General features: G+C 40.5%; 10 protein-coding genes and 1 long non-coding RNA gene across 24 annotated transcripts in view; 3 read left to right on the forward strand and 8 right to left on the reverse strand.

Annotated features, from left to right (window-relative positions):
* Window positions 1-4,626: 4,626 nt before the first annotated feature.
* gfi1ab (growth factor independent 1A transcription repressor b) lies at window positions 4,627-10,024 on the reverse strand. Of its 2 annotated transcripts, none has more exons than XM_072684137.1 (6): window positions 9,664-10,024; window positions 8,552-8,740; window positions 7,760-8,112; window positions 7,371-7,508; window positions 6,916-7,081; window positions 4,627-6,041 (listed from the first exon to the last, which is right to left on the reverse strand). In XM_072684137.1, the coding sequence occupies exons 1-6, from the start codon at window positions 9,773-9,775 to the stop codon at window positions 5,863-5,865; spliced, it is 1,137 nt and encodes a 378-aa protein (XP_072540238.1). In that variant the 5' UTR covers window positions 9,776-10,024; the 3' UTR covers window positions 4,627-5,862. The 2 variants fall into 2 exon arrangements, with proteins under 2 accessions (XP_072540238.1, XP_072540237.1); XM_072684136.1 differs by having other exon boundaries at window positions 7,760-8,115.
* A 4,635-nt stretch (window positions 10,025-14,659) lies between these two features.
* On the reverse strand, window positions 14,660-85,467 carry evi5b (ecotropic viral integration site 5b). Of its 6 annotated transcripts, none has more exons than XM_072684130.1 (21): window positions 85,181-85,466; window positions 72,119-72,184; window positions 64,686-64,924; window positions 52,773-52,962; window positions 50,183-50,407; window positions 47,188-47,262; window positions 46,829-46,954; window positions 45,400-45,543; window positions 45,031-45,120; window positions 43,970-44,067; window positions 43,789-43,849; window positions 42,918-42,971; window positions 41,657-41,689; window positions 38,160-38,312; window positions 37,307-37,438; window positions 36,921-37,061; window positions 36,172-36,330; window positions 35,126-35,272; window positions 34,632-34,727; window positions 26,443-26,538; window positions 14,660-17,749 (listed from the first exon to the last, which is right to left on the reverse strand). In XM_072684130.1, exons 2-21 carry the CDS (start codon window positions 72,167-72,169, stop codon window positions 17,477-17,479), a joined length of 2,583 nt encoding a protein of 860 aa, XP_072540231.1. In that variant the 5' UTR covers window positions 72,170-72,184; window positions 85,181-85,466; the 3' UTR covers window positions 14,660-17,476. The 6 variants fall into 6 exon arrangements, with proteins under 6 accessions (XP_072540231.1, XP_072540232.1, XP_072540233.1 ...); XM_072684134.1 differs by lacking the exon at window positions 14,660-17,749 and adding an exon at window positions 18,191-19,880 and having other exon boundaries at window positions 85,181-85,467; XM_072684131.1 differs by lacking the exon at window positions 72,119-72,184.
* Window positions 85,468-89,285: 3,818 nt separating this feature from the next.
* Window positions 89,286-95,211, forward strand: rpl5b (ribosomal protein L5b). Its single transcript, XM_072684149.1, has 8 exons — window positions 89,286-89,393; window positions 89,846-89,915; window positions 90,005-90,120; window positions 91,656-91,790; window positions 93,151-93,353; window positions 93,742-93,919; window positions 94,043-94,131; window positions 95,052-95,211. The coding sequence occupies exons 1-8, from the start codon at window positions 89,391-89,393 to the stop codon at window positions 95,146-95,148; spliced, it is 891 nt and encodes a 296-aa protein (XP_072540250.1). The 5' UTR covers window positions 89,286-89,390; the 3' UTR covers window positions 95,149-95,211.
* Window positions 95,212-95,462: 251 nt separating this feature from the next.
* dipk1ab (divergent protein kinase domain 1Ab) lies at window positions 95,463-135,510 on the reverse strand. The gene is made up of 6 exons (XM_072684144.1): window positions 135,430-135,510; window positions 135,246-135,329; window positions 99,071-99,205; window positions 98,700-98,807; window positions 98,181-98,357; window positions 95,463-96,870 (listed from the first exon to the last, which is right to left on the reverse strand). The coding sequence occupies exons 2-6, from the start codon at window positions 135,297-135,299 to the stop codon at window positions 96,055-96,057; spliced, it is 1,290 nt and encodes a 429-aa protein (XP_072540245.1). The 5' UTR covers window positions 135,300-135,329; window positions 135,430-135,510; the 3' UTR covers window positions 95,463-96,054.
* Window positions 135,511-136,894: 1,384 nt separating this feature from the next.
* Window positions 136,895-149,457, reverse strand: zbtb11 (zinc finger and BTB domain containing 11). Its single transcript, XM_072684139.1, has 10 exons — window positions 148,950-149,457; window positions 146,761-147,002; window positions 146,316-146,547; window positions 144,732-145,777; window positions 143,358-143,642; window positions 142,230-142,626; window positions 141,079-141,196; window positions 140,763-140,921; window positions 140,485-140,660; window positions 136,895-138,021 (listed from the first exon to the last, which is right to left on the reverse strand). The coding sequence occupies exons 1-10, from the start codon at window positions 149,257-149,259 to the stop codon at window positions 137,495-137,497; spliced, it is 3,492 nt and encodes a 1,163-aa protein (XP_072540240.1). The 5' UTR covers window positions 149,260-149,457; the 3' UTR covers window positions 136,895-137,494.
* A 31,304-nt stretch (window positions 149,458-180,761) lies between these two features.
* On the reverse strand, window positions 180,762-196,273 carry dpt (dermatopontin). The gene is made up of 4 exons (XM_072683000.1): window positions 195,713-196,273; window positions 182,659-182,784; window positions 182,033-182,140; window positions 180,762-181,893 (listed from the first exon to the last, which is right to left on the reverse strand). The coding sequence occupies exons 1-4, from the start codon at window positions 196,000-196,002 to the stop codon at window positions 181,827-181,829; spliced, it is 591 nt and encodes a 196-aa protein (XP_072539101.1). The 5' UTR covers window positions 196,003-196,273; the 3' UTR covers window positions 180,762-181,826.
* An 18,200-nt stretch (window positions 196,274-214,473) lies between these two features.
* Window positions 214,474-222,599, forward strand: atp1b1a (ATPase Na+/K+ transporting subunit beta 1a). The gene is made up of 6 exons (XM_072684148.1): window positions 214,474-214,743; window positions 217,822-217,950; window positions 219,863-220,018; window positions 220,369-220,553; window positions 220,870-220,950; window positions 221,108-222,599. The coding sequence occupies exons 1-6, from the start codon at window positions 214,650-214,652 to the stop codon at window positions 221,363-221,365; spliced, it is 903 nt and encodes a 300-aa protein (XP_072540249.1). The 5' UTR covers window positions 214,474-214,649; the 3' UTR covers window positions 221,366-222,599.
* A 3-nt stretch (window positions 222,600-222,602) lies between these two features.
* nme7 (NME/NM23 family member 7) lies at window positions 222,603-264,389 on the reverse strand. Of its 2 annotated transcripts, XM_072684146.1 has the most exons (12): window positions 264,267-264,388; window positions 260,213-260,314; window positions 259,863-260,029; window positions 258,163-258,273; window positions 255,251-255,301; window positions 254,652-254,859; window positions 254,317-254,422; window positions 247,955-248,019; window positions 245,533-245,601; window positions 242,564-242,665; window positions 223,487-223,594; window positions 222,603-222,684 (listed from the first exon to the last, which is right to left on the reverse strand). In XM_072684146.1, the coding sequence occupies exons 1-12, from the start codon at window positions 264,267-264,269 to the stop codon at window positions 222,652-222,654; spliced, it is 1,125 nt and encodes a 374-aa protein (XP_072540247.1). In that variant the 5' UTR covers window positions 264,270-264,388; the 3' UTR covers window positions 222,603-222,651. The 2 variants fall into 2 exon arrangements, with proteins under 2 accessions (XP_072540247.1, XP_072540246.1); XM_072684145.1 differs by having other exon boundaries at window positions 222,603-223,594; window positions 264,267-264,389.
* A 176-nt stretch (window positions 264,390-264,565) lies between these two features.
* LOC140560081 (homocysteine S-methyltransferase YbgG) lies at window positions 264,566-269,537 on the forward strand. The gene is made up of 8 exons (XM_072684147.1): window positions 264,566-264,900; window positions 265,487-265,554; window positions 265,639-265,811; window positions 265,899-266,002; window positions 266,083-266,244; window positions 268,238-268,443; window positions 268,573-268,646; window positions 268,741-269,537. The coding sequence occupies exons 1-8, from the start codon at window positions 264,829-264,831 to the stop codon at window positions 268,797-268,799; spliced, it is 918 nt and encodes a 305-aa protein (XP_072540248.1). The 5' UTR covers window positions 264,566-264,828; the 3' UTR covers window positions 268,800-269,537.
* Window positions 268,871-283,088, reverse strand: LOC140560077 (basic immunoglobulin-like variable motif-containing protein). 4 transcript variants are annotated; one of them, XM_072684142.1, is made up of 11 exons: window positions 282,790-283,088; window positions 282,028-282,052; window positions 279,724-280,264; window positions 273,966-274,095; window positions 273,773-273,868; window positions 272,684-272,788; window positions 272,503-272,597; window positions 271,296-271,428; window positions 270,568-270,651; window positions 270,297-270,393; window positions 268,871-269,922 (listed from the first exon to the last, which is right to left on the reverse strand). In XM_072684142.1, exons 3-11 carry the CDS (start codon window positions 280,193-280,195, stop codon window positions 269,617-269,619), a joined length of 1,518 nt encoding a protein of 505 aa, XP_072540243.1. In that variant the 5' UTR covers window positions 280,196-280,264; window positions 282,028-282,052; window positions 282,790-283,088; the 3' UTR covers window positions 268,871-269,616. The 4 variants fall into 4 exon arrangements, with proteins under 4 accessions (XP_072540243.1, XP_072540242.1, XP_072540241.1 ...); XM_072684141.1 differs by lacking the exon at window positions 282,028-282,052; XM_072684140.1 differs by having other exon boundaries at window positions 282,028-283,088.
* A 3,112-nt stretch (window positions 283,089-286,200) lies between these two features.
* LOC140560084 (uncharacterized) overlaps window positions 286,201-288,358 on the reverse strand; it is a 4,865-nt gene continuing 2,707 nt past the window's right edge. For all 4 annotated transcript variants that reach the window (XR_011979948.1, XR_011979950.1, XR_011979947.1 and 1 more), the window contains one exon: window positions 286,201-288,358. This exon is cut by the window's right edge. This is a non-coding gene — a long non-coding RNA (uncharacterized lncRNA).

Raw genomic sequence — 288,358 nt, forward strand, 5'->3', positions numbered from 1 at the left:
CTAATAATTTCACTTTTGCTATTCCAAACCTGGCTAGTGTGCCCTCAAATGGTTGAACATTTAGTTCTGTTGCGTCGGTACCCTTCACCCCAATTGATCATGAAATAGTGAGAATTTTTTCGATTACCTAGTGGTGGGCCATAGGAATGTTAACACTCCCACTGGTTGCTGCAACAAGGTATGCATCTGAAAAGCCTCTAATTGGCTACCCTGCCGACCCCTCACTATCAACCTCATTAATAAGCCCACCACAAAAGAAAAATCATGTTTCCTTTTTGGACCAAAACATATATTTGTTACATTCTATGTAAACATAAAACTGAAGTCACATGAATTCTGTGAATAATTGAATTGAAAAAACAAACAAACTAGTAAATCTTTGTTTATGTATTAATTGAAGCATTGATAATAGACTTCAGTGATATTCCATAAGGCTGTTGTACCATTATCTGTCCAAAGAGAATTACATGCTTAGTCTCTTTTAAGCTGTTTAAAACTCTTCAGCAGGATCTGAAAAACCTGTAGAGTCTTCAGTGGTGAGTTATCTCAGAAGCCAAAGCACAACATTAGATGCCCTCTTCATTTTTTATGTGCTACTGTTATCAATTATGGATGACCTTAAACCACAGAAAAGCAGGACGCTCTGGTTCACACAGCACAATGCACTAGAATTACGAGTCATTATTAATGCTGCTAACTACTCTTAAACTCAATTCACTCTGTGTGCCTGTGTTTCTGGAGCCCCAGAATGCAGTGCTCTGATTACCTGACCACTCCTATCGATTGGGCCTTTTGAAGGACTTTTCTATTCATATTTGATATGCCTGCAGGCTGTGGGGTAACGGTTTTAAAAACCTGACCAACCTGCCCAGCCTAATAGCACACTTGAAACCTTTTTCCTTTTGAGTGAGCTACACAGGATTGGAGCAGCTGAGCCGTGTACTGACCCGTGTACAGACATTGCAATCCCAGCTCTGCTCTGGGTCAGGAATACAGCATAACCCTGCTGTTTTCAGGCCTTACATTTATTTATTTATGTATAAATTATTATTTTTTCTAACATTAATCTCCCAAAATTTCAAGATGACCTTTGAATGGAAATGGGAGATTTTTGTCATTTCTGAGTGTGTTTGTTTAATTAAGAGAATGACATTCTCTTGCATCACTCCAACAAATTTGAAGCCCAGATTTGCACAAATTGGATGCATAATTAAATAGTTGGTATATAGACCTTCATTCTGATTTTTTTTTTTTTTTTGTGCAATATCATCAAAGAACCACTTTCGGTTTCCTAAAAACAAATTCAGTGAATGGTTCCTTTTTGTAAATGAACGTGAGTGTGAAGAAAATGTTTAAAGTTTGAAGAAGCTTCACATAAGGCTGTATGATGAATCCTTAAAGGTGCCACTGAATGTATTTATTAAGTAATTATGTTTCTATATATATATATAGTGTGTGACTTTGTTTGGGGTGAAAAATTACCAGATGCTGTTTTAAGCATCCATTAAATCAGACTATTATTTTGCCTCATAATGAAAAACACTGATTTTCCTCCTAAAAATGACGAGCTCTGTTTTTATTGGCTAGATTACAGCAATCATTTACAGCAGTCTGGTGTTGATTTGCATGCTTTTTTTCAGAAAATTGACTGAAGGTATCTAAAACACCAGCTGTAAGTTTTAAAAGGCTTTTGACAGTGGGCTGGGGGTGTAAATATAATAAATGAAGATGTTACGTGACAGTTTTGGGGTTTTGGAATTTACACATTTTAGAGTTCTGGCTACTGCTGGATTTTATTCAATGCCATGGTAAATACAGTTTGACATTCTTGGGCACCTTTGACACATAGCTCAACTAATGTAAAGGTCTGGAGTCTTTATACCATGTGAAGATTATTTGAACCTGTCACACAGATCTTTGCCAAAAGTGGTTCTTTTTAGAAGTGCACTTTAAGATTTAACTTAAAATGTACTTTTTTCCTTCCTGCTTCTTTTACTTTAGCCAACTGTAAGTGTAAAGCAACCTTGACATGACAAAGGCACTGTTTAAATGGAACAAATTAGTAGAAGACGGAACCAATCACTAAAACTGAAACTCCATTCGAAGCTTCATCACTAGTGAGTCCTCCTTGTTGCAGCTCCTTTGCTTCAGGCTTGCCGGGTGAACAAAGAGAAGACTTCTGCATGCTTTTCTTCTCCTCAGTCTAATCTTCAGGGGTTTAAAATATTCACTATTTAGTGTTGAAGCAAGATTTAGAAGCATAAAGGCATTACAAAGGCACTGAGTCAGTGATTTCAATCAGGGTGGGGAAACCAGAGCTCACAGTTTTCTGATTGCAGGCTGCTACAGAAACAGTGGACTATCAATCTACAGAAAACACACATGCCTTACAGATATAGCTTCTGCTAAAATGTTAAAAACAAAATAACTGTAAAAGCAAATTTCTACTTTCCAGGATTGCTTGTGGAAAGGAAATCAGACACAATCAGATTTTTTCAAACTACCCAGTGAAATGATTTGTTTTATCTTCATCAAATCAGTACTGGTTGCTTTTAAATGTTGTATTCCTTGAAGCTTCACTAGTCAGAGTTCAGATCATTTGTTCTGAACTGATAGGAGAAAGTTCCTTTTACTAAAAAAAAAAAAAAGCAGACTAAAGACCTGGTTGTTAGGTGGGTTTAGTTGGCCTGTACTTAGATTTCTTGTGTAACTTGAATACATTGTGCCTTTTATTTTCTATTAACAGGTGAGATGCTCCAGTGTTTGGGCTATAAATAAAGGCTTCAGGCCTCATTACTGTCATCCTATAGCAGCTTCTCCAGGTGGCCTCCACTAGACATCTGTCGCACGCCTACTTTCAGAGCACCAGGTTGTTTCCTTCATGTTGGACAGGGTAACCTGCAGCTGATGAAATGGACCAGCACTGAATAAGAGGCTGAACAGAGCATTTATTGTTTCCAGTGGCAGGTCGGCTACTGATGAAGAGGCAGCGAGTCAAGCTGGTTTAAAATCCTTTAAACCACTCCATGTCTCCATATGCTTTTAGCACGAGGGCTACAGGATCCCGTAACAGTAAGATCTGGTGATCTTTAGGCCTTTATGCATAAAAGAGTCAATATTGCAGCTGCTGCAAAGAAGCAAGAAAGCTTCGCCCAAAATACTGGGAAACCTGCATTAAAGTCCTGCTTTAAATAAATGAATAAAACACTTTTAGATTTGGTTGTTGTTCAGGGACACTGACTCTGCAATCCATGATGTTTGTAGCAGGTTTGTTCAGCAGTCTGCACTCACTGTTCAGTGAAAGTTAAGCAGGAAGGCAGGTTAATCTACAGTTAATCTTCAGTAAATCTACAATAAAAAACATGCAGATAAGCAGAACCACAGTTATTAAACTAGCCGTGTTGTTTACAGAGCTGCTCTGGGTTGAGTGCAGAGTTGAGCGCTTTGTCTGCAGAGAATCGCGGTCTGCTCGTTTCTTCACGCTTCATCTGCGCAACCAGGCTTTCAGTCAGGAAACAGAGGAGCAACAATCAGACAGTCTGATTTTCACTCTGAACCGGGTTTATTCCCATCGAGCGGTTGCGTGCAATAAGAATATTAATAATAATCATTTTAACGATGTTTAAATAAATCATTTCAAGGTGATATAAATGAGAAATGTTTACATCTTTTAAATAATAATAAAATGTTAGAATCAAAATGTTTGATTTAAAACCAAATTTTTCACCTTCAGTGTTCACAATCACAATGATTTTACCTAAGCTGGATAAAACGGTAAAGGCGGGGGTCTGTAATTGTTTTTAGAAAACTACAGCAAAGAAAAAATCTGTGCTGCGAAAACATATTTCCCTGATTAAAAAAAAGGGTTCTGAATGATTTGCTTATTTTGATTCCTATTTTTCTTTTTATTTACTGACTTTTACTATTTTTATTGTTATTATTGATAGTATTGTTTCTATTATTATTATTATTATTATTATTATATAAAGAACATTCTTATCAAACCATGTTATTATTAATAATAATAATAATAATAATAATAATAATAATAATAATGAAAGCTCTTTATCACCGTGCTATTGTGCGTTTATATATAATAGGTAATCTCTCTCTCTGAGGTTTTGAACATTTAAACAGTGAGGTCTGTTTGGTGTGCGCGCGCACAAACACGCACACACACTGATCTCGCCTCACTCTGTGCTGCAGGTCATATTAAACATTTATAGCTTTCAAACCACGTTTGGTCTTAGAGCCAAGAGCGATAGACACATATTATTATTATTATTATTATTATTATTATTATTATTATTGTTGTTGTTGTTGTTGTTGTTGTTTCCAGTGCAGCCCGATTTTTTTACTGAAATAAATTCCAGCGTTAAGTAAAATTCCCACATTTATACGCTTTAATAGTTAAACATTTAAAACGCGTGAATTAGAAAGCTTTTTATTTTATACAATATGCCTTGTTTGTGAAACGTAAACTAGTGTTAGTTCAGATCTGTGATCAGAGGTTTCTTTATTTCTTCGTTTTCTTGCCTTTTCTTTTCGTTGTGTTTCTTCACTGTTTTATATGAAACACGACGCGTTAACAAACGAATACAAACACGGACATGATTTCCAGTCATTTTTATTCAAACCACGTTCATCAATAAATAGCGTTTTACTGTTTCAAACGAGCATTAACAATTTAATACATTTACTCCGCACGCGTCCTGCAGACCACTGCGGCCCACCTCCATAAACACAGACCACTCGTGTGCAAATCTCACTTATAAACAGAAGCAAAATAATAATAATAATAATAATAAAAAAAAAAAAAACAGAAATAAACCTTGTTTGGGCAGGAGCGTGAAAGGGGGTGGAAAGTGTTTGACCAGTGTCCAGATCAGTTAAGTCTCTGTCTTCCCCAAACAGCGAAATCACGCAGGTTTCTGTAGGTCTGTGTTTTGCCTGCACCTGCTCTGCTCTGCGCTGATTTTCTGCTCATCAGCTGATCTCTCTCTCTGATAGCGCCTCCACCATTACTCTATTTTGGTGATAATATTTTGGGTTCAGCGTTCAGGGCTGCACTACACAGACACACACACGCACACACTTTCATATGGATACACACCCACATGAGACTAGTGGGAATGTCATGTGTTAAAAACACACATCGGCGAATCTTTGTGACCTTCAGTATTTCTGTATGAAATTCTAAAATGATTTGGACCTTAATTCGTTTGGACACCCACAAAACACCCAACCCCCTTGTGGGTTAAGATGCTCATCACTGCACTGATAAATAGATTAGTTACAGCTTATTTTTGACTTTATGGAGCCTTTCACCATGTTGATATTACGGAGGTATTGGGGCCGAATATGGCGATAATAATTAGGGACAGATTTCTCTTAGCAAGGCTGTGGGTCTTTAGTTGCTGCCAGACCTGCTGGACTGATGCTGACTCATACAGTCCACAAGAAGCATAAACACCCAAACACTTTTCTAAACCTTACAGAACCCGAAAGAAGTGTCTGTAGCTTGCAGTAAACCGAGGGCGTTGACTGTGCGGGCGTCAAAACAGCTAGCAAACCGTCCATCATCCATCAGAGCTCATCAGAGAGGAGTTCGAGCACGAGGTTCGAGGGTTTTCTCCACCGGTATTCGGACAGGCTCCGCCCCCTGCGCGGAGATTGGCTAGCAGTATCTTCTTTGCGTTGTGATTGGCTGATCGTAAACATTCGCTAGTTTGGACAGAGTAGGTATGAGCCGTTAGCCAATCCCAGCGCGGGAGGACTAGGACTGGCTTCGTCAGAATTCAGGTGGGTTTATAAAAAAAAAAAAAATAAAAAAAAAAACGTTTGGAGGGTCGTTGTTGCCCCTCACTTGAGGCCGTGCTGTGTTTCCTTGTGTCTCCTCAGGTCGACCTTGCGCTGGAAGCCCTTCCCGCACAGCTCGCAGGCGAACGGCTTGAAGCCCGTGTGTTTGCGACTGTGCGTTATCAGATTAGAGCTCTGACTGAATGCTTTCCCACACACCTGACACTTGTGAGGCTTCTCTCCTGTCAAACAAAACACAAGAAAAACACACACGTCAATGGTTTGGACATTTCCCTCCTAATCATACGCTCACATTTTTAAGCTCACAGATGTCAGATTTCAGATTTTTTAAATACATATATATATAATTTCTTTTACGTAATTCATTAAGGAATACACAGCATATTAGAGCCTACAAGCAACATATTTGCCTTATTAAAAAAAAGTAAATAAATGTGCAAATAAATGTGATTAATAAAAATAAATATTCAAATTTTTTATTGACCACAAAGTTGCTCAGCAAATATGAGCACATTGAAATGATGATATATATAATATGTAATTTAATTATTATATAAATATAAGTCTAATTTAATTTATTAACATCCACATGTATATAATGTATTTTTAATTAAAAAACAATTAAGAAATTTCCTAACTTATGTGGAGGGTTATGGAATCCTCTCATTGTTTCTCTGGCTAGAGTTTGGTAACACTATTAACTAACCCTGTCATGTGGAGGCTGTACTGTAGTCTGGCTAGCTCTGACTGTGAGTATTATAAATGCTTCAAAATATCATTTTAGAATGAAAGTTACTTTAATGGAAGAAGAAGTCTCTAAGGTGAAATTTAAGAATATCTGTCTGCATCTGGTCAGTATTCATAGATGACACTGATATGATCATATGAGAAGATAGCCAAAAGCATGTTCAGCTTGGACTTGTTTAACTACACACAAATCTGTGTTACAGTTTACCCCACAACAGGGTGTGCCCTGCTTTCCCTACACCAAACAGGCTCACAAAGGGCCTGGAAAATCAACACTGATTACGGTGACGTGTCATTTGGTGGACTCTTCTAAAATAAAACGTGACGAGCATTGTGAGGCTGTATTACCTGTGTGGATAAACGTATGCTTCTTCATGTCAGATTTCTGGTGGAACCTCTTGCCGCAGTACTGACACGGGTATGGTCGAGTGTCCGAGTGGATCAGGAGATGTGTGGACAGGGTGGAGGACCGTTTGAAGCTTTTCCCACAGATTTTGCAGTCAAAACTCCTCTCCTGTATGATGAGAGATGTCACACTTAACCATCTAAATCTTTTTATTGAATACTAATAGTATTCAATAGTGGTCACCAACACTACACCTGGAGATCTACTTTTTAGCTGTTATCATCTCCAACCCAGCTAACCAAGATCCGAATATACTACACTAGTGAATGTGCTTCTAAGGGAAGACTAATATTTTTAATCACTATTTCTTTATGGTAGTATATGGTGGTATATGATTTTGGATCTCCTGCATGATCACGGTTCATGTGTTGTCTCATCAAAGTACTTGGTCTCATACCTGTGAGTGAACAGCTCTGTGTTGTTCCAAGCTGACTGCATGGCCGAAGGTTTTCCCACAGATGTCACAAGCAAAGGGCCTCGTGCCACTGTGCGACCTCCGGACGTGGACCTCCAGGCCGTGAGGTGTGGAGAACACCTGTGGTGCAGAAAAGTAATTAAAGTGTAAGGTGAGTTATACCGCACCTTAATTAGGCTCAAGGTCACTTCAGACAGCATAAACAAGAGGACAACAATGAAGCATAAAGGCAATCAATGACGGGACACTAAGAAGCCAAAAAGCACACAGTAAACAGTGCTCAGCAAACATATCGTCCCATCTGAGAGGCTTTGTAACATCACTGGGTTGTGTATATGTGTCCAGCTGAACACTATAGTGGGCCCTCGTACCTTGCTGCATTTAATGCATTTGAAAGCTCCGTTCAGAATAAGGCGACTGCACAGCCCAGTCGTGTCATTCTTCATCTCAGATCCATTTCCACGGACGTTCCGGTCCACAAAAAGCCCAGGCGCAGTGGTCCGCTCAAACAGGGCTGTAGTGGGCTCGTAATGACTGTAAATACCAGCCCCAGGAGGTCCTCTCTCACTAAAGATAGGGGGTTCAGACACTCTTTCTGTGTAAAAACTCCGCTCCTGGTCCAGCGAGGAATGATGATGGTGGGTGAAGCTCCAGGGGTAAGACCCAAAGGGCACAGCGAATGGTCGTGTTTCATCCACACATGGAGAGAAAGATTTCTCAGAGTCTGCTGAGGAGATAAACAAGAGAAAAAGGCAGAGTCAGCACTGGCATGCTAATTTGCAGAGGCAGCAGTCTGCTGCAGGCTATACCTGTTCTGTTGGTTAAACGAAGGCTGCTGTGTTTTGGGCTCCTAAACGGTAATCAGCCCCAGCTTGATTTACACACAGTGCAACAAAGAGCAGCCTGTGGTTTTACTGCCTTTTACTAATGCCACAAACCACATAACCTCGAGAGCAATTCAGATTTGAACAGACACGGATACAATTCAGATGTTTCAGAGTTTCTGTCATGAGATCTATTCCTTTTTTGTCAATTAGCCTAGAACCCCCCCCCCACACACACACCACCCCCACCCATACAGATCAGACAACACTCTCATACATTCTGGGCTAGAGAAAATGAAAGGAAAGGATAAACTGCCATGAGAAGACCACTCTGCCTACCTGGTGATGCTGAGGGCGAGGGTGGGCGCCAGTAGTCCTCATAATCCGAAGAGCGGTCACACACACTTCCACCACAGCTGAGAGGAGGAGACCTGGAGCACAGGTCCGCAGGGTCCGGAGAAAAGGCCTCAACAGGGTCTGAGCGGCCATCCGGGCAGACCTCCTCTGGTTCCTCAGCAAGCTTACTGTCTGTTAACATAGGAATATAGGTTGATTAGGACCTGCTTTCTACAAACGTTTGTAATTGTAATTGAGACTGATTGTAGTGATGTGGAGAGAGCTGAGCTTGTTAAAGACTCAAATGTATGAGAAATGAGCTTTCATTTCAACATGATGAATATGCTGACGTTGATGGCAATGGTTGCATGTTCTTAATAATAAATAAATAAATAAATTAATTAATTAATAAAGTAAAAGAAAACGAATATACACTATTAAAAACGAATCTGAATAAACAATTAATTTTACAAATAATTTATTTAGAAATGTTGACAATTCTTATTTTTTAATCATATCACATATTTAAATGTAAAATGTTTTTTTTTTTACCTGTTTTGTTATTTGAACAAAAAGTCTTATAAAAATGTAAAAAAAAAAACAACAAACAAAAAAAACCTGTAAATTACCATTTGCTAAAATGAGGAGTATATTTAACATGAAATTATAAATGAAATGATCTAACAGGCTAAAAACAAAAAACAAACAAACGTCTTTTTTCGTTTTTACAACGCAGCACATTTGATCATCCTCGTTTTTATTATTTTAGTGTCATTTAGTATAAATATAAATGGATGTCTTGTTTTTCGTATATCTATTCTTCTTGTTTTTACGTTTTTAAAAATATATCATGTATTTAAATATTTGTAAATGTTTGTACTAAAAAATATAAAGAATAAAACCACAGATATTAACTGGTACAACTGTATTATAACGGTACATTTAAAACTGAGTGATAAATCCAAAAAGTGAAAAGCAAAAAAAAAATGCTAATAATAAACAGTAAAAATATTATACCAATACAATAAACAGTAACTGCGTGTGTATAAACCAGCCCGTTACTGAAGCGGTATGAAGGTGTGTGTGTGTGTGTGTGTGTGTGTCAGTGTTCGTACCTGTGCAGATGTGCGCTATGAGCGCCTCCAGTCTGCTGTACTCCTCTTCCACGCTGCGGGGTGTGTGGTAGCTGTGCGCTTTCTTACTCTTCACCAGGAACGAGCGCGGCATGCTGTCTGATTCTGATACACACACAGTCTCTCTCTCTCTCTCTCTCTCTCTCTCAGCGTCCCTCTGTCAGTCTGTCTGTCTGTCTGTCTGTCTCTCCGCCGCTCCTGCGTTCTGCGCTGAACTGAAGGCCACTCAGGCTGAGCGCAGCAGCTCCTCTATTAAAGCGACCCGGCTGCGATCTGCGCATGCGCCACTGACCGCCCGCCTGCCAGGTGCTTTTGCTTTTCCTTTCCAGACAGGTGCTTTAAAAGAACGGTCCCCACCCCCTTCCCTCCTCCACCCCCGTGCTGCTGCTGCTGCTACTGCCCCCAGAGCTGCTGCCCCCAGTAGGTGTCCGGAGGGGGCAGGAGGGGCGATAACGCGCTTTATCTGCTGCAGCACGAGCACAGGAAGCTCGAGACGATCACGCTGAACACGGAGCTGTTTCAACATCGCGCGAACGCGCGCACGCACACACACACACACACACACACACACACACACACACACACACACACACACAGAGAGATGAGAAAATGTGTGATTAGGTGGTTTAACGTTAATAACGTCCAGAGCTAAACTCAGTAAAGGCACTAAACAACTACAGGGTCACTGCTGCGTTATAGGAGCGTTCACACTGCCCAAAAAACAGGTGTAAAATTGTTTATTAAGTCTTATGATGTTTGTGTTTACACCAGTAAAACACCATATTAGAACAAATGCCAATAAACAGAAACACACAAAAAACTCTGAATATTTAGTTTTCAGTGAAGTGCAAGGAAAGTTGTAAAAAGTTACAGTTGTAAACATTTACAGTGCACCCAGATTGTGCTGGATCAGTGACTTTACTATATGACTCCTGTAAGATTATTATAACAGTAGTGAAGGAACCCGTTAAAACACACAGTATTGTCGGCTTTACTGTTAAACTAGGTGCCATAACTGGTAATTGTAGGTGGTGGAGAGGTTAGAAATGGTTGTGCTAACACACCCCCATTATATCAATGTACTTGTTTATTATTAGTATCATTTGGGTGCATGGTAACACACACACACACACACACACACAAATATATATATATGTATAGTTCTGAAGATTTTTCCTGCTATAATGCAGTCATCAGATTATGCAGATTAAACATGCTTATTTGTTTATGCATTTATTCACTTACATGCTGGCCTACTTTTTCAGCAATCTTCATCATCATCCATTTCATTCATTTTTGTTTGTTTTCCTCAAAAAGATCTTAATGAAATGAATCTTTGTCTTGGAGGTGCTTGTTGCCTTTTTTGAGTTGCCCACTGTAGTGCAACAGAGCGGCCTTGTTCTCCTGGCTGCTGACCCGCGCCGACCCCATGACACCTGCTACGCCCGGCACAGGCTGCGACAGGGCGGTGCTTTCAGCACTGCAGAACACAGACTGCAGGTAGGCTAACCAGAGTGAGAGTGCACCCGCTCACCTGCCGCTCACTTGTGCCGTCAGCAGGGAAGAGTGCACTTTTGGCTTGGAGTAGCCCACAATACCAGGCTGGCAGCACGTACTGTGAGGGTGTGACTTCAATAAAAATAAAAATGAGGGCAACAAACTGAATTTATTTAAATCCACATGAATTAAATAGAACAGTACGCTTGATGTGAAGCATATTTCAGCTGACTCACTTTTGGCCGTACACTCAAAAGTAAATTAAAGCAATATGATCAAACAGATTTCCAATTCACGGGATAGCTAATAAATCGAAGACTTGCTTTCTATATGATTCCATTTTTCTATTTCTATATGATGTGTAATAACCATTATGTTGCAGATGAATAGGCTATACAGTGTACATTCATACATTCACGCAGTTCCTATACAGATATCTGTTATGTGACCATATATGTCCATAGATCATACCCAAAGACTGAGTGTATACTTTAAAATAAACATAATTACATGCATGTATATAATATATACATTCATATATATCATATGTTGGACACATTAAATGTGTATCATACATATGTTTTTGCTTTGTAGGTGAATATATGCATGTACACATGTGTAGCAAACATTTAAGTAAATATGAATTAAAGCACATACCATATATAAATAAATGACTATTTATATATGGCTAAACTATATGTCCCATATTTGAAAATGGCTAATTTCAAATAGGTTGGCTTATATTTTAGTATGAGATGAATGTATACTAAATATATGGGAATTTCATACGTTACAAAATGTCAAATTTATTGCCATTTATCATCTAAAAGCATGATGTGATTTATTGGGAAAATACACGGCTCACAAGCATGTCTTTATAGAGGTAATGTGTATTCATGAGGAAATGATGCACATATATAAGATCAGTAAATACAGCGCACCACCTTATAACCACTGTAGTCTGCAGCACCTTCACTGTACTAGTCTCAGACTAATAAAACCGACGCTGTGACAGTCTTCCCTGCTCCTGCCGTCCCCTCCTTCATCACACCTGACTCAACTCATCAGCTCAATACCAAGTCCTTCTTCAGGTTAAAGAGTGTGTGTGTGTGTGTGTGTGTGTGTGTGTGTGTCTTGGTGTGTCTTGGTGTGTGTTGGTGTGTGTTGCGGGTTAGAGCAGGAAAACACTAAACCATGCAGGACCTGAGGAGCAGAATCCGCATTACTGCAGACCTGCTTCTTTTATCATACATCTCCACACAGCTAACCGAGCCCGATCAGAGCAGCAGCTGCCCTAAACTGAGCTGATAATGCGAGATGTCGGGGGCAGACGTTGCATCTGAAATGTCTGCATGAAGCCATCGCAGGAAATCAAAGCTCAATGTGCCCTCTGGTGATTACAGGCCTCGGCCCCGGGGCCCTCCAGGCCTCCACTGATAGAGGCTCCATAAAACGCTTCAGCGGCCATTACGCAAATGCCACAAAAGCAGCAATTAAGCACTTCAATTCATCAGCAAGGAAATGAGCCCATTGTTTAAGCCGCTTGAAAGCGGGGCGTTCATTAGCATTTCTCATGCTATGTATTTCTTTCTGTAACCTGTTTGTTCCTCCAGCTGTTTGTTTGTTTGCTTTACATGCATTTCTAACACTTTGAATGATTTGTTGGGTGGAAGCACCTTTTACTTAAAGCTGCTTTTCTATTCTTGTTTGGACTTTTTAGAGAACATTCTTTGAAATGAAACTTGAGTTTGATCAGGTTTACAGAATTACAGTAGAATTACAGTAGAACTGATCAGTTGTGTCTGGTCCAAAAGAATGTGTGTAAGTTTAACCCCTAATTTTTAAAACCCATACTCCAGAAAACCAAGGACTTACAGCAACCATCCTAACACAGATTATATATATATATATATATATATATATATATATATATATATATATATATATATATATATATATATATATAGTTGAAGTAAGAAATTCCACACAGTGACTGAAGTTCACAGAGAAGTCATCAACCAAACCTGTGGTCTTCTAACCTACATATTTTTGCTATGCATTAGTTCATACTTATGTTAAGGCAAGAAAACCTCTTGCCTGTAAACGTTTAATGCAGAGTTCAACAAACAGTTTGAACAGTTTAGTAACAGCTTTTGTGCAGTACTGTACATCTCAGCTAGTACAGTATAAGCAGTCAGATCAAAAGCTTTAATGGGAAATGACTTACAGCTGCCATCCAACAAACACACACACACACACACACACACACACACACACACGCAAAATCCAATAAGCACCAAAGAAACCCCACCTCTAATCCATGTATTATTCCACATTTGTCCCAACATTGACATTGCCACTTTAATTGTAATAAGTCTTTACTATGGGAGTCAGAAACTACTCAAGTGTGAAAACACAGCTCTCACTATAGGCACCACGTGTGTAACGGCAAAATTTTACACTCTTAACAGTTTACAAGTTGTTAGGATGATACAAATATACAAAATCACACTCACATATATTCATATTCTTCATCACAGTTAAACAAACACCTACGCTAGCCCGGATCAAACCTCCAATATTCAACACCCCTAAAAGCCACCGAGCAGAGAGCACAGTTTCAATACAACTACACAGGACTTTACTAAGCAAGTCAACCCAGCAGGTTGTAAGCATAAGGGCAGCTGGGCTGACTGTGAGGAGCTTTCACAGGGCGTGATTTACCTAGTTCAAAGCTCTGGTTGAAAGACTGACTGGATTCTCAGGCTACACAGCCATTCTTTCAGAATGTGTCCACACACTGTAAAAATTCCACACAAACACACACACAGCTTACCTGATGTTCTTAGGCCAGGACTGTTCTCTAGTCTTATGCCCTTCAGCGTGGATCAGGCTGTGCACTCTTCAGCCGAGGTGCATTTTTGGTGATTGTGAGCTGCGAGAGATCACTTCCTGCAAACGTTCTTTTGAACACGTTTCATTAGTGAAGTCGAGTGCAGTTTGATCTGCTGGTGCTGTGCACAGCCCCCTGACAGTCTAGAATTTTGGGACGGAGAGAAAAACCCGCAGCATGGGTCGCCATCAGAAATGATCTACATTAAATAAATCACATTTGCATGGTTTTCCCTTTAGGTTTACTTATTTCTGGCAATTCTGCTGATGCCTGGGATGCACAGTAAAACCAGAATCAGCAGAGAAAAAAAGAATTAATTTATATAGAAATCATCAGACTTTTAGACTGGACTGAAATTTAAAATATTGGTGTTGATTGGATGCAACTCTAAGCCAGGTAGATTTATTTAGCCCATCACTTGTTTCAGTGTGCTTAACCACAGAACCATAAACCATGATCATTGCAAACCACTGAACTACTGAAATTAGTTAACCCATGACATTTCCAACTTCTCATAAGAAACCAAATCTCTCTGGTGAGCTCACAAATCAGCGTCTGGGCTTGGTATTAAGAACACAAATAAGACGGTTTGTCAAACAGCATTTTTATTGTCAATTGATAAGTCTCATCTATTAACATCATACAGACACAGCCTAGGCTTAGTGTTTACGCTCCGTCATAAGCACGTCTACGTCATTACCCTAACCAGCCCTACCAGTGAAATTTCCATAACGCAGCTTTTCTCTGCAGCACTTAGCATGCTGACCCTTCTAGCGTTGGAGGGGTTTCAGGCCCCTGGACTCTAGTACAGGTATCTGAATGACTTGGGTGCATCGGGAACATTATTCATTTCGGAAGCTTCCTTTTCGCAGATGGACTGGCTACTATAGCAGAGGTCGCACTGGTTTCCTGTTGTCGGTGCCTTAATCTCCTACTTTTTGGTTTGATCTGTAAATAAGGTAAAGACCAAAGGTCACTCTACGCTTCTTCTCTTGAAGTACTCGGTCTTGCCATCGCAAGGCACCTTCCACATATGCGTGTCTATGGTCAGCACATTGCATTCACAGCGCAGAAAACGGACCAAGCTGCCTTCTACAGCAACCCAGCATTTTTCAGTTGATGCAAAATCCCTTGGCTGTCACACGCTTATCCAAAAGTATTAGGACAGTAACATTGGTCTCATTTTCTTTCTGCAATGCAGAACTTTGGACGTGAAGGATTTAATATCTAAGGTCAAAAGCAGACCATCAGACTTGATTGATTTTAAGGGTCAGTCATTCATCACAGATTTTCCAGCATAACGAGGGTCACCAAGAGTATTTGGACAAATCAGAGACTTTACGAAAGCAAATACTGACATCCTCCAGTGGGCATATTTTTAGCCAGTGCGCCTATGCAGGACGTCTAACGCCCTTGCTGGTCTGCTGCTCTCTCGCCAAAGAAGAGCTGAGGTGTCATTGCACATGAAGTATATATTAAAATAAGGCAAGCCAAAATTAACTCCTAATTCCACCACTAAAAAGAAACCACCGGCGTAGGCAGATGTGTCAAAAGCCACCATACGCAGGAAACACTGCTTGCAGACAGAGCTTCGGACGGCACAGCTTGCTATTAAAAGCGCTGGCAAATCTCAAGAGCAGAAAGGCCTGGAGTGCAGTTTACTGAAGCTACAGGAGATTGCTTGGTTCAGGAACAAAGCATTCTGAACGGATGAGACAAAAAGATGAACCCCTCTGACTGACAGAGAAGAAAAGAACCCAGTTAAAGCAATCCTAATACCTGGTAGAAGTCCTTAGCATTGTGGTGTGAGAACAGGTAGCCAACACTAAAACTGACTCACATTTTCACAGATGATCTGACTGTCAGGACTAGACAGCAGAGCAACATGCAAATAAAAAGGAATAGGAACAAATGTTGTCCAAATACTTTTGGCAGCCTGAGATGGATGCATATATACAGACCATGGTAAATGCTGTTTAGCCTGATTGGTTGGATCCTGAAGTGTTGGAGCAGAGAGAGATGAGAAAAGAACAAAATGTCCAAATACTTTTGGAGGTCTGTATGTTCTGTGCAAATATGCAACACGTGGGCTAAACACGAGCAATAACAGAGAAATACTCCTGTTAAGCAGAGTGTCTCAGTTTGCTTGTATTGTTTTTTTTTGACCGGTTTGAAGCACTTGCTTGGGAGGGGTGGACAGAAAAACTACGGCAAGACGGAGAATTATTTATATATATATATATATATATATATATATATATATATATATATATATATATATATATATATATATATATATATATATATATATTATACACACACACACAAATGCCCCAGGCTGTGATACTTCTGTAAAATCTAAAACATGCTCTTTTCAAAACATGCTAGAAAACAGTGTGATAAAAGCAAACCATGACAACGTTCCAGGCAACAGAAAAACACATTTGTGATATTTTGATGCTAAAAAGCCATGTCGGAAATCAAGAATCGGATACAGTACAGAAAAGATATTTGGGGGGGTTGGGGGGGCTTGCACCGTGCTGCATTAAAATGTCTTCCAAAAAAAGAAAAACTGTAATCATGTCCCTTTCAACTGAATTGTACACTGTACACTGAGAATATGAAATACATTAGATACATTTCAAGTCATAATGGAGATGAGGAAAAAAATAATTAGAGTCAAATGCATGTACATATATACATTGATATGGGATCCTTCACAGACCTCTTTCACATAAACTCAACAGTCAACCGAGGTACTGCATGCTGTAGGTTACAAAGGCTTCGCTCTTATTACTGGTGGTTGATATGACACTTTCGTCGGCCGTTTGAGACTCGGCTCCTCTAAAGAATAGTGTTCCTTAATCTTTAATATGTTTCCCTCGAAAGCCGTGGGCACCCATGAATGCACTCCACTGGGCTTTGATGGTTCGTTTAAAAACCAAAAACAAACAAACAAAAAAATCATTAAAAAATAAAAACTAGCATAAAATACTATATAACATACAAGTCACTTCTTCTCAGCTAGACTAAAGCACAGGCTAACAAAACTACATACCCTCACATACGAAGGGCTTTCTGGATTTGCCCCAGTCCAGTGTGGTCTCAGAGGGCCTGAACGGTCTCTCCGATTTCCGCTGCAATCCTACAGCAAGTTCTGACGTGAACATCTGACTCATTTTGGCAAAAACAAAATGGATAAGGCAGACGTGAACAAAAAACAAACAAACAAACAAACAAACAAAAATCCCAGGTCATGGTGTTGTGAAGGTTGACTTGGGATTTGTAGTTAAAAAGCCATAAATGGGTTGATAGCAGTTTTGGACCTGGCTATAAAGATGAGCTTTCGGGTGTCATTTCCCGTCCCAGACTATCAGGGGCAGTCTATTATGGTAGTGTTGGTGGTCACACAGTGGTGGTCTTATGGCTGCTGTTAGAGGGCACCATAAGCCTCAGACCCTCTCCGTCTTCATCCCCCTCGCTGTCCGAGTCCTCCAGCTGGGGGTGGAGTGTGATACGCCCAGTGCCAGGAAGGGAGCTCAGGTGAGACGGGAGCTTCATCCCTTCTTCGTCTGAAGATTGGTACGACTCGTCATCCCCGCCGTAGTGGTTGACGATGTGGATCCCGTCAAAATTGGTTTGGTCGGGTAAGCCCCTCTGCCCTTTTAAACAGCGAATCTGTGAACAAAGGACATGGCTGTGAATCAAATGGAAACATGCGTCATGTCGCGCAGTGGGTAATGGACTACAGATATTACACAGCCTTCATGCAAACCATAACTATGTAAGCCCCCCGGGGATTAAAAAAAAAAAAAAAAAAAAATCAAAATCACATGCATGCATTTCTTCCCGGACACTTGGTAATGCGTCACCAATCATGTAAGGTAAAGATCACACCAGACTCTTGTTCCTATTCATTCCTATTAACTAACTGTGCTTTATGTCTATGCAGAACACAACATAGACACTCCCACAGGCCAGGAGCAATCACTGTAGTAAGTATAAGATCCTTGAAGAACTTCTGGAGGTTCTTCAGTTTGAAACTGTGGAGGAACCTCTAATGGGGGTTTGAGGAACCTTCAAGGAACCATTTTTTCTGAAAGGATCCATAAAGCACCATAAGAGGTTCCTCTACAGTTTCAAACCATAGAACCTCCAAATGTTCCTCAAACATCTTATACTTTCAACAGTTAAGGGTGCACATTGTCCATTTATTTCTGTGACTGGATCATCAGACCGGACGATAAGTGATTGCAAAGTAACCAGACTTCAATCCCAAAGCTTAATTTGGAACAGCAGGAGAAATGCTGAAATGGACACAGACAAGCTGAAATGAACAAGTGGTCTAAAACGTAGAGGAACAATTTCTAGAGACTGGGGTCATCCTTACCTCGAAGGATTGTTAAGAAATGAGGCAATTAAATATTTTAGTTTAAGGCAAGGTCATATGGTTGTTTATTCATAAGGTTGAGGGAGGAAAAGATCTCTGAAGTTCCAATGGTCATTTTGTAGTCGGTGTTATGCCCAAATATAGAATTCTAAGTCTATGCTTATCATCTCTTCACAGAACAATGTGTTCAAAAAAACCCTCCATCACCCCTCTGTAAAAACATTCTATACCTATGTACACGTCACCCCCCGAGTGTCACGGAATTCTCTGAATTACAAGATGTGCAATAATCAACATATGAATGTTGCTGTATGCCTGCTACCACTGTTGTGAACAGTGCAATTGACTTATGTGGCACCCTATTACTATACAAATGGAATAGTGTACAAACACTATAATACATCAATTAGTGTTACTACATATAGTCTGTCACCTCAAATGTCAAGTATACTTAACTTTTAATGAAAGTTAGCATAACGTAAAGGTTACTCTAGGTCATTTTATTCAATAGTGCTAAAACAAATATGTTGTTGCTGTCCAGTAAAAACCTTGTACATACATTTTTGCATTTTTTTTTTTAGATTTTTAATGATTATATACATGATCTACACTTTATACAGTGTTATTCCAATGTGCATGAGTGTTAGCTTGCTCTGGATTTTTGACTGGAATGCCCACACGTGTCAAACTGCTACTTGGAAAGTCGGAAGAGCCTTACCAACCCAGAGTTCAAAATGCAAGATGGCCGTACTGCACATTAACAGTAATACAAGCAGTAGTTGTGTATCAGTTGTTACATTAAATCAGTCAGCCAACTTTTATTCGCCATAAAACACTAATTTTGTTGGTAAATTCTTTAGCACTTTAAAATTGTATACAATTATCGCAATGTTTAACTGGAATGTGTTCAACTTGGGTGTGGTGTTCTTTTCAGTTGCGACATTCAACTTCAGAGGAAAATGGAACGCAGCATAAATGTAGCAATATTCAACATTTGAACCCCAGACAAACTAATTATTCAGTGAATTCAGTGACATTTAAAACAAACAATAAAACTCCAAAAGCCAAATGCTTTTGTGCCCTGTGCTAACTGGCACAAAAAAACTGCTTACACTTAGAATTAAGGGCATGACAGCGACTGTCAATACAAAGCTAGACTTCAGAGACCTACAAACATCATGAACGTGCACACCTTCTGTATCACAGTAGCTTTCTACATGCACATCTAAGTATTCTGAATGGTCTATAAAAGCCTGCACTAGATGTGTTCAGGGCACATTTATCAGAATAATTGTTGACAGTGTTTAAATGACTTACTGACGTTATAACGGACACTGAATTAAAAAGGTTGTACCTTGTTGAGTTATTGAGTTTCACAATATCAAATCCTCTTCATATCACTTTCACACTACCGTACATCTGCAGAGATTAAATCAGTTGCTATAAACCACTAGTGTTCTCATGCGTCACTCTGGGAGTACATCAATGACCCAACTTGTTCCTTTTCAAAGCATTAACATGCCAGTACTATATTATTTTTTTATTGTATGTAATACAATTGAAGATAACCTGGCACGGACATGGAGGACAAATGTTGCAGTCAGAAAGGAAGAACCCACCATGTTAATTTTGTCCATGATTGTCTCATCTTTACTGACAGATTCTTACATTGTCTTACAAGTCAGGGTTTTTTTTTTTTTTTTTTTTTTTTTTTTAAAGCGCAGCAATCCTACACTTTAAAATCACCCCACAAAACTGCCTGTTTGAGGGAAAAATAAAAATTCAGAACACAATGGAATATGGAAGGTGATGTGCAGATCATTTAGCTCATATGTCGAATGCAATTCTTTGAAAAATACATTTTTTCCCCCGGCTCAATTCAGAAGTATGATATCATTCAGCCTTCATAGCTCCAGCTCCCTGGAATCTCTGTCCTTCTCTCACTTAACTAAACTCAAGTTTCTTTTCTAAGAAATTTATATTCAAAGATTAAAGTCCAAATAAAAAAGCAGCACATCTGCTGACCTGTCCCTAATATTTGAGTACACATAACTGAACACATGCACATTCAAGGGGAATAAAAATACAACAGAATGCAACTGAAAACCGACAATACTGACTCTGAGGGGAAACGTGGGTTTGAAGACCTTTTATGAGGAGAGTAAATCGACAGATGCTTAAAATACACACACACAGACAGACATACTTACCTGGAACACACTGCCTCACCAAGACAGACATGTGGGAAGAGAGGTATGCATGGGTATTTCAAAGTAACCGCAGCACACAAACACCACATGCATGACCTAGCACACAAACTCCCATTATTAAATACCATCTGCTTCTTAACATAGGCTGAAGCGGCAGAATTAATTAAAACAGAGGTGCATTTAGAGACACAGAAACACATAGAAAGAGAAAGAAAGGGGGGGGGGGGGGCAGATAAGTAAGAGAGTGAACGAGAGACAGAGAGAGAAGATGAATAAGCCGGAAACCAGCAAAACAACACCAGAGGCCTCATGTGTGACAGCTTATAAGTTGGTGGTGTTGAGAGATTAGTAGGTGTATGGTTTCACTCAGTGCAAATATGGTTGATAGGAAACCTCTCGCGCTTTAGCAGCTACGTGATTTAAATAGCAACCAGCAGCAGCAGCAGCAAGCTTTTTAACCCCCTTCATGACCTGCAGCCATCCTGCTATGCTCAGAATCGCAGTTAGTAAAACTCGCTGAAAGGCCCTGACATTATTTTGGTACCTAAATGAAGTTATAGTTACTTAACGTAGGGCTGTTACTTATTTAATCCAAGTTGTTTGTAATATCTGGTTAAAACTGTACGTTGTACTAATTGTTGGGAGAACAACAAACTTAATAGCTCACGTTCTAAGAGAGTTCAGGGAGGTGCTTCCAGCAGCTCTTAGAAGTTGAGCTGATTACGGTTTAGGAGCTGTTATTTTACTTCAGATGATGTTTTCGCATAAACAACATCTTCATGTTGCAAGTCTTATACCAAAGTTTGGTCATCCCTGGTCAAATGACATTTTGTATTTTTGATTAATTAAGAAATAATGAACACAATTTTATAAGGAACATCTGTACATCTACTTATTCGTGCAATTATCTACTCAGCCAATCGTGAGGCAATCACTCAGTGATTTTAGACATGCCATGACTGTTGGTGGATTATTGGTGAGCGTTTCTAGAACGGTCTGAGATTTTCAGTTCAACAGTCTATTGAGTTTATATGGAACAGTGCAAAAAAATAAAACAAATACATCCAGTAATCAGCTGTTCTGCAGATGGACACGCCTTGTTGATTAGGGAGGTCAATGATAAGAATGGTCAGACTGGTTCAAGCTGACAAAAAGGCTATGGTAACTCAGATAACCACTCCGTACAACTCTGGTGAGCAAAAAAAGCAGCCAAGTATCACCATCACTATCACTATGCCACAGCCTATCTGAGTATTGTTACTGATCATGTGCATCTCTCCTTATGGTCACAAATTTACCCATCTTCTAGCAGCATTTCCAGCATGATAATGCAACATGTCCCCATGTCTCAAGGCTGAGGTCATCTCAAACTACTTTCATCAATATGAAAAATATGAGTTCTTCAGCATTCTTCAATGGCTTTTTATTCAGCAGACCTGAGTCCAAGCGAACACCTTTGGGGTGTGGTTTGGGAACAGGAGATTTGCAACATGAAAGGGCTCCTACAAATATGCAGAAACTGCATGATGCAATAATGACAACAGGACGCAAAGTCTCAAAGGAATGCTTCCAACATATTGTGGAATCAAACCATTTTGAGGCTGTTGTGAAGCTCTATCCTGTACAAGCAGTGTTCCTAATAAAGTGCTGATGCACTTTATCTTCATGGATGGAACAACTATGATATGTAATTTATAGCTGTGGGTCAAGTTTGTTTGGTTTAAGTAACAAAACAAAGTGTGAGGCAATGTTCACATTATAAGCCTCTTTAATCCACTCCATTTTTTGCACAGATTGGATCTGGCTATCTTGAAGGTTTCCATTCCCAAACTAAAGAGACCTGCATCTGTCTGTAACATGAACGAATCAGTCCCTGAAATAACAAGCATGCGAACATTGATGCGTTTATGTCCACACAGCCCTGAAAAACAAACAATGTAAATAAATAAATAAATAAATAAATAAATAGGCCTGGTTTAGTCTGTCTTTTGGGTGTGAACAACTTTGAATGTGAATATGCGCTACCCAGCACAACTCATGTGAGCTCTGTTAGCATTCTGTGGCATCTAATCCAGACTCTATTGTCATTCAGGAACTGCTCTGTAAGCTTAAAATGTTATCTTTCAAGGTATATTTAAGGCATCTGTACAGCATCTGTACAGCATCTGCTGTTCAATGGTTTAAATCAACAGAACTGCCGCAGTGTTGGGTATGGTATAGAAAATGCTAATCAGGCAAGGGGATTATCCTTAATCCTTCATCCTTTTTCAACCTAAAATTTTATTTCACTTTGATGTAGCATATAAGCACTGGTATACTTTTAAAGTGTCTGTTCAATTCCCAGCAAACACACTCCATATATAAAAACTAAGTTGCTAAATCACTTGTTTTTGGTCACAAAAACACCTTATTTACATATACATTCACATTTTAGTTATAAATATTTTCGTTTTTGTTTTTTTAAATGTGGAGTAATAATTAAATGACACACCCTACCAACCAACCAGAACTAAGGTCATCATATTTTTCCTACATAAAACCACACATACGTTATATGTGGGCTGCAGAGAGGGAGGGGAAAAAATCAAATAATAAAAGAAGTGAGGCATGGGTTCTTAATGCACTCTAGGAAATGACATCATTTTGATAGCTCTACTGTCTTGCTGAAATGTAGTTTCTAAAGCATTTACTCTTAAACATAAGGTTCTTGGAGTGGTTCGATGCCATAAAACCATGTTTGTTTATAAAGAGAAAAGAGTGTGTGAAGATCATTTTAAAGATCTACTCGATGTATAGGTTCTTTACCAGTTCAAAGACGGTTTTATGCAGCATATGATGAAAGATACTGTGTAAGTGTTTTTCCACCAAACCAGAAGAAACGTTTTAGCACATTTTCAATAGTTCCTCACTTTCTAACCTCCACACCACAGCATTTAAATCAGTCATGCTGCCTGAGGCATCTAAGCCACAGAAGTTTACCGATGCTGGAGCAGGACTGAACGTGAAGAGGAAACGAGTAGCTTTCTGGGGTAAAGCTGCCTCACTGCACTCTGTTGATAGGGTCTTGGGAGGAACCATGTGAATGATTTAGTACACTGCAGTTTAACCGCAAGCCACCAAGCTTTTGTTTTGTTTTTTTTTCCTTCAAGAAAGGGGTAAATCTGACTATATCCTCCCTTTTCCCAATGTAAATCAATGAAGCAGTTTCTGTTTTCTGTTCTCAGTTTAGACCTCTCGTATCCCAGCTGGGTTAACACTTTTGCTTTACATGTATTGTCCGCAGATGCCTCAACATGAGTGTAAAAAAACCAAACAAACACAGCACGCAATCAATTCTTTGCTTTACTATTTACTTCATTATGTTATGTGAAATTCTCTGTACTGCTTTATAATTGGTCACACTTTTGACATAATGGGTTTAATAGACATTTAAGACAGAGAAGACCATCAACTGACAAATAACTTCCATTCCAGTACTGATGGGTGCACCCAACAGCACACAAATCTGTGATGTGTGATCTACATTATTGCTCAATTACCTCACCAAGACGTCAAGTTTCGGGTCATGCCTTTACACATGACATTCATTTGATGCCAAACATCTGGAACACAATGTTTGTCTTCCCCAATGAAAAACAAACAAACAAAAACACCAAAGCAAACATAGGATCCCATGTTATGTTGCAGTCTAGTTTTGATTTTTGGAGTAATTAAAGTTTTGTCTGTAAAAACATGCTTGATAATAAACAATTTATTATCAAACTAAACCTCTTTATACTGTAGTCTAAAAGCCATACTCCAACGCAGCACAAACCACAAACTAGAAGTGGGTGGCAAAATTTACCATTCCTTAATTCTTTGCACGTTACCATCACAAAACTGGCATCACAGAAGTCTGCAATATGCAAATGAACTGACAAAATCACTACCAAAGGTCACAGAAGGCTTTAGAATGCTGTAAGAACTGTAACCAATCACAGATGTTCTTTAAGTGTTAGGATGAATAACAATCCAACAAACAGAATTTTGACCAGAAATAATAATGCAGGCCCATTTCAACCAGAGCCATCAATGATTCACTAATGTGTTGTGAAGATAACAGAAGGTATAAGACAAATTAATACACACAAAAATATACTGTCTCACAAACCTTGGATCTCCACAAACGGCAACTTTACAAGAGAAGGAATAACTCCTTAACTCCTTCCTTAACTTTCAAAGTAAAAGATTTTAAAGTTTAAGTCATTTTGAAGCATTTCTATTAATCCATTCAACTATTGTGTCACAATGTAAAGAACAACTGCCAGATTTGCTTCATGTTTAAGGAAAAATGGAGATTTGCACAACAGTGACAATATGGAATTCAATATATAGAATATATTGAATAGTTTATCCAGGGAAACTTCTGTTCTGTTCAGCTATCGGTCGATGAACAGTGTCTTAAAAGTGCTCTTTGGTTATTACAGTGATCACTGTTTGCCAGCTGGTGCACCAGGCACACACAAAATATACCCAACACAAGCCGCTTTCAAAAATGAATCCAGTCAATTAGCCTTCATGTTCATGGGCTAATCCCACACTTCATTCAAAGCCTTTGTGCACGAGGAAGCGTAATCTCATTAAAGATGGCTGACATTTCACTAGAGTGACTAAGGTCATATGTGGTACTTCAAACTTCAAAGTCATCACAGGTCAAAAGTAAGACTTTCCTCTCTATCTAGAGAAATGACTGGCATTTGTAAACCCAATGACAGAAACAACTCAAGGTCCTGACCTCAAGAGAAGGAAGGAAGAATACGTGCACTGTACAGTCATTTCTACATGGACATGATGGTGACAAAGGCAAATTCTGTATAACTGACCTCTGTGAACTGAACTGTACCAGCAGGTTCTTTGTATCCTATGGTTATTATTCAAGCATTGATCTGAGGATGCATCCAGTAAGAGTATAAATTATTTGGTAACTTGCTATGAATTTGCTGTTTTCATTTTAGCTGAAAATTCTTCCTTAACCCTCTGCAGTGTGTTTTTAATATCAAAATGAGAACAATCTGAGCTCTCACTATAACGAGAGCTCATGTGATCTCTAGAGCACTGTTCAAAGAAATACTGACACTAAACCTAAAAAACTGAAGTGGGTTCATATTTTTTGTTAAAGGTTATCTTAACAAAAAGCCTTTAGCTCTAGGACTAAAGTATTTAGTAAAAGCTATGGTTCTATACAGTTTAAATGGTTCTGTGCTGGATTTAAGTGTTCTTCAAATTGGTGGAAAAAATATTTTGTTGATGGTTCTACATAGGGGGGAAAAAAGGCTCAATCAAATCACTATATGGACAAAAGTATTGGGACGATTTTGCCAAACTGGTTAACATGCCCACCTTGCGAACCTTTGAGATGGAGTGCAAAAGGGGTGTGTACAGGCAAATTTAACTGCCTTAGCGCAGGAAACAGCATTTTTACAGGGCGTAGTTAACACTTCTAAACAACACAGCTAAATGAACTCCCAAATCTGTTCAAAGCGCTCGCAAAGCTTATGAAAAAAATAAATGCAAAACCACACAAGAAGCTAGAAGATCAAAAACACACACGGTGTGTAAAAAAAAAAAAAAAAAAAAAAAAAAACAAATGAAGAGGAAAAAAAGGGCATTGGGCGCAAAACAGGTAAATCATTATAGAAGTCACTGTGGCTTTGGCACCAAAATAGAGTAGTCACGTTTGTTTCACTGCCATTAGAAAAGACAAAAAAAGAGACAGCGCTTTTGAAGCTCACCTCATGCTTAAGGTCTGCTATCTGGTCTTTGAGGTCACGGATGTACTGGCTGGAGTCAGTGTTGTTCAGTTGCCCCTGTACTCTTCCTTCTTCCTTCTGACATGAGAAAAACAACGAAAACAAAACAGTCATTGTACAAGTTATGGTACAAACAGTGGCCATTACCTTACAGAACTTTGGTTGAATCCCGGTGGCTTCTTTTTGGACCTTTGAACTTGTGATAGTAAATATCACCACTTCTTTACAGTGATAAATGTGACACCAGGGGTCATGATGTGTACCATACAAACAGCCATTTTAACCATGGTGATTATGGTAAAACAGCGATAATTATAACATTACAAAACACAACAACAGACGATTTTAGTGGCCTTTTTGCATTCGAAGGCACAAAATAATAAACTAAATTAAGTTTTAGACCAAAAGCTTCTTTCACAACTACTGTAAAACAATGCCTCTTGCATTAGGAAGCATATTTGAAAACATTTCATAACTACAACTGTTAGGGGAATTCTAGAAGCAATACTGCAACACTTTAAAGACACAGCGTATAAAGAGTTCGGCAAGCATTATTAAGCAGAACTCTTTATACGTTTGATTTCTATCACCACCACAAAGAACAATTCTGACGCAGTAAGTTACTTCAGAATGGAGCATTCCACATCAAACTACTCAGAATGACTGAGAATTTCTTAATCATTTATTTACACAGAAATGTGGAACAGTTAGTGGGATTTCCATTTAAATGTACCCACAGATTATCAGATTATTATTAGCCCAACAGACAAGTCAGCATCTAATAATCCAAGTCAAAATTATTATCCAATGAGCCCTAGATTAAGCAGACTGTGGCATCCAAATTTAAGACACCAATTCTGGCATCTTATTTAGCGCACATTGAAACATTTGTGAACTGATGCCTCCTTTATTGACATACTTGGGTAAATTTGACAAGACCTGAGCAGAGGAGCGACATTTGTGCAGTTCAGATATTTCAGGAAGAATAATCTAGAGCACATCTACTGTCGCGGGGCAGCAGCGGAACTTAATCTGAAATGATCGAGAAAGTGACACCTTGGAAACTAAATCTAAATAAGAATTCAGTTCAAATGTGGTCAAATGTAATTTACTACAGTCTTAACCAAGCCTCATTCTTGGCTAACTAGTTTCACCGTCAATGTATACTTTGAAGGGTAATAAAACAAAACAAAAAAATCAGATCAGACCAAAGTACGGTCTCCAGGCTTTACTACACAACTTTCCATTTCAAAGTGAAATCTGTGGTAAAGTCAGGTAGGAGTGTAGAAGCAGAAGTTGTTGAGTGGGAGAGCACCAAGTGTTGTTTGGTGAACAGTGAAGCTCAACGAGAATAGCTTTACCCCAGAGCGTCTGGTTGTGCCAATGGCAGTTTGTGACAGATTGAGTGAGTGCTAATAGTGCAGTGTTTTCTTTATGCCGTCCCTAATGCCTTGGGGAGACGCCTAGCTGCGGTGTTAAACCGACAAGCTCAGAGGCTGCACATGTGGTGTTTACCTTCAACACATCTGCTAAAGCAGGAGTCAAAACACATGTGACCTCACAAACAAACTGTGAAACCCAGTTGTGCATCCAGCATCCATTGCTGTAGCGAGAATGAATGGGGGGTAAGAGGTGGGAAAAAAAAAAAAAAAAAGAGGAACGAGTAAAAAAAATTAATAAATAAAAAGGAGGGAAAAGGAACACCAAAGGGGTGGGGTGCTGAGGTAGGGAGGTGGTGAAATCTAGCAGATCAACACACATGCACACACACACCCGGCAGTAGGGAAGGGTGTTTTCAACTCCTGTGGTCTGCAGTTAGGGCAGGGCTTACATGCCTCCGATAGGCCGGGGATGAGGGATCTAAAGTAGCAGCATTCTTCCAAGAATCTGTGTTTTTCTTGAGGTTTTCTCCCCCCCCCAGCCCCAGTGATAAGACAGAGGCAGTTAGCAGACTTCCTTACGCTCAGCTGCGCAAAGCTGGCAGGTGGCAGGCTGCGGCCAGGGATGTCAAACGGCTCTAAACTAATGGCTTCCTCACTCAAGCAACCCAAAAAGCTCATAGCTGCAAACCCCATAAAACAAATATTGCTTTAAATGTAAAAATGTAATTAATAAATTAAATAACTCATGCAGACAGGCTTATAGAATAATTCTAAAATCTAAAAACAAGATTCAGGGTGTCCCCAATGTGTTCCATACAGCTCTGATGCGTACTGTGCAAGATAGAATTTTAGTTTTTAGAATTTTAGTAATATACACATCTTTAATAGGGAAAAAAAAAGAAAAGAATGAAATGTACTTTGCCATGGTCTGGAAGAAGACCCAAACATGCACCTTCAACTAAGAGGAAACGGATTCTGATGGTCAGGAACAACCCAAGAACCACCAAAGCACAGACCTATCATGAACTGGAAGCACCTGAAACAGTGTCACTGTCTACGGTCAAGTTCAAGTGAACTGTACACTGCCATGGACCGAGAGGCTTAAAGAATGTTTTATGGTCAGACAATACAAATATTGAGCCTAGCTTAACCTCAAACCATCAGCTACACAGTCGAAACTTACCAGAGGTGGTTGTGGGATGGATAAAGCTTGCTAACACTACGATTTTGGAATGGCCATCCCAAGAGTCCTTACCCTCAACCCTATCAAAAGTATGTGCATGATGCATAAAAGTCAGGGGCGTGGTCAAACATTTAACTGGAATTTTGCCAGAAGTTTTGTGATTGCTACCAAAACTGTGTGGTCAAGCTGCAATATTGTAGTACAGCATTTAGATGGCATAGCTAAAGATGCTAGCTAGATATATATATAACCCACACACATCTTAACACACTTCAGCTGTGATATTTGTTTACTGGAGGAATGCTCTTCAGTGCAGGTGACTGAGAAGAACAAATAACTAAAGGCACAATAAAACAAGCATCAGGAGCTGAAATATAAAATAGCATGCTTGGAGGGGTGTAAAGAGGGTTGGCTTGATGGCTAGATTTGAATTGTGCTGACGTGGAGTCATCACTATGCATTACCAATCTCTATTTTCTTCATATTTATTTGAATGTAATGATTAGTTGTGAAATGCAACAACAGATCAATGACATTTTTTGCATTGATGATGAACAAATAGATCGCACTGATCTTTTGGTTTCTTAGCTTGGCAACACAGACGTTTCCTATTCTGTGTTCAATCATTTATATAAGGGGTCGATGTAAAATCAGAAAGGAAACTTCATTTTAACACCATCTTAAACAGCGAGCTTCCTGTCAATTGTGTAAAACTGAGCTCACTTGGTAGAAGCTCTGCCTAAGCGAGCAACTAAGATCCCAAAACTGTAGTCAAATTTTCACCGAAACAGCACAACTAAACTATGCTATTCTGTCATCATAGTTACGTTTTGAAATGCTCCAAGGCAGAATGTTGTGTTGACATACAAAACGTAACATGTCATTTTGAAGGTGCTGGCCTAACGTGTGTGCTTAGTGATCTCTCTGCAGTGCTGAGCCTCAGGACTTAAGTGAGCCTAGTATTTAGTTAAATGTCCCTTAGCAAGTTGCACCTAGGATTGTTCCAACTGCCTGGTTAGCTGCCACCCTGGGGTAGATTTTTACCAACTGGTCGAGGTGCAACTTGCTAAAGGATATAAATACTAGGTGCACTGTAACCAGTGTTGATTTTGTTTTTCCCTATTAAAGTAGTATGTTGTCACTCCTTCTGCACCAGAAAGTCCAATACTGCCATGACATTCATGCCCATGACAAGGGTATGTAAGCTTCCAACCCCAACACAATGCGGTCAATTTAATACGTAAAAAAAATTGTTTATTTATTATGTACACTTCTGTTCCTTAACAAAACCTATTGAACTCACACTCTTATAGGCACCACACCAATGACACGGCTCTGTAAGGTATGGATAATGCCAGTTTCCTTAGACTTCAACTTACGTGAGATTTGTTCACTGAAGGAATGCTCTCCAGTGCAGGTGACTGAGAAGAACAGAACTATAAAAACAAGAATCAGGAGCTGAAATATGAAGTAGCATGCTTCGAAGGGTGTTAAGAGGGTTGTCTTGATTGGTAGATTTGACTTGTTTACTTCCCACTAAAGAAACTGTTCAGATTGTGGAAACTCAACAGTGACCTTACTCTTTAAATGTGCACCAGAAAGAGCATGTGTGTTTTACAGACGAAATGCTGAACTGCTGAGGAGAAAAAAAAAAAAGAAAAGAACAAATATATGAAAGGCTCTGGGCATGCATCACTTTGCATATCATAACTACAGCAGAAACCAGCCCTTGCTAATTACATCAGTATGTAGACAGGGAAAATCCTGTGTGAGGTGTTCTGGACATCCCCCGCTGGCATGGTAACCAACAAACTCTTTAGGTGCCATGACAATTTGGTAGTTACCATGTTTATATGCTTGGTACTGCATGCCTTTCCTTTATGAACCACACATTGACAATGTATGTAATGCATCACTGCTGCTACCTAATGCTCACTCCTTTATCTGTTGTTTTTTTTTGTTAGCGATCAGCTAAATCTGTGTCTTACGTTTCACTTTAGGCATGCAAAACAGCAAAGCAAAAAGTCAGCTTTGATTCCAGCTCAGTAAGTATCTGAACTTTATAGGAAGTGGTTTCGCATATGGCAATGAAGATAGCTGAACTGTGGTCTTAGGACGGCCATGCAAGCAGCAACTTTACCCCTGAGCAAGAGAGGTGCCAAAAAAAAAAAAAAAAAAAAAAAAACTCGGTCAGCAGAGTGACACTGATGCTAAAGTGAGACAGCAACTGACTACGTGCTGAACATTGTTAGCAACAGTTCTGTTGATCTGTGTTTTCTTGCGCAGAAAAGAAAACAGTGTGTGTCGCTGGGTAGCATAGCATGGTTCGAGGTATGCTGAACCAAAAACATCATGATTAGACTGTGCTGAACTGGGGTGCTGGTGTTGGACAAACTTAGATTTTCTTAGAAGTGGATCTTTCCAGACAAAAATGAAACCTCTCTGAGGTGACTCATATTACATAGGTACAGATAAGGGGGGCTGATATCACTTTGTAGTATTTTCCAGCAGTGGGACATGTGGCCTAGGTGTGGGTGAAACGGGAAGTCAATGAGCTTGTGACGTACTGCGGCTTTATGATCTAAAGCCTACACTGGTTTAGAACTAGGGCTGTGTACTTGCAAGAACCTGCCGATACCCATACACATCATGATACAGGAGGTATGATTCAATATGCTGCAATATATTGCATTAGCATAGAAAACATCATATGCATGAAAACTGAGTAAAAGAAAAGCTTATTTTTTATGCAGTCAGAACAGTGAGATCTAGTGGTTTAGGGTTTAAATACAACACAAAATGTTCACCTATGAAGTTTAAGGGCACTTTTATGGGACTACATTTTTGTATCTCTCTAAATTCACCTTAAAAGTCACTTGACTTGTACTGTATATAAAACCCATGTTTTATATCAAAATGTTTAGAACAATCTCAGCTCTCACTATAATGAGCTATGAGCCATGTGGCCTAGAGCACTGTGCGAAAAGATACTCCAACCCTAACCTGAAAATTTGGGATTGCAGACATTCTTCATATTTCTTGTGAGAACATACCTTAACTCACGGGAATCTTTTTTTTTTTGTGCCTAAAAGCATAGAGATATGTGAATAAAACAGTATATGAATGGCGAGAGGCAGAAGACGAGTTTCTGAGTGGCTACTGGAGAGTTTCACACAAAAATAGACGGATGCATGAATTTAGCAATTATAGATCAGAGGCAGCTGATGGACACACAAATCCATCACTTGGGATGGATGGGCACGAGGCATGGATGAGTATGTTGGATGTAAGTTTTTAACTCCAGATGCGAGCCACATACAATCTGGCAGTGGAATAGACAGGCTTCTGCTAATTCAGGGAATGTTTGAACTTTATTTCTATGCGGAATTAATCAAAGATATTTATAGAAATGTTGAGAAACAATGAATTTGACATGCCAGTGCATTCATAGACTCCTGAGGGTTAACCATTGTCTGCCATAAATCTTTGCATGTAAACTATTAAGAAAAAATAAAATATAAATAATAATATATCAAAAAGAATAATAAAATAATAAAAATCAATCCTATTCGAGAATTAATACAGTACTGCAAATAGACCATCACAATCCTTTGATATATCAATATTTTCACACACCCCTATCTGAAATGCGATGACAAACTTATACTGAAACCATTACATTTACTTTTTGCTCTGTGCTGTGTCTTAATGATCAGTGACTGCAGAAGGCCGACCATTTCTCAGCCCTACATGCCACAAGACAATACTGCAGTCTGTGGCTGCATTGAAAACCTGAACCAGTTCCTCATAGACAGAGGAAAATCGCATCAGGCCACCTTGCCAGTCTCTCATTCTTCTTGTTTCGATTCACACACAGTATGCCATGCATTTCGGTACATTCGCCAGATTTGGTAAACCATGGCCTTATCCCCACAACCATGAGAGTATAAAAAAAACTGTGGCTAACCAAAACCACAGAGCCACAGCTTAGTTCTGCAACAAGATGGCATGCCTTCAGCAGAGCCTGCCTTGCAGCAAACACTGACATTTTAAGGGCATCAAAGCAAGCAGTGTGTGCACATACACACATACACAACAACAAAAAAAAAACTGTTATGTCCGCAGACACGTGCGCACTTGACACAAAACATCTTGTCTGTCACCGCAACACTTCACAGAAACATTGTCAGACAGACATTATACTCGTACGAGAAATAGATCAAATTTTGACTAATTTTGATACTACATGCAGCCACTGGACTGTGTTGCCACCTCATACTCTCAGGCTGAGTGTGAAACACAGAAAGCCTTGCATGTATCTACCCTCAGGAAGGAAGATCTCAGGACAAAAAAAAGGTGCTTATGAGACACAGATTTCAGAGTTAATCATCAAAATCAATTCATTCTTCCTGCACGGGAAACGCATGCTATACTTGCAGCGTTTCCTCCAAACTGACGTACACGCAAGTACTGTGTACCCAGTTCACTCACGACACGCTTCCCCCTAAATAAATCAAGCCTGCCACTCAAACTGGTTAAAACTGAGTAAGACTGGCCTTGTGGTCAATGATGCATAGACGCAAAGTTGGTGGCTTCACGCAGATCACATTTCATGAGATTTCTAGATTCCAGAAACTGGCCAAAACCAGCTTCCAGGTGAAAAGCAAAAGTTTACCATTGCTTTTTTTCCTCACGACCCCAAACCTGAAGGACATTTTCATACATACTAATGTATACTACATACTAAGGGGGGGGGGGGGGGGGGGGGGGTGTGTCTTTTAATCGAGTGAGTCTTAAAAGAGCGAGTCTTTTAATCGGTCTCAAAACTGATTGTACTAAGTGGGCATCCAGTCCATGCTGATGTTGTTCCTGCTGAAAGTTTGATGAACAAAAGATGCTCCTGAGGTCCAATAAATGTAAATATTTTTGTAATAATGCAGACCAATATTTGATCACATCATGGGTTTCAGTATTGCAACTGTAAAGCATGTCACAATCAATATATGCAGAAAAAAAATCATAATGTAAATACTGGTCTACTCTGTAGATACTGGTTATTCCTACTGTTGCAGTACATTTATGCAGACCTATTAATGCAGGATGTACTTATTATGGTTATTAAGTGGTTTTGGCATTAGTAACCAAAGAAAATGTGGAGTGTTTCACAAACTACTGACCATGGCAGGTGCCCACACTTTTGCTTTGGGTCCTTTTCCTTTTGTTGTTTTGCTCGCTTAGCTATTTACAGTAACTGAAATTCAGACAAGGGGTGACCAAACGTTTGCATGCCACTATATGGAACATTTTGGCTGAAGGTTTTAATAAAAACAATATATCCAATTTTACTAGTCTTGGTGTAGAGCATTCATACAACAAATGGCGCTGTGACTGACCATCAGCACACTTGAGCAGAGGAATAGGTCTTACTTAGTGGTATGGCGAACTTTCTATCATTCATTTATTTATACATAGTTTTGGCCAGAGGAGGATGGCCTCCCTTGTGAGGTTTCTCCCAAGGTTTCTTCCTCCAGCTCTGAGAGAGTTTTTCCTTGCAACTGTCGCCTTTTGCTTGCTCACATTTAACTGATGTGAACTGTGGTTTGTACCTGAATCTCCAGTTCGGAGATTTGCTGCTGAAGCTCAGCCATGGCCGCAATGTTATCAGCCTCTCTTAATCTCACTGCCATCACCTCTTCTTTATTCTGAGAAAGAAGGAGAGAGAGCGAGAGCAATGTAGATAGAGAAAGAAAAAGAAAAAGTGTGAGGGAGAGTGAAGGGATTAATATTATCTCTTTGTTACAGAAGCTTAAAACCAAACCCACTGGTTCCTCTTTACAGTACTGGATTTGCTGATTATGACAGATATAGCTAGCTTTTACTTAATCATTAACATACGAATGATGAAAGAGCATGACACTCGCATAAAGGTTAGCTGGCCTGCTGAACAGATACACGTTTCTGATGACAGAGTTCAAGAGCGGCAAAAGCTAGTTCAGTACTTTTAGCATTTATTTAATCTCACTGTAGGCGTACAAAGCTTTCCATGTCAGACCATGTGACGGAACAAGACTGCAGCCAGCGAATGCAGTGGTGTCCTCACCTTGCACTCGATCTCGGCCTGTTTGCGTTTCGTCTCCTGCAGCTCTGTGTTCAGTGTCTTATTTTGGCTGGTCAGGATCTGCATGCGTTCCTGTAGCCCGCGGGCCTCTTGCTCTGCCCGACGCAGCTGGTTACTGTGGATCTGGTTCTGTTTACACAAAAAAAAACATCAATAGAGAAGTTTTACTCTTCAACCAGTCATGTGTAATGTTCTTCCTTTACCAAGAGTTGACCTAACAGCAGAAGAAGAATTTGAGGACAGTAACTTGGGTGATTGCGCTCAGATGTAGGTCAATAATGCAAACAATGTGTGCAAGTACCACAGTGCAAGAGAATCAGCAGGCCAGGGGTGAAGGATAATAAACCCTAAAGTTTAAACTAGCATATATCAGTGACAGAATCACCTGGGCAAGAGTAGTACGGTAATGGAATAATCAGAGGTGATGAGGGTGAGTCGAATAACCATAAAAGGCATGACAAGTTAGATATTATTGCCTTCGGTCTTTACGGATGGCGTATAAATATCAGACCGCTCGCTACCACCCAAATACAACAAGTGGCACGACTGAAGAGTCTTAATCTCAGTTATATATTATAATATTTGTGTATAATGTACAGCATATATCTGAATTATATATAAACCATTTATTGGTGCCAGCAGTGGCAATCAATACATCAGCAATACAGTCCTGCCATTACGGTAATATTTATTACTAGTAAGGAAACCAATGTGAACTCCTGGATTTACAGTAACCACATAATCAAAGATCCCACCACTACTAGTCTGCAGTGTATGGTGACCTAAAAAAAAAAAATAAAAAGAATAAAACAAAAACTTGGGGCTTTCAAGTGAAGTGTGGCAACTGACTGCGAAGTTCAGTTCAACATTGACATTTGTCGCCCCCTACTGGATATGCAAGTCAGCTGCTGTAGTACGTCCTCACAAGACATTGATTCTGAGCTCATTTCATACAGTACTAAATTACAGTACTAATGCAGGCCATCTGTGCTCACTTTGTATGTCTGTGTGCATTCATGGTATCAGACCTGTGTCTCTAGTTCCAGCAACCTCTGCCTGGTCTCTCGGAGCTCCGCCTGTGCCTCTGCCTCTCTCAGTCTCACACTCATTAGCTCATCCTGCAGTTCGCTGGCTGCATTCTTCCGAGGGCTGTCCTTCCAGCGGCCAGCTGTACGGGCCAAGTGCTTCTGCAAAAGAAAAAACATTACATCATTGAGAATCTGCAGAGGTAAAATTGGCACAGCAGGCACTGGAGCTTCGATGCTTTGGTTCGAGTGAAACACACATAGAGCAGAGCTCTGGTACTGTAATTTGACGGAAATGTAAATCGTTACTGATATACTTTACACTGTGAAACCTATTGAGACCTATAGGAGCAATCACAACGACATGGAGCAGAATCTCAAAGGAACGTTTTAAACAAGTTGTAGAATCAATTCCATAAAAAAAAAAAATTAAGCTGATTTGAAAGCAAATTAAGGGCCTACTCAATATTCGTATCGTATTTCTAATAAAGCGCTCAGGGAAACACACATGTAGTTTAAAGAAAAAGGATTCTACACAATACTAAAAAGGGGTTCTACAACTCGTAGCAATAGTGGGACCCCTTCTGATGATATACTAAACCATGTACAAAAGGATTGCTACCCATCCGAAGACCTTTAACCTATTAAGTATTCAAATGGTTGCTTTTTAAAAGGATCCCTTTTTCCAGGAGGGTATGTAAAGTATATGGGACATGTGTAACAAAAACAAAAGCGTATGTGTGTGTACTTACCTGCCAGTGTTCCTCTAGATTCCTGACCTGCTGCCTGAGCTCCTTAAGGCCTGTCAGAGCCTCGGCCTCCCTTAACTTTACACCAATTAGCTCCTCTTGCAGGCGGACCACGTTAGTCTCATCCGGCAGTGATGTGTTCCTCTGCAACACAGGTATTTTTCTGTTTGTTAAAAAGAGGGGGTATATATGGATGTCAAACTTGGGTCCTGGATGGCCATAACCCAGCAGAAATAAGTGTTTCCCTTTCCAAACGTTCTGAATTCAACTCACCCAGGCCTTTGTAATTAGCTTATGAGTAGAATGCTAACCTTTGCTGTGGTGTGGCCCTCCAGGCACATCCTTATGAGGGGGGGGGACTCATTCTATACTCAAGGAAGTGAACCCACCTTCTCAATGTCAAGGATTTTGTCTTGCATCTCTTTGAGAGCACACTGAGACTCTGCCTCCTTCAGTCTGGCCTGGACCAGCTCCCTCTCCAACTGCAGAATGAACTCCTCAGAGTAGCGAGGGTTTCCTTTCTAAATTCACACAGAGGAAGAGCCAAAGACTCAGTTAGAGGATCACACTGAAATTTACATAATAAATTATAGCATCAGTTATACACCAAAAAATAAGTCTGCAATAACTAAAAACATAGACAGCAAAATACAAAATACACTGGAGGGTCAAAAAACAAAAAAACAAAAACACACAAATCTCCATAAATATTTAATGAGATCTCAAAAACAACATAATGCAAAACAGCCCTTTACCAGCAGCACATGGCACATTAGCTGGTGGTGTCTGTGTTAAGGACATGTGTATGAATAAATAATACATATAATTCTGCCTTCTAGTTCACGACAGGACTGTGCGTGTAGCTAACAGTGCTCGCGGCATTTTCTGATGGCTCATGTACATATTCATGAGGACTTTTATTATAGCCAAGCATGCAAATGACTCCTGTGCTGCGCTTCCCTGGTCCGAACATCAGTAGTCATGCAGTAGTCATTTCAGTGTGATCTTCTAACTGAGTCTTTGGCTCTCAATGACACAAAGTGCCAAACCCAGCACGGTCGATGCCCAGATTGAGTTGCCGGGTAACGCTGCATAAATCCCCTGCTGAGTGAAACACCACAGCAAAGCATTTCGAAAAGAAGCTCCGAATGTTCCCTCTTTCCCTCTCCCTCTCTCTCTGGGAGCAGCAGACTCTGAGCAGTTCTCCTGTCCAGAAGGGGGCGCTGTGTGATCGGTCCTTACCACAGACTGCTGCTGCTGCTGTTGGAGCTGCATGATGGTGTTTTGGGCCTGTTCCAGCTGTGCGCTGGCCTCCTCGCTCTGCTGTTTGACCGTGGCCAGCTCCCGCTTGACCAGGTAATTCTCCTCCGCCTCCTGCGCTCGCGTCACCTGACCCTAACCCAACCAATCATGGACAATAGGCGATAGGGATGAACCAAGAATGGAGCGTTGTGGGGGAGGATGAAGATACGGGGGACAAATATAGCTAGATATGAAAGGCCAGGGATATCAACATGCTGTTAGCAGCCTTTTTTGGTGATTGCTCTGGTTAAGGAAAAAAAAAAATAAATATATATATATATATATATATATATATATATATATATATATATATATATACAGTGAGTCCAAGAAGTATTTGATCCCTTGCTGATTTTCTTTGTTTGCCCACTAATAAAGACACTATCCTTCTGCACTTTTAATGGTAGATATATTCTAACATGGAGAGACAGAATATCAAGACAAAAATCCAGAATATAATTTTAAAGAATATATTTTAATTAATTTGTATTTCAATGAGGAAAATAAGTATTTGATCCCTCTTGCCAAACACACTCAATACTTAGTGGCAAAGCCTTTGTTTGCAAGCACAGCGGTGAGACGTTTGTTGTAGTTAACCACAAGTTTAGCACACACACCAGGGGGAATTTTGGCCCACTCTTCTTTGCAGATCCTCTCTAAATCATGAAGGTTGGTGGGCTGTCGCTTGGCAACTCTGACCTTCAGCTCCCTCCATAGATTTTCGATCGGATTGAGGTCTGGCGACTGGCTGGGCCACTCCATGACCTTAATGTGATTTTTCTTGAGCCAATCCTTTGTTGCCTTTGCTGTATGTTTAGGGTCGTTATCATGTTGGAAGACCCAACCACGGCCCATTTTCAGATCCCTGGCAGAGGGGAGGAGGTTGTCCCTCAGGATTGTGCGGTACATGGCTCCATCCATCTTCCCAGTGATGCGGTGAAGTAGCCCTGTACCCTTGGCAGAGAAACACCCCCAAAACATTATGCTTCCACCTCCATGCTTGACGGTGGGCACAGTGTTCTTGGGGTCATAGGCAGCATTTTTCTTCCTCCACACATGGCGGGTGGAGTTCAGGCCAAAAAGTTCAATTTTGGTCTCGTCTGACCACAAAACCTTCTCCCAATAACTTGGTTCATCTTTCAAATGATCATTGGCATACTTGAGGCGCGCCTCCACATGTGCTCTCTTCAGCAGGGGTACCTTTCGGGCACTGCAGGATGTGAATCCATTGTTGCGCAAAGTGTTGCCAATTGTTTCCTTGCAAACTGTGGTCCCAGCTGCCTTCAGGTCATTTGCTAACTCCTGCCGAGTGGTTGCAGGACGATTTCTGACTGTTCTCAGCATCATTGCCACCCCACGAGGCGAAATCTTCTTTGGAGCACCGGGCCGAGGTCTGTTGATTGTCATGTTATACTCTTTAAACTTTCTGATAATTGCACCAATAGTTGTTACTTTCACATCCAACACCTTACTAATCTTTTTGTAGCCCATTCCAGCTTTGTGAAGGTCAACAATTCTGACTCTGAGGTCCTGTGACAGCTCTTTGGTTTTACCCATGTTGGAGACTTGAAATCTGTGTGATCTGTCTGATTCTGTGGACAGGTGTTTTTCACACAAGTGATTAGTGAGAACAGGTGGCTTCAGGTCAGGTAACAAGTTGATTGGGAGTGTCTAACTGGTCTGTAAAAGCCAGAACTGCTAATGAATACTAAGGGATCAAATACTTATTTCACTCCATGAAATACAAATCAATTAATATATATTCCTTAGATTTATTTTCTGGATTTTCTTTTTAATATTCTGTCTCTCCATGTAAGAATACATCTACCATTAAAAGTATAGAATGATCATGTCTTTATTAGTGGGCCAACGAAGAAAATCAGCAAGGGATCAAATACTTCTTGGACTCACTGTATATATATATATATATATATCGCCCCATGATTTTGTAGAATTACTATTACAATTAATTATTATACAAATATATGGCGATTGTCAATGTGAGTGGGCTCCATTAATGACCAAAATCAAAGGTCAGGGTTAAATGCACAGTGATGGTTTCCCCCCGTAAATTTACAACGAGCAGGTCTTATTTGGTTAATGTACTGGGGATCCAATGAAGGTATAGTTCTAATGGGATCTTAAGCATGCGAAGCCAGAAGAGCAGTAGAGTTAAGTAGGTTAAGAGAAAGATGTACAGTTCTCTGTATTTGGACATTTGGCAGCTAATTGGAATGTTTTGGTATCAAGCAATTGGGTTAATTCTCACGAAATGTGAAACTGATACAACCTGAGATAGAAAATAGCCAAATCAAAAACCTGATGTTTTACCAGGTTCCAGTCTCCATTTTACATTTACGGCATTAGGAGATGTTCTTATCCAGAGAGACAAAAGGGCTTCTCTATTTACCCAAGAATAACCTTAGCTAGTTTGAATAGACTAATAATTCAAAGATACCTCTAATACTGCTAAACACAAGTCAATATGGAGACCATAATACTCTACACTCATTTTCCTATTTAAGAGATCAATTTCTCATCACTGCAACACTGAACATGTAATGTGTAAATAAGATTTTAATATCTAGCGTTTAAGCAACGTAATGTAGCAATTTTACCTTAAAATCATGTTGATGCTCCACTGACTTGTAACAATGAAAAGGTCATCTCTGCCATTGCCACGCCAGCCTGGAATGCTGCTACTGTACTATGTAACTTTGGTGGTGCTGCATGAGATCTCTCGCAAAAACTGCATAATGCTGCGTAGTCCTATTTGTGTACATTCTACCACAAAAGCAGACATGCTTCTTTCGCTTCAGATATCAATTGTGTATTACTCAGCTCGTCAACAAAGGCATGTGTACAACCGTCCCTGAGGGGGAGCTCAAAGCATGGCAGTGGTGTAAAAGTGAATTACACTCCTTAAAATGCAGGGGGCGCCCAGTAGCAAAAAGAAAAAGCCAATCCTCACATAATACTACTTTACAATACTTATTTCTGACAACACTGTACAGAGAATAAAAAGAAAGGCTTAGAGAAATAATAAATGAAATACTGATTGGCATTGTATTTTCCTTCTTAATTCTCAGTTAATTCAAACTTCTTTTTAAATTAAAAACTAATAAAAAAATAATTAAACTAAAGATTATTAGTAATAAACTTTTCTTAGCTTGCATTGATCTACTAAATTATCTGAAAACTGCTAATTTGTATGATGCAAGTTTGAACATGGCTGGAAACTGCTTCGTGAGAATGACCCACTTGCACTATTTAAAGTAATTAATATTTGTCTACATCCAAAACATTCACATCACTCCACAGACGTCCAAATAAGCAGAAGTTAATAAAAAAAAAAGTGAAAAATCAAGGCTGACAAATAACTATCCCTTTTAAATGGGAAGACAATAGCAGGGGAAAGGGGAGTGTAAAGATTATACCTGGATCAATCTATCTGCCAAGGAAGCACTTTCCTACAAACAGAGAAAATCCACACAGGAAAGCATAGAGAGAGAAACCAAAGGATATTACAATACAGAAAAGTAAAAACAACAAAAGTGATTTCTGACAGAAAACTGTTCTTTTTCCTCCACGCATTCAGGATTATGATGTATTTAGCCATTCACACTACAATATACAGTACAGCACAGTGTCTAAGAATTAAATATTAGCAAAACGAATTTGTATGAAGTTTACAAAACTCCCAAGTTACAAATGCCTGAATAAGGCAGGGCAGAAAAAGAACAGGGTTTGGAGTGTGGATGTGGTGATATGGGTGTGTGACAGCATGACAGATGTGATAAAGCAGAAACAGTGACCCTACAGCGAACTCCAGTGAAAGGCTGAAAACAGGCAAAGCAGAGAAGAGTTAAGAGCAAGTAAGAAAAGCTGCTACTCTCCATAGACGTTTATGCATATCTATGGGTTATTCTGGTGTTCACTGTGGGGAGCCATGCTCTTTTATGACGACTCTATGTCTGAACAAGAGATTAGGTTAGATGTGGGGTAATCTGTCGGTCAGCACTCTGGTTAACGGGTCTCATGCAGGAAGTTAAGGGTGGGGGGGTGAGGAGTAAAGGAAGGGGGAGGGGGTTGAGGCGATGCTTTCTTATTTTCTCACGGACCAGCATAAATGACTCAATATCACTTGCGTCATGCTCAGTACCCAGAGCATGTACAGAGCAGTAAGTATCCCAGCATGCAACACTGTAGTTGTAGCTGCCTGCATGCTGCATTCATGAAGTGTGTCACATAGGCCGCAGCTCAAACACAACCAGCCGGGTTCCCTGTGTGGCCATACAGTTAGTGTTACTGAAAGGAGGAGCCTTTCATATCCGTCAGAGCGTCTGACAGACACGGGCGACAAGCTGCGGTTAACTTACCTGTTTCCAAAAACACGCAATTTACACATGCAACAAACGTTCAACAGAGTAAGTTGCTCACTCTTGGAACACATCAGCTAGACTGTACTGATGCCCCAGTTGGTGAGGATGTAGGTTATGGGTAGTGCGGATGCACAGCCAAGTTAGTATAGGTGAGCACTCTCTTGCTCTGCGAGAGTCAGCAGACACGAGCCATGAATCAGCACGAGATGAAATCACGTGGAAGGTGACGGTGGTGTAACAATGCGTTTGATTTGGTTGAAATGGTTTGACGGATGGAGGTCAACTTCGCTTCTTACGTAAAACGACTGTCACTCACTTTCTCCAAAGTGTCTATCCTCTGCTTCAGCAGCCTGTTCTCTGTGCGAAGTCTCTGCAAACATGAAGATACAAAATTTTATCAGACATGAAGAAATTATGCTATAGTCATACTAGAGGAGTAATGGAACACTAAGGTTCGCACCAGGGTTTGGACCTCACGTTTCGGTGTACGTTTAGTTCATCCAAAGAAAGACTAACACCGGTATCTTTTCATTTAATTAAACCGACAGTTGTGCAAGTTACAGTTTGTTCTATCTAGTGCCATCTAGCGCCCTCCTGAGGTAAAGTCTGTAGCAGGTTATTTAAGAAGTAAAGTATAAACGTTAGCATGTTTAATGCGTTTTTATGGACACCTGCTAAAATCCTTATACTAGGCTAATGAAAATCAATATATTATGGTTAACAGATGCTACTTTTAAGTGAATTAAAGTTCAATTTCATGTTTAAAATAGAAGCTTCATTAGTAAAGGAAAGCATTTTTTTACGTAATTAATGCAACATAATTTCATTTGGACCAACAGGCCATCATAAAGTATTCACACAATGGAGTTGTGAGGCTCTGAAGTAGCATTGATGGTATGGAACATACCACAGACTAGGGGTGGGCAATATGATGATATTTTATCAAATAGTGATAAATGTTATTGTGATAAACAATATGATTTGATTTTTATATTGTCATTTTCATTGGTACGGAACACTGACCAACTGCATGTCACAAAAAGTGTAATATAATCTGCTTTAATTGGAAAAAAAATATTAAGTATGGTAGAGTATTTGGAGGTCAGCTGACTGAATTTTGTATTGTGATTTATATTGTGTACCTCTACTACAGACACCTTTTATACACAACAATATTGTAGTCTTACCTTTATCTCCACCTGTTCCTCCATCTCCTTAGTTTTTATGGTAGTGTATTCCTTCTCCAACCTAGAAAGACACAGCATAATACTCTCACACAAACGATGCACATTCACACATTCTTAGAAATCAGATTCAGACTCAATACAAGTCTTCTACACTACAAGTGTCTTGTAAGTGAATACCCACTTTTTCATCTTCTTGGCATTGTACTTGACTTGGTAAGCAACTTGGATAACTTTGTCTGGCCCGCTGTCCAACTGGTGAGGGATGACCTTTTGAAAGTACTAGAGGACAACAGCAGCATGCAAATTTAGAGACTTTGAGCCTTTTCTGCTTTCCATAAGAAAAACAAAAGGTTAAATCACGTTATAGAAAATGGACATATTTACTGAACTCCAGAACAGGAGAATGTTAGGTGAGGCTGGTCTACTGTAGGGGAATACTTGCATACTTGCATCACATTATTGAATTATATATACATTATTGTGCATCTCTACACAATTAAAAGGCTACATTTATCTGTTAAACTAGCGCAGGTGGATTTAGCCCCAATTTCATATACAGATGTATGCAAATGTGCTGGGCGCATCACATGTGTTGTTGAGTGAAAAGAAGTCTCTATAGATTCTCTATGAACATTTAAATGCACAGTTTATTTGCTGAATCAACACCCAAAATCTACTTTCACCCAAATTCTGATTCAGTTACACTGGCTACTTGTCCTCCTTTGCATTCAATTTACCCCCCCCTCCCGAAAGTGTACAATGTATGCCCACATGTTCTAGGTCTCTGCTCTTTACTCTCTTTATTTAGGGCCAAGCTTTTTTTCAATACTTTTTCCTCCCCATCCTTTAAGCAGTTGTTAAACCTGTCTCCACCTTCCTATTTCAGTTAATAATGTATCTCGTCTTCTTCTTATGCGCTTTTTAAGTAACACTTCTAAAGCTTTTGTAAAGCAATCATATGCATAAGAAAGACACTGTTTAAATATAATGCATTATTAATGTTGACTTTATTATTGTATATGCCTGCATATTGGCAGTTCTTGCATATCATTTGATAAGTTTACATTACTGACTTTCACATCATGACACATTTCAAAGTGTTGTCAAAACATTAAGCTCCCCTTCAGGTAAGTGCACAACAGAGACAAGCTACGTTTGGGAAGGTCTCAAATATTAAATTTGGCTCCTCATGAGCGATACCATGAACAACAAGATAAGAAACAGCAAAGAAAAGCAACAAACCTGTAACATGCCCTCCATGTCCAACTGTATGAGCTCTGCCTGGTTCATCTGAAGGATGGCCAGGCCAACACGAAACACAATCTCCAAACCCTGTAAATCACACCAGCAGAGGAATGTGTCCAACAAAGTCTCTGCAATAAACCCATTCAGCCAACAGAGGGCGATCACTGCTTGCATTCTGACTGTGACTTCAGTCAACTCGTATGAAACACAGCACTGAGTTTAAAAGGAAATGCCAATGTAAACATTGTATTTCATATGAAACTTTTACACTCATTTAATATCCTAATTATAATGCTTATATTAATCTGCAACGAAATCGTGTAACAGAAGCCACCAATTACTTGCCTTGAGCAGTAATTCTCTCACCTCACACATGAAGATGTCGAAGATCCGTGTAGCAACAGGCAAGGGAAAGGAGGTGAGAAAGATGGTGAGAAACCACGATGAGGCGTACATGGAGGTGTGGAAACTCTGAGCTTGGAAATGCATGTGCAGCTCAGGCAGCTGCTCCTGATGGGGGGGGGGAATAAGAACAAAGGAAAGAGTCAGAGGACTGAGGGTTGAGAGGGAGTGAGAGAGAGAGAGAGAGAGAGGGAGACGGAGTGAAGTAATCATGTTCCCTTTCATCTCTCAGGGAAAAAGTGATATGTAACTGCAGCAACAGTTCATGTTTTGGACCTCTTTTAAGGCAGGACTAGGTCAGAGATGTATTTACAAAAACCAGACAGTGAGGAAACCAAAACTAGACTCATACATGCATAATTACATGCCCAAATTATATGGCAAAACATGTGTTATACAACTTTGTTGTGTATACTCTTGCACCCCTCTGCACTGTATTATTTAGTGTACGGCCTGTTTACAGTGTGGATAAACGTTCTGTCTGGATGTTGTCCACAAATTAACCAAAATATTCTAACAAACAGCTATAATGGAATATAAGCATTTGACTTGTGCAGGCCTGCCACTCTGCTGTAGATCTTCCAGCATGCAGCTCCAGCCATAGCCTCCAAAAGACCTGGCTGATCAAATAAAGAACTACCTCGATATTAGAGCCAACAAAATTACTGCTCATTAACAAGTTTTGATTTGGTCAGTGATGAAGGAGACATGCAAAAAAAAAAAACTTTCATAACAATATTAAAAAGTATTATTAATAAAATGACTAATCACATAAATGACAGAACAAAAACATCTTAACAAAAACGACACCATCAGAAATGTAAACGTGACCATTCACAATAATAATGCAAGTGTTGTTTAATCCCTTTCAAACATTGGGTTTAATGCTACCATTGACTCCCTCAGTAGAACTGCATATTACTGGAAAAACAACCATAGCCTGTTAACTTGGCCGGTTAGCTGGCTAGCTCAAACTGTAAATGCCTTAGTTTAGCTGTTTACCAACTACCCATTTGTAATGTCCTGTAATGTATTGCACCGCATTGCTGGGCAGAGTAATCAGAACTTCCTCATGTTAAGTTATATATATGCGCTATATATACACCTGCAGCTACAGTATGTCATTTGAAACTGCTTGTTCTGTTACAGTGAGACATTACAGCACACTTTCATTGGATGTTTTTATTTAAACGCATCCAAATATAACCAATATAGACTTTCCTTTTCAAGACATTTTCATCAAAACACTGATTAGAGTGAGGACAGCTAAAACAAGGGTGCTGAATTGAAGTCAGGTGTGCTTGAGCAGAGAAAGCACCAAACTATGGTTAAAGACATCTGTAACAGCAGGGTTTGGTATGCGTGGAGGAAGTGGCCCACTTTCAGCACTTACCTGAATCATACATTCAAACTGGTACATGCAGAGGCCCAGCTCGGCCATACTGGGTTTGAACAGTTCTCTCAGGCGGTAATCCTGCATCAGCTTCACAAACACACAGAACGCTTCCTCTTCTGGCATCTAATGACACACAGGGCCACAGTTATAACATCTGCAGTAATGTGCTTTTTATAACGACCTATATTGGCAAGTCTTCTTGCTTGTATTCAGATTCAGTTGCACACATTTACACAATTTACTGCTTATGAAACAGATTCCAATAAATCTCTTAACTTTGGTTCACAAGGGGAACATTGGAAGAGGCAACACTGCTCCAATTACACAGTGTTTATTTTCTGTACTTCCACAATTACCTGCATGAGCAGCAGGCCGACGATGAAAGCGCTCCCCTGGCAGTAGCCCACTTCTCTGTCTACCAGCGAGTAAGCCTGTGACAACAGGAAGCAAGCTCTAATGAGTGAGCGAATCACACGGAGATTCACACACACACACACAGACACACAGACACACAGACACACAGACACACAGACACACAGACACACAGCTTGAGAGTGGACGGTGTGCTTGACTCAGGGATTTTCAGGTCAAGGTGTGACTGCAGAGTCAACTGTTTTATACTGACGGGTGCACACTCAGCTGTGTATTCACTGTTAAACTGTAAATCTGGCTTGTGTAGTTCAAGGGGGAGTTCATCTCATTTCACATTTGAGCCCTTTTAAGTACTTACTGGGCAATTTCTAGGCACCTTAGAGAATACATGTTAACACTAATTCAAATAAACCGCCCCATTCACTCCCATAGAACTCAGGTGGAATAAAAGGTGGAGTGATGAGTGATGCCATAGATGAACCACTTTTGTCTCGATAAAGAACCATGTTTGTCATAGAGATGAGTGTGAAGAACCTTTAAAAGACCCAAAAAACTGCAAAAGGTTCTTTACCCATTCAAAGATCACATCTCTACACAGCGATCATTGAGTCCATTCTCACAGCCTCCATAACCATCTTGTTTGGTTCCTCCACCTCACAAGAAAGAGCCAAACTCCAGCGCATCATCAGGACAGCAGAGAGGATCATTAAATGTAACCTGCCATTACTTCAGCAGATCTACACCAGCAGGGTGAGGAAGCGTGCTGGCAAAATTACATCGGACCCCTCACATCCTGGACACCTCCTCGTCCAGACACTCCCCTCTGGTAGAAGACTGCGGTCTATCAAAACCAGCACAACACGTCATGCTAACAGCTTTTTCCCCCAGAGCTGTAGCGCTCCTCAACCACAGTGGACACCTCCCACTGTAAACCTCAAAACTTACAACTGAACTGTACCAAACCGGACTGAATTGCTATTTGCACTCTGCCTATTTGCACTATGACTATTTGCACACCTGTACAGATGTTCTCTTTCTGTAAAGATCAATCTGTAACTTTCTATATATAATATTTTTCAACTAAATCTGTTTCACATCTCTCAGCTTCTTCAGCTCTTGTTACCTTTAGTACTTTTTCTTTTTAAATTTATCCCCTATCCTATTTATTGTTTAGTGTAATTGTCCTTTAGTTTAATACTGTAAATAATCTGTGTTCTGTGTTTTCGTTACTTGTCATACGTGTTGCTTTCACCAAGACAAATTCCTTGTATGTGCAACATACTTGGTGAAATAAAGAGATTCTGATTCTGATTCCATTACAAAAATGGTTCTTTATGGAACCAAAAGTGGTTCTTCTAAAAAGTTTTTAAGTTTTTAAAACTTTGTCCATATTCTCTGTCATACTATAAACTAGCTGTTTTAACTCGGTCTGCACACCAAAAATCACACGAAATGTATTCCCCCTCAGAGTAAAGAGAACCCTAATCATGTCTAGCTTGTTACGGTTATAGTTGAGCTCAGCCGGGGCACAGTACAACAGGACAAATCAAGAGAATGAAAGCTGAAGGTACAGTATCAAGCTAAACAGAGTCAGCAAGACCACTAAAAAATGAAACCGTTGGTGACCAAATCATTTCATAATAATTAAGTTATTAGCCTGCTTACAGCATAACAAATGCCAAAAGAAGTACTAAACAATAGACAACATAATATAACTCAAAATAAACATGCTTATCCTTCGTCAGAAAACACAAACCCTAATGCCGGATCGAACATTAGGTCAGGCAATATTTTAGTCTCTCACGATGGGCAGCATGTCACAAGCACAGTGCCATAAATTCCTGCTGTAGTGGTTGAGGTCAAATCACTGTTCATGCCTTTTTACAAAAAAAAAACAAAAAAAACAAACAAACAAAAAAAAACAAGCCAGTTTCTCTTTCAACAGACTATATAAACTAAACTATAATACCTGGAAATTAACCATGTGCTATTGTAGCCGAAACAGTGTCCCAGAAACATTCATCTTGGACTCTGTCATGGTACTGTCATGATTGTTCGGACAGCTGCAATAGCAGCATCCCTTTTTCGCCATGTTTCCATACGTGGGTCAAAAAGTCATTCTATTGGTCAACATCAAGGACTCTAGGACGCCATCGTAAAACTAGACAGGAACATTTCATACATGTTAGATGTTTTAGTGGGTCTTTGGGGCATCCCAGACACCACATCACTGTTCTTTGATTAAGTCACACTACAAGGTCTGATTTTTATTCAGGCCTGATGCTGAAAATTTGACGTCTATGAAAGAATCCTGTGCATTTGGATCCGGACAAAGCTAATGTGGAGCCCCCCCAAAAAAAACCCACTGCCTAGTTTTTGTTCTGAGACCTTCCCCATGACTGGGACTGGTCCACAGGTCACAGGGCCATCTGCATCGCTTCACGGCGCGGACCTCTAGCAGTACCTTTCAAGTATACAACCTAAAACAGCATGTCTAGTGCTAGTTTGATTTCGTTTAGTCCTTTCATTGTGTTTGAAATACACTGCCGGCTTAACTCTAGCTCTGTTGGTCTTTACTTTGGCTTTATTTAACAAATGCAATCTGATGATTCTGCCAATATCGGTCTGACTGTCTGTCTGTCTGTCTTAAATCAGCAGATTTAAAAGGAACTTGAACAGGAACTGAGCAAGACATTGTCAGCAAACAAGACTGCTTTAATCCACAGCACAAACCACAAACCATGTAGATGTGTTTTTTTTTTTGTTTGGGTTTTTTTTGGGGGGGGGGAATCATTACATAGTTTTAAACAAGATCACTGCTGTGGAAATGTAATCAAGCCCTTCTAGGAGATCCTCAAATGACATTAGCTTAACTACATTAGCAGTTCCAGTGCAGAATTAAAGACGCAATACAAAACACTGAACCATGAAATGATGTCTTGAGCAAGTGTTTCAGCAAAAGCATTCGACAAAACGTACCTTCATTACATTAAACAGAACTTCCTGGCCCAGACTGTCCTTCTCCTTGAAGAACTCATGCTCAGGGTATGTCCGAGCGATGTCTCGGCGGATCAACTTCTCGCAGGGGGACGTCATCTTTAGCAGTTCAGAGTATTGGTCCTTTATAGGCAGATTCTGGGCGCTGCACAGCAGCTGCCACACTATCGCCCGGAAGTGATGGGGGATGCCTTTCCTGACTAGTTCCTGTAGAGAGACAGATCCATACATTTGAGGAAACGGGACTGATCAGAACGTCATCTTTTCACAATCGCAAAAAGATTCCACGTCAGTTGTAGGATATATAACACATGCTGGTAGAACATCACAATACATGTACACCAGATCACATCACGGGCAAATTCAGATTAATTCACACTGCTGGAAATTCAAATTCTAGCTGCTGCCTCTGGATATCTTCCAAGAGCTCTGCATGTACCTCAGTCATGATAATGCTATTTTATGCTGCTATATATAACCTGGCTAGGTTATCTTCAGATGGGCCCAAAGCTGTTTTACACTAATATTTCTGTGGAGACTTCATTAAATGATTTCCTCCGCTAAGAAGGATTACATACAGCTTGTGGATCTATAGCTCGTCATTCCAATGATGGAATGATTCCAGTGAAACTAGAGTCCACCCACACGCAAACCCTTCAACTGTAGAGATCCCTCAGCAAAGAGAGACGCTAGCAGACAAGGGTCTTCTGTTGAAACTGCACGCAAGGAGGCCGTTAGACATGAGTCCTTTGTAAAAGCTTACAGAGAACAACACAGACACACTCTTTTCCAGTATAGATGAGCTTTACAGAGGTTGCAGAGCTGACGTTTTGACCGCCTTTGCTCAAGTTCAACATTGTACAGAATCTGGTGGGAATAATAAATAATATTTTGTGCCATGGGACAGATGTTTAGATGTTTCTAGACTGCTGTGCTAAAATACACTACATGGACAAAAGTATAGAGACACCTGCTTATTCATTGTTTCTTCTGAAATAATGGGTATTTATACAGATTTATTCTGCTTTTGTTGGAGAAGCCGTCTCTACTGACCAGAAAAGGCTTTCTACTAGATTTTCTACAAAAGATTTGACCTCCGTGATCCATGGCAGGATCATGAAGGACTTTTATCACTCATTTCTCATTCTTTTACATGTATTTGAAACAACAATTATGCATTTAACCCAAGCAACTTAGCTTAAGTTGCTGGAGGACTTCAAAGTGTTCCACAAGAAATAACTACAACATGGATCAGAACAACACTGGAACCGAAAGGCTCCAGTGCTAGGTCAATGTCCTCGGTCCACACCCAGGGATCAAACCAGGAACCCTCTGATCTCATCATGTCTCAATGTCTCAGTTCCTGGTGAGAATCTCTAACTCAGTACGACAACGCTTTGCTTGACCTTTTTTATTTACTTTTTTTTTTTAATTACTAGGGGCCCAGAATGTGTTCTGCCAAGACTCAAATTGCTTGAGTTAGATACACAAGAGTCAAGCGGCCTTGTGGGACAGAGTATGTGTAGAGATATGTACATATAAAGAATGGGATTTGTCCCATAGGGTTCAACATTAACCTGAGGAGTCGGAGCAGCGGGGAAAATGAAAGTCAGCACAGAATACACACTGCATAGTGATAAATGAATAGGAGTGTTGCTGAAACTGCAGTAATGTGCACCTCTTTCTCTTTCCCCAACATTCCCTCCGGTCACAATACAAATGGAGGGAGCCAAAAGTGCATGCGCTGGATTCATGCAGAACGCTGCAGAGGGAGAAAACTGCAATAATGGCAAAAATTGAAGGTTTTATCAGACCTTCAGTCCTAAAAAAAACTCCAGTTGTTAGTCTCAGAATAAGTGAGTTTGTGGAATGATTATAATGAGCTCTGCTCTGATTGGCTGGATTACTGCATAGTCACTGTTACAATATGTTTTGTAATTATTCTTTAGTTTTAATGGATAGTGCCATTTCCACTTGGTGTGGTAAGCTAGCTAAAGATTGTAGTAGGTCAGCTGGAGGGATAGCATTTAGGTTAGCACTGGCATGGGCCTCCTCAGATGGTACTTTCCCTTCAAGGGAAACAGAAGAACCATTTTTTGGATCCATGAAGAACCACTTTTGTACAAGAGCTGAGAGTGTGAAGAACCTTTAAATTGATAAAGAACCTTTATACTGAATTCTTTAAACAGTTCTTCACACATCTCTTCAACAAAAACCTTTTTATTTTATGGCATCGCTCAAATAACTCTTTGTAGCATCTTTATTTTTATGAGTGTCTGTGAGGTTATAATGAAATATTTTATAATTTTATAACATTAAAATCCACTGTATTTCAGGAGTCTCCCTAACGAGTGTGTTGTCCCAGCAACCCACACTATTGTTAGCTGTCTGTACAGAGGCAGTGCTAAAAATGACTCGGGCGCATAAGTTCGGGACATCAAGATGAGGTTAGTAACACAGGCCACAAATTTAAACTGGTTTTCTCTTTATTAATAGAACAGTTATAACAGTTCTGCAACTGCATGATTTCTAAACGATGTATAATACACAATATTTGAACTGCCATGTTTACCTTCAGCTGCTTCTCCTTTTTCTTGCGCACCTCCTCCCACTCGTTGACAATTCGTCCCCATAATATCCAGGAGTCTTCCTCCAGGTGTGAAAGGTTGGAGGAGGCAGAGGAGCTAGACACCAGAGAAGAGCCACTGTTCCGCCGAGAGCCGTTGACAGAGCGTAGAGACTTGCTGTCAGTCTCCAATAACCTGCAGAGCAAAAAAACAAAAAAAAACAAAACAAAAAAAAAACAATGGGAATGGAGACACTGACAAAACCCAAAACAGGTGTTCCCTCTTTTCTTAGATTTGCTGAGGTACTGTCTCTTACACAGACATTAGGGTTCATTCTGTATGCATACAATTATTGCCGTTATCTCTTATCTCCAAAATGGCAATTTTACAGGAGAACTTGCAATGGAAGTCCTTTCATTTACATTTAAAGCATTTAGCAGACACTCTTCTCCAGAGTGACTTACAAAAGTGCTTTGCTGTTTATTCAGAAAATATCCTTAGCTAGTTTCCATAGACCAAAGATACTTCTAAGCTTAGAGATACTATTAAAAGAAGCCTTATGGAGCATCATGCAGCACAGTGACAGTGGCGATATGTAAGCGATAGGATATTTGTAGAGCCTTTTTTCCCCCAATATGAATGGATGTTTTCAAAGCATTAACCTTGAAATTCATTTGCATTCCTGGTCTTCTTTAACTGATGTGGATTTACTCCTTTAAAAAGAACCATGGAAAAGCAAAGGCTTACAATTTCTCTACAGAAAATTCCCTGCCTTTTTTTTAATGATACATTTTAGATGTAGTTTGTAAACACTGTTCATGTTTTCGTACATAAACTATCATGTACTTTCGTATATATCATACCTAGACTCTGAAGATAAATTAGGATTTAGGCCCTTAAAACATTCTTAAAAAGGCATTTTAATTAATAAAGTATTTTAATTTAACAAACCCCCAAGCGTCTCATTTAGCAGTCTCAGAGTCATGTGATTCCAGAAGAAAGTTTACAAAGTTGCTTGTTAATGGAAGGACAAACAGAGCAAGAGGGTGTGATTTCAGCAAAACACACTTCCGTCCATTAGCTAGACCAACTCCTGCCACTGTTGGCACACATTTAGCAAAGCCTTCAGGCATGTCCTGTACAGCAAATCACTAGCCCACCATTCTGACACAAATTCACAACAAAGCAACGGATATAGTCAGCTGAAGACAACTGAGGATCATCAACATGAATGACCAGGGTGAGATCATGTATGGTATTACTTTGTCAAAATGTATTTGCCCCCTCACAACAGGCTTAAAAAATCTGTTGCAATTTTTTTGTATATTTATAGTTTTCCACACACATGACTTGCTTTCATTATTCAATCATGCTCAGCAACCTGTATTAGATGTACAGGGCTGCCCATTACTCTGGGAACGTTTCATCTGTGCCAAATTCCATCTGTGTCCAACACAAATGGTGGGTATGGTTGTCTTATCTTGGATTGATGATTACATGGCAAATTAAATAAATAATTTAATTGATAAATAGATAGATAGATGGTTAGTTAGTTAGTTAGGTCCACAGACAGGCAATTTTGGAAATAAGTAGTTGAAAGCTCAGAACAGAGGCTGTTCAAACACCCGAGAGCGACCAGAATCAGTCTAAACATTATGCAAATAGCTTTGGTAACTAGGTGAAAGTGTAAAGTCCTCCAGAGGTCAAGTATTAAACACACTTATATATGACTTTTGAACATGAATGAGGCCACAACTGGGTGCAGAACAGCACCAATGTGACTGGAAAATAAAACTAAGCTAAGCGTGCTGTTTAAAGGCAATGCAAGCTAGCAGCATGCTAACCTTCCAGACACACAGGATGTCAGTGTATCAGTAAGAGCCTGATCCATGATCAGCTGTACAAGAGGCAGAGTCACCCTGCACCAACAAACTGACAGCTCTCACACACAAAAGCCAAGGAAACCTGATCTCGGAAAGAAAAAAAAAAAAAAAGTATCTGAGGCTAGGCCTCTGGAGCCCCAGCGAGTGACGACATGCTCGGTGCTTCATAGCTGGGTCCAGTTACATCCACATTTGGGTCAGACACCAAGAACAGGGAGGAGCTGTGGACGAGTGGCTGAGAGAGGGAGCTAAGGGTAATTGAGCTGAAGAGGCTGTTACTGCTACGTCTTATTGGAAGCACTCCCTAGCGCTCCCAGGCCACAGAATTAAGGATTCTGGTGGAGCGTCCTAGAGTTCTCAATAGTTTAACAAAGCAGATACGTTCTTAGACTGAGGGACACTGTGCTAGATGCTAATTATGATATGAAGTATTCAAATAGGTCCATGACACTTTATTCTACAATAGTGGGATAGCTTGGATGAAGGCAAGGATGGAAATGAAAAAAAAAATCAGGCTTACGCCAAGTGAATGGCCCATTTAAAGTTTCCAATCCCTTTAATAAGATGAATGCCAACTATGATGATTTCAAGATGTGAAAGCTCTGCAATGACCTTCTGGAGGAAGGTTTTGTGATCAGATGACAAAGGCTGAGCATGTTGATAACCTCTTGTTCTAGAGGTGTTTTCTTGCCAGTGAACTACTTCAGCGTAACTTTCATAAACTAGACAGTTTAGACAGTTAAACCTTGGACACAACTGGGTGTTCCAACAGGACAATGCCCCCAAACACACATTGACGCTGGTTGTGCAATGGATAAAAGCAGGCCTTCCTAAAGGCCTTACCTTAACCCTAATGTGTGGACTGTGCCAGAAAAATCAACAAATTGAACTCTACCGATTCTGCAAAGAACAGTGATCTGTGCAAGTGTCCATGATGAGTGTATGTAAACTTCCAACCACAACTGTGTGATCACGCTTGACCCTTTCAGCTAGATAGATATGTCCAGAGCAGAATCATTCAGTCTGTAGCTTCAATCACTGAGCAGAAGGGCGTCCCATCACAACCAACTAGAAGCAGACGATGGTCCAGAATATTCAAATGAGACTCAAATATAACTTTACAGTCTAACAACTTTCTAACCTTTACATCCATTTCATAGGTATTTGCCCAACAGCAACAGTTCTACTGACTGAAGTGAAGGGAATCACTACGCTTAGTACGACTGGAGTAGCTGCATGTGAGCCTTAGGCCTCCATGCCTGATGTAACAGGGGTTTAAGACCCTGAGGAGCAGTTGGGTTAAGCAGCAGTTCTCAAGGTCAGTGGATCTTCTTCTTACAAAACTGTGGTGATGAGCTGGAGTGGAGTTTCTGATCCAGCATCAAATCATTCTACATCATGCCTGATCTCTCTAGATACAATCAAATTCCCAGCAATGTTCCAACACTGGGTGTAAATCTTCCCTGTAGAGTGTAGGAAATTACTGCAGCAAAGCAGGGACACAATTCTTGTTAATACTCTTATTTAAGAAGAAACAGATGAGCTGGTGTTTATAAACTTGACGGTTTATAAACCGTCTTTATTTATAAAATAAAGACGGAGCTGCTGTACATCCCGGGAACTGCTGGACCAAAAAACGATCTTGCCATCACCTTTGAGAACTCACTGGTCACTCCTTCTAAAGAAGCTCGAAGCCTTGGTGTAGTGATGGATGATCAGTTATCGTTCTCAAGTCATGTTACAAACGTAACTCGGTCCTGCAGATTTCTCCTGTACAACATCCGGTGAATTCGACCCTTCCTCTCTAGAGAGGCCACCCAGGTGCTTGTTCAGTCTCTCGTCACTTCCAGACTTGATTACTGCAACTCTCTTCTGGCTGGTCTCCCTCTGCGCACCATCAGGCACGGGTCGTCTTAAATGTCCCTAAATTTAGCCATGTCACTCCACTGCTGCGTTCTCTCCACTGGCTTCCTGTAGCTGCCCGCATCAGATTTAAAACCCTGACGCTGGCCTACAAAGTCAAGAACGGACCAGCCCCTCCGTACCTGATGGCAATGGTCAAAAGCCGATCTGCACCTAGAGCCCTTCGAGCTTCAAGTACGGCTCGGCTCGACCCGCCATGCCTCAAAATCCGCGGAAGACAAGCGTCCAGGCTTTTTTCTGTCCTGGCACCAAAGTGGTGGAACGAGCTGCCCCTGGGTGTCCGAACGGCCGAGTCGCTCGCTGCCTTCAAACGCAGACTGAAGAACCACCTCTTCCGAGAATACTTGGACGAATAGAGTTCTATGGTCGCCTTATTGTATTGTGTTTAGTAATGTCTAAAGCTTAGAGGTATCTCTTGAATTATTAGTCTATTTTAACTAGCTAAGGTTTTTCTTGGGTAAATAGCAAAGCACTTTGTAAGTCGCTCTGGATAAGAGTGTCTGCTAAATGCCGTAAATGTAAATGTAAGTGTAGGTTGAACCCGGGACACGTTGACATAGAAAGTTGTAGGCTTTTAAACATTGCTCTTCACCAGTCAATAAACATGAGGTTAACCACCTACACTGTCGAGGCTGTAATTATTATAACCTATAACTCAAGACTGAAGTTACTCGGCCTTACATCAAGCTCTTCCATACATTATATGCACATCATTCTACAATACTCCTAAAAAAATTAATAAATACAATAAAAGAAGATGGATTTGTCCACCATCTCACCACTACTATGACCCAGGACGAAATTTCATGGTGAAACGTTGCTGAGTCAGGTTCATCTGTAGAGTGTGCTTGTAAAATGTGTGTAAAAAGTGCGTAAAAAAAAAGCCTTCACAGCAACACTGCAGCCCACCACAGTTCCAAGTCGAGAATAAAAACCTTACTTTTATGAGGGCTATGAAGCAGTCAATAACTTCTTGGCCTTTATGGTCATCAGCCTTGTGCTTCCTACTAAACATTTAACCATGTAAATTAAGATTTCTGGCCATTTTATTCCACCCAGAAACCAGGCAACTTGACCCGCTCTGGAACAGAACTGCGGCTGCCTCTCTGCAAATGATTCACCGCTAGTCAAACAAAGTACAACTTAAGTTTTCACTCAGGGTTCAAACTATGCTCCGGAAAACCAAGAAGCTTCTCAGATAGAGTTGTGATCTTGGGGTTTATCTACAGACAGAACTTTAGTGGTTTAAGCTGTTTGTCAGGACGAGAGGAAGCAGAACCATAAACAAACAAAGCGGACACGCAAAACCTGATAAGGCCCAACCGCTGTTTAGCATTTCTAATGGTAACGTCCAACCTCACCATTAAGCTTACGATTGCTAAAGCAGAGGATTTTAGGCAGAATGTCAGAAAGCTGTGTGGTTCATTAGGTGCTCACCAGCTGAAGTTCATGCTGTCCTCACGTCATCGCTTTTGGTGTTGAGTGAGACGAAGGCAGAGAGAGAGGGGGACAGCACATGTGTGTGTTTTCAAGTGAGAAAGACAGAGGGGGCAGAGGCACGCTCTTTTGAGACACACAAACACATACACAGGCAGACAGCCCTTATCTACAAAGAGAAAGGACCTTCAACCTGTGGGCCAAAGGGACAAAATATTTGTCACAGGTGTGTGCGCGCGCATGTGTGTGTATACTAAAAAGGTAACACACTGAATTTAGTGTTTATAGTGTTAGTGTTCATTTTCACTATTTACCGAAAAACAACCATAATAAATATAACAATAAATAATCAAAAAATGAAAAAGACTTGATGCAACGCAAACTAAACTTTTAAATGTAGACCAGCTGAACCTTTTCCTATTTAAAATCAGATTTTTTTTCTCCAGTAGACAAGCTGAATCAAAAGTCAATGGAGATACTTAAAGTCGGGCTCATGGTCTAATGTGCTACCACTATGGCACATGCTGGTGCCGTGGACGCTTTCCAGCAATGCCACCAGGCAATGCAGCATCGGTGGCAGTTAGAAAAAAGGCTGTGGCTGGCTTCACATGTATCGAAGGAGACGTATGTCAAGTCCTTACCCTCCTAGTGCTGGGAGCATTGCTAGTGCTAGGGAGAGCTGTGAACGGGTCGGTTTAATTGGCAGAGAATTCGATAAACAAATTTAGAGATACTTCAAGTTGAGCAGAAGTCGAGAATAGTTTTGTCCATTACAATAATAAAAGAAATAGAAGTCTACAAAAATGCAATGGGATATTATTTTAATGAGGAATCAAATATTAATAAGATATAATAAAGATTTACCTGCTAAAAAGGAACAAAAAACATCTGTTAACATTTGTTAAGATTTTACTTCAAAATTAAAATATTCTTTTACTTATTCAAATTTTATCAAATTAAAACCTGCAATGAAAAACATAAGATTAAGATTATATGTTTATGCCACTTTACAGCAAAACAATGGCACTGGCCATGGCAGTGAACACACACTCACATACATATGTACATATGTAGTGACAAAGAGCAGTGGGGGTTGGGTTCCTTGCTCAAGGGCACCTCAGCCATGAATGCTGGGGGAGCAGAGGGCCCTGTTCCTTTGCTTCCCCCAACACCCCCCTTTCTGCTGGTCCAGGAGACTGAACCGATGTCCTTCTTGTCCCAATCGCACTTCTCCAACCTCAAGAGCATGGCTGCCCCACTACAATTCCCCTCTTGGCATATTCCAAAAGCCAGGATCAGAGAAATCAGAATTAATCATGTTACAGTCCACCCTGGAGCAGAGAGATCTGTTTAAGAGATAGTTTAAGATCCTAATAGGGGCAGCTTCACAGGTTTATGGGTTCAATACCCACATTAGCACTCTAACCATTCTGTACTGGCAAGAACTGCCAAGAATACTGCTTTTGAGAATCCATACAGTATTGCAAAACAGAATAGCATGACGCTTTGATATATCGATTAATTATTTACACTCCTACTAACCACTAAGCCACCACTGCCACATAAAATGAATGCTCACTCTATAGGACTATATAGGACTTTCTATAGGAACAAACAGTTTGCTTGTGTTTCAGTTAGCGTAATTAGGTTCCTGCTTGTGTGACAGTAACAGCACCGGGTGGTATACAGGCTGTGTTCTGCACAGCAGCTGCAGTGAGGTGCCTGTTGAGCCGCATAGGGAGAATCCAAACAGTCAGCACTGCGCGGCTCTCCTGAGCCATTGGCCTACTTTCAGCAGTAAGAGAGAGAGCGCGAGAGCAGCGTCTCAGCTCGGCGTGGGTGTTCTGCACTCCACTACTAATTCACTGTAATCACGGATTCTGTGTTCCATCATCAAAGCGGTTCTGCAACACTGAGAGAACACTGGGAGAAACAGAGCTGAACATGAACGTGCTTCGGCCCTGCTGTTATTGAAAGAAAGGGAGGTGCCAAAGGCACTCATTAGGAAAAACAAATAATAAACATTTATTACACAAACGACACAAAGCAAATTTCATACTTCATATAAGCCACGAAGAGAGCAGCCTGTAGCGCTCTGATCCCAGTGAAGGTGTTTACTAGCTACTGTATCAAACGCGGCTGGCGGTCTGCCACTTCATCCACTTTTTTTGGGTTGCTAAGTAACAGCTGTGACCAATACATAGCTTCAGATAAGAAGATTTAATGACTGCCAAGGTGACCAGAAAGCCCACAACGGTTTGGATTAAAATCTAAATGCCAGCACTAAACTTAGTTTGCCGACAGCAAACCATGTCTAAAACTGTCTTCCAAAGTCCTACATCAGTGAAGTCAAATCACATTCCAAAAGGATACTGCAGAATGAAGTGATCTCCGTTTCATCAACATTCAATGAATTCATTAAGGGCTGATTGGAATATTGAACACCTGCACATTCATAGTTTCTCTAGAAATCAAGGGTATTTAAAAAGAGTTTATCCTATCCTAGCTGTCTCTACTGTCCAGGGAAGGCTTTCTACTAGGATTTGGATCATGGCTGTTAGCATTTAGCAACAAAAGCATTAATAAGGTGGGGATGTTGGATGATCAGCACCCCAACTCATCCCAAATTCCCAAACATATACCAAATAAGCACCATCATTCCAGACAACACAGTTTCACTGCTCCACAGCTCAGTGCTAGGGGGCTTTTTACCTCTGTGGTCCACGCCTGGCATTAGGCATGGTGCCAATAGGTTCATGTTTATCTGCTCCAGAATCCTATTCTATTGGCTGTACTTCTCTGCAGGGACTAGACAAGCTGGGTGTGTGCATCTGCACACAGAGGTCAGCAACAGGTGCAACTTAAAGGAGCTGAATACATAGCTGAATTTTCGTGTCCACAAACATTTGGACATATAGTGTATAACTTTAAAGTGTGGACAAACTTCTTTAACTTTACATGTATGGCACTTGCCTTATTTGCCGTGTTATTATTATAACAGTGTTATTATTATAACACCTTTATCAACCAAAATATCAACCAACAACAACTGAAGGGAAGCTGATCACCGATTGTTTAGGTTGTGGACAATGGAGAGTTCCACATATTAACCTGTTGCTAGCAATAGGAAAAAGAAACTGCTGGCAGGAGAACCCCCTTCCAAATATTCAAAATTCATCCACACAATTAATGCAACTTATCAAACCAGCAAGTTAAGATGAGAAGCTTGCTTTTATGAAACAGGAAAAAACAGAATCCTCTTAAAAACAAATCACACGGTGTTCACTGTCTGTAGTGCGTATGTGTTTCAATTGAGCCATCCCTGATTCATCCTCAAACAGGCCCCACAGTTTCTTCTCATCATCAGCAGTGCAGTCACAGCAGAACATAAAGTGGAGAAGGCCTGAGAAGACCCTGAGGTCTGATGTGTTTGGAGCTGGACAGATTTAATAGGGAGAGACTCGGTTAGAGTCTGTTAAAGAGCAGCGGGTGGAGCTGTATTGTTAGCCATGGGCAGCACACAGTGGGGTTTGTGCCGTACCGAAAGGACACAGCTGCAGTCCTGGCTGCCTGGGCGGAGGTTGGGTCAGAGGGCACACAGCCTGAACGCCGCGTCTGCCACCAGTTTCATTAGAGAAAAAGATCAAAGGTCAAGTCGGGTCACCACACTAATGAAACCCGATGCGACAGACGAAGACAAAATACGACCAAAACACAGCTTAGAACCTTTTACCCAGGGCTGGGTGATGTACTGAGTTCAGCGGTAATAAAAATTAACAGAACATGATTCGTTACTAATCCCAGGTACAGTTAATCAGCTAACGTGTGTTTAGAGTCTGTAACAAACACAGGACTTTACCAATACCATTGTTTTACATACAGGCCCAAAAATCTCTCAAACTGCTCAAAATACATTTGTTTTTCATAGACAAATCAATTTTGTTCAGAACATGGAAGGACTTTTTAAAATAAGGAGTTTTTAGAAAAAATAACAACTAACTGGTTCCTCTGAGTAACCAGAACTACTTTTACCTCACCAAAATAGCATGGTATCGTTCTGCATGAACTGTACTACAAAGCGGGGTATTATGTGGATGTAGTTTAAATCGTAAATATTTACATAACCTACCCATGCTGTCTTGACAACTACAGCTTTTTAAACAGACTTTAACAGCAAATAATTTAGAAATTGGAAATTCATTTATCGAGATGTGATTGGTGATTGTTCAGTCACCAGTATTCCCTGGCAAAATTAGCCTAGCATCTCCTGTTCTAAACTGAAGAAGCACACTGATGTCTCGTCATACAATGTCTCAGCTGATCGACTGCATCTGGGGTCAAGGCATGGGTTATGTGTTTCTTGACTACTGCAGTAATTCTAACGCACCTAATTTTAGACATTTTGATCGGATCAGAACACACTGTGGACCTCTAAAGTCACTGGGAGATCGGAATATCGAAATGTATTTTCCCTTTATTACCATTTAGTAAAATGGGTTGTGTAAGCAAGACATTCTGGGCTGGATATTGTTATATCTATCAGGATTTGACTGATAAAAACAAATACATATATGGAGCTAGAACCCATTCTAGCTGGACATTACATCTGCTGCTGAGTAAGGATGTGAACTGGCTTCCTGTCAGACCACACTGATTAAAGGAGGAAACAGAGAAGAAGGGGGCTTTATTATATAACTGGATGGGATGTAGATGGGCCCCATTGTGATCATTCAAGTCATAAAGACAGGCATCGGAAGCAGTATTTATGACAAACAGGATAATCAACTAATTAGCATTGCATGCATTAACATTACACAAGTTCATATGAGTAAGATAATCTCAGATTCGAATGACGATTTTTCATTCAAACACATCACTTAGGTAAGAGCCTTGTCCCCAAGCCACCCTGCACACTAACCAGGCATGCTTAATATTTAATACAGCCCTAAAGCAGCAGTCTTACTTGCATGCGCGTTTAAGCAACAGGTGTTCTGTAAGTTTGCATATCACGAGTTTCCATTTTCTACTCAATGAACATTCAAATACATTTCATTTCTGACAGTTCTGACAAACACCTTCCTACACAACACCAGCCTCACGCATTCTACTAGCAGTCAACCCAACACTTTCACACTTCCAGATTTCCCCTCAACACACACATTACACATAACGCACACACTCCCACATCAGCTCATACCCTCAGAGAAATATCTCTTGCTCTAATCACATGCTCACTTTTACACACAGAGCCTTCAGTTGCATGCCTATGCCTATTTCCATGTGAACACACAGGCTAAAGACTGGCTAAGGGAGGAAGAAAAGAAGAGGGGGGGGGGGTGCTATGAATCTCCAGTGCGGACAGTGTTCCGCTCTGTTCCCACCGGCCTTGACAACACAAACCAGTAGCACGGCAGAGGTACCACTGTGTTAACACTGTCACTGCTCTTACCTTATCAGCGCTCACAGCATAGTTCACTCCTGAAGCACACTCTAAATTTAGTTGACACCATCTGAGGTGTTGCTGAACAAAAGCAGTGTATTACAAAGAAAAATGTGAATAAAAATGTGTACTGGTGGTTAATGACGCCACTAGTAGTGTATTAATGTGGCCATTACAATGAAGTACTTTAAAATACTACATCCTTTCAAAAGCACAACACTCTTTCACTGGACAAGTGAATGGTTTAACAGCCATAAATTCCCTGTTCAGTGCCAGTGTGGACACGTGAGGCTGGTTATGGTTACTTTTCCATCCGCTGTGCTGCTAATTCAGAACTAGGAAATACCAAAGAAAAGCTCAGTGACTATTCCAGCTTACAGTCACTCCAGAACCTGCAATTCAACTTTGCTCCCTCACATTTGAGTCTTTATTCTCTAAATACACAATATAGACCAAAGTATTAGGACACCTATACATTACACCTACAGGAGCTTTCATATGCACTAATATGGAGTTGCAATTATAACAGCAGGTTTGAGACACAGCAGTTATTGAATCGCTTCCACTTTTCAATAATTCCAATCACAGTTGATCCTGGAATATCTATGAGGGAAGAAATTTCCAAAACTGAATTGTTGCAACAGTGCCATCCTGATCCAGTACCACGCTGCAATTCATTGTTTCCCTAATGTGTGTAAAGGCAGACTGCATGGCTATTTACACACCTGTGGCAATGGGACTGAATAAAACACATGAATGCAATGATTTGAGGTGTGTCTCAATACTTTTGTCCATAATGTGTGTGTCAGCAAAACATCAGTTACTTCAGCCAGCACTAAAGCCACAACTAGCACTACTCTAATGTTCAAGGTAGCACTTAATGATTGCACTAGCTTAGCTGGCAGGTTTGAATTCAATAACCAGTCACTAACAGCCGTCAGCTGCACCCCCCAATCACATTTGAGTCTTTATTCTCTAAATGTGGGTCAGTAAAACAACAGATAGCTACCATTCAACTGTCCAGTTTAACATTTGGTGATAGCATTAGCTTAGCTAACAGGTTTGTAGTCATCAACCTGTCATTTCAACAACAGTCTATTGACTTTACCCTTTGCCATAGAAAACAGTTGTTAAGATTGATGCAACAACCCCCCCAATCTGCCACTTGGAGTCTATACAAAAGGCCCATATTACTCATTTTCCTTCATCACAGCTGGGTACTGTGTTGAGCTTACCTGTTCTGCTCCTCTAGCTTGGCCAGCAGCTCCACATCGTCTGGGCTAAGCTGGGCAGGAGATGGCGTGGAGGGTGAGAGGCCAGGCGAGGTCAGAGAGGCGGTGGACGAGCCCGCTGTGGTGTTCAGCGAGGAGGGCGTGGCCACCTGGCTAGCCATCTGACTGACCGTGTGCGACACAGAGTTCTTCACCCATGAAAGAGTTGAACTCAGCTTGCCGGCTACTTTGTCTGTCGCCACCTGTAGAAGGTCCGGATGGTTAGAAATTAGGTAATTTGCATGACTTGAGCACATACAAGTAGTCACATCTGATAATGATTAGCATAGGATATCATCATCATCATCATCATCATCTGTTGCAGACATTTGAACACCACTGCAGTGGATGAAACATGCTACACAACGGACATCTCTGGTTCTAAAAACCCAATTGGCTAATTTATGTCCAATACCTCTACAAAATTCATAGCGCACCCACATACAGGAGCTTTACTCTGCTTCGTGTTGTGTCAACACCCTCTGACCATGGTAAAATTACTGTAATCACTGCTAGGAGTGGGCCTGTGCCCGCCCTATGTCATATAACTCAAGCAGAGCTCGTCAGCAGATTTTAAGGGAACCCTGACTGTTAAGAAATATAGGTCTTCATAAAAGGTATGCATGTCCAGTGCAATTAAAATACGCCTATATTTTATATTATTCAAAATGGACTAAATCCTTCTATTAGTTGGTTGCTATTGTACTGCCTCACACTGTTGCATCCCCTCTTGCCCATTGAGCGGAAAAACAGTGAGCTGTGTATCTAATTTAACTGTAATACATAATTCAGGCTTTCCAGCTTTATCTACAGCATGACCTCGCCCAAGAGAACCAAATCGTTTTATTTGGGTTGTACATCATATTTTAATTCTGGGAGGCTGACAGCCATTGTTTAAACACCACCACTACTTTCAAGCTCGACTACAGCTTGCAATTGACCACATGAACAATGAAAAAGCTTGCTGAATATGGAGCTTTATGGTCAGATTAGACAAAGATATTTAGAGGAGTAAAAGGTGTGGCATTCAACCCCAACTGTTAAGCCTGCTGGCACATAACAGAATATAACAGAATGATGATGGGGACTAGCTCACAACTCTTCAGCATATTCTCAAACCATCAGCCAGCCAGCTGAAATGAGTGAAATTTTTAAATGGTGCACAATATTGCCAAGGCATTCACGGCCATGATGTACATTGTAAACTTCGAACCACAGCTCCTACTGTAAATTAGGTTTAAAATGTACAAATGAACAACAAACCAACACCAACTGAAATAGCTCAGCACTATAGCTCTACTATAACAAGTGCTTTCTCCAAATTCAACACAAAATGCCACTTTTAATGACGACTGCAGCTTATTGACCCCCTTCATGACAAGCGTCTTCACCACTTAGTAGAGCAGCCTTCTGCTGCTATAACCTGCTGCAAACATGATGCATATCCAGACACCAGCTTTTGGCAGTGTTGCAGAGGAATCGAAGTCCCATGGGCTGTGGCCTCCAGTTCACCAATATGGATTTGCGTGCTGCAACCACCTTCTCTAAATCCCACCAAAGATTTTCTAGGTGGTTTAAGTTAGGCGACTGTGACGGCCACTCCAAATTATCTTCCAGGACTTTTTCTGAAATAAAGCCTTGGTGGGACCTCGAGGTATGCTTGGGATAATTGTCCTTCCTCATAGAAAGCATGACATTTCTCCTAGGATTTCCTGATACTTGCTTAAACCCATCTTGCCCTCCACACATTGTAGATTTCCTGCCCCAGAGGAAGCAAAGCAGCCCCATTTACTGTAGGCAGGGTGCTCTTTTTAGCATATGCAGCATTCATCCTCCTCAAGGCATCTGAAAACTTCCAGTTTTGTTTTATCACTCCCCAACCAGATTTCCAGAATCTGAGACCGCAGGGGTCAATAAATAAAGCTGTATTTTTGTGTTGGAGAAAGCACTTGCGTTCATTGTGCCGAGCCATTTTAACTGTTCTTTGTTTCTGGTTTGCATATTTGGCTTACGAACTGTTAAAATGTACTGGGTGTTCATTAACCAAGTATTTCCAGGAACAAGTTCCTGTTAAATAAATAAATAAATAAATAAATAAATGAACTGCTCCACAACTAGAGGAATCACATCAGATAGAGCCTCAGGAGCCTCCCAAGCAAAAGTAACATGGTACAGAACTGATTTAGAAACTGTGTAAAGTGAAGACAACGAATAGTAGATCCAACAGCCAGTTTAAAAGTAGCTCTGAAACATAGAACACCTTGCCTATCCAAAGTAAACACATACAGGGTCTAGGGTCAACACTAGTTGCGTCTAAACAAGGCAAACAAATACAAACCTTCACCATAACAGTATATGAAATATATATATATATATATATATATATATATATATGGCTGTTTGGCTGGATATGCCTTCAGACTTTTAACAGTAGCAGAACAAACCATAGGCTTCGTGAGAATAGCGCTCTAACGTATGAACTATCAGTAGACAACAGGATATGAAAGCAGTCGCTTGCTACCCAGTTGCAAGCAGACTTGAGAGTACTGCTCCACAAACACAACAGCAACAACAGCTTTAATAAAGTCTCTTAAGTTCACTACTCTTTTGTGAACCCTATAAATCAGGGTCTTCCTCCTGTGACACAGTAGATGCATGCAAACACACAGCCAAAAATACACTCTTTGAGATCTTAAGACGAAAGCGTACACCTAAACAGACACAATATGGCAGGATATGGGGTTTTGCAACAGATGTTTCGAGAGGAAGGCTGTTTTGTGGATGGCTGCTTCAAATGACCCATCCTCTGCCTGTGTGTCAATGCAACATGCCGGAATTAGATTCAGCAGAACAGCAGTATTAAAGTTGACCTACAGCTGTTTGTGCACTCCTGGAATTAAAAGAACACTTCTGGTCATGAGCATGTTCATGTGACACAAGGGATAAGTGCACCCATTACAATCCTACAGTACCCATCTACACAATAAAGCACTGCTTGTTCTACAGCATTACTCGGAAACTCAAATAATTTTCTGCAACAATCGAATCTAAAATTGTACATTAAAAAAGTGGCTATTTCGTGATGAATAAGAAGTTACTGCTGCCGATACTGTTTTTAGGGGGGACAAAAGTCTGGTGGCTAAAATCAGTTAAATTGAAATTTCATATGACAGCAATTGTGCCCAAAACGCTAAAAACGGACACAAAGATGGACAGAGCCCTCTGTCTGTGCTCTGCGTTCATTTCATTCGTATTTGGGCACGTTTTCAAAAAAGCTTACAGATCTACTTAGAAAAGAGCAGTACCACTGGAAATGGGGGGCAGTGTAGCCAATAGTTCAAGCGAAACACGAGCACTGCCGTAAGGATAAAAGGAAGAATTGAATCTTCAGAAAAGAGACTTCTGATGAATCTTATGCAGCGTTTTCGCCGTTCACACCACTGCTTCTTTCATCTTTTTTGTAGCAAGTATGATATCATGACTCCCCTCCGTGTTTGTTGTCGCCAGAAACATTTAACTCTGGACTGCCCTCTTGTAGATTAATTGCTTGCCAACATCTATACCAACGTAAAGGACACATACAAGTACGTGGGCAGAGACAGTTACATCAGATTCACAACGTGAATCGCTATAAATGTCGTAGCAGTGGGGGTGGAGCTACTGGTTCTTTGCTAAAGGTTAGGATTAGATACATTTTACATGTGGAGGACACTGTTATTTTCACAAGATTGTAAGTAACGCCACAAAATGCCACAAAAGCCAAATTAATTAAAAATGAAAAAAAAAAAAAAAAAAAAATTATATATATATATATATATATATATATATATATATATATATATATATATATATATATATATATATATATATATATATACACACATACACACACACACACACACACATACATATATACACACACACAAAACCATGTTAAATAGCTTTTCCAGATAATTTTTCCGGCCCAATTTTAACACAAGTTTAATACAAGATTGATCACTTAATCAGAACACTCATTTCACTTTTCTGCTGTGGTGGTTCTATTCAGTCAGTTAGCCTTAAGACAATGTTGACAAGAAAAAGAGAAATGCTTCTAGTCAAGCATCACATGGTCTCCTGCAGCGTATTTCCTCTCCGAGAAGCTGTAGATTCTGCTGAATAAGGACGTCGTAAAAGACAGAAATGCAACAAGCAGCCAAGTTGGGAAACAAAGCCAAAGAGGAACATGACATGGGAGTGTGTACAGTTACAGATCTGGAAGAATCAGCATCCGGAGAGAATGACACAATGTTCCCTTTGCCAATAGTGTGCAACACAATGTACCACCACAACAATGAAATGCTACTCCGCCAAAGAAGCCACTAAATCTGTTCCACAAACTCTGACAGAGAAAGGAACGATATCGGGTAAAAAATGACAACTTCAGCTGAAGCAACAAGGACAGACACACAGCAGAAAGAGGTCATCCCTTCCAGTCAGCTCTACAAACCTGGTGTTACTTAAAAACAGGTTACTTCATCGGAAATAGACCAAACACAGCATTAAGAACAATCTTCGCTGGAATCATTGCAGAACAACAACTGGGCTTACCTGAGGAAAGACTCCTCCTTATGCATTCTCGCTTACCGTTACAAAAAAAAAAAAAAAAAAAAAAGAAGAAGAAGAAAAAAAAAGTTAAAGGGCTGATTAAAACAAAGCCTTAAACCAACTCCAACTGAAGCTAGCTACATGACGCCTGAAAAGTCACACCACCGGACATCGCACTGCCTTTCAGCTGAGCCTGCTCTGTGGTCCATAGGAATTCAGCAGTCATCTGGTTGTCACGATGTCATTGCGGGTCAAAGTGCCACCCTGAGACGCACCGGCATCGATCAGGAGAAGTGTACTCTGTGCCCTCAACTCCACCGCTGAACGCACACTCTGGATTTCACCTGACAAAAGAAAATGCTGCGTGACGTGACAGTGGTGTTAAAGTGTATGCACTCGTCATGACGGTAACCCCAGGGGAAGTGCTCAGATCACTACCGATCACAGCGTGCTTCTGTGAATCCTGAGCCAGCCAGCTCATGCTTCCTCTCTTCGTTGGCAGAGCGCTGGTAAAGACCACAAAACTTCACCACGTCACACTCACACACACGCAACAGGCTCGGTGGTTTCCTAAAGCAGACTGTACTCCCCCAACCGAATCCCTAGAAATGCCTGACATTCATGGGTGGGAATCACCCCTGTCTGCGCTCTACTAGCGGAAGAGTAGACGAGAGCGAGAGTGAGAGCGAGAGCGAGAGCGAGCGAGAGCGAGAGGGCACATGGAAAGAAGCAAAACAGAGAGCAAAGGGCAGCAAAAGGGGGACAAGACGGAAAGGGAAAAAGGCATTAAACACACCAACAGCACAACAGGTAAAGAACTTGTGAAGCGAGGCAGAAGTTACAGAATACCATCAGTTTACCAAGCACAGAGTTGAGTTAGCACACTTAGCAGTTAGATGTGAGAAGACTGTAATGTTAAATGATGTATTTGTTCAATGGTTCTGTATAGAACAGTGACAACTCCATAAACCATTTAAACAGCTATTTGTCTTGTTAAATCTGCTCTTTTAATACGATTCTACCGTTTGGTCACCCTTGGATGAATGACCAATTAATCTGAATCAAACATGAAATATTAAATCCAAACAGTTACTCTGGCTAATTTTTAGACCCTCTCAGATTAGCAAATGAAGCCTAAGGCATGCCACTGACTGTAATTAGGAACCTTCAGCTGGTTTCCAAACTTCTCAAAATTCTCTGACCATGTGCCAAAAAAGCTCCTAAGAATCCATCTAAAGATTAGCTTACCAATTAATCATTGCTCATAAGTCAGGGGAAGGCTAAAAGTACATAGCACATAGCACACGGTCATGCTTGCTGTATCTAGAATGCATACTAGATATTATATTATGCATACTGAATTATACTGCCTGCCGGTAGCAGCCACAGACAGAAAGAGCCCAGTTGGTGCTGGGTGGGTAGATGGCCTTCAGTGTGATGCTGGCTAGTACTTTACTTTACTAATACTTTTGGCCAGTGATGTTGCAAGTGTTGAAGACCCCCCCCCCCCCCAAACAAAAAAAACGAACCATGCTTATCTTTTGCATCATCATTGTTATTTTTCAAGTCGAGCTGGAGGTTCAGTTGCATGTATCTTTAATTAAATTTCCTGAACTGAGGGTGGGGTAACAGCGTAACAGCTCATTTTAAGTACTCTGCTGGCCTAACATTTCAAGAGGAAGTACATAAGTCTGCTCCAACAATGTGGTAAATGAAAGTATACATTTGTTTTGTGTGGTAAAGGGTAAGATAGTCAAAGTGTGTGGTATGTCTGAAGTAATGGCCTTTAGTAACACACTGTGAGAGTCTACATCCCCTTGTCCCTTTACAACCCCTCGTTCGCCTCAGTACACGGGTCCCCACAGCTGTTCCCGCACTCGTCTAGAAGGCATTTACACAGCTGTTTTACTTACACATGCACATGAACAGACCGATCCGGAATACTACTACCGACAGTCCTCAGTTTTAAAGGACAGTCATGCAAAACTACATTAGTTTTCATCCCAGTATTAGACGGTTCCTTAAACTGAATGCAGACAAAATTCAACAGCCTTTTAAGCATAAGCAGGTTTTATACACGAAATTCTTGTGAATTGTGAAAGTCCCTAATTAAACAAATATAATAATAATAATAAATAAATAAATAAAAAACACCACACATCGAAAGGAATAAGCCCTGAATTTAAAGTAAAGAGATGTTTACACTAGAACAAGGTGGAAAAGTTAGAATATCACTAAAACCAAAATGCGAATAAACAATGTCCTATCTATCCATAAGCCACACGATTCTCTAACAGCTGGACTGGAGAAAGACTGAAGCTACGGATTGTTCGATCATCAAACACAGCTTTCAAACCCACAGCCCGTCTGCACTATGCTCTACCAGAATTGTCTGGTGCATTTGCATTCCCCAGACGTATGGTGGACTTTGTCCAGGTGGCGTGGAGATCTCAGCCCTCGTTAGGCGGGATGCTGCATGTCCTCAGCCACAAGAAACAGCAAATGGCTGTAAAGATGATTCTGCTAAAAGCAAAGACCAAGTTAACTCTTAAGAGCTCACTCTTAATCAAAGTAACCAATGTCACCCAAGTTTCTTTGCATAACTGTAGTGGAGGAAGTATTTTAAAAAACACCTTGATTACCTGATTTAGAAGATTATCCTGTATCTGCAACATCTGTTGTACAGTCTAATATCTCAATCTTGATTTTTTTTTTCCTCCACTGCCTGATGTTAATGCTGATTCATTATTTAGTGTCATCAGGGGCTGCGTTAAATTTTTCAGAGAGAAGAATCTGTGGTAATACATTACCAAAGTAGTGGCGTGGGAGGAGTTTTCACAGGCTCCTGCCTGATCACGCATGGATACCACCAAAACCTAGGGAAAGAGAAAGTAATCGGAATTGCTGTTTTACTGTGTTGCCCCAGTGTTCAAAAGCTGGATACAATTTGTAACAGCTGCTCTGGTAAGACTCCCTTACGTTTCTCTCAAACACCTTTATTGTTAGAGTTTAACATTTGAAGGTTGAAATTCATGTGACAAAGTTGTGTATTTCAAATGTTTACTGACAGAATTCAGCCAGTGCCCATTGACTTCTATTACAAAAGGACTTTGCCTCCTCTCTAGTCAAAGACAGACTTCACTATGGGCTTGGGCTTTGTTTCGATTCTAAGGCAGTCTTGTATTGGGATCCGTATGGGTTTTGCCCGACCATTAGGAGATAATGAATTTGAACGCTGACAATGTAGCTATATAAAAATATCTGCAATATTTTCACCAATACTAATAAAAACATTTATCGCCAACATGGCCTACAGATATTGGTCACATCTAGAGTATGTTTGGGCCCTACTTTATACTGTTATGTCACTTGGATACTCTGAAGTGTTCTTTCACAGCCTATACAAGGCCCACGTCTGTGGCCACACAGTGCTTGTGACCTTTGTAAAAATTCTGAGTGGTTGGATACACTTAATACCAGCCTCTGGTGCCAACACGGCTAGGAGTTTATCAAACAGCACACAAGACTGACCTATTCAGTGTACCATGCTGTATGCTTAAAAGCTGTTAAATGACGAGGACAAAGCATGCGATACGACACCAACTTCATTTTCCTAACAACCATGTAGCTCAAACTGGGTGTGTGCACTGGGTGGAGACAGCAAGAGAGAAAAGTGTATTTTTCCTCCCCACGGGTGTTGCTGGAGGTCAGGTGTGGAGGAACAGTCTTGCAAAGAGGAGAGTTAATTTAATACAGGCTTTAAACTCCGTCTATAAGCCATGTGGTGCTGAGGTAATTAAAGTGGCCAGGCCAGCACTGAATGATAAAGACACATGTAACTGCCCTACTGCAACTGACTGCACAAACAGAGCCAGTCAAAGCTAGTCAGCCGGTGCTCTACAGAGACCCACGCCCACTGACATAAATCCAGGCCTGCATAGAAAAACAGGAAACGGAGGCTACAGGCTAGCACAGTTTTTCAGCAGACTAACCTGAGTCTGACCTGATGATGCAAAACGGGGCAGAGGTATAGTGCACACTTCTGTGCCAGCTGAGGAACCAAAACCTCCAGATTTGGATTCAAGTCTACAGTTGAAACAAACCATGCTGGCTCAACCAATTTAGCTAATCGAAGCAAAGCAGTTCTTCTATGACACTGACCCACCCTTATTTTTATTTTTTTTTTAGAGAGGAGGTAGGCCTGATTACAGATTTGAAGGCCTACTAATTCCACAAATACACCACATGACTTTTAAAGTGGTCAGATTGCTCTAATGACTATGCAATGCCTTGTCTTATAATCTACAAATTGTGGCATTTTGCACACTGCAAGATCACCAACAGGGGCTCAAATACGCTGAGATCGTTCACCAGAAAGAATCCCTACAAGAGTCTGTCTGCTCTTCAAACCGTTTTCCGTCACAAAAACACATGCAAGAAGTGATGTGGAGAATAATACGACATGAGTGTCCTTACAAAAATGAGTGCTCCAAACTGTTTATGCACCGATTTGCAGCAAAAACAAGGTCCAAGCAGACCTGAAACATGTAGTCATGCTTGATGATGACGTAAAACTCCTACTTCAGGTTTCCTCACATCCAGTGTCACACGTCTGCAAAACATCAGCAATTTCTCAGATCACCTCTTTGAACAGCTTTGAACAGCTTTGAGTATAAACTTGGCATAATTTTTAAGTAGTAAAAAATCTGAAGAGGACTGGTTTCCAAACTGGGATTGGGTGGCTAGGCCCTTGTGGTTAGGCCAGGTGCCAGGTGTCTATGCTGGAATACTTGTACTGGCATCATACAACAATACTGACTGAACCTTACACCCATACATGACATAGGGGGTTAGGACTTTATAGCATTCATTAGTAATTTATAAGTGGTTTTAAACAGGGAGGATGGGGTCCCTTGTAAGGTTTCTTCCTTCTGCTTTGAGGCAGGTTTTCCTCATCATGTTCACATTTGGCTTGCTTACTTGGATTTACTAAGTTTCTTCGTTGTCTTTTTGTCCTATTTACAGATTACGGTAAAGCTGATCTGGGACATCAGGTAGTAGAAAGTGCTATACAAATAAACTGGACTTAGTGGACTGTAGTGACAACCTTAACTTCTTATCTATTTCTTGCTGGATCTACCACTGGATCACTGGATCTATGTTTACATGGCATTAACATGAGTTTTTGCTGTTCCTTGTTACCTCGAATACTGTGTATGATGAAAAAGGTCTTTAAATATCATGGTATAGTATTTTTACCATGTGATCACCTAAATAGCTGCATCATTAGCAACAGATTCTCAAACCACTATTCACATACTCCTGTACTGAATACATTTTTTTTTATCATCTTCAACATCTGCTGCTCTTCATCTAATTAAACCAGTCTAATTACACTGTTTGTAATGAAACCTGCAGTTGATCCGTGTTTATTAAGCACTGACGATATCCTTGATATGCTTAGAAAGCCATATAGTAAATCACAATAAAAAGATGTTTCATGATACGATTATATCCCCAGCTCTAGTGTGTCGCACTTTCTGACATAGTCATTACCACCTACTGTTCCCGCTGTGTTGCAGAACTACCACTGTTGAGCAGGACATTTCTGGGGAGAACCCAATGTTTACAGAAAGTAAAACAGAAATGATGCATGCATTGGGGAGCTGTTTACACAGGAAAGCAAATCAGATCTTATCTGGTCACACTTGCTTTTTAACAATAAGTGCAAACAGATTCCAAAGTATATCCAGATGCTATCCGGATACAAAACGCATGTTAATGACAGGTGTGAACAGACCCTAGGAGAGTATTCAGACCATGTTGTTTTTGACATTTAAAAATAAACATCAATAAATAAATAAGCAAATATTTAATATATGCTTATATTTTCGATATATATTACATTCAAGATATCAGGAATTGTAACAATATGCTGTTAAATTAGCAGGAAAATGTAACTTGGTTAATTCACAGAACTTCAGCTAAATCAGCTACTTGCACATAGAACAGCAACACCATATGTAATTACCTACTCTCTGTGCCCAAACGTTTGCATGACTGTAGAGCAATAAACGGTACATTTGCTTTTCACGTTTAGGTGGCAGGAAACCTGCACATGCAGAGTAATCTTCATGCTGTATAGCTGAGGGCCCTTTTTCGTGCAGTCTCAGCAAAAAATAAAAATAAATAAAAAATAAAACTTCAAGTGTAAACATCGAGGGTCTGTAATGCAAACAGATGTAATACTGTAACTGCAGAGCTGGGTTTATGTGGGTTATCCTGGAGAATAATCTGTTCGTCACCAGCTCACTGTACACACAGACATCAAACTCTGGCTCACGAAGGATAAATATAACTTGTATCAGTTTGATACCCCACTTCAGTGAGAGCGAGGGAGAAACCCAGAGTGCTGACAGAGTGTTATTTCAGTAACTTCATGCCAGGTCGGGAGGGGGGGGTTGGTTCTTTTGGATGGATCGCTGGCACAAAAAGCCCCCCCTACACACACACACACACACACACACACACACACACACACACACACACACACACACACACACACACACACACACACACACTTCCCTGACTATTTGTTATGGAGCCTGTTCCAGCTGTCCAAATAGTCTACATGAGGGAAGAGCTGCTGCTGCTGCTGCTTCAGAATACATAACAGCCAAAAGATCAATAGATAGAAAAGAAGGGTCTTAAGAGAGCAGTCTAGTTAACTACTCTCAGACCCTGACAAAAGCATAACTGCTTTCAATCCCATCGTAAATCAGCTAAAGCTCAAGACGGTTTAGCAGACGCTGCCTGAGAGAAAAGAGCCAAAAGACAATGCATGAGACGGCAAAGAAGGAGTCAGCTTTAGCAATCTGACACTTAGCTAAATTAATCAATACGCTGCTCAGTTCATGTTACAAATGCAACAGGGGGGGAGAAAACAGAGCTGAGGTTCGATTTTGCAACAGCTAAGAAACACGTTCATTAGCACTACAGACAGACATATGTTTAACGGCTGCACAATATTTTTCATATTAGGTAGAATAAAAACTGCTGTAGAAGATTTGAGGCGGCCTCAAATGAGAACCAAATGCAAATAATGGGCAACAAATCACAAAGCCTTGTGCTCCTAATTCATTTGTGGTAAGATTTCATAAATCAAGGTATTCATAAGGTTTAACATTCACATCTTTTGGTCAAAGCAATATAGAGCACTTATTCTTTCCTCTTATTCTTTCTTATTGATGTGTTGCAGGTGTTGCATACTGTTGATCTGTGTGATGCTGGTATTGTTGCAATACTGGGATTTTGTTAGAATACTTTCAAAACCATCAATTCAATATAATCTAACACTAAATGAGTGGGTGTGAGGATGGGGGAGCATATTTTTTAAAGCAATAGCAAAAAATGGCCTGTGCACCACTAATAAGGTTATAAAGAGTAGGAGGACGGACCCTAGGGCTGAACGATATGGTAAATATACTACATCACGATATTTAAAGACTTTCTTTCGTGATACACAATATTTATCGAGATACATGTAACCAAAAAACAAAACAAAAAAAAAAAAACAGTAGCAACAAACTCTTAAAAGCTACTGTTCAGATACTCTTTCATACTAAATAGTGATTTTTGAACATCTGCTGCACGTCATCCAATTAAACCAGTCTAATTACATGGTTTGTAGTGCTTCTCGATATGCTTAGAGCATATTACAATAACATTTATTACAATACAATAAGATATAGTCATATTTCCCAGCTCTATTGGACTAATTAATACAGTTAGGTAGGGGTGAGGGAAAGATTTAAGTATTATATGAAACTCAATGCAGACATGGATGATTCTGAATCGATTCACAAAAGGTGCAGAATCTACTTTCTAATGTTCATCGTAATTGTAACATAACGTTGACTAAAAAGGTCAGCTAGCTACCTCCAGTTTCAGACACAGCCAAGATGTCTGACTGGCACCCTCTGCATTTCAAAGCTAGTAGATACTTTGGCTCTGGCTTGTTGTTGCTGCCTACCAAAGAACCATCGAGCAAGGGATATCAAAGCTTCCACCCAATTCAGAGGACCTAAAGAGACTTCCACACAGTGAAAAGAAAAAAAAAATCTATTGTGCACTGGAGGAAATAAATAAATAAATAAAAAAAGATAAATCAATAAACATTTTAAAATCGCATTGCAGCCCTCTGAATTATAATCGAATTGGAGGTGTTTATTGATTCCCACTTCTACAGGTCTGCTAGCACCTACATGGGCATGCCAAGCTACTGTTAGAGAACACTACCTGCTCTAGCTTATAACATGCTATAATGCTGTTGTAAAAAAAAAAAAAACAACAAGATGCCATAAATTAAAGTCACCAGCCTAATTCACAGTCACCCACATTAATTTCACCCAGACACAAGTAATGCAACTCAAGCTAATCACTTCTCATGGTCAAACCTGACATCTTGAGGTGAGAAAGGCCTGGCAGGACAAAGGGTTCTTTAGTCTAGGTGACCTCAATATGCCATGCTTGGCACAGCTAAGTGGCAAAAGCTAAGTGTCTGGGATTTTCACTAAAGGCAGAGGGGTACAATGTGTGCTAGGATTGAAGATGAACAGAAGGGCAAGATTCTGTAAATCAGCTGGCTCAGGAGAAGACTGAGGACAAAGCTTCATTCTGAGGACACATACGACCATTGTAGTGCAGTCTAGCGAGTCCCTAAGACCCTCTGCTTCAACACTGCTCAGTCGGATGGGATAGTTTAGCACAATCTGAACAGAGAAAGTTCAAGAATTGCTAAGTTGACTGGTTAAGTAAGGGTGCAGGTCGAACAGGATGAACAGTTTACAGACTACTTCCAATTCACACAATTTACCTCTAATCCAAGAAAAGCACTGTGTACAAAGCACTTCAGCAATAGAAGCTACTGTATCGAACACATAACGAAAGTTTCTACCCTGCCAAGAATCTCATTTAGGCTTCAAGACGATGCTAGCAGCTATACACACACAATCCTACTTCCGGCTATTTTACAGGTCAGAGCAGTCAAAATGTGTATTTTGGCATCATTAATTAAAAATACTTGATAAAGACAACAAGTGCTGACAAAAGTAACCAAGCATAAATGTTAGTCTTCTCACCAGAGAAGGCAGTATAAAAAAAAATAAAAAAAAGTTGTTGATGTTTGAGAATAGCACCGCCTTTGACTGCAAAACCATAGAGTGGATAGTAAGGACAGCTGAGAAGATCACTGGAGTTCTCACCTCCATGGAAGACATTTACACCACATGCTGCATCTGCAAGACCACCAGCATTGTGAAAGACCCCACCCATTACTCACTTTTTTCCCTAGTGATACCATCTGGCAGAAGGTACCAGAGCATCCTGGCCATCACTGCCAAACTCGTAACAGCTTCTTCCCCCAAGCCATCAGGGACAAAACTGAGAGACTCACTCACGCATCTCGATGTGATGCAATGCGACTCTACCATGTAATGTTTGCGGCTAAATGCTGAATTTAACTGAAGAAACCCTGTATTCTACCATACTGCAACATGGTACTGCTCCAGTTAAGCTTAGTGTGATCCCTTTAAGCCCAATTACATTAAACATCTATGTACATATTTCATTAATAGACTTTAAACAAAACATTCACTAAAAGGTTGTTACTTTGAAGTAATCTTTAAAACATCATAATAATGAGATTTACTAATACTACTACTAATAATATAAAGAATAACTAAAATCAATTTATTAATGGAATGTATAAATTAGCCTACTGCACAGTGTGTTCAAAGACAGTGAGATAATGACACCAAATTCCCCATTAAATGTAACGAAATGCCAAAGGAAAGGAATTCTCACACAATTACAGCATGCAAGCACCCGTAACATTACAAATCATCTGATGTTTCATTATTAAATAAAAAAAAAAAAAAAAAAAACATTTTCCACACAAACTCTGGCACGTTCACTTTAAGTGTGTATAGACAAACCATCTATCTACATGATGCAATTAGTTGAATTGAATGACCTTCCACTGTGTGTGAAATAATTACTCTATATTAATGGGTCTGTCGCTAGAGTTCAGTGATTTGGTACTTGTTATTGGCTCTTTGAAATAAACCCTAATTATGTTCTAAATATGACTGCAATAAATATGACTATAACCACTTTTAATCAAGCGTATTTCTGTGGGCTTATTTGGAACAGGGGCCAGCTTAAAGGGTACAAAATCTACCCACTAAGCACAGCCGGACCTGTTTGCTTTTTAAGATGTATCAACTTTATTTGAAATAAGTTAAATATGTCAGCATGAGATTATTGTTTCATTTAAACTTTCCTTGTGTTCTAAAAATCATTGACGTGAGCGTAATAAGTACTCTTACAGTACAGAGTGCTGAGTCGGCCCTGTCTGTTTACTGTGCCTACTGTTTTTTTTTTTCTATATTTATGGCACCATTTTTAACTCTATGTTTACACATTTGCACTTTATGTAGTCTTGCGAAGTGTGGTGTTGCTTTTTTTGTTGCTCCATGGTCTCATTACCTGGCTCCACTGTGTTCTCTTGGCATGCTCAGACCAGGGGTTCCCAAACTTTTGCAGCTTGCAGCCCACTCAACCTACCACTAAATGCTCCACGGCCTACAAGAAAGAATTTAAACACATACAGCAATCAGCTGTGAAGGCTATCGTATTGACTCAGAGGCTCGAACTGCCTCTGGATCTTTCATTGTGAAAGACCGTTTTAACCCATTTATCCATGATAGTTAAAACTCACTGAATAAGATAACTCATATCAGACTCGCAAAAATTAACCTAACTATCTTGCTAATCCACTAGCTAGCTTTATCGCCATAACCACTGCACAAGACTGTACATCATGTCTTCACACTCTTGTGAGACAATGATCACGTGGTTACAGGCACATTCCCTCCCACAAAATAGGAAAATTAAAATCTCAAGAACGTCTTAGAGCTGCAATTCCGTGGCGTTACATCAACATGGCAGTGCCATAGACTGACTTAGCAACTATCCACTGGTGGAAATACAGGTAGAAACTGCCAATTTCACACAATTTTATTTAATATAATATTTAGGTCATTTGCTTAAACTCAACAGCTGAAAAAGCTTTTTAAGCATTGCTTACTTGTGGAGCAGAAGCCAATACTGGTTAGCTCCACCGGCCTCATTGCTCCTGTGCAAACGGGATTTTTGCTAAACCATTACTTTCGATTCAAAGCATCAACTGATACACGGGGAATAAAACAGGAACATTTGCTCCTGTACTCGAGAGTGTCTTCCCACAAGGCCCAGATGGCCTGCTCCCCGATTATGTGTGACCAAGCCTCTGATTTACAACTGCACTCTTTGTTATGGAACGAGTGGGTTCTCCACCCTGCTGTCTTCCATAACCGCGTCCTGTGTTTGGGCCTGCTGTACGCAAAGAGACCTCCCTCACAGGTGGCGTCTGAACTGGAAATCTCCTAAGGCAAACGCAGTGTGCAGAGATAGCTTCCTTCTTTTTCTTTTTAGCAGGGAGGCAGAGACACTAGTGGAATACTAAATGAGGCAGCGCAGTGAATATAGACCCCTTCAGTGAGAGGCACAGTACAATACTACAACAGAGGAAAAGGAGGGGGGAAAAACCGAGACCAGCTACGGCATTTCCTTTGTTTAAGGGACCAATGGAACTGTAACTAGAAGAAACACATGAAACACACAAGCTCATTAAAATTCAGTACAGTTTTTAACTGTGGTGTCAGCAGGAGTCCCAATTTCTTTGATCAAGTACATTTCTTAAGGTGTAGTACAGCTGTAAAACTAGATGGAGGAGGTTACTGGCCCTGCTGTACAATCGCTCACTAAAATACCCAGCACACATAGGTCATACAATCCTGTTGGTGCCCAGCCAGTCCTGTCTGATTGCCCAGACACTGTTCTATTGGCTAAGAAATATCAACCCAGCCATCACTGGTACACACTCTTACCATAATCGTCCAACAAGTTAGCACGTTCACATTGAAAAACCCAATTCACCTAAACATTTAAATGCCTGTGCAGTGCCAGGAAAAGGAGCAAAACTCAGATGATGTATCTAGATAGCCTGACAGTTTGCTACATTTTAGCTTGTTCTCCTTCTCATTTGATGAGTCATTTCTGTTGTTTTCAGTATTGTATTATCTCCATCATAATCACGATTTGAAGACTACAGATATATGGTTGCAATGAGATATTTAGCTTCCTCTCAGTAAACATTAGCTGCCTGGCTTTCCTCTGTATTAGCCAGCAAACAAAAGGTTATATAAAAAAATAATTTAAAAATTAAACAGCCATCCCTCCTCACCTCTAAAGGAACAAATAACTAAATAAAGAAAATGTATTTCTTTGTATTGGTAGTGTGCAGGAGATTTACAATAAAGTCAGTCTGTCAAGCAAACAAACTTTCCATCTGCAATGTAGAGCAGCTCAGAGAAGGGGAAAAAAAAAATAAAAAATATCTATATAGAGACAGAAAGTGAGAGCGAGAGCGATCAGCCAGGAGTGAAAGAAGGAGACCTGGCACCAAGATTTTCTGATATGAGAGAGGCAAAGAGAGAGAAACTTAATAAGGCAGTGTGCAAAGACAGAATTTCAATAAGGTCTGTCAGCAGAGCGAGTACACACCTCAGAGTACACGCTCCGTTTTGCTCTAAGGCCTCAGAGGTGCTGAATGAAAATATCAAGAAAGCATTTTTTATTCCCTAATGGATAGTGAGACATAATAAAGCAAACAGAGCTTTAACACAAACACAAAGCTACCCACTGTAAATACACAGCCTTTCCTGTAAAGTGAGGAAATACAGGGTAGCTGATTCCAAGCTGTACTATTACTTCAGACGAGGCAATGAGAACCAAACAAATGGCCTTTAAATTTAGTAGGGGTGCACAGGCATGAGTTGCGGGTTATTGATGATATTTGTTATATGAATATGGATCAATATGAGTACATAAACATTTATTCATTTATTCACATAATATTCAACGCATTTGTAGGAAGTGACATTAGCAGTCATATTAATACAATTATTGTGCATTCCTGCCATGCAATCATCAATTTGTCTGCGCTCCTACCAAACAACTGTCTTCCTACCATGACTGTAGCTAATCAACTTTCAATCAGCCAAATCAACATTGGGGTCCAGTAAGGTCCAAATGGTCAAAACAACAGCTAAAAACAGTAGCAGCAGCCACCTTAAAAGCCTGTACGTTGACTGTACGTTTGTCCATGTTTATAGATAACACGTCATACAGTTTCAAAAACCACACAAGCTAGTCTGTTTGAGATAACAGCTCAAGTCAAACTGCACTCTTATAATCTACATTAGCCTCACAGCTCAACACAAAAGCTGCAATGCCTTGGCTCATCAACTACATTCGGAACAAGAGGCTTTTTTTTTATGCCTCTATAGCAGGCTTTCTTTAACAGTTAAAAGTGTTCGACTGGACGAGTACAGGCACGCTCTTGCATGTCTGTGCCACACTCTAGAATTACTCTGAGGTACCAAGTTCCTTCTCCTTCACCACTAAGACGTTTCTACACACAAGTCAAAAGAACCAAAGGAATCCTCCAAACACAATCCCAGGATTACTAAACTCTGTCTGAGAACTCGTAGTTTCTCTGCCAGACAAACCCAATTTCTGTCCAGCCCACATATGAGCACTACACACATACCTTACACCAGAGCACAGTCCACCAGCTGACATCAAGCCATTTCTAGTAAACTTCGAAAGGACCCAACACCAGACCCTAGAACAAGAACGAGGACGAACAGGCTGAGCCCGAAAGAGGATGAGCAGAGAGATCAGAGGTGATCCACTGTAATCACATCAGTGCGTTAAAGATCCAGTCGTGCCCGTTTTAGACACGTGCCGTGGCACGTGCTCCATGTTGTAAACTAAACACACGAAAGTACTGAACTACTTAGTACTAAAAGATAGTGATGAAATGATGCTACTATGCAAACACACACCAGATCATATCACTGCAGCCAAATTTCAGCAAAAACTGTTTTGTCATCAACTTTAATTCTCTGGTTCATAGCATCTGCTTTGTTGCCAAAACTATACAGTTTTGTGAGGAGCGCCGCCTTTCCTGCTTCGCGTTAAGCTGTGGGACAACAATGACAACAACAACAACAGTATAATCCAAAATCTACACAAAGCAGATACCAGTTAGCAAGATTTTTCCGGTTAGAGCCAAGGAAGAGTTGAGGACATTACCAATGTACAATCATCACCTTTGACCTTCACTGAGAAATCCAGCTCTGTGAAATTTCATTACAAATGAAAGTAAGAATTGATGTGTAAATTACAACGGGGACACAGCGACAGAAATCTTGCTATCCACAGAGCAAAAAGGTCTGGCCTGAGCTTTCCAAAAGCATCTTAGGAAAAAAAAAAAGATTCTCACTGAATGCTCTCTCTTTTGGGAAACTAGGCACAGAAGTATAAACACAAATTAGAGGGACACACCTTTTAACTTGGCACCTGGACTGCAACCTCCTTCTGAGACTCAGGCCAGGATTGGTGGACAGTAAGCCTAGTATAGGGCCCATATTTATCAAGCAGCTTAGTCTAGGTGCACTGTTCCAGATCAGGTCTCATCAGTCTAACGGCAGAAACTGATCCCAGGTCCTTATCCGGTTTGATTAAAATGAGCCCAAGACTAAACCCAAAGTCAGAGAGAGTACCACTGGAGACTAACCACCAAAAAGTATTTTAGGTCGTCTAAGGTCGCATTAAGCTTAGCCTAAGCCTGAAAAACCAGACATTTGGGTTTGAGGTTTTGTAGAGAGTGTCATACTAGTCCAGCTAAGGAACTGAACTGTGACAAGGCCTCGTCCATCAACACCTCAGCTACAGGAACCTAATTTAAGCAGAGCTGCTCGCACTGATGTGTGAAATATAAGCCTAAAAACAAACATGCAACTTTGAATTTGCTGTGAAATTGATGTGTGAAAGAATGAGCATGACCAGACGAGCCCAACTGTGGCTCGGTATACTTGATCTCCAGCACCGAAGATGTACTAGATAGGGTGCCATTCCTCTGTACAACTGTGGAGCCCAAATCAGCGACCACAATGAATGAACCAGAGGCTGACATGCCAGTACCACCACTGTCAATACAGCTCACATTAAGACTAGTGGGCACATTAGACAGGAGTACTGCTCAAACACCTAGCTAGCTTCCAACACCACTTCTCCATCCTGTTCCTGTGGAGGATTCCACCTGGACACGTCCTGTGCCTCTCTGCTCCAGCACACCTGACTGAACTCACCATCAGAGGTTATTAATAAGCTTAATTAGCTGAATGACGGAACTGACCAATGTTACTGAAGACACTGACCTGTACAGAGAAGGGAAAGCTCCAGGAGAAGAAGACCTGGGAACTATTGGATATCCACAGTTTGCACGCAAACTGGTTAACCGACGCAAAGTCCGTGACCAGAATTAGATATCGACTTTATTAGTCCAGGCTTAGTTGGTTAATAGCTGGTTAGCTAGCTAGCTAGCTTCCTTCGGCTAGCTGCCTCTAGCCAGGCAGTTAACAGAGCCAGCATTAGACGAGAACAAAAAAAAACAAAAAAACAACTAAAGGAGCCTCTCCTAAGCTGGCAGTAGCTACATATCTACACCATGAGCAATGGTGTTAACAGACCCTGAAAAGCTCAACGCTGCTTCGCTTCAACTGACAATCTTTTAAAAACCACTAGGCACACATTTCTCCAGCAGACATGCGCCTCTCCTACTTCATTCCTCCCTCTGCAAAGGGACCGGAGCAACAGCAGAGCTTCGAAGCTTAAGGAGGGGAAGAAACGAGCAGTTTTACCTTGGAAGCTTTTATTTCAATCCCAGGGTTTTAGCTAAACATTCACTCTCCATGGAGCGGAGTGCAGCAGCATTATACCGCGCGAGCGACTCTGCAGGTATAACCAGTCCAAACACCGTCTACTGCCGATATTCACACCGGGCAGGATTTCAACAAGCAGTCCATGGAGCTCAAGCAAGCTTGCTAGGCAGTAACACGGAGTGTGTTTATACGTGTGTCTGTATATATGTGTGTGTGTGAGTGTGTGTGTGTGCGCGCGCAGCAGGCTGCTGGAGTTCCATACACATGCCAACAAATGGGCCTTGCCGACGTCACCGCACTGGATCCGACTGAGCATGCGCAGTCTAAGACAGCCCGTCCTCGTGATGGAAAAGATGTGCTGCCATCTGCTGCGCGTTACTGATAGAAAGCTCGGCTCACTTCCCTGAACCAGCTCGGAGAGTTCTGACCCAAGTTTAAGGGCCTTCAGGGGTGTCTGAATATTGGTTTTCACATTTCCAGAGATCCGGGCCTCTCCGAGCCTCTTTTGAGCAAGCCAGTGGCGACAGTGGCAAAGAAAACAGATCCAGGGGAAGAAAGTGGGGCAGTGGTGGCTCAGCGGTTTGTCTTGCAGAATTTGCAAGTCCCAAAAACGTCTATTTTCCGCTATTTTCTATTGGCCGCATTATATGATTTTTAAATGTGAGTTTATTATAATTGTTTTGCTGGAATTTGATAAATGCTTGCATGTTTGAAAACAAAAGTTCCAGGTTTAGAGGTTGAACAGGTGAGCTGTGACAGTATAATCTATCTGAAAAGTCCAAGAGGTGTCTGCATAGATTAACAAGTCTTCCTTTCTTATATTCTGTCCTTTGCCTGATCTGTTGCCCATGGCTTTAGTCTTATTGGCAGAGCTGACAAGCATGTGGATCCACATGGGTACAGGTAAAATCCCCGAAAAACAAAAGCATGGAAGTTTTGTTTACCTGTTTGAATACAGCCCTACACTTGAAATTAGAGCTGGGCAATATGACGATATTTTATCGTATTGTGATAAATGTTATGTCGTTGGTGATAACAATATGCTTTTCTAAGCATATTGAGGATACTGTAGGGCTTAATAAACACGGATCAGCTGCAGGTTTCATTATTAACAGTGTAATTAGACTGATTTCATTAAATGAACAGCAGCATATGTTGAATAAAAACCACTGTATTCAGCACGGGACAGTATATGAATTGTAGATTTTAAGAATCTGTTGCTATTGATGTTTTTAGTTTGTGATTACATGTATCGTGATAAATATTGTGTATTGCAAAGAAAGTCTTTAAAGATCGTGATCAGTATTTTTATCATATCGCCCAGCCCTACTTGAAATGTAAGCAAGCGGACGAATGGGATGTAGTACCAGTTGACTGATCTTTCGCTAGTAGGTTTTCACATGCAGTTCTTTGGCAACAATCAACTGCCTGGAACATTTTGACCCAATCAGGAACTATCCTTCTGAATAGAAATGGATAGCTATTTGGATTCATAGCATCCAAATCCATGCAGCGTCCAGGTGCCGATTTAGCTATTTGGCCTTAAAATAGCACCTTTTGTTATTTTACATGTTTTGAATGATAACATATGGGCTGGACAGTATTTCTAAAAGCTAAGACAGTTTATTAAGGGCATGGCTTTCCCCCTTTATCCTTCACTAGCCTGGGTTTTTGGCATTAACTTTCAGGCTAACTGAGTCTTACTTTCTAAACCTTAATGCTGAGCTCAAAACTACCTTAAACTCTTCTCCCTTGCCCCCCTTCCCCTCTTGGAAAGCTCCTTTTTTTTGTATTGGCTCTAGGCGTCAATTTGAGAAGGAATTATAATCTATAATCTATAATCAAAGCTTTCTGAAAGAAAGTTCCAGTTAAACATTTAGCATTTATAATTAGGCCCGTTTCCAGTATCTGCATGTAAATTCAATGACTGTAGCAGTGTCACACTTCATAATATCTAAAAATAAATAACCAAATAAAGACATGCAGGAAGCAGCTCAGTGGGAAAAGGTTTCGGGTAAACCCAGAGAGTCAGCTGCTAATCACTGCAATTCAATTCCTGCTTCCTGTAATCAGGTCGCTCTTATTAAAACTACATTTACTGTTTATTAAAAAAAACAACTAAAAACACAACTAATAAAAGAATAAAAAACTTACCATTAGTTGACCAGCATTACTTTCGGCTTCAGACTTAATCGGTATGTCTCTCAAATGAGGTTAGTGAAGGAGGTTAGACAGACAGTTTTATTTTACTTACGACGCCAACCCACTTTTCAGGTTTTTTGTGGAAGTGCTGACGTTGATCATATGGTTGTAATGTTAGACACACCCTCTTTCTCACAAAAAAAATCACTGACGCAACCAGCATCTGCGTAAGACTGACTTTTTGTGTGGCTGCTATTTCAAGCGCAGGTAACATTATAGAGGTAGAATGTGGTGAACATTATGTCTGCTCTTCAGGCTACAGGCCAGGGCGTGGAACTGGTTGGTAACCAAAACAAGAAACAAAAGAGAAAAAGAAAGGAATATTATATTTCATAACACAGAGACATGTGAGAGTCAATCTCAGTAAACGAGATTCAAGAAAAGTGATCTACAATAAGGGTTACAGATTGCATTCAGAGTCAAGTACTTCATCCAGTCGTGGGTTTATAATGCTGTATTATCAACTGTATGTACCTTGTTTGCCTTTTTGACAGTGATCCAAGCTGTTAAGGATGGTTACTTAGTCAGGTCCATAAGTATTTGGACACATCTTTTGTAATTTTGCCTCTTTTCACCATCTCAGTGGGTTTTGAAATGAAGCACTCATGATGTGATGGAAGTGTAGACTTTTGGGTTTCATTCAGGGGGGGGTTTACACTTCTATCAAGTCACATTAATGCCACCCAGTACTACTCACAGTCATACATGATCATGCCATAACAGTACCTCCACCATGTTTGACAGATGATGTGATATAACGTTTCTGCTCTCTCTCTCTCTCTCTCGCTGATAGGTTTGTTTCTTTTTTTAAGCCTAATGACGTCCTTCACTTGCATTCAACACCTCTTTGAACTGCTTAATGAAAGTCCCCATGACCAGCTAATGAATGCAAATTCAGCATTGAATAAGATAGCACTTTATTGATCCCGAAAGAAATTTTTTTTGTCCTTAATCTGTTACCTTGGACAGGGTCTTGATGCCAGTAGTAGTCCATCAAACAGGGAAAACCATAGGTTTCATTGACATCTGACGTTTATGCGATGACATTTCAAGTTGGTGTGGTGCAACAGATAACATGACTACCTGCCAGTGAGCTCCCACTCTATGTGGGAGACTGGGGTTCGATTCCCGGTCTGGGTGACTGTGCTGCCCTACACCAATAAGAGTCCTTGGGCAAGACTCCTAACACTACACTGGTCCACCTCTGTAATAGGAGGAACCTTGTAAGTCGCTCTGGATAAGAGCGTCAGCTAAATGCCGTAAATGTAAATGTTTGTCAAATTATTCTTGTTATTGAGGTCATGGGTTTTAAAGAGTGTTTTATTTTTATTTTCTATAGGAAATTTTTAGAGCATTGATTTTTAAACCCCTGCTCCAAAAGATCAGATTATTTATTTTTTTCATTATATGACAACATGAAAATACATATTTTATGCTATTGTATGCTTCGTTAATTGAATCTGTTAGATTATTTTACATCAGGTCATTTCAGCCCCTGATCCTGTTTGTTTTAACCAAAATTGAGTGTCTTACTTTGATAGTACTGTTGTTTCTCTTTACCAATATGCCTTAGAAAGCTTCTTTATTTATTTAGTTTTAATTTTAACATCATATAAAAGACAACATAGTCTTTATTATATACTATATTATATTGATATATACTATTTTTACAAAAAAAATCACAGAGAACATATCCTTACCATCCTTCACCCTTGTAGTGAGGGTAGTAACAGTGGAAACAGCAGTAGTAGCAGTTATGGAGGGTAAATTAATGAATGTAAATAGTTACATTTACCTGTACATGCACTCTCAATCCTCCAGGCCAGTAGGGGACGCCCTTCTTTCCCCCTCAGTAAATCTCTGCTCCGCTGTGCGGCCCTATTTACCGCACATGCGCACATCACTCTTTCTTTTTCCAGTGCAGCGGAGTCAAACTGCCCACTGTTTGACTTCTGGCTCCGGCTTCGGAGACTGAAAAGTCTGCAAAATGGTCAGTACAGCGCCTCGATACATGTCATATTTCGTACAGAAGACTTTGTGTGTTCTTCCTAGTAATTTGCGTGATTATATAAAGTGGGAAATGAAGAGGATGGAGTTAGATTATTCGCTGTGCGAGATCCCCGGCTCTTCCTCGAGCGTGGCCTACTGCCTGGCTTCAGTCATTAGCTCAACATGCAAGTGTGTGTCTAGATAACGGCCCTAAACTTTACACGCTATAGCCGCAATGTCTGAATGTCGTGCAGAACCTCATGCCGGTGTGAATCACTATTTTGTTTGGGTACTTGGTGGGGAATGCTAACCCTGCTCGCTGCTGTGAGTTGGCCACCTCCTCTGTGTGGAAGTCCACATGCGTTTTGCCATGTTGTCAGTGCTCGTGCAGGGTGAAGCTGCCTTAGGTTTATGACATGCTCAGTTAACGCTCACTGCGACTGTGCTTCACAGGGATTTGTCAAAGTGGTGAAGAACAAGGCCTACTTCAAGAGATACCAGGTCAAGTTCAGGAGGAGGAGAGGTGAGATCTGTGTAGCTGTTGATGGTGAGCTCCTCAGACTGTCTAAGCTTGCTCTGTGTATAGACTCTGTTTCTTTGTTGTTGTTCCAGAGGGAAAGACCGACTACTATGCCCGCAAACGCCTGGTCATCCAAGACAAGAACAAGTACAACACACCCAAGTACAGGATGATTGTTCGCTTCTCCAACAGGGACATCATCTGTCAGGTGAGTCTGTCGTAGTCACTAATGCCAGCACAGTCCTAACTCTGGGAAGAGTGTATTCTTCAGTTTTAGGCTCCAAGTGTGTCTGTGTGGCACTTTGAGGGGGGACTGGCTGCTTGGCACGTATTGTAAGTTTGCGATTTGATTATTAAATGTCCAGAAATGTTGTCTTGGGTGATGGCAAGTTTGTCCCACAGGTAAGTGGGTAGTGTTTCTGTTAACTGATGGGTCGAAGTGTCAGGTAGCATGATGTGCATTATATTATAGTCTATACTAGTGTGTAGCACAACGGTGTCTTTGCCATGTTAATGATAACCGGGTCAGGTGCTAAGTAAGTGGTTTTTGCTGTTCGTTTTAAATCGACCATTCAAAACACAGTAGCCCTAAACAGTAAGTATCCTTCTAAAAGCATGCTCTCGTGGTTACTGCTTACAATATTGTATGACTCTGTGTGTTAAAACAGACCTAAAAGAGCTACACTGTAGATGTAATAGAAACTGGAATCGAAAAGATGCTACAGAGGATGGTTTTAGTGGTGCCATAGATAATCAGTTTTTGGTTCCGTTAAAAATCTCTTACACTGTTCTAAACGAAGCCAAGTGTTTCTTCTGGAGCATCACTCAAAGAACTTTTTGTGGCACCTTGTGTTTTTAAGTGTGACTTAAGAACACTTTCAGCACAGTGCTCATGAGGTAACTGGTCAGAGTGCAATTTATTAAGGGCTGGTGATGCAGCCGTCGAAATCATGCTCTTCTTCCCCAGAGCTGTAGCGCTCCTCAACCACAGTGGACACCTCCCACTGTAAACCTCAAAACATACAACTGAACTGTACCAAACCGGACTGAACAGCTATTTTGCACTCTGCCTATTTGCACTATGACTATTTGCACACCTGTACAGATGTTCTTTTCTGTAAATATATTTTCAGCTCTTTATTACCTTTAGTACTTTTTACTTTTTTTTTTTTTATTTATCCTCTACCCTATTTATTGTTTAGTGTCATTTTCCTTTAGTTTAAGACTGTGTTTTTTGTTACTTGTCATATGTGTTGCTCTCACCAAGACAAATTCCTTGTATGTGTAACATACTTGGTGAAATAAAGATTCTGATTCTGATTAAAATCTTTTGCTTCATGGAGTGCCTTTTGTAGGGAAAAGCAAGTGCTTTCTCCACACTCGGCTGCTGCATGGCTAGTACTTAAAGCAAAACTGGAGGAGGCACAGTGCACCAAATGACTATCATCCAAGGTGGTGGTTGATGCATCGGTTTGCTAATAAGGCCAGATTTAGAACACCTGCAGCCAGGTTTATTGTGCTAAAAGAAAAAGGCGTTGCAGGAATGCTTGCTCACTCCTAAACAAGGTTGCATGTGCTTTTAGTGATTCGTAATGAGCAGAGGAAATTTGTGAAAGATCATGCAGTGCAACGGAATTGGCATTCTGTATGCATTTCTGTTTTTGACTTGGTGTCTCAATGGGGAACCACGATTGGATGATCTTGCATTTATTAATTATGAATTTGTTGGACAATGTTTTGCAGATTGCCTATGCCAAGATTGAAGGAGACATGATTGTGTGTGCAGCATACTCCCATGAGCTCCCCAAGTACGGAGTGACTGTGGGTCTGACCAACTATGCAGCGGCCTACTGCACAGGACTGCTCCTTGCTCGTAGGGTAAGACCTGTTGAACTGCTGCTACCTACAGCAATCTGTACTTTGTCTGACTGTGTAGGTTTTCCACAACTTTATTCTCATCCACAGGGTTTTTTGTTTGTTTTTTCCAGTCAAGGCTATAGAGTGACCAACCCTTTGCTGCCAAAAGGGTGGATGTGATTGCCTTCAGTCTTGAGCATTAGGGAAGCTAGAATAGTGCTGTTTGAATTAGAGATGAAAAGATCAATTGGCTGTCTCTGTATTGACCTGTATTTACATTTACGGCATTTAGCTCACGCTCTTATCCAGAGCGACTTACAAGGTGACTTGAGGAGTCTTGCCCAGTGACTCTTATTGATGTAGCGCAGCATACGGTCACCCAGACTGGGAATTGAATCCTGGTCTCCCACATGGTGTAATAGCTCACTGGCAGCTAGTGGTTTTATCTGTTACGACACACCAACTACCTGTATGTTATCTCAAATATTTGATAATTTAGGTGATCCAGAGAGCTAGTGCTCATAGTTTGGCAGCAAATGAAATAGTTAATTCTAAAAGGTGAAGTACGTTTTACCTTGAGTCCGTGCACGGCACGTTGCAAAAGCCCTGCTTGATGATGCATTACCAAGTTTGCTTGGAAATGTAAATTTGGCATCTAGCCCCCACCCCCATCCGCAAAAGGTTGTTTGATCTGAAAGATAATCGGAAAAGGGTTATTTGCCCCAGAAACGCTGATCGGCCTATCTCTAATTTGGACCCAAGTTTGCGAATGACCTATTTGAGCATGGTCATGGTGCATTTTCACTTAGCTCTGGACTATTAAGACTTTTATGCAACTTTTTTTTTTCTCCCCTTTTTTTCTTTGTTTAATTTGACATCACACCGTGAATCTTATGTGGAGTTGAATTTTCTGCTCTGTGAATTGGTACATCGGAGTGCTGGATGGGCTTTATTACCCCTCTAGCCCATACTTTGAATTGGACATGGAGACCTTGGACTCATGCTCAGCTTCTATAGAATGCCGCATTGTGTTTGCAGTGCTGTTCTGTGAATGTTACACAAGCTGTGTTTGTGCAGTTAAACACCTGTGTCAGCAAACAGCTGCACCTTGTAGTAGCTGAATTCACTAGTAGTGTACAGTGTAGTGGGGAGCGTGATTTGGCCTCTGTCCATGGCCTGCATTAATAACACCTCTGGAGTAGGAGTGCTGCTCTAGGATCACTTTTCTCTTACTTCTGATGACCTTAATGAAAGTAGATTCTGGACTCTTAAGCCGTTTGTATTTCTGAGAATGGGAAATCAGCTGCATGTTCTGTTTAAGCTATTAAGTTTGATGTCTCAAAATGAGTAATCCACTTTTTTCCTCCCCGTTTTTATAAAGCTGCTGAACAAGTTTGGACTGGATAAGGTGTATGAGGGCCAAGTAGAGGTCACTGGGGAGGAGTTCAACGTGGAGAGCATCGATGGAAAGCCTGGTGCCTTCACCTGTTACCTGGATGCCGGCCTCGCCAGGACCACCACTGGCAACAAAGTGTTCGGAGCCCTCAAGGGAGCCGTAGACGGAGGTCTGTCCATCCCCCACAGGTACATGCTCTTGAACGATGTGGTGCGTCACACATTCGAGGGAGGCCGTTTTATGTATTTGCCAAGGTGTTCCGCTGCTTAATGATGACCCTTTTAGAAACTGAGCAAATTGTACTTGGTCGTTCATTTGCACGGTTGATGTTACCACGTTTCAAGACGGGGCTGAAAGCGGTTTTTTGTCCTTGTAATAAAAGTGGGAGGTTTACTTGGTAGTTAATTCTTAAGTAAAACAGTTTACTTGGTTGACCAAATGCTTGGCTTTTATTCCCCTCTTTCTCAGCTAATCATGTACTAGTGAATTCCTGGTTTGAAATAACACTACTAATAGTACTGATGATTCAGAACCTATTTTAACTTACCTGCAGTGTTTCTCCCCTTTTTCACATAGCACCAAACGTTTCCCTGGCTATGACTCTGAAAGCAAAGAGTTCAATGCAGAGGTCCACCGCAAACACATCCTGGGTCTGAACGTGTCTGAGTACATGAGCCTCCTGATCGAGGAAGACGAGGAAGCCTACAAGAAACAGTTTTCTCGCTTCATCAAGAATGGCGTCACCCCTGAAAGTGTAAGCATTTACACTCTTAACCCTGTGTTTTTAATGTTTGTTTTTGTTATTATATTTAAATATATAAATAGCGTGACTGGATACCTGGAAATATGTTCAGTTGTTGAATTGCTCTCTTTTCAGATGGAAGAAATGTACAAGAAGGCCCACACCGCCATCCGTGAGAACCCAGTGCATGAAAAGAAGCCCAAGAGGGAGGTCAAGAAGAAGAGGTGTGTGTGTGCAGTTGTTTCTCTGGTTCAGGAGCTCTTGTTCCTGGACAAACTTTCAGAAATGGGGATCTTTAGAATTGCATGGTGATACAACTTGAGAATGGCCAGTGTTGCAGCATTCACTGGATAGATGTTACTGGTGCTTCATTTGTGGGGTTTGTTTTAGTGCCGCTAGTATTGTGATCGTTTTGGGCTACGATACATCAATACTTAACGTAGAATCTCACTTGGATGATGCCCTAGTAATTGTGAGGTCTGTGAGGGTTGTATAGGTGGTCCTGTGGCATTGTACATGGTAATGGATCAGTGTTATCTGAAGCAATGTTCTAAGACTAGATGTTGGCCTTTGTCCAAGTAATTTTAAGCTGAATTGGTAGCTCTTATGTTTGATAACATCTCAAACTAGTTCAGGCTCCACAGACTAATTCTGGGCATGCTGGCACTAACTCTTACTGTGCACTTCCATTAAAACGGCCATGCTGTGTTTTAGAACTTAAAACACTTGCCTTTAAACACCTGAACTTGGAGTTGGAGTACACAATTAATTTAAAACAACTTGCATTGGCTCCAAGCTCAAAACTGAGGCTTAAATTCTGGTTTAGGAAGTTTATGGTTAACTGTTCATTTGAAATGGTCTGTTTTCCATACCCTGATTGTGATTCACCAGTGGAACTGCAATTCATATAGTACAAGCCATATGTAATCTAGGAACTGGGTAACTTTATTTACTTTTTTTAATGCCATGAAAATGTGTAATGTATCAAATTGATTTGATTGAAAATCCGCTTTAATGCAAGAACAGTATTGCTGTCATTTCAACTGGACAGTCAATAACAAGGTTAGCTTTTGTAAATCTTTGTGTGGAGTTGCATTTGTAACACTGTGGAATTGTTAGCTAACTCAGGTTTTCCTCTCGACAGATGGAACCGCCGCAAGCTCACTCTGGCCCAGAGGAAAGACCGTGTTGCCCAGAAGAAGGCCAGCTTCCTCCGGGCTCAGGCAGCAGAGGAGGACTAAATTGGAGTCTTCTGGCCCACATTATTGTGAAGAATTTTGTTCTAATAAATCTATTGAAAAAGACTTTCAAAGACTAAAGTGTCTAAATTGTATGCATGCAGCATAGAGATTTAGATTTACTGCATGTTAAGAGGCTTTGGCCAACATTTCCTTGGGCTAGTTAGACCTCCCTGATGTGTGTTGGAGTGGAGTCTTAACATACAGATTCATCGGCAGCCTTTACATGAACTGGGATTGAGAGCCGCATGGGGTGATGTTGAGATGTTGTGGGTGGGTGGTTTATTTTTTTTCCCTGGAAAATCAAAACCGTTCCCTGAATTCATAATCTTTATTTTTATGCATTAACATCATGCCTCTTTATTTACACAACAGGTTTTTGAAATATTTTGTGTAAAAGTCACATTTTTAGACTGAACAGATGAGTTTAACTCATCTTGGTACTGTAGGATTGTTTGCTCATCTTCTAATTGCCAGGTTTAGTGACTGTATTTAAGTAAGTTTTCAAACTGCTGAACTCCTACCCTGGAGTGGAACACAGAGCATATATAGATCATATTTGATCATCTGTGAAGACTTGCTTTGCAGGGCAAAATTAATTGGCTTTGAAGAAATGAACTATGTTCTTAAGCTGAAGTTGAAAAATCAACCAATTATATCAAAGAAGCAGGAGAATCACTTTTTGGTTGTCTGACTTCCTCGAATGGGCCACAGGGAGTGTGTCTTTAGTTTTCTCAGTAATGAAGGACATGTCTGCATTGGTTGTTCCTCTCAAGCTTTGCAATTAGTGGTAGTGTCCCAGAGTTGGGGGATTATGATGAATCGTCCATTTGAGGTTAGCCTATCCTAAAACTTCTGTGCTTTTTATTTGATTCATGTCTTTCTATCCCTTGGGGACGAGCCAGTGCCTCACTTGGAGTCCTTCGTGTGGGATATCTTCTTCCACAAAAGTGTCTTCAGGTTGTTCAGGATCAGGGAGTGCTCCATTTCCATCTGCTCTGTGGCTCCTTTGAGAGCAATGCAGGCGTACAGCTGTTTCTCCAGCTCCTCTTTGATGTCTGCTGGCGCCCCCCTGAGGAGATAGTCCTTCAAGGCGCCACAAGCTTTGGCTAAGTTGGGTCGCGTCACCTCAGTGGTGCAGCGGTGCTTGGTGAGGTCACAGGAGGTGTGGCAGTCTGCTCCGTAAATGCAGTCACTGTCCACCTCGCACCGCCGTTCTCGCATTACCTCCTGGAAAGCGGCTTCAGGGACGATGCGCCTGGCGTCCACCACCTTCAGGTCGTGGCGCTCCGTGTAGCCGAAGCCAGCGGCGCTCACATCGCACATGAGGAAGCTGCCAAATGTGCCGTGGAAGACGTCCTCCACGAGCTCCAGCAGGCCTATGGCGATCTTGGCCTTCCGAGGCCATGAGGGCGAGGCCCATTGGTCCATGCTTCTGCGCAGGCCAGCTGGAATCCACAGCTCCACAGCCCAGGGCAGGCTGATGCCATACAGGGGGGAATAAGGCACCTTCTCCATCACATAGAGATCCCCGCAGAAGCCCAGCAGCCTGGGGGTGTGCTCCCGACCCTGCAGGACCACCGCCAGCAAAAACTCATTCAGCTGCAGCAGCGCCCAGGCTGAGCGAGCCTCAGCCAGAGAGATCTGACCATCCTTATTGGCGTCGGCCACCCCGAGGACAAGCGCCACCAAGTCTTGTAGATTAGCCTGATCACCCACTTTTACCTATAAACCAGGACAAGGAGTTATTCTTTATAAAAAAATTTAAAAAAAAGAACAGGCAAAAACCTTTTATCTCAATCTCAAACTCTTTCCCCTAATGTATGACTTTTAACATAATTCAAAATGCATCAAAATCCACAATGATTGGACCAATAGAAATGCTCCAAAATGACCTGGAATAAAATCTTTTTACATTGACTTCCACTGAAAGTTAAGAAGGTTTATCCTGCTCCTTTTTTGTAGATATAAGGTTTTTGCATGACAGTGATATGCTGTTTTTTATAATGACATGCAGGCCAACACCAGACCAGCATGAACTAGCTTAGATCATCATGTAATATCGCACAGCAACGGTTCTCTGACCTCATTTTGCATGGTATATCGGACAACTAGGGCATAATAGCACATTGACAAGCAAAAAAAGGCCTATTAGATTCTGTACTGGCCTAAACAGATCCACTATTTATTTAAATCATTTTTGAATGTTGATATTTTAAGTGAAGCGCTTTACTTTTTAAGTTACTTGACATCTTAAAGTAAATCATCAGGCTCAAGCACTCTAATCTAGCACACAGATAATAAAAAAGCTAAACACAATTTTATATGTTGGCTAATGCAACATGTCCTTGTGAGGCCTGTATAGGTCCTTAATGTTTTGTCCTTGGGTTCCCTGTTGGGTCCCACATATGGATGCTCACCAGGGTCAGTGATGGGATCAGGAGGGCTTAAACATGGGCCCCCACTGGGTTGTACCTTGCATACAGGGGATAGATGGAACCCATGTGAGATTAAGGTGGGCTGTGGGTGGGAAGCCCAACTGGGTCTCAGTAACAAAGTATGTAAACACCTGGAACCCGCCTAGCCCATGTTCCACCCATATGAGCCCCACATGAGCATGTTGGCTGGGCAGCCCCCCCAAGTGAAAAAGGCTCCAATATAAGACTCTGGAGGTGTCGAAAAATCTTCCTGCAGGGTTTTTGGAAAAGTTGAAAGCAGATCTCCTGAGAAGAAGGGAAGCTGGACCAACTAAACCAAGAGTAGGGAACTACAGGCCTGCAGAGCCAGATTCCTGCATCGTTTAGAGGGGTTCCTGTTCAGGCACTCTTGATTCAAGGTTTAAGGGGTTTGACAGCAGGGAAATGACAAACTGTGCTGGACTTCAGCTCTCAGTTCCCCACCTCAGTTGAGGTTTCTGTGTAATTTTGTCATGATGCTTAATGGTTATTTTGAAATGATTATTATTTTGGAAAGCAAATATTATTTGGTCCCTGATACACACACACACACACACACACACACACACATCATCTTACCTTTAAATGGCTCATAACCATCTCCCTGAACTTCTCCACAGATGTGCCTTTAGTGGGCCTGTTGAAGGACGCTGCTTCCCTCCGCGGCTCCAGCTCTGTTGCCAGGTCGTAGTGATGAACTTCCTTCATGTGGCACTTAATGATCCCCTCCATATCACCCCAGCTACCAGAATACACCTGAAATGACAGGACTGAGCAGTCACCGTTGAGTACAAGCAGAATCAGGTGTAGTTTTGCTTTTCTGCTGCCATTCTTCATGTCAGTCTGTAGTTATGGCCTCACCTCTGGGAACATTTTCCAGATCACACAGCCTTGATGTTTTATCATGTGACTAGAAGCTGTGTTTTTGAGTCTACATCAACACAGAGTGCATCATCTGTGCACTGATAGACTGATTCAGGCCACAATTAGAGAGAAACACAAAAAGGAACGGAGCAGCTCGCACAGAGATCAAAATGGAGAAAAAGAGCTTTAGCTGAGAGTGTGTGGCAATACACAGCGATTGGAGAATAGTCTGACCTGGTTACTGGGCTTGGCAGACAGACATTTCCCCAAATACAGCGTGTCCTTTTCACACAAGCTGCTGCAGGCAGTGCCATCGATCACCCCTTTCCGGAACTTATCACACTGGAATAAAGGCACACACACACACACAAACACATCGCTGCACATCAAAGACAAGTGATATCAGAGACAGAGAGCCCAAGACAGGGCCTGACCCATTTCTCTGTCTCTCTACTGTATCCCCCTCTCCCCTCCCGAAACAAACACACAGCACGTCAAAGCAGTTTCCAGTACAGTCATGCTCCAGCAGATGGCTCTCTTTTCACAATTATGCCTCTAGCAGGGCTGCAGATAAACTGGATTGAAGCCATGGAGGCTGAACTCACAATAGCGTTTTTGCACTCGTGTCCACGGCACAGCTCCGTGTAGGAGGAGTACTCCACATACACCACCCAGCTCCCTACAAACACAGCCAGCCAGGAGAAGAACAGGTACTTCATGTGGAGGTAGGAAAACCGGGCCTGTGTGCAAAAGAGAGCAATGAGGAAGAGAGAAAGAACCTGGATTCTGCATTATGGATAGTTTAAAGATGCACTGATGAAGGCAGACATCCTCAGCATCAGGTGCAAGGAACAGTGTCTGTGCTTCACGCTCATGTAAACTACTTAAAGGTGCCCTAGACTGAAGTTTTTCCACTTGGCATAGTTGAATAATGAGAGTTTGGTACATGGACGTGACATACAGTAAGGCCTAAAACACTGTGGTCCAGTGAAAAGATCCTCCTAACCTAAAGAGAGCTGTTAAACAGAGCTGTTTAACGGCCTTGACACTTTTTATATATGCCCCTAAAGTGTACATACAGTAGTGAAAGCCCTGCTACCACTAGTGAAAGCTGGCAAGTAAAAAACTCTACAGCCACTTCTGGAATATATGATCTTGATACTCCAGATTACAGGAAAACAGGCTGCAGGTGGCGGTTATAAATGTATAACCGACTGGCTTTTACCATCACTTCTTCCTAATTTCAATGGTTTTGCCTGTGCCAGTGTCCACAGAAAGGGAGCTCAAAAGCGGTGTGCGACATAACAAAATCCGGAGAAGCGGGCGGGTGCTAGTTTAAAAGCTGACCAGGCCGACTGGCTGCAATCTCTCCGGCTAGCTAACCGCACACCAAGCCGAGAGGACACTGTGAGGACAGCAGCACTAATTTGGTAAGATCTGAGAATAATATCAAATATATTTACAAGGTTCTTGTAATAGTGTTAAAAACAAGAGCATGCTATGCTATGCTTTGTGGTAGATAAAACAAAGCTCATAATTGTTTGCACAAGCTGCCATAAAAGCATAGAAAATAGAATAATAATAAAATAAAATGACTAAAATACTAGGGTTTTTAATGGTAATTTTACACCTTCTGTTATTATTAAAGAAAGTTACCAGTGAGAACTGTTTACAGCGGTGGTGGTGGTGGAAAGCAGACGTCAGTAGTGTTTAAAGGCTCTCGAAAAGAGCTACCTCACAGAAACCTTTTACACAAAATGATATGAATAGCTGCCTGATGCCTGAGACACTAATTTCTCCTAGTTTTGAGGAGGTTTTAATCTGAAATATTAATGGTGGAGGGACACATGCAGGGCATAAACTAAAATAAAATAGTCCCCAAAAAACATCTTCTCAGACATACCACTATTTTACCATCATCAGCACTATATATATATATATATATATATATATATATATATATATATATATATATATATATATATATATATATTATTTTTAAACATCACATAAAAAACCTCTCTTACTCAAGTTGATTGAGACACTTTTGGCAAACTGGGGCCTGGATAATGAATAAAATGGCTACATTAGCATGTATGATGGGGCAGTGGTGGCTCAGCGGTTAGAGCGCCGGGATATCGATAACAGGGTTGTGGGTTCGATTCCCGGGCTCGGCAAGCTGCCACTGTTGGGCCCTTGAGCAAGGCCCTTTACCCTCTCTGCTCCCTGGGCGCTGGAGTTGGCTGCCCACCGCTCTGGGTGTGTGTGTGTGTACTCACTGCCCCTAACACATGTGTGTGTGGGTTGATGGGTTAAATGCGGAGGACACATTTCGCTGTACAGTGTACACTGTACAGTGACAAATACGTGCACCTTTACCTTATAAATCATTACACTCACCTCAATCTGTGTTTGATAAGAAATATCACATAATCTGAATGTTGCATAAATACAACTGTAGTATCAATAACTTAAAGCCTGAATTCCGTCCATTTTTGCAGTGTATTAGAGTATCTGAACCCATATTAACAAGTGAGTTCAATTCAATGAAGTCTGAGGCATGTGTGATTTCTGGTGGATCTAAGCTTTCAGTACTTACTCCATTTCTTGCATTGCAGACAATAGGCTTAATATATTGTTTCGGCATCGCTATCGCAATGTGCACATGCACAATAGTCACATTGCAGGGCGTGCAGTGTCTTGTGCAATGTAAATTTTTCATTTGACTTTTTTGCTGCTTGATACAAAAGGAAACTGTTCTTATTTTATATGAAATATAATTCAGAAGCAGACTATATTTGCCTTACATCATTTATTTTACGGCAATATTGGATAAAGAGTGCATTATTAATATCATGACTTCTTGATTAACTGAAATCTGGGAAAAATGTCTGTATTTTTTAATATCACAATAAAATTGTAGAAATGTTTTTGCAATGTCAGTTTTTTTCCAATATCATGCAGCCCTAACATACACCGAACATGTCACCAAACATCAGCTATGTGAATGAGGAAAAGCGTCAAACTATCACTTTGAATAATCAATATATAGCTAGTACGATCAGTGAATTGTCTTTGAAAAATTCAGTGTTTTTGAAATATTCATTTATTGGGGTAGTCTTGGTAAAAAGGTGCTCATCAAACTAAATTTCTTTATTTCAGAGTGATTGTGGTCTAATTCAAATCGAACACAGGCTACAGACCACAAAGGCATTGTGGTTAATTTGCGAAGACGTTATGGCCAGTGGAGGCGTGAAGCTCAGTGAACGTCTCTTACTAATGTGTGATCTCTGAAAGCTCTGAGCCGGAGAGAGCTGTCATCTCTCCGTCCACAGGTTGTAAGCACCACTATGAATAGCTCCATCACTGCAGCCATGTGAAGATGTTTCATGAAATATGTAATTTTTCACCCAGATCGCATCTAAAAACCTCTATGCAAAATTAATGAGGTGAGGATATTAAAGGCAATATCACCAAGTCCTATATATATACATGTATAGAGAGAGAGAGAGAGAGAGAGGGAAAGAGAGAGAGAGAGAGAGAGAGAGAGAGAGAGAGAAAGAGAGAAAGAGAAAAAGAGAGCTATTATTATAGTTCTACAAATTCAAATATTAATGAATAAATAAAAAAAACATATACATACATAAGATAATATAAAGATTATATAAGATAATATAGTTTATATATCATCTTATATAATCTTTATATTATCTTATGTATGTATATGTTTTTTTTATTTATTCATTAATATTTGAATTTGTAGAACTATAATAATTTGCTTTATTCATCATTATCATTTTTGGTCAAATGTATTTCTTTGTTCAATGTATTTACTTATTTTAATATTTTCTGTTGGCCTTTATACATTCAGTCAGTCATCTTCTTATTCACTTCTTCCTAGTCATGGTCGCAGAGGGTCTGGACCCTAGCAGGAATCATTGGATGCAAGGCAGGAGGTGGTCTGGGGTACCCAGGGGAAACCCACACAGACACATGGAGAACACACCAATCATCTTACAGACAGCAACAGACAGACAGTTCTAGGATCGAACAACAACACAACAACACAACCCCAGGCTGTGCAATAAATGCCACCAGGTCACCATTCTGTTGTCCTTCATGCTGGTTTTTATTGATTCATATATATATATATATATATATATATATATATATATATATATATATATATATATAATATATTTTTTTTAATTATTATTTTTTTAATAAAATGATTTATTAAATATTTACTATTTTTTTTATTTATATTACATATAACAGTAATAATAATATTACTACTACTGCTTCTACTACTTCTACTACTACTACTAATAATAATAATAATATTAATAATAATAATAAATAATCAATACTAGTAGTAGTAGTTGTGTATGAAAGAAGTGCTGGTAAGCATTCCTGAAACAGACAGCAAATGTTTGTTAGCAGATTGGCCCAGCTAATTTCACCAGCATCGCTGCCCTCTGTGGCCTGACATTTCCTTATCTGAAAAATCTGAGCTGACAGGACCTCTCCTCCAGCGCTGAGAGGAGGAAAGAGGACCTTGTAGTGGAGCGCGATAGCCGCCAGTACTGCTGTCTTTTGTTAAGTGTGTGTTGAAGAGAGAAAGAAAAAACGAGAGAGAGGAGAGAGAGAGAGAGTGGAAAAAGGAAGAGAGAAGGAGAGGCTTCAAGCTGCTTCACGTTATTCTCTAGCTGCTGTTCAGAGGATTCGTGCAAGCACCTCTCCTCTGTCCCTGTTGTTGTTATTGTTGTTATTTATTTATTTTCTGAATCTACGCCACCTGTGAGTGGAGTCCATGTGACAGAGCAGTTCTTGACGCAAATGCACTCACCGGCAGCAATAGGAAGAAAAACAGCTCACAACAAACAGAAAGTGAGAGAGAAGTGTGTGTGTGCATGTGTGTGTGTTTGACAGGAGTAGGACTGGGTGAGAATAAGGGAGGACTAGGGAACATCAGATATGAAGGTTCATAAAGAACACTGGACCTAATGTGAATGTGTTGGGGCTGTGCTCTTGTTAAGTTCCTCGGTGCACACAGAGCACTACAGAGTGTGTGAAGTCTCAATGCAGATATTCCAATATTTATAAAGGGCAGTAAATTATTGATCAAAACTTTGGCATCGATGCATGACACAGCCGCTCTTTCAAACACTAGGAACACCAGGACCTGAGAAAAATTACACGCTAAGTGCCTGGGACAGCATCACAATTCAATTTTTGCACAATTCAATTTTTTACTGCACGTTCCTCAGCATGATGTTAAAGGGAGATGGAAGGGAAGCTTTTGAACTGAGAGTTTAATGTAGTACACTCTCAAAAATCAAGGTGCTACAAATGGTTCTTTGAGCAACACCATCGAAGAACCGTGTTTTGATTCCATAAAGAACCAATTGTATGAAATAGATGCATGTGAAGAACCTTTTAAAGGTTGAAAGAAGTAAATGAAGAGGTTCTTCCTCAATTTAAAGGATCCAAGCTTGAGGTATATTTGACCTGTCACATTTTTACACTAGAGTGAACAGTGAAGTTCCACTGCTCGACAGCTCAATGCTGGGGGCTTTCCAACTCAGGCCTAGCCCATGTCTGGCATTAGGCATGAGCAAAGAGGCCTAGGTCTCCAGAGGGTCCTACTAAATTGGCAATTTTTCTACAGTTGCTAGACAAGCTGTCTGTGTACATGTGCAGATCGGTGTCAGCAAAAGTAGCTGAATGCATTCAGTGGGAGAGGTTTCCATAAATATTTGGACATACAGTGTATGTAGACTAAAGCAGAGACTGAAGGAGTTTTTCAGCCTGGATTACTTTTTGAATGAGGCACGATACAGGATAGCCAAGCATCTTTTTACATATCATGAAGAATGTACATATAATTTATAAAGGCATAGTAACATAACATAATGTTTTATAACTGGTATATAAAATATGTTATAAAAAAATAATTATTGAGTTTGGTACATAAACCTACACAAACCTTACATGAGGACTTCAGGGACATATATTGAACATTTAAGGCCAGGACTTTCTCCAGTCTTATCTGATGCATCTTTACAATAAATCTGTAGATTTTGTCTCTTTATGTTTCTGAACATACGGGTTTATGTCTGGTTAGGGATAACAGGCTTAAATTCCCATTCAGAGAGTGTAATGTAGTCTAGAATTGGGAGGTTTCCACAGCACTTATTTATGAGAACACACTCTAAATGGACAGCAGTGTGTAGCCTCTTAGCGGGAGCAAACCGTGGCCTGAGTGATTCCAGGCATTGCTTTTCACTTTAGACAGTTTGACTCAAGTCCAATGCAAACATTTCAGTATTATTACAGTATCTCTTCTTACAGCAGCATCAAAACCCCCCCCAAAAAAACAAGCCTGCTCTCTCTAAATGTACTGTAACAAATGATCTCAGCTCCGTATCACCGATGGCACAGTCAATTATGCTTACTGCGGAGGATTAACAGACAAATCGCAGACTTGAAGGAGCCTCTTTTATCCATCTATTAATGATGATCTGTCCTGGCTTTGACAGTGATGGACCCCATCTCTCTTCCTCTCCCTTTCTCTCGTTCTCCCGGTCCTAGCCTTGTGCAGAAAGGCATCTGAGGTGGCAACTCATGCAAGTCTGCTGTTCTCTTGCTGATATTCTATCTGCAGACACATCTAAATGTTTTAACTGAGAGCAAACCTCTTTTAATCAGCCCTCTGTTTTCACTGTGCATTTCTGGCTAAGATCTAATCGCTGCTCTTCGATAAAGTACTTACCTCAGAGCCTGGAGACACTCAAACACTGAGGCTCATGAGTAAAACCAGAGTATCTTGTGGTGTGTAACTAGTGGCAAAAACACTGCAAGTGCATAACTCAGCATCAACGTTCACAGTAAATCTGAATACAAAGATTTCTGTCCATTGTGTTCAGCCTATGTTGCGCCGCATGCTAATGCAAAGCTAGTTAATGCAGCAATATCCAGCATTTTAACCCTAAAATAACAGCTTTAAAACATTGTGAGGCTCCACTGACTCGTAATAGGAAGAGTAGCGTCTCTACCCTTGCTACTCCGGGCTTGGCGCACTGCTAACTGCACTATGTAACTTTAGTAAAGCAGCCAGGACAAGGGAAAGGGGCGCGTCTGCGAGCAAGGCCGGATAACGGTGGCGTAAACAGCCCTCCATATTGGTTCAGCAGCTTCAGAAACAGAAAGAATCAAAAATACCAAAGAGCCCTGAAAAAAAGATTATTACTATCTAATCCCACCTCCGGACTGTGTAGTGAAAGGCCAATTGTGCCCTCTCCGACTCTGGTTGTTGATGGCATGCAGCATGACCAGGGATTTGAACCAGTAGTATCCAGTTTTACCATTCAAACAAAGACTTTAGTCATTGATATGAAGCACCTATTATAGCTATTCAGGTAATAGCTTCCTCTTGTGGTTTATGTGCAGCCTGCTAAATGTAAATATGTGAGTGCTAGAGTCCATGTGGTGCTTAATATTACTCAAATTTAGGAAACCCAGACTAAAATGTAATATATGATTAAAAAACTAGCTTCTCTCCAATGTCATATGTTTTCATACTCGAGATGAGTATGAGTCATATTGTACCCTATATTGTGCACTACGTAAGTCCTAAAACTTTCTTTTACCTTAACAACTAATCAAATATTTACAAATTTTGACTCATCATTACTAGGAACATGGTAAATGTGTTTGTAGAATGTGTAGATTGTTGCTTTAAAGCTAGTTAGCAAGTTAGCTTTAAAGAGTAAAAATAATATTTAGACTACAATTTAAAAAAAGGATTCGATCCTTGAGGAACTTTTGGAGGTTCTTCAATTTGAAACTGTGGTGGAACCTCTTAAGGTGCTTTCAGGAACCTTTAGGAAAAGGTTTTTAATAGATAGGTTCCTTGAAGGTTCCTCAAAGCACCATAAGAGGATCCCCCACAGTTTCAAACCAAAGAACTTAGAAGAACAGCAGGTCAAGGAGAAATGGACTGATTCTCAGTTTTAAGTTTTGTATTAAAGCCAACATAAACTCACAATTCTCCTTAAATAGTTAAGTTTAAATTAATCAAATGTTTGATATTTTAAGGCCTGAGAGATGCCACAATCTTCCTTCTTTGCCTCTCTTATTGGTAGCAGGGGCCTAGCAGTCAGATGCAGGCTGTCAGTCTTTTGATAATTTAATCTAATCTCTCTCTCCCCATCCCTTGTGGCTCCACTAATGACAGGCCATGGCTCTCCATCTCCCATGAGCACTCAGAGAGATGCTAATGCAGCCATCGCTATCCGAGAGTCCATCTTACTTTCCCCTTGCTCTCATTCTCCCAAACCCCCATTAAGTCTCTTCCTGCCCCTCTTTTTCTCTTTCTCCGTTACCCTCTCTCTCTTTCTCTCTCTGCCTCACTAAGACAGGCTGACAGGCACTGGAGACTTGTGGCAGTCCAGGGTCCTGCTCAGCCTTTCATACTCTGACACAGCCCGGTGGGGCTGTCACCATGGCAATCAGCTCGGAAAAATAGCACCCAGGCCTTTCCCTCAGGCCAGAGTGAAGGTGTGGGAGAGAAGGAGTGCAGCCCAAACCTTCATGAGTCTACATCACCCTCCTATAGGGTTATAAAAATGCAGCAGTGCATCAGGAGGGTGATTCCACTGCATTGCTTTTACAGTTACATAATGCATAATACTAATAAATAATATTCAATTAAAAATAGGCCACAATTGTCACCATTTGTCATCTATTCTAAATGGGTATAAAAAAAAAAAACGTATTTAATGTTTATTGTCTAATTTCCAATACTGGGAAAATATTTCCAGTCACTTATGCAACAGGGGAGTGCTATACTGTGAGATACTTGCACTTGGTCTCACCATGTAGTACAACTTTTAGTGCATTATTGAGATTATACTGCAGATCTCTTGATGTTATCAACCTGTAAGAAAGTTTTCTTACATCCATGAAGACAAATAGTTCCGAACTATAAGCAAACACTGCTGCATATAAACACTGAGGAAACTCCATCTCCTCAATCTTGTAGCTTTATTTTCTCCATATTTGTTTATTGGCTAATTTAACTGTATATAACCAATAAAAAGGGACACAGTGCGTTAGGGATTCAGGACCCCCCCCCCCCCCCCCCTTTGATGACCACTGGAACATCACCTATCCAGACCAACCTGGCACTTGACACGTTCTCTCTGTCAGCTTGTTAGCTTTGTTACACATTGACCACGTTTATACCTGGTCAGTTCATGCATCTTGAGTATCAGGATAATATCTGGCGTGAACACACCCAAGATGTATTTGAGCCACATGTTATGGCATCCGTCTGTCCAAGACGCATTGTATATCCCAAACCCCTCCCAGTACAACCAGTACACCAGAATTAATTGCCACACAATGAGCAAATCTGCCTATTCTGTCCCACACAGCAATCAGATTTCAGTCTGACTAACCAGAAACATTTTTATCATCTTATCAGGATACAATCCAGATACCAGCCACATGAAGTGACCAGGTGTAAACGGCATCTTTGGCAAACTAATGATTCAATAGGGAAAAGTAGGGATGAGCACCTTTTTGTTTTGTCTATTCTTTTCTCCTGTTTTCTGAGCAGGGAGTTTGGTACTTTTGTGTATTTCTGTATTTATGTAGCTAGTTGTGTTTGGGCATGTGCTGAACCCTGTAGCAGCATTTCCTCCACTGATTAACAATAAATCCATACTGGTTCAGCCAATTATACAGTGTCTGGTGTTTGGTCTGGTTGAGGATTTAGGGAGAAAGCGTCTGACTCTGGACTGGAGAACAGAATTGAGGGGCTCGTCTGGGACCTATCCAGACCAACCCAGCACTCTACACTTTTGCTCTGTAAGCTTGTTAGCCAAATAAGGCAGCAGGATACTTTCAGAGATGTTAGGAGTGAGTGTTTGGAGTGCCATTATCATGAGATCCCAACTATGTCCACACAGCAGTGACTTTGTGAACAACTGTTGTGTGATTCCAAATTGTAGTAGTTTCTTTTGATTTTATTTCCCACTCGCAGCTCATTGAAAGAAGATGAGACAGTCTGTAGAAAGTGCAGTTTCTAAGCTTAACACTGCATATGTGTTAATAAATAGAAGAGTAGATATTTTATTCTAATTTACATTTGAATACAAGCTGTGATTATGCAGAAAGATCAAGAAAATTAACAGAAAAAAAAAAACGTCAATACAGGAGGTGTGAGTGTGTAAATGAAAAAAGTCTTTGTCAGTTTGTCAGTACTTCACTGCAGCCACATACAGCGTCAGACAATATTATGCACCTAACTATGTAATTCATTATGTAATTCTATATACAAAAATGTAAAGTTTATCAAATGTATAGTTATATGTATGGTTATAATAACAACCTTTTTCTAGTTTTCTATGGTATAATGGTATATGGTAAAATTCAAATCAAATCAAATCAAATTTTATTTGTCACATACATAGTCATACACAGTATAACTTGCAGTGAAATGCTTTTATGACAGTCTGCCCACATCAAGCTATACAATAAAAATCTACATTTAAACTTAACTAAACCTTAACTTAATGAAGTAAAGTGCAAAAGTGCAAAAGAAAAATAAAATGAAAAAAAAAAATAGAATAAGTTACATTTAAGTTAAAGAATAAAATATAAAAATATGAAAATATAGAAATATAAGCAAAAAAAAAATACAAATATAAAAATATATATACACAGATGAAATGTCTGTGTGTGTGTGTGTGTGTGTATATATATATATATATATATATATATATATATATATATATATATATATATATATGTATACATATGTACATATTTATCTGTATGTGAGTGTATGTGTGAGTTAAAAAGAAATATTTTCGTTATTGTCCGTAGTGTGTTTTCCGTGAGCCATGGTTGTGTATTGTAGTGAGTGAGGGTCCAGTTTTTTAATATCACTTATGTCACACTTCAGACAGCCTTAAATAATACAGACTTGTGTAAGTGTTTAAGTCTTTCCTTTTGTAATTAGAAGGGTACATTTATGACCATACACCCCCAATTAAATCAACTAAAATGACAAAACCTTATTTATGTCCTCAATTCCATAAACCTGTTCCTCTAGCACTCAGACTAGCACACAGACATCTGCCAAACAAGCGAACACACCACCACTCTGAATCTCATCAATCAAACAGTCAGTCAAATCAAACTGGGGAGATTAATGTCAATAGCTTTAAGCCACTTGGGATGATGGGTCTTTCCTCAATGTCGTGATGTGTTACCATGGCAGCACTGCCCTAATAAAAGGACCATGTCATGAGTGTGGTTTCTTCTCCATGCTGCATTGATGCTGGTCAGTGAATCAGTGTGAATGAAGAGTGTTAGGTTCTCTGTTTGTGGTGTATTTATCGATTCATAGTGAATGTGAAAAATTTAGCAGCAGCCTTTATGTCACGCAGGCTCTCTGCAGAACGGATGTACTGTATGTATGGAATTTCAATCATAACAGAGACGTTCACTCTGGTGGATACAGTCACAGCATAAGCATTAATTGTGGACGAATGGGCCGAATGCGGAAAAACAAACAGGAATTCAAAGTGGAGGTAGAATAGCCTGTAAAGCCTAGAGCAAGGTGCGCCTGAGCCAAGCCCATTATGTGTGTAACTTCAGTAGCACAGACCATCAGGCTCCTCTTAACATCATGTTCCTTTAGGACGATACTCTGCCAGCACATTTAAATGGAAAGTCTTTGGGCAGAAGTAAATTAACCTCACTCTGCCCTGTGATACATTTCCAGACTTTCAGGAAAAGTGCACCTACAAATCCAGAGGAATACCACACACATTTTAAGGTTCCACATAAAGGTTCGGTAGTATTTGGACAAGGACCCTTTGTATGTTTGTGTTGTAGTGCAGTATCACCGAAGAACACATTTGTGCAGGTGGCCCAAATTTAAAAGCATTTTACATACCCTTCACTGTTCAAAACAAGCACCAACCCCATGAACATTGCTAATCATATGAGCCTTGTCTGGATTACAAACAACACTTCCACACTTACTGTATCAGCCAGCAGTGGTGGCTCAGCAGTTAGAGCACTGGGCTATTGATGACAGGGTTGTGAGTTCAATACCTGCCTTGGTAAGCTGCCATTGCTGGGTCCTTGAGCAAGGCCCTTCACCCTTCCTTCTCCCCGGGTGCTGTAGAAATGGCTGCCCATTGCTCTGGGCATGTTTGCTCACTGTGTTTGCTCATGTTTGATCACTAGTGTGTGTTCACTGCATGGATGGGTTAAAGGCATAGGCCAAATTTCATTTGTGTCGATCACAAATGGTGAATATGGCTGTCTTGTTTATTGCAAAGTCATTTTATTCAAACTCTAAATTCATTACTTGTCAGTAAAATAAATAAATCTGCTGAACCACTTTTGGTGCAATAACAGTTGACCCATTCTTGTGCTCCAGGTTGTTCACACTGCATAGACCCCAAATCCCACAGGTTTTGACTTGGCCATTGTAGATAATTTTGTTGTTTGGCCTTGTGCTCAAGATCATTCTCACGCTAAATGTGAATTTCCTTCCAAGCTTTAGATTTTAGCAGACTGAAGCAGTTTGTCTGATGGTATCTACCTAAATTTGGCAGCATCCATATGTTCTTCAGTTTTAACAAGGTGCCCAGTCCCTGCTAAAGAAATGTATTTCCCCAGCACTATACTGCCATACTTCAGATTTGGCAAAAAAAACAACAAAAAAAAACATAAACAACTCATGTTTATAAGGTGAAAAGCATTTTTTTGTTGTAGAATGTAGAACATTCGCCGTTTTGTTGTTAGGCCTTGTGTTCGGGATCATTCTCATGCTAAAAGGTGAATTTCCTTCCAAGCTTTAGATTTTAGCAGACTGAAGCAGTTTCTTACTGTATCTTCCTAAATTTGACAGCATCCACCTGTTCTTCAGTTTAACAAGGTGCCCAGTCTCTGCTGAGGAAAAGTATTCCCATAGCAGGATGCTGCCACCCCTATGCTTCACCTTGGCAAAAAAAAAAAAAACATCATCATGTTTGCATGGTGAAAAACTATCATTTTTGTTGACTTGGCCAATGTAGAACATTCACATTTGTGTTGTTTGGCCTTGTGCTCAGGATCTCTATCATGCTAAAAGGTAACGTTTGAAGCAGTCTGTCATACAATGTCTTTCTACCTTTTGCAGCATCTGTTCCTTTCACAGGAGGATGCTGCAATCCCCATACTTTACTTTTGGGATGGTGTTTGGGGGGGGGGGGGGGGGGTGGGGGGGGGGGTCAAGCAAGACTCTTATTTGTGGATTTCATATGTTCCTTTAATACAAAACAGCTTTGTGTTTTAGCCAAGATGCTTTTAACACAATTTAATGTAGGAATCAAAATAGTTGTTTGGATTATGGATTTTTTAATGTGCAGACCACAGCAGGTGAAGGTTAATGGGCGTTTATCTCAAAAACATCTCCCTTCCACTGGCTCACCGCAAGGCTGTGTCTTGTCTCCTCTCTTGCATATTTGTTACACAAATGACTGCAGGAGTCAATACCAGGACAGACATATTATTAAATTTGTAGATGATACAGTGATTTTTAGCCTCTTACAAGATGAGGAGATGGAACACAGGCCTGTGGTTGCGGCCTTTGTTTAAATGTACATGACTGCTCTAAATCTAAAATTTAAACATCACAAAATCTACAGATGTGAAAATTGACTCCTGTAAAGTATCAGAGCCTCTGTCCCCTCTCATTATTATCAGCATGAAAATTGACTTCCTAGTGAAAAGACAAGTTTTCATGTTGGAGATCATGTTGAGGTATGGAGACCGTGATACCTGATCACGATAACCCTGTTTGGCTTATTTTCAGTTAGATTGTCAGATAGACTCTGGAGTGGTGGTGCACTGTTCTACTGTGCAGTGACATCTGCACAAATATGACCTGAATATAGAAAAAAAAAGAAAATCGTGTCTCATCACAAAATTCAGCATCAAAAGTTTTCAAAGGAACGCCTAAACAACCCTGATACTTTTTGAGAGGTAAAAAACTTTTGGCCGCAGTAAACAAATGTTTGTTTAGAGAAAAAGAGTGCAGAATGTCATTAGAACACACAAAGAACCAACCAAAGAACCAACCAACCAAAAGAACCTCTCCAGCTATTAAGCATGGGTTGATTTAAAAAAGCTGAAGATGAAAAGAGCTTCTACAGCAGGATAACAGCCTAAACACACCACACTATCCACAATAGACAACCTAAAGAGGAGCAAGGTGGTTTTGCAATGGGCCGCATGGTCCTTTTGCATGCAAGATGGCCCAAGAATCTCATAGAACTAGAAGCCTTTCACAAGACATTTACATTTATGGCATTTAGCTGACGCTCTTATCCAGAGCGACTTACAAGGTTCTCGTATTACAGAGGAGGGCCAATGTAGTGTTAGGAATTTTGCCCAAGGACTCTTATTGGTGTAGCGCTGCATAGTCACCCAGACCAGGACTCAAACCGCAGTCTCCCACATGGTGAGGCAGCTCACTGGCAGGTAGTGGTGTTATCTGTTGTGCCACACCAAACAAGAAAGCCAGGCAAAGTTAGGGTTTCTAAGTACTGGTGCATCTGTGTATGAAAACCTCACATTATTCATCTGATAACATTTTACACAGCAAATTTATATTCCTAGCACCAGAGTAAGATAAAATCTCCAGCCCACACTAGGACCTCTCCATTACTTTGGTGCATTTCACACACTGCGTTCGCCCTTCAATCCTTTGTACATCATATGAAGTGCAGGGCTTACTGCTCTTAGCTTTGGTAACTGAAACAGAGAGTCAAAAATCTTGCCCTAAATATTACATGCTGGGGTGGTTTGTTTAGTGCCTTTGTCCCGCTGCATGAGTGCTGAGCACTGGGGTTTAAGAAATGTGTCGATATCTAAGACATTTTTCCCGTACACCTCCTGTTCAGGCTACTGCTATGGTCAGCAGTCAAGTCAGCAATGTCAGTACAACAAGTGAGCCAGCTCCAGTAGTGGCCTGCACCATAATTCACCAAACACATCAGTAATGTTCTCCAGTTTCAGAAAAAAAGATGACTGTCCCATTTCCAGGCTTATGCACAAATCCCATCAAGCTCTACAGTATTTTGTACAGTCTTCATGCTGAGACTACAAAGGACCCAGAAGTGAGATGAAATACAATTTCTCATTAAAGATGCATATTGTTTCTTTCAGCAAGTGCTTTATTGTGATCAGTCTAATGACGACCTCGTTTGGCACTTTCTAGGTCTTGTTGCTGTGAAATGGCAGACTTCAAGAGGAACAAATAAGGTTAGCTTTCTTGTGCATGCCCTACCTGTGCTTAAGCCACTCCAATTCATGCTAAAAAACACAATTTCTAATTGTCTAAATACTTTTTGGGGTCAAAATTATGCAAAATGTGCTAGAATGTCTGCTATTATTTCTACCCAAAGGCAAGACACTATAGGTGAAGAGGGTCATTTAAAAAAACAAACAAACAGAAGTCACAATGATTAGCTGTTGATTATTAATGTGCTAACAAATATTTTTTTGTGTTAGATGTTTTGGGGGGAAAAAATCGTTAAGACATTTTAGACATAATAGTTCATTAATAGTTAAGACATTATTTTACTGTAAAATTCATATTGAAGCTCGACTGACCTGGTCAGTGACCTGAGAATAGTGTCACCTTCACTGCCACTGCGGGTTTGGCATGATGCACTATGGAACTTTTGAGAAGCGGGGCAGAGTAATGCTTGAGATAACTGCGTAATGCTGCGTCTCCAGAGTTATTTGTGCAAAAAAAAAACCAACACTCTCCAGGGAAAAGATAAAAAAAAAACTAATTTCCTACTGAAATAAAACTGCTCAGACAGCTTAAGCCGGTCAAGCTGCTTGAGCTGGTTGACCATCCTAGGGTATGTTTAATTCCCATTTGATGGTTTAGCTGGTCTGCAAACATGATCAACCTGACCAAGCCAGACCACCAGTATGACCAAGCTTGACCATGCTGGTTTTAGGTACTCTAGAGGCCCTAACCCTAATCCAAGCCCTAGCCCTTACCCTCACTCTATTAACATTGTATTTAGATTCTACAAGGATATATGACACAACATGGCTGTGCCAAGTTTAAATTTGTCTGCTTTTGGAAAATGCAGTTAGTCACTAATTGTTTGATCTATAAGATCACAGTTGAAGAAAAGACATGTTATAAATTAGACCAAATCATTCAGATATTTTAATAACGACTGACAGGAACAAAACTGTCATTTCTGCCCTTAGTATTTATATCGACACTTGGCTGATACTCTTATCCAGAGTGACCGACATTTGGATCATGCTGCACAGGTAGGTAAACTTTGTGGCAAGTGTCTTTCTCATGGACTACTATTGGTGTAGTGTGGTGAGCTTCCCTACCTAGGGAATGAAGCCCCTGTCTGCCACAGGGAGAGTGGTGTTACCTACTATACCTGTGGCTACACCAACCTCTAGTTTCTTGCCTATTTGCCTTAAATTTAATGCCAGGAGTCTGTAATTTTCCAAATACAAGGCAGATTTTCAGCTCAAAGTCGAATATATGCTAAATAAACATTTAAAGATAAAACATAAATAACATAAATAAACTCTTCTCAATAAAGACTGGCAGTCATGCATCGGCTAGGGCTAAAACAGCCCCAAATCCTCATGTGTACAGTCTGGGTGGTGCTGATGTGTGTGTGTGGGTGCGTGTTTGCGTTTTGTTACACTTGAAGGACATACTTTTTGAATTCATGGTGCAAACAGCTTCTCATCTCATTTTGATTCCTGAATAGGTGATGTAAACAGCATCCGTCTCAGGGCTACTACAGACATAACATTACAAGACAAAGACATGCACAGACTACATGACCTTTAGAGTTGATGCAGAGACACATTCATCCCAACCCAGCTAATGTGGACTGTTTATCTTCAGGACAGTGGTGTTCACCACTAGAGGAAGAGCTAATCAGAAGTGCGTAATGAGGGGTTATTGATTTGAGGTTGGTTGTTTCTGCTTTTCATTAGTAGCAGAGACAGTGAGGAGGTGAGGCTGCTACTGTGGGCAGATACATCAAGACCTCTCTCTCTCTGCGTCTCCAAGGCTTTGATCCATTTTGTTAAACAAAGCTGTGTTAGGAAAGTCATTAGGACTTACTACTCATATTTACTATATTCTCCAGCAGCATACTTAATCCTATCATGGCTTGGCTAGTCAGAATTTAGGTGCCCTTTAGAATTTATATATCATGTTTACTTTATCCTACCTGCTGCACACTTAATCTTATCATGTCTTTGCTAGCCAGGCTGAAATACAGCACTAATATTCAAGGCAGGTTTGCTCTTGTAATGCATAAACACACATAATAATGAAGATAAACATACATACCCAGATGCAATCTACCTTTAAAACAAATCTGGCCTGGGACAGTCATGGGCGCTACATTGTGGCTTCAGTAGCAGGGCTAACCACCAAAATGTCTCTATATGTTGTGTCTTGGTGTATTGCTGGCTCGATCGCCAGAGCTACTCTTTACTACAGTTTGGTAGACTGCTGGGCCGAATGCAGGTGCAACTGTACTTCACAGTTTGGTAGATTGCTGGGCCGAATGCTGGAGCAACTGTACTTCACAGTTTGGTAGATTGCTGGGCCGAATGCTGGTGCAACTGTACTTCACAGTTTGGTAGATTGCTGGGCCGAATGCTGGTGCAACTGTACTTCACAGTTTGGTAGATTGCTGGGCCGAATGCTGGTGCAACTGTACTTCACAGTTTGGTAGATTGCTGGGCCACTGCTGGAACAACTCTACATCACAGAGTTTCTTTTTTTTCCAGGCCTGCCAATAGAGTGAGTCTACATTGCAATTCAGCTTTGCAGCTTGTAGGCTTTTTAGGCTGGCCATTGAGTGACAGTACTCCATGGCTCTGAGGCCTCTTGGGCTGAGAGTAGTGATGGGAATCTCTATACACCTCATGATTCTAATCGATTATGATTCAGAGGCCGTGATGCGATTATAAAACGTTGATGCATCTTATTTTTCTATATAGGATTTCTTTTTTCTTTTGTGACTCTACTTGGAACTGTTAAAGCAAAGTGTTTATAATGCTCCTAAATTAATTTACTTCCAATATCTTTTATCAAGCAATGTTGCAAGTCAGCTGGACGGTTCTGCAGTGGGGCTGCAGTGGATTAACATAGTAATATGTCTTCTCCTACCTAGAAGTCTTGACACAGTGGGAAAACTTAAGCACTTGCTGAGAAGCTATGCGTAGCATGTAGGCATAGCATTTCACATGTAGGAATTTACCCAGTTCAGCAGCATCAACTATGAACTATACGAAATCAGTCTTAGTGATCTGCTGTTCCTTTGTGACATTCTTTAATCCATGTGGCTCTCCTTCCCTGCTCTTGTTTTGGAGAACATGAGATGCTTGCTGCCACTTATCAATGATAGAATGTGAAGTTACGGTGACATAAGATTCTGTGGCAACTGATGTCTATGTATCACATGATACAGATACAGCTATCCTACCTGTTTTCTTCTGTGATTTCATGATTTTTTTCATGGACTTTGGTTTTGGTCTTGCTGCAGAGTGTGGGGATCGCTGGGTCAGTAAAATTTGTGCGCAACATAGCGCTAAAGCCTTAGTTCTCCACAACTGACGCAATACAGACGCAAATCCTTGGAGAATAAAGTTGCAATAGAGTTTATAATTTACTTCGCCCTTTCTGAGTTGGGGGTCCATTTATAGTTGGTAGAGGGTGCTGGTCAGATTTCTTGCTCATCCCTTTCTGTTATGTGCACACCACAGACTGTCCGGACACTGCTCTTCCACACTTCAGAGTTCTGCCTTTTGCGGTCTGTCAACATTACGCTATCAATTAACATTTAGGAAATCAATTTTGGAAATTTGTGAAGTGATTCACAATCGTCCACGCCTGCATCAAAATGCATCTAAGAATTGTAGTTTTCTGCCAATAGTAGCTGAAAGGGACAGCATAAGTATGCCATCTTGGCCAGGATTAGGGTATTTTTCCCTTTGCCTACTGGGGAAGTGTATGTGTGTGTGTGGTATGGTTGTTTTGTTTTTTGTTGCTATTGTAAAGCACCCTTGAGAAAAAGATGCTAAATAAATTCAACTTATTATTACTAGCATGTATTTCAGACATTAGCAGTCATATGTATATGTTTCAAAAACCATGTAATTTAACGAGGGGTGTCCAAAAGATTGCATATTACTGTATTCACAGAATTCTTCCCATTGGAAACTTCCCATTGGTTTCCAATTTTCACTGCCTTTTCTGTTGATGTTCTTCTAAGCTCAGGGAAATGTATAAACATTGCTGAGTATGGTAATTGGCAGCACAACATAGGTCTAGCAGATAGAGATTAGGTTGGAAAATGCTGAAATATTCCTCTAAGGTCCACGCTTGTGTAGAGCATATGTTTCAAGAACCCCGCTATTACAAATGTTTTTGGTTTAGGAGCCATATGGCACTGGGGAAGAAGTAATCCCTGAAGCGGCTTGCGCAAGTTCTTTCGAGCCGTGAACCTCCCTGATTTGCAGGCGGGCTGAAATAGCTTGTTTGGGTTGACAGCAATATGGGGGAGGACCAACAGCTCAATAGACACTCAGGGACTGGGAGAGTGTAATCTAGCCCCCTGTGGACACGGCTTGGAATGAATACACTTGGCAAAGACTGGCTTGGGACTTTAGGTGCAACTGCTTCAGAGTCACACATTGTGGACAATGGAATACCTAACATGACCGATGCTCTCGATTGGCAAACTCCCCTGCAACTGGGAGAGATGGGAAGACACAGAGGAGGCAGACCAAATAGGCAGAAGTTCTGCATTCACGCTTGTTTTTTTTTTTTTGGCCGCCTCCTCATCAGCCATAAATAATTCATTATCATAAAACGATTCCTCAGAGTCTTCTGCCTAATGGCCCCCTACCCACTAGAGCGATGAATGATAGCCAGAGAGAGAAAGAGCAGGAAAGACAAAGTGGAAAAAAGCAGTGGGGGAGAAGGGATGGGAAGGGTTGGGATGGGGTTTGTTCTAGAAGTGTGTGCTGATGTCTGTATGTCTGTGGGAAAACGGGGGTAATAACGACATGGCAGTATTTTAGAGATAATGGACAGCTCTTGCTGCATATTCGTCAAATGCAAATGATAGCAAGGAACCCATTCTCTGGTGGGGTTTAGTGGGTAAGAACACCAGTATGAATGAACCCTTTACTTTAAACTGGATCTGAACAGTGTGTTTGCTAGGAAAGGCATACAGATAGCGGCATATTGATATTTCTGATGCTAATTATTCCTTGGAATTGATCAGAATTGATGTTTAACAAAAAAAGGGGTTTCTAAAAACAGTAATATGAAAATGATCCATCTTATTTTAATACAGAATGTATATTCTATGCTAAAAAATATGAGAGATTGAGGTTGGAGAAAATATTTGGAAGGTATAGGGCCTTTATGTCTGTGCTCCTCAAGCACAATCTGGAACAAGCAGTCAAACAATAAGAAAGAGCAGATACTCAGCAGTTATGGCAGATCATTTAAACATTTTTCACTTCAGTAATTTCACAGGCCTAACAATGCTGCTGGTACAGTATGGCAGGTATTCTAGCAGTACTATGTCAGAGTTTTCTGGCCCAACAGAAAATGATCCAAACAGATTTTCTTTTCATAGTTTTCATAGTATTGGTTAGGACTTCAAGAGTAGGACTGAAGCCTTTCCCACCCACCAACACAAGTTACAATGAAACTAACCAACCAGTTGCTTTGGTTTTCAGAGGGTTGAAGCAATTTTGGACCAATTATGTGAAAAAAAGAACAGTCTAGGCCTTCTGGTAGTCTTATGTATCCCCAGCAGGTGCAGCTCTGCACTATGACGTGTCTATGAAAGAAAAATAAACACTACATACAAGGTAAAATGCTTATTTCTGCCTGTTACAATTACACAATACTACACAAGAGCTGCAGCCATAGATCAGCACAGCCATGACAGTATCCAGGCTTCAACATGAACATCAGTGCAGTCAGTGCAACACAGAAATGGGACGCCCGTCAAAGACACTGCTCCGCAGCTGACAGTGTAATGCAGCAGGGGTTGGTGTTGTTTGTATTAGGGGTGTTATGGTTCTTGTTGTTGCCACTCACACTCCTGGCTTTCTGTTAGGACATATGAAGTTTTTTTTCTTTCAGACAGGCTCATATTTTTGTATCTTTTTTGTCGTTGAAAGGTTACATATGAGTATGACAGTCTAATACTTTTAAAGATTTGTTCGGAGTACCATTATTGTAGTACTGGTTGTATGCCTTTTGGCCAGTTACACTGTGAGGTCAATAAATAAAACATATGGCATGTCTTTTCCAACTTGTCTGTAGTTAACCTAAAAACAGCTAAAAAATGCTAATGTGCCCCAACATTAGCTTAGTGCTGACATTGTGTTAGGAATCCCAAAAGGGTGTGAGCGGAGATTAGCATTATTGAAGAGGTGTTTTAACATTTAACATTAAGACCTAGCTCCAAAAGTCACGCATTCCCCACTGTTTAACACAACATGTATTTTTTTGCCTGCTTTGGCATTGGAAATCACAGAAGCCTTATTCTCTGCGGGAAAGGACTGTACAGTGAGGATCACACCCCCTTATCTGCAGTATAATGTACTGACTCAATCAGGTGTCCAAACAGTCGAATGGCAGCTACTTGTGCTCTGCTCCAAGTGCTGCCTAGCTGGTGGAGAAAAGATGTGTTGATAGACCTCACACTCATCACAGCCTTCGCCTGCCTTGGAAATATGGAATATGGAAAAGTGACTTAAGGGATTGGGAATTGGAGATGGAGACTGGGTAAGGCAAGGAAACATAAACAAATGGTTGTAAATAAATAATAAATAAATAATCGTGCTTTCTCTCTCAGAGGACGTGTCAGGTGCAGATAGGTTTCTTGTTTAGAGAGAGAAGGCCCTTCTCTTTCGAGTGAATGAGCACCAGCATCTCCTCTGCTCCCAGCATGCCTCTGTCTCTCTCTTGCCAGGAGATGAGCTGTCTGATGGAAAGAGATGTCACACAGACAGCAAGGGCCACTGGGTAATCTGATTAATCTCGGCTCGGACAACCAGCAATCACCCGACCCCACAGCCACCGCAGCCCCTGCAGCCCCCGCAGCCCCCCACGGTCTCTTACTGGCCCAGGGGACACATCCGTCCAAGCAGTGACTCAACACTGCAAGAAACCAACAGCCCTACATTAACATCACTGGAGATCTGGAGCCTTCAGTGGCTGGGAGACTTCACAAGCACAAACTCTTACAGATCCTCACATAGACACTACAGCAGATGAAGTTATAGGGGGGGTTCAGATAGGATTTGTAAATAGCAAGTGTATTGGACTAGCTGATTTGTACAGGACATCATAGTTCTAGTCTTAAATCGAGTAATCCTGTGGTGCAGTAGCCATGTTTACTGCAGGTACTGTGATCTTGTTGTATGTGGATGTAATGTACTATTAATCTTCAGACGATGCAATTCGGATGGCTAAACACTGTTTGCACTTTGCAGGCGCTGCAGCTTGAAAGTACAACTGTAATGGGTTTAACCTGGGGTTTAACCTGAAGATATGCCATATTGATGCAATGTTTTTTATTTGTCTGTGACATTGTTACATTATGTTATATTGACACCTTATGTTGACTTAGCAGTTCCTTTGTTTCCTCAGGTTTGAAATTATTTTTTTGCAGTGATTTTTCTTTTCTGTCAAGCAAATGTTATTAGAATCTGAAAACAGTTTTAGGTAATTTGGAAATAAGCACTTTTAGAGATATATTTTATATATCTCATATCTCCAAAATGGCTTTACAAGAGAAGAAGAAAAAAACATCTTAGATTTCAATGGAAGACAATGTAAAAATATTGAATTCCATTGTGGAACATTTCTATTGGCCCATTGATCATGAACTGATTGACACAATGTAAAGAACAGCTGCTAGATTCATATTATGTTAAAAACAAACAAACAGGAAACATTCAATGGTCAATTAGTCAATAGTCATAAAGTTTTTTTATTCTTGTAGCCTAAAGCACTTTGCTGCTGAACACTTTCGCTTGCTGACACTAGGTAAGTAACTGCCAACCTAAGCAGGACGTAATGCTATGAGGTATCGTGGTATCAAGTGTCATTTCAGATTAGTGCATAACATGAATATTCAATGTGAGATAATGCTGCCGTACTTAGGGACCACTGCATTAAACACACCTGCAGATTTACTGTGACGTTAATGGAGAAGTAAATAACTGGCACTACACTTTTCCCCTCAATTACAGGCGCCATAACAACACTCTCACCGATTCATGACATGCAAAACAATTGCAAGTGGGAGTCTGTAAGGCAAAGCCAATTATCAAATTATCTGCTATGGAATGCTCTCAAATATTTGGTAAAGTGACCATATTTTGGTTTTCAGAAATGAGGGCACTTAGTTGTAGGACTATGGTAATATATGTGTGTAGGTGTATGTGGGGTGTTAAATAGCTGTATTTACTATGCAATTTTTACATTTATACATAAACATTTACTCATTTATCAAAGCTAATAAAAAGCCTTAGTAGCCCATATGGCCAAATATTCTACTTCCATTTTTTTTTGTCAACTAGTAAAAGTAAAACAATTTTTTAAAAAGCCCTTTTACACAACATTTTATATGTTCATGCCAAAATAACAAGTAAAAGAAGTTTGGCTGTACAAACTGGGGAGAAAATGGGTGAAAAATCAGATAAAAACAAACAATGAAGCTGAACTTGAGATGAACTTCACATTCTTGTAAGGGTTGCATACAAAACTTAACATAACTTCTCTTTATCCTGCATACAGTAGCATGCAAAAGTATGGGCACCAGTGGTCAAAAAAGCCATTTGATGTTCCAGCATAAGTGTATCCACAGTACACCCCTGATACAGGCAGAGAACTTTAGACACCTCAGGACCACTTTGATCAGTACTCCAATGATGAAATCTGTTGTGATGGGATGTGTGTTTTTTCCCATGCATAGGATTCAAGTCGTCACTCAGATTCCAAGGATCAGGGTTCCAAGGAACACTCTGAGGGAACTGTAATTATTTAACTGAGGGAAGGTAATTATTTAATAATTAGGTTCAGGAGACCACTCCCTCTGCAACTACTGCCAGACTTTACAGCAGATATTACAAGTCAATTACACTGTCTTGCATGTCTTTCAGAGACCGATTGAAAATGTGTTGATGAACTTTTTGTTCACTTTGTAGAACCACACTTGGACTAATGTCATCTGCTTTAACTCAGCAATGTCTGTCCAAACAGCAATTAGGGTCACAGTCTATTAGTGGGGTGAGGAAGCGCTGATCAAGAAAAATAAAGCTCCAAAAAAAGGCATTTTCACAGCAAGCAAAAAGGCCTTGATTTTACAGCAATCCTGCAGTGTACCAAATTAATTTCAGTATAATTAATTTAAAATATCAAAACATGAAACATTTTATGGCTAATTAGGACACTGCTGTGATGTCAGCTGCAGTTGTAAAATCTTAGATACTCCAAAACGAAACTGGTAAAGCTACAAAAGCAAGTCTTTTCATGCCTTGTCTCAACAACCTCATCAACTTTTTTTTTTTTTTTTGCCATAATTGACCCCAGAAATCTATACAATTCCCTGTACTATGCCTTTCTATAGTACACTCTTTCCAATATTTATATCTGTCCTCTCTGCCTAACCTCGTTTGGTTTGTGACACAGTTCCTAGTAGCTGCACAGAAAGCTCATAAGGTTTGCCTGGCCATCGTATTAAACAGACCTGCTTCCCAGTTCCCAGAGGGGTAAAAAAAGGCTTCCATTTAGAGAGTGTCCATGAACTAATAGGAGAGCAGTCACTGAAGATAGAACAAGGCTCCAGTACTGGGACTGAACAATGACTGAATTATGCTGCAAAAAAAGTATTCCTCAGGTACAGCACATAACTTTTGGAGCCATGTAAGATGGACTAAAACTTTTTAAGTAATTTCATTGAAACTTTACTGCAATGCACAGTAACTCAAATATGGTAGTTCTTAATATTATTCAAATAGGCTGGTTGAAAATCAAGCACGGATATAATATATACTTTAGGATGTATGCAGCATGGCAAATTGCTTTCAGTGCAAGTCTGTTATCAGTTTTGCTGTCATCAGTGGCCAGTTCCTAACCACAGTTGGCTGGATATTGTAGTTGGTAGTATTAGTAGTATTAACTAGTTAATATTGTTGCTGTCCAGTGAAAAACATGTACCTCCAAAAATGTTCTTAACTCTGAATGGAAGTCACTGTAAAAGAGTTCATACCTGGAGTAAACTAAAAACGAAAAAAAAAAGTGGAGACACGTTTTCCATTGGACAGCAGTGATATATACAATGACATGTCTTCAGACAACATTTTAGAATACACCATATGGACAAAAGTATTATGACACCTACACGTCACACCTACAGACATTTTATGACATCCCATTCTAAACCAATCTCATAAACCCAAACCCTTTGCTGCTCTAACAGAAGGTTTGGAATGCTACAGGTTTAGAGTTAGCTAGCAACAGCAGACTGCATGGCTAGGTGCTTGATTTCATACACCTGTGGCAATAGGATCCAATGAAACACCTAAATTCAATGATTAAGAGATGTGTCCCATTACTTTTGTCCATGTAGTGTACCTCCAATAAATAAGAGTAAAAAAAAGAGTTTAATCCCTCTAATAAAATAAAAAATACAAGATATTACAGACATTTTATGACCTTCGATTTCAAAAACAATAAAAAAAGGAAATGCTGTATATTTTTAGTAACCCAGTAATTGAGAGGTACATAAAAGTGCTGTGTAACTTTTTTATGTATCATAGTGAGTTTCTAAACAGATTAATACATTTATACTAAGTTGCCCAAAAGATTCTGGCTGTTAACCTAGTAAGTGTGTAGTAGTCCAAAGTACTGTCTAACTGTTTTGGGTAAAAGGACAGTAAGCTAACAGACTGTCGAGCTCCATGTCACATGTTTAGAAGGAACTGGTAATTGTATGGGGCAAAGGGCAGACTTTTAAAGATATGTCTTTTCTAATATACACCTGAATATTACTTGAATGTTACTTGAATACTTGAGCTGTAAAGGAAAGCAAAGATTATTACTACAGTTTTACTGGACCTTTAACTTGTATTATATTCTAATTTACTTTCCTGCTTACACATCATAGTGCTATTAGAGTCTACTGTTGGTACTGACCTCCTTTTTTTAATAACTACAAACAGCTATAAAAGCTGTTATATTATAAACTATTATTATAACTACTATTATAAAGTGGTATATCAGTGTAATCTAATCAGACTGTCTGGGTAATTAGCCCCATCTTACCACAAATAATTTCATTACACTTCGGATGATGTGTCATGCACTTATCTAGCTATCTAGAACCTGCTGGGTATTTCTGTGTAAATTTGTTAAATTGTCTTAAAACTTGCTGTCATGTTACCTAAAACATGACATAGCACTGTAGAGTCAAACTTTACTAGATTACTAGAATGTAAGTGAGTGTGAAAAGAAGCATTACCAGATAGAACTTTGCTTTTTGGGCCAACCTTTTCTGAGGAAAGCGTTAGTGTTTGTGCCCCGGTTTTATGGTAAAATCAACATTTAGGACTATACAATGATTATATTATGCTACATTATATACAAATACTGATAAATTATTTTAAAAATCATCTTTAGGGAACCTGCAGACAGGCTAAATTTACACAGCATTAGGATGCTAAAACTCTTTGGACCAAAACCATAATCCTGGTTTGGGTCTTGTAGTTAGTGCCCAAAGGCCATTTTATGGTACCTCAATGACTAAAATGCTAATGTGACTTATGACCCTTGCTTCAAGCAGGCCTCACTGCTGTATCATAGAATTATTCAACATTATACAGCACCATGAGCTAAAAGTGTCCCATGTGCATTTTGAGTCATGGTGCATCACTTGGATGGTGATAAGCTTTGACATGAATTTCAAGGTTTTCTTTGCCATGACTTGATGGAACAGTTGCATTAAACATTATAATCCCAAGGACCCACACTGTTGTACATATTCTCTGAATTGGATGAATTTAAGGACTGGTGGTGGCAGTTGCCATTTCTGCAAATAAATGCTCTGAATAGCAATATTTTTATTTGGAAATTAGGGCAAATGTTGTCCATGGTTTATAAAAAATACAATGCAAATGGTAATTTCCCTAAACACATTGCCTGTAAATAGTCTTTCTTTGTACTTGGGACTAGAAAACACCGTAAGATTCTTTGGGGTTTTGTTCTGAATGTCCTCACTCCTTCCTACATGGCTGGGTGCTTACAGTGTTCTGTTTCTCCAGTCAAAAAAAAATCAGCCCTGGTGAAGAAAAAGCACAGCGAACAGCGAGCGTCTGTCACCGAAAAGTTGATCTCCTCTCACAGACTCAAACAACAAAGACAGGCAAAAGGCTGTGAAATAAAATCAAGACAGTGTCCTAATTTACCTACACCCTTGCCATGAATCAGCCTACAAAGGATCCATTGTACTGTAAACTGAAAAAGCTGCCAGCTAACTTCATTCCCAGACATGTCGTAAGCTTTATACACTTTAAAAGCTTAAAAACAAACAACACCACACTCAGTTGCAACTTAATTAGGTGACTTGATTTCCTACTCTATAGCTGTATTTAATAGGCTGCCACTGGGGTTAGACAGCATAACGGTAATAAGATTATATATAATATAATGTACACAAACACATACACATACACACACACCATATAAAAAAGTATAAGTATAAACACATCCACTTTTGTTGGAGTAACTGTCTCTCCTATCCTGGGAAGGATTTCTACTAAATTCAGGAGCATTGCTGTGAGAATTTGATTGTTTTAAGCAAAAAGAGAGTTAGGATGTTAAATGATAATCACCCACCTCATGCAAAAATGGGCGTGTCAGTGTGTTTTTGCTATCATAGTGACAGGAAAAGTATGCTATGTGTACTCTCTGTTTATTAATTAATCATGGGTGTGTTTTGAACTTGCAATAGACCAGTCAGCGTGTCACTTGCCATTTCCATGGGCAAGGGAGATGGGCACGGGCCAGTGTTGACAATTCAGAACGTCTGACTGTTGACTGTTGTTGTTTTCAGTCAGTGGCGCACCTGTGTTTTCCATTGCCAAGATAGCAATACGCCAGATATGTACCTGAACACAGCTCATTTCGAGACCACCACGCCCATCGCGTAGATATATTCGCAAGCACTGTTGCTATTTAAATGATGTAGGTAGAAGGCATGAGAATAAACTGTTGGCAGGGTATAAGATAGCAATGAGCATCACAACGCGCATTGGGCAGGGTGTAAGATAGGGCCCCAAATATGCTGCACTCCTTAAATAGGACTGATTACACTCTTTGTAAAGAAATGTGCAGTTAATCAGTCCTCTTTGAGCACTGATGATATTCACAATATATCCATGAAAGCACATTGTGTACCACAATGTTAAAATTGATCACAATACAATAACATTTTGTCATATTGCCGACCCCTAGTTTTAGGCAGCAAGGACTGAACCTGTTCTGTAGTACACAGTCGCTATCATGCCAGCTAAGCTAATGCTTACCAGCTTCTCTCTCGTGATTCACATTTACATCCTCGGTTTAACATTTAGCTTTGTTGCCAGACTGATAGTTTAATATTCAAAAGACGTCAATGTACCAATATGTCATTCCAAGTCACTTTGGAGCATTTCTATTGGTCCTTTCATCCAGAATTATTTACCCAGGGTACAGGGCAGCTACAAGCTTCAAAGGCTGGAGAAAACAGAAATGGAGATAAACGTTTTTCAATAGACAGCAGTGATATACAATTAAATAATTACATATATAATTAGATCTCAGCAGAGCTGCATAAAGTATTTCCCATAGTGCAAAATCTTACATAAGCCACCATTATGGAATACATTTTTAAAAAGTTATTTCTAGGTATTTATGGTTGACAACAAAATAATGAGGTACTTTGTCAGCCTGTATATCAATGTTTTTGACAGCACTGTTAAGACAGCTTTACAGTGATGGATGGTGCAATCAGCTGTTGCCAAGTGCTGCTAAATAAATGACACAAAAAGCCTTCGATAAAAGCATCTACGTGGGCTGCTCACCAGTCTGAACAATAAACCATTGCTTCATACTTCACCCAAGGTAAAGCTGTTCAATGCAAAACACATCAGTCAATTAGGAGCTGTAAAAGTGAAATTACTTGCACTGCCAGCACTTTCAGTCTCCTCCTTGTTTCAGAGTTGTCAAGATGCGTCATCGAACAGATCAAATATGACTGAAATGTGACACAAATAACACCAATGGGTCTTTGGCTTGAGATTTGAAATGTCAAGTCTCTTAAAAAAAGCTTAGACTGAGCCATCATTACAGTGGCATGGCTTTGTCTGCTCAGGTCCTACCCACTGTCGGAAGGTCACTCCAACCTTGGAGAATCCAGAAAATAGCAGAACCTACATAACAATGGTTCACTTTAGGCTTGAATTATGAAAATGAACTGTATCCTAAGTACCAAGAACAATTTGGAAGGCAGATGTGAATGAAAAATATGCAACCACACATTAATCAAATCAGATTTACAGACGCAGTGCAGAGAAATGAAACAACAGGTTCACTGGGGGGACTCGACATTACTCATAATACCAATAGTGAGCAAAAGGAAGCACACAGTGGATTCATTTCTGCCTGCTGCATAAAAAAGCACACACACGTTCTTTGTCATTCATCAGACTTGAAACCACCGCACACACCTGCACAAGTTTACAATGTGGGGTCATGCATACGCCATATGTACAAAAATACCCAGACATCCCTTTTAATTAGAGAGGTCAGCTTCTTTATGGTGCACACATTGCCGTTGTGCTGGTGTACACACACAGCTTGTATAATTTCCATAGGAAAGCATTACCAACACACTGGGACGCTCTGGAGCAGCTGCACACAAGTCTAAGGTCACCATGGCCAGTGTCAAGTGTCAGTTAGAGAGGTATAAAGCCCCTAGTACTGCCATGTGAAGCAGTGCAACTGTGTTCTCTGGAGTGAGGAAGTTTTGAATAGCGTATAGATGAGCTGGAGTGATGTTTGTGATGGCACCGGATGTCAGTTTGACGTCAGACAGATGTTGGACAGAATAATTTCAATTGAGTCGACATCAAAACCCAACACTCAGCAGATGTTGAGTTTTGGTAGGAAATCAATGACACATATATGTCAAAAACCAACATTGGATTAACATCAAGCTCCAACATTAGACAGACCATGGCAACACCATGGCAACACATCAACGTCTAACGATAAGTTAAGCAGATGTTTGACGATTTGACGTAGTCGCTGACATTACATATTGTCCTGACATTTGATTTTGGTCACCTGACTTCACAACCTATATTCACCCAGATAACTACATCCATTGTTGTTGGCTTCCAGCTGGGATCCAACATCAGCACCATATCTTACCATATCTTCGCTCTTGCGAATGAATGCAATCAAATGCAGGCAAAAAAAAAAAACGACACGCGCACACAGCAGGCCTCCATATGGTACTTCTATTAGTAGTCTAAGCCTAACTCGGGGTGTGAAGGCAGCGAAAGCTGAAGAACCCTGACTAAGCTGCAGTCAGAGGGCCGGATTACACTCTTCGAGCAGATAAACAAGCTCACACACACGAAAATGTCCTTGTTTGGACAGCCCAGGCAGCTCTCTCACTCAGACATCAATGCTCTCCGCTTCGATGCGAGAGGTTTTAGAGCATGTGATAAGGCTTCTCCTGCATAATCATGTGCCATGGTGCAAAATTTGCATTTCTTCACGACATGACTTGAGCACTTCTGAGGTTTAAACATTTTCAAGTGGATTTGTAGTGGATTTTTAACAACCACCACATATTCTCTGCCTTCGACAGCAGGGTATTTCAGCACAGTTTCAACTTTCACTTTATAATAGCAATAAAGAAAGAGAAAGTTTCTCTCAAGACTAATTGTAAAACTGGTTCTTAAATTTGAACAGCAGCATGTCATCTAAGCAGACAGGAAGGCAGTGGAGGTTTTTTTTTCCCTTCTGCCCAGCTCTCATTAGGAGCAAAGTGGCCCAGAAATGCTCTGTAGCACCACAGCCCATCCCCCTGACACTGCTGCTTTCATTGACTCAGTCTTTACTACTCACACACTGGAGCTTGTGGTGGGCGAGATGTTGTCTACATGGTTATATCTTGATACAGGCAACTAATGTAGTGGTGTGTATATGCAGCTATATGGCATGTATAACTGCCTTATAATGGATATGTATATATTTGTATAACTGAATTATCATACAGTCACTTAAAACAGCAAGACACATTCTATCTGTGTTTTAATTACGAGTCATATATCAGCACACCCCTTCATGTGTAGCAGTGTATCCCCTCTTTAATGCCTCTGTGCCATATAGTCAGTGATAAAGCTCAAGTCACTCTACACCATTGGTTAAACGTTTCTCAGGTCTCCGTTTCTCGTCCCTTCGATGTTTCTTGGGCTGGTGATGCTGCTAAATCACAGCAATCAATCAGGCCTCAGAGCCACTCAGGCTACAAGCTGGACTTCATAAGGACTCTATATTTGCCAGGTAAGTAACCGCCTCCTCATTACTCTTATTATTATTATTATTATTATTATTATTATTATTTGGCTGGTGTTACAATATATTGGTTTGTGGGTCCCAGTATAACCACCTATCCAGAAACCAACACACCACTGATCTTGGCATACCATGACACTAATTCTTTAGTAGTATTCTCCTATTACATAAAATAGTGGTGTCTCTGCAGCCTTCCACTTATTTATTTATTTATTAATTTTATTGTATTTGCATAAATTGTAAAATTGTACAATTGTAAATTGAGAATTCCACTTGAAATGCTGTGTAAGTTTCCCTTCGTCAGATTTGTGGTGTCTCCATTATATTCATTATCCGATAAAGTGCAAATAAAGAGTGACAGACTATGTTAATGTTACTGTGATACTAATGCTATAATGCAGAGAGTAACATATTTTATGGGTGGAATTTACCCGATGTTAGTGTTTGTGTGTTTGAATCAGGCGCTCTTTGCACTTTTCAAGGGAAACAACATTCAGGCCGGCCACGTTCTCTGCCCCATTTCATCCACAGCTGTCACCCTGTATCAGGCATTTTTACTATGGCATGCTAACAAGTGAAAAAAACAAAAACCAAGAGGTGGCCACTGTGTGTGCTAAATGGCATGATGAACGCTGGTGTGATAAACTCATGGATCATTCACAAGGAGAATGCCTTAAGGAGCAGTATATGCAGGCTTTGGCAATGGCACTTATCAAGCCATGGGCAGAGCAGAGACTCCCCTCTTCAAGTCTGTCCCGTCAGCTCAGAATCCTCATCTGCACTGTGTGCAACATCCCTACACCTGGCACTACTGCTAGAGAGGTTGGACCAGTGGCAGCAGAAAGCTGAGGTCCCTTAGTGAGGTGTGCTGACTGCCCCACAGGCTCGGACAGGAAGACACAACACAGGTGTCATGTCTGCCATCGACCAGTGTGCCCTCGCCATTACTACCCTGCCTGTACTGACTGCATGTAAGGCATAAGGTAAGTTAGAATTGTCCCAGAATTTGCATATAATCCTTAATTAGTATAATGGCAATGAATAAATATCAATTAATGGTATTTTCCAAGAAAATTCATATAATCAAAAGAATTTGGTCATTTTTTCCCTTCTCAAAAAATGCCATTTTTAGTCTCTCTGTCCCACAGTTATCAGTGATGCAGGAAGACTGTGCCTTTACCAGACAGGGCTCACATGTCCCAGGAATAGGGGGACCAAAGACCAAGTTCCCAGCAGCATTAATTTTTTTTGTTAGGACATTGCCTGTTAAGGATTACCCGATTTTCCAATAATTTTTCTGTTTTTTTATCGGGTCATCCATGGTACCTTTTTTTTTATTTTAGCCGATGTTGTATGTTGTAAAATTAAAGAAGGGTTCCAAAATTTGTCATACAGTGTTGTACTTTTAAAATAAATGGATGAAAACTATATTTTATCTGGAATTTTATACCGGGTAAAATATACCCAACGTTAGTGATGGTGTTACTAATTTTAACGGTAGTGTTCTAGGGTTAATGTCACTACTGGGATCAGAATAATGCAGGACATGATAGCTATCAACCTAGAACTGCTGCTCCTGATTGTTATCTACAAGAAACGTCTACAGGTGCATCTACTTGTCCTTACAGACCACGTAATGCAGCTCCATTAGGGAAATAACCCTTAATTTAATGATGTCTTCTGAACAAAAAGACACGTGAAACAATGAAGGCCTGCTTCTGCCATAGCTACAATGTGGTTGTGTGTGTGTGTGTGTGTGTCTGTGTGTCTGTGTGTGTGTGTGTAGTCATTGTGAAGAAGATTGGTTCTATCTATACGAGCCCTTGCAAACAGACAAACAAGCTGTATAGCCACATGCTTTGAGTGAAACACAATTAGTCAGCCTCAGGTTTATCAAACTACACACACATTCAAGGGTACCAAGTGGTGCAGTGTGCGGTCCAGACATTTGGACGATATGCAAGAAAACAGCAGGGAGGGCTGCGTCTCAAATGCCAATTACCACCAATGAACTTGAATTGTACAACCTGCATTTATTCACTGTCAGGGGCCTTCTCAAGTGTCCTGCCGATCAGGAAACCACACAAATTAGGCTACCGTTACCTCAGTATCACAGTGCAACATGGAAAGACGTTAAGGACTCTGAAACGGTAATGAATTGTAATAGTACCAAACAAATGAGGTTCATTACTGGAACATTTCCAGTATTTTGTCAATTTTTTTTTTTTGATTGGTGATGTTTTTTGTAAAAATTCACAGCTCCTAAACTTGGATAAGCCATAAAACTGCAACCCTATAGACATCCACATGGAAGGAAATGCTAGTTCTATCAAACCACATGACAGCAAAGCACAGTGGATACCCTTCAGATGCCTTTGTACAGGTCGTTAATGATGTATGATGCAGTCAGATATACGAGTACCCTACTCACACCGAAGTCATCCTTCAGGAATCTTCACACATATTCTGACTACATTGCTACATTGCGTTGTGGACATTTGTACATTTGTAGAAGCCTTTTCAAAGACTGTAATGGTATTGACTTGTCTCTAAATTTGATTATTTCCAGAAGCGCATGCTTCTAAAGTTTGACACAACACAAAATGGGCCTCTTCTATTTGTCCACATGGAAGTAAATGCTCATTCTGTCAAACCACATATCTGAGTTCCAGGGGTGGTGCCCCAGATGCAGCAGTCGAGATCTTACATTTACAACATCATGTGATAACATGGTGTATGATGCAGCCAGCTATAGGGTAAGGCCTTCACCATAGACAAGACCCTGATATGAGGGAGGGACTTCAGAGCAGCTTCAGAGGTTCAGGAAACCAATAGCACTGCTTGATAAGAAACTGTCCACTTTACCTGCTATGGTCATAAAGGAGATCTTTTAAAGGTATTAAGGTGCATCCTCCTCGTTTTGCCCTGTAAGCATATAGTGATAGCAGTAACAGCCCAAGCTGGTAGACGTCTAATCCACAGTTATGTACAGCAATCAAAGTTATCAACCTAGGTCTCTGCTAAAAAAGGACAGGATGTCTCCAGTGTGAAAAATATACAACGTACACTTCTGCCATAACATAAAAAAAAAATTGTGTGGGCCCCCCATGTGCTGCCAAAACAGCTCTCAGACCTGTCGAGGCAATGGACTCAATTTCAGCAATATGTGCTACAGTAGCTCTTCTGTGAGATCAGACTAGGCAAGTTACCCTTCATTCCCCACATGCATTCTTTTATACACTGCATACCAGGCACTCCCCACAAGACCTGTCTGATGTTTTGTAGGTTCTCTGAGCCAGTTGGCTAGTCATCACAATCTGGCTCTTGTCAAAGTCTCTTAGATCCTTTCGCATGTCCATTTGTCCTGCTTCCAACACATCAGCTTCCAGAACTGACTGTTCACTTAGTGCATAATATGTCCTACCCCTTGAAATCAGCATTTGAACCTGTGCGCAAACTATTCTCAGCTTGCTTGAAATCGCTATGTATTATGTTGACAAGCTAGTGTGGTTACCAGAATAGCTTCGGTGTTCCTGTGCCTGAAAGGGACGGAAGTGGAGCAAGATGACGTATAGAAATGCATCGCATGTGGGCATACGCACAAAATTCATACAACTCATTAGATCTTACTTTTTACGTAAATAATAGCAGAACAGAATTATTATCATTTGCCATATGTTGGTTTACAATTATGGCTGTAACCCATCTGCTGATACCCAACTGAACAGGCACAGAATGTTTGCATTGCTGGGTCTTTTTACACACCTTATTTTCACTGCTGGAATCAGAATAATGCACAACACGCACAAAATTCATACAATTCATCAGGTCTTACTTTTTTATGTAAATCATAGCAGCACTGTTGCTGCAGTAGCTGCCACGTTCTACAACCAATGGAAGACACCACAGCCAAAACACCAGTCACTTAAAAGATGCCCGATGGTCAGTGGTGCTAATGAATCCAACATCCGCGCATAATGGCTTTTAATGATGGGTACTTTGATTGAGTTTATCTAATTGATTCTTTGTGTCTGAATCAATGATTCATTTAGTTCCAGAGTGTGTCTATGCAAGTAGTGGATGAAGCCTCTAACATCTCTAAATGCTTTGGTCTCTCATCTCAAAAAAGACAATGTGGTACGATGTGCCCTTTCTCTTTGAAATATAACTCAGTAAGGACTGTCTTCAGCCTATAACTAGTTCTGGGTTGAATCCAGTGCTGGATATCCCCCAACTCTGCTCTCCAGCAGACCAGTTCTAGCGTATCAGCTACTCCTCAAGCTCTCAATGAGCTGAGTTAGCTAGCTAGGTGTGCTGGGGCACCTCAGAACCGGTGTTGTAGACGTAGAAGGGTCATAAACTTGCCATAGATGCAGCAGCCAACTTTGATTCAGCTGGACTTGTGAACTAGTTCTACTGGTTTGTTGAAAAGAGTCGGTTCAAACTAAGGGATTTGTTCAGGAGTCAGCACACAGCTACCGGCATCAAGTCTAACACGGTAACGACAACAGCCCAAGTGTTTACAAACAGCCTGAAAAGGTGTTCTACATCAGCCCTGTTGCTACAGCAACCCCAGCGCGATGTAGCTAAGCAACGCAGCTAAGCAACCCCAGCTTCCGAGTAAAATAGAGAGGACTGAGCGACCTTACGAGATCATGCCTCTTAATTAAGAGACACCAGAAAAACAAACCACGCAAAGTTTAAAGTCACAGGGCTGAAGACAGTCCATCAGTGAAGACAGTTCACTGAATAGGCAGAAGAAATTCACCAGCACGATTTAAAAGTTTTAGATAGTCGTTTAGGATGGCTGTGTTGTGGGAAACGGAGCAGCAGTAAATGAGGTATTTACATCCGAAAGCCTTTAACAGTTCAACGCAAAATCCGGAGGAATCATCACGTGAGATTCATTAACCGGCGCTTCTCTCCCACCTCTTGTCAGCTCTCATTTCCAACACAGCGAGACCACCGACCGTCACCCCTCCAGCTACGGTGTGCTCTGAGGTAAATCCGAGCAGCCTTATTCCTACCTGGATGTAGATGGGTTTCCTCAGCCAAAGCCATGGACTCAGACTCCGTGCCATGACGGAAACACCACATTTCACAGCGCTGACCTGGTAAAAATAACCATACAACACTGTCACGACACCGTTATAATCGTTTTCAGGAACCTTTAAAAGACCTTTAAGGAGACACACGAGTGAGAGCACTCACTAAACTGGATCCCCCTCTTCTCCGCGGAAAAAGCAGCTGTGCTCCAGCGAGCCTCCAGCAGCGCCCAAATCACTGCGCCGCTAACATCCAGTCGCTAGATGGCGCTAAAGGCGAGGGGCAGAGCGACGCATCCCGCGCAGGACATTAACTAGACATTTTAAAGATTTTATTTTTTAGATGTGAAATTAAAAAGGTTAATAATTATATCTACGCACATTTTCAAATTTACTTTCTAACGTATTGGTGAGTCCGCTTTATTTTCAGGTACCTCTCAGACACAAATACGTTATTGGCTAAACGTAGTGCTAATTACTGGCTGAATTTTTCACATCCGAATCGTTTTAAGTTTATTAACAACTATTAATCAATATAGAACAATTTTAACAAGTTTAATATTTGATATTCATTAAACTATTTTATAAATATTTTCTTGTAGTCCAGCATCATTTTAAATGTAGCCTCATATTATAGCAAATAATAATAAGGCTATGACCTCCATATGTTTTGTTCCTTCAACTAGTGGAAAAATACCTGTATTTATTTTCTAGAACCCACAATGTTTTTTTCTTACATTTAAAAAAAAAAAAAAAAAAAAGGTGTTGTGATGTCTTATGGCAAGACACTGGTGCTTGTTTTGTTCTGGCATGACCATCTAGTGCTGCTTGACTGTTGGTAGGTCATACAATTAAGACCATTTATTATTATTATTGTATTGTATTCTCTCCGATTCACTCAACACATACTTATGCAGGTTTACGTACCAAAAGATAATTGTACACACCTCCATTTATTATTCCTTTAAGATTAAATAGCAATAAATTCTGTTCTGGTGACTCAATCAAAAAGGAGCCCAGACTGAAGCTTCCCTTATATCTTCAGTGACTGGGCAGAGATGAACTGCTGTATTTTGATGATATTTGATATTTAGATGCAAATTTGACAGTTTGTGACATCCCATAAAGTAAATCATTGAAAACGGGCTGTGGTTGTAGCTTCTGTCCCCCATACATGAACTAAGGATTGAGCATTACCTTTAAAAACAACTGATATTTGATAGACAATGATTTGGGCAATATGGGCTGTTTAAACTCTAGATTATTTTTTTTTACAATACCAAACTTAAGTAGCCTGCTGATGCATTTTAAAAGTGCTCAAATTAAAGGCACATTTTGAACATAACAGCAGAGCAAGTTAAAGAAAGTCAAGATCAAAAGCAATGAATAGAGAAATAGAGAAAACATTACATAAACTTAAATACGGCTTCGCCAAGATATTCTCAAGGCACTACCAGCTTAACTACAACCCCCTTACAGTAGCTGTGTCTACATGCACACACAGTGTATGTAGACTAGCCAATGTGGAAAAACATCTCAGAAAACCAACATAAAATGAATTACAATGAAAGCAGAAGAAAATATCTTTTCAGACTCCATTAGGCAGAACAGTGAGAAACAGCCAAGTTCAGTTTGTGACACAGCCCCGCAAAAAGCTTTTATTTGGTTGCCATCACAGCTGAATCATCGTTGGATCCAGAGGAATGGTTGGTAGAACACTGTACAGACAACCACCAGCCAGTCTATAGCCTCACTGTGAGGGCGAAGTGTTCAAACTCAATTCAAACAAAAATGACATCCATTATGCATAGAAATCTTAACCAACTGGTTAAAAAGCTGTTTTTGTACATAAGAGCTGACTTTCTAGAGAGTTCTGTGCTGCATTTATATGGTAAATTACTGACATATCATCAGACTATGTTCTCTTCTGTATGTACAGTATACACACACACACACACACACACACACACACACGCTGCTAGGTCAAGCAGCGCATACATGCATTCCTGCTGAGGAGAAAAGTTCCTTGTGTCAGCATTATATTTTACAACAAAAAGAAGCCCACGACTTTCTTACATTCTGTCTGCGTCAAAGCAAAGTCAGGGGAAGGAGTAAACCTGAACCATTTATACTTCACTTGGCTGCACAGTTCATTTCTTTACAGCGCAACTCAACGCAACTCAGATCCAGTCGATCTCTTCCCTTCAAGGTCTGATTTGTCCGTCCTCATGTCACTCCACCTCTGCCACGTGAGCCACCTCCACCTCCATGGTCTGAATGATGTCAGCAGCCTCCTCTACCTTCATTCCAGCCTGCTGGGCCAGGACATAGTTCACCACCTGCATGATGCTTTGGTCCGAAAGCGTAGAAATTGAACCCTCACTGACCGCCTGCACGGCTTCCACGGCCTCCACCGTCTCCTCTGTGATGAGAACCGTCTCGATCTCCTCGCTAGCAGGTGGCTGAGGCGGCTGAAGCTCAGGAGGCAGCTCGGGGCCAAGGATGCTGACCGCATGCTCCACCTGAGTGCCTTGGTTATGGAACTGCAGCGTGTCCTTCTCTAGCATGATCTTCCCCGGCAAATGGTCTCCATGGTACTTCGTTATGTGCTTTCGCAGAGTGCGGGCGTCTATGTGGGCCTCTTGGCACAGCGGGCAAACGTACGGGCGCTCGCCTGTGTGCGTGCGGACATGGCGCTTTAGAGACCGGGCGTCGGCCCATGCCACCCCACATGTTAGACACTCGAATGGCTTCACCCCTGTAGGGAGAGAAGAGAGGAGAGTTTGGGTTCTGGAGCAAGTGTTACTGAAATGATATGTACCTGGAATCCAATGAGAAGCAATATTTAATATGGTTATTTTTCACATAATACATAATAACGACCATTCTACTTTTACAAATGTGCACAAAGAGGGCCTTGAAATCACCAACAGTATACTAACTTTAAAAAATAAAGATGCTATAAGGTGTTCTTTCAGCCATGACATAGAAAACCCACTTTTGGTTCCATAAGGAACCATTTCTGCAATAGAGATGTGGGAATACCTTAAAACCTTTACATCAAGTAAACACTAAAAGGGTTGTCTTTTACAAACAGTGGTTCTTCTGTGACATTACTCAAAGAACACTTTATAGCACCTTTATTTTAAGAGTGTAGGAGGGACCTGGCTAAGGACTGGTATACAAAGTCTGTTCTTCATGCACATTTGAGATGGCCTGAGCAGAAAGTACATACACATCACTGCTTACTGATGTAAGCAAACAGACAATTTTACAAAATTGTAACCCCACCATCTCACCATTCATACAATGTTTTTCTCTGTGAATGAAGCATTCTGTCAATAGAGGTCTAAAACGACAAAGGAGCTGCAACCTTTGATTTCTCAGAAACAAAGCCACATTTGAAGGATCCTACAAAATGAATCAGCCTTCAGTGATGATAACAGACAAAACGTAAGGCTAGGTTTAAGTCACCTTCTCTTTGGCCCCTTTCACACATGCACATTTTTTAATGGCAGTTTGTTGAAAATTAAATGGGAAGGGAATGAGAAGTATAATCCCAAGTGAGAGTAGAAATTCTGCTTTCAGTGCTTTCCTGTGTATTTCCGGCTATGATTCAGAGCTAAATAAGCTGCAAGCCGAGCAGACATGAAAATGCACGAGCAGTGAAAAAAGGGACAAGTTTAGAAACCAATCTGTTGCAGGGTCTGGCATCGTGCCTATGAGAAATTAAGATTTTAGTGATTTCAGTGCATGTGAGTGTAGCCAGAGACTGCAACATAGGAGTAACTGCTGTGGAACTGTTTACCTCATTGAGTTTAACAACTCCAATGCAATTTCAAAAAATGTCCAAAAATTGCACTGAGAGTGATTAGCTGAAACATGTTTCTTACCATAGTAAAATCTAAAAGTCTTGTGCACAAAATTTGCCAGATATCTTTTGAGGCATCACATCTACTTTAAATCGAGGCCATTCCAATAACTTTGCCCATCATTTGTGTTCTACTGGTTGAACAGTGCACGGTGCTTGGACTAGAATGAACAAGCCAGCTCACACTCAACACAATTACTCATTTAAAACCATTTGAAACACCTTTAACTACCACTAATGACAGCCCAATTCTCACAATGTGGAGTGTGTATGACAAATTATGCAGGAAAATTCTCCTGAGAAGAATTAGTCTTTCATACAGACAGATCTGTGTTAATTATTCAACAGCTCCAGAGTGAAAGACCTGTTGTGCCACCTTGAGGGAAAGCCTGGTACTGCACACTGACACCTCTTATAATAGCATGTTGGACGACTAGGAGCAAAATCATGTCCTCCAAATGTTCTAAACAAACTCAAAAACACGCAGAAGCAGGGGCAGATATACAGAAATGTGCACTGACCACAACAACAGTGAATTAATTGAATACTTTTTGGCCATATAGACAGAAACATTATTACTGTATTTACAATTAATAAGCATATTTCAGTTCCAAACACAAGTCATGCGTTACTTTCAGCAGTCCATGCCAATTTGATGTCCACTGAATCAGTTAAACGAGGGAATGACTGAAGCGATTTGATCCTTCGATCCCACTGACCCACCTCCATCATTTTTATATTTACTGTTTTAACAGAACTCATATCGAACGTTCTGACCATGTTCAACAAGTTCCTTTTGGTAAAGAAAGAACTTATGTCTGCCATCCTCAATAAAACAAAATCCAATGTGAAGTAGCAGCGTTTTTACTCTGAGCCTCCTTCATGCTGAGAGAAGTCAGCCGATAAGTATGGCCTTCCGGTCGCCTCCCGCTGAAGGTGTACCATGCACGACCAACTGGGAGGAGACGCAGAAGAATACCCAGAAAATTATATGCCTGGATCCCCCAGCAAGAGAACTTGGTACAAGTACTACCTGCCTGTACCTGCCCAATTACCACAGCACCTCTGAACTGAATCAAGTGGATAAGACGATGATGAGGATGATTGATGGCATCAAAGCCATCACTAAAAACACTCCAGTCACAGAAATTCATCCACTCACTCAATTCTGAACTTTCTAATGATTTTATTTTGTTCTTAAAGCAACAATATTTCAAAATTATTTAAATATTGTGGGCAAGACAATAGCAAATGTCCACCCCTGTCTGAAGTATTATAGTATTATGCTTTTTATTACCCCCCCCAGACAAACAAGATAAACCATGTATGGGAGTGCACATGCATGCTCACCTTGGTGGTTGTTCATATGGCGCCTGTACTCTCGGAGCTGAGTGAACTTCCTCCCACAGTGTTCACACTCTCTCTCCAGATTCTGCTTCACTCTGCCCTTCTTCCCATGAGTGGCCTTCTTCACGTGTCTTCTGAACAGAGCCTTCTCAAAGAACTCTTTACCACACACGTTACACCTAGCAGATCAACAAAACATACAGGTTAAAATGAGATGCACCCCTGCAGCGCAACACTTCTATTGAGGGTGTAGGCATGACAGGGCCAGTTTTGACTCATACCTGTAAGGTTCTGCAACGGTGTGCGATTTGACGTGAGAGTACCAGTCCTTCTTCCAGCTGTAGCATTTCCCACATACTTGGCACTGGAAGGGCTTCAGGCCCAAGTGCTTATTCATATGCTGTTGCAGGTCTTTCGCCTCATAGAAGCTTTTATCACAGCTGTGGCACAGGAGGAGAAAAAAAACACAGGTATTTCAGTCAATAATTACATGGCCATTACGGTTAGTCCATGTGAGTGAAGTGTGTCCATGAACATGAGTGAACAAGTTCTTTAAGCAAATGCCAATGAATGTGTCTGTAAGAAAAATGTACTCACTGGGAACACTGGAATGCACGGACCACAGGTTTGGGTTGATGTTTTTTCAAGTGTTTGCTCAGCCCAGAAGCCCGGTGGAATGACATTCCACACTGTGTGCACAAATATTTCGATTCACCTGTCAACAAAATACAGCAGAAAATGGTGAAATCATCTGGCAGCAGTTTTGCACATTACATCATCAACAAATGCCTAAATTTGGTACAACCCTCACATCACATTTTATGGTAAAGCATTAGAAAATAACTCCTAAAAGAACTCAACACCTGGGGCTGTATATTTTATATATATATATATATATATATATATATATATATATATATATATATATATATATATATACACACATATACATATACATACACACACACACATATATACACACACACATCTGCATGTGTACATACCAGTTAGATTCAGGTATTTACTCCAATATTCACCCATAAAGTGACTAAGAAAAGCTCTTAATTAATTAATTAATTAATTAGGAGTCTATCTCTGCTACACTCAGTCAACACAGAGGCTTAGAGCATCAGATCCACAGTGGAAAGAAGTCAGCCATGTAGAGCTATTTCACAGTTTTCCAGAGGAACACTGAACAATCATTGTTCATGCGGAGTATCAAGAGAGGATACAACGCTAAAGAACCACTGCAGAGTACGAAGGAGGGAAAAAAAAAAGAAGCTACCGGCACTTGAAATCTGAACATGCTTATAAGTGCCATCTAGTGGTATTTGACTGCACCAGTCAAATACCCTAAAGTAACCCTACCAACTCCTGTAATCATGTAAAAGACTAAATAATTATTATTACAACCTCCTGACATGTCAACATTTTGCACAGCATTGGAAGAGTCATTTCACCCACTGTAAATAAGGTCATTTAATGCAAACTGTTGCAAAATGTTTTAATTTCAGCAGTTTTGTAAGTGCATTTTCCAACTTTTTGTTTGTAAGAGCAAAAGTGTAATTTATCGACATATAAATGGTATCATTGGATAAATCACTTGTTTTAACCAAATGCTATAAAAGAAAAAAAAAATCATTATGTAGATTTGATTCATATTTTTAAAGTAATATCAAAACATGTTCATCATTGCCGTCTTATGTATGCATCTTCGAGGGTACATATTGGTGTATACACAAGCTTGCCTGTATGTACGCTGGTGTGCTCGTCCAGGCTCCTTTTGGTAACAAAGGACTTGTCACACACAGCGCAGTGGAAGCGTTTGGCCGAGTCGTGTAACGCTCTGTGCATCTTCAGGCTGTGTTTTGTGGCAAAGCTTTTCCCGCAGAGCCTGCAGGAGTGTGGCCTCACACCCGTGTGGTTCAGCATGTGGATGCGCAGAGAGTACAGTTTGGGCAGCGTCTTGCCACAGATGTCACACACAAACTCTCGTTTCGTCCGGCCTTTGGCCTGGCCCTCCAGCCCCTCAGAGTCTTCTGCCACTGGGCCTCGGGTCACCGACACTCTTTGGGTCTTCTGGTGTTTGTGACGGGCCAAGTGGGCACGGAGAGAGGCGGCATACTGGAACTCTTTATTACACAACTGGACAAAAAAAAAGACGTACAGGATCACTGTTTACATACTGTAAGGCATTGGATAGACATGCTTCAAAAAGACACAGGGAGGGAAAAGAGATTTGCACTACTGTTCAAAATCTGGAATCACTTCTCATATGGATTTATTTGATATATGTAATGATGGCAGTATATATTTAAAGGAATGGTACACCACAAGGCCTGCTTAATGGAGGTCTACGTGACTCACAGTTGTGGGAAAGATAGACTTCCACTACTTTTTATTTTTTAGCTTTATAAGCCTTGAAGCATCTTGACTGATGCCATGACTATATTTGTGATGAGATGAAAATTGTGTACATTTGATCTTCAGGTCAACCATCCTTTTACATTTAATTACACCATACACAAGTATTATGATAACCAGGCTACATAATTATCCATTTACATTACACTATTTGGGAAGATAAATAAAAGTCTTGTATTTTCGTTTCTGCCACTTATCACTTTTCGACATAATTTAAATCTGGCAGTTACAATGTGTCAATTTTTCATTTTGAAAAATTTTACTTTGAATTCCACTGAAAGTTGTCTCCTTCTCTAGAAAAGAAGCATCTAGCATGTCACGTATATCTGTAACCATATATTTTACATGATTAAAATGAGCCTCCACTGATTCCAGACTTTTAAATAGTGGATGTATACAGCCATACACAGACTGCATATGGTCACAAAACAAAAAGATGTGTCAATACGTACAGTGCACTTGAAACCGCGGGATTTCTCATGTTTTAGCGTGTGCATGATGAGAGCGTAGCGTCTCTGGAACACCATGCCACACTCACTACACGTGTGTTCTCCATCCACTGCTCCCTCAGTCTTCTCCTGTGCCACTCCTTCCTCTATGGAATGCACCTCTTTTTCTTCCGTCTCTGCTCCTTCCGTCTCAGTCTTTGTGCAGTTAGAAGTCATCTCGATATCAGGAGAATCAGAGGAACGCTTTTTTACAGGCTGGGTCACTGGATGTCCTTTCTTGGCCATTTTCTGAGGAGTACGAGAACACCATTTCATTTTAAAATGATAGCACATAGAAATACACTCAGAAACCACAGATTTCAAAAGCAGTACATAGATCCTGTCTCTGAAATAATTAAATCATCCAGTAAATGATCTCTGGGTGGGAAAGAGTGACCACGTTTCCCACCAGTCACAGGTGTCAGCTCTCCTCTACGCCACTTGTGACAATCTCATAATTTGTCCCATGTGTAATTCCCATTCTATCCACTAAAAGGCAGGCTTATGAATGTTCCAAGCTCAACATAAGGACCTATAAAGTTGCATTTTTATTTTGTGTATGGCAGATGAATGGTTTACTCGGTTGATGCAGTGTTTTCTTTCTCTCCTTTGTTTTTGTTTTTTTGTTGTTTCACTACTTGTGGACCTGTCTGTATGGATGTAAAACTTAAACCACCTAAGTACCCTGAGGTTGTGTGCAAACCTTCTCCTAAACTTTGAGACAAGGAAGCATTACAAGTGGCTACTTGGACTGCTTAATGCTATAAAGAACATTTGCCTGTTGAGACATCCAAGCCTTTGGTATGATTACTGCAAAGGACTGAATACAATCACTATGAATCTTCATTCTGATCAAGGGAGGGAAAGGTGGGTAAATCTCATTATGGATACTGTCAGTACTTTTAAGAGCACTTACCAACTGCTTGTTTTATTACATTTTTGTATGGTTTTGATAGCAGTTTTTGAAAGAAGGGCAAAACTTGGGGAAATCAATATGCTACACTAGGCCTACATAACATGAATTTGTTAACTGTATAGTATGCTGTATATGAAGGTTTGAAGACCACTTGGCTTATTATTTTGTTGGTAGCAAACACAGCCTCTGCAGCTAATCTAACATAAAACACAATGGGCCTCGTTCACCAATATCTTCTTGAGCCCTAACAAAAAAGTCTACATCAGCCTTGTGCGTTTTTAAGTCGCAAAATTGTTCACAGCTCTGCTCTTTTAATGATGGATCCCATTATCTTTGTAAACTGAACAAAACTTGAATATCGGAATCTTTGTAACCCATGCCTAATCTAAGTATTTCCTGTAGATTTCGGACCGCACTCATACCTTCACAGTGTTTGATGAAGACTCCTCTTCCTCATTTTCAAGTCCCATGTGTAGACGAACATACCCTCCTTCTCTCATCGAGCGCTTTCTCAGGAACCTCTTGTTAGGATCAACACTTTCTTGCTCATCTTTCTTCAATTCACATCCAGCTGAACTACTCTCTGCAGCAGCCACCTCCATTGGATCTGGTTCTGGAGGGGGAGGTGGAGCGACCTGCTTCACTTTAGGGGGCCTCCCTCTTCTTTTCGGAGGTGGAGGGCCTGGTGGAGGGCCTGGTGGCGGTGCAGCTGGCTCAGACTGGGATGGAACTTCCACAGGCTGAGCGACTGGTTCCTCCTGAACAGCTGGCACTGGTGGAACAGCAGCCATGTAAACCTTTTCAGTAGGATCTACGTTGCCTGGATCTACTCTAACAAGAAACGCACCAGGCTCCATACTCTCCGCTACTGACGTGTCCTCTACCTGTGGCTCCTCCACTGTCCAGCAGGCCTGAACCACAGCTAGGGACTCGCTTGACCCAGCTTGCCCAGAGTGAGTGACCACAGTCATAGTCTCCCCAGCTTCTGTTTGGTCGTTGTGGGCCACAATGGCTAGAGAATCAGCCGAGCCAGCCTGTCCACTATGTGTAACCACAGTCATTGTCTCTCCATCCACTGTTGCTCCAGCAAGCAAAGCCAGCGAATCGGCTGTTGCATCCTCCCCTGTGATAACAGTAATGGCTTCTCCAGCCTCAGACTGTTCAGTGTGAGTGACCACTGCCTGACCATCACTCTGCATTGCCACAACATAAGCTTGAGACTCCACAGGATCAACTGGCTGAGAGGGCATAGTTTGGCTGGCCACCACTGTATGGATATCTCCTTGCTGGTAGACCATCAGCTTCTGCTCCTCTACCTTCTTGTGCACAGACTCACAGATCTGAAGAACCTCGGGCATTAGCAGGTACCTTGCCAGCGTGGCTATGTCCGACATCACGCAGAAGTTAAATGTCAGCTGGGAGCTATAAGCAAACTCCAGCAAAGGCAGGAAGCTGGCCTTGCTGAAGCCTGACGTGGAAAGAGAGATGAAGAGAAAGAGCAAACAAAGCCTTACTACGAGTTACTTTAACTGGAAGACAAGAGTTTGTTCAGAAGTTCATCCATAGAAAATCTGAACATTGGTCACACTTTAATGCAATATAAAGGAAGGCATATCAGCAGCTTTGCATGTATCAGAGGAGATGTGTGTTAAGTCCTTACTCTCATGATGCATCAGCATTGCTAGTGCTACAAATGAGTGTGTTAATTGCGTTTCTAACTCCATCTCTCAGTAATGCTAATCCAGATATGACTACAGAAATATAGGTTCAAGTAACCTCAAATAAAGTTCCTGCTCACAAAGTTCTTACATTTGCTTCACTAAGTACAATTGTCCTAAATAATTACACAAATAACAATTTTCAATTATTCCTGCTAGTAAATGATTAAGATCTTGAGAAACTCTTAATTTAGGAGGGCCATTCAAATGGATTTTTCCACTTTTCTCAGTCATTAAAACAGTATTACATAAGACAATTATAATCAACAGTTGTCCCCTACTGCTTACCAGAGAGATCAATCACAGCTTCATGGCTCGATACCGCACCCTTCTCAACGAAGAGTTCATAGAAGTAATCACTACAAGCAGCCAGAACAGCTTTGTGCGCCCGATGCTCTTCACCCTCAATGAGCAAGGTGATGTCACAAAACTGATTATTTAGACGCTGCTGATTCAACTTATCCAACATGGTCTGCCCGTGTTTAGGCAGAAACTGCTGCACGACACCTTTGCTGTCCACCTACAAAACAAAAACACAAAAAAAGATGATCAATCTGAGACTCGCCAAAAAAATCAAACAAAGAAGCATTGGTTTGTGCCTTTGTTCTGCATTCATGAATTCTAAGTTGGGTTCTATTCATCTGCATTCTGTATTTTCTTTATATCATATCATAAGCACCACTAACGTGTTTTTTAAAACAACACCAACACTTTTTGTGGAAACAGTACTTACAAAGACCAGTTCGTGCTTGTCCACTTTGGCACCCTTTGATCTGACTTGAAAAGATGAATTAAGCTCTTCGTCAATATCTTCATCGTCTTCCTCGTCCTCTTCTTCACTGGCACGGGTTCTTTGTCGACCTGATCGCTGGGGAGGTGCCTGACTGGTGCCATCCTCAGCACTGCTTCTGCTACGCTCCTGTTTACCTTGGCACCGACAGTCCTTAATGTAATCCTTTACTTGCTTCAAGATGCCTATAATATCAAGAACACCATAAAAAAGCTCAGTCTCACAGCAACCTGGGTTTCTTTTTTCTTCTTCTTTTTTTTACCAAGACATTTATTTAAATCTTTCAGCATAACAAATGCATTACTGTCAGCACAGATCACACATATGCTAGCTTAAACCTTACTGAAATACAGTCTGAAGAAATGGTTATACATTACATTTTGGTAATGTCAGCGGATTATCTTTAAGTAGACTAATTATTAGTACAATGTGAGTAGCAGACAGATTTGGTACCAAAAAACAACTGGATGGTGGAGGGGGGCATCTATAAGAGTCAAAGGTGAAGCTATCCTTCTTGTTTTATGATTGACACATTAAAATAATAAGTTACGGATGCTATTATTAATATTTAATGCACACTTCACGACAACTGGGCTAGCTTGAATCTTACTAAAATACAGTCTGAATAAAGGCCTGTATATTAGGGAATTAGGTCATTTCAGCAGATTAGAAAGTTAGAGGCCTGGGTAACATTAGTGCAGAGTGGTTGGAAAAAGAGCATTTACATTTAAGACATTTAGCAGATGTTCTTCTCCAGAGCGACTTACAAAAGTGCTTTACTGTTTATTTAAAAAAATACTCTTAGCTAGTTCGTATAGACTAGGATCCAAAGATACCTCTTAAGCTTACATACAACTAAACTCAAAAGCCAACATGGAGACCATAATACTCGGCACTACACTTCGCCCAAAGTATTGCTGTTCGGACACGGAGGGGAAATTCGTCTCCAATTCGTTCCACTTCATTGCCAGGACAGAAACAAGTCTGGATGCTTGTCTTCTGTGGATCTTAAAGGATGGTGGGTCAAGCCATCCTTAAAGCCATCCTCTGAGTGATCATACTTGAAGGGCTCTTGGTACAGGTCGGCTTTTGACCATTGCCATTAAGTATAGAGGGGCTGGTCAATTCTTGGCTTTGTAGGTCAGCGTCAGGGCAGACAAGCGAAACTAACAGGTTTAGAGACTGAAATGGAAGCTACTTAGTATAAGAGTCTTATCATTTTGGTATTATTAATCAATATTTGTATACTATCCCAGCTCTGCAGTTCACACCATTTACTGCTTTACTGCTCCAAAAGTAGACCAATGGTAGGTGTCAGTCTACCATCGGTCTTCTTCACGTTTACAATACGTTTGTCTTCTCTCTTGACGTTTTACGGCTACACACAGAAGTAAACTCCAATCAACATAAGTTCTGTCATGTCTGAAGGACAACCTTTTAGCCTGTGAGTTAGATATCTAGCTAGCTAGCAGCAGTACTCAGTCAAGCTCGCTAATAGGTTGGTTAGCGTAACTTTCCTGATGCGAACATGAATGTTGTCTGATACTGCGATCTAACACATACAGAAAATATGTCGACTTCTAATGTTGCCAAACACGTATTTGTGGGTGTTTGTTGTCAAAGGATTAGCATCATTTTTAATCAGCATTAGCTCGATGGCTAGCATGACTGATGCCTGGTTAGCTTGCTGCTAAACTAGCACAGGCCTCCCTTTACAGCACATTAAATCCTCTGAAGGGCCTTCAGGTCTCGCTTTTCTTAAAAGCTCAGCTGGGTTTACCTCATGTGTTCATCCAGAGACAAGCTGGACACAGGTTTTAACACTTTCCAGCAGTTAAAGGAACTACAGCAGCTCTCTGACCAAGGGGACAGGGAGCTCCTCTGCACAGAGCCCGTTTACAGTAGCTAGCTATAACAGATTTATCACATAAAACAGTGAAGACCTAAAGGTTTTAGGATGTTAATCTGGGATAACTCAACACAGACCTCATATTTGTGGTTACTGGGCAGCTAGCTGAACCTCTTCCTGACAAATGTTAGCTAGATAGGTCGCGTTTTTGTAATAAATGTCAGGCAAAATGAGTCACAGGGATCAAATAAGTTTTACTGGTATTTTAAGGTGACTAACTCACCTCTCCACCAGTATTTCTGAGAGATGATCTCCCAGGTGAGCTGCTGGTTGAGGTGCTCTCCTCCGGAGGTGATGTGCGCCTCGTCGATCAGTTCCTTCCTCCGCTCGGCCTGCAGCACCACCTCCAGCTCGCTGAACTCATCCAGGCCTTTCTGCCGGCGCTGGTAGTAAAGCACCCCGTCCCGGACGATGTAGCAGGCGGCCGCCTTGCGGATCTTCCTCTTGGTGTTGCCGTGCGTGCCGGGCGCGTAGGGCTGCCGCTCGTCTGTCAGGTAGCGCTGGATGGCCAGGTAGCTCTCCTCGCTAGACATGCTGCCGCCTACACCGCACCAACGCGCCGCATACGCCGAAAACAGGACCCGCACTTCCGCTTAAAATTCACACGGGGCTTGTTCAGACGTTTTTCTCTTTCCATATGGTGTTTGGGGAACCAGGCAGCGCCCCGTTTCTGAATGTTTTTCGAGGGGGGAACCGCTGTTCCGAGTCGCATGAACAGACAAAATGGCTGCTGCACCCGGCGGATGTTGCGTTTGAAATGGCGGAAGGTGGAGGGACTGAGAAGGCGAACACTACTACGACTACTACTAACAACAACAACAACAATAATATTAATAATAATAATAACAATGATAATATTACTTACAGTAACATTAACAACAAACTTAATACCTTCATATACTATTCATTTTTGTTTGCCTGGTTTTGTTAATAATAATTATTTGTGTGATTTGTTTCAGACATTAATAAAGGTTAGTTAAGTTGTTTCACAAAAAACGTGCATAGGAACACAACGTATAAATTAACAATGAACATCCCAAAGAGTTTGAAAGATAAAGTAGCTAATCTTTTTTTTAGTAAAAGTAGTATAATAAATCTGAGTGGCCGGAAAACAAATTCCAAATGTTTGTGAGGGGGCCGCCTCAACACTAGAGGTCGCCACTGACACACGCATTAAACACAGTAGCGGCTATAATGACAGACACGCTATAAATTGCAGAAATAATTCATATACTCAATATAAGCTTGTAGGTCAGACATACTTGACTTTTCAGCATTTAACACGCAATGGTTGAGTGGCTGAGTAGGGCCTTCTGTGTCCATCACCTCAGACATCAGTTCATCCGTTAAAACTACATATCAGTTAATGCAGCATTTAATGGGAACTTCCTGGAATATTCTTCAACCTAATCAAAACATATAAGTGGTTTTAAATGCACTAAAATATTCTCTTTGATATGATGAATTCAATTCAGTGGTAGTTTTTGATAATATAATTCAATAATTTCTTTGCTAAAAATTCATTTTTGTGTGTGCAGTTAATAATTGAATAAGTTAATTGAATTTTCCTCTTCATTATCAAGCCACCTGTAAATGAACATGGATAAAATTACAGATTAATGTATACATATAGTTATAATAATGGAGCCTATAATATTCATGCCACCATGGAATAATGACTGACTTTTACTAACCAGTATGGAAGCTTGGAGGTAAGCTTGGGGGTGTAGCTTGTCCGTTTGTAGAATGACCCACATGTATTGGACGTATTTGCACATACAGTAATGTATATTTCTTTCTGATTCACATAAAGTTTAGTTTTTCTGTGAAATTTAATTAATAACTTTCCATCCATCTTCTCATTGTCTTCATCCAGGTCAGGGTCATGGTGGGTACAGAACCTACCCAGCATCATCATTGTATTTGATTGTATTAATGCACAAATAAAGCGATTTGTCCAGTCTCTCTTTTCTGTTCTACTGAATGCTTTGTTTTAAATAACTGGTTTGACACACATACCCATACAAAATGCTCATGTGGGGCTCATGTGTGTGGAGCGTGGGCTAGGTGGGTTTGGACATGTGTTGTTACTTGTTATATCCCACCAGAATCTCACATAGGTATCATCTAGGCCCCATGCGTGCGGTGTGGTGTGCAGTGCAGATGGAGCCTATGTTTAACCCATCCCGGTCCCATCACTAAACATGGTGGGCATCCATAAATCAGACCAACATGGAAGCCATGGACAAAACTTTCCTAGTTGGGCTAACTATACAAAAGCCCACATGCACGTGTTATCTGAGTATATATGCAAGTTGTTGCATGATAATGGTCAACTACCTTCTTTTAATTTTTTTTACAACATTATTTGGAAATATAAGGCCTTTAAAATACAAACAGACATTCCCTAAGAACAATGCATTAGATTCTGGATCTGACCCTGGTGGTCTGCTCCCACAAAGATTTTGGGAATCATTGAGAATTATTATGAGCCAATAGTGCAGAAAAACACACTGTGTCGTGTAGGAGGGCCACAAGACTGCAGTGGGGAAACACTGGTGTACGCTGAGTGGGCACTGTGGTAGGTTAATGCAAGGGTGCCGTGCATGGATTAAAATAGGCTAAACAACTTCACTTTGACTGTAAAAGGCAATGACTGTCCTAAACCACCATAATTCAAAGAAGTAGATCTGTGTGAGTTAAACTTAAAATCCACACACAGAACAGCATTCAGATTAGGCCCCTACTGGAGCGCTTTGTTCATCGTTTTTTAAAGCTGTGGGCGGCTTTCTGAGTTGATGTAACAAAATATATTAACATATTCATAACTGTATTAACTTGTTGACTGTAAATATCACAGCCAAATGGCTTTGGGCCAACAGATATTGTAAAGAGGATTATATAAATACGCATTGAAATTAAAATTGCTCTTGCTTAAAATAGCCGTCTTGTTATATTCTATTTTAGCAGCGTGTGAATAACCGAATTATGTAAAATTAGAAGTGTTGATTTTCTGGCAAATAGAAAAAGCCATGGCGACATGCCAGCCTTTATCTAAACTGTTATTATTTCTACAGTGACATGAGAGGAATACTTCACAGTGAGCCAGAAAACTCAAGCCAAAAGCCAAGCCTGCTCAATAGCAGGAGAGCGAAGGACAATTTTCAGAGATGGATAGATTACTTTATGATGGTGGTAATTGTTTTTTACAAATACAATAGAAACACATACTGTGTATTACTGTAAAATAATAGTGTTTTAAATGGGCATGTTGCATGTACACATACAGTGGGGGGAAAAGTATTTAGTTAGTCACCAATTGTGCAAGTTCTCCCACTTAAAAATATGAGAGAGGCGGAGAGGATGTAATTGACATCACAAGTAGACCTTAACTATGAGAGACAAAATGCGGGAAAAAAAAATCAGAAAATCACATTGTCTGATTTTTAAAGAATTTATTTGCAAATAATGGTGGAAAATAAGTATTTGGTCAATAACAAAAGTTCATCTCAATACTTTGTTATATATCCTTTGTTGGCAATGACAGAGGTCAAACGTTCTCTGTAAGTCTTCACAAGGTTGGCACACACCGTTGCTGGTATGTTGGCCCATTCCTCCATGCAGATCTCCTCTAGAGCAGTGATGTTTTGGGGCTGTCGGCGGGCAACACAGACTTTCAACTCCCTCCAAAGGTTTTCTATGGGGTTGAGATTTGGAGACTGGCTAGGCCACTCCAGGACCTTGAAATGCTTCTTACGAAGCCACTCCTTTGTTGCCCTGGCAGTATGCTTGGGATCATTGTCATGCTGAAAGACCCAGCCACGTTTCATCTTCAATGCCCTTGCTGATGGAAGGAGGTTTGCACTTAAAATCTCACAATACATGGGCCCATTCATTCTTTCATGTACACGGACCAGTCGTCCTAGTCCCTTGGCAGAGAAACAGCCCCAAAGCATGATGTTGCCACCCCCATGCTTCACAGTTGATATGGTGTTCTTTGGATGCAACTCAGCATTCACTCTCCTCCAAACACAACGAGTTGTATTTGTACCAAACAGTTCTACTTTGGTTTCATCTGACCATAAGACATTCTCCCAATACTCTTCCGGAACATCCAAATGCTCTCTAGCAAACTTCAGACGCGCCCGGATATGTACTGGCTTAAGCAGGGGAACATGTCTGGCACTGCAAGATCTGAGTCCCTGGTGGCGTAGTGTGTTACTGACGGTAGCCTTTGTAATGTTGGTCCCAGCTTTCTGCAGGTCATTCACTAGGTCCCCCCGTGTGGTTCTGGGATTTTTGCTCACTGTTCTTGTGATCATTTTGACCCCATGGGCTGAGATCTTGCATGGAGCCCTTGATCGAGGGAGATTAGCAGTGGTCTTGTAGGTCTCCCATTTTCTGATTATTGCTCCCACAGTAGATTTCTTCACACCAAGCTGCTTGCCTATTGCAGATTCAGTCTTCCCAGCCTGGTGCAGGTCTACAATTTTGTTTCTGGTGTCCTTCGACAGCTCTTTGGTCTTCACCATAGTGGAGTTTGGAGTGTGACTGTTTGAGGTTGTGGGCAGGTGTCTTTTATACTGTTAACGAGTTCAAACATGTGCCATTAATACAGGTAATGAGTGGAGGACAGAGAAGCCTCTTAAAGAAGAAGTTACAGGTCTGTGACAGCCAGAAATCTTGCTTGTTTGTAGGTGACCAAATAATTATTTTCAGTATTTTTTTTTCATTTTGTCTCTCATAGTTGAGGTCTACCTATGATGTCAATTACAGGCCTCTCTCATTTTTTTAAGTGGGAGAACTTGCACAATTGGTGACTGACTAAATACTTTTTTTCCCCACTGTAGATTGGGGTATGTGGAGAGGCTACCAACCTTCAAACTGTGAAAATGATCCTTGAGGTACTTTCACCAATGTCTAATTTGACCATGTCACAAACATGAAAAAACTATTCAACTCTTAACTTGCAGAAATTAGTATAATACTTAACTTTTAAGTTAGCTTTTTTTTAAATGGTGTAACATTATGCAATATACAGTGTCTATATACATATTCACACAACCCCTTTAGAGTAGTCATAGGTGTCTTGGTGCCCTCCATTACTAGTTTCTCGCTTGCAGGGCCACTCAGTTTGTGAGGACGGCCTGCTCTAGGCAGATTTACGCGTGCCATATTTCTTCCATTTCTTAATGTTGGATTTTTACCGAACTCCAAGGGATGTTCAGTGATTTGGACTTTTTTTGTATTCATCCCCTGACTTATACTTCAGTAACCTTTTGTCCTTTGTCTTCGTGGTGTATTTGTAGCTAGGAATACTGATTAACCAGTGACTGGGCCTTTCAGACAGGTGTCCTTATACTACAATCAACTGAGACACATTCACTGCACTCACGTGATCTCAATCCAGTAACTGTGAGACTGCTAGAACAAGTTGCGGAATTAAGTCACTCACTTTAAAGGGGGTGAATATTTATACACTCACTTATTTACATGATATATTTTTATTTAATTGACATTACGTTATAGAAACCTTTGTAAATGCTTAAAAAAAGTCTTTACATTTATAAAAACAACAAAAGCAGGTGAGTACTCTTTATAGGCATTCTACACATACTGTAAGGGGTGGCTCTAGGGCAAGGCCTCCCCCTGCCACCAGGGGGAGGCCTCGAGTCACCCCAGCCAGTAATTGAGCCCAATTCCCTACACCTGGGCAGTAGGCTATATAGGCACACAGATCCAGTTGCCCCACTGCTGGATCTTTTGACTCTGGTAGTCTGTGTGCCTGTATTTTCTCGAGTGGAAGGCTGAGTGTGTGTCACTCTCCTTCGTGTGTGTCCCTCCCGAGTCTGTCTCCCGGTGTCTGTGTGTGTGTGCGTGTAGCACACATACACTCGTGTACCAGAGGAAGGCAGGAGTGTCTGTCTTCCCTGGTGTGTGTGTCTCTGTGTGTGTGTGTGTGTGTTTGCACACATACACTCGTGTTACAGAGGAAGGCAGGTGTCTGTCTTCCCTGGTGTGTGTGTCTCTGTGTGTGTGTGTGTGTGTGTTTGCACACATACACTCGTGTTACAGAGGAAGGCAGGTGTCTGTCTTCCCTGTAACTTTTCAGTTTTCTTGTTTCTTTTGGGAGATCCTTTTTGCCCTTCAGTTGTAGTTTCCTCTAGAGTTAAAGAGGTAGCCAGTACTCCCCTGGCGTCCTTTGTTTTCCCACCTTTATTTCGCGTTAGGCGCGACGTCTCCCCCTTTACATTTCTTTTGTTGGCCGCTTCGATAACTGCCGCTTTGGTGAAGCGGCAGAGCGTCGGTATCGTGACGCGGCGGCCTGGGTTCGAGTCCCCGGTGATTTATTTCTCGTTTCCATTTTGCCTGTTCTAAGATTAAAGACTCTGCACTTGGGCCCGTTGGTCACGTGATCGTGGTAGCTCACTTAGTAGCGCGCCGGCCCTCCAACACGGCAGCCTGGGTTCAAACCCCACTGTAAGTGAGCACCCCCATTACAGAAAGATCCAGCCAACGACATGGACCCAGCAGAGCCATTTGATCTAGAGCAGGCAAAGGTTGCTCTAGTTAGTCAGGGGGCAATTGTAGGGAGGCATGAGCAGGCCCTGCAGCAGATTCTTTCTCAGCTGCAGGGTCTGACAACTCTGGTAGCTCAGCTCACTGTCCAGCAACCCCCTGAACCTCCCCAGGAGGAGGCTGTGGCTGCCGGAGTAGCCGTAGCTGCTGAAGCAGCCGTAGTGCCTCGTGCTGAACCCTCTCTACCGACCCCAGAGCGCTACGCTGGTGAACCTGGAGGCTGTAGAGGGTTCCTCCTCCAATGTTCGCTGGCATTCGAGCAGCAGCCATCACGCTTTCCGTCTGAGCGTGCTAAGGTGGCGTATATCATCTCTCTCCTCACCGGTAGGGCATTAGCCTGGGCCACCCCGGTGTGGGAGTACCAACCTGATGTATGTGCCTCCGCGGCCCGGTTTGCGGCGGCTCTGTCACAAACCTTCGACCTCCCTGTCCGCGGAGACGAGGCGGGGTCCCGCCTCCTGCACCTGCGTCAGGGAAAAAGGTCGGTGGCTGATTACGCCATTGAATTCCGCACGCTATCGGCGGAGAGCGGATGGAATGCCAGCGCTCTCACCTCGGCTTTCCACCATGGCCTAAGTGAGGAGCTCAAGGATGAGCTGGCCTACCGTGACCCTCCCGCCTCCCTCGATCGGCTCATTGAGTTGGCCCAACGGGTTGGTAACCGTCTCGAGGAGAGGCGAAGGGCGCGGAGTGGCAAGGCCTCTCGAGCTCCTCAGGGCCCCCCTGCTGTCTCAGGCTCTTTTCGGGGGTTAGAAGAGCCTCCCGACAGTGGTGTCCAACCCATGCAGTTGGGGCACACTCGCCTGCCACGGCAGGAGCGCGAGGCCCGCATGCGCGAAGGCAGGTGCCTCTACTGTGGGGTCTCCGGACACCTCCGTTCTGCGTGCCCCGAACTCTCGGGAAACGCCAACGTCCGCCAGGGGAGGGGAGACCACTGACGGACCTGACAGTTCTCCCTCGGGCCCAGGGGGTGTTCCTCAATGCCACCCTAGTGTCAGGGTTGTCTGAGGTCCGCCTGCCTGCCTTTCTGGACTCTGGAGCGGCAGGGAACTTTTTAGATGCCGGCCTCGCCAGGAAGTTGGCTCTGCCGCTGGTCCCCTTGAGGGAGCCCATGCCCATAGCAGCCATAGATGGTCGGTCACTGGAGCCCGGGGTGGTGTCCCACCAAACCCACCCTCTCACGCTGCGAGTCGGTCCTCACACCGAGCTGATAGTGTTCTTCATTATCAGTGCTCCTGACTTGCAGTTGGTGCTGGGGTTCCCTTGGCTCCAGCGTCATAACCCTCATGTGGACTGGCTATCCCGGTCTGTCTTGGCATGGGGGCCAGTCTGTCAGTCCTCATGCCTCAAGACTCCTAGGGTTACTGTGGGTACTGACACCAGTCCCGAAGGTTTTGACTCCTCACGAGTCCCAAAGGAGTACTGGGACCTTCGGGAGGTGTTTAGTAAACGGCAGGCCCAGCTGCTGCCCCCCCACAGACCCTTTGACATTGCTATTGACCTCCTCCCTGGCACCACCCCCCCCAGGGGTAGGCTATTTTCGTTGTCGGCACCAGAGCGTCAGGCAATGGAGGACTATGTCCAGGAGGCCTTGGCCTTAGGGTTCATCCGGCCATCCACTTCCCCGGCTGGGGCTGGCTTCTTTTTTGTGGGGAAGAAGGATGGAGGGTTGAGGCCCTGTATTGACTACAGAGGCCTCAATAAAATAACGGTCAAAGACCGCTACCCGTTACCCCTCATGACCTCAGCCTTTGAGGCACTGCAGCAGGCCTCCATCTTCACCAAGCTGGACCTGCGCAGTGCCTACAACCTGGTCAGGGTCAAAGAGGGTGATGAGTGGAAGACGGCGTTCATCACTCCGTCTGGGCATTACGAAAACCTAGTCATGCCATTTGGTTTGATGAATGCGCCCGCCGTCTTCCAACGGTACATCAACGAGGTCCTCCGGGAGGCTTTGGACAGGTACGTGTACGTCTACTTGGATGACATTCTTGTCTATAGTAAATCTGTAGACGAACACGTCGCCCACGTCCGGCGGGTTCTCCAGTTGCTCCTGGAGAACCACCTGTTCATTAAACTGGAGAAATCACAGTTCCATGCGCAGTCAATCTCCTTTTTGGGCTTTGTTGTGTCCCACAACACTCTGCGCATGGACCCGGCCAAGATCAAGGCCGTGGAAAACTGGCCCAGGCCAACTTCTCTGCGCCTTGTCCAGCGCTTCCTGGGTTTTGCCAACTTCTTCCGAAGGTTCGTAAGGAATTTTGGCTCCGTGGCAGCCCCTTTGACCACTTTGACGAGGAAGACGTCAGGGGGGTTCGTTTGGTCCACGGAGGCCCAGGAAGCGTTCGATGCTCTAAGGCGCCTGTTGACCACGGCCCCAGTTCTCCAGTTGCCCGACCCGGACCTTCCATTCATCGTGGAGGTGGACGCCTCTGAGGTAGGCGTGGGTGCAGTTCTCTCCCAGCGGTCTGGTCCTGGCCAAAAGCTGCACCCCTGCGCCTACTTCTCCCACCGCCTTTCCCCGGCTGAACGGAACTACGATGTGGGTGACCGCGAATTATTGGCGGTTAAGCTTGCCTTAGAGGAGTGGCGGCACTGGCTTGAGGGAGCAAAACATCCCTTTCTGGTCTGGACGGATCACAAGAATTTGGCCTACATCCAACAGGCCAAACGTCTTAATCCGCGCCAGGCCAGGTGGGGATTGTTCTTCACTCGGTTCGATTTTGTGTTATCGTTCCGACCGGGCTCGAAGAACACCAAGCCCGATGCTCTCTCTCGCCAGTGGGAGCCCCCTCCTCTATCAAGCACACCCACGACTATAGTCCCCAAGGCCCGGATTGTGGCGCCCATCCGATGGGGACTGGAGGATGCGATCAAACGGGCCCACCTCACTGACCCTGATCCGGGTGGTGGCCCCCCGGATCGACTATACGTACCCGGGCCTGTAAGGGAACGGGTGCTTCAGTGGGGCCATGCATCCTCCCAGGCAGCACACCCAGGAGCTACACGCACGCTCGAACTTCTGCGCCGGCGATTCTGGTGGCCCGGCATGGAAGGCGACGTGCGTGCTCATGTAGCTTCCTGTTTGGTGTGCTCCCAATGCAAAGATCCCAGAACCAGGCCCACTGGTCTGCTGCTCCCTCTGGCTGTCCCCACGCGTCCTTGGTCCCACCTGTCCCTTGACTTTATCACAGGATTACCCCGATCACGTGGCAACACTGTGATTCTAGTCATTGTGGACAGGTTCTCCAAGGCCGGCTGCTTTGTGGCTCTCCCAAAGCTGCCGTCAGCTAAGGAGACAGCGGATCTAGTACTCAACCAGGTGGTTCGGGTTCACGGACTCCCCTCCGACATTGTGTCAGACCGTGGGCCCCAATTCACCAGCCGGTTCTGGGGTGCATTTTGCCGACTGTTGGGGGCAGAGGCCAGCCTCACATCTGGCTTCCACCCCCAGTCTAACGGCCAGACAGAGAGGGTCAATCAAGACCTGGAGCGCACCCTTCGCTGTCTGGCCTCCTCCTCGCCCTCTACCTGGTCTGACCAACTGATTTGGGCGGAGTACGCACACAACACCCTCTGGCACTCGTCCCTGGGAATGTCACCCTTTGAGTGCCAGTATGGGTACGCTCCGCCCATGTTCCCAGGACAGGAGGCAGGAGCCGGGGTTCGGTCGGCAGAACAGATGGTCAGGCGTTGTCGGAGAACCTGGCAGAAAGCCCGCAGGTCCCTCCTGTCTGCAGTAGCTGCTCAGAAGCGCTATGCGGACAGGAGGCGAAGGCCAGCTCCGACCTATCGTCCTGGGCAGCGGGTTTGGCTTTCGGCTAAGGATCTGCCCTTGCGTGGTGCTCCCCGCAAGTTGGCGCCTCGGTACATCGGCCCCTTCAAGATCCTTCGCCGGGTCAACCCCGTGGCCTACCGCCTTGCCCTTCCCCCTTCGATGCGTGTGAACCCCACCTTTCACGTGTCCCGCCTCAAGCCCGTCTTGTGTTCCGTGGGTCCTGTCGATCCGCCGGGCCCGCGTACGGTTGGCGGTGCGCCGGCCTACACGGTCAGGCGCCTTCTGGATGTCCGTCGGGTCCGGGGCGGGCTTCAGTATCTGGTGGACTGGGAGGGTTATGGCCCGGAGGAGCGGTCCTGGGTGCCCTCCCGCCACATTCTGGACCCCGAGCTCATCCGGGCGTTTCGTCGGGACCGTGCTGCTGGGTTAGGGACGTCGGGTGCCGCCCCTCGGGGGGGGGGTCCTGTAAGGGGTGGCTCTAGGGCAAGGCCTCCCCCTGCCACCAGGGGGAGGCCTCGAGTCACCCCAGCCAGTAATTGAGCCCAATTCCCTACACCTGGGCAGTAGGCTATATAGGCACACAGATCCAGTTGCCCCACTGCTGGATCTTTTGACTCTGGTAGTCTGTGTGCCTGTATTTTCTCGAGTGGAAGGCTGAGTGTGTGTCACTCTCCTTCGTGTGTGTCCCTCCCGAGTCTGTCTCCCGGTGTCTGTGTGTGTGTGCGTGTAGCACACATACACTCGTGTACCAGAGGAAGGCAGGAGTGTCTGTCTTCCCTGGTGTGTGTGTCTCTGTGTGTGTGTGTGTGTGTTTGCACACATACACTCGTGTTACAGAGGAAGGCAGGTGTCTGTCTTCCCTGGTGTGTGTGTCTCTGTGTGTGTGTGTGTGTGTGTTTGCACACATACACTCGTGTTACAGAGGAAGGCAGGTGTCTGTCTTCCCTGTAACTTTTCAGTTTTCTTGTTTCTTTTGGGAGATCCTTTTTGCCCTTCAGTTGTAGTTTCCTCTAGAGTTAAAGAGGTAGCCAGTACTCCCCTGGCGTCCTTTGTTTTCCCACCTTTATTTCGCGTTAGGCGCGACGTCTCCCCCTTTACATTTCTTTTGTTGGCCGCTTCGATAACTGCCGCTTTGGTGAAGCGGCAGAGCGTCGGTATCGTGACGCGGCGGCCTGGGTTCGAGTCCCCGGTGATTTATTTCTCGTTTCCATTTTGCCTGTTCTAAGATTAAAGACTCTGCACTTGGGCCCGTTGGTCACGTGATCGTGGTAGCTCACTTAGTAGCGCGCCGGCCCTCCAACACGGCAGCCTGGGTTCAAACCCCACTGTAAGTGAGCACCCCCATTACACATACAATGCATAATACAACTAAAACACAACAGTGCTGTGTCATAATCATGAGAAATATCATGCAACAAATTTTACATTGTTGTCTAAACAAATACAAGTATATCCAAAATGGTAACGTTGTAGGAGAAGTCACAAGAATAAATATAAATATATAATATAAATAATATTAAAATATATACAGCTGCGATACTGACCGCGTACATTATTAAATTAAAGTAATAACAAGGATGCGATTAAATGCTTTGATAACTTCACAGTGGGAAATCATTGCAAGATGTGATCTGCTTTGAGAAACTCTCCCAGGAACGGAGTGAATCTGATTGATTGCATACACCATGCACGGCTGATTGAAAAGAAGGCATGACCTGCAGCACGAAAGCCCACCTGCCATATCTCTCTGGCTCATTTGCTTGAAGAATGTGAAGAGTGAACTCTCCATCTCCAAAACAGGAGGCTGGTTTCATGGCTGTAGTGGTGCAGTCTTATTCAGGCTGGAGTGGAAATCAAGGCTAGATACAAACAGGTTAGTAGTTTACCATTAATGGGTCAGTATATAAGGACAATTTAGTTTATTAATAACTGCTTTATTGCCATTTCTAAAACAATAGAGAGTATCATGCTGTATTGTGTAAGGAGTATTGGTATTGGTATTTTTCTAAACCAAAAAAGTAAAATAGCCTGACTATATCAAGCTGGTTGACCAGCTTAGCTCTTGACCACCACAGGGTATGGTTCAGTTTGATGGTTTAACTGGTCTACCAGCATGACTCAATTAGCCAACAAGTATGACCAAGGTAATTGACCAGCATAACCAGTCTGACTATGCTCGTCCACCAGTATGACCAGCTTGATTGAACTCATCAATCAGTATGACCAGTGTGACAACCAGTTTATTGGTCAAGTTGGTCATGCTGCTCAACCACCTTAACCTTCAAACTCAAATAAAAACATCCTAAGCTGGTTTACCAACTGTCTCAACAGCAAGGTGTTTGTTTGTGGATGTTATTGCCTGGATGACTCCCCTGATTATCAAAGACCATCTGAAACCAGCTATCAGCAGAAGCTGGTCTGGAGCTAGATTCTTTAGCAGGGTTGTGTGTGGTGTTAGGTCTAATACATAGATATGCACAGTATTATCAAACCACATCACCAAGAGAAGAGGCTAGGCTGTTATGTAGTCCAGGCACGTATGTGTGTGTGTTTGCATGCATAAGTTAAATAATGTCATCTCCTTTTGTGGACTCAGATGCTTGGTCTTTTCTTCTGTATTTTACACAGAGCACATCCTCCAGAGTCATTGCTGTCCTTTATGAAGGTGTATACAGTATGCTTTGTGTAATTACCTGCTTTATTATAAAATAATCCAGTCCCGCAGATACATGTGTAAGCTTACTTGAACTGTAAGGAAAACTGATCGCTTCTTTAGACATTGTTATCTAATCAGATAGGATTGTTAAAGCAGTCTTTTTGTTTCATCCAGGAAAGATATACATTCGCCACCTTCCTTCCCTCTGTCTGAACATGCGGCCCGTCTGACAGAGATAAACAGCCGCCTCTGAGGAGGGTTGCCAAGCAACTGAAATGACTCATCAGCCACTCTCTGGTGGTGGCTTTTTAGCTGCATCACTTTGGTCATGTTCTCTGTCCTTACCTAGCCTGCATGGTCTCGATTCCAGCCAGTTTGAGTCCTACAAAGATGTATGGATGTCATTTCACCGCAGTGAAATTGCAGTAAACAAACCCTGTCAGGTAAAGCCACATCATAGTCCGTGATTAGCTTTAGATCCTGATCTGATATGTAGAACAAGGTTATTTAAGGACACCAAAATGCATTTTAAATATGCAATATCTTTAATAGCATGAATTGCAAATGCACCCCGATAACATTTCAGATTGCACCCTGTTTTGTGTATGGAACTCACATGGGCCTCTATGCCCTGACCTGCCCTTTAAACATGAGCAAGCATGTCTGAGAGGCTTTTACGAGATGTGAGTGTGGCAGAGCAGCCGAATGTTCATCAGAGAACATGGCATGTCATGACGAAGCACTCACTTGCTTTCAGGGTACTTTTTAAACCTTTTTGATAACAAAGGGTGGGACTGCATTCTGTAATTCTGCCACTTCCTCCATTGACTGAGCACTGTACACATGTTCATGCATGTCCACACACACACACACAGTCCAATAGTGAGACTCCATCCAAGCAAGGGATTTTGGGCCTTATGAAAAGATATTACACTGGGCTATACACTCTCTATAAGTGTTAAAGCATAGCCCATATTTTGCAGTAATAGTGTTTTTTATTATTTATTTGTAGAGATTTAATGAACGTCTGACAAGTTGTTCAACACGTTGCTGCCGCTGGGGGTGGGGAGGCAGGGCTGCTTCTGCCTGTCCGGGCAACCAGATTCATACTGACAATATGAATGCAATTCACATCTGTTTGGAGGGCAAAGTCTGCTACCTTAACTACATCTCTGCATCATCCTGATTTACAAGCAATTAGACATACTATATATCTCCACATCATTGTGGCAATATGGTGTGTTTGTAACAAATGCATTTAACTACTTGCAGGTTGCAGCCATTGCTGACACAGATGGGCAAATGCACACATACACAGCTTGTCTACTCCCTGTAAAAGTATTGGCAATTAAATAGAACTGTCTTAGGGGCAGTGGTGGCTCAGTGGTTAGAGCTCTGAGCTATTGATGACAGTGTTGTGGGTTAGAACTGCTGCTGTAGGGCACTTGAGCAAGGCCCTTCCCCAGGTGTCGCAGCTATGGCTCCGGGTATGTGTGCTCACAGTTTCACTGGTGTGTATGTGTGTATTCACTGCATGGAGGGGTTAAAGCCAAACTCCATCTGCATTCGACACAAATGGTGTATATGGTTGTCTTGTCTTGTCTTAACAGATAAACATGAACCTACTGACACCATGCCTAATGCTAGATAGGTGCAAAGCCCACCCCCTGTCAGCATGGAGCAGTGGAACTGTGTTCTCTGGAATGATTGTGCTCCATCCAATACTTTTGGGGAGTTCATTAACACGCTTGTGACTGAATGCAATTAAATCCTCAAATAAAAATCAAATCCAAATAGTACTGCACTAGTAAGCACATCGGTTATACCAACACACCTGTGCACAACCATAACTTCATACCATTCATTAGTCATTTCTAAATGGCTTTGACCAGAGGAGGATGTTATTCCTCCAGCTCTGAGTCACTGTTGCCTTTGGCTTGCTCACTTGGGGTTCTATATTCTATTGTTTTGTATGTTTTGGTCTCATTTCCAGATCTCAAGTACTTTGCAGTTAGATTAAGTTAGGTAAGTTGGGATCAGTATTGTAGGAAGGGAGAGGGGCCATGGGCAGGTCAACTGCACAGCAAGCACCCCTTAAGGGTGTTGCTAAGCAACCGGAATGACTCATCACCTGCTCTTGTAATGGCTTGTGAGATGCACCGGTTAGTTGCCCCTCGTTCCATCTGTCCTTATCTTACCTATAGCACATTCCTTCCACTGGGAGAAACTCCTTCTCTTCAGTGCACACTGTAGGCCTGCCACTGATAAATTAACACCCTGTAAACAAGTGCACATGCACACAAACGTGCAAGGGGGGCACAGAAGCATAACCCCCCCCCCCCACACACACACACACACACACACACGCACACACCCACAGCTGTTCGAGAGGTGTTTCCATTACGCTCTGTATTACTGTGGCTAAATGCTGCTGTGCTACACCTAACCCAACCCTAATCTTTACCTCAGAAACCAAAAAAGCAGCTTTGACCTCCTTGACTTTTCCTAATAAAAGCTGTCTTTTTTTAAAGCATTTTTCCATGTGGGGACCAGCCAATGTCAGAAATTTCCACACAACATCCTTACAGCGTCAACATTTTCATGTTTTCCATCATCCTTGGAACATTTGGTTCCCCCAAACAGCTGAATCCACACACTGGGAAGGATACCCACCCAACATAAGATCACAGAAGTACACACACATACACATGTACACCTTGTTTCTGTCCATGTGTTTGTAGGACACTGGATAAACTGGTAGTGGATACAAAGCCACACTTAGTCCTTCCATCAGCTCCTTAAACTGTCCGTCTTCAGCTAGGCCTCATCTGTTATATGCTAATGGCGCTTTAAGTAGTCAGGGCTGCAGTTTAAAGATTTTACAAATTTTTCAAAATAGCTACATTTCCATACTCAGACACCAAAGTTGTTCATTTTGAACCACATTATACACGATATGTCAGTAATACTGTGATAACATCCTGTATGAATGTGTATGCGATTATGAAGCCTTTACACACATAACTCACATAACTACAATGTATTTGAGCTTTTCCCTTTTCATGCACCTGGAATTAATGCATAGCGTTCATTTACGTTCACTAAGACACAAATAAAAACACAAGTAGAGGTGATTTGTGTAAAAGTAGTATTTAGTCTAGAATAGTAATAGTGTTAGTATTTAGTTACTAGCTATTTAGACCACTATTTTTTTTTGACATTATGTTTCATTCAAAGTATTTATCTGAGCTGATTTGAATCTACCATCCCTACTGTTTTTTTACTAAGCTGCTTTTTCATAGTTTCTCTGAGCACTACAAATCTGTAACTTCCAAATGGTGATGCTGTCTTTCAGCACAGCTCTGGAAATGCCAGGTTTGCCAAGAATCACACAAAAAATGAGGGACTGATGACATTCGTAATCTGTGTCTAAATGAAAAAGGTTTCTCGGAAAATCAGCCAGACTGTGTGTTTTGCTTTATGCACAGTGTAATCCTGATCTATTCAACAATGAATGTATGAAAGGTCATATAAAACCTGAACATTGTTGTCCATGGGAGCACTTAGGCTAGGCCTCTCAGGGTAACAAACAAAGAGTATCTGTACAAACCAATGTGATCAAAAAATGAATGAAAATCATAACATTTCTTAACACTGCAGCTTCAGGTATTGCTCACATCAACCATCAGAACAAGCACAAAATGTGATCTCAGTAAGTGTGGCAGATGGGCTGGTTTGAATATTTCTATAGACATTGCTTGGTGAGTGTATGTGTAGTAATTATAGTAAGGTTAAATTGATGTATGGTACGGGTACTGTCTTTACAAGCTTATCCTGGGAAGGTTGGCAGTGCTTTTATGGAAATTCCTGACTTAAACATTATATTAAACACATTTGTCCAGTAAAGGGTATTACGCTCCATTGCTTGAGGACATTCTACAGAAATCCTAATTCAGGCACATACATAATGAAGGTGTGAGAATGATTATATAACTGTGAGAAAAGGTGTGTGTGTGTGCTGATGTCTATGTGAGAGAGAGAGGCATCTTCATGCAGAAGGGGGGCGCTGTAGTTCTCTCTTGTGAGATCAGATGGGCCACTTTGTATTCATGCCAGGATAAAGTCTCTGCTGAGACAAGTGTCGTGACTACGCCTGAACAGAAGGAAATCACTGCCTGCTCCATTCAGCTACTATAAATTACCATCCTAGTTTACTGACAGCTCACAGCGTCAACCACTGGGACAATTAACAGAAATATCTGCAAAAATACCCACAGTAGAATAATGCCTGCGTTTCTGAGTGTGAACGTTCTAGACCCTGAACACTGTGTTTGACAGTATGTCACATGTTAAGAAAATACTCTGCTGTCTCAGTTACCACAGGCAATCATTTTGACATGTCCTCCCAATCAACACACATGCAAGAAACGAATGGTGCTGAAATCTCCCTGTTGATAGTCCGTATATTGCAGGGAAAAATGCAGGGAAATGATTGCTGTCCATGAGATTAGGCTGAGAAAGAGCAGATCCACATAAGCACGGCTCAGCTGCTTATCACACATAACAGGCCTGTGTATGCCTCATATCTAGCAACATTTTCCAACTAGATGTTCATGTGGGTGGCTGATGATAATAAAGATAAAAACAGGTGTGCTTTCATATGATTAGTTTAACCGACAGCCAATGATAGACACACACCCAGAACGCACAGGATTACTGGCAGTGGAAGTGAACGTCCAGGTACCCTTTTCTGCCATTATCTATCGGAGCACTCTGTGAACCGTGCATGAAAAATGAGAGTGACATTACAAAAAGGGACAAGGCGTATCGTTCCCTCACAGCCACCGTGAAAGCTCTCAAGCATTCTTAACATGAACGTCATTACAGTTCAGCCCAGTTAGCTCAAGAAAATTTATTCAGGGATCAATATATAGTCTCATAAAAGCCATCAAAGCTATTTGATAATATACCTGTGCCTCTTAATAGTCAGCTTAGTAGTTATAGTGTGGGCTCTGTTTGGGGGAACAACCTTGACACACAAGAAAGAGAGAGAGAGAGAGAGAGAGAGAGAGAGAGAGAGAGAGAGAGAAGGAGAATGAGAGAGAAAGTAGGAGTGGTCATTTTTTGCAGTACTTGCACTTTGCCCCAGAAGAAAGTCTTGTCCTGCCCTTGAAATGCACGGGCACGGTCAGTTACAGTCAGGTGTGGTAGTAAAGGCACAGAGCCAGTTCACATGTCCTTTGGGCCCTCATCAGCACGCCCTCAGGCTCTCTATGGCATGTGTACACGTATGTCCACTCATTAAGATTCATGCCTGTTTACACCATCGAGCCCATGTTTATAGTATACATGAGATTTCCAGCACATTTTGACTTTTACCGTGGAAGGACATTGGGCCCATTCACAGCATTTCAGTGGAGTGGAAAATCCACTAAGTTCTCTGAAAGAAAAGAGACTTCTCCCCTGCCACAGCTACATTTACTACGACAGACAGCCGGATTAGCAGAGAAAGTATTTGGCGCATGTTGCTCTAATGCTCAAACAAAAGCTTGTCCCTTCACTTATCACAAAGAGACTTACATATCTCCAGGTCTTCTGAAGTACTCCAGAAGGGGGCTGGTTTACATTTCGTACACTTCTGTGCGATCTTCGAGTGTTCGCCTGTTTATCTGTACTTTACCACTGTTATGTCTGTACTGTATCTAAACAATAATAAAGGCGGCGGTGGAGATTTATCAGCAGGGGGCACACTGTTGTTCACTAACAATGGCTTTCTAGACACATTTAAATTTTTACAGGTGAAAAGTAACGCAGTGTGAACCTAAAGATAATGCTGGGTCAGGCAGTGAACAGTACATGCCAGGCACATGACAATCTGCATCTCTAACTTCCACTGGAATAAACTACTTCATTATAATCTGTCTGAGAAACTCTGGGGCCCCTTTAAATGATTCAATCCCAGCAGAGGCCTGTTACACTATGTCAGTCCATATGATACCACCATATATACATATCACTGCTGCCCAACACATATCTCCATATTTTTTGTTTTTTAGTTAGTTTGAACCCTGTAGCTGTGCACTGTGTGAATAATTGTGTATGAGTGGACCAATAGAAAGGCTCTAAATCACTTAGATAGATTTTTGCCATCTCCTGTAAAGTCATCATTTTGGAGATCCATGTTTTGCATTGGACAGTGAGGATGTATACGTATGTGATACCAAGGTACACTATATGTCCAAAACTACCCAGGGACTACTTCTAATGAGTGAATTGCTGACATAGGCATTCAACTGTGAACACCTGCTTGTATAGCTTGTATATAATTACCATTAAAAGGAAGGTAATTTTTATATATATATATATATATATATATATATATATATATTTTTTTTTTTTTTTTTTTTTTTTTTTTTTTTTTTTTTTTTTTTTTATTGAGGTGAACAAGTATTTATCATACAGGCATCAAATATCAATTTTGAGATTTTCTTTGTTTTTAACTCAACTTAATTTAGGCACAAGTTTTCCTAACTCACATTTTTTAGTTTTAGCATCAGTAAATGAGCATCAGTAAATGAGCTGCAGCTGAGATATGCCATAACACTTTCAGCCTGTTTCCCTGCCCCTCAGTTTGTTAACCGTGTTCCTAATTGCAGGGTAGGCCTCCTCTTATCATGTGAAAGGAAGCCTTCCTATTGTCAGACTCCTGACCATAGAAGGCAGTGATGTTGATGGGATTTAAACATATGAGTCCCTTTTTCTTGACAAGCACACAGTTAGACAATTGCGCCACTCTGTGAAGCCATGCACATTTCTGTGTCCTAGAAAGAACGGAACGGTAAAGTTACTCAACTGTGTTTTCATGCCGTGTTACTTTACAGTTCTAGAGTGGCACAACGGTCTCACTGCCAGCCAATCAAGTGTTATAAGAATATAAATTCAAATCTCAATGGGCTCAAGAGTCCATAGTAATAAGCTTCCCATTCGGGGACATGTCTAGTCCTAACCTACAGGGAAAACACACTGAGAGGGAGGACACAGACCAAGAAGAAATTTCAGCTGCAGTGCATTTACTAATGTGTAAAATATAATATTATGTGTTTATATTTTGCTGACTAACTAAACTAAAAATGTGAGTATTAAGAACAGTTTAAAATGAGATGCTTTGGTGCCACACATGAACCTAAGGTCACCATGCATTGTAAAAATGGATAGAGAATATCAAAAAATCTACTCTGATATATTGTTCTAAATCAGGTAGAACTGATCTGATTTTTTATTTTTTATTTTTACATCATATGTGACACAGATGTGTTATCTGTGTGATACATATCTGATACACACCAATGCAGCTCAGTCTGGACAGCCAGAAGGGAATTCAGGTTACTTTCAAGTCAGTCCAACTCAGTCCAACATTCTCTGAGCAGAAGGTTAAATGGATGACAGGCAGCAGTGAGGGAGGTTTTCAGTGTCAGGATAGTGAAGTAACAGACCTTATTAATGTTTGGGGTGATGTCTGTGTTCAAACTAAACTAGAAAGCAACAACTGTAACAGCTCTGTGTTTGAAGAAATGTCTAATAAATAAAAAGCTTAAAAGCGTAGACGCCAAGGCCTGACGCCGACACTGCTGTATTGCGAATGTGCATCGATATAGCAGGATGAAAGACTCAGACAGATGTCACATATAGATCACATTAAAAAAGACCCAACAGGGATAGTTAATCATTTTAGATAACCAGTTGCTAACTTGCCAGCTAATGCTAGCAATGATGTTGAGCAGAAAGCTTTGCAGAGGGTGGTTCGCACATCTCAGCACATCATCGCTATTTAGCTTCCAAACCTTCTGGATTTATACACCAGCCACTGTCTGAGGAAGTCCAGGAGGATTATTAAGGCCTCTGCCAGTTCTGACAGCTGCCCAGCGGCAGGAGGCACAGAAGCATGATGACCAGAACCCGCTGATCGAGACAGCTTCTACCTAGCCAGCAGTGCAGTGTATCAGTCAGTAGTTTGTTAATATATATGACCTTGAGTGTTTTGATTAGACTCTTTGCTTGTTAAGTAGCTAGCTAATGTCCTGCTCCTTTGAGGCAGTGCAAATTTTGCAGCTTTTTGGTGCCAAGTAAGACACACTACTGACTGAAACTGTCTGTGTACGTCATTTTCCATACACTGCTTTCAATGCATACAATGCTTTCATTCCTTAAATATCTGATCGCAATTGTTTTTTGGGTTTTTTTTTTGCATAATGTAAATGTATCCATTAACCAAACAAGCAAGATCTACCGCTACTGAAGTTGCTAGTTTATAAGGCGTGCTGATTCATCCTCCTGTCTTAGGTAGAATCTCAGAAATGTTGGACTCTCCAGACTGGATAATGAGAAATGTCTGCTCTGGATGAAGGACAATCTCAACAGAGAAGGAGAAAGTGAGTGAAAGAGAGAGAGAGAGAGAGAGAGAGAGAGAGAGAGAGAGAGAGAGAGAGATTGTCTAATCTTTTATGTGCTGCTATATAGAGCTGACTAAAAGTCTAGCCTGGCTGCCGAGGAGCAAGAGCAGTTTTCCATTAGACATCAGTGACTGAAAGTGACTTAGAGTGCCTGCCTACATCACCCACACACACACACAAACACACACACACACACACTCACAGACATTTAAAAGTATGCAATCAGAGAACATGTTTATAAAGCGCTCATTTATTCTCAGAGGGTAGGCCGGCCTTATGCAGCAGCACAGTGTGTGATGTGTGGAACAGAGTGCAACAGTGTGTGATTGACAACAGTAGAGATATATCACACATGCTGGGTAAGCAGAGCACATGGCATGGCACGTCACACACACTCACGAGGATGAGGGAGATGCAAGCGTGAGCAGTGAGACCTTGTCAGACATCATTCAGTGTGAGATTGGGCATCAGCAGACAATAAATAAGAAGTGAGAGATGTGACTGTGGTGCATTTTATTAGCAGACAATAAAGAGGTCAGTGTGATGTCATGTGCAGAATAATAGTGTCTAGCGTAGCACAGCATATGTGAGTGTGAGTGTGTACTGAGTAGTCACAGGAGCAGCACAGCACAGGACTGTGTGTATACCTGATTGGTTGTATAAACACTGAGGGGTGCATGCATATGCTGAGTGTGTACATATAGCACATGTGTAGGAGAGTGCATAAACTCTACACAAATGAACTGCATACACACACACACACACACAAACACACGTGAAATGATCCGCCCACATGAGCTGTTCTGGCTACAACCATTCCTTCTCCATAGACAGACAGAATGGCAGGTTAGGTTTCCATTTCCTGCTCAGGATCCTAGAGGACACAGGAGAGGTGTGAGGTCACACAGGACAAAAAAAACAAGTTGAGCTGCTCTCAAATGATGCTATCAGACTACAGACTGGTCTTAGAATAGCAGATAAGAGAAGTGTTGTCCAGGCATCATGCACCACGTTTCTAATTACTTCATGACCTACACTAAATGGACAAAAGTATTGGGACACCCGCTCATTTGTTGTTTCTTTTGAAATCAAGGGTATTAAAAAGAGTTTATTCTGCCTTTGTTGGAGAAACTGTCCCTACCGTTCTGGGGGAGTCTTTCTAGTAGATTATGGGGCATTGCTGTAAGGAGATGATTGTATTCAGCGACAAGAGCGTTAGTGAAGTCTTGGATGGAGCACCAACATTCTAAATGCTGGGAGGCATTAAACCCCTCTAGCCCACACCTGACATTAGGCATGGTGCCGAAAAGATTGTGTTTATCAGCTCCAGTGAGTCCTATTCTATTGGCAATGCTTCTATACAGGGGCTAGACAAGCTGTCTGTGTGAGCATTTGCACATCTGTGTCAACAATATAGTGGCTCAAAAACTCCAAACTGTATCAATAGTATGTACTTCTGTACCATCATTAATGGAAAACTAATCACCATGGGGGGGGGGTTGGTAGGGGGTAGGGAAGGGTTCTGATGTTACACAATGAGACATCACTGTATTAAATCAAATCTTGTATGAATCAAATTCAGGCTCCATTTTTAAATCTATTTTGTATCCATCTCTTGTGGGGGAATAGCCCAGGGGCACATGCCCCACTAAAATCACAATGTTAAAAAGTCAATTTTATTTTGGATTGCTGAGCAGAACTACAGGACACGCAATGCAAATACACTTCAGGCACTACATTTCCCATAATGCCCCAGCATCTTTTTTTCTTTTTCATCTCTTTTTTTTTTTTTTTTTTTTTTTTTTTTTTTGCTGTGGAGTAATGGATGCTCCCAGTTTTTAAAAGACAGTCAGTCATGCAACAGACAAGGTAATGAAAGCTCATAGCTATGTGTTTTGGTTAAGATCACTTAGAACAGTATAATCTACCAAAAATACATATTATCATATTACCACTGAAGCAAAGGCATTCATTCAACTAGCAAAGGCATCAGTTATGTTAGCACAGGCTTTCTTTATGCGAGCTGGTAAAAAGGCATTGATACACAAGCTAGCTAGTGTCAATATTTACCTAACATGAATTAAGGATACTAAGACAAAAGCACAGCTTCACATGTAGTTTTACACAGCAAAGGTAATAATTGATGCATGTCACAGTAATATTACTAATACTACTACTACTACTAATAATAATAATAATAATAATAACAATTAGTTATATTATTACTAGCAATTTAAATCTAGGTATTACATCTGTAATGATCAGACTCCTCTATGCGTTACTGGTTGATTGAAGAGAACAGAGATGGTTCATCTGTTTGAACGTAGATGGATGATCCTTGTTTTTCAGGCTGTATTACTAATAAGGTCACAAATAGGTCAGAAGGCAAAAAGAGAGATTGTGAAAGTGCGAGAATGGCCTGTGTTTACCAAGAGAGTCACATCAAGCAAATAGATAAGAAGCAGGAGGAGACCGTGTCCAGGGAAGAACGGGATATGCTACAAGGTGACTTTGTGTCCCACTGGAAAAATCCCAGGGCCACCAGGAGTTTATGAGCATGTGAGTGACCTTGAAATGCAAGAAGCCTTCCTGGAAGCTTGTTCTTGTTATTCAGCCAAGCTCAAGCTTTAATATGCCGCTAATAATTAACGTAAAATGAGCATTTCAAATATTTCAACCCCTATTAGCTTTGCTAGCTTAGCTTTTAAATGCCATTTATTTAAATGCCAGATGTAATACAGGCTACTGATAATAATCTGCCAACACATTTTATTTTATTGTGCATCCACCATAAAATGTGTGTAACCCCGCTGTTAAACTGGCTGACATTGCTGAGACTGGTATGTTGTAGGTTACTTGGTCAAAGCTGAGTCAGGTCATAGTGACAGTGTGACAGCTGATGTAAAAACAGGGAAGGGTTCAGTGTGAAAGCCTGCTGGGAAATTAGACGGCACTTTCCGTGGGCCCGTACCCACAGCACAAGATTAGTAACACCCTGATCCACCCCCCCCCCCCCACACACACACTCCTCCATTACGCAATCAAGTCATGAACTCTCAGCTGTTATCCTGGCCTGGCCAAAGCAGTGCAGCACTCATGAAGAGGTGTGGGATCTTTCTCTGTATCTCCCTTATGTACAATGTTGTTCTCAGGAGGCTTCTTGAAAATGTATTAATTAGCTAATGATGATGCGGCTAAATATTAACCCTTTAAACTGCAGGCCTTTAATGTTTCCCTTCTTACTCTGAATGATTTGGTAACTAGACCTACCCTAAATATTTAATAAGAGATCCACTGCTGGGTAGCATCTACAGAGCTTCTGTTTTTGACCAGAAATGACGAAATGGCCAAATGTGGCTAAGGGAGATTAGCACACTGCCTCTAGCAGACTCATTCAGCATTAGCATTACGGGTTATAAACCTGTGATTTATCCTGTTTGGTCTAATCAACCATGAAGTTACTGCGGCACAATACAGCAGTAATAATGAGGCCTTTGTTAGTGCACTCTCTCACCATGTAGAAGAAGGAGAAGGGGGGAAAAAACAGGAGGTAGTGGCTCATCTTATAACTATGGGCCTCTCTGTTTCCGAGAACACACATACTCCCTCCCCACACCAGTGCACTAGCTGTGACCTTAAGCTGACATTGCTGGGAAAGAAGTGATGGACGACTCAGAGAATCAGCTAAAACAATGCGTTTGACTCACTTGCTTGGAAAGCCTCCTAATCACATGCAAATCACCCAAGCCTTTGCTATCACGTTTAAATATCTCTGTCTATAGGAGCCGGGGCAAAGGCGGCACTCCCGCATAATTCTGCATAAATCTTTAAACAACTGTTTGTTCACTCCCGTATAAAGACTGCTTACTGTGTAGAGTTGGGGGTTGTTGGTTTTTTTGCAATAAACTGTCTGTCTATGTTGAAAGACGGCAAACTTACCTTCTATTGGCGGCATATTTCTTAGTATTCCCTTTGGTCATAACACTCCCTGGAAATGCTTTCATTGGTGTACTGGTATGCCTGCAGCACTGCCTGTTCTTAGAAACACGTTCACCTCCTAGCGTATAGATCCTCTCATAATGGTAGTTAATAAACACCTCTGTGCTTTCATTAAAGTTGATAGAGGGCATTGGCAGAGAAAAGACAGTCTCGTTTTTATTACATCTCTCTCGGAGAGGAAGGAAGAAGGGCGTAGGGAAAAGAAGGAAATGGCTTGAGACAGTGGACAGACACTCAGACACATTGCTTCTTCTCCTTTGAGGTTTGACCTTGAAACGAAGGCCCAAGTGCCCGGAACGCTGAATGTGCGCACGCAAGGGTATCCCTGCCGTAACGTGCACTTGCAAGCATGATGCCCACAAAGCAATGAAAAGCTGCTGACAGCCTGAAACTTATTAGCTTAGCTAGCAGAGATCCTGCCCTCCCTCTGGCCAGACCAGTAGTCCTACCCATGACAGAAAGGAGCACGAGACAGAGGACAAGGAACAATGGAGAGTAGGAGAAGGAGGGAGGGCAGGAAAGAGGGAAGGAACAGAGAGGGAAGAGCTAGGGGAGAGGAAGGGACTGGAGAGGCTGGGACACTGGTAAGGTCAATGTAGTTTGGATTTCTCTGGAGTAACATAACGCTAGAGTAAGGACACACTCCACAAGCAGATCATTAACACACGCCATTCAAGAAAGTGCACATGTCTTTTTTGCTATGGAGAGCAGACTGATCTTCTGTTGGCTGTGTTTCTCTATCATTTTCTCTCACTCTCTGTATAAATATGCATTTTGACACTGTCACACACAAATCCTCGTATCTTCAAAATGGCAACTTTACAGCAGGAAGAAAAACCTTCCTTACTTTCACTGGAAGTCAATGTCAAGAGATTTTACTCTATGTCGTTTTGGCGCATTTCTATTGGTCCATTTATCATGAAATTTGACACAATCTAGAGAAAAACTGACAGTCAAGCAGTAAAAAGGGCACTGCAACCCAACAGTGATAATGTGACAGTGACAAAAGTATTGGGACACCTGTTCATTCATTGTTTCTTCCTCCTATTTTATCCTGCTTTTGTTGGAGTAACTGTCTTTACTGTCCAGGGAAGGCTTTCTACTAGATTTGTGAGAAATTGATTGCATTCAGCAACATTATCAGTGCATTATGGAGGTCAGGATGTTGGATGATTACGACCCCACCTCATCCCTAACTCCCAAACTTGTCCCAAAAGTATTGGACAGAGCACTATCCATCATTCCAGAGAGCACAGCTTCACTGCTCCACAGCTAAATGCTGGGGTGGGGGCTTTATACCTCTCCTCTAGCCCACACCTGGTATTAGACATAGTGCCATTAGATTCATGTTTATCTGCTCCAGTGAGTCCTACTTTATTGGTAATACTTATCTACAAGAACTAGACAAGCTGTGTGGGTGTGCATTTGTACATCTTTGTCAGCAATGGGTGCGACTTAAAGTAGCTGAATGCATTCAGTAGAAGAATTTGGACAAATAGTGAATGTGTGTGTAAAAGAATCCCATACAAATTTTGTAAAACTATATAAAAAAATAAAATAAAATAAACTGTACAAGTCCCAATACACTGGTGTATGTTATGTAATCAGTATGTGTCATTATGCATTCATATGTGTGTCCTAGAGATTAGGGGGTTTAAAATGAAATGACTACTACTAAATAATTAAGTAACAAAAGGCCTCACTATTCTACTGGGCTTGCTTTGTGCCCTTATATCATGACAAATCATGTGTCCAGTCATTCATGAGCCAGTGCCGTGCGTCTTACCTTTGAGCAAGGTGAACTTTTGACAAAGCACAGAGGTCGAAGCACAGATGAGCCATTCATGTTTAAGTGTTCACATCTCGGAGTGGTTAGTAGTGTAGTATGTTTAATGTGTAAACCGACCTGTGTGAGCTGTAAGAGGAGTTGAGGAATGGAGGTATTTACACTGACCTACACCTCAGCAGGAGGCATGAAAAGGTTCTGTTGTCTTTTGATTATTTAGATGTTCTCGATCATACTGGTGAAGGAGAGGGAATCAAAGACAGAGCGTCCCAGAACACAGCACATGTATTCAAACCGCAGACCTCCCTGCAGATTCAACCAGTAATGTTAACAGTAACCCATTGGTGTCCATATCTGAAACGTTACATGTCCTTTGTTCCATAGGTTCTATTAGCTCGTCTGAGCACAGACATTTTTAATCAATCAAACCATGTGAATAAGAAGTCAGTTTTAATGGCTTCCTTTATTATTTTTTTTGTCTGGATACATTTCTATTACTAATCATGTTTGTAATAGGGGTGTGTAAGTGTAGCCCTCACACTGATGCATCTCCATTACAAACATTGGGCCTCATTCACCAATATTATCCTGAGCATTTTTGAAAATTCTTGAGAAAAATCTTAACACAAATGTGTTTTTAAAAACGCAGAATCGATCACAGCTATGCTCTTATAATGATGGATCCCATTCTTCTCGTGAATTAAACAAATCCAAAAATAACACTAGAATCTTTGTGAAAACTGCATATATGGGTTTTAAGAGGAACTTTCTTCTTAAGAGTGGTTGGTGCATGAGCCCATGGTTCTTTATGGAATCAAAAGTGGTTGTTCTATAGCATGGCTTAAAAACCCATGTGCTGCACCCTTCTTCAGGCCCTTTTCTCCATCCTACTAAATATAGTTGCCAGCTGCATGAATGGGTTAATTGTTTAATGAACCATGAACTGACAAAAAAATCCAGGACTGAGTTTGGATTAAAGGTTTTTAGTTACAGCTTCAAATATCTCTGTTGCACTGAATGAACAGGCACACAGTCACAGGAAATCACACACACACACATACACACCATACATCCTATACGCACAAGGTCACTTATGCATGTCCTGACATACTCACAAGCTAAAATGCACACAGCACACACTTCTCTGTTCTCCTTTCTACACTGAAAAACAAGTGATGCAACTAAATTAACCACATAATGGAGTTTCTGAGGTCTTCCGTGGCCTTTTAGTGTTTCTGAGCTCACCAGTGTGTTCTTTCATTTTATAAACATACCGAATAGTGCATTTGGCCATCGCTAATGAATTTGATATCTCTCAGATGGGCTTGTTTTGATTTTTCAGTCTGATGATTGCTTCACTGGCTTCACTCTTTGGTCTCCAAATGTAAATTCCACATTTAAAATCAGCCCCGGACCTTTTAACAGCCTACATGTAAGTGAAATATCCAGGGATTAACACATGCCTGACCATGATACAGCTGCACAGTCAATTGTCCAATTACTTTGAACCCTTTGGGGGTCTATGTATAAAAATTGTGTTAATCCTACACCCTTTGCCCGATTCAGACGTATAACTTTCAACTTAAGCAGAAACTCTGTAGTTGAAGCTCAAGGTCAACCAAAATCAGCAGCTAAAAGGCCGGTAACTTTGTTGGCAACCATATATTTATGGACCTGCCCCAGTGCAGCAGTAAAGGCTGCAGCGGCCGTCTGCCCGGAGTTTGGTCTACTGCTGTGGCCTGGCCTTTTTCTCCCTGCGCAGTGTCCAACCCCCTGAGATTTTTCAAGTTTAGCCCAACAAATCCCACATTTATCAGGCTCTGGCCATGTTCCTCATGCTGCCACATTGCCCAGTTCAAACCCATATGAAATAAATTCTTTATACTGTTAATATATAATAATTAAAAAGTTCTCAAGGCAAGTAATCGAGCAAACTGCCAATTGCCATGCAAGAAAATGCTATTCGACCTCTTTGAAGTCGGCTGAATCGAACAACAAAGAAGCGGCATTCTCTGAAGGCTAAGTGAAAAGAGCCGCGGAAGGAAACGTCCTTTTCTTTTGGCTAATGTCATCTGCCTTGTGGACAAAGGAGAGGAAACTGTGCCAAAGTCGCTGTGGCTCGGGCCCAAGGACAGAACAACAACTCTAATACAACTCGCCCTAAAATGTTCAACAACTTTTAATGGCAAAATGTTTCTGGTGGAGAAATACATCAGGGATGCTCTACCCACTTATTCTCCAACCATGGCACTAATCTCCAATTAGCCTCTGAAGTAGCCTGTTTCTCTTGAGCGCTGTTCTGACAGGAAAGGTCTTCTCTAAGAACCACCACTAATAGGTCATGTGACCTGCACATTCAGTTAAAGGCAGATGGAGAAATCAATATGGCGTCTACAGAGCAGAATAATGGTTTTGGCTGTACTGTTTGTGGAGTTTGGATATAATCATCCATAAATTCTTGACCACACACACATGCATTTGGGCAGTTTGGTGTTTAGGCAGTCTCTAACACGGTATGAATTCAGGGCCCTGTGCCATCTTTCTGTTAGTTCAGCCCGTGCTAAAGCTATACTGAGTTATTTTTGTCTCCGCTGTAGGAACCGTGAGTTTCGGACATTTCTCATCTCTCTCATCAGTTCAGATGTGCTTACTCTTCTGCAGTTAAATGATGCCTACGATTATATTCATCCTATAATTACACAATGGACTGAAGGCAGGTTCCAAAACCGATTGCAGTGAAAATGGTTTTACAGCTGTCTCGTTCCTGCAAACAAACCATAATTGCAGCATTGCTGTTTAAATAGCATTTTGCAATTGACAGTCCGTGTGTCTCTCATCTATAATTAAAATGGACAAAAAGAGAGAGAGAGAGCTGGTGAAAGGTGGAAGTGGACTGAAAATAACGATGCAAAGGACGTATCCGCTTCACTTTAAGCAGCACAATAATCCTGTAAATCTGCAGGAGCTACAGCAGATTCAGCAGGGAATCGTTTGGCACTGTTGAGGCGATTTGATGCAGGGAAAACCAGGTCTCTTTGCGGTGTGTGAGTTTTTGCTCGACTTCCATAAATACACCATGTTGAGAGTAGCTGCCGTGAACTCAGTCGCACCCACTGCTGGTCTGAGAGCTCTCAGCACTGAGCCACTGCTCGATTCACAACAAACAAGTGGGAAAAGCAGGAGGACAATTTATCACAAGGGTTACCTGTGAGAGCACCTTAACTGAGAAGTGAGCCTGAAGTGCTTGTATTTGTCAGAGTTGTTATGTATACTAAACAATCGAAAATGTGCACATAATTCCCAAAAAAACATATAAAAACACCATCAGAAGTAAGTAAACTGAAGGATAAAATTGTGTTGATGTATTTTCATCATGTGGAAATGATTTGAATCTTTAAATGAATTACATTCAATACAATACATTGTATTTAATAAGCATATAAGCTACGTATCTGTGTTTAGTCACTAAATAATGTCCAAAAGTATCCAGACACCCTTTCTAACTAGTGAATTCAGCTACTTTAAGGTGCATCCAGATCCATTACTGACATGGGTGTTCAATTGCATGCATGCATTTGTAAAATCTCCCCAGAAAGGCACATCCAACTGAATGAGGCAGTCTGGAGCCAAACATGAGCATACTACAGGGGTAGGGGTAAGGGTATAGTCCCTATTGGGCTATAAAGAAGTGGAACTGTGTTCCTTGGACTGATGGAGCTTCATCCAATACTTTGAGGAAGAGTTGCAGTGGTGTTTGTGATCCAGAACTCATCATCTAACATGAACTCACTGAACTCACTAATGCTCTTGTTCCAAAAAAGTTCCAAAAGCTACACTCTTTTAAAAAGGGAGGTTCATCAAGGGTTTTTTGGTATATATGTCAAGGTTTAATAAGGAGAACCATTCTAAATGCATAAACTTAGGATAAGGATTACTGTTCAGTAGTCCAGCTGTTCAGTGGTGTTCAGAGTATCTGCTGGGAGAACATGTCTGGTTACTAATTACATCTTCTCAGTTACATGCACTGAAGTGCAGTTTGGATGAATCTGCACTTTTCTGAGTATTATGAAGTGATCTTTTACTTGTACTCAGGCATGCTAGTGAGGAAGGAGATACCGTCCAGAAATGTCCCAAAAATGACACCTAACAAATCTCTATTTGCTGATAGATGTCTGATGCGTAACGGGATACTTATTTCATTCTACTTTTTCATAAAACTTAAGTTCAACAAAGTAGCAAAACTTGTACTTGAGAACAGGTTTAAGTTACTCTGCCCTCCTCGGTGAGTTACCCAAGGCCTTTTCTTGCTTATGTTAGAAAACAATCCCTTGTTGGGAGGCTTTATTTATCGAACTGGAGTTAATGCTTCTTTACAACACTGATTATATATCAACACCATTCATTTTCCTAGTCAGGTCAATTTACCTAATCATTCTGGGGGAAATATGTGGGGACTCATTGTGGTCGGGCTTAAGAATGGCATCCAAACCTAAACATCTTCACATAAACCTGTAATTTCCTTTCATTCTGTCTCTCATACTCTTTCTCACACACAAACACACAGCACACATACATCAGTCAGCACACACACACATTTCTCCACAGGAAGCATACACAAACACACCCAGCATGGCGGAGTTACAGTGAAATGCACCCTAATTGCTGCAGTAATTAGAGTGTAGGACAACAAGCAGCAAAGGTCTACATCAGACTGCAGCGCCGTGCTCAGAAACAAACCTGTAAAATGTTGGTAAAATGTCATTCTGCTTAATAGAACAACCCGACTCTCCAAAAAAGTGAGTGCTTTATTAGGTCTTAGGTACATGTGGTACAAACATAACAAACTGCTGCACGTTTGCCAGGACAGATCCAGTCAAACCTTTCTACTTCTGTTATGCAGTATACATTGCTTTGCATTGCTATGTTTGAAGTATAACAGTTTGTTGGACATAGATTCAAAAATCTATCAATGAATCAATCTATCACATTTTTGAAAGCTCATTCAGAGTGGTTTGATATGAAATGTGGCATTCCAGAGAAACTTACAGAGTTCAGAATTGATCACAGAGGTGGTGAAACGAAACAGACGTCTGAATACCTTTAAAAGCTTCACCATAGCTTTTATCAGTTATTACATAAAATTGGTAAGAATACACTTCCTGGATTATGACAGTTTAGTTTTTGGCCTAAATGTATTTTTAAAAATATGCTGGGTGGAGGAGTACATGCAGGGTGTAGAAGGACAAAATAGTCCCCAAAGATGTTTTTTTATGTACCACTAGCTTATCATCATTAACATTGCAAATAAAACTCAGAAGACGTGTCAGTTTATAGGTAATTTTGGATAGTAAGTCAAATTAATATTTTTGAGTAGACACACAACTTATAAACATACATGGTTCCTATCACCACTGAAAAGAGTGTAATTGATCTACAACTATCCATTTCACAGCAAACCACTGTGAATGACTTTGAATGAATTTAAATATCACTAACTGACTTCTCCTGATCTTCTAAAAGCAGGTAGAATTCTGCCCTTCAATTCTTTTTACTCTAGGCTAAGGCTTAATCTGGTTAAATGAAACAGTCGTGTGAAATTCTAAGGCTTTAGCATTTTCATGCTGAGGTTGGAATATGCAGTTTAAGATGAACAGAATGTGTCATGCAGGATTATATCAAATGGAAAAACGATGACATAGGAGGTTATATTATGTGTACAGTGTGTGAACATTAAAACGAGAAACGGTATAATGAATGAATCCGGTATAGTTATATGTACATTAAATGTAAGATGCGTACGTAATGCTAGGTGCAGGCTAACCGCTTGGCGCTAAACAAACACAAGAGGTGGCTTAGAAGTTTTCAAATTGACAATCAAATTCTGTCATCCTGCACAGGATGTACTTCCACTGCCGATCCCTGCAACACAGTAAAGCATTCCAGTCAGAGTATGCAAATGTAATTCCCTTCAGTCTATGAAGGCTGTAGAGCTGTTAAATGAATGACGCCAGAGGGCGAAATCCATGACAAAGCTTTGAAGTAGGGCACTCATGCATACCTGAGCACTCCGCTGAAGGTGGTCTGAGCCCCCCTGATGAAGTAGCCATAGGAGGGGATGACCATTTCACCCTCTTCCCTGTAGTACTCCGGAACATCAGTGGTTTTCCTGTTGGCAGGAAAAAAAAACAAAAGCAAAAGAGGGTTTTTGGCACTAGGTGTAGGACAGCACTTTGAGGCCTGACTGTCTCTGGGTGGGTACAATGGCCCTTCCTCTTGTCTATCACTTAGCAAGATGCTAGCTAATACAAGCGTATATTAGCTGACATAATAGAACAGGCAGTTAGTGTTCTCCTCTCCTCCTCTAAGCGTGTTTAGCTGTTGCGTTAATGATAGTTTGAAAAAATGTGGTGGCTGGCTTTACATGACTTGGACGAAGAATGTGCTACCTCTTATCTTCCTATCAGTATTGAGTGGTATGGGAATTCCTAGGTAGTGGGTGGGAACTAGAAATTTAGAAGAATATTTCTATCCACATTTTAATTAAAATGTTAGTGTTTAATAATTAATTTAAACAAGCCATAAATACAGGGCACAATACCTTGTATGTATAATAAAGTCTGGCCTGACTGACTGACCTTGTTTATTGCAAAGCCCATTTGCAGAAGCCCTTGGACACACACTCACCAGCAGGAGTAAGGGCACCGACGGCTGTAGCGGCAGCAATAGAACTGCCACTCTCGGTCCAGCACTGCGGGGAAATACTGACTCTGTATTCCGGCCACCAGCCCGTTACTGGTACATGTGGAGGACCTGCAATGAGACATGATCAAATTACTACCAACCATGTTGCTACATTGATTTTGCAACATTGATCTTTTTCTCACACAGACAGACATACATACACGGAGGATGTTGCTGTCAGACTGCAGTCTTTATATAGCAATCTATTAGAGAAACTATTTTTACTTATATTTAAGTGAATATTGTATTTTTACTTTGACATTTACTGACATTTCCTTCTTCTGGGAAAAGCAATAGTTGTTAGGGCCAAAAGTGGTACTGATAACCATTAGCTGCAGGGTAATCCGTTCTCACAACATTTTGGTCACCAGCACAGATCCTTAGTCACTAAGCTATAACCCAAGCAAATGTATCATCTATAATAGAGACCAGACCTCATCAGATAGCACAACTGCCTATTCATCTGAATGTGTGAATGTACAGAAAACTGCTTTCAACAAGATCATAACACAAAAGTCAAGTTTGGGCCAGACAAGTGCATGTTAACATTTGTATAATGAAATATATGTTTCACACTGTGCAATTCCAATCCTCTGCATGATTACCATAAAAACATACCATTAGCTGCATACCAAAGCCTGGCTTTTCTCTGCCGCTACATCATAGGAGGCTGTTCCAACATGAAGGCCCTTCATATAAAATGATTTGGAAGATGCAACTGATGTATCCTTCCCGGCCCTCAGTTATCCACAGTTCTCTGCACACATACAATGTGGGAAAAAAGGAAAAACAGCACCACGAAAATGGCAGAAAATGAGGCCTCCAGAGCAGAGTTTGTTTAAAAACGATTTTATATATACTATGAATTCTTGAAGGAATGAAAAAGCACTGAAAAGTTCTGTGCCACAGCTGCAAGAGGCATTTCCAGTGACATCACCATGCAGTCTGGTTAGACTGATCTATCTGTGTGACCAATTGGCTACTAAGAAGAAGTTTTCATTGGACAGTCCTACTGAGGAACTGCCCCACACTGGCTGCAGCCAAGGCTTTGGAATGCAGCTTTATGGTGCTTGTAGTGTTTGGTAGGCCCCAAAAGGTCATTTACACACCAAACCACAACATGGCACTAAATTTCCTTTCACTTTCTTTGGAGGCCACATGCCCTTATAAGTAATAAACTGTCATTGGAAAGAATAAATAATCTTTGCTGCTGGAAAAGGCTACAATCCTAAAGTGATGCAGTCAGTTTAATCCTTATCTGGGAACATACATTCCTGGGGATGCCTTTTACTTAAGGCGAGGTGAGTATTAGAACCCATGGGGTTAGGGAAAATGCCACTTTCCTTAAAATGTATTTTTGCCAACTAAAAATATATACATAAAAGATGCAATGTTGAAAATGTCTTTTTGGTTAAAACTAAATGCAGCTACTTTGCCAAAAGCAATTCGAAAGAAATTGGAACAACTGGAAGCCTAGAAGAAAAGAGCTAGTAGCAAAGACACCCGACAAGGCATCAGGAACCTGAGAGAGTAAGACCATTATTCTTAATTCTTTCTCCCTGGGTGTCACAAGGTCAACTAACTGGCCTGTAACTCCCATGGGGACGTCAAGCCACCTAATGACCCCAAACACTTCAGAAGCCTAAGGGTCATTAGAATATTTTACATTGCTAAATGTTTTATCAGTCTCTATCAACCTTAACATTTTTTGGTGCTCCTTTGCTGAAAGACTACTGAAAGTGTTCGTAAGGTTACACCTACATGATAACCTACATGACCTTTGATAACCCATAACCCCTAAAAGTTTCAAACAGATAGGACCTTATTTCATTAGGTCTTATTTCAGAATGGTTGCTTTTGTCAAACTGACGCAATACCTATTTCACCTGACAGATTATTTTCTGACATTAGGTTGTGTCATGACATTTTCTGTATAGTGTTCCCTCGGTGTCTAGATCATACTATACTATTAATATTCAACGCTTTTGCAAGAGCCCATTTATGGATTCACATTTCAATTCCCCTCTTTCTCCTAATGTCTCATAGCAGTTACTGAATAATGAGCAACATGAGCATCATCCATCATTCAGAAATCCTGTGACTTGTGATTACATAATCTTACTGGCCAGTAATCTTCCAAAGCCATATCACCATGCTAGCCAGTGTTATTTATAGGCATTTTTTGGTGCTTCACCACTCTTGCAGCCGTGCGTCACAGTAGTAAGCAGCAGCAAATTGATTGAAACGGTCAATAACCCTGACGTTTTAATGGACTAAAGAATTGGTATTTCTCAGGGTCGACACAGACCTGAAACTCATCAAGCTCATGTCAGAGCAGGCTCACAGACAGGAGATGCATGTAAGGTTTTCTGTAAATACAGGACTGTTGATGGTTGCTGCTTGTGTATGGCCCATACAGGATGTTGTCATCACAACAGATTCACCAGCATCAGGCCTGTCCTACTCCCCTGCCACCAGCAGCTCCAGCCCTTTTGTCATGACAACGCTGACACTGTGGGGAACTGATCTACCAATGGGAAAAGGGATTGGCTCGTCCCAGTGGAATGTCATCTTAACCAGAGTGCAAATCAAAGAGACAGCTTCGGTTAGTGCCAAGAAAGGGGTCCCTCTCAAGAGACACGCTGAAATCTAGAGGGTGGGGTGGGGTTCAGGGAAGACTATTCATGTTCCACAAACATTTCTAACCTCTCATTATCTTTTTTGGATTTAAACAGCAGTATTTGGAATAATTTGCTGTCCAATAAAATATTGTGTCTTCAACCTTCAATGTATAGTTTTGGTCCATTTTTTGTATGTAAAAACAGTTGTCATTTTATTTGATTAAGAAGACATTGTATACTATGTGTCTCTAATAATGTAGTTACATGTCAACAATCCATGCAATAACAATGTAACTACTGGTGACATATTGGCTTTTATGTGTTTATTACAGTAGTACAGCTTGTGCAAGTACACATGTGTATCAACATCTCTATACCTGTAACAGAACAACAGCTAAATAAATACAATTATAAATACAATTACCAAGTTTATAATATGACTATTTACATAAGACAAACTGCTATAATCCATTTTTAACAGTAACATTAATAGTTACATTGTTGTTGCCTGGATTATTAGCGTGTAATCTCACAATTATTAGAGACAAATAAAATGAAGTGGGACTGATTAACTGATTTATTAAGTAAATATTAGTGAGTACATTTAATTAATTAAAATAACTAGATAAGTAAAATTACAAATGTTGGGGTGACATGGGGTAAACATGACATAGACCTATATTGTCCAGGGGTAAACATAATTAAATTATTATTATTATTATTATTATTATTATTAACACCTGTCCAATGATTTGTTGTGGTCATATAATGTAATATTAATATTTACAATCATTGGAAGGGTGTTAATAACTGCCCTTGACTTAACAAGTTTTTCCCCAGGCCATGTTGTGGCAAAGTATGCTAACACTGTATTAAAAGTTCCCAACTCAAAATTTGACCTTTAATTGGCAATTCCCAGCAGGTGATAGTCCCAACTGAACTTCTGCATTCTCCAGGCCCCAGCTGGCCTTGGTCAGGCAGTAGGGGTTGAGGCCACACGGCTCCAGCTCAAAGGAAATCTCTCAAAGTGGGCAGATTTGAAAACGGATCAGGCAGGCCCATGCTGAGCCCAATTAACTGAGAGGCAAATCCCCTGTGTACCCCTGGAGCAGGAGAGAGACTGTTGAAAGACTCCTTTAGGACCCAGCGGCCTTGAGGTTCTGCTTCTCTTAAGCACATCCCATAGTCTGGCACAGTCTTCCTCTTCCTGCAGACAATGAAGTGCTCTAGAACAGAGTGAATGATGAGGTGTTCTAGAACAGAGTGAATGATGAAGTGCTCTAGAACAGTGTGAATGATGAAGCGTTCTAGAACAGTGTGAATGATGAAGCGTTCTAGAACAGTGTGAATGATGAAGCGTTCTAGAACAGAGTGAATGATGAAGCGTTCTAGAATAGTTTGAATGATGAAGAATTTTAGAACAGTGTGAATGATGAAGCATTCTAGAACAGAGTGAATGATGAAGTGTTCTAGAGAGGTTTAAAGGATGAAGCGTTCTAGAACAGTGTGAAGGATGAAGCGTACTAGAACAGTTTGAATGATGAAGCGTTCTAGAACAGTATGAATAATGAAGCGTTCTAGAATAGTTTGAATGATGAAGAATTTTAGAACAGTGTGAATGATGAAGCATTCTAGAACAGAGTGAATGATGAAGCATTCTAGAACAGAGTGAATGATGAAGTGTTCTAGAACAGTTTGGAGGATGAAGCGTTCTAGAACAGTTTGAAGGATGAAGCGTTCTAGAACAGAGTGAAAGATGAAGAATTCTAGAACAGTGTGAATGATGAAGCATTCTAGAACAGAGTGAATGATGAAGCATTCTAGAACAGAGTGAAGGATGAAGCATTCTAGAACAGAGTGAAGGATGAAGCGCTCTGGAACAGTTTGAAGGATGAAGCGTTCTAGAACAGAGTGAATGATCAAGCGTTTTAGAACAGTGTGAAGGATGAAGCGTTCTAGAACAGAGTGAAGGATGAAGCGTTCTAGAACAGTTTGAAGGATGAAGGGTTTTAGAAAAGAGTGAATGATGAAGCGTTTTAGAACAGTGTGAAGGATGAAGCGTTCTAGAACAGTTTGAATGATGAAGCTTTCTAGAACAGTTTGAATGATGAAGCGTTCTAGAACAGTATGAATGATGAAGCATTTTAGAACATGACTAGTCAAAGTAGGCTAGTGTCTCGGGTTGTGAGTGTGAAAGGGGCTACAGTTTTAGCACACTGGTCAAGTGTGTGGATGTGTTGGTGTTTGTTGGGTTGGTGTGCTCTGGCTTTTAAATGTGACATCTTGCTGGCTAAAAAGTGACTGATGTGGCAGGGACTGGGCTCAGACATCATCAGTAAGCTAAACCCATTACACTCCTGTGGCTTTCTTTGCACTCATAAAACCAGAACTTGAGCAAATGTCCTTCTGGACACAATATGGAAAGGCAGTGCCAAGTACAAAACCCCTTCCAAAAGCACAGGAAATGGCTTTGACATTTCAAATGTTGGAGCAAACACACTTCTGAGAGACAATGAAGAACATGCTCCTTACTGACAGTTTCAGTTAACACTGAACTGATTCGGGGCAATATTAAATACATTATTCATGTTTGTGTATTTATATCATGTCATCATGTCTATTCTGCCTGACTCACCCTGCGCTAGGGTGACCATATGTCCTCTTTTTCCAGCACAGGCCTTTTTTGGGACCAAAAATAAACAGTGGAATTTCTGAATAGATTAATATGTTCCTTTAGTAGAAAACAAACCTTTCAAAGAAGTCAAAAGTATCTACTCCAACGGCCTAGTTTTCTTCGTTAACACACAACTGGTGGTTGCTCGGTTCTTAAGCAGTGTGTACACTTCTAAGGCCAGTCAAAAACAAATCAGCATGCTTTGCTCAGTAATAAAGCTTATGTTGTTCCTTGCTGTTCAAAGGAACTCATAAGCCTCTAATTAGTCAACTTGTTCCACGAATTTGAAACTTTGGAATGAGAATTAAATTGAGCACAATCATTTGTTCAAAAATACTTAATATTCTTAATACTGACCTCCCGAATGCAGCGCCAGTGGGCTTTAGTGTCTCAAAGGCTTGCTATTTCTAGTCCATAAATAGAAGGGGAGAACATGGCACAACCTAACACTTTTTTGGTTTTTGATAATGAATCTCAAAGTTATTTGACCAGGAATACTTTTTTTTCACACACATTGCAGCTACAAAAGAAAATGCAATCTTTGTTTCTAGCACCTAGTGTTTATGAACAACTCACCACAGGAGATGGTAACTGCAACACAGACAACCTCTAAAAAACACCAAAGAATCTGTTAAATTGCAAAAAATCCTATTCAGGTCCATGTTATTTGGCCTAAATGAGCTTTCCAACCTAAATACATAAAAATTATTATATCCAACTAAATATGGTCAGTCAAAAGACCACGAAATAGAACAGCAAATATCAGTGTTTATGATGAATCTGTAAAGATGCAAAAATGTCAGTGTGGAGTTTGTCTCACTGTTTCTCTGAAGAGGTTTAAACACTACGTCCCAACTAAACCTGCAGTGTGGAAGCTGTACTTTAGCCAGGCTAGCTCTCACTGTAGGAAATTCCCATTCTTCAAAACAGCACTATGTGTGGCAGCCACCAAAAATGAGATCAACATAAAAGAAGATTGTTGAATATCTGTCAGTATATGGTCAAAATCCATATACTTCTTATTATAAATCTTGATATGAGAACAAAAGGAGGCAACCAAAATACCTGTGTTACAGTTTACCCCCAATTAGATATATGGTATTACTATATAACTATCCATATATTACTATATGGATAGTTATATAGAAAGTATTCTGTTGTTTGTATCATAATAGACTGTGCACTTTAACACAGATCAGTGTAATACTTCATTATTATATGAATGTGAATTATTCTGAATTGCCCTGGTGTGAACGGTCCACTGCTTAGGTGACGGACTACGGATGTCCTGAGGTGTAATTTGAGTCCCAGCATGCTTTGTAGTGCACACACACAAGCATACATACACACAAACACACACAAACGAACACTCTTCACTCCTGCTACCACCATTACCACCACCACTTTTTCATTTATTATTTGCAACAAGAACAGCTAAGCTTAGAGCACAGTATGTGAAGGTCACCAATGCTGCACAATAAGGGCATTTATTAAGGGCTTACAACAACCTTTCCGACTCTTTCATGCTCTGTGCAACATGATAAATGAATCTAATTTCATTAGGATTATAAGCAAATCAGCATGACGAGTTCAAAGTGAATAATTACATTCATCCTGATTATTCTGGATAATGGGTGTTGTTTAAAGAACTGCATCAAGTCACGACCGAAATACAGAACCTCCCTTTATGGGACCTTTTAAGCACACTTGGTCAGTTCATGTTCATAGAATATAGTGTTATATGAAAATAAATATTAGACCAGCATATCACCTTATATTGTAATATTAGTGAGTGGACAATGACACCACCAGGAAAAGTTCTAGCCACATGATGATAGCATTAATTTAGCTTCAACAAGTGACAGTTGCAAATGTGAACAAAATAAGCATTCTCTGCACCTCAGATAGCCTGGATTCATTTTAAAAACAAGACTCCACCAAAAGTGCAACAAATTCACACATATTTTCCTCTTGCCTTAAATCTAATCAAGCATGCAAGAGATTGTTGGTATCTGATGTGTGGGTCTTTACTTTTGCACTATAGCCATGAGGTTATTATAGCCAACAAGTGACGAAAGCTTATGATTATCAAATAGCATCACCTGAACCGAATACTCTATCTAATCATCACACTTAGTTATTATGGCAAATTAAGTGATGTGTACTTTTTAACAACATTAACCTCGAGCTAGATTAACTAATTTCATCTGAGGAGAAAATTGTATTCATGTCTGTTATGCCAAACTAGCACTAAAAGTCTGTCAGTCCTCCTCACTTCTATGTTTGCAAAAAATGCCAGTAATTGATGTCATTAACACAGCTCTGACATATGTGCTTGTTAAGATGAGACTATTTGTGCTAATCCTTTGCTGCCACAACTGATCTTGTGCACAAACTACCACAAATGTTATGAGATATTTCACTCAACACAGGTTCACCTAATAATAAACAGTGGCATACAAATGTTTGGGCACCTCGGTCCAAGCTTTTTGTTGCTTTCTTATTACTGTAAAGCCAAGTTAGTAAATGATGGTTTCTAAGAGGCATGGTGCCAAGGATGACACATTTCTTTAATATTGTTAGCAAAGCTACTCTTTAATGTCTACCTATTACTGCTTTAAACTAACAATGCAACATTTTGGGCACTTTGCATGGCCTGCATGGCAATATTACAGATTGTGAATGTTTTTCAACATATTTCAGCTGAAATTGTTTCCAAAAAATGTTTTTTACCATGTTTAAAACCTCATTCTTTTATTTTCTGACTATTTCATGAAGTTCATCTTTTTTTCAGAGAGCTATTTGCATTTCCTAATGATGACTGTTAGACTGAGAATAATGGAATGCAGCTTTATCAGATATAGCCTCACATTATGCAGTATCAACTGAAAGTTAATAACTAAACAGCTCAGCTAAGAAAAAGTGTTTATGTGAGTACATGATAGATAGGTTACCATGCAGGACAAAAACAGAAATGAAAAGCATTTATTATATTTCAAAACAAAAACACACAAAAAAAACATGCTATTATATATCACCTATATTGCTTTTGTGCATTTCAGTTTTTTTTGTTTGTTAATGGCTCTTGTTGTAATGTAATTATAGATTAAAAAAGACAAGTAATCCCAAAGTAATAGAAAATAATCTGATATTACATTAATTTAGTAATTATATGGATTAGTTTGTAGAATATATATTTCAAGCAGACAATCAGTCATTTGTACCAGAATACATTTCTAAGTCAGAACTCTCTCAAGTTTACATCCTCTACATCCTTTTAGACCCATCATTTTTGGGTACTTCTCACAGTAGAAGGATGGCATAAAACACCTGTGGATTTTTCTGATCCAAAGCGAGAGTGACACTTCATTTTTCCCTCAGAGATCAAAGCTCTCAGAGATCAAAGCTTTAGGCGCTGCTTATCTGATGAGGGCTATTCTGGTGGTCTACCAGGTATTGCACAGGTGTTGCCCGGAGCCCCAATTATTCATTTTTTTATTGTAGACCTTTAAAAAGCTCTTCACACTCATGTATCTCTAGTACAAAAAGTGGTTCTTTTAAGATATTACTCAAAGAACCATGTGAAGCACTTTTATTTTTAAGGGTGTTTTCACACCTGTACACTTAGTCTGGTTGAATTGGGACTCGTTGGGACTCGAACTTGGGGTTCGTTTTCACCCTTGATGCGATTCATCTGGGCAGGTGTGAATACAGTAACTGCACTCGGATGTGGACCAGGACAACCATGAGAGCAGGTGGTCTTGATTTAGCCCCAAACAAACTTTAAAGTGGTTTGTTTGTGGTGAGAACGTAACTTGACCTCAATCTGACTGAACTGACTGATCAGGCCTACCCCGTTAGTTTGAGCTAAACAGATTCCGTACCTGGTACACAGCTACAGCTATGAGCAACACAGGAACAAACGACCATCCACCAGTATTTAATTTTTGGTGCCGCCCCCAAACAGGTCTGACCAATAAGTGAAGAGAACGTTCTCATGTGGTTGCTGTGTCGCATTTTGGTGCTCTTAGATTTTTCCCTGTGTGAAAACAAACCAAACCAAGGGGAAAATGCTCCAATAAGTTAAACTCGTTAGCTCATTTGGACCAGAGCAAATGAACTATTGGTGTGAAAATGCTTTAAGAGTGTGTCCTGAAAATTAAATAACTACATATTGACAATCTGACTGTATATTTTCAAAAATACTGATTATCTCTGTTAAATAAAGTAAAACTAAGTTAAGTAAAACCTCTTTACATTCATCTATATTAGATAACTATAGAGTTCGAATGTATGAAATGTCTTCTTCTATTTCAGAAATACCAGCAGTGCTGATAGAAATCTGTTTAGCATACGTGTTTTGGTATGCATTGACTACCCATTGTGGGAGTGACAAGCAGCACCAAATGTTTCCAAACAAATTCCTTGTGCATGATGTGATTTAAATAAGCAATTCTGATTTTTAAAACAAATTACATTGCAAATCACATCTTAGAGAATATGTTAGGCCTGCATTTGAGCTGTACGTATGCTAGCCTGGGCCACAGAGCACAGTCTTACTCAACCCTGTGATCCACTCTCTAAAACAATAACATGCCATCTGAAATTAGCTAAAGATGTTCTGTGCAGATTGTTGCAGGCTGGAGGAATGAAGGCCTGCTGCTAAACTATAGTTCTATTAATCCCTTACTTATCCAACAGGAAGTACAGCCTGTGTGTCATCTTACTATTAGAATATTTTACATTCTCAGCCCAGTTGGAGTTCTTATATGTTATCTTAGGAGTTCTTTGTGAAGCTAAGAACAGCTCGTTTAAAGCATTGTGAAAAAAAAAAAAAGTACACTGAAAACCGAGGCATCAAGAGTGTTGTGATGTGATGTTGTGCAATATGAGTCTAATAGTGACTTGTGCAATATAATTCACTAGATTTTTTACAGAAAGCAGTGTGTCATACAGTGTCTTTAAACTACGCAAGTAAGTCCATTCCTGATTATGTAATAATTCAGCACAGTCTGAGTCATATGTATAATGAGTTACATTAATCTTGTTGCACTAGTGAAAAGCTACAGATACAGACATCTGATACAAAACAAGGTTGGGCAGATAGACTACAGATGAATCAGACTGTCACTTGAATCAACCCTGGAAACTGTGACATGACCTGTATGAGTGCTGTCATTGGAAAAGTGCATAAGAATCCAGGCTTAGAATCTCTCCACTTCCTGTTGGATAACGCAGAACCTCAACAGTGGTGGTTTTCTAATATATCTGTTAGGTTGGTTGGGGGTGGCTGGGGGTTGATATAAAAAATGAATGCCCCCTCTCCCATAAAAATGACTTCTGGTTAATAAAATAATAATGAAATCGATTCAAGTTAATTCTTAAGGTAGTAAAAGATTCCTCTGAATGTGTCTGTAATGGATGAGATGCATTATGAATAAGAAGGCTATACATAGACATCAGGCTGGCTGTTGGCTGGAAGTATGGATGTAAGTATGGAGATCTCAAAAACAGTCAAATGGAATCCAAAAATGTTTTTGAGATGTTTACAAAAAAAATAAAAAATTGAATTTTTAGGCAAACAGAAGTGGTTAATCTGCAGCATCGCTCCAAATAATTATTTTAGCACCTTTATCTTTAAGACTGCAGTATTCTTGCCATTGCAACTTCAAATGTGAGTACCGAGCTGTTGCTGAGAGGCTGATATAGCATGTTCTTTCCACATGTTCAGTATTAAAAGAACTCTCTGCTGGTCAGCCTTAAGGACTTGGGAGGCTTTGACTTTTTTTAAGAGTCTAGGGAGATTCGGATACTTGTACACTGACTTGTCTGATGTACATGCCTGGTGTCCACTCATAAAAGGCCCCTTTTGGGCATTGTACAAGATCTTTCAACTAAAGTTCCTGATGTGTTTTCTATGGCCAAGCGTTTGACTGAGCACTAAAACCGAGACGATCTTAAATTACATGTTTGTCTCTTCTTGACCCGGTTTGGTTGGCTTTCAACTATTTTTCCCTCAGTGGTAAACAAATAATTTGGTTGTTACCACAGCAACCACCCAGCTCGGTAAACAGCTGTGCAGTAACGCTTTACTGCAGTTTTTCACAACATTCACAGCTGAGCTTTTATGTAGGACAGGAGACTGGATTCCTGCAGCATTAAACCAGGTTAAACAGCGAATGCGAAAAACATGGGATACTAATGAAAGAGTTCCATGACAAGAAGTGATAATCCTGAGAAAATAAATTTAATTAATAGGTTTTTGGACATAATTTATATTTGTTCGTCTGTATACTGTGACAGAAGTTCATGAAAAATGGACCAATAGAAATGCTGCAGAAAAGAATTGGAATAAAATAATTTACTTTGATTTCTATTGACTGTTAAAAAGGTGTTTTCCTTCTCCTGTAAATTTGCTGTTTTGTAGATGCAAGATTTTTGCATGACAGCAACAATATGCTTTGTACAGTACAGCTTATGAACATGTGTCTAACATGTGATTAGCGGTCTGCTATCTGCGTTGCTGCAGACTTATGACGTGTGAACACCTGACCCAAAGAGCCACTGGCATTTTAGTCTGAAAATTTAGCTCTGAAATTCCATATGCCTAATCAGTTTGGAGTGTTAGTGCTTCAGATGTTCGGTATCTGACTCCAAAGATGATACACAATTTACAGTGTGAAGTCACAGTCATAGTTAACCAGCCTTTTCTCAGCGTTTCAGTACGTTTTTTTCCAAACACTGTCCAAGATGGCTTTTCACAGGCCGAGCTGGACTGAATAATTTTTCCTTAAGTGCTAGCTGTGCACCCTGCCAAACAGTGATTCTATCCATCTGTTAGACATGGAGAAAGGGTTTATTTTTAAATCCATGATGAGTTCAGACTGTTAGTTGTATCATACCTGCATACTAAACTCAACAGCATAGACCTTTTCAAAGTTTTTGAGTACACCTGAGGAAGAATGTGGTCAAAAAATATCTGCATGAATTCCAACAGAAAGTTTGAGTTCTGTTCCCGAAATTTTATTTTGCTTCGGCAATAGATCTGTAAATGGTGTTGTGCCCCTCACTGAAGTGCAGTTTGCTGTAATTTTCCACCTGCTTTGAACAGCTGGTAGGGGAGACTGGGACATAGATAATGTTCTGGTCAGAGCACACTACTCAATCAGAGCAGCCGAGCTTGCAGGCCACCTTCTGCTGTTCTCTCATCGGATGGGATGAAAATTTTCTGAGATGATGTCAGGGACTGAAATGATCAATCCAGGTGTTGTAATTATTGCAGCCACATTTGGTGTTTAAACAACACAACACATCCCCATTGTAATAATTTAATTATCCCTATTATATTGTTACATTGTTTTTATTAAACACCAAAAATTCAAGTACTATGATGTAAATACATATGAAATGGTCACCAGCCCTGCAACTAATTATTGCTTACATTCTAAATGTAAACTTGCATTTTCGTGTTAGGAGCTTTGCTTATTGAGACTGGCACAACAAATTTCTTTTTAGATTGACTTATTAAAAACAGACAGTGGCTATTGCTAACTGGACACAATTTTGAAACTGTACAACTGTTTGGTTATCATTAGGTTGTATGTCATGAGATCTCATTAAAACTGGCAACTGTCTCATTCCTAACACACACATGCACACATTATAAAGCATATGAAAAAGGGCAGCAAACACACAGACTTACCACTCCATTCCAGCACGGTTGATATCATCCCACCAGCACTCGGTGGGCTCCCCCAGGCTTGAGGGCGTCGGCTGGCACTCGAAACTCCACAGGCGGTCTGAGCCCTCATTCTCACTGAAGTAGCTCTTGATGGCCACTAAAGCTTCGCCATGTGGGCACTGGAAGTTAAAGCCTTGCCGCCACGTGTTGACCCACTCCTCCTCGTGCAGGTAGTTGGGCTGAGCACGGGCCGCAGAGGCCAGCAGCAGCAGCAGAGGCAGGGCTCGAAGAGCAAAGGCTGACTTCATCATGGGCTCGAACACTGAGAAACCACCGACTGCTCACACTGCCGTCTGCTCGCCTTTAAGTCTCTCCGAGGAGTGTTTGCTCTCCAGATGTTTCGTATCTGCCTCCGGAGGTGATATGTAATTTGCAGCTCTGATGCACAGTTGTGGTTAACTAAAACTCTCTGTTTGTTGAAGTAAAGAGCATTCGGCTAAAGAGCATCCACGTCTGCTTTACAGAGTCAGAGCTGCTAGATGCTTTAGAGTGAGATCTCCCCATGGAAACTCCAGCAAGGAGGAGAATGTGAGACTGCCAAGAAATGAAGCTATCCATTTGCTGGTTATGGAGGAAGGACTTGTGCTCATTTCTCTTTATCAGCTTGAACCAGACATTGCTTGGAAAGGTCTCTGCTGTTTGGAAGGAGCAGGCACCATTACTAAGAACATTCAGGACAAAAGCCAGAGCATACTTCATCGCTTCCTTGGAGCTATAAACACACCATAAAGTCCTATTTCCATTCTGACACATTTACTCTATTAGTGGCTAATATGTGACAGTAAGTCAAACTTTGACCTTCAGCATTCATAAGACTAAAAAACTCCTGGCTCCTCTTGTAGCTTAGAAGACTACCACCTTCACTGCAAAGTGAGCTAGTAGCCAGTTTAACTGTGTGTAAATATGGAGAGGTAAACCTGGGATTGTGGTATGCCTTTGCCATGAAAAATGTACAGTGTGTTCATTAATTCACGAAAAATCAATCTGAAGGCTACTTTAACCCTTAACCCTTAACCATAATCATTCAACACTCCTCCAATTCATTTCGAAAATAAATATTTGTCAATCAATATGTAAAACCCAGTCGAACTCACTGACAATGGATGGACCTATCTATCAATTATTAATACATCCTACTTAATTAGCATTGACATACGAAGCAGGTGGGTTTGACCAACCATTTGGTTGTAACTGTTGCAACATGATCTCACATAGAAACGTCTTGTTCCAGACCAAAAATATGACCTATTTGGATGATTTTTCACCCTTTCACTGGTCGCAAATTCATTGACCAACATCAACTGACAAACATTTTACTATGGTTAAGGTTAGGTTTAAAATAAGGGGTTAGGTTTGGGTGTAGATTAAGCTGTAGATTGAGGTTATGTTAAGATTAAGTTTAGGCGTAGATTAAAGTAATCAAACTACGGTAACTTCGGGTTTGACGAGTTGACACTCAGTTGTAAGTCGACAATAAAAGTATTCGCCTGTAGTCTTTTCACTGCTACTAGATGTAGCTCTTCCTCTGAATGTAGCAATGAGGCGTTTTACCAGACGATAAATGATCAATGTGGGCGTTTTCACAAGGAGATCAGGATCAGACTGTTGAGATTTGATTGTTCTATTTTCTCAACATTTTCCAACAGCTGTTTAGCAGAGTTTGTCATGTGGGAAAGCTCTCAGACCTCATAGCAGGAACCTGTTTAACTCCAATGTTCAACCTTTGCATGTGTGACACATCCTGGTGAGTTTAATATTAGCTACAAAAGGCTATGTCAACTAGTCTTCATAATACACCAAAACATAATAGACTTAGCTAACATTTCAGTTACATTTTAGGCTAGTCTTGCCAACTGTCATTAGGTCTGGCACATCACATTACATCAGTTAATTCACTTTATGGCTCCCCTCTAATGTGTGTTTTTATTTCAAATAATAAGTAAATATTTGTATTATAGTATGTTCATGTATTTTTGCAAATCAATGGCTGTCTGTAGATTAATATAATCCATGCACTTTAGTGTCATCAGTGGAAGGTCACAGTCATCCAACCCTCTGGTACTCTTGTGGTCAACATCCCTGGCTATCTCACAGCAGGTCTGACTTTGCGGATTTGGTGTGGAGCTGCATTACAACCACTCTTCCTGGAAATGCTTTGAACTCTGACACAAAGAAATTCAAGAGAGAATGAATCCTTAAGACAATGTGTGTGTGTGTGTGTGTGTGTGTGTGTGTGTGTGTGTATGTTACTGTTATTCCTCTTAAACTCGACTTGATTATTAAAACAGAGATAATACTTTAACACCCTTAGTCAGAGCTCCTCCTTCATATCTCTGTTCTCTGACATCTCTGAGATAAGCCCTAGTCTTAGATCTTGTACAAAACATACAAGTCTCAGATGAGTCCAGATAATAAACGGCTGTTCCTACTTATTGAAAGCCTTTCAAGTTATCAGAGTTTTCTGTTCAAACATTAACTGATCTCACCAATAAATGGATAGGAGGCATGCTAAACTTTGTCCTAACATGGCGACCTGCTGGCCGACTGTAACATAATGAAATGCAAAGGAGCGTTTGAACACCTACGAGGAGCAAAGTGAATGACAAGGTCACTCTTTTATTCACATATGAAGGTGAATCACATTCCCTCTGCCCAAAGGAACACAGGTTATGTAATCAGACTCCAGGAGACAAAAGCATTTCAGGACCTGTATTGTTTGTATCTTGACCGTGGTCTTGAAAGTCAAATGGCTCAAAGGTCAATGGCCTGTCCTTGTCAGCTTGAAATCATACAACACAACCTATGCACCCTTGCAACATTCACAGCAATGACACACGCACTTTCTCCTGTTCCACTGAGGGCTACAGCTGCTGTGTCAATACACATTTAAATATAACAAATAGAACAGGAGACAAATATATAAACAATGCGTCTCATTCTGTTTATAGATTAAAATCTTAGCAGTACAGACATGAAGTGTACAACCTAGTGTACAATCTATTAAGTGGATCAATCTATAAATGTTAAGACATCATTGATTTTAAAGCTTATAGAAATTAGGAATTTACATTGATGACATTTAGCAGGTGCATCTATCCAGAGTGACTTACAGTTTTTATTATGCTAATAGTCTTGCCCAAGAACTCTGACCATACCAATGTGTGAAAAAAATGAGGACACCCCATTAAATATGTAGTTCATTATTAAGAAAAAGGGACATATAATATTATCTATAGATTTCTAAATTTTCAAAGCATCTCAACAGGATTAAGATCCAGGCTTTGTCTTGGTGAATTCACGGTAATGTTTTGGATCATTGTCATGTTGCATGGCCCACCTCTGCTTCAGTGCTTGTACAAATGGTATCACTTTTTCCTTAAGCACCATTTAATAAGGTATTCACAGTGGTAAATGTTGAGGTTTAAATAAGACAGACTTTTTCAGAATTCTCTCCAACAATGTTCTAATCGTTTGCAACCAATATGCTGCACCTGATTTAAATTTTATGCATAAATTTATAAAAAAGGGAGGGGCTTCCTAACTTTTCTATCTTACAACAAATGTGTGTTCTATCAATTACATTTTACAAGCTATTTTCATCAATTTTATTTGTTTTGTTTTATTACCTTCATCTCTCAATATTGTTAAAATAAAGATCAAATGCCCATATGTGTGAATAAACTACAGAACTGTAGTAGTGTGTTTGCCTGGATGGGGAAATCAAAGCCCAATCTGTTGCATGAAGGGGAAGTTGTGTTGCCCACTATGCCAACTTGCAATTGGTAAGTAAATCAAAGACTGAACTGTCCACTAAATGAGCACTTGTCCAGTAAATGAAAGAGCGCCTCCTGCAGTTTCCATAACAGAATCCGAATGATATATAAATTGAACCACAGCAGATTATATGAGCACAGTGCATTAAACACTATCATGACTTATTAGATTTCTTCCATGAAAATATGAAACAACCATGCCAGAAGGGGGTTAAATTGCTTTGACTTCTACTTCATATGATCTAAAGTAATATGTTACAGAAATGAACCCTGGCTGTGTTCATATATTGGCAGGATTCTATTATCTGTTTAAAAAGTCACTCCAAAAGTTCTAAATATAAACAGCACAAGTCTAAAAATAGGTACACTGTGCAAGTCACATCTTGTAAAGGTTCTTACAAGTCCGAATGGAGCAGTTCACAGGAACCAGTATTTTTAGTCTGATCACTGCATAATATGCACCTGAATGTGGGGCAGTGATGCTAAACGTCTGACTTTATATTATAAAATGCAATGAGGAGCAATATTAGACTTTACAAAGTCTGAAGACAGGCTATGTAGATTAAGGTGTGATCTTTTTAATGTAAGGTCAATAAACAGGGTAGATTAAGCCATAGATTGTTGTTGTGTAGGGGGGTTGCTGAAACAGGAAAAACCTCACTGATATCAAAATCTTTTCTTCTTTTTCATGATTCATAATGCTTTGGCTTTGTTTGCTTTGTTTACTGTCTGGACAGCTGAGAAGAAAAGTTTTAAATTAAGTCATTTTTTACCTAGATGTGACAGCATCAGAATGGAAAAAAACAGAGAGTAAGAGTAACAAACAAAAGAAAACCGGCATTCAGGAACAGTCACACAAACAGAAGCCAGGCAGAGAATGTCTGTTCTTTATTTGAAATATCCACTTATAATAAGACGTCTGGAGACTGAGCATAACATTACAGGTATGACGAAATCAGTAAAAAGTACACAATTTCAAAATGTGTTAACTCACTAGCACAACTAACAATTTCAACCAAACTTTCAACTATGGCACCCTCACCACATCGTGGCTTTTCACCAAACTATTTCATAAAAAAGCTAGTTACATAAAAAAAAAACAAGTAACACAAACAGATTAGCATTATATAGTACTCAGTATAGGGTACAGGGCTAATCATTTTCAGTATTAGCAGTGTTAGCAGTGTAGCTGCTCTCACGTTCAATTTAATTTGAACTTTTTTACACTAATAGCTACATAAACCTAAACAAGTTACATCGGCCAATTTTCTAGGGGTAGCAGTTTTCACAGTGTTAGCATTCTAAGCTTCTATCTTAGGTGCTAACATTTTAGGGTGCAGTGCTAATCATATTTGGTGTTAGCAGTGTAGCAACTAGCATTAAGAAAAAAATTACCACCAAACTTTACCTCAAAGCTATTCTTGTGTTTGGACTTTTTTACCAATAGATTTGTAATGGTAAAAAATGTCAACAATGAAGAAAGAGTACCTTTTTTTTTTTACGTTTTATCAGGATAACTCAACTCATTATTTAAACAATAAGTGTGAGTATTATTGCACAAAGGCAGTCCAAACTTTAAAACCATAACATTTAACACATGATCAGGCTCATGTATCTGCCACCGTTAGCTATTTTCTAGCGCAGATGAGCCTTTGTGTAAATGACATATTCTGGGTTCTCGCCAGTTGGGGGAGAGGATTAAGATGGCTATATACAAAATCAATGGGCCATTTGCAGCTTGTTATGTCAACGTCCCATTCAGGACTCTCCACAGCATTTCTCTCTCCGGTCTCTCAAAACCATTTGTCTGAAGCAGGCCCTAGGCTTCCTCCTTCAGTGTCACATTTAACCACTGCCCATCAATTAGAAAAAGGCCATTATGGATTTCTGTCAATTATTTACTACCTCTTTATTGCAGCTTTATTTATAGAACATTTTGCCCTTCGGGTTTAGTGTTTTTAGTCTTTTAGGTTTAAAAGGTTCTTGCGGTTGGCGGGTTTGTTCTTATACACATCTAGTGTCTCATCTATTTTAGTGAGAGTGGGGAGATAGGAGTGTGCAATTTAAAAAATGTTATTAGCATTGATGGCTGGAAAGGACACAGGAAATAACATGGCCATGTCCTCTTATTACCCTAGAATTAAAATCCTAATTGAGTGGAGGCTCTGCTTCAAGAGAATGAATTATTTTCTGGTTGGGATATCAGATATTCTTCCCTTGATGAGTCCATGGTCCTACTCTTAGAACCCTTGGAAACCTTGGAGGTCCTTGTAGGCCTTCCAAGGCCTAATGATTTCTGAGAATTAAAAATTGTCTGACATGTTAAGATCATTTTTATTTAGTAGAATGATGCTTGCATTTAAACTCTACAGTACTATTTTTTTTACAGTTCATTGTTAAGTTTTGGTTTGCAATAAAGGGGGTGCATTTTTGCACCACCAAAAGGAAAACTGTCTAATAAGGATTAAGATTCCTGTTGTATCTAAGTACACACAACAAAGCAAACTCTCCCATGGTTTGGGACTTCATAAGTAAAACTGGCCTAAATCCATCTGATCAACCACCAGCCTAATTAGAGTGACAGAAGAATCAGCCTAACACTTTTTGATTTACTGTGAATGAGTAACTGTCAATTCCACATAAAAAATGTCACTGTAGACCTGGAAGTCCTAGATACATCACTGACTGTGAATACAAGCAAATCCAGATTCAGTTGCTCTGTGTCAGGGCTCTTTACTAATGGAGTCACTGTAAACTGCCACAATCAAGGTAGATACATCTACATGTCTGTTACAAGATTCATTTATCTGTGTGAAATCTAGCCAAAAAATATTCCAGTGCAGTGTAGTTTCCTAAGAGCTAACATGCTACCAGAATGTCATAGGGGGCCAGCACAAACTGGTGTTTTTGAGTTTGGGCATTTATGGCCGAACTGAAGACCTAGGTCTAAAAAGGTATGATTAGCCACTGGGTTTCACTTTCACACCTTTTTAATTAAGCACTATTGAAATTCAATGCTTGTGCTTTTACTTAGTTTAGACTCCAGGAGTACTCAAAACAAATCCCAATGGCCACATTCATGTCAGCTGTGCACAAGTATTCAGATTTGTCACTGCACCAGACACAGTGTATCACACCCCACTAAACAAAGAAAACATTACATTTATACATCTACAAATCTACATTTTTTATATTCTCGAACATAATAATTAATTGTAGATACTTTTAACATTTAAATATAGTTTGGTATATAATTAGTATAACATATGTATAACATTTTTTGTTGTTGGGGTCAGAGAAAATGAAATAAACAAGTAGCCATGGACTGCTAGCTCAATGTGGGTGCACACTGTCCAAAAACACAGTGCTATAAGGCCTTTCTCAGGCCTTTCCCAGCACTACAGGAATGAATTATTTTTTAACCCATACATCAACCACAGTTTAAATACTAAGCAGCAGCTCATGCAATAAACCATCAGAAATACAGTGCCGACATTTCATCTGAATTGCTGCTGGAGGAGTAAACAATCTCCAAACCAAAGTAGAAAATGACACCTCATAACTTTTCATTTTGAGCCCTGGTTGTCAGCGTAATCCGGCCTAAATCACAGTCTGCTATCCACTGCTTTGTTTCTCTCCTAAAGTCCAATTAACTGAACCATAAAACAAAAAACACCCACAGAATATGAATTATATAGAGGGGACATGCTTTCTTGAACTCTGTTCAATGATTGGATCATACATATATAATCATTAACCTTTTTTGCAAGGTGATTTTCTCCACTAAAGCACACTTTCAACAGTATGCAGTTATCAGATATCCCTGTTGGCAGAAACATGCCGGTATGCCATTGTAGTATGTGGGGCTTTCCACATGTGTGTGTGGCTACAATGCGTTGCCTCATACTCTATTAGTACTATAAAGCAGAGAAAAGGCAGTCGTGCTTTCCACCACTGGAGCATCTGCAGCGTGGCACACATTTCCCCCCTCTGTCCTCATCCTCATGACCCAAATACACCACCCTCCATTCAGCTGCTGCTTACACTACCTCAGCTCAGGCCCCAGAGAATACTTTCACTGCTTCACACACAGTGGTGAAGGAGGGTGTAGTAGATGTGAGTCTTTTCTTACACGTCACGTTTCTTTAAACATAAGCCTACACTGCTTCTCTACAAAGGTACATTTTTTGCTGTAACCAATTAAAAAGCAGAGGCACTTCCAGTCTGGCAGTATTTAAAGACTGGAGAAAATATGAGTGTAGAAGTATGAGAACTATGATGTCTGATACCTTGTATAAACACCACAAACATGTAGTAATTCACAGTTAATCCGCACCCTCTTGAGTAAACAAAAACAGAGCTAAGCTAGTTGGCTTATCAGAGGAACTACAGTATTTAAACGTGCCACTCAAGCTCAAACCCTACCAGCCCAATTTACACTGGATGAAGACTAAACATTGAGTCTTACTCTTACTGAGATAATCATTAACCTCATGGTTGTGAGTAAATGAATGCATTTAAGTTTCTGGTTATGATTCAGCTACACTGGCCTTTGAACTGGAGCTACAGACTCTGGCTGCAGTGCACTGCTTTTCTTGATTCTAAAGACATGAAGGGCTTCAGCATTCTTCGAAGTCTTCTTCACATTCTGAAGGCTGGTTTTGTTTAGCATAGGTAAGAAGGTGAGTAAACAAGCTGTAATATAAACGACGTAAAGCAGATTTCCAAACCTGTATTTCTTATTATCTCAACACAGCTGCACACATTGTTCAACCAGGAAAACCTATATAAACCTATACCAGAATAACATCTGAACACCTGGATGTTTTGAAGGAAAAAAGTGTTGCAGAGTGTAAACTGTTGCCGTGAGAAGCTGATGCTCTGAGCCAACAACTCTTAACTGTGTTTGTGATGTTTGCAGATCCACGCTTCTATACTTGTCTCTTAAACTACAGCGGTCTCTGGCAAAACGCTCTGTTTGTCACCAGAACCTTTGCTGTTTAATAGAGCTTCTCTGATGAATTTAAAAAGGCGAGTCAAAAGGTCACCATACCTAATAGGCCCTTAAAAACAACCCACTTTGCTAGAGGGCAGCCAACTCATTACAGCAATGCATCACTGCAGCAGTGGTTCTTGGAGGAGGCAGCGGGTCATCATAGTAAGCCTCGCTGACAGGTGGATAATGGGAATGGGGAACATTATGATGGGAGTGAAAGAGTGAAAGTAATCACGCCTCATAGAGCTTGACATGACTCTAATGCACCCCCTAACTCTCCCTATTTCTCTCTCACCATTAACTTTAGTATTATGCTAAAAACAGCTTTATTCTCCCAGCCTTTAGGTTTAGCCTCATGCTGTAAACTTCAATTAACCCAAGGCCAAATCTATGTGCAATTGAGCATGGGCTTTTCTTTCTTGTCCTTCTGCAAATATATTTGCTGATCAAATGACAATCACTGCACTGACACAAATGTATACTTAACATAGTAAAGTCTTATAAATTGTGAGTAAGGCCAAAAAGGGCACGCCACAAGGAAAATATATCAACTCCCAGTTTTTCTTCTAAAAATTCTCATAAAAGACAGGCCAGGCCAGAAAGCAGCCTTTAAAGTCATTCATCAGAGTAATGAGCTTTAGCTCTAAGTGCAGTCACAAATAACACAAACCCATATTAATAACAAACCTTGCATTTTAAAGGACTATTGCTGAGGATGCCCACATTTTTTAATTCCTTTCAACCTTATCTTATTCATAGCCTGCCCTACTGAATTAAGCTTAGTCTTTCAGACGAACGCCTTTGCTTAATCTCCTCCATTGATTGCTGTGACCTCGTGACATTCTCAGGCCGGCTGACCTCCAGTGAGGATCTCACTCGCTAGCTATTTCACACGGCTGAGCGAATTGACCGCCATACTTAAACAAACAATTTACAGAGGCGGAGTTTGCACTCCCCACCAATCAGGGTGCCTCAAAAGAAGAGGTGTGTGTGTGTGTGGGTCGTCTTTGAGCCAGAACCGATTGCGCGACCCACTCTCTTCAAATCACAATATTGACTTTGTTCTCTCTGGTGCTTCACGAGGAGGCCGTGTGAAGCTGAGCGAGTGCATATTTGTCAAAGGAGAAGAGCTCACCTCTCATTTTGTCTGCACAGACGTTTGTTTTCTAACGCCTGATTGGACATCTGACAGAATTGTAATTCTGGGAGGGGGGCACTGACTAGTTCTGTCTGAATCACGTTAGGAACTGTCCCGAACCTCATGCACGAGGAAAGGTGGGTCCATTCCAATACCCTCACAAATCATCATCCCCTGTAAGAGGGGGGATGGGGAGGCACAGGAGGCCTTATTGTGAAAAACAACATGTTGACAACAACGAACAGCTGCCCATGCATGGTCCAGATTCACACCACTGATTCATGTCCTCAGCTCATTAGCTTCCAAAAGTCCATGTACTCACTTACACTTAAGGAATTAACACAAATATGATGCAGTAGTATAATTGTATACATGCTGTTTTAGCACACTCTGTACTGTACTTTCCACATCACAAAGTGGCAGGATGACATAGTATGGAAAATTGTGTGACGTGGTGTGTGTGTGTGGTATTGATCGTGCCATGTGCTGGGCACCGGGCCTGGCTGGCTGGACCATGCTCCCCCCAGGCTCTGTTCCTCATCAGGAGCGCTGCACTGGGCCAGTTGGTGCTTCCCTTCACTGCTGCTGTAATTGTGTATCGAGTGCTGAGGCTGGGCCCAGGCCCCCCGCTGGACTGCCGGCTCCATCCCGAGCACAAAAGAAACATGAGAAGAGGGCTAGAGAGAGCAACGGACGTGACAAAGACTCCATCTGAAGCCCACAAGAACATTCAGCCCACATAAAGATTCAGAAAAGTACTGGGCGCTTTTTGGACAAGTTTTGTGTTGTCATGTAGCTAATAATAATATTATTACAATTATTATTACTAACCTCAGCCACAACACCATACATTGCATAGTAGTGTGCATAGCTACAAAAAGCCTGGAGCAGTTTAGAATTTGTTACAGTCATCCACTGAAAACTGCTGTCATATGAAGATCCACAGCACCGTGCCGTCTGGGCTGTTGAAAAGTGCTCACACTGTGACTTCATTAGCTCAAGCACAAAGTCTGTGCAGCCAATTAAAGAGGTCAGAGGAGATGTTCCAACTCGATTAAAAACTCCTCAATTTCATGCCAAGTCAGTAACAGCATCACATCAAACTCCTCTGTAGTGAATACTTCAACTAATAATAATCAAGTGAGGATGCAGTACAGGCTTACATTAGTTACATACTAAATTATTTAATATATCAATTAAATAAATTACCACCAGGTATTGCAGAACAACTGCGGAAATAAAACATCTGTAGATCATAGACCACATAGAGTACCAGATTTCTTGGTAACAGGGCAGGTAAGCCATGGGCAAACATGTGTTGAGCAGTACACATTCTTACCTAAAATGCCATGCCACTTTTGATCACCTCTACAAGGCTTCAGCCTTTTCATTACGTCACCTTACACCAGCGGAAATAAGCAATATCACATTTTATCTCTTAGCTCACACATCAGTGGAGTACAGCTCATCGCTCCATCAAAAAAAAAAGTGGTACAGTGTCACGCTAACGTTTGGGCACCCCTAGGCAAAATGTCTGTATTGTAAATAGGTAAGTAGAAACTGAACTGATCCCTAAATAACATAAGGTTAAAACGGGACCATCTTTTCAATAACTTAAGTGAAACTGGTGTTTTGTTTTGTACAGTTTTATAGCTTAAAAGAGAGAAAGGAGCACCACCGCAGGGGGGCCTTAGGAACAACTCAGCTCGGTAGCATTGCTTTAAATGTAGCTACCAATTAGTAATCCTTAGAATGTAATAATAGTTACAAGGGTTTTAAGGCTAAGGCTTGTTCACGATCATTGTTAAAGCATCTTCACAAACCTTTTTCCAACAAGTGCTGTCTCCTCTAATCAGCCTAGCACTTTGTCAATTAAAATAAACAATGCCCAAAAAAGCAGGAGGAAGCTATAAGAAGTTTGCAGAAGCAAAATGTTGGAGAACCTGGTTCCTTAGTTTGTAGAGTGTAATAGGAAATGACAATTTCAGATTCCTTGAGGGATTGCTAGAAAGGCAAATCTAAACCCCCATTTGACTGCTAACGACCTTCAGGAAGCTTTAACAGACTCTGGAATGGTGGTGCACTGTTCTACTGTGCAGCGACACTTGCACAGTTATGACCTTTATGGAAGGAGGAAATCATCAGAGGAAAGAATTTCTTGAAAAGAATATCACCTTCTGTGAGGTTATCCCTGATGAGGTAAAGCCTCACTGGCTAAGTGTGTGGCCTTCAGTGGGATTCAACCTTCTACTTTCAATTTGGCAAGCATGGTCATTGAAGAAGTTAAATAATGACGCTTCTGTGTTGAGTTAAGATGTCATCTAGGATTGCAGAAGTACACATCTCTCCTTTGCTGTTGCAGGCTCTTCAGAATGCAATGACAGTAATAGCTTGATGGCCTGAGGTTTTTCCCATGAAAGGTCGTTTGCAGGGGAAAGACTGACCAGTGATGTGGTGTGATGGAGTTAATGCCCTAAAAGAATGCAGTCAGCATGCGTGGCTTATCACAAAAGGCAACACGCTACAGAGGAACAACCATGCTTCCAAGTTAAAAAGTCGAGGGGGTCTGCGATGGGACTTCATCATCAGAGTGTTTTTAATAACAAAGCAATGAGACCATATAAATGCGGATGAAACATGACCTCTGACCTACATTCTAGCCAGTGTTAGCCCTAACAGATTTGGACAGTGGGTGTTAACATTGGCACGCTTTCAGCTTGGAGCCGGCTCAATGTGCAGTGATTCCATTGCGTAGAGCTGGTGGGAATCTACAGGTGATCTAATGTTGTAATCGAGGCAGCATTACATGGCAGAGTTTATTTTAATATAACCACACTCCCATGGTGTCTTCCTCCTGTACCTCAGTTTACATTAGAATCACTTTTCAAGTATCTTAATAAACTAATGAAGAATGAAAACACTTGGTAAAGGTGTGTCGCCCCAGGCTATGCGATGTCCATCACTCCTATGCGATTTTAAACTTTTGCCAAACAATGAACCATGATTAGGTCACATATGGAGGCCATCATGCAAATGTCTATTATACCAACATATAAAAAAATGTCTAATTTCTCTGCTTTTCATTCAGCTGTTTCTCATGAGATGAGCTCTCTGCATTAACCAAACCAGTTTACAATGCCTCAGAGTAACGAAGAACACTTTTGGAGAAATTTGAAATGTAAAGGACTGTGTGCCGTTCTTGTTCATAAGAGTGACACAGACTCTAAAACTCTTAAGCTTCACACCTCTGTTTACAGGAACAGGCTTTCATTTGCTCCTATAACCTAATAATAACTCGAGCTCGTTATACTTTTTTCACGTAGTTACTGAATTATGAGTCTTACCTTGCCTTTCAGTTTAACTTTAAGGAACTTTTTAGTTCCAAAAAAAGACATGAAGTAGAGGCAATATGTACATAAGCAAATGTCTAAGAGTTAAGAATTGCAGTTTTCAATAGTGTAGAACCCATTTGTTGGTAGAGAAGTGTTCAAAATCATAGTAGAATAATTAGTGGGACACTAGAAAGCTTAGGACTTCAAAAAAAGTGACTTTCCAAACTCATCATATTTCAATGGTGGCGATTTATTCCAGGTATATCAGATGAATGTATAACCACAGCATATCAGTAATTCTTATAAAAGTAGGAATAATATAATGTCATAACATAAAATATACCTTTGGGCAAATTTATAATATAATCTACACTGTATGCAATCATTTTATTAATAACAAAAATGTTTAATAGGGCAAGTGATTTGAGACTTTTGAGCATGTATTTTATATGCTAGTTATATAGAATATTAAAGAAACCAAGCATACAGCTCCAGGCAATACAACAGACAAGGCAAGGGTTTAATGTGTCTTATAGCCAGCTCAGCAATACCACTCCACCTAAGCAGGAGATGTTACATGATAAGAGTGATTGTAATTCTGTCTACTTTGTCTACACTTTGTCTACTACCTAACCCTGAGGTGACAGTGCAGGCCTGGTAGTTTTGGAGAATGTGAGAGATTATAAGCAAAAGTGGGCAATTCTAGGGATTCCATGTGTAAAGTGTGTTGCCGCTGAGAAAAGATGTAAGTTGCATTATATGTGTGGTTTGTGCAGCAACTTTTCATATTTCATGTATCAGCACATTCAATTCACGTTTACTGTCTGGACCTCAACAGTAGACTGTTATCTGGGAACAATAGTGGCAAATTCACAGGTTTCATTGGGATGATAATGACCAGAGATTTCTTAAATGCCTGTCGTCTGGCAGCACAAGTGCAGACAAATTGCAACCTTTTAAACACCTGAATAAAGTAATTACCTACAATGCGTCACTATAAACCTGTATGTCAGGATGGGGAGTAAACCTGTTAAATGTCCAGAAGACACCAGTGGGTCTAGATGTTTCTTCCTCCCTACTATAACATAAGACTACATTCTTAGAAATAAAAGTTCTAGAAAGGGTTCTCTGAGCAACGCTATACAAGAAAAATTTTTGGGTCCCTAAAAGAGAAGTGTGAGTGTGACATCTCTTTATCAAACAAGGTTCTTTAGTGAGCCAAAATAGGTTCTTCTATGAAACCACTAAGAAATCAGTGTGTGCAGTTCACATGGTTATCCACATTGTAACTAAATAACCTTCAGGGCTAGACGTGTGCAGTAGAGCCAGTGCCTCTTGGAGTTTAGTGGATCATGGAAATGAGTGTTAAGCATTAATTGCAACACAAAAGGGCACAGACAATGAAAGCCAGCACTATAAATAGATAGCGAAAGGCCTGCCAAACTCGACATGCCTTTTTCTGACTCTGTCTGGGGAGAGAGTTGTTTTGAAGCTGAGAGCAATGCACTGGTTCATTCAGGGCTAAGGGGTGGGAACCCACAGGCTTGTCCAGAGTTCTCTACCCAGGAAGATGTCATCTTTACGCCCCACTGAACAGGTATGGCATTGTTGATGAACTGGGCTTTGGCAGGCCGATTATATGTCGGATTCAGTCCACAACTGATAATGGTATGCAGCACCTCCCCACAGACCTGCCAACCCCCTGATCTATGTAAACATGGAGCCTCTGGCTTCTTATCTTTGACCAGTCAACATGGGCCGTTTATCAGGCCTTTGACAGGTGCTAGATTTTGTTTTGCAAACTTGTCAACTTGCTATTTGTAATTTTCATTATTGGACTTCTGTAATGTAGCTGTAGACTTTAGCTGTAAAACATCAGCTGTAAAAAGTGCTATGCAAATAAAACTGATTGATTGATTTGATGTATTGTTGCAGGGTCTGAGCCCTGTACTGCCTGAATATTTCATGATGAATGGACAAACAGAAATGCTATCAAACTAAACATAAAATCTCTTTATATTTATATTACATGTTTTACATAAGTAAACAAATGCCTTCTCCTGTAAAAAAAAAAAAAAAAAAAAGCTTTGCTAAAGACATGTAGATAAACCAGGACTTTGAACAGTGCTCTCACATGCAGTTTTTGAAACTTTCCCAGTGGCTCCTGGCATCATCTATTTGCATATTGGGCCCCACCTGTTTCATATACAGTCAGTGCATAGTCATTCCCCCCTAGGCCACCTATGCAGTTATATTTTATATAATGGTTGACTGCTAGGCCTTATTGTTGAAGACTGCAAGTGCTACCAAGTGTGACTATGCTGGCTGAGTACTCCAGTGTTTACTCTTGCATTACCTGGCAGGTTGTTCATGCCAATTAAGGAATGAAAGACTAAGACTCTCGGTTCTGAACTGAAGTTTTTATCCCCTTCTAGGCTTACAGTATAGCTGGCACATCAACAAAAAATTGTTGGAGCAACTAGATGTATTTGGTTAATATTTAACATTTAATTGTACACAATATATATAGAAGAAGAGTAAAGGTTTCTTGTGAGGATAACTTGTTCTGCATGTAGAATTTTTTGTTCAATAAACACAACAACAAATTGCTAAACATGATTTTGTACTTATCTTAACATGAAGCTCTTAACAACCTGAACAAAATAATCAGGGTTATGTGAACAAGCAAACCTAAGTTGGCAAAACAAATAAATCTTCTTAAGAAGGACCTCCAATGTAGTTGGTGAGATAACCTTTCATGTTGCCTTCATATTTTAAGTTTTCTATACTATTTCTTTTTTACAGTCTAATACTGAAGGTATCCAAACTATGAAACAACACATATGAACTTATACATTTATACATAAACTTTAAACACCTTGATGCACTTAAAATGTACCCACAGGTGTCAAATTTACTGTTTACTGTATGTGTGACTTACAAACAAGTTTCAAGCATTTATGCATCAATCTTTAGATGAACCTGTGATCTGAAAGATTCTTTTAAAAACATGCATTCAGGACAGTGGGGTGTGTACCATTTTTGGGCCAGATAATTAAATATTTGGTATCGCCATCAAGGTGAAACCAACATTAAAACTTGTGAATTTCCTTTGGCAAAACAAACAGTCTTGTTGACCTTTTTCCACACCTCAGTGTTTAGATGTAAACACAGCTGCTCGTCAATGACAGATCCAGCTTCCTACCAGCTCTATTAACTGACCTTTATTAGTACTTGGCAAATCTTGTGAATTTCACCTGAAGCTAACATCCACATCCCTGCTCTTCCACAATTAGGAGAAAGACTTTGCCACATCGCGACTATACACTACTGACCATAGTTTCATAGAGTCATCAGCATGAACCTCCCAGTATCAACACATTTCAAGGTGTATCTGTTCTTGTAGTGGCAGCAGAGGTTATTTGTGTACAGACTATAGAGTAAGGGTAAGGGTGCAGTGACACATCCCTACAGGGAGCCTATAGAGGCCCAGTTTCTCTATTTGCTGAAATGTAAACTGTAAAATTTAGCCTTTAGCTAATAAATGTGATGAAAGCTTAACAAGGAAGAGTCCATAGGTGTTTACAGGGTTGTTATGTGCTTATGCTCGAAGCTCTGACAGTCTGCATGTTTTGCGCCACTCAGCAGCATCCCGGAGCATCCTATTCCCCTTTAAACAGTGTCCTTGCCCTGTTTTTGCCCTCATCCTTTTTGTAACAGTGTTATAATAAAGATGTGACATATAACTCTGACTGACTGAATCTCTCTATTAACAGACTTCCTAATGTGTACTCTGTAATTTTAAGATATGGTCACCTTTCTCCTTCGAATATGTCACATCACACCACCCCACCTTCATCCCTGCCGATGATTTATGGCCTTTCCATGACAGTGCAGCAGAGCAGATCTGTCTGAAAAAAGAACCAACAGATCTCTGATATTGGAGGGCAGTGGATGAGGTGGCCTTGTGCTTCTCTAGGTGTGGCTTGTTTATATGGGCTATAAATCGGCAGTGGGATTATTATACAGGCCTAAACGATGATGTGCTTAGCATAAAAAAGGGATTCTGTAATACTTTATTAAAATATCAATGAGAGAGAACAGTGACAATGAACTGCCATAGCGTTACACACACATTGCAGCTAACATAGGTATAAGTGCTAGCTTATAGAGGCACCTGCATTGAGCTACATTGGTCACTAGACTTACAATCTTTAACCTGATAACCTTGCAAACCGCAGTGACCTTTATGATCTTCATTCAAATGAAGCTGTAGATGATTTATGCAGACGTAAAATGGGTAGTTCCCACTACAGGTGTCTCACCCCTCCCACTACTGACCTTGAGTGCAGCAGAGATCGCTTTCTACACAGCAATGTGGGAGCAGCGTGTCAAGAACACAACACAGCACGTTTCCTGCTGAGCTCACACAAGTGCAGAAAGAGGCATAATTTAATAAAAACGAGAGATAGCTGGTGAATCGTCCACAATATCGCTGAAATCCAGGCGGTTTAGGCCGTCTTGCTCCTCAACGCCACGATCGAATTTTAAAGTAACTACAGTAACGGTTCTTCGGCCAGTGTGACGTACTCACCTCCTATTGGTCGAACGGCTGTGAGATTCCAAAAATGGCGTAAAGCCCTGGAGCCCGGACCGCTCAGAGCAGCGGTATTTATTATAAAAAATAAATAAATAAAATAATTATTATATATATATACTCTCCGTTCTCATGCAGAAATCTCATTTCATTCATCATATATATATATAAAATAAATTGTTCATAGTACCTGGGTGTTTGTACTTGTAGGGTACACTGCATGTCCACTTGCCACACTTACAACTTATTTATTAATTTCTTTATTTTATTTTATATCTCTGTATATCACTGTATATACTATATATATCTTTTTTGCTGTAATGTGTAACTTTCCTTCTGGAATGAATGAAGTGATCAATCAATTAATCAATTAATCTATCTAGCTAATATATATATATATATATAGATACAAAATTTATATTAAAATTATATATATATATATATATTTAAACACACTATATATATAACGTATTTAATGGGTTATTACCTTTACACGTCATATTTCATTATGTTACTATATAATACATTAATATGTTAATGTGTGTGTTCTCTGCAGATGATGTGATAGATAGACAGAAACCAACAAAATGTGAAATTAACAAATACTTTACACATAACGTGACGTTTAAAAGCAATTTACACAGAACGGTTGCTAATGGCAACGTCCCCACTACAGCTGTCACTAAACTACATGTTTGTATTAAAAGAGCTGTTTAAGAGGTGAGCGCGCGACACTGGCTCCAATGTACAAATTTCATTACGCAAATGGCGAGCGCGCCTCTGATTGGCCAGACTCGGCCCTCCTTCTTCCCGTAGGTAACTTATTAAAAAAAAACGAAAAGAGAAGAGGCGGAGTCAGGTGGCGTAAAAAGGATATATCGGGCGGGTCCGAGCCCCACGAGCCGGGTACGAGTCTGTCCTTTCAGACAAAGTGAGAGAGGGGACAGCAGCCTCGCGCTCTGAGTACCTGATCGACACCCACCAAAAAAACCCCCCCCAAAAAAAAAAAAAAAAAATACAACAACAAGAAAAGTCACACAAAGGGAACTTAACCGACTGAAAATGCCCGCTAACAAGGATGGTGACGGCGGATGGAAGAGCTTTCTCTGGAATTCGGAAAAGAAGGAATTTTTAGGACGGACTGGCGGCAGTTGGTGTAAGTGCTCGACATTTTTTCCTCCCCCAACGACTGTTCTCTCCTGGATTATGAAGCTGTGTGTTTCGTCCGTGAATTGTGGTGTGGTGACGGGTAGAGAGCAGCGCTCCTTGTTTTATCGGGTCGAGCGAGAAACATTCAGCACCTGTTTGATCAGACTTCACAACACACGCCGCGTCGTGACTTTCATTTTCAAGGCAGAGAGAGAGAGAGAGAGACACAGAGAGACACAGAGAGAGAGAGAGAGAGAGAGAGACACAGAGAGACACAGAGAGAGAGAGAGAAAACCCCGCTGCCCTCATGCCGAGCGCGTTCCTGTAGCGTAGCCATAGCCACACAAAACAGAGGAGGCGAACGTGGGCTTTTAGCCACCAAACTTTAGCATTACTCAGTCATACTTGAGGTATCTGAGGACTCTTCGGTGTAGTAGAGCTGGAACAGCTCAATGAAAGGATCAGTTGTTCACTAAATCTAACATGTGCTTCAGCCCCGGTAATGGAAATGCGGTTCGGAGAGCACTGTACTGGCCAGTTAGACTGGACTTGTTCGACTATATGTAGCTAGCTCCAGTTTCTGTTTGTCTCCGCTGTGGAAGAAAAAAAGGTCGTTGTGAAGGACATAATTGACATTTTTAGATAGAAGTCTAGAGAAGAGCCGTTGGGCTGTCGGAGGGAGGGCTTTCAAAGTGGCTGGATTTCCGTACAATGGCGTTGACATAGATTAACCCTGATGAACACTGTCCAGTGTCACTTTTGGACTTGGATCTTTTGTTATTTCCTCGTAGATCTACCATTACGGGTGTGTAATTACAGCCAGGTTGCTACGTAATAAGAGTGAGGCAGGCTAGTAGCCCATAACCTTTTGGTTCGTGTGTCCCCCCCCCCCAAGGTGAGTCAAGGTGAACGGGCCTGGTGGGTTCACATCGGTCCCTCGCTTCTTTCTGTCCCCCAGGCCCCACACACACACACACAGCACAGATCTATCGATTTAATCCAGTGGTTTCTTCTTCCTGCTGCCAGTGCCAGTTTGCATCAGTCCAGTTTCCACTAGTGTTCCTTTCGAACTCTTTATTTTGCCCCTGTTTTGGGCGGGAGGCAGCCCCCGGCTGATAGTTTATCACTTCTGAACATACATCTGTCTGTCTTCTGTGTAATGGGGCACACATACTCCATTGAAGGTTTACCACAAGCCTGCCTGTTGCTGCTGAGGACTGTGCTAGAAAGGGCTTGAGGTGCACATTACCCTACATGTCAGCTAGGTTCTTAGACTGCCTTGCAGCCTGAAGCCTGCATTCAACAAGTGGAGGAGATATAAATGTACATGCTGTTCTTTTTTAGCCTCCAGTTTGTGCTTGCCTGTAAAATGGTGGCTTCAGTCCCACTGTGACACATGTGGGAAGCCATGGGTCGATTGACTTGGTGCTTAGTGATCGCCTGGAACCCTAATGTAGCTCTGTTAATCAAAGAGTGATGTAAGCGCCTGTATTGTACGGTGGCTGTATTTGAATAAGCCGGGGTGAACACAGGAGAACACAGTGTGTACTAAGTGTATGAAGAAAACAGTAGGTGCTGATTTTGTGAAAGTCATAATGCACAGTTGCCGGCGCTTTGAAAACAGTAGTCTAGGTTGGAATAGGACCGTTAATCTCCCTTTAGGGCTTCGAGGATCGGTTGTGCACATTTGTAAAGCCTTAGTGAGGTGAACTCACTCAGTCGAGGGATATTTCCTTCATAATAATCGTTAATAATCTTTGTTCTGCTGTTCAAACATCATTATTGCCAAAAAGCATTCTGTTTCCTGTGACATTATGTGAGAAGAGAGTGCGCCAGAGCTGTGCAACTCTGTTCTCTCTTGCATTATGTAACGGGGGAGGGCCTTTGGCCGAAATCAAAGGGAAGTGAGAAGGACTGAGCATACACCTACCTATCACCTCCGACTGGCCAGGGGCAGCAGAAGTTTGGAGTTTCTACTGTGGGCTTATGTGTGTGTTTAAGATCTTGGTTCTGTATCGCCATGTTAAGCACATTTAAGATAAGGTTATCTGCAGAAGTTTACGGACGTCTTATCTCCAGTGTCTAGCGTGAACGATGAGCTTTATTGGCCTCCATGTAGGCAAGGAGCCTTAGTTCCCCAATAACTAGACAATAGGCCCACCCCTTGGAACTGACTTATTAGCTTACCCGTCGAGAGATTAATTAGCTTCATACAATTGTATTCAAACAATGAGTTTGTAAATGTGTTTCCTGCTGATTTGTAAGCCGATTCTTGCCAGGTCGACATAGAAGTAGGCCACCATGAACCCACCGGCTCTTTGGTGACCAGCTAAACTGGTCTCTGCTATCGTTGAGGTGGAAACTATTGCACTTTAAGCATTGTGGCTGGAGCTGTAACTGTCTGACAAGAGTTAAGACAGGCTTTAGCTGTCATCACAAAGAGGTAAAGGCAGCCCTAAATCTTACCCTACCAGGTTGAAAAAAAGCTAGCACTGTGTTTCTGGACTGAGCTTCTCTTTGCCACTGACAGTCGCAGTAGAGTGAGAGATTTCTTAAACGTTTGGGCTTGTGTTGCTGTACTTGCCAACTTTACATGAGCCCCCAACCCCTGTGGGAAAGCAAACTTCCTCCACATGGAAAAACCAGGAAGTCAATGGTCACGAGAGTCGCGTGTCATGGCAGCATTTGCTTAGCTGTGCATTTGGAAATTCATTTTTTTGTCATTGTCATACAACTGTGATGCTGAGAGACATAGTTTCACGCCCCAAGTAGCTTTAAATATTAAATATTAATAGCACTAACAGGGTAATCAAGTAAAAGTCCCTGTAATTGTTTTACTGAATGTTTAAGCTTCTTGTTTTTATACTTTTTTGATACAGTAAGTGGGAGAATGATCATGAATCATTCAGTCCCCATTACTCCTTATAGCCACATGCTTATGCAAAACGGGTCGTTCTGAAATGTGCCACGGAGTGGCTAAATATGCAGAACATGGACATTCTGCACACTCTTGCTCATGCATTGTCAGTGTTGACTATAACAGTTCTTTTTCACTATTATTAATCTTCTGTTTCTTTCTCTACAGTTAAAATCTTCATCTTCTACGTAATCTTCTATGGCTGCTTGGCTGGAATTTTCATTGGCACCATCCAGGCTATGCTCTTGACCCTAAGCAACTACAAGCCCACGTACCAGGACAGAGTTGCACCCCCAGGTAATTAACCACTTTTCTTTACTAATCAGAGGCCAGTGTTTGTTTTTGGAAGCAAAATGGAAAACATCATATTGAAGTGTTGGGACAGTAGTACCACACTGTTGGTGTTTTTTGTCACATCTAAGATTGCACTATAAATTTGACAGAATATTTAGCTGACAGTCTCTGTTCTTACTAGTGTATTACCAATGGGTTGTGTGACTTAAGCATGAGGTGTAAATAATTATGGTAATTGATTAGTTATAACTCATACCACACATACCACTATACCTGGTAAAGAGGCCCCTAGATAACACAGTTGCAACTGACTTACTGACTACAAGAATGAGAACAACAGCATCAGTGGGACTAAGTATATTAGTAGTATGGTGCTGATACAGGTCAGATGAAAAGAGCAGTATCAGTTTTACGTTGAGGTGTTTAATTATTACTCCTGGTCTTAGAATGCCCTTGCCATGTCTTTCTTGCCTGCTGTGAAAGAAGAAAAAATGACAGATTTTCAGCCATTTTGTCATTTCACTCTACTGTCAGATTGGTGGGGCTTTCCCTGTCAGCTATGGCGGGGAGGGGGGTGCTTCTTCACAGCTTGCCGACTGCCATTGGATGTCTTAGTATGAGTTTCCTTTTTTTTATAGCTGGGGGGCAGGATGGTGGTTTTCATTTCAAAACATTGTGTGCGTGCGCTCATGAGCAGTTTCAGGGTTTACCATGGTTCTGAAAAAGATTTTTACAAACATAAATAAAAATAATAAATAATGTCCTGAGAAACCAAACTTTGGTAAGGGGGTGGGGGAACAGAAGGCATAATGTTTGAAGCTGGTGCTCTCTTAATCTCTAGGGAAATTCAAACACTGCTTGGTTTCTCATTGCTCTATTGCCAGGCATTAGCCCAGCCAGCCTCAGCAGTCTTGTGCCAATGAATGTTTGCACAGTGCACACTGCCGCCTTGGCATATATTTAGCAGCATTCATAAAGGGCTGGCTCAGGCGCTGAACATTAGCCAGTCGGCCAGTGTTGTTTCCCCTCAGAAGATCAAAAGCCCATGTGCTGATAGGTTCAGTAAAAGAAGGAACATGAGTAGGTGCAGAGTGGAGCCCAGCAGTGCACGCTGCAATTGGAAGCCATGATAAAGGAAGGAGGTGGTAGACACGCTCACTGCTCTGAAGTCCCACCCTCCTCTCAGGGCCTAAAAGTTTCCATTGTGTGAGAGAAGCACGTGAGAGAGGTGGGGGTTGGGGGGGGGGGTGACTGAGAGAGTGTCTGGCTAAGCCTGTGCAAGTTAACAAGTAGTAAAAGAAAAATGCTAGCCAGAACCTTTTTTTTTCATGTTTGAAATAATTTTTTTGGGTGTCAGAGCAGCAGCACGGAAACAAGAAGTGCACATCCACTTCTACACAACACTAAGACGAATCATGACCTTACAAACGATACAACGGTTCCTCCCACCCAGTCTCCCTTACTGGCTCTGCTCATGCCACGCCCCAATTTGGCCTTGTGCATGAGCTGGGTGGAAAATTACTGCCAGGCTGAGAACATGAGGTTCATCTGAATAGCTAACCTCCATGACAATGAATGGATTTGTTTCCTGTGCCTCAGCTACTATGCCGTATCTAGTTCTTTGCTGACTAACGGAGAGATCTTTCTTCTGCTGTTCAAAAAGTGGTTCTTGTTTCCATACTTTGTGTCAATAGTACATGTGTCTTTGACTTGTCTAAATATTTTTGGCATGATGAAAAGAAAAGCACTGGTAGAAAAAGTGGCCAAAATATTTGAATCTTAATTTGGTGGTAGTGATGACAGTACAATTTGTATGTGGGTTTTTAAAAATGAGAACAGGTGTGTAAGATCACAGTGTCTAATCTAACCCCCAACCCAACCCAACTACAGCACCTTTTCACTTCTATCTCCCCAGGCCTATCACACACACCACGCTCAGACAAAGCCGAGATCTCTTTCTCTATGTCAGACGATGAAAGCTACAGGGCTTATACCAAAAATATGAAGGAGCTGTTGGATGCATACAGCGATGACAAGCAGACCGACGAACTGCAATTTGAAGACTGTGGAGGTACATGGATTGTCTGAAGTTCTTAACAGAAATGCTACCAGTACACATTACAGTTATTGAAAGAGCTGATGTAAGCTGAGTGTACATATGTCAGTTGGAACACAGAACATGTGGAATGAGCTATAGTTGAGACTTTAGGCTGTAAATGGGCCATATTTAAGTTTACCATATGCTCACCATTCTTTTGTGATCTGTTATTAATGTTAAAATGAATTATTTTTTTGTTGTTAAAATGTTCATATGTTAATATGAATGCTAATGCCAATCTTGACTTGTATTTCAACAAGGATTGTTAATGCTTTCTGGTTAGGGACATTTGATCATGAGCATTTTTTTTGTTCTGGGTGCAGATGCTCCTGCTGCTTACAAGAACCGTGGAGATCTAGAGAGCGACGTGGGTAAGAGAAAGGCCTGCCGTTTCAAGAGGTCCTGGCTGGAGGCCTGTTCAGGCATTGAAGATTCCACATTTGGCTTTAAGCAAGGCAAGCCTTGTCTTTTAGTCAAGCTGAACAGGATTGTCAACTTCAGGCCAAAGGTTAGTTTACAAGAATGAAGAGAATGACAGTACATGAAATTGCACAGCAGTGGCCAGACTGTGGCATGTGATGTTGCACTTTTTGTTCTGATACATCTGCTGTGATAATCGAACACTATGTGAGAGATCTGTTAACCAAGTTGTTGTCTGAAATGTAATACCATTATAAGAAGTTTTTCCACCTGTGTCAGATATGATTATTTTATCTTGCAAAGATAAAATGTATTGGCAAATGTACCCACCTATGTATCCATAGACCCATGTGCAACAGGTTTTGGGCTTCACTAGTAGCTTACAGGTGTCTTTCCTTCTTCAGGTTCCAAGCAATTCATCTCTCCCTGCGAATATCCAAGGAAAGGTTGCACCTAATCTGATTCCCATCTTCTGCAGCAGCAAGGTAAATCAATTCACCCTGCATTCTGGTGTACAACATATAAGAATTTGCTAGTCAAGTAGAACAGCCTTTCAATCTTTAGTCTATGCAATTCTAAGATTCATGTTCCAGTTTGAAAGCTGTATACTAGCACTAATACCTTCTTTTCACTCATGCACAGAAAGAGGAAGATGCTGTCAAAATTGGAGAGATCAAGTACTTTGGCCTGGGCAATGGTTTCCCACTCCAATACTATCCTTACTATGGCAAGCTGCTACACCCTCAGTACCTCCAGCCTCTGGTGGCAATCCAGTTCACCAATGTTACCAATGATGAGGAGCTGCGCATCGAGTGCAAAGTATACGGAGACAACATTGATTACAGTGAGAAGGACCGTTATCAGGGACGCTTTGACCTTAAACTCTGGGTCAGGTCATGACCTCAGCTATGAAAATAGCACTTTTACTCTGCCCATTTCAAAACGTAATAATTTAGCGAAAAAAGAGTTTGATGAGAAAACAAAAGAAAACAAAAACAAAACAAAACACGACTAGTCTTGAACAAACTTTCATAACATACGGGACCTACACTTAATCTGTATGCTTTACACTAGCTTTCTCTGCATATGTCTAGGATTAGAATGTAAATGACAGGAGAGTAGTAATAGCAAAGTATTTATTCTACTGTAAATGAGAATATTCCTTGAGCCATGGGACATGTTCATTCATTACTGTAAATTATAATTCCACTACTGATGTAGCGAGCAGTGTTTCTGTCCCTGAGTATTTCTGCCTAGCGTGGTCTCTATATATTTTTGGAGTGTGCAGTGCAGTAGTCGCATACAATGGTCCTTTCCAAGCCATGTTCTAATTTCTGTTGTCTTATGTGAGTAAGCTTAGTGGTCCAAGGTGTATGGGTGTCTCTGTGCGTGAGGACGAGAGTGAGAACGCTTGTGCGTGGCCATGGGTGCGTGTTCGTATTTGTGTACTTAAAGAAAATATACTGGCATGGTACGCGCTGATATCCCCAGGTCCGTATGTGAGTAAATGACTGCACTCCGTGGAAATCCTTTTTCCTTCTCTTTTTGCCTTTTTTTTGTTTTGTTGATTTTGGGGGAAATGCGTTTTTACATCACTTTTTTCTCTTTTTATCTGATCATCTTGCAGTGTGGGAGTTTGGGGTTAATGGATTTCTCTATAAGGCTTATACTTACTTTTCTTTCTAAGTGTAGAACTGTGTGTATCTAGTTTGGAGGACAACTCCACGCTAGAACGGAGGCCTGTTCCTCCCTGCGGTCACCGTGGCAACTCAGTGCTTTAATTTAAATTTTTTTTTTGTTTGTTTTTTTTGCTGGAGACATCACATGATGTGGTGTAACTTTCTAATGAATGTTTTAGCCATTTACATGGTGGAAGAATTTTATATTTATGCAGTTGTACAATTTTTTTCTGCAGGAAAAAAGTGTATTGTATGAATCCAGATACCAAAGTCACTGGTCAAAGGTTAGAAACTCAGATACAATGCAGTACCCCGTGTAATAGGATGTTTTTGTCGATGTTAAAAGTGCTTAAAAGTCAATGCTGAACATCAGAACACCTGTCAGGAGTTACATCTGCTCTTGTCATTTTATTTAATCCGGGTAAGACCTAAACAAATAAATGTACAAACAACCAGGCTGTTGTCAAAGTTATTTTATTTAATTTAAATATGAAATAAAAAACGGCATCATCCATCTAAAATCTTGAAGAAATACTGGACCTGCAAGATAGAAAATACCGCATTATTCATAAAAAAACAACTGCAATTAGTTATTATTTCAAGAGTTTTTTTGAAGTGCCTTAACTTTTAAAACCATTCCAGGTGCCTTTAGGTTAAACATAATGACATAATGTGAATCTGGTATTTGCTCTTCAAATAGTATTAAAAAAAACTTGTTTTGTTTTGTAAAGTTGCCATTTTGGAGATACAACAGCAACAATATACTTGTTTGTGTTGCCACACATTTAGCATCGTATTGATCAAGACAATGCATCAGTCAGCCAGTTTGATTCATTTCGAAACAACAGACTTTCTCTGAAACACATCTTTGAAGGCCTAGTGTGTTTGCATGTCTACATGCATGTGTATGAGAGAGTGCTTTCACCATAGATGTGAGTGCATGTCCTCTCTCAGGCTCTTGGAATGTGTAGCTGAGCTGGTCAGCAGGCGAATGATTAACAAGAACTCGTTTGTTAGAGGGGCTGGACAGATCAGGAGCTTGTGCGAAACAATGACGTCGAATGGGCCAAACCCACTCCCTGGGAAAACAATGCCTTTGCTTCCCCCCACCTTCCATCCTCTCAAAGTATCCCTGTTCTCCTTTTCCCCCTTTCCCCAGAGATTATATTGTGGGTTTGGTTCCGCCTACGGTGGACATGGTGGTCATGAGACCCAGCACTCGGTCACACATGGGATGCTGAATTATTTGTGAATCCGATAATCAAAGCAAGTCCAGCCAACATGGCAGCAGTCTATTAGTCAAATAAACATGAAATGGGATAAGATGTGAAAAACAGCTCACCTCCAGCAAACCATCCTCTGGAAGGTCGGTACAATGGATGGCGTTCTGCACTTTGTTTTTGCCATACAGTGCTCGCAAAGTGGTGGGCCGCAGATGCCGTGCAATTTCCTGTAATAAAACATACAGGACAATAGTGTAATAATAACATAGTGACAACTGTTATGCAGTGAAAACAATGGGGTTAACCAATGGCACAATTTGAAAAGACCTTGCCAGCAGTGCAGTGTATTTCCTTCACACACCACCACTGCCTGAATGGAGCCTAGACATCAATGCATGTGTAGTGATGATTTCTCATGGCCATCAATAGTAAAGAATCAGGTTACTGGTCATTTGCTGTAAAGCATCAGATTACTCAATCTGCTCATAAAAATAAGCAGCTAATGCTACTTCCGCCACACCTACAGTCCTCTTTACTAACTCTGAATCATATACAGCTGGCAAAATAATCTTCGGGTTGCTTAATAAGTAACCGTTCTTAACCGATTATAAGTATTAGCTTGGTAAATCACAAATGAAGTGAACTCCCCAGAAATCACTGGTTTAACCAAGCCTGTAAAAAACCACTGGGCCACCAAAATCCCTCTAGCCTGTCAGAACCACCAGGCTGGCACACAGCAGTATGCTCAACATTCTGAGCATGTTGTAATGCAGCAAAACAGAGGGGGGATAATCCTCCTCATGTCCACAATACGATTTCAAACTGCACGGCTATGCTACAACACAAAATACTTAAGTATATGTCACATGCAGTGGCATGCAAACGTTTGGGCATCTCTAGATAACATTTCTCTTACTCCGAATAGCTATGCCTGATTTATAAAAGGCATAAAGTTAGAGAACAAACATTATGTAATATTTTAAGAACTGTTTTTATTTACATTTTCTACAGTTCTTTCTTTTAAAAACAGAAAAAAAGGTAAAGGTGCACGTATTTGTCACTGTACAGTGTACACTGTACAGCGAAATGTGTCCTCCGCATTTAACCCATCTGGTAGTGAACACACACTCACACGTGTTAGGGGCAGTGAGTACACACACACACACACCCAGAGCGGTGGGCAGCCAACTCCAGCGCCCGGGGAGCAGAGAGGGTAAAGGGCCTTGCTCAAGGGCCCAACAGTGGCAGCTTGCCGAGCCCGGGAATCGAACCCACAACCCTGTTATCGATATCCCGGCGCTCTAACCGCTGAGCCACACCCCGACAAAGGGCCTGAAGCAAAGGTTTGGACACCCTGCATGGTCAGTACTTAGTAACACCCCCTTTGGCAAGTTGTAAATGCATTTCGTAGCCAGATAAGAGTCTTTTATTTGTTTTGTTTGGGGAATTTCACCCATTCTTAGTTAGATATGTCCTACTGATGAAACCCTGCAGCCAAAATGCTTTAGATTGTTTAGATGTTCATCTGAAAACGTTTGATGCTGAATTGTCTGGTGAGGATGCAGAGGACTCTTCAGTGAAGGATACATTTTTGTGCAGGTGCCTGCATAGTAAAACAATGCACCACTCCAGTCTACTAAGTGTTTTAGAAGATCTTTTGCAGAAGTAATCCTACAAGAACCTCAACCGTTCCTGTTAACAGACATTTCTTTACTTCACAAACTGAGGAAACGGTTACCTAAAAAAGTTTGCTTTGTATGCAACCATTATTTGAGTTTTCAGAAAGCCAGCTGTCTAGTAGGGGACAGTGGTGGCTCAACGATTAGAGCACTGGGCTATTTATGCAATTGTTGGTTCGATACCCGGGCTCGGAAAGCTGCCATCGTTGGGCCCCTGAGCAAGGCCTTTAACCCTCCATTCTCTCCAGGCGCTGCAGTGATGGCTGCCCACCACTCCGTGCATGTGTTGCTCACGGTCACTGTGTATGTTTGCTAATTAGTGTGTATGTGCATGTTTACTGCACGGATGGGTCAAAGGCAGAGGCCAAATTCCATCCGTGTCCAACACTAATGGTGAATATGGTTGTCTTATGTTTTTAGGACATGTTTAAAGAGACTATTTATGGAGCTTTGAAATTCGCAGCACCTTGCAACAATAACAATACAGCAATATCATATAAAAATAGTTGATTATGAGAATGTTTATTATCTTTAAACATATGCCTTTTGGACATCAGAAAGTTGTTTACTCACATCTTTACAACTATTCACAGAAATGTTGACCAGGGCTAACAAAACATTCGCCTGATATGTTTGTATATAGAGAACATCAATGAGGATATCTTTATTATTAAAAATCAACCAAATGCATGATCATCATTAGGTCCCATGATAATCATGAATTCTCCCAGGCCTCATTGCAGTATTTTCAAAATATATATTATCATATGAGATGCTGTTAGATGCTCTCTGAATGCTGTATGCTACACCCAACCTTTGTTCTGTTCTTCTATTAAAATGAGCAAAAACAAAAAAACAATCAATGCCAGTATACGGACACATGCACTCAATAAAACCTGGGTCTTCTCTAGAAGACAGCTACCCATGTGGTCAGGGTTTTCCTACTGCCGCTGAACACAGAATTGCCATTTCAATGCCCTTTCTGTAATGCTGGACTAATACCAGGTCTTGACTTTAATTTGTGCTCACATGTGCTTTTCATTTAAAGCTCTGCTGGCTAACTAGCCAGGCCAAAATGGAACATGACTAAACGAAATGTTCCCAAGGACACAGACCATCGGCTCTACTGTCCTGCGCTAATCTCCACCATGAGGAAACGTGATCCGTCCCCCTCTCGCCACTGATCTCAGGGGTCATCCAAATGTAAATAAGCTTCAAAGAAAATGGAGAATAACAAGCTTTCCTGAGTCACTTCCATCGTTCAGTCTCCATTTTGGCACAATCTCAAAAATTCACAGCGTCTCAAGAGCTTGTAGGTCTCCTGAGACCACACATAAAGCCAACACATTATTATAAGGTTAAGAGATTTTTACGGGTAAAAGGGACCACACATACGCTGAAGGAAAGTTATTACTGTGAATTACTCTTTAAGTCAGAATAAGCCCACATTTCGTTAAAACACATAGTTTACCATCTGAGGCCATGCAGTAATCTGCTGTTATGGAGTGAATTGTACCAGGGAGTTACATTCCTCTCCTCACCAGACTAGGAAAAACAGACAAATATTTCAAGGCCACATCAGTGTAATGGTATCTTCTTCTCCACTTAGTTTTATCAAAAAGTGTATTTTCCCCTAAGGATTTCGCAAGGGACTATGTATAGAGTCATTTGAAGATTTTGTAAGAATCACAGATCGTTTCGCAACTCTGAAACATGACATGATAGCCACGCCCTAACCATGTCTTTTCTGGTAACATTATACTGAAGAGCAGAACTTAATGCTACATGACACCTGAAATAAATCTACATAAACATTTGTTGTTGTTGTAATTGTTGTTAATGTGATCTGTTGGTTCATTTCCACAGTGTCAACTGCAGCCTCTGGAACACAGTAAAACCCGGCCAATGGGGACCCATTAACCCATGGGCGGGGCATTATTGTAAGGAAAACTCAGCAAATAAGTAAGTACAGCTACTTACAGTACAGACCTTTTACCTTTTAGGATTCTGGGTTGAAAAATAAAATTATATATATATATATATATATATATATATATATATATATATATATATATATATATATATATATATATATATATATAAATAATTATATAATTTTTTTGTTTGTTTGTTTGTTTTTTGTACCTGTGATATAAACCATATTTGGATAATCATGTGTAGCATTTGTTGTAAGATGTAAAGGTGTTTGTTTGAGGCGTCTCACTGAATTTTTATATTGAATATAATTTATCCCTGAATTATATATAATGAACAGTTCAAATGTTAGATAACATTTAGGTAGGTATTAATGTACTTTATGGAATAAAGTAATTGTAGTTGGTTATGCCAAGTTACAGCTCCCCTGTACGCTAACGGCCTTGGTGACCAGAATTTAGATCACAAAAGCTATTTACATTTCAAACCTAGCTCAGACAGCTGCAGCTGGGTAAAAATAACCCAGCACTAACCCAGCACACTGGGCCTAGCTGTTTACCCAACACTGCTGAGTTAAAACAACGCATGCTGTGTTCATCTATACTGTACCCAGAACTGGGTTACCAAATTGACAAAATTAAGATTCAAACTTTGTGAAAAAGGCAACTGTTATTGTAATTGTTAGGATGTTCTTACTTCGTTTCTCACCTAAAATGAAATGGCCAGAAGAAACTAAGTCACAGAGACATGAAACTTGATCAACGGCTGCTCATGTGTGTCAAAGGGTTAAACTTTAAGATCCAAACATCATTGCTAATACAATTGTCAGAAAATTGTCCATGAGTTATGCATTTTGACATCCATGTTGACATTCTTTAGAATGTAATACAAACCTCAACAGATCAGTACAGATGAAATTAAGCACAGACAAAGATCTTGGCGTGGATCACATTTAAAGGCCACTGCTCAACAAATTATGTCAAATTACGAAATTTTGATAAACTCTTGACTTCATTGCATTTAGATGCTCTCTGTAAATAAGACCCAAACTGCATAAGGCGTTTTTAAGCCTAGTTGGCCAAAATGGCATAAAGCCTCATCGTGCTGATTCATGCTTGAACCCTCGAATTGCTGCATAAGGCTATATTTTGGGTTATTTTTAAATCAGCAATTTTTAGAATGTGGCCATTTTTTGAATCACATGCCATAGCGAACCTCAAATTCATATCCAGTTCACAATTCTCCTGTTTCTAATATTGCAAGATCCTTGCAAAAATATTTATCCCAAATACTTGAGGATGAATGCACCAAATGACCTGAAAATAGTCTACAAGGTGGTTTCGTATTTCAGTACAGTAACTATTTAATATCTAAAGTACCTAAAAAGTTTTTGTAATTCAGGTGTTTACTTGGGCTTCTGTCAGTTGTCATAAAAGGTTTATGTAGGCTGTTATGTAGCCTTATGGATCCTGTCGATCAGTAAAGTATTACCAATTTTTCTTCTGCCAGAAAGCATATTCATATCTAAAGCAATCCTCCAAAATATAGAATCTAAAGAGTGCAATTGACTTCATTCATCTAACAATTTCATTTATCTATTATTAACTTACAGTAGCACACAGAAGTTCTACTGAATATGTTTATGTAAATCTACAGCTTTACATTGTGAACACACCCATCACATTAGATTGAGATTCATCATCCTACATGTATGAATGCAAATTAATCTGGGAAATACAAAGGCTCTGTGAATCCAGCAGAAACCTTTTTGCAAGTGCTGCTTTTGCATCCATATTCACTCACATAATTAAGCATCCAGGAACTGAAATGTGTGGTAGGATGCAACAGAAATGTATGCACACGCAGTTGCCAGACTTGCTCATAGGAAGACGGAAATTGGGGGAGATTTGCAGAGCGGTGAAAAAAAATTCCCAGCCAAAGTCGGCTTTCTGTAATTGCATTAGTTACCCACAAGTGACCTACAGCCAGTGAGCTTAATTTCATTCTAATGAGCCCCGCTGAGTGCTACCAACAACATTCACATGCAGGCTACAGACCTTTGCGGAGACTAAAATAGGCCAGACAGGCACTGCTGAGCAATTTCAACACCCTCTACAAGTTAGCGCTAAACGTTCTGAGAACACCTCTTCAGTCCAACACATCCCATATGAGAATAGAATACAACATCATAATAATAATCATAATAATGATAATAACTATATTTATAGCTTGTAGCAGCTTAACTAAAAAAATAAACAAAAGAAAAAACCCAAAAGAAAGACAACATAAAAAACAAAAATCCCAACAAAAATAAACATATATATAAAAAAACTAAAAATATGCTTTCAAATACATGTCAAACTATAAATGATGTACACTATGCACTGTATGTACTATGTTTTCACTGTATTCAACTTTTGTATAGGGAAAGCAAAACATATCTGAATGCTGCTCTTGTGAAAGTAAATCCATGCTATAGCCTGTGACGGACAGACATGCGCAGAGCAGTTACAAGCTGCTTCCCCCTTCGGTGCCCATTACAGTCCAAACAGAGAGAACGTCAATACAGAGGACACATGACGTCACGTGGCTACACTGGTGAGGAACAAATAAGCTGTAGCCAAATGTTCTCTTTTGCTGACAGTGTTATTGTCTTTCTGATGTTGTTCTCACAGAGAGAGACAGAAGACAGATGTGTGCATAGATGTTCAAATTTGAGAGAGAAAGAGAGAGAGAGAGAAAGAGAGAGACACACAGAGAGTGTTTGCGTGAGAGAAAGAGAGAGAGAGAGAGAGAGGGGGCATTATGTGTTATGCTCGACAACTGAGGCTGCTGAATGTTTCACGACAGCAGTACAGCAGCTGTGTATTAGCTAGAAAGTCGACCCAGACATGGTAGTATGGCAGCACTTCTACTTTCAAACACAGCATGAGCATATAACTTATGATTCCACTGGTGTTATTTTGAGCACTTTGGAGCATGGAGTGGTGAAAAGGCTATTATAGTCTGCTCACTTTGACAGACAATGCTGCCTGTGTGCCTCTCCTGTAAAAATAGCTGCTTAGGTGACGCTGCATTACTTCATAACACGCTGACATCTGTGTCTGGCTTCACATTCACCCCAAGTTCAGAGTCTCTCACTTCATGGCTATTTACAGATATGCAAATCGATCTGCAAGGCATCTTAACAAAAGAAAAAAAGCATTTATAACCTCATATAACCTGTGCACTGGGAATTACACTAGAAGTGTTTCTGATGTGATTACAGCATCTTGTTCTGCTTTAAAGGGTTTATTATTGTCTTAAAGACATAAGCAATCTGCCTGCTATGCAGTAGAACTACGTTATAAACATGTCACAGCAGATGCCATATGCTGTCATGTACTGTCCATTAATATAAGTGGTGAAGACTGATGCTGCAATTTCTGGTGTCACAACATGACAGTTTGTCACATGTTAATTTAAAAGGCATAACACAATACTGTAGTATCTGCCATTACATTACTTGTAATGGTTAAAAGACATAATCTGTCATTACAATAGCACATTGTTGCTGTCATGCAAAAACTGACAGTGTTAACCAGTGGCGGCGTGCTTTACACCACTGCATCTGATGCTTTACATTGTGCTTGGTGATGTAAGGCTTGGATGCAGCTGTTCGGCCATGGAAACCCATTCCACAAAGCCTGAAGGCCACAAAGTTTGGAGACGATTGACCCTACAGAAAGTTGGTGACCTTAGCATCCGCTGCGCTTTTTTTCGTGGCCTACCACTTTTTGCCCGAGTTGCTGTTGTTCCCAATCGCTTCCACTTTGTTTCAAAACCAGTTGACTGGTAGTAGCGAGGAAATTTCACAGTACTACACTGGAATTCACTGAGCTCCTGAGAGCGTCCCATTCTTTAATTTACATTTACATTTAAGGCATTTAGCAGACAGAGTGACTTACAAATGTTTGTAGAAGGAGGCCACAAAGCCTAGGTGCTTGGTTTTATAAGCCTGTGGCCATGAAATTGATTGGAACACCTGAATTCAATGATTTGGATGGGTAAGTGATTTTTTTTTTTTTTTGTAGTGTATAAGGAAGGTAAAGGAGGCAGCCGAAGATTAGATGTATGTTTAACTACCACGAAGGTCTAAGAGACTATCAGACTATTGCTAACAATAATTCAACATTAATAACTTATGCAGTCATACAACTTTTAGAATAAAGATAGGTAGAGGTACTGGTTTATAATTCAGTTGCAATGGCGTTTCTAATAAAGCCTATAATACAGTACTACAAAGTCACGTTTGAGTTCAAGCTGCAAATGATGCATTGTGTTCATACAGAAAACATGAAAATTGATAACACACAACACAAGCAGGTTGACATTAACTCCTAGTTTCAACACAAAACACAGGCCTGTAAGCTAACTTCACTCAGGCTGGTTGAACAAAAAGACACCTGGTAAAAGTTCAACTGTCACATGGCTGAACCTACACTCTCCGTGCCGTGCTGATTTAACAAGACCCCGTCTTAATTAAACCAAGGATGTTTCCTCAGAGAACACTGTTATGGTAACCACAGGTCTCTAGCTTGACCCTGTCGGCCAAAGCCACAAGGGCACAGTACTCAATACCATCTACCAATTCAGCTCTGATTGATTTGATTAACCTACTTTGTTGATGAGCTATCAGGACATTTGCTATTCCAGTGGCAACTGTTGTTGGGGCACATTTGTTTTACATATGCTTGTGCTGTAATGCAGATCCAAGTCTATTATCAACTGAATTATGTGCATTAGATCGGGCTACATTGCAGGCCTTTTTGAAATATGAGATTACATCTACCCTGCACAAGCACATTCTGGAATCAAGCACAATGTGCAGCCCTTGTGTCATTAATTTTAAATAACAGTACTAACAGTACACATACAGTACCATATGTCGAGTCTGATGTTATAGTGGATTTTAATAGAAGGATATTTTTCTGGCAGAAAAATTGAGAAAATAAATGTGATAGTTCTGATTACTTCTGACAAAGAACCCAAGAACATATAAAGAACTGCAGGCCTATCTGGCATCAACTAAGGTTTGGTGCTTTAAAACACACGTCACATCTGCCAATTCTAAAAATAATTGTCATTTATTTGGTGAATATAGTCACTTGGAAACTCAGCATGAGCCTAAAAAAATGTGTGTAAATTGTAGCTAGATATACCTAGTATAGGGGAGTACTACAGATTTACAGAGTTAAGACCTCAACTGCTAAATAACTGCTCCAATAATTGATCCGACATAGGTGGGTGTCTATGTAGTGTTGAGAAAAGTGTGCAAAATGCTACTGTACGTTAGCTCTATGGCTATTTGAGATAAAGGACATACCATCTGCTAAATGTTAACCAGTTAGTTGCTGAAAAAGATCATAAAATAAAGGGCACAGCAGTTTCTCATTGCACTTATTGTCTCCTGTTCTGGCAAGATGTCCGCTCATGCACATCAGTGAGGGTTAACAGAGCAGCAAAGGAGACTGACCAGGACTACAGCTTGACAGTAGCTCTTTGTTTTACAGGCACTGTGACAGATCACGAGACATAGGCCATAGGTCTCACGATTGAGACAGAGCCACACTGGAGCTTCAAGAGGTGCTGCTTGATGGGTCCGAAATGCTTTAAATGTAAGCTGGACTTCAGCTGTTATATTTACAATTATATTTGTGGAGCATTGTTCTTTCAATTTTATTTCATCAATCACTCGATTTTATTTGTGGAGCAAAATGTATCTGGTAACTACTACAATGTAATGTAGTGTCCAGTGCATTATGTCTTTTTATACTTAAACAGGTTTAAGTAAAACAGGGCAGGGGTGGCTCAGTGGTTAGAGCATCAGGCTTCTGATGACAGGGCTGTGGGTTCAATACCTAGGCTCATGCAGATACATTACAAAGTTGTGAGTGAAAGTGACAGAACCCATACTCACACATGACTGTAATCACCATCTTGGTGCCCACATTACAGCGCTATTTTGAGCTCACAATATAAGCTAGTCAGGCTAAACTACGCCTTCCTCACAACAGGGTTAGCTTAAACACTGTTTACTTTAGGAGGATTAGTGGTAAAGCTATGTTAACAGTCCATATTGTCCTCAAACACATCATGGTCAATTTTACTATTTTCTTTAGTATCATATTTTATTTCTACAAAGTCATCATAAACTACAAATGTCATGTAAATCAAATGCATTTCAATTGTCTCATGTTAATATTTGGCGTTCTACATTAAAAGAAAGTTGAGGTGCTCCTGAGTCTACAAAAGTTATCTCCCTCCCTCCCTCCCAAACAGTGGCTAAAGAGGGTAGTTTGTAGTTATATATATATATTTTTAGTAGTTAGGATGGAAGCTTGTCTAGTTTAAATAACATATCTGCACTTCAGGTCTTGCATTAACTTACCAGCCTTTTCCAACGAATGTTAAGGTAATAGAACAACTAAGTTCTAAGTTTTAAGTTCTATTCAGCTTGCACCACTTTCAGCTGAAGTGTTTACAAAAGGTAGGTATTCAAAACAAAGCTTATGTTTTCAGTTATCACAGAGATGTGCAGGTCGACTGTATATAAAATATTTTTTAAATTAATAATAAGGGAAAAATAAGCGCTGTCCAACCTGGTCTGAACACCAAGACACTTCAAAGCTCACTGTAGCACTACAAAACATGCTCTTCAGATATCAGTTGTCTGCTTCTTTTACAGCAAGAGATTCATTCTACAGACCTCCGTTCATAGGGTCAAACCAAGGAATTATCTGTGTCTAATAAAATGACTATTTTCCTAATTGGTTTTTGACGCAGTAGTTAAGTCAAGGCCAAATATTACACAGCTGTGAAGCAGTAGCTACTTTACTGTCATACTGTACAGTCTAACAGGTTAAGTGCCACAGGCACGATAGCATTGTTGCTGTGTTTTCACACCTGCAGCTGAAAGCCTGTCCAGTAACTGAGATGTGGCCAGTTGAACTCCGCCACCTGATACAATCTGTCGGCACAGTGCATTATTTATTGTCTCCGGGCAACACAACACTTTAACTACAGCTGAGAGAGCTGGACCTAAAGGAGTTCTTCTTACTCGAGCACAAAATTGCCCCTTTCCTTTGCTCAGGTCTGTACAATCAGGCAAATGTGCTCGTGTATTTCAATTCAGTGAAGGAGATAATGTCACAGCAGGTAAGGTGGGTATGTCTGCAGACACTTGCATGTTGAGGACCCACGTTCATGGCAACAGGAGACAAGAACCTTTTGTGCTTAAAAGAGGGAGATAATTTCTAATAAAACAGCAGGCAGGCTTACACATTGTAGTAGCTGTAAACCAGTTCTTACCCAATAACCACAAATCACAAGGAAGGGTGTCCTTATACACACTCACAGTCATCCAAGATACAGAAAGCAGTTCAAAGTTACAGTTTACAGTTAATAAAGAGTGTCATTTGTCCTTTTGGAGTCTATATACAACGTTGGAAAATCATATGAAACTTGATTGATAATAGATTTTTTAGGGATGTCACTATATACTAAACACAAAGCCCAGTTTTGGAACATTGGGCTAGATATTCGTAAGTGTGCCAAGAACAGTAGAAAAACAGGTGATTTTCAGCTTCTAATGCATTCATCATGGGCCTTTAAACAGTCACTTAAATATGGAGAGGCTTGGTCCAGGTTAAATTGGTATACCTCCTTTAGTCTTGTAATATGTTGAAAACATTGTGGAAAACATTTAGCTGTTTCTAATGCCAAAATATGTCCTCAGTTATGCAGACCATGCCTAAGGAGAGTATTGTTAATGAAAGCTGGTCAAGTCTTCAACCGCTGACAATCCCTGTCCACTCTCTAAGCAAGAATAGGGGTTTTACTGTGCTGTAATGAAATCTTCTGATCCACTTTAATACTAAAAAAATGGGGGTGTGAGTAGTCCTAAAAGTACACATTATAACTATTTATTACAATTTCTCAAGCAACTACAGGGCAACAGTTGGTCACTATTTTACTAATTTTGTAAAAGTAAGCTTTGTAAATACATTAAACTAATGAAAATGTGTAAGGCAGATTACAAAGGAGATAAAAAAAACCCAAAATAAACAAACAAAAAAACAGGAAACATACTTACAAACTACTCATTCAGACCAAATCATGAGATCCAACTGAAGATAATGTTTCACAGTAAGCTTATACCTTTTCCTAGGCTTTGAGCAGAAGAGGAAGCAGTTTCACTTATCTTCCCTAAACAATCAGTGTATTCAACACTGAACTGCAACGGTGATTAGCACATTAATACCAGTTCCAGTGTTGTATATACATACATCAAATTCATGAAGTACAATGTCAAGGTGTATAACTTATATAACAACTAACAGAAACTAAGCTGAACTACAGAGTTTTCCTTGGCACAACCATTACGATGCCTTTAGTGGAAAATGCAACCCTGAAACTGCTGGTTTGGCCAGTTCTTTCTTTTCGGTGTACTGTTATGATGTACAGTGGTATTAAACCACTATACATGTAGCAGACAGATCGCCAGGAATATGTTATAGATCCCTGGTTCAATCCGAAAATGGACTAGATTCCCATCTACTTCAGGCAAGTAATTGGATCAAGTTATTTGGCAGAAGTTCGGTTTCCGCATCAGTATGACAAAAAAAAGGATAATGTGACAATTTGGAAATGGTTCTCATTAGCCACATTAGTCTAGGCAGTGAGACATGCTTCCAATTCTGACATGGAACCAATTCTTAAAGTGGGCACGCCACAGTTTTGATCAACAAACAGGTTTAGTAGGTCAAGCAGTTTTTCCACAAGGAACCAGTTTTCTACTGGACGACAAGGAAACAGAATGTAAATGATGTTCCAGAAAACGCTCACTGTGTTCATTTGAGGAATTATTCGATATGAGCCAGACATGCATTAAAGTCTCCAGTTACATCAGGAGATGACTTTTTAACCGAACAGTAATGACAGCCTCTCTTCCTGTCGGATTTGAACTTCTCTCTCTGTCGTTTACAGGCCAGTTAGTGGACAACAGAATGATACAATTTTCACAGCTTATTCAAAATGTCTTTGTATAAGCAGTCTCCTCTAAACGCTCCTTTGTTCTAAGACAGAGTTAAAAGTTCACACAGACTCCCTATAGAAATCCCACTGGTTAATGAAGTGTTATGATCATCACGTGGCGCCGGAGTGTCTCCAGTAACCCCAGGGACAAAGGGCACCAAGCACAGAGCAGCAGAGCAGCAGGAGCAATGTAGGTTTGCGTGAGGACACTCGGTTAAGGAGTGGTTAGTGAGCCATGCTGATGCTGGAGGACTGCCATGAGAACTGACTGTCCTCATTCTCATTTTCAGCTCCTCTCAGAGTTTCCATCATCCATATGTCATAAAACTCATATTGCTTGGTCAGGTCAAATTCAGAATCAAAATCAGAATCAGAATCGGACTTTATTGGCCAAGTATGCTTACACATACAAGGAATTTGTTTTTGGTTACAATAGCTCACAGTGCACGATAACTGACATTACAGAAGTAACAAACACACCCAACCTTCACACAAACACACACACACACACACACACAGTGACACAGACACACCTGTAAACTTAACATGTGCGATTGTATATTTAAAGTAAAGTGCTAAGTGCAGCAGTAAAGAACAGTGCAGACTGGATTAAATAGATATAAATATGGAGAACAGAGGAGTTGACCTTCCAATTTGGATCAATACCAGCAATATCCAACTTGACATTTATATTGGTTATAGCATTAAAGCAGGCAGATTGCATTGGTATTTCAATTATGTTATTAAATTATATTAAGTTTAAATCAGAACTGTTTGCATTTACATATATCACTCTGAAAAACAGTAATGAAGCAGCCTGTTCCATTCTAAAGACAAAATTGATGTCTGGATGTTTCCGGTATGGTCCAAAATGGTCATTGTTTTAAAAACACCAGAAGCTTTTTCATTTATTTGAATACAGGGTTGTGTCATCTTTTCACAGTAGAAGGATGGGTGAAGTATTTTAGGCATTTAGACCAGATATTCAACAAAAGAAGGGGAATTTACCCCTATCTTTTTAGGGGTAAATTTATCTTTTACAGCAAGGACTCCACACATCCTACTCAGAAACCAGATTTTTTTATGTAGTGCACCTATTTTAAATGCCATGTTTGATTTGTTAGAACATTGCTGTAGCTTAGAGCATAAAAGTGTACAGGTTTACAGTACACTTGTGTACTGTACTGCAATGTAGAGGTGGAATGTATGATAAGTTGACCAAAAGGTAACTGACCCCTGAGTGTATTAGTTGAACAAACATCAAAACGTAGCTTCATGCATAGGCTAAAACCAAGAAAGCCATTCACAATAAAGCAACAATTATGATGTGTGAGTAAAAATGCCATAAGAGATTTGGAAGCTTGGTGCTGAAATGAAAGAAAAACACATTCGCCTTCACACTCAGATATACTGTAACTCAGCGTTATCCCTTTTTTTATTAACTGTTATTAATCTTTCTCTCACAGCAAAGACGATATCTCCTTAGAATCACATTGCCTTATCCCACATAATAGCCCATTTAAGCTGCAGAGTTCATCCCTTCTTTATTTAGTGGATCAGTGTCTCAAACAGCCCATCTCTGATTTTGAGACTGACTCTGAGAATACTGCTCACTGCCTACGGCACTACAATAGTGCGTGAGTACTAAAACAAACTGAACTGGCTCCAACGGTTGGCTTTTTGATATATTTACTGCTTATAATAAACATAGACCCCCCCTTTTAAACCAAGGCTCAGTAAAACTGAAAACAATACTGCAATAATGATAACATGTTCAAATGGCAACTCAAGAATGGAAAATGCAGATTTAAATAATTTGGACACTTAACTAACAAAGATCCTGTTCACTGACCTTTGCAAACAAATCTGTGCAAATACAATTTGTAAGACATTACAAAGGCTAGAACAAGCAAAGGCAGGTTAGAACAAGCAAAGTTTAATGGACCTGTGATCAATATACTTATCTGATGCAGACAACTTTCATGGACCAGTGGCCATAACCTGAGGCTGCGTAGCTCAGTAAAAGCCTCATTTTTCCCAATCTCTGAGTGAAACATTACACTTTAGGACATAAATTAGTGTGCAAGCAATTTGACTAATGCAAAAAAAAGATGTATTTCTATTTTTTTAATACAGCTTATGTTTGAATATTGTTACAGGAGAGGAAAAATCTTAACTATCAGTGTAAAAAGATTTTGCCACATTTCTATTGGTTCATCCTGATAAAATGCACAGCATGATTCTGATTATCTAATAATATCTATTATTTTTTAAGACAAAAATAGAGATGCAGGGTTTTTGGCTGACAGCGACAATATCTTTCCCACAATGCCAGATAGCTCTTAGCACTGTGACACTATGTAAATTGTGGCTGTCAATTTCCATGGCTACCTAGAAAGAGCATGGACATTTGCAAATTGCAGCTTCACATGGATGCCATTGGCCTTAAGATCAGTATTGCACAGCATGCAGGGGTCATCATAAAGATCAGGATATACACTATGCCCAAATGTTTATGGACAACCCTTCCACTTTAAGTTGCACCCACTGTTGACACAGATGTGCAAATGCACACACACAGTTTGTCTAGTCACTGTAGAGAAGTATCGCTTACAGAATAGGACTCTGGAGCAGATAAACATGAACCTATTGGTTTCATGTGGTATAAAGCCATCCCACCCAGCATTGAGCTGTGGACCAGTGTAACTGCGTTCTCCGGAAGGATGGTGCTCTATGCGAAACTTTTGGGATGAGTTGGGAAGTCAAAGGCAGTCAAATCTTTACAGCAATGCTCTAAAATCTAGTAGAAAGCCTTCCCTGGACAGATGAGACAGTTGCTCTAAAGCGGGATAAACTCTTTTTTAATACCCTTGATTTCATAAGAAACAATGAATGAACTTCTTTTTTCTGTCATGCAAAAACCTCCAACCCCAGCTTTAAAGGAGAAGGAATATATTGTCTTAAGTCTCGAAGAAAGTTAATGTAATGTATGAATTTTTGGAGCATGTATATTGGTCAATTCAAACATGTGCGAGTATGTATGGTGCTGAAAGAGTAAACAAATCCAAATAATATAAACAGATAGCTGATAACCACACCCAACAGAAGTACTTAGCTAAGTACTTAATAATAGAGTAGGTGGGCGAGAGGATCATATTATAAAGAGCAACAGTTCTAAAGTGTTTATTCCATAACAATCAGTAAGCAAACATGCCATTAACACATTGTCACTGTTAAGCAACCACAAAGAGGCTGTGAGAATGAGACTGTAAACTAGACAAAGACAGAGAGAGAGAGGGGGGGGGTATGGAGCAGATTCTGCAAAGAGCATCTAATAGAATTTAAGAGAACTTGAGAGCGGAGAGAAACTGAGAGGCATGCATTAGCAATGCTGATCTCCAGGCTGTGACAAAATGTGCTCTATCTCTTGTTGCCATTTACATTCATGGTGAGGGGGTGGGGCTGTCTACTGAGAAGTGCAGAGCTTCTTCCAGGGGGCCACACTTAGGCAATTGAGTTTGACCTTCTAGAGGTCACAACACAGATTCCATCTTCACTAAGCCTTTAAAAGAACTGAACAACAAATGAAATTGTACAGAATGGTAGAGGACGGTAGAGGATTGCTTTCCTCAGAAAACAGCAGCTGTGACAGGTGACTATCCAGTGACTCATTCAGCCATTCATAAAAAAAGGCTATTCTAAAAGGAGAGAAACTTTTGTGCCTGTCTCCTTGGAAACTGAAGGACACCAGCAAGGTGCCGTGCAAGGTGCCATGCTCAAAAAGTCTTAAACACGTTAACTTAGCAAAACACAAAAACTAATCTAACGATTGCAATATGACTATGATACCTTAGTCATGGAGTGGAAGTACAAGTAATGTAAGCTTTTAAGCTAGTTGTAAGCCTAGCTACTATGTAGGCCTAATTGTAATTTCACAATCTAAAGACCAGTGTTTCCAGTATTTAATAATAATAATAAAAAAAAGCTGTGCTGCTGAGTGGCGCAGCTGTCTAAAACTCATCATCAGGGGATCACCAGTTCAATCCCCAGTGATGGCACAGCCATCTGTGGGGCAAGAGTTCCAGAAGACACATGTTAGTTGTAGCTTGAAAATATGTGGTGTCTGGCGTCTTGTGACTTGGAGGAGGCACATGCTAGCTCTCCTTGTACTGGTGGGGTCATGTGATGAGGGAGTCCAAGCTTTTGAGTGGGAATTGGATATGACAAAAAAAACAAAAAAACAAAACAAAAAAAACACGGAAATTGGGTTAATATTTTATTTATTTATTAAAGACACAGTTTTCTTTTAGATGGGATATTGTTAGCTCCGTTTTCGTTTAGAGGTCCATGACTAGAAGGATAATTAAATGTGAGACTTTTTGATCTCAATAAAACACTGCTCTGGGGAATGGCTGTACATAAATTCGGTCAACAAAAAATAAGCCATCTGGTTCAGGCTATACTCTACAAATGGCTCTGCTGGGAATAAAAGGTAAACTGTGAGATGTAGATGGAAATGCCTTGTTGATCAGAGAGATTAACGAAGAATGGAAAGACTAGTTCAAGCTGACAGAAAGGCTATGGCAACTCAGATAACCTGTGCAATTATGGTGAGCAGAAAAGCACTGGGTTCTATGTCTGTCAGCCATGAACAGAAAGCTGAGGCCGCATTGGGCACATGCCTACTACAATTGGACAGATCGGAAAAATGTAGTCTGATGAATCTTGATTTCTGCTGAGAAACTGGCTCTAAAAACAAAAATCCATGGACCCAAACATTCGTAAGCCAACAGTTTAGGCTGGTGAAGGTGGTGCAATGGTGTAGGGAATGTTTTCTGGGCAGGCTTTGGGTCTGTTAATACAATTCAATCACCACTTCAATATCACAGCCTTAAGTACTGCTGCTGACCATCTTACCCATCATATAACGGCTACTTCCAGCCTGATAACGCATCATGACCCAAATCAAAAGCCCCCTTAAACTGGTTTACGGACCACGTGTGCAGTGTTCTTCAGTGGTCTTCCCAGCATAAGTTGGGTAGAATGCTTTAAGAAAAGTAAATAATTAATAAATAAATAATAATTGTAATTATTATAATTAAATACATGTTAATTCACTACACCTCATGACACAATCTTGCAAATTTGGCTACAAAGTTAATAACTATTAGATTTTTTAGTTAATCATTGACATACCATTGTAACACTGAAGTCCAGTCCAGCTCATCATCAAGTCTACATGTCTACATATGATTCATCTGACTCAAAAGAGCTGTGTAACACTGTAACTGGCTTTATCAGTCTACTCATGTTTGGAATGAACTTGAAATTGTTGCTACACTCTGATTATACTAATGATAAAGTACAGACAGTGATTCTTTGTGATTACTACAGCATGATTTTTGAATGTCTGTGATGGATGTGAAGCAGCAGAAGGTATACATGGCTGCAGTGGAAGCTCAACAGAATCAGGTCTATTTATCCTATACTCCAGAACACAGCATGTGCAACCAAGTGTTTACATACAGTTTTTAATACACTAAAGTTAAGTCCTTTGTACAAAATGTGCTAGCTTGGAAATGCAAGAACTATTTGTTATAAATAATATAGTAATAATAATAGTAATAATAATAAACATACACAAAGCTGCAAGAGGAAAAGTAGAAAAGCAGATGTTTTGCTGTAGTCCAGAAAAGAAACACTGATCTAAACAAGCTATGCTTCCTATTTTATAAACATTTACAGAGAGTGAACTATGAGAAAAGGCGAAGCAGATCAGTGATGAAGACAAAGTCTACTGAATTATCAGACATCTTTAGTGGGAAGCCGATTAACTCTGGCCCAAAGACTTGCGCTCATTGTTATCCAACTGCACTGGCAACATTACAGTTGGACACCACCTGCACTTTGGAGAGTGCCAACATATGCAACACTGCTAAAGGGAAGGCCAACACGGACCTGTCTGCTGTAACACTTTTTCTACATGAGTGAGCTGGCTACAGGACAGAGGATGCATAATCTTACAGAGAATATGAAACCATGCGACAGTGTAGATTTCAGCTAGGCAATACAAAGCAGGCTTTTACTTCAGTAGGCTATCCTTGAAACCTAAGGAGCAACATACAGCGGCAGGAGAGGCTATTTGAAGGGAGTGATGATGATAAAGATGTAAAAAAGGTAAACGAGTTCAAACTACCTTCTACTACAAATGTACCAACTGTTAATTTAACTTTAACCAGCTCATAATAATGAGTCCTGAGTCAGATTTGATTTAAACCTTTCAGTAAATTGGACAAAACAGCTATTCTAACAAAATTTACAGTGAATGTTTTAATAAGACAAATGCTGGCATTCTAACAGCAACAATAAATCCTGCAGTATAGATAGTGGGTATGCCTTTCTGGTGACTACATTATGTTTGATTTAAGATCCTCCAATGATTGAAGAGAAAAAAAAAAACAATAAATAATTTTATAGCACAATTGACATTGTAATTTCTTAACTCACCGGGTCAGCTGGGCCACAGAATGCTCTGAACTCTTTGGGTGCATCAGCGCTGAGGATCTCCAGGGTCATGCAGGGACCGGAACACAGCTCTGCCACCATACTCTGCAGCACATGCAATAAAGAGTTAACTGATCCCATTCACTCTACCCACCACTAAGAACATGCCAATGAAAGAGCCTATTATGTGAACAGACCTTGGAAAGACACTGGAGCCCCTGGAAGACTTTAGAAAGGCTCAGGTTTCGACTCTACCTCCAAATAAATACATATATATATTCAAGTAAATAAGAGCCAACAATCGTGGCTATTGTTCAGAGTGCCAGCTGTTCACAATGGAGTTGGTTTTCATTTGATGTTAATCTAGTCTGATGAGTCGAAGTCTCAGTAACTGGTGGTGGAGGGTAGGGGACACTCCAAGTGTGGTAGAGCATTAGAACAATCATTAGTACCTGCCCCTAGAGATCAGACCACTGCACTGCCCCAGAAACACATTCAGAAATAGCTTCCAATAGTGACACTGCATATTTAGGCTTCTGTTACCCAACCAAAACAACAGAAATCAGTGTGCAAAGTTACGACTGTAGTGTAACAGCTTTGAATTGCTTAGTGTACTGGATGTGTGCTTCCTTTTTATTCTACATAACATAGTTCGTTTGCCACTATAAACAAAACATTCAAGCTTTTGAAGGCCGTCAAACCACATTCTGTGGCCATATTTAAACACAGTGTCAAATTCAACTGGCATTTATCCTCGTACCTAAAGCGTAGCGAATTTCTTTCTTTTCAAAAGATTAAAAAAACTAAATCCCTTTTGGTTTTAGCTTTGAATTACCAGTGTTGTATGCAAGAATGTGGACATCCCCACATGTTCAAATGACATGTTTGCTGATTTCATGTGAAAGTAGGAAGCAAATAAGTGTATTATATTAGCAACATTTTACATTGTCCAGGTGTTTCATGACTGTAAAAATAATCACAAAATTTCCAGTTCTTCCAAGATATGTTAACCCTGAACATATACAATGTAAAAAAAAACTCTTATAGGTGCCACATTTTGTGTTCTATTGTATCCAATATGTCAAATAAATCAAATAAAAAAGTAGTCAGGCATTAAAATGTGCAGATACACGTTCTCTTTCTTACGAGGATTTCTTTAACATTTTATTAGAAAACCAACAATACATATAATTTGAGGTTCCCTAACATTTAGCAAATGACCATACATAAAGCAACACTGATTAATTAACCTATGAAAAACATGGCCAGCTAACCAGACTATGTTTCTGTGTTTTGTGAACTTTTGCCCTAGTTTTCCTATAATGTTGAAAACACGCAGAGAAACTGCTTTATTATGGCTGAGTGGTGGTAGGAGTCGTGTTTTGGAAAAACAGGAACCCAACCTAAAAGGTGTGAGGCAACACAGCTGCACAAACACTTCTCATTCATAGCACACACCTCAATGTACTGAAGGATGTTAGTGTCATTTAACGTTCATATAGAGCAGGGCTTTTTTTAAGCATCATTACCTATTATAAACTGTCAAATCAACACAGCTGACATAATTCATAAAATATATAAAAATGTTTTACAGAAAAATATCCATCAACAGCACACATCAGACATTATATACTTGCAGTCACCATTCATTATTGAATCATATATACCCAGTAGATAGAAAACATAGTAGTGAATAATTTAAATAAAAAAGATGTTACAACAGAGTGTCAGTGAGTCCCAACAGAGAAAAGTTGTACTGCAAATTTTTGGTTACAAAAAAGAAAAGTATATGATTTTAAATTAAGTTAGATGAAGATTAATTAAGAGTGGAGTTACTCAGCGGTCTCTGGCCTTCCTTCAGTACACAAATGACATAACAGGATCAATCTCCTCTGGACATATTAATATAGTCTAGATATATCAGCCTGTCCTTATTATGAGGAAAAAGCAAATAGAGAGATACAAGATATGCTATCTTCTTCTCAAAAAGCTGTAACTGTCTCAGAGAGCCGAGATACCTTTGTAGTTTTGTCATCATTACAGGACTTAGGAGAGAACAAAGTGGCTTAACTATGCTAAGGCTTTAAGATAAGATCTGCTGGGGTCTGCTATGGTGGATTCTAGCAGCTAGAATGTGCACCTAGTTTCTTTATTTTCATTAGGCCTATTTATTATTTATTGTTAGATTACAATGTAACAGTTACATAGTGCAGCATTGTGGGCAAAACCCCTCTCCTACACAAAGAAGACTAGGGTCATAGGCAAGCTGTCAATGCAACACCATTAAAAGGCCTTGTACAAGACTCTACACTGACACTACAAGACACTACATTTGCCTACCAACACTGGCTCCTACCAGCAGAGTGGGATGATGTGTGGGATCAGCGGACACTTTTTACTTGGTTTAATAAATCAGGTGTATTTAACCAGGCAAATAAATGCAGTGTATGAAACAGTATTGGCTGCCATTGCGCTACTAATACTAATAGAAAAATATAGCGCATACAGGACCATCTGCACAGGTATGTATGCAAAACTTGTAGTCAAACAAATGCAAAGGCCTGAAGGAACCAACATGGTGTCTGTACTAACATAACCATGGACCACACAGCTGGGCTACTTTACTGAAGTAGCAGGAGTGCTACCCCAGTGTGCATGTAAGCGCAAGGCAATCAGTATGGTGATGAGAGAGTTTTCATGGCAACGGACAAGGTTCTGTACACAGCACCGATAACCCTAGGCCTCAATTTCCCAGGACTGAAAATGGCTTATTTGCAGAGCGATAGGTTTGTGAATATGAACCATCTCCAGCTTGGCAGAAATTAATTATCCTGAGAAAAACTCTTAATAAAGCTTATTGATACATATAAATGTCAGGTTCTACCTTACAAAACGGAAAGAGCAGTCTGTTAAACATTATATTTTCCAAACGTGCTGCTTTAGTGAAAGTGAGACATGACCTCTGTACTTACCGTGTACTCTGTGACCACCCCTTTATAAACTTCTAAAAACTCCTCTGCATTTGCTCGATCCAGGTTGAACTGAAAAGATCAAAAGATCAAAACATCAAATAATTCAGCTTATATATATATATATATATATATATATATATATATATATATAAAAAGAGATATATAAAACACAAAACTTTCAAAATCAGGAATGATTATTACACTTTCTGGGAAATAGGCAAAAAAAATAAAAAAGTAATCTATCAAATGATAAGTCAGTACCAAAGGCTAAACCTTGGCACCAAGCTCAGCTGTAGTTAAAATCAGATGTCTCCCTGTAAAGTTGGCAAAGGAGCTTATGGCAGGGCAGCGGCCTACCAGTAACACTGCCAAATATATCCCAGTGTCTTTACAGCAACACACTCAAACATGCACCCATCACATGAATTATTAATGATTATTATAGGAGCAAAGTGTCTATTGATTGCTTATACAGTGGGGAAAAAAGTATTTAGTCAGTCACCAATGTGCAAGTTCTCCCACTTAAAAAGATGAGAGAGGCCTGTAATTGACATCATAGGTAGACCTCAACTATGAGAGACAAAATGAGAAAAAAAAATACTGAAAATCACATTGTCTGATTTTTAAAGAATTTATTTGCAAATAATGGTGGAAAATAAGTATTTAGTCACCTACAAACAAGCAAGATTTCTGGCTGTCACAGACCTGTAACTTCTTCTTTAAGAGGCTTCTCTGTCCTCCACTCATTACCTGTATTAATGGCACCTGTTTGAACTCGTTAACAGTATAAAAGACACCTGCCCACAACCTCAAACAGTCACACTCCAAACTCCACTATGGTGAAGACCAAAGAGCTGTCGAAGGACACCAGAAACAAAATTGTAGACCTGCACCAGGCTGGGAAGACTGAATCTGCAATAGGCAAGCAGCTTGGTGTGAAGAAATCTACTGTGGGAGCAATAATCAGAAAATGGGAGACCTACAAGACCACTGCTAATCTCCCTCCATCAGGGGCTCCACGCAAGATCTCAGCCCATGGGGTCAAAATGATCACAAGAACAGTGAGCAAAAATCCCAGAACCACACGAGGAGACCGAGTGAATGACCTGCAGAAAGCTGGGACCAACGTTACAAAGGCTACCGTCAGTAACACACTACGCCGCCAGGGACTCAGATCTTGCAGTGCCAGACGTGTTCCCCTGCTTAAGCCATTACATATCCGGGCGCGTCTGAAGTTTGATAGAGAGCATTTGGATGTTCCGGAAGAGTACTGGGAGAATGTCTTATGGTCAGATAACACCAAAGTAGAACTGTTTGGTACAAACACAACTTGTTGTGTTTGGAGGAGAGTGAATGCTGAGTTGCATCCAAAGAACACCAGACCAACTGTGAAGCATAGGGGTGGCAACATCATGCTTTGGGGCTGTTTCTCTGCAAAGGGACTAGGACGACTGGTCCGTGTACACGAAAGAATGAATGGGGCCACGTATTGTGAGATTTTGAGTGCAAACCTCCTTCCATCAGCAAGGGCATTGAAGATAAAATGTGGCTGGGTCTTTCAGCATGACAATGATCCCAAGCACACTGCCAGGGCAACAAAGGAGTGGCTTCGTAAGAAGCATTTCAAGGTCCTAGAGTGGCCTACCCAGTCTCCAGATCTCAACCTCATAGAAAACCTTTGGAGGGAGTTGAAAGTCCGTGTTGCCCGCCGACAGCCCCAAAACATCACTGCTCTAGAGGAGATCTGCATGGAGGAATGGACCAACATACCAGCAACGGTGTGTGCCAACCTTGTGAAGACTTACAAAAAACGTTTGACCTCTGTCATTGCCAACAAAGGATATATAACAAAGTATTGAGATGAACTTTTGTTATTGACCAAATACTTATTTTCCACCATTATTTGCAAATAAATTTTTTTTTTCTAATTTTGTCTCTCATAGTTGAGGTCTACCTATGATGTCAATTACAGGCCTCTCTCATCTTTTTAAGTGGGAGAACTTGCACAATTGGTGACTAAATAAATACTTTTTTCCCCACTGTAGCTTGGGGAATCCACTGTATACTACACCACGTTCAGTACAGCACTTGATAGCTTTGCAGCTGTGTTATTGGCCAAAGAGGGCCTTAGAAGCAAATCATAATAATGTCATTGACATGGCCAGTGACTGTCTGGTTGACAGCAAGATTGCGTTAGACCATAAAAAAGGCAATTAAATTCACACTTTAGTCACCTGACAAGAAGGGGTTTACAGAGTTCATTAGCTATGCAGATCTACCACACCAATACACAAAAAAACATATTCAAGCTACATACAGGTCACTTTATGTAAATGGTGTGTTATGGTGCATGAAACATGATCAAAAGAAATCAGAACAAACAACATCTATAACATGTTTATCGACAAAAGAATGCACTTACCATTTGCAAAGCAGAAATCTCAAACCCAGCCTCCGTAATGGAGTTCAGGATCTTTCCTGTAAGAGCTGTGAAGGTAACAAAAACATGCTAAAGCAAACAGTGTTCAGACAGAGCTGAGCAATAAATAAATGCAAATATGCAAATGAAAATCCAAAAGAATATCTAGTACTCCTGTGTCAAACAGATGCTACAGAGATGAGATAATGTTCTTCTTTTTCTCTCCAGAAGTACAGATGCTCCAGATAAAAGCACAATGCTCCTGAATGTGTAATGCACTCTCCACCACAGTGCTTAATGCTATTCTGAGCCATTCTGTTACATGAACACATGCTTGCTTCTCTGGGACCTGTGAGGAAGATATGAGTCATCAGTAGCAACCATAGGGGGAAAAAAGCCCCAAGACTCCGGTCGTAATCACACCAAGCTTTGGTGTCATATCGGTCAACATCAACAGGATTCCCCACAGATGTGACACAGCACCTTGTCCAGGCCATGTTTTTTGTATCCTCTAATAATAGATACCCATGTGTTGGCAACCACACTTAAATACGGCGTTTTAACTGCGACCTGATCTTACACAGTGTACTGTATGTCAGACAGTGAGGTGCCTGTGTATAATGTTACAGAAGAGTATGTGGTATGAGGCAAAAGCCAGCACAGATACTTCTTCTAACTGATCACAACTGTGTTGTGAGTGTTGTTGATAACTAGGCCCTTATACTCACAACAACACTCTCCAAAACAAATGTTAAATGGGTATCTTCATGCCATGCTTTCATGTCTGACAAAAAAGTGATAATTCTTGGCAGAAAGTTTATAATACCTGTTTAACTTTCAGGGTTGACTGTGAGAATTAAGGCCCAATGCGGAGCCGACAAGGGCATAATATCCAAAGCAGTAGTTTTGCAGAGTCTCCTCTGGCTTAAGCAGGCAGTGATTATACTAATAAACTCTCTGCGGGCACCATGTTCAATTAGACCAAAGTGCACCGTTTTAACCAAACAACCAATGTACTGTGTGTTCTTTACAGTTTTCACCTAGGACCTAAGCTGTCCCAAGATGAAAAAAGCATGTTTTTCCAAACATGCACTAAACTGAACTACACCAAAACCATGAAACCTCACATCATATCTTTTCTTGTACTATATTTATTTCCTGAAGTGTTATGTTCCAGAAACAGTTGCGATTAAGTTCTCCCTCACCTAAAACAAACTTAACAGTTTAATTTTGTTACTGTGCCTTTAAGGCTGATGTATGTAAATGACCTCTCTACTGATTGGCTGTGATGTGTGGCGCCTTATTTAAAGGGGCAGTCCAGGCTGTGACAGTCCATGTAGCTTTAATTTGAATGGTCACAGTAGATGCTGTAGGCCGAATAGGTAGATGTACTCTATATGTATGTTTACTGGTTAAAATAAATAAATAAATAAATAATAATAATAAAAAAAAAATATATATATAGTATACTTTAGTATACCACTATATGGACAAAGTATTTGGACACCTACACATATTGGGACACCTACACAGTCATTTATGATATCCCATTCTAAACCCATATACATTACTAAGGAGCCCCCCCTCCCCAAGCTAAAACGGCAGATTTGGAACTTGTTGGCAACTTTTATGCAGCACACAGTACATATTGTATACAGGCAGAGTACAAACAGTTTCTAGCATGCTCGTATAATAGCTTGTGTTCATCAGTTACATATTAGTTTATGCTCAAGAACAGTGAGTACAGTCTCAAACAGGACTCAAATGACAAGAGCACACAGGAGTGTTGAATGGAGTCTGGGCAAATTGTCACAGCACTCAGGCCAACCCTACACCACACCTACACTCTTTGAATGATGCCACAGAGGAACCACTTCTGGTTCCATTAAAAACCTTGTTTGTAATAGAGAACCTTTAAACTGATAAAGACCCTTTACATCAAGAGAAGGTTCATTAAACTTTTGAAAGGTTCTTCAAAACTCTGTTCTTTATGGAAAGAAATGTTCTTTATGGAACCAAAAATGGTTCTTCTATGGCATCGCCAGAAGAACCCATCGAAGCACCTTTATTTTTATGAGTGTATAGCAAAAAGCAAAAGACAAAACTTTCCTGAGAACATATTTGGAACATACATGTCATTATGTTCCCTTATTCACTATAACTACAGTACCATCTATACAGGTTCTAGGACCATGTGAATGGCCCCTTCACACATCCTCCACTTTCTCCCTCAGCATCAACAGCCAGCCCCAGGTCCCAGTCACATCAGGAGCTCCTAGACGCAACAAGGCCTGTTGCTAGGCAATGGTGTTGTGGCTGCCTAGCAACACATTTCTCTATTCCAGTCACGAGCCTGCTCTTTCATTGGCTGAGAGGTCTTTCTTCAGTTAAGTCAAGCATGGTTGGTCATGGAACAGATCATTTACATGATCTACTGTAAAGAAGTCATTTATAGTCATTTATGAAAGCCTCAAAATAGCTCATTTCTAATGACAATACACTTAAAAGGAGTATTTCTATTGGTTGAGCCTTGCACGCAGCACTGAGCTCAAGTACACTGTAAGATTAGTTGAATCCCATGGATAGTTTTGCTCCACTGGTTGGAGTTGAAGTTGAGGTTAAGATTGTACTCCTATTGGCTGTCTTTACAGAGCTAGACTTTGCACCACATTCTATGGCTTGCAACAGAGATTAATGAACAATGCCCCAAGTTAAGAGATATTGTCTGCACTGCAGCATAGCATGATCGTGATGACTGCACTAAAAATGTACAAACTTCATATAAAAGGTTTAAAAGGTTCAGTGATTGTCTGTTAAAATATTATTAGGGTTTGTCCTGGTGAAACTGCAATACATTTCTCAGGATGAGACCTACCACAATCAGGGTGAGTAAATGATTAGCCATTTATCATAGCATGGCCCTCCATTACTACCTGGATGAAGTCCAAGGAACCATTAGAACTATGTGTGCCTTATAGGCTTGCAATGGTATAAAAGTTTCACTGTATGATAACCGTCTTAGAAAATATCACGGTTTAATTGTAGCACAGTATGTAGCAATTTGTAAATCTTCTTCTGCTCCTTATTATTATCAGTTAGAATGACCTAATGACCCGTAAAAGTAACAAATTTTTTTTTTTTGGGTTAAACAAACTTTACTATAATTAGTATAATAATAAATAAAATGTGTAAAAAGTCTCCTTTTCGAAAATTTATAAATTAATAAGAATGCTGCACATGAGGTGGAACTTTTTTGAACAAGTTTGTATTTGTATTTGAAATATTTTTATTATGGATAAATCTTCTGATTATTTTCTGCATCATTCAATTGGTTGTTTGATTCTTAAAACTCTAAAAACAGTAAGAAATTGATGGGATTTTCTGGTCGGTTGCATAAAAAAACAAAAAGAACTAACAAACAAACAAACAAACAAATATATATATATATATATATCAGCGCGAAGCAAATGTACATGCTATGATACATACATTGATCAAACATTTTCAAACCATGGTATACCTAAAAACGTTGTGTCGCTGCAACCCTAGTGCCTTAAACCCAAGATAATTGTTTTATCCTAGAGGTTCTATTTCACCTTTTCCCAGAGACTGCCTCAATGAGTTCCACAAACATTCACATGAGCTTGTGCCGAGACAAATACCTAATAGTTTGTTACGCAATGTGATGGCATGGTGACTTCTTACAGGGTGGATTAGTGGGCTGAGTAACAACAGTTGAAGGATTGTATTATATGTATGAACAACAGTCTGTTACGGATTACACAGCACGGAAAGCTAAGTAACAATACAAGGGGACCTGCCACACCAGACCAGCCAGCTGAATTACTAGGGTGACCATTGTCTAATCCTTAAAAATTACTTCCGTTATACCTGCTCACTCGGCATGGGCTTTTGTTATTGCCTATTATTCATCTCTCCGGCCACAGTCCTGCTGGGCTCCAGTCCTCTCAGTAAAAAAAAAAAAAAGAGATAGGCGGCAATCCTCTCTGAACTCACCAGCCGTCAGCATCCAAGCTGCAGGCCTTCAGGCAGGACACACTCCCACCGGATGGTCTGAAATGTTACTGTGTGTGCGCACGCACACGTGGGTGTGTGGGAGTGTGTGTTGTGTGCATACGCTCACAGTGGGTCTCTGGAGGTATCTGCCAACCCGGTGACTCATAGAAGAGCAGCACATTGCGAGCAGGTGAAAAGTCCTTGAGTAACAGCTCGAGCACTGCAGGACTTTGAAACAGAAGACTTGAAACCTGATCATTGTACCAGCACGTATTAGAGATTCGAGCGAGCGAAGGCTGAACAAATTTTAACATTTGTTTTGGTCAGTTTTCTTCAATGGTCACTAAATAAAGTGACTATCCTACTAAGAATATAAAATTGTCAGTGTGGGAGGGCAAAGGGTGACACACCTCTTCAGAACTTTCGACCAAGCAAGCAGCTTTCTGAAATGGCTGTAGGCAATTATCCGACTCAGCCTACGCCTCTGGGGACTTGAATTTGGTTCCAAGTGGATTAGTTCAGTTCTGCACATTAACTAGAGGAGCTCAGGGGCCATTCTGAGTGTGGAAGAGGTGTTTGTAGAGATTTCTCCTGAGACAAAATATAACTGATCAAGATGGCAAATTTAAGTATATTTATATTTCTAAAGATTACATACTGAATCACAGATATATTACATTATTATTGTAATAAACTATTTAATTATTTCTTATACTCAAATTAAAATCAAATATGTTTTATCACGAGTGAACAACTACACATGCTATTAAAAATACATCAGTCTCATTTAATTTAATTGCCTGTACTCATGCTGGCTTTCATTTCTTAAATGTGATACTGCTGGGGTTTGTTCCTGTTTCAACTTTACAATTGTTTTTTAATAATAATAAATTAATTAATTAATCTCATATGTGTCATGGCAATGCCTTTATGTAATGTAATATTATACTTTTGTTGGCATGCTGCCCTCCCCTAGTGAGCTGCAATCAAGGATATTTTTTGGCACACACAAAACATGTTTGTCATATTTGTAGAAGACTGAACTAGAAGTTTAATTTTATGTCTAGGACGTCAATCTGCACTGGCCATTATATTGCATTATATTGGATTCTTGTAATGAACTTTGTTTTTCCTTTGGAACATATGCAAACTGACTCAAAAACTGTGGCTGACCCAAATAATCAAGTTCTGTTTATTTGATCCAAGGAATCCATAAAAAGAAATGTGCATCCAAGCCATGCAGCTTTGAAGTTACAGGCCAAGTGCTCTATACTGCCCCCCAAAGGGCATAATGAATACTTTGAGTTGCGGTCACTGTGTCATACCAGTCTGACAAGTCGTGTGTCTGTGTACCCTCAGGCACTGCTTTGGAAACAGCTGCAATAAGGAAAATAAACTGGAAGAACACTACATGATTTCCATCAGGTGTTTGGACCCCTAAAAACTCAATAAACAGTAACATACAAATCCAGCTAAATTCTCAAATCACAGGTAACCAGTAATTTGTATGGCCCAAATTACTTGTTTAAACATTTTGGATCTACAGATTTGTCAGGATAAGCTGAAAAAGGCCCTTCCCAAATCATGTTCCCATGTTGCTCAAGTTCACGACTGATTTAAAAAAACAAAACTACTGTGACTGTTTGAAGTGTTTCTGCTTTAGTGGAATATTCCCTTTCAGGCCTATCTGCCCATAGCGATGTGAAAGATCAACTCAGGGCCTGCTCAACCCATGGCGGCTATGTGAAATATCTACCTCAGCTCCGTCCAGAGGATTTGAGATTTCACAGGTCAGTGCCTTGGCGGTATGCTCCATGAACAGGGATCAGGAGAGGGATTTGGAAAAATCCGGAGAAAAGATTGGTTAAGACTATGCACTAGCTTTAGGGGGTGACGCATTCATCAATGTATAACAAGTGTAACGATGCTACAACAGGAGTGGAAGGACAGAGTTATAAAAGCAGAGAGGTTTCACTGACACGAAACACAGAAGAATTGCAGAAGGCCTTAAAAGGTAGAAGTACAGTGACACACTCACTACATATTCTGTAACTAAAATAAAATGGTATCTACTACAATTACTAGGTTAGAACGTCACTGGTAAAACCAAGGCACCAACTCAGATGTCTCAATATTTTGATACATTTACTCTAGGCCTTCTAGATGTCCTGGATATGTCACTGGCTGCCTAATGTTTACATTTTGCCACTATACAACCTGGTACAGCCTGCTTTTATCCATTACTGCTGTTGCTTCTATATGAAACACAGACATTATATGATTGGCCTCTATTAAACCAGAGGTCATTATGAGTGTACATGTGGGCAGCTGTACATTTGGGGTCTTACCCTCTGAGACAGCATGAGGTTTAATGATACAACAGGTGCAGTCAGAGAATTTGGCTGTGTTGGAGGGGCCATGCCCTGTAGTAGAGGGAAAGAAGAACTCCAGCTCCTAAAAAGAGAGGAAACCAAACACTAGGAAATCAGTAAAGCATGGGCTGTGCCAAAGGTAAGAATTAAATGACTCATGCAATTCATTTTGATTCATTTACATGCATTTACAGTTTTATCTTTAATGAGCATATGAAAGACCAAAACTAGAAGTAAGAGTCAATAATGAATTATGTATTTACTATTTATTGTGTCTAAATGGACTGGATAGTCTGTAGTTTTTTAAATACCCTTGCTGCAGATGCCAATGAGTCTGACCCATGCCCTGCATTTTTGGTTCCATCTGTGCCAAATTGGGCACGGAGGCTGACTGGAGCATCTTTGCGCGCCACACTAGAGTCTGTGGGCCCCAGAACTTTCCTCCAGACAGACACTGCCTCGTCTCCCATCAGCTCCATCACAATCACTGGTCCAGAGCTCACAAACTGCACCAGGTTACTGTACCAAAACAAAAAAGACGTCTCAGCTGACAATAGTACCAACTTAAAAGATCACAATGAGGAAACGGCACCAAATGGCACATTTAAAATCTTCAACACACTAGAGAAGCCTGAAGGACAATGTCATAAACCTAAAACGTTGCTACAATGTCCTCCAATGATTAAGTGGATTTTAATCGTTTTGGTTTAAGCCTGTTATGTCACAGCCTTGGTGTAAAAAAATACAGCAATGTCATTCAAAGACAGCAGAAGGTTACAGAAATGTCATCTCTGACCCTGAGAAACATCACAAGAATGCTGATGCAAGCTGTATGGCTTTTAAAATTTCTTTGAAAAGCCCACCTGCAAGCTCAACATACGAGTAAATCATTCACCCAGGAGAAACTTACTTGAAAAAAGACTTTGACTGATGTTCCATGTAAAAGTCCGCTGCCTGCTTCCTGTAAGAAAGCCATAAAAGTACACACAGTTAATAAGTGATCCAATAAGCCTGGTCTAACTTCTATACGACTGAAGCCTAAAGCAAGAACTTTGTTCCTATTCATGAATTTGCATTATTTTTAGACTGATTGGAAGAAAACCCACAATAGGTATTCATTATCGCAGTTTAAATAGGTAGACAGATTTGCGATGGATAGTTAGACAGTTTAAAAGGTTTAAATATGTATACAAAAATGGGCAGTAATATTATCTCCATTCCTATTCTTGATTGTGACCATCAGTGAACTACAATCTGAGGCACAGATATAAGGTAAACCACTCTGATCAGCCCAAAATACAGCTCTTCATCCAATCCCACAAAGTCAGCCTTCCTGGAGGAAAGAAAAGCTTACCAGTCAGCATTTTCCATTTTCCAACAGTAAAACTGCTGCCACTACTGAAACGCCTGGTCTTACAATACACCTTACATGGACAATCAGCAGATCATAAATAGTAATATGCTTCGTAGTAGCAGATAAACGATGTGTGGGCAGTGCTGCAGCTCATACAATGCTACTCCAGGTACCTTCATATTTGTGCAGTGGTCTGCAGATTGTCTCCACAGATCACAACAATTGAAATAATATAAAAATCCAACCCTGTAACATCCTTCTCTGCCCTCTCAAGAAGAATAAGAAGATAATGTAACACGATCAGTTAAAATGTTATTTAAAAGCGGATAAATATGACTGATACCCTGAGTTGGTCTGAATTAGGCTGATTGCTGGTATTAAGTGAAAGCAGGCAGACCTCATAATCAAAATGCTAATTTGAATTTTAGAAATATTGCAGAAGGAAGAAAGTGCACACACAGAATTCTCATTAGACAGCGACTCAGACAAGCAGCAGAGAACATGTCACCTTTTCACTTATATTCAACACTCATCACATCACAGCTGAGGAAGTGAGGAAGTGTCAATGCCTGACTAGGCGTGTGTTTACACCACAGTCAGAATCTAATGTTGCCACCAGCTGCTGTGCCAAACAAACAGACACACACAGAGAAAGACAAAAAAAAAAGAAAAGAATACACATATACACAGACAGACACAAAAGATAAAGGGACAAACACAGAGACAGAGAAAGACAGAAAGAGAAGGAGATATATAGAGAGATAGATAGATTGGTGGGGCTGCCTTATCTATTATGTGACACACTAGATTTATGATTTTAATACCCGATATGGTTTTTAATGTTTTTTTTCTTTATGACAATGAGTGAGAAAGAATAAATTGGAACCACAATCTATCTATTCATGTACTGTGGCGCTTATTTTCATACAGACCAATACAGAAGAATATGGGAGCTAACCTGCAGTTGACTGAGGGATAATAGGTCTGTTTAATAGTTATGACATATGATGACTGACAGGAGCAGAGACTTCCCAAAAAGGTGCAATGCCTCTCTGTTTACAGTAGGACTGCGTACCATAAAAACTGTAATGGCAAAACACACACCATATGCACAAAATCTAATTAAAAAAGAAGTTTTAGAAGACGTTTAATCCAATCAGAACAGTGGAATCTAAAGACAGGAGTACAACACTGCTATCTAGAAGTCAGGGTTTAAACACAACACAAATGAACCACTGTCTGCCACAAATCTTTACATCTAAACTATTCCATAGAAATCAATACTGTGTTTTTTCAGAATAGATACAGTATTAGAAAACATAATATCACAATACTCAAGTATATCAATACTTTCTTTCACCCCTAGTTTATAACTAGGTTATCACCTTCCTTTTTTTTTTTTAGATCTACTTCTCTACAAACGTCCATTTCAAACAAAATGTAATAAGATGATCAATATCTTCTGATTTGTTGGAATAGGTATGGCAGATTAGGTTAAGAAAGTAAACTCCAGTGTTCAATAGACAAACACCTGAAATGGTGCCCTCTTCTCTCCTGTCTGTGCCATATGTTCCTGGCACGTGTAAGTGAACAGACTCCTCTCCACTGGCAGGACTCCCCGTCATCTGACATTTCACAGCAGGCCTGCAAGCAACACCTGCAAAACTTAACGTTACCGATTCGCTACTGGTAAACTCTCACTATGACTCCACAGCTTTCCCGTTTGACACCAAATGCTTTCGGAGACACGAAACGAGGTCATTTGTAATTGAACAGAGCAATGACTGCAGAAAACGTTGACGTGAGCACTAGCCAACACCAAGTACACATACTACAGAGTCCAGCACGCCTAACCACTCTAATATAAGCTGTCTGGCTAACAACTAATTGGAACACACACGCTACCATCAGACTTACCAAAAAAAAGGCAAAAAAAGTACAGTGTGTCTGTTAATGCGACCAACAGCACAACGCGTCTGTATGATTAACTAGCCAGTTTCCTGACAGCTCGCAGCTCATCCATGTAATGAACAAAAAGGTCCTGTAGATGGTCTCTTCCAGCTAAGGCTGTCAATCATTTCATTCTTATTCATGCAACCGCACCTTCTTATGATATAGCAGATAATAATAATAATGTGCCAATATTAGACAAAATTCATCTTATTTTTCTCCTCTTAATTGTCTTTCTATCTCCAGTGTCTAATTCCAAAAGTTAGTTATCCCTGTGCTATTTTGTCAAAAATATGGGGCTACACATCATACTGCAACAAGCCAGCTGAGGTGCCAGACCTGTGGTGCTTTCAGTCATCGGGACAGACCCCCAAACAGACATATAGCAAACATAAGCACACTCTGGGCACTGTTGTGAATGTGGCCACTACTGTTCCAGGCAAATTAAGCTAATTTGGAACATGCTGAAAAACAAATCATTTATTATGCGGCACAACTCCTTTATTTTTTTAACTTACCAGGTTAGCTTGGTCATTTTGGCTTTGGTGACAATAAGGCCAGCGTCATAAATCATCTGAATAATGTCACCCACTTTGGCCACTGCATCTGGCTTAATCATAGCCAGAGTCCTGGGTTAAGACACAAAAGGGAGGGAGGGAGATAGGGAGGGTTGAAAAGGAGAGACAGAAAGATAAACCAGTTTAAATTGTGGGTTGTAGCTGTAGCTATTGTGTGTGGGGGTGTCCCTGGCATTATAATGTAATTATATTATATGAGATTTGTTCTACATGATAATATTTACCACACAAAATAAGACAGCAAGAATGACACTGTATGAATATCAGAGCACAAAGCAGTCCAGCTCTTTCAAGGACAATGTCATACATCACAGCGAAAGTCTGATTAGAAAGCTTAATAGCCACTTAATTAATCTAATGAGATTTCATTAAGGAGGCAACACAAAGCACCAAGTTATGTACATAAAGGACGTAAAGGTTATGTCTCGTTTAATGTAAGATTTAACATAAAGAAACCTGTTCTCCAGCTTCAAAATCACTACATCAGTCTTGACATCTTTTTCATACATCTTTTTTTTTTTTTCCCACCCAAGTTCAACTGAACAATACAGTAATCTCCCAACCATATATACCCTTCCCTAACCCATGGCTGGAGCCTTGTGAGTGTAACAACAAACAATCCATTCTTAATCACTCATCTCTTTTCGCTCACTGATTTACATTCCCAGCACACAGGCTGACGCAGAAGAGGAGACGCAGCTACTGTGAAGAAAGCCTGTTCTGTTTTCCTTCCAAATGTGAGTCACCAGATTACCACTAATTGAAATTACCATCTGAGAGCAGTGAGGATTTGAAAAGGTTGACAGGCTGATTCATTAAAGTGCTAATGAGAGATACGCAATTCCAGTTTGATTGGGAAGAACACTCAGCAGTTCTTGTGGTCTGATTTAGGAGGGACATTTAAAAAATAAAAACAATAATAAAAAAAACATAGTGCCTGGGCTTCATCTGGTCTTTATCTTTTATGGTTTGGTATACAAAATAGATGGAAAATGGACTGTATGGAAAGAAATCCTCAGCTGAAAAAATGTGAAATTTAAAAAATGACTTTTCAGACAAACAGAGAACTTTTGACTGTCAACATCACGAAGCTTGACAGTGTATGGAAACTATACTATGTGTCCAAAACTTTGTAGTTCCTCCAGAGTTAACGTTTAAATCGAGGGTAATAATACAGTTTTTGTTTTCCCTCTGCTGTAGTAACAGCAGCCTTACACTAGATTTTGAAACATTGTTTTCATCATGACCGCATGAGTGCGGTCAGATATTGATAATGGATGATTAGTTATAGATCAAATATGCCACTCAAACTGATCCCAGAGGCCATCACTCTAGAGTAGTCAGTTTCACTGCTCCACAGCGCAGTGCTACTGGATGGCATTGGGCATGGTGACTTCAGGCTTATGCGTGGCTGCTCCGGAGTGCCCAATTATATCCTGTAATATAACTAAATGCCTGTGTTGGTAATGGATGCACTGTAAAGCAGCTGAACTCAATCATTAAAAGAAATGTCTGGATACGTCTGTACGTACAGTGTATTTTTGGCAATACTGAATAGCCTGATTGTGTAGGTCATTAATGACTTTATGATTTTGATACTTGCTAATGTGAAGCACCTGGGTTGAGATAGGGGGTACTACCTCTCTTTCCTGCTGCCCAGTTTGTTGGCTGTATATTGGTCTCCATAGTCAATGAGGTTGAGTTGTCGAGAGAAGACACTGACACGGTTCCCCACGAACAAATCTTCTGGATGGAGATCATCATATTTTGTTCTCCTCAAAAACGTCCGCTGGTTCTTCACATCAAACTAAATCGATGAGAAGAAGATTTTGTTGTTTGGAACACACTTTTGCAAAGCAATCAAGCAATCTGTAATCTTGATTACAGCAAAAATCAAGCTGAGCCGAAAGCCATCTAAGACAGTAGCATGTGTGGGTGGAAAAAAAACGGTTGACATGACTGCCTCTCCTAACAAAGCCGAAGTGTTTACCATCTCCACTGAGCAATCTTTAGGGTAGAACAGCAGCTGGTAGCGTCGTAGGAGAGCGGCGCTGGGGTCGTACCACTCAGCCAGGAAGGCAAAGCGCTCCTCCTGTGAACAGCACAACAGAAACACACTGTGAACTCTCTGATCTGGTCAGACCCAGAAGGGGCATGTCAGTATGGTGACCCCTGAGCCCTGACAGGCAGCCAGAGCGTTCTGGGCCTGACCCACAGCACGAGAAGGCAGCTGGACTGTGTCACAACATGGAGCCTACCACTCTGCTCTCAGTGCGACCCCTCCATTTCCCTAGGGGTCTCTCACTGCTACCAGGGAGCGGGTTACACAGCTGCTGCTACTTTCACACAAGCACACAGCCCCCCAGGACCTGTGATACGGCCACTAAATGTGAAACAATTTAAAAGGTCAAAACAATGCTCTTCCCAAAAGAAAAGATGAGTGGAGTAGCCAAAGTGTATGTTTAAATTATATATAACACTGTAACACTGCTGCTTTAACCTTTTTTTACTTTCACCTCCTTTGACCCTTTTCACCTTCACAGCAGGCAGAGAGTGCCCTCCAACAGAAACATGGAGGAAAAGGCATGTGCTATCTTTACCTCACTGTCTGCCCCCTGCTGGATAGAAGGCCACACAGAGATGTTGGTGGGACATAGAGAAACATGTGATCCAGACAGAGCTGGTGCAGAATATTGATTAGAAACTCTCCTCACGAGGGGATAGCAGGAGTTATTTTGTAGAATTACCAGAGAAAGACTATATATTATAGACTATGGAATTCTGCATTTTTGTCACATGATGAATTCTTAATGACTATCTGTCAATATCAATGCTTATAACTGAAAGGTTATGTAATATTTGACATCATTAAACATTCAGAGCAATAAAACTAACCGAATTAGAGCGATCTGCTTCCGTGAGTAATCCTGCAGCATCTTTTTTTTAGTAGAGAAACAACCTAAACAGCACAGCAATTAAGCCAAACAAACTAAAATTTTCCCTCTTCAAGAAATGGGAGAGTTTGACACCGTCAACATCAAGTAGGTTAATGACTTCCACAGCATCTTTCTGAGTGGTTGTATCAATATAAAATCCTGTGATTATCTCATAAAACATATTTCTTTATCAACATTGCAAACGTTAAAACATTAATTCACTTAGGTCTGTTCATCCTTAATGGTATGGAAACTGATTCACTGAGCTGAGGTACACACTGTACCACACACCGTAATCTCATTGTTGAAAAACAAAAACAAAATGCTTGGTTATATCAGAGGGCAACTCATTTATGATGAATTGGTTAACTCTTTCCTGTTCTTTTCTTTCTGACCCAAAGAAACCTTTTTCTACAACAAGCAGTTTATCTAGTATATGGTGGGGCCCATCCCCCCCAAGGAGGGCTATTTTTACCCTTCACTCAGCTGTGGTTGAGATAGTATTGACATTAGTAGCCATCTCCATACAAATGAGCATAAGCCCATAGGTGGTCTTAATTCCAGGCATCCTGAAATGTGTGGCTGCAGTATAATTTTAATGAGGAATTAAATTCAATGAGTAATGTAAAGCCTGACTGCTGAAACAGGTTTCAATGAGGTGACTGACCACACTAAAATGGTATCCCAGGGTTTGAAACACTGATGTTGCAATGTGTTTTTTAACTAACTATCAGCAGCAATAGGGCTGACTCTAAAACAGCTGGATAAACATTCTGGATAAACGGACAGTGGGGATGTATTTGACTTTTCTGAAGAGCAGCACTACAGATCAGCCACCTTAACGAAAACACTTGAAAAGACCTGATTGCACTTCTGTCCTGCAGTTGACCTAACCTTTACTGGTCATTACTGGGAATAACCCAATTTCATCAGAATTAAGAGTGCCATTGATTCACTCCATTCCACATGCACTGAATAGGAGCCATTTATAGAAGACAAGTCATTGAAAAGGCTCAGTGAGACAAAGTGAATAGACCTCAATCAACTATCTCTTGTGGACTCGCGCTTCAAACACAACCTGGGAAAAGTCACACGGGCTCAAAGAAACCTGGAGTAATGCATTTCAAACTCTAACCTCATACGCTGACACCACATGTGCCAAGTCCTTACTGAATAAAACATTTTGGGGAGAGAAAATTAAAATAGCATTAGAATAACACAGTACAAATTGTCTGTGACGCAACAGCCTCCATACACTTATGTACTTCAGCCCATACTGTGTCAAACCACAGAAATTTAGGTCCAGGTTGGCTCACATTTTATCGACCCTACCATTAAATGAATCAGTAAGAACTCTTCTAAACTACTGTTTACATAACCACACCGCTGGCTGAAAATGTGCTATATTTCCCTCTCATGAGCAAAGCTGTTAAGACATTGGTGTGAATCATACTGTGGCACTTGGCCTATCTGTCAGTAGGATGCTCCGGACTCTCATTCCTCTCATGGCAGAGGTGATGGACGGCCCACACGAGACAGATCGTATGTCCTTACTCCCTGCCTCGTACAGGTTTACCCAAGGACAGCTGTGTCTCTGAGGAAGCAAGGAGATGAAACGGAGACTTCCTGACTAAAATCAGCACTAAGACTGACCACAAAAGGCCTGCCCTGTTGTATTGAGATGGCTGAATTAAACCTCATTCACAAAACATTCCCTTCACTGAGATTTCACTGAAATCACAGAGCCTTGGCTAACCTATTTGTCTGAAACGATCCAGAGCAAACTGGAACCAGCTAGGCTAATCTGCTGCGTGTCACACTCAAGCCAAAGTGGGCTTTCCTTTCAGAGCCTTTCTTGGAAAGCAACGCTTTCTCAGACACCTACTGTTGTCCTGTGCTATCACTGCAAACATTTCATGCTGTTTGAACGGAGCCTGCATACAGATCAATGTACATTCATTTAATGTGGTGTGAGAAGTGGAAAATATCAAGGGTACTGGATCACACAATGAATAACAACAAATGGCCTGGCCTTAATGGCCTTAGACTTATTTTACACACTCCTAAAAAAAAAGTACCTGGGTCATTTTAATAAACTACTAACCCCCAGCCACTTCATTTTGGTGTGTGCGAGTTTCATAGTTCTACGTAGTGGCTTTTTGGGAGATTAAATATTCAGAATGTAAACTAATCAGCATTCATGATACCAGTGAAATGCATTAATGTATCCATATTATATCTGTAGAGCAATGTACTGTACAACTGGCACTTGGTATTGATGAAAAGACACAAAGTTGATACAACTGTACGTTCATAGTAAAGGACACAACTGACATCTAGTGGCAACCCACATATAGTAGCTAACACGTTATTAGTGTAGTAGGAACTGCTGGGCTCTTTGTCATGTCAAGCACAAAATGTTAAAAAAAAAAATCAAATGAATGCGTCTCAATAAACTTATCAGGTTACAAGTTATCAGTAATCTAGATAGCTAATATGTATCATAGGAGAGGTATGGTAAAGGTAACTGTCACAGCTCACAATATTATCATTAGCGTTAACGTTAGCTACATTTATTGTCCCAAAATGTAGCTAACTAGCTACCCAGATGGCAACTAATGATAATTAGCTAGATCGCTAACTAGGTCTATAGATCATACAAACTGTATTTAATCATTACTAAGTTCACATCACGTAAGATAGCTAGCTAGGTAGGTAGCTAGCTAGTTAGCTTATCTGGCTAACGATGCATGCTAGCTACATATGCTCTGCTTGGAGGCAGGCTAGCTAGCTATCTAGCTCGTTACACTTATAAGCTGGGCTTTAATGTGTTTTTGGTGTGGTCTTGTAAGTATATGATAAGAATGGAGCAATAAACGTAGCTAGCTACCCAAAGGTACTTTACTGTTAGCTGCTCCTCATTTAATGCTGTAGCTAGCTAGCTAGCACTAGCTAGCAGAGACCGTAGCTGACAGTATCCAGGCTGGCGCGCTTTGAACCCAGTGAGAGCCTCGATTATTTCGCTATCTAAAAATTAAAATAGAAATTCTGCAGCTGTAACAGAAGTATCAGACATGACCGTCCCCGCTTCGCATGCAATAACTTTACCATTTTCCAGCTCCAGTGTCCTGAAGTGACGGAGTTGTTGGATTTGTTATGTGTAGCCTACACAACAGCTAACTGCTTGTCTGCTAGCGTACTTGTAAGCTCCCGTCTCCATAGCAACAAAAACAAAGTCCCAAAATGTCAGATAACAGTAATAAAAAATACAATGCAATATAACGTTTAGCCAGAAGTGCAGGGTACTGGAATCGTAATACGGGATGAACATAAATAACAAGAACAATAATAATAATTAAAAAAATTACAGTGAAATGTTAGCGTCTCTTTTATGTTGAACAATCCGGAAATAGTAGTTTGACCCGCGTCGACACGTGGACTTTGTTATTAACCTGGGGTGGAAGATTAATTCTTTCACTTGAGTTTTAGTCAAAGGTTTGGTGCAGGCAGAGACAGATTGAACTGTATGTGTTAAAGTAAACATTGAAGAGGTGGCTATAGCACTACCTTAGCACTACTAGTTTGACAGAACGCGCATATTGCCTGATAGATAGAGTGTGTTGCAGTAGAGAGTTCTGCAAAATCACAGGTCGATCCGGCTGTAACCAGAATGACTTGCAAGCCCCGAATTTTGGACGGTGGTTTAGCTACAGAACTGGAGGAAAGAGGATTTCAACTACAGGTATTTAAGCTATACAGTAGTACAGTTATCTCACCGTTATCAAGCCTGAACCATCAAATAATTGCCATATAAATTATTTAAAACTAGAGTGTTTTTTTAGCCTTCTGGCCAATTATTTATAAAAAATAATTTAAATAATACTATATAAATATGACTTTAATTGTATATTATATTTAGACAGATTGTTGGAAGCACACTTAAACAAGCTAAAACATATAGAACACAAAATTGTTTAACTCCTTATACTCTGAGCTTTCTGTACAATTGGACAGGTTTTCAAGTAATTTTAAATATTTAGAAAACTGTATGCATTTTTGTGATGTATGTATTGCACAGATAATCCACCAGGGAGCAGCATACACGTATCTGATGTTTTTTTTTTTTCTTATTTATGTAATTCAGAATTATTTAAAATATATGTTATTGTTACTATTAGTGTTATTTAGAAATTGTCTTAGGTAATTAATTATTTAATGAACACACTGATGATGAAGTGTGAGGTCTCAGAAATCTAAATATGGATCATATAACACTTGGCTTTAAAGGGCTAGACATCTGAATTCATTGTTGAGACATGTGTCTGCAGGAGGAGCCTTTATGGAGTGCTAAAATCCTGCATACAAACCCGAAGGCCATTAAGGATGTACATCACAGGTAATTCCAACATATTCAGTTTGTCCTTCTGTGGGTGTGTGCGCGCCTGTGACAAACATCACATCAGAAACTCTGTCTTTGTAGATATCTTCAGAGTGGATCTGATGTCATTACAACGGCCACATACCAAGCTAGTATGGAAGGATTCATCAAACACCTCGATCTCAAACCTGAGGAGGCTGAACAGCTACTGATGTCAGGGGTTCAAATAGCCAAAGAGACGGCAGCCGACTTTATGTCTAGCTGTACAACAGCAGGTGTGTGTTAGCATTGCTGTTGCATGTGTATTCAGAAGAATACATTTTCTTCAAAATTTTACTTTTTACACTAATAAACTTTCACAGACAGAAAAGAGCCCTTGGTAGCTGGCTCAGTGGGTCCTTATGGGGCATTTCTGCATGATGGCTCTGAGTACACAGGTAACTATGAGAGCTGGATGAGTATAGAGGTAAGCCACAGAAGAACACTATGCACACGGCAATTATCAAACTCAAACTAGACCTAAAGCTCTGCTCCCTTTTGCTGCAGGAGCTGAAAGACTGGCATCGGCCGCAGGTTCGCTGCTTAGTGGCTGCAGGAGCTGATCTCATCGCAATGGAGACCATACCATGCCTTAAAGAGGCAGAGGCCCTGGTAGAGCTGCTGAGGGAGTTTCCAGATACTAAAGCCTGGCTCTCCTTCTCTTGCAAGGTATCTACCACACTCTTCAGAAACATCAACTCTTCAAATCATATCATAATAGATTGCATATCTTACATAAATATTGATAGGTATCAGTATTAGGATTATTAGTGGCTTAGTTGTTAGAAGACTAGGTTTGTGACCACTGGGTTGTGGGTACACAAAGCTGCCTCTGTTAGGCCTTTGTGCAAGGCTCTTAACCTGTACAGTGGTATGAAAAAGTTTGGGCACCCCTGATCATTTATTTTCTTTATAAATCATTGGTTGTTCGGATCAGAAATTTCAGTTAAATATATCATAACACAGTGATATTTAAGAAGTGAAATGAAGTTTATAGGATTTACAGAAAGTGTGCAATAATTATTTAAACGAAATTAGGCAAGTGCATAAATTTGGGCAAGAAAATACATCAGTATTTAGTAGATCCTCCTTTTGCAGAAATAACAGCCTCTAAACACTTTATATAGCTTCCAATAAGAGTCTGGATTCTGGTTGAAAGTATTTTGGACCATTCTTCTTTGCAAAACATTTTCAGTTTAGTCAGGTTTGATGGTTTCCGAGTATGGACAGCCCGCTTTAAATTACACCACAGGTTTTCAATTATATTCAGGTCTGGGGACTGAGATGGCTCTTCCAGAATGTTGTACTTATTCCTTTGTATGAATGCCTTGGTAGATTTTGAGCAGTGTTTAGGGTTGATGTCTTTGTCATTGTTCTCAAGAATCTGCTGATATTGACTGGAATCCATGCGACCCTCAACTTTAACAAGATTCCCAGTACCTGCACTGGCCACACAGCCCCACAGCATAATGGAACCGCCACTAAATTTTACTGTGGGTAGCAAGTGTTTGTATTGGAATGCTGTGTTCTTTTCTGCCATGCATACCCCCCCTTGTCCAAATAACTCAATTTTAGTTTTATCGGTCCACAGCACCTTATTCCAAAATGAAGCTGGATTGTCCAAATGTGCTTTAGCATACCTCAAGCGACTCAGTTTGTGGCGCGTGCGCAGAAAAGGCTTCTTCTTCCTAATTTTTATTTAAATAATTATTGCACACTTTCTGTAAATCCTATAAACTTCCTTTCACTTCTCAAATACCACTGTGTTCGTCTGCTATATGATATATTTAACTGAAATTGCTGATCCGAACATCCAATGATTTATAAAGAAAAATCATCTAAATTATCAGGGGTGCCCAAACTTTTTCATACCACTGTATAGATGAAAAAAAGAAATACATTGTTTGATATGTTGTTAGCAGTGGTTTATCTCATGCGGTAGTGTTCTTCAAACAAAATTTTGGGGGGAAAATATCTGTATTAAAAATCCTGCCATCGTACAGTACATAAAAAAAAAATACAGTACCAGTCAAAAGTTTGTAAAAGTTTTCATTCTGATTTTTATTTTGATTTTATTTGTATTAGTTTATTTGTTGTAGATTGTAGATGTATATAGAAGAAATTAAAACTATGAATGAGCACATTTGGAATTATGTAGTAAATGAAAGAGTTAAAAACCAGACTGTATTTTATACTTTTGCACTCTTGGCATTCTCTCACTCAGCTTCTTTAGGTAGTGACCAGAAATGGTTTTCCAACACGCATGAACCATCTAAATTGGGTTTAGGTCAGGTAATTGTGGAGGCCAGGTCGTCTGACTTAGCCTTCTAGGTCAAATAGTCCTTACATAACTTTGTCTCTCAAAGACATGGCAGCTGGAACCAAAAGTCTCTGTGTATAGAACTGTGTACCAACCCTACCTCTAAACAACACTTTAGAAACACAACTGATGGACAAAATAATAAAATATAAAGAAACAAAACCTTTTGACGGGTACTGTATATCTTAATTACCTTGTCGCGTAATCCACTAAAATCTTAATCCACATTTGATGTTAACAGTAAGAGGTGATCTAAATTATCAGTTATTTTGTTCCCATCCCCTATCTAAAGTTTCTTTAGCATGTCCACAATTCCAATATCCATTGACACTTGTTTTCCAGGACACACAGTGTATTTCAGATGGGAATAAGTTCTTTCAGGCTGTTCAAGTGGCTAGCAAATCTACACAGCTGGTTGCTGTTGGCGTAAACTGCTCCCCTCCTGCTTTAGTGAAACCTCTCCTAGAATCAGCAAAGTCGTACAAGGCACCCAGCATGAGCTGGGTGGTCTATCCCAACAGTGGAGAAGGCTGGGATCCCAAAACAGGGTAATTTAAACACCTAAGTCAGAAATGTCCTGACTGATGCCATTGTAGTTTTCAGAGCATTAGGCATTTTCACACTTTATGGCTCATGTATTATGCAAATTCATGTATATTCCATAACTGAATTCATAGATGGAAAACAGAAGAAAGGATGCCATTCACCAAGCTAAGCATTGAGTGGAAAGAACAAGGAGCTTTATGGATTGGTGAGTCAAAATGTATTTTTAGTGATTTCAATGTCCTGAGTTATAATTCTGTCTGAAATAGTTGAGTAAACAGTGATTTTTGATCTCTTAACAGGAGGCTGCTGTCGTATTGGTCCTGCTGACATTACAGAATTGAGAAGTCTATTAATCTAGGCCAGAACTGCCACCATCACATCTGATCTCACACAGACTGTGGATCAAAACTCACAACTGATGTACAAGAAGTTGTAGAAATATTTATTTATTAAGAAAAAGTACCAACTATTTCCAACTGATTTCACATGTATATGGGATTGTGAATGACTGAACACTTGTCCTAATACATACTTTAAATGTTGCTGTGGTAAATTAAGAATGAACATCACAGTGCACATAACATGATAGCCATCATGCTTCACATCTTTTCACAAGAAAATTCAAACTGTGATTCATCCGCCATAAACAATAAACAAAAGTATCAAGTCACCTCTATCTGAGTTCACAGTTACCCGAATCGGTCTCAACAACCTTAAATGAACAGGGTTTCTATTCAGCAGTTCTCTCAGGAAGATAAAACAAGCCATTCTGTTTCGATTTCTGTTTGATTGCATCATTCCACTTCAACTATTCATGTTTATGCACATTTAACATGTTCTATGCCTTGACTGGTACACTACGCACTTAACGTAAAATGGGTTGTTTTTAAAACATTTTGTGCTCCGTATATTAATGAACACCACATCCACGTAGAAGCACACATCTGAACAATGATATTTATGAATGCAGAAATAAAATACTTGCCTTATGTTTTGGTTTATAGATAATTGCACATTTTTTTTGGATCTACCCATTTTAACCTATCTGATGTTTGGAAGATCAGTGGGCCATTTGTTGGACAGCAACCCTTCCCCGTCTGTCCCAATCTAACTTAACCGTGAGTGGTCGAAATGAGTATGTGGATGTTCAGAAGGCAGACTGGCCAGCTCACATTTTAGTCAGTAATGTCCTCATCCAGGTCACTGTCAGGAGAAGCTCTGTGCCTGTACTCTCCAGTGTTGGAGTGACGTTTCCAGGCCTGCTCAGACTTCTGGTTTCCAGTGCTGTGGGACCGGCCCAGACGCCCTAAGTGTTTGGACGCCCTGTCCTCAAAGCCTTCCCCTGCTGAAGCCTGACTCCTCTGCTCTGACCCCTGTTGATGGAGGTCATGCCTCAGGTTCTCCAGGTTTAGCGCCCAGGGTCCAAGCTTTTGCCAGTTTACCCTTTGGAAAGCCATCAGACAGTGTAGGTTGCCTCCCACCTGAAAGGAAGACATATCTTAGCTCAGAGCAGTTTAAAAACTTTGCCACTTTGCTAGTTTGGACCATGCCACCTTCTTATGATGATTTGGGAAAAGACTGTAAGAGAGGGGGGAACCCCAGGGCTTTGAAAGTCAGCCCCCCTTCTTACATGTGGAGCCAGAAATGATAGATGAGAGGGTTAAAAGGGAGGATATGGTGAAATGGAGGGTTGCAAAGACTTTGTCATAGACACATGAACAAAGGAGAGATGTGATTTAAAGGACATTAGATTTGTGAGGAGGGGCTTCAGGCATGTCCCCCCTCCCAATTTCATAACTCCACTTTTACCTTTCAAAACATTAAATGCCTGAGGTCAGATTCCAATATCACAAACCTTCTTGGTTTTCCGTATCTGAATGCCTCTTTCAGTGTGACGAATATCCAAGTATTCTGGGTTCTGTGTGTTCAGGTCTGTCACAATATCTGCCCACCTAAAAAAAATGGATGCACTGTAAGAGGCTGAGTTTGCCGAGATAGCAAATAAAGCAGCCAGTAACAACACAAGCATCAAATGTTTTCTGATTATCTGCTTATATATTCTCCTGTAAAGGGTTTGCATCACAACACTAATAATCAGAAATATGGGAAGCAAAACATTCATTTACTTTTTGCAGTGGATGGCCGCATGCTTTCTGCTTGGTTCCCCAATAAGAATCCAGTGCTCCATTTCGTTCAAAGGAAGTGGTCCCCTATTGCAAAAAATATTATTTAGTTGATCCTTTCATTATTTTTACTTGCCTGAGCCACACTACATGACTTTAAAATCCTAACCAGTGTTAACAATGTGTGAGACCCACACATAATGACAGAGGACAGTGGTAGTAATGCATATTGTGACAGTATTGTATTTAGCAGAGTGAACATTGAAGAAATAACAATTTACTGATTGTTTCATGTTGATTAGGGTAACAAATGGTTATCCTTTTGTTCAGGTCAATTCTCATCAGTTAATCATTTACATAAGATGTCAACATTGTGTTTAATATTGGAGAATCAACAGAAAAATTACAGGATGTTCAGACTATGTTCAATATTTAATTAGTCCTAAACATGGGCAGTCATGATTGGGCTGCGAGTAGATCAATGTGGTAAAGATTGGACTTTCCAATATTTCCAATATCAGGGCCATGTTTTGCGATTGGCATATAAATAATATGGTGCGGGCAACAATATGTACTCAGTTTTCTATGATTGTTATCATGTATGGAAAAAAAGTAAAAAAAAAAAAAAAAAGATTTTTGTCTAAAAGATTTGATTTTGTTTAGAAAAACTCTGCAACAGTGAAGTTTTACTTTCTGCTGAAAGTAAAAAGGTAACTGCTTCTCTGCTGTACCTGTAAGCTTTAGCTGCTTTTAATGGTGTTGCCTCAAAGCCCACAGGGCAGAAGTAATGGTTCTGACAATGGTAAATGTAGGCCATAGATTCGTCCCTCAGTCCCTGGGTCAACTTCAGCAAAGCTCCTTCCGCTATACAAATGGAAGAGCAACAAATAGAGTGCTGTAATGCAGTGTTCAGTGTACTTTAAAATAAATAATAAATAAAAGTAAAGCCATGTTCTCCAATAAGCAAGTCTCAATATCAGCTAACTCACCAATGATATTTTAAAAGTAAAAGCAGAAATTACTACAGATGGTACAATCACTAGTATTCTAGAGAATGGTGTTATGTTTCTGGTTGCTAAGTGATCCTGTTCTGTCAACAGGACTGTCAGCAGGTCAGCTGAGGAGATTACAAACCCATAAAATGTGACTATGACCCCTGTTAACGTGCAAAAAGATCAGAAGAATACATCAGATTTGAGTTGCTAGTAATGGTTAAACAAAATAAATACGTTTATCAGTCTAAACATACAGGGTGAAATATACAGTCTTGTGAAAAAACATAACGAACACCCCATGAAAATCCTCCTCTTTTTTAAACATATTTAAACATACAGACATTTAACAGACAAACCCAAAGAGCTCTCTGCGGTTAGATGAAGATTGTAGATGCATACAAGTCTGCAGAGTTATTTGGAAATTAGCCTTTCTATTCCATGTTGTAATCATTTGCAGCAGATATGGTGCACCTAATTCCATGTTTTGGCATTTTAAGTAGTCATAAATATATCAGGCTGTTCCAAACTTTTACTCTTAAGAAAGTAGCATTTATAATAATTACATTTTACAAATTAGCAGTTTTATTTGTTTAGATGAATTTAGTTTACCTCATATCTCTCAAAAAGGGGTAATGGTGGCTCAGTGGTTAGAGCTCCGGGCTATTGTGTGCGTTCACTACCACAGATAGGTAAAATGTGAAGGACACATTTAGCTGTACATAGTGCAGTGACAAATACTCACCTTTTTTTAAAAGTTAAAATGAAGACTGAATGTCCAAATGTTTAGACATGTTAAAACACACAGGTTTTCATGGTTTCCTAATCTTTTCACATGACTGTACAGTGCAGCCCAGTGGAAATGCTTTTCCACTGACGATTGGAAGCCTGAACTCTTGGTCACTGATTTTTAATATGTGATTGTGACGAATAATAAGTAACACACCTGTCTCTCCTGCTGTCTTGTGCTTCCCATGGGGTTTATATAAAATATAAGAACATCCTCGAACACGAAAATGATCATTGATCTGTCTGAACCATCTGCATTGAGACAAAAACTGGGTTAGTGAAAATACGTCAGATACTTCTGACACACTTTAGCTGTAGAGTAAGCAGAACCATCATACCGCATCAAAGTGGCATTGCCGGTAAAAGGTCCAAACTTGATGTCTTCAAACGGAGGCTGGAAACCAAGAATATGCAGGGCCTCCTCTTGGGAAATGGGTGGAAGGCTGACAAAAAAAAGAGTTACTACATATAATTTCTGATGCAGATGTCTTGACAGATTTTTGGAAATCAAAGGAACATACTGCGCATTTCTATAAATAGAGAAAGAACGATCAGAAAGTGACAGTTGTTTTTAAAGTGCAAATATTATTTCACAGCAAAAGAGGTTTAATACTTTTCACTATTATCAGGGGCTAGTTTTCTGAACTATTGCTGAACTGCTTTTCTGAAACTCACATCATATGTTACACCATATTGCACAAAATACAGTGCAGTAAGTGGACAGTGATCATTTTGTGTTTGGTAGTCCAGCACACTGGATTTGAAATTAAACATTGACCATGATCTTACATGAGAATATTAGGCAAGCCACATTGGGCAACTCACTCACCGCATTCAGTGAGAAATCGATAAATTGGACAGTTTCATATTTTGTTTTATTAATGATCAATACTAATCGTAAATGTTTTAATGTATAAAACTTAATTATCATTAATTATACAACAGTTAATTCTGGCCATGTGAGCTAATTGTTTGAGAAGCGCTGTAATGTTTATGTTACTTCTTGGTTTAACAGCGTTTCAGTGTAGTGGTACCACGCCGTTAAATGCTAAATGATCTGGGGGGGGGGGGGGGGGGGGAACCAAAACAAACAAAAAACAAAACAAGAATGACCTAAAAACAAAACTGAAAGGAGTAAGACAAGAATGCGCAATAACAGACAACAAATGAACAAAAAAAAATGTAAGTGGGAACAAAGTTTAATTTGTTAGTCTCTAGAAAGAGCTGGAAAAGAAACTGTAGGCTGTGCTGTATAAGAGGGGACGTTCGTTTCTGTGACATAGCAACAAGCTGCTTGTTAAGGAACTATACTTTGGCAGAAAGTTATGCTAACATTTAAACAAATGAAATGCTACATTCACAAAAAAAAAAAAAAAAAAAAAAAAAAAAAACAGAGGGGAGGGATGGGTTTCCATAGTTTTACATACCTCCCAGCTCCTAAAGTGCTGTAAAGAAAGTTCCAGCAAGAGACAAGGGAGGAAATTCCACATGATGTTTTATACTGAGGGCGACTGATGCAGTACCTACAGAGGTAAAAAGAGCAGCACAAAATGAATGACTTTCTGCCCTCTCATTACACTCACCGACTAATGAGTGAAAAAACAAGAGCTACACTCGTACCATCTGCGCAGGTCCAGCACTTTCCTCTGCTTGATTTCTTCCAGAGAAGCTTGGGGTGGGAGGTCCAGCAGGTTTCTGCTTGAGCGATCAGAGGATTTCATTTTCTTAGAAGCAAATTTCTTCAGATTACCTGTAAAAACAGTCATGTGTTTTTAGAACTATAAACAAGTATACAGTATGTGGTCATGAGTTCACTTTAACATTGACTTTGTAATGTGCCTTGTAAGCTTACTGACAATCCTGCATTAAAGTAGACAATGGTTTTTCAGTACCATCTTAAAATATATATATATACTTTATTTAGCTTTGCCTATCACATTTATATTTAAATTTCCAGAGTGCCTTTCAAAAGTGCTTTACTGTTTACTCCAATCCAAAAGATACCTCAAGCTAGATGCTGCCAAATACAAAGACCAGTATGGAAATCTAGATTGATACCAATACTAATACTCAATGTATTACACTTTGCCTAAATACCAAACAAATCAAGTAAGACATGGGTACAATCGTAAGCATTAATCTTGGTTTGATCTTTAAAGAGCTGGGTCTTCTTGCTGTTCAGACACCCAGGGAAACGGAAAGTCCACCACTTAGTTGACAGGACAGGAACAAAGTCATATTTAAGGACAGTGAGTTGAGCAGAGCCGTACTTGTAGCTCGAAGGGCTCTTTTTACAGATCGGCTTTAGACCATTGCCATGAAGTATGGAGGAGATGGTCAATTCTTGGCTTTGAAGGCCAGCGTCAGGCTTTTGAATTTGATACGGGCAGCTATAGAAGGCCAGAGAGGAGAATCTCAGTGAAGTCGTTACCTGCATGACAGACACCTGTCCCAAATTGTCACCTGTGTAAAAGGCCACCTGCCAAGAGACTCAGTGACACTCCAACATCTCCACCATGGGCAAGACTAAAGAGCTGTCTAAAGATGTTGGGTACAAAATTGTTGACCTACACAAGGCTGGAATGGGCTACAAAGCCAGCTGGATGAGAAGGTGACAACTTTTGGTGCAATTATTCGGAAGTGGAAGAAGTACAACATTACGATCAATCGGCCTGGAGCTCATTGATCATGAGAAAGGTTAAAAATCAGCCAAGAACTGCACGGGAGGAGCTAGTTTATGATCTCAAGGCAGCTGAGACAACAGTCTGAAACATTGGTAATACACTGAGACGTAATGGTTTAAAATCCTGCAGTGCATGCAAGGTTCCTCTGCTCAAAAAGTCTCATGTCCAGGCCCGCCTCAAGTTTGCCAATGAACATATTGATGACTTCGAGAGAGACTGGGAGAAGGTAATGTGGTCAGATGAGACCAAAATTGAGCTCAACTCAACTTAACGTGTTTGGAGGAAGAAAAATACTGAATATGACCCTAAGAACACCATCTCCACCGTCAAGCATGGTGGTGGAAGTATTATGTTTTGAGGGTGTTTTTCCTTTAAGATCATAGGCCAACTTCATTGCATTGACGGGAAGATGAACAGGGCCATGTGTCGCAAAATCCTGGGTGACAACCTCCTTGCCTCTGCCAGGGCACTGAAAATGGGTCGTGGATGGGTCTTCAACAACACCGATCCAAAACATACAGCCAAGGAAACAAAGGAGTGGCTCCATAAGAAGCATATCAAGGTCATGGAATGGCCTAGCCAGTCTCCTGACCTCAATCCCATAGAAAATCTGTGTGTCAAATGCACGCCTAAAAACCTTAAGGATTTGGAGATGATCTGCAGAGAGGAGTGGGCCAAAATTACTCCTGAAGTGTGGGCAAACATCTGACTGCTGTGCTTGCCAACAAGGGTTTTGCCACCAAGTATTAAATGATGTTTTACTAGGGGGTCAAAAACATATTTACTTCAATGAAATTAAAGTTCATTTTTATTTCTCATTTCATGTAATTTTCTCAGTTTTTCTTTTGATATTCTATGTGTCACTGTTAAAATAAAGCTGGCATAAAATTATGAGACATTTCATTTATATTTTTTGTATTAACTTTTAAAGTCAGTGGGGGGTCAAATACTTATTTCCTCCACTGTATGTATTTGTACTGTTTCTTTCTATTTATTATGTTAGACTTTTAAAAGTACTGAATTATATTAGCGGCATTACATATTTTCTCAGATGCCTTTACACAATACTCTATGTCCACATGACAAACTCTAATGGGAGATGGGTTCAGGTACTTTAAACAGTGAAAAAAATAAACTAGCTTATAAGAAAACACAGTGTGTTGCCTTGTTTTACTCAAGTAAGTGGTTTTAAAACAAAGAAATAGACTAAATAATGTGAATTAAAAATGAGGTCACTGAGAAAATACAAAAATGGGATGGATCTGGGTAAAACATGGCTCACTGTTCCACCTGGAGCAAATATAGCATTAACGTACAATGCTTTTTCTGATAAATACTCAAATGAGACTTGCATATTATACTATGCTTAGCAGAACTGAAAACAACATTATAAACTCAGCAAGAGTTCAACTTTAAATTGAACTTCAGTTTTAGCTTCATCAATAATTTCCTTGGTCTCCTCTCACTATTTGTGTTATATAACCAGAAAGAAAAAAACTTGAAATGAAGGTATGAATGTTTGAAGTTTAAAAATACTTTAAATTCAAACAGATCAAATTTAAGTTTTTATATGCTTGTTCATTCAATGTTCAATTCAATCAAGGGAATCAACAGAGACAAAATTAGCTAGATGTTGAAGCATTGCTGTAAGGATTTAGAATTTACCCACAAAAGCATAAACAACGTCAGATACTGATGATGTTGGATTACAAACGCCATTCTTACACACCCCAAAGCTAGTCAGTAGTGACCTTAGGCTCATGTGTAGCTTCACAGAATCCCATTTGCTAAAAGCTCTGTGTGCACAATTTTGCACCTGCATCAGCAACAGGCGTTGTGATGGTGAGGAGGCACGCCCACTGCAACACCCTACACCCCCCTGATGCCGTTCAACTGTGGTCGTGTAGGCGAGCCAGGTAAACGGCATTAAAGGGGCAGACTCAGTCATTCATGGAAGAGCACTGACTGAGTTGCCAAAACGAGTATACACATGTGTAGAGACTGTTAGAGCCCCGGTTGGGCTTTTATGTTAAGTTTTCGTTTGGGTGTGGTGGAGGGTGTGTAAATACATACATCCAACATATAGTGCATTACTGCAAAGTCACATTCAGTAAGTCAAGTCAAAGACTGCTGCTGACTGCACTTTCTCTGAGGGGGAAATTATTCCAAGATGACCTGAGATAATGGCTTTAAGTCATATTGATATTCATCTTTTTTTCGCCCCAGTGATTCTGTGATGGCAGATGATGTGTTTAGGGGCTCTTTTTTTCAGGACACAAGGCAATTTAGCAACAGATAAAAACAACTTGGTCTGAAAGATGAAGTCAAAACACACACGATTATAATATAGCCTCCATTGAGCATCTGAGGCTTGGAGACAAATAACCCACTGATTATGTCACAGGACAAAGCCATAAGGTTACATAAGCAAGGGTACCAGATGGCAGATGGAATGACTAATCATTTTCATGCCATATTTACACTATGTAAGCTTGCGGATTCAAACAAAACCCCATTTTTTCGTTCCACACTAGTAGAAGGTGGCCTGCAATGCACAATTACAAATACACTATTACACTAATACATCATCTATGAAGTGATAACTTGGAGACAATTTAAATGTGTAGAAAACTCAAATAGCAGCACATCATCAAAACATTTGGTGTTTGAAGTTTGCACCTTACATATTTTACTGGAGCTATGAGGTTAATGTAGCAAACAAGTTATGAAAGTTATGTACAACCGTTCATATTTCTAATTCATCAGGTACTTGTTTTAAATGATGTTGAGTTGTCAAAAGACCCATATTCAGGGACATACAGTGGAGGAAATAAGTATTTGACCCCCCACTGATTTTGAAAGTTTGTACTCTGACAAATAATTAAACAGTCTATGATTTTTATGGTAGCTTCATTTTAACAGTGAGAGATGGAATATCAAAGAGAAAATCTAGAAAATGAAATAATATTTAAATAAAAAATAATTTGCATTTCATTGAAGGAAATAAGTATTTGATCCCCTAAAAACCATGACTAAAATTGGCTCCCACAGACCACGGACACACCTGCAGTGCACGCAAGGTTCCTCAGCTCAAGAAGGCCCATGTCCAGGCCCACCTCATGTTCACCATGAACATATTAATTACTCCGAGAGAGACTGGGAGAAGGTGCTGTGGTCAGATGAGACCAAAATTGAGCTCTTTGGCCTCAACTCAACATGTTTGGAGAAAGAAAAATACTGAATATGACCCTAAGAACACCATCCCCACAGTCAAGCATGGTGGTGGAAGTATGATGTTTTGGGGGTGTACAGGCCAACTTCACCGCATAAACGGGAAGATGAACAGGGCCATGTATCGCAAAATCCTGGGTGACAACCTCCTTGCCTCTGCCAGGGCACTGAAAATGGGTCGTGGATGGGTCTTCCAGCAAGACAACGACCCAAAACATACAGCCAAGGAAACAAAGGAGTGGCTCCATAAGAAGCATATCAAGGTCATGGAATGGCCTAGCCAGTCTCCTGACCTCAATCCCATGGAAAATCTATGGAGAGAGCTGAAGCTTTGCGTTTCCAAAAAAAACCTTAAGGATTTGGAGATGATCTGCAGAGAGGAGTGGGCCAAAATTACTCCTGAAGTGTGTGAAAACCTTATAAACAACTACAAGAAACATCTGACTGCTGTGCTTGCCAACAAGGGTTTTGCCACCAAGTATTAAATGATGTTTTACTAGGGGGTCAAAAACTTACTTCCTTCAATGAAATTCAAGTTAATTTTTATTTCTCATTTCATGTAATTTTCTCAGTTTTTCTTTTGATATTCTATGTGTCACTGTTAAAATAAAGCTGGCATAAAATTATGAGACATTTCATTTATATTTTTTGTATTAAAACTTTTAGTCAGTGGGGGGTCAAATACTTATTTCCTCCGCTGTAACTATTCTTACCCACTATTTTTACCTAAAAGTTTGATGTTTAAATTGTTTTCAAGTCAAAATCACTTCATAATGTAATTACAAAACAACAGTTAACTAGCATGGTGGAGGTCTGGAAGACCAAACAAATGTTGAGAGGACTGCTTATTGTGTCGCCTAAAGGGCAAATCTAAATCCCTGTTTGACTGCAAAGACCCAGGAAGATTTAGCAGACTCTTGAGTGGTGGTGCACTGTTCCATTGTGCGGAGACACCTGCACAAATGTGACCTTTAAAGAAGAGTCTAAAGAGAATATTTCCTATGTCCTCACCTCAAAATCCAGCATTTTTCCAGCACACCGTTTATAAAAGTTTTCCTAAAGAACATCTAAAGAGACCTCATGTGTTTTGGAAACCTGTGGACTGCTAAATGTAGCTGTAGCTGCAACAAGAATTGCATGAATTTTTAAAGAAATGTGTCATCCTTTTAGAAATCAGGTCATCTTTTACTTTCGTAACTATCTTTTTAATGCCACTATACTTGCAATATTCATATTCTGACTACTACACAGCCGGTGGCATTTGGGGTGGGTTATTTATCACATGTTGCAACTGAACTGATTTTCATATTCCCTTTTTCCATTGGCAAAAACTTTTAAAGGCACAGTGACAAACAACCAGTAGTAGCAGCCTGAAGTTTGTCTGTGCCTTTGTTCATTTTTTATAGCTTTTTATTTTTAGCCATACTCTCACATTAAGAAATGGCTTGCATGAAAGCACTTACTTGTCCTGGTTTTTCGAGTTAAGACTGCATCAAAGTCAGTGGTGTCGATCTCCCAGGCTAACACAGGCTTGGTATTGCTGGACAACACCTCTTCCATATCACAGTCGTCAGCTAAAGGCGTGTTGGCTCCACCAGCCTGGCACTGGGAGACAGTGGTGGTGTTCAACTGAGTTACTGATGTCCGGTTATCAGAGCTGGTCTGGGCAGCATCTCTGGGTGTAACGACTGGACGGGCCTGGTTCAGCAGTGCATAGTCTGAGCAGACAGTGTAGAATTTCTCCCGGGAGTGCGTGACGGGGCAGGTCCATGGAAGCTGTAGCTCAGCGCTGGAGGCCCGCCTGGCTCGCAGCGAGTCACGGGTGAATGGACTCAAGAAGCTGCGTTCATCCTCTCTGGCCGGGGCCCGCGCTGGGGCTACCGGATCGCTAGCACCAGATACGTTTCCGCCTTCACTTTCTGCAGTGTTAGGCATTGAACAGTTGAGAGGAGAATTACCTATTGCAGGTTACAGTCCTGGTGGTTTTACTGTGATGGCTTTGTCCTATATTAGAAAAGGTGAACACAGAATATAGCGCTTATTAGAGTACTAGACCTCGCACCTCACAATAATAATAATAATAATTTGATAGGATTAATTTTCATTATCTTGTTAAAATTTGGAAGTTTTTTCATAAACATGCAGAGATAGACATCCCACCTCTCCCAGAAGTTCCGGGAGTCTCCCACATTTTTGTAGCATAGACCCCGACACCCGCAAATTATATACAACATTCCAGAAATCGATTTTTTGAAAGCAATCAAGACAGACTTTTGGTGGATTAATGTCTGTAAAAGACATGCTGAAGTTAGATTAACAGGTGTCATTCATTAGTACAGGTCGATATTTGAACAAGCTGGCTAGCTGTGCTACTCTATTGATGTCCTTCATGATGAGGTCAAACTAGACCAGCTAAAAGTTATAATAAACCTACCTTATAGTGGATATAACCACCCTTGGCTCAGATGACACTAGTGAGATGTTGTGGCATAGGCTGTCTTCACTCTAGGTGCTCTAGAACATCCCACAAAGTTTGTGGTTTCCAAGATGCTACTACCAGTCACTCTCTGTCACAGTCATATTAAAATATTATGAGCCCTGGTTTTGAATGAACTGTGCCACGTGACAAATAAATAAGCATCTCAGAAAACACTAACTTTGTGGAAAGTTCTAGAGCCTTTGTAGTGAAGGTGTATCGAGAATGGACTCGCACATTGAGTGCCTATCAACAGTGCAACAGTGGTGCCCCACTGGCCATTAATGCCAGAGGGGAACAATGACTACAGCGAGTGGACCAGTTACCCTCAACATTGAATTTGAGACTTGACAATGTTTGGAGGTACAGTGATCCACAACAGATAATACTGGACTCTGTTTAGGTGTATGGGGGGTGAACATTGTAACAGCATATTCACCTTCACTAGGAGTATCTAGTATCTCTTCACACAGTTTTGTGAGTTCTCTGCTCTGTTAAACCGAATGATGAACTGAATCACCAATGACCACAATGGCTAGTAATGAGCTTTCACTTTGACCTATAGATCAACGTTTCCTCACTTTAGCTGCACTGCAGTTTTGTGTTACCTTGCACCCAAGTTACATCATTAGCTAATCACATCACTTAGTTTTGGCATAAGCTACAAAACTAACAGAAAATATATGATTGAAGTCAAAGGCCTCCATTACCTTTACCTACATTAGTCTCAAAGCTGTAGTGCAAAACTAAAGCAGTGTCAGATACCGAACATGTCCTGACTGACAGACTATGTTTTGGGTAAAGAAGAAATTATGTTGATCTGAATTTGCGGTGGGATCTCTTCACCCAGCAGTTCTGTAGAGTGCACTGGGAAACGTTCATCTAGCATTAAAAAAAAAAAAAAGGATTTACTTTCAGCTCATGGGCAAGTTGGAATGTCTTACAAGGGCAAGTAGCATGAATCTGCTATTTGTTATTGCAGATCAGGGCCACCATGGAAAGTCTACATTTAAAAAAAATCGGCATAATTATGCATAACAAATCCACAGTGGTTGTGACGCAAACAAAGACATTTCAGGCATTTTGATATGAAAGGAGTGAATTGTAGAGAAACCTGACGCTGATGCTGAGTTGTGAGCGACAGAAAAAGGGGTTGAAGTGTCTACAATATCATATTTACTTTTTAGGATGTTTATTTGTAATGTTGGTCATAGTAAACTGTAAAATAAGAGGTAAATCTAAAACAAATGGGATAAAAATTAAAAAAAACATTATTTGTGAATTTACTTACCTTAAAACACATTCCAAGTATCTCACTGTGGGGAAAAAGTGGCAATAGGCAAAAACACGTTTTTGTAATAAATAAATAAATGTAAACAAACATTTTAGCTTCAGACGTCCCTATTCATATTCCTGTTCCTATTCACACCCTAGTTAAGATTCCACCTCGGCAAGTTTCTCTAAAACAGAACATCTCACACTAAACTCCTCTGAATGACTTTGTTTACATCTTTACTATTGGATGAAAACCAAATCAGAAAAATCCACCAGTGTCCCTTTAAGTTAAAGACTGATTTAAACAACAAAGCCTCAGACTGTGTGTAAATCATCCTATGGTCATAGACGTTGTGCATTTATGACTGCAACAATAGACTGCTTGGTCTACAAATTCACACCCACTCAGGACATTCTGCTACAGCAGCAGCAGCAGCATCACCACCACCATCAGCATCAGCAGCAGCAGCAGCAGCAGCAGAAGCAGAAGCAGAAGCAACATTTAGGTCAAACCATCAAATAGCATCACTGGCAGCATTTTTGGATCATTTAGAAAATAACTTTACACAAAGAGTAAGTAAAGAAGCTTTGTGTAAAACGGCGTAATATTTACTCGTAACTGTTATCAAATCCGGGCAGCATTACTAGCTAACAGTAATCCACCCTCTTAGGTGGGGACCTGGTGTGTATCTGGTTTCCATATAAATACAACAAATTAGACAAATTTGAGAATTCATTCGTGAAGAACACCAATCGAAAGCAGGATGTGGACACATACCTTGAAATTGTCGATTCCGTAAAGATAAAGTAAACAGACTGAAGAAAAAATAACATAAACCACCACTTCTCAATCCGTTCGCCTTCTGTTAAAGGGCTTCACGGGCTATACCAACTGAAACCTCGGGGGGGGGGGGGGAGATTGGGGGAGGCAAAAACAACCACCGAAACGTTCAATTATCACTTCTAATAGCTCGTTTTTATAAATTACGATCTGACAAAATTAGAAAGGAGTAGAACTGACGCAGTACTGTCCGAGGTTAGTCTACTACAGTGGTCGCAGTATGGGATGAACCACTCCACCCCGCAGTTTTTATTTTTTTAACAGGGAAGCACAGCGAGAACAGTTTAGAGCCACGGCTGCGCTGTAATTACGCAGCTCACGTAATCCAGTCTGCGCACAAAACAGCAGGTATGCTTCTTAAAAGTGTTATTATCAGAAACGGCAAAAAACACAGACAAATTATATATGAAGTGTTGATTAGCCAAATGTTATATAGCAATAGCAATGCAACTAATAATGGGCCATGGCAAAAAGAACAGAAGTAGCTTTTAAACTGTTACAATAAACATTTATGCAACAATTTATTAACTTTTAAAATAAGTATATGGTGCCACACCAGAGGACAATTGCACTGGGGTTCATGCTGACAAAATGTATCTACAAGTTCCAACACGCATTATACAGCTGGTAACATATTACACCAATAGAAACACAATTCAGTCAATCCAACAATCACCCGGCACAGGACCCGGCACCGTTGTAAACCACTTATCAGATCCAAAGTCTCATTGAACCCCAATTGACGCATCTAAAGACAGCTTGGACTTCATTCAGCACGTTCTGAAGCAGCTGCCACACAAACTAGAACTTATTTACACAGCCAGCCCAAATACAAGAACATACATCATATTCTAAACAACCAGTTCAGACATATCCTCATGACACCTTAACAATTAGTATGCACACCAACTGACACATCTTAAAGCATGTTTGTACAACAGTCAGCATCTCATAAAGCCGCTGCCCCTTAATTTCGATCATAGTATTGCAGTCTACTCAATACGCAGGACATTCTAAAAAAATCAGCACACTACCCAGAATTAAAAAACTGGAAAACCTTCACTAGCAGTCACAACAACTAGAACAAGAGAAAGCAGCAAACACACAATGCAGGACACATTACACCAGTAAACACAAGATTCAGTCAATCCAAAAAGGACCTGGTGCCGGATCTTGTACCGGACCCGGCACAAGACCCGGTACTGTTTAAAATATCTTGCAAAACACAAATAAGATCCAAAGTCACATTGCACAGCTTTTGGCACATCTAAAGACAGCCTCGACTCCATTGAGGACTTCCTGAAGTAGCTGCCACACTAACTAGAACACTAGAACATTTTTAAACAGCCAGCCCAAAATAATTAACATACATTATATTCTAAACCAATCAGTTCAGATATATCCTCATGACACATTTAAAATTTGTATGCACACCAATTAACACATCTTAAAGCATGTTTGTACAACAGTCAGCACCTCCTAAAGCAGCTGCCCCTCAATTTCAATCAATTTTGAGTCGATCAGTCTATCACAGTCTACTCAATACACAGGACAGTCTACAAAAATCGGCACACCACCCAGAATTATAAACTGTAACATCCTATATCAGGATTCACAACAACTAAAATCAGCTAAAATCAGACAGGACCCTTACAGACATCCTAGAAACCATTCAGCACATCTTACAGCACCTGGCACACCTTGTCAACCATGTCATGAAGTAGGGTGACCAAAGCTAAATGCTACTGCTTACCTGCATTACAGATTAGCTGATTCATTTATTGTCTAGGAAAAATAAGTAAAGCTAAGACCAGTTGGCAACATGAAACACTGTCTCTACGTGCTGCAACAAACATGAGCCAATTCTTTACTCTGTGTGTTTGACTTAAGCTTGGAACCACAAAGACAGCAGCTTACCTGTGAACTACTTCGCTCTGCCCTTAAGGCTATTATTCCCGGTCACCAACTCCCAGTCGCCAACATTGATGGCGCTGATTCAGGATGTTCAGTTCCGTTTCATCTCGTTGTTGGAGATGATAAATATTCACAAAACTCACTAAAGGGGGAACTCAAACGGCAGAGGCAGGGTAATGCATGTTTATTTATTTATTTATTTATTTTACAAAATTCAAATATACAAATAATGTTAATTAATCATGTATCCTACATTTCAATTCTATCTTTAAAAACTTACGCTAAACTAAAGTAAAAAACCAGTAAACCTAACCATTTCTTACTCCCCATGTGTACGCCCTCTTTCCTGACCTCTAGCCTCAGATGACTCCAGTCATGTATCTGCAAACCCATTGTCCTTTCCAGCCACATGCCTAATTACTAGGCCATATGGTTGCAAAATTAAACTTCACCTGAACACTCTCTGAATATAGGTCTGAAACTTTGCCAGAAAAGTAAGGAGGTTATGATTAACGTATATAATGCACAAACTTCAAAATGACAAATGGCTAAGACCAATGCTATCGACTCTTCTCTGCACTGTTAAAAAAAGAAAAAAAATCTAGTGATTGCAATCATTAAGCAACTAATTTCCTTGCCTTTTGTTAGTTCGTACAATGTTAAGGCTGATCGCTCTTCACAATTAAAATTAGGTTGAGATATCTTAAACGTTAGGTAAACTTAAATTAAGTCACCTCAACATAATCTCTCAGATATGTAATCATAATCTCATATTTTAAGTTGGCAGAACTTAATAGATCAAGACACAAATAATGGTAATTCTACATGTTCTGCTAGGTGTCAACTAAAAATGCTTTGAAATTAGAAACATTTTTAGTTATACTAGCAAACTCTGGTGTTTGTTGTACATGGCAACAGCAATACACTAACTGAATATTAATTGAAACCTGCTGAAAGACAGATAATGTATTTCCAACAATTCATTTACAAAAATCACTTTCACAATAGTCTAAATGTGCCGTTTTCCTACAAGACCGCTGGATTACAAAAAAAATAAAATTATACTTTCAAATATAGCCCTAACAGTATGATTAGGTGGGCAAGATAGTGTTACGTCTGTTCATTAGCTGGTATCTGTACTAAATACTGTAAAGACACCCTAAAACTTGAAATATACAAAATAAATACATAATTTTTCTTAATTACAGCTGCCTATGTCTATAATCAGGGCATTGCTGAATTATTCAATGCAAAAATCTTAAGCATTCTATGGAGTATTCTGAAGCCTTTCTGCTGAAAAAAATTATTCAATATTGAAATCAAAAAGTGAACAAGTTAGTGACATTTATTTAGCAGCAGGTTTCTTTACCAACACTGTTAAGACACTGAAAATCCTGAAATATACAAAAGCAAAAATGCATATAGGGTATTAAATCTGTCTATAAAGCCTTTATTAAGCATTACAGAATTAACTTGTGGGGGTTAGTCAGGGTACAACGCCAAAACCATTTAACAGAATTGTTAACATTAAGCTAAACTCTGAGCAATCCAGGGAGTACTCTGAACCCTTTCCTCTGTTGGGAAAAAAAAAATTAGCACTGCCTCACGATCAGATGAACAAAAAGCTAGTGACCTCAGTTCAGCAACAGGTACCAACACTGTTCAGACACCCTCAACCTTGAGATACATAACCATGGGTCTCAAAGCTGTTCAAGTCTGTATAAATGCATTACTGCATGAACTTGGTAGTTACACAAGGTACCCTGCCAAGGCAGAACTTCTCAGGCATTGTTGGAGCACTGCAGCAGCCTAGGCCTTCAGCAGATGTTTTTCAGTGACTGGAGGCAGGAACACCTTCTGTGTATCTCCATTTATTTGGGTGTTCAGTGCGTAAAGAAGCCCAAAAAATACCATGAAGGCTGAGGAAAGTCAGCAAGCACGTCCAGAGAAAGAGTCTCCTCCATCACCACAGTAGAGTTTCCAGAACGGTCAGTCTCATCTCTGGCATCTGATAGCTCCAGGATGGCCATTTTCATTCCCATGAGATGATTCCCTATACTGCACAGAGAAAAAAAAATTATAATACACACACACACACACACACACACACCTTCCTCCATGACATTACTACATACACTAACAAATTGTGTCTGCCATTTAAATTTACCATGTAAAATTCTCAAAAACACTTTCTGCAACATTTTTCTGCAACGTTTGCAATTATGTCAACTGCATACATATTAAAATACAAGATGAATCAGCCAAGACTGTGATAATAGGTGGTAGATGCTCACTGTGTTTACTGTCTTTGTATCTGTAATAAAACCCTTTTTAAATGAACTAGTTAAGACAGCACTTTGTAATCGGTTTCCTTTAAAAAGAAAGCAAACTGAGTCATTGGGGGGGGGGGCACCCTGTAAAACCAATCAATTAATCAATATCAATGCTTCAATATTCAGTATTTTGATGAGCATACAACAGTTACAAACTTTCTAACTTACTTGCCAAAAATTTACAGCTCCGATATGCCTGCTATGCATTTTAAATCAATGTGAAATTCTAATAGAATATCCACAGTTTGGAGAAAGAGATTAACTTGGGAGCAGCCTTTAAAAACTCAAAACTAGCTAACTGAAACCTTTTCTAACACTTTCCCCACTATTTGAATACAAATTATGATTGTTTGTGCACATGAACAAATACAGAACTTTTAGTAAACAGGGTAAAATAGCTTCACTAGCTAAGTTAGCCAGAACTAACTGAATTAACACTTGCACTACACACTAGCAGGCTCCATAGCCATAACTAAGATAGCTAGCGCTAGCTAAATACCTACTGCCCAAAGCACCCAAACGAAAGAACAAATTAGCATAAACCCTGTTCAAAACAATGTGTACCGAGTTTGAGAAACAAAAGCGCCATGTTTATTGCATTTAATAAGCAAATTCGAACATCAACTGGCACTAACTAGCGCTGGCAGGACATCACTTACATTTTACCATGGCGAAGAACATTGACCATGTTCATGACCATGTGTTCATGAAAACACGTTACTATATTCATATTTGCAGGGACTTTAAAGCAAAACATTACTTTCATTTTTTTACAAACATTTCTTTTTTAAGCTTGCTCAGTGCAATTCACTTGATGTTAGAAAAACGTGATTTAACCCCTTCAGACCCATTTTTTCCCTGCTGGTCCAAACCAATTGTGACTTCTCCAAAATAAAGTGAAAAGAAATAATTCTGCTAATAATGGAGAAAAAAAAAAAGTTTAATCACATAGTAATCAATCAGGTATGGCCTAAACATCTGGAACTGAATGTTTGCATGTGTTTGAGTGTATGGTTCTGAACATGCACATGAGCTTGATAGGTACAATGGGAAAAATAAGTATTCAATACACTGTAGATTTTGCAAGTTTACCCACCTACAAAGAATAGAGAGGTCTGTAATCCTCATCATAGGTACACTTCAACTGAAAAAAATTAATTTTATTGCATGAAAAGTATTTGATCACCTACCAACCAGCAAGAATTCTGGCTCTCAGACCAGTTAGCCTTTCTATATTAGGAGGCCCTCCTATTTTGCAC

Source organism: Salminus brasiliensis, chromosome 7 (genome assembly GCF_030463535.1).
Source record: "Salminus brasiliensis chromosome 7, fSalBra1.hap2, whole genome shotgun sequence".
Classification (NCBI taxonomy): domain Eukaryota; kingdom Metazoa; phylum Chordata; class Actinopteri; order Characiformes; family Bryconidae; genus Salminus; species Salminus brasiliensis.

Coding starts and splice junctions, on each gene's coding strand:
- gfi1ab (XM_072684136.1), bottom strand. CDS start 9,775: ATGCCGCGCTCGTTCCTGGTGAAGAGTAAGAAAGCGCACAGCTACCAC. Junction 8,741..9,663: donor CATAGCGCACATCTGCACAG/GTACGAACACTG, acceptor CTATGTTAACAG/ACAGTAAGCTTGCTGAGGAA. Junction 7,509..7,759: donor AATGCATTAAATGCAGCAAG/GTACGAGGGCCC, acceptor TCTGCACCACAG/GTGTTCTCCACACCTCACGG.
- evi5b (XM_072684130.1), bottom strand. CDS start 72,169: ATGCGTGATCAGGCAGGAGCCTGTGAAAACTCCTCCCACGCCACTACT. Junction 44,068..45,030: donor ACATGGAGGGCATGTTACAG/GTTTGTTGCTTT, acceptor GTTGTCCTCTAG/TACTTTCAAAAGGTCATCCC. Junction 37,439..38,159: donor AGCAGCAGCAGCAGTCTGTG/GTAAGGACCGAT, acceptor GTGTGAATTTAG/AAAGGAAACCCTCGCTACTC.
- rpl5b (XM_072684149.1), top strand. Junction 91,791..93,150: donor GACTGCTCCTTGCTCGTAGG/GTAAGACCTGTT, acceptor GTTTTTATAAAG/CTGCTGAACAAGTTTGGACT. Junction 93,920..94,042: donor ATGGCGTCACCCCTGAAAGT/GTAAGCATTTAC, acceptor CTCTCTTTTCAG/ATGGAAGAAATGTACAAGAA.
- dipk1ab (XM_072684144.1), bottom strand. CDS start 135,299: ATGGCACGGAGTCTGAGTCCATGGCTTTGGCTGAGGAAACCCATCTAC. Junction 98,808..99,070: donor ACGAGTGCAAAAACGCTATT/GTGAGTTCAGCC, acceptor CCTTTATTCCAG/TGTGATAAGTTCCGGAAAGG. Junction 96,871..98,180: donor TGGTTATGAGCCATTTAAAG/GTAAGATGATGT, acceptor CCTGGTTTATAG/GTAAAAGTGGGTGATCAGGC.
- zbtb11 (XM_072684139.1), bottom strand. CDS start 149,259: ATGTCTAGCGAGGAGAGCTACCTGGCCATCCAGCGCTACCTGACAGAC. Junction 146,548..146,760: donor ACAAGCACGAACTGGTCTTT/GTAAGTACTGTT, acceptor TTTGTTTTGTAG/GTGGACAGCAAAGGTGTCGT. Junction 141,197..142,229: donor GCACACCAGCGTACATACAG/GCAAGCTTGTGT, acceptor TTTTGTTGACAG/GTGAATCGAAATATTTGTGC.
- dpt (XM_072683000.1), bottom strand. CDS start 196,002: ATGATGAAGTCAGCCTTTGCTCTTCGAGCCCTGCCTCTGCTGCTGCTG. Junction 182,141..182,658: donor CGGTGCCCTTACTCCTGCTG/GTGAGTGTGTGT, acceptor TCCTGCCAACAG/GAAAACCACTGATGTTCCGG. Junction 181,894..182,032: donor ACCTTCAGCGGAGTGCTCAG/GTATGCATGAGT, acceptor ACTGTGTTGCAG/GGATCGGCAGTGGAAGTACA.
- atp1b1a (XM_072684148.1), top strand. CDS start 214,650: ATGCCCGCTAACAAGGATGGTGACGGCGGATGGAAGAGCTTTCTCTGG. Junction 220,019..220,368: donor GCAATTTGAAGACTGTGGAG/GTACATGGATTG, acceptor TTCTGGGTGCAG/ATGCTCCTGCTGCTTACAAG. Junction 220,554..220,869: donor TTGTCAACTTCAGGCCAAAG/GTTAGTTTACAA, acceptor TTCCTTCTTCAG/GTTCCAAGCAATTCATCTCT.
- nme7 (XM_072684145.1), bottom strand. Junction 242,666..245,532: donor GGGTGGTCACAGAGTACACG/GTAAGTACAGAG, acceptor CATGTGCTGCAG/AGTATGGTGGCAGAGCTGTG. Junction 223,595..242,563: donor TCTGTGGCCCAGCTGACCCG/GTGAGTTAAGAA, acceptor GTTTTATTACAG/GAAATTGCACGGCATCTGCG.
- LOC140560081 (XM_072684147.1), top strand. CDS start 264,829: ATGACTTGCAAGCCCCGAATTTTGGACGGTGGTTTAGCTACAGAACTG. Junction 266,245..268,237: donor GGCTCTCCTTCTCTTGCAAG/GTATCTACCACA, acceptor CTTGTTTTCCAG/GACACACAGTGTATTTCAGA. Junction 268,444..268,572: donor GGCTGGGATCCCAAAACAGG/GTAATTTAAACA, acceptor CTGAATTCATAG/ATGGAAAACAGAAGAAAGGA.
- LOC140560077 (XM_072684141.1), bottom strand. CDS start 280,195: ATGCCTAACACTGCAGAAAGTGAAGGCGGAAACGTATCTGGTGCTAGC. Junction 273,869..273,965: donor GTGCTGGACCTGCGCAGATG/GTACGAGTGTAG, acceptor TTACCTCTGTAG/GTACTGCATCAGTCGCCCTC. Junction 270,652..271,295: donor AAAGCAGCTAAAGCTTACAG/GTACAGCAGAGA, acceptor TTTTTGCAATAG/GGGACCACTTCCTTTGAACG.